The sequence below is a fragment of the Cetorhinus maximus genome, chromosome 27, assembly GCF_964194155.1.
Source record: "Cetorhinus maximus chromosome 27, sCetMax3.hap1.1, whole genome shotgun sequence".
Taxonomy (NCBI): Eukaryota; Metazoa; Chordata; class Chondrichthyes; order Lamniformes; family Cetorhinidae; genus Cetorhinus; species Cetorhinus maximus.
In genome coordinates this window covers 4,505,308-4,793,665 of record NC_135905.1, presented here as the reverse complement: position 1 = coordinate 4,793,665, position 288,358 = coordinate 4,505,308, and the positions used below count along the sequence as shown (strand labels likewise).

General features: G+C 46.2%; 1 protein-coding gene across 2 annotated transcripts; it reads right to left on the bottom strand.

The window, feature by feature from the left end:
- Nucleotides 1-129,768: 129,768 nt before the first annotated feature.
- Nucleotides 129,769-244,247, bottom strand: pdlim1 (PDZ and LIM domain 1 (elfin)). 2 transcript variants are annotated; one of them, XM_078530604.1, is made up of 8 exons: nt 243,951-244,243; nt 187,998-188,149; nt 156,351-156,435; nt 141,629-141,699; nt 138,803-139,108; nt 133,211-133,362; nt 132,101-132,218; nt 129,769-130,154 (listed from the first exon to the last, which is right to left on the bottom strand). In XM_078530604.1, the coding sequence occupies exons 1-8, from the start codon at nt 244,044-244,046 to the stop codon at nt 129,965-129,967; spliced, it is 1,170 nt and encodes a 389-aa protein (XP_078386730.1). In that variant the 5' UTR covers nt 244,047-244,243; the 3' UTR covers nt 129,769-129,964. The 2 variants fall into 2 exon arrangements, with proteins under 2 accessions (XP_078386730.1, XP_078386731.1); XM_078530605.1 differs by lacking the exons at nt 138,803-139,108; nt 141,629-141,699 and adding an exon at nt 142,334-142,524 and having other exon boundaries at nt 243,951-244,247.
- Nucleotides 244,248-288,358: the final 44,111 nt, after the last annotated feature.

Below are 288,358 nucleotides of genomic sequence, written 5' to 3'. Positions count from 1 at the left end.
AAGGATATCATGTGAACATTAAGCCTTCACCCACTGATATTGATTCATAGAATTTTATAGCACACCAGGAGGCCATTTGGTCCATCCTGCCTGTGTCGGCTCTCCAATCAGTCTCACTCCTCCACTCTTTCCCCATTGACTAGCAGTTTTTTGCCTTTATATCTCCAATTGCCTTTGGAAATTTGCTATCGAATCTGCTTCCACCACCCTTTCAGCCAGCGCACTCCAGATCCCTCATTCAGGCAAAGGGTTTCCCAGTGATCCCACTTTCTTTGAATCATCCGTTGGCTTAGAGCACCTCAGTAAGATTCTAGTTTCATTACAATGTTCCAAAATTGTACAATGCAACTAGTACATGAAAAAAAACTAAAGTTAAGAACATTGCCTCTACATAAAGGTAACTGATATTTTTACAAGCATGAATCAATTATTCCTATATATTATCAACAGCATAAGCTGATGTTATAAAATAAAGTTTTATTTTCCTTCAAGATCTTCAATACCCATTGCTATAAAGGCTAGGGCATAATGTGCATGACTATGACTCACTTGGCCAACCTTGGCAACAACAATAGTGGTCCTACTTTACCCACAGCCCCAGCATGCTACAGTGTTGCCATCAGAACTAGTGTGAAGCCATCCATCACTCCCCACACAATCGTCACTAAACTGTTCCTCAAAATGTTTGCTGGGCATGTCATCAGCATATGCGTCAAGCTCCCTCGCTGCATCGTTAATATTTGCCCAGTTCCCTTTTTAAAACATCTTTCATTGATCACAGAATCACAGAGTCTTAACAGTGCAGAAGGAGGCCATTCGGCCCATCAAACCTGGGAAATACCAATTATCAGAGGGACCTTGGTGTGCATGTCCGCCAGTCCCTTAAGCTAGCGGGTCAGGTAGATAAGGCGGTTAAGAAGGCATATGGGACACTTGTCTTTATTAGCTGAGGCATAGAATATAAGAGCAGGGAGGTTACGCTGGAACTTATAAAAGGCTGGTTAGGCAGCAGCTAGAGTATTGCGTGCAGTTCTGGAATCCACATTATAGGAAGGAAGTGATTGCACGAGAGAGAGTGCAGAGGAGATTTACCAAGATGTTGCCTGGGCTGGAGAGTTTTAGTTATGAGGAGAGATTGGATAGACTGGGGTTATTTTCCCTGGAGCAGAGGAGATTGAGGGGGGGGGCATGATAATTATAAAATTGAGGGGCATAGATCGGGTAGACAGGAAGGAACTTTTCCCCTTGGTGGAGGGATCAATAACCAGGGGGCATAGATTTAAGGTAAGGGGCAGGAGGTTTAGAGGGGATGTGAGGAAGAATTTTTTCACCCAGAGGGTGGTGGGAATCTGGAAGTCACTGCCTGAAAGGGTGATAGAGGCAGATACCCTCATAACTTTTAAGAAGTTTTTGGATGCGCACGTGCGAAGCCATGGCATACAAGGCTATGGGCCTAGTGCTGGAAAATGTGATTAGAATAGTTAGGTACTTGTTTGACCGACGCAGACTCAATGAGCCGAAGGGCCCTTTTTCTGTGCTGTAGACCTCCATGACTCTGTGATTTTATGACTCTAAATTGGCACTGGCTCTCTGAAAGAGCATTCTACCTATTCATTCCCCTGCCTTATCCCCTTAACCTTGCACGTTCTCTCTTTTCAGGTAGCAACCCAATTCCCTTTTGAATACCTCGATCGAACCTGCCTCCACCCTCTCAGGAATTTCGTTCCAGACTCTGGGTGAAAAAAAAATTCTTCACCTCACTTTTACTCCTTTTGTCAATTATTTTGAATCTGTGTCCTCTAGTTCTTGATGATCTCTTGAATGGGAACAGTTTCTCACTATTTACCCTGTCTATACCCCTCAGGATCTTGAATACCTCTATCAAGTCTCCACTCAGCTTTCTTTTTTCAAGGGAAACAGTCCCAACCTCTCCAATCTGTCCTTATAGCTACAGTTCTTTATCCCTGGAATCATTCTTGTGAATCTCCTCTGTACTTTCTCCAATGCCTTCACATCCTTCCTCAAGTATGACGTCCAGAACTGGACACAGTGCTCCAGATGAGGCCTAACTAGTGTCTTATGCAAGTTCAACATGACCTCCTTACCCTTGCAGTCAATGCCCCTATTAATAAAGACTAAGTACTATATGCTTTATTGACTGCTCTCTCTACATGCCCTGCCACCTTCAATGACCTATGTACGTATACACTGAGCTCCCTCTGTTCCTGCACCTCCTTTAGAGTTTATCCCTTTACTTTATACTGTCTCGCCATGTTCTCCCTGCCAAAATGAATACCTCACATTTCTTTGCATTGAACTTCACTTATCTGCCCAATCCACCAACATGTCTATGTCCATTTGAAGTTCAAGGACATCCTCATCGCAGTTGACAATGTTTCCAATCTTCGTATCATCTGCAAATTTTGAAATCCTGCCCTGAACACCACAGTCTAGGTCATTAATATATATCAGGAAGAGCAAGGGTCCCAACACTAACCCCTGGGGAACTCCACTACAAACCTTCCTCCAATCTGAAAAACAGCCATTTATCACTACTCTCTGTTTCCTGTCACTCAGCCAATTTCTTACCGAAGTGCCTACTTTCCCTTTTATTCCATGAGCTATCATTTTGCTCACAAGTCTGTTGTGTGGCACAGTATCAAATGCCTTTTGAAAATCCAGATACACCACATCAACAGCGTTTCTCTTACCAGCCTTCTCTATTACCTCCTCAAAAAACTCCAGCAAGTTAGTTAAACATGATTTTCCCTTAATGAATCCATGCTGGCTTCCCTTAATTATCCTGCACTTGTCTAAGTGACTGTTGATTTTGTTCCGTACTATAGTTTCCAGAAGTTTCCCCACCACTGAGGTCAAACTGACTGGTCTGTAGTTGCCGGCTTTATCCTTGCACCCCTTTTTGAACAAGGGTGTAACATTCACAATTCTCCAGTCCTCTGCCACCTCCCCTGTGTCTAAAGAAAACTGGAAGGTTATCACTAGTGCCTCTGCAATTTCCACTCTCACTTCTCTCAGTACCATTGGATGCATATATATATAAAGATACACTCAAGGTCGCCCTAAAGCGTGGAGGCATTAACCCACTGACTGGGAGGACAATGCAGCCGATCACTCGGCATGGCACCAACTGGTCCATCAAGGCGCAAGCCACTTCGAGGCTCAGCAAGTCGACAGCGAGGGGGAGGAGAAGGAAGCCAACCCGAGGCAGTGATTTCCACTCCCCTGCACAACAACATGCCCCCACTACAGAAGAACATGTGGATCCAGAATTGGGCTCCTCAGTCAACTGAAGTCTCACCAAGCCTGACGGACATGATCCTCGATTCTGAGGGACCTTTCTATGATGATTCCAGTCTATATTTGGATAACTGAAGTCCCCCATTGTAATTACTCTATAATTCTTGCACGTCTCTGTAATTTCTATGCAAATTTGTTTCTCTACATCCCTTCCACTAGTTGATGGACTATATACTACATCGATCAATGTTATTGCACCTTTTTCATTCCTTACCTCTAGCCAGAGAGATTCCGTCCTTGACACCTCTGGAACATCCTGTCTCTCCAGTACTGTAATGCTATCTTTAATCAACTCTCCACACTTCCCTTCCTTTCCTGTCTATCCTAAACACCTTGTACCCAGGAATATTTAACACCCAGTCCTGCCCCTCTTTGAGCCAGGTCTCTGTTATAGCAATAATATCATAATTCCACTTGTCAACCTGTGCCTGCGTTTCTCCAATCTTATTAACCAGACTCTGTGCATTCACATACATGCACATTAGCCTTAATTTAGGCTTTTTCACTTTCCCCCTCATTCTGACCCCATCTAATGACTTACTGTTGCCTACTCTAATTCTATAAATTCTCTCCAAGTATTTTATTTCCCTTGAATTGATGTAACTTCTCCGGTTACTAACCGTCATGTTATCCAATTCTGACCTCTTGCACGTCACTGATTTCCATTGCTCCACATTTGCTGATTGTGCCTTCAGCCTCCAAGACCACTAAGCTTTGGAATTCACATCCAAAACTTCTCCCTGTCTCTACATCTTTTTCAGCCTTTGATGGATTCTCCCATGGCTTTGACAGAAGAGTGCTCAGCAAGTAAGGAAAAAAGAAATGTAACAGCTTGCGGTCCAGTTTGATGTCTCATGTGTGACATTAGGCCATGTTTCTTTGCATAACTAATTGCAATGAATACATATAAAGTCAGTGTTGGGGGTTTGGATGGAGGCATTGGCTCTGTGCCACACTCAAGTGCCCTGAAGACACTCCACTTTGTTCTCCTCAAATGTAGAAATAATTCGATGACAGAGACTTCTCCATTTGGGTCTGTCCAAGGTTTTTTTCCCCGTGCATTGGGATCCAGCTCTGAGGCTGACTTTCAGATGGTCATTGTATCTAAGATTGGGATGTGCTGTGATGTGGGGTCCCCATGTTCAGCTGCCTGGAGAGTACTGGCTTTTAGTCTGTGGGAATCCTCCATGAGAGCCTCATGACCGACCCAGTGGAGAGAATTTTCTCCCTGTCGGAAGGGCCAGTTGGGAGTGGGCACGGGCGGGCAGGGAGCCAATCGCTGCCTGCGATTGGCTGCGCGCCGCCATTTTATGTGGGTTGGCCAATTAAGGCCCGCCCAGCATGACGCACGGCTGGTAGCACTCAGCGCTACCTGTGTGGGCGGGGGGAGAAGGGAGAGTCGGGGCCTGCCCACTTTCACGCATGGGCGCAAAAGAGCTCAGGAATCTCCTTGAGGCACAGAGCTGCCTCAGGGAGATTAAGTACATCATAAAAGTCTTTATATAATAAGGTTAAAAATTATTTAAACATGTCCCCTCATATGACAGTGACACATGGGCTGGGACATGTTTGCGAATTGTGCAAAAATTAATTAATAATTTTATAAAACCTTCAGGAAACCTCATCCCGCCCGTGGATGAGGTTTCCTGAAAAACGCGAAGGCCACTTGATCTCTTTGCCTGCCCGTCAACCGTAAGGTTGGACGGTCAGTGTTGATAACTACTTTAATTGTTTTTCAAATGGCCTTAATAGGCCGTTGACAGTTTGGTGGGCACACAGCCACCTCCGGCGCGCACCCGCCGAACGTAATATCTAAATGACGCTCGGTGATGTCGGGACGCACGCCCAATGTCACCGCATGTCATTTTATGCGTTGGCGTGTCAGGCCCGCCCCCTGCTCGCCAGGTCACCATTCTGGCCAGTGAAGCTGAGCTCTGATGTACACGCTCTCGATGCCGGTATGTGGCGCTTTACAGGAGCCTCGGTGTTGGGGGTTTTGTCCTTCCACCTGATGTGGCAAACTGATCTCAGACAACGAAAATGGAATGCTTCGAGCTGTTTCCTGCGATGCCGGTGGGTAGTCCAAATCTCACAGCCACAAGGAGGTGATAAAAGAACCACCGCCTGGTAGAATTTGACCTTTGTTCTGACATGACCTCCATGCTCTTTCGAAAGTCTGTGAGCGAGCCTGCCAAATGCTGAGCCTGCTTTTGCCAGGCGATGGTTGATTTTGTCATCCAGCGTAGGGTGGAATTTTACTGCCCGGTCACAGGGACAGGACTGTAAAATGTGGCAGGTCATTGACAACCCCATAGACTTTGGTGGGGATGGATGATCCCGCCTGCAGGAGGGACTGTAAAATTCCGCCCATTGTGTTACTGGAAAGGAGACTTCCAAGATGGCCTGTACTGAATGGAGGGGTGTGTAGTTGCTAGTGACTGTGGGGCCCTGGGGTAGGTGGCTGAGATGGGTTGATACAAGATCTCTGTCTTCTTCAGACCCATTGTCAGGCCAGAGTGTTCTGAGGTGAGGACAAAGTGACCAACAAACAGTTGAATGTCCTTCGGAGTATGTGCTATGAAAGTCACAGTCCCCCGTGAGCAAGAGTTCACACAGTAACTGTTCAGTAACCTTTGTACAAACCTTCAGCCTTTGCAAATTGAGAGGCTGCCGTCTGTCCTGAATTGAATGTGTACTCCTATGTCAGGAAATTTGCGTACGTACTGGAACATAGCTGAGGAGTATATGGTAAAGAGAGCTGGCTCCAATACACAGCCTTGCTTGGTAATGTTGGTGACAGGAAAGGCTTCTGATGACCTAACACTTTGCATTGATCATCTTTTCAGGGAAGCCATATTTGTACAGAACCTTTCACAGGCCTTCGTGATTTACTGTATCAAAAACCTTGGCCGGGTGAACACACACTGCAGAGAGGTCCTTATTCTGTTCGCGGGACTGTTCTTGAATTCGAATTTATTGCAAAGACCTTGTCTACTGTTCCCCATCCTGCACGGAAGCCACACTGTGATTCTGGGTACACAGAGTCAATGAGGTGAGTAACAATCCAATTAAGAATACCCCTTGCAAGAATATTTGCTGCTGTTGAAAGCCATTCAAAACCCCATTGAGTTCAGCAGCAATGGAAGAACCCGCCAACATTACCAATTGGCTCCAGTTCTGTTTGTCATATACTTCTCTGCTATGCTCCAGTACGTACCCCAAGACCCTGACACAGGGGTACATCAGACCCTGACACAGGGGTACATATTCAATTCAGGACAGACGGCAGCCTCTTCAACTTGCATGTTGATTGTCACAGGTGAACTTGCTCACTTTCCGTTTATAGAGATGAGTTATGGAGCTATCCGTGTAATCTTGAGGCACAGTGCCCTGGTTCAAGATTAGACAGAAGAGACTAGTGAGTTTCCTAAACATGTGAGTCCCTTTGTACTTGGATACCTCAGTTGGGATTCCATCAGCTCCTTGTGACTTGCCCATAGAAAGCTGCTTCATGGCCTTTGTGACTTCCACTCCTGAAGGATCGAGAGTAAGCTCTCTCAGAGTGCGGTGCTGGGGAAGTGACTCAGTGCTATCATTGCCCACATGGAGGTTACTGAAATGCTCTGCCCAACGAGAGAGAATCTCATGCCTGTTTGTTGAGAGCTGATTGCCATCTGCTGAGAGGATGGGAGTCACACGGTGGGTTTTGGGGCCACAGACTAATTGCAGACCTTCATGTAGAGCCTTCAGATTGTTTTTATCAGCAGCTGCTTGAAGCTCATCAGCCTTGTTTTCCCACCGTCAGTTCTTCATCTCTCTTATCCTGGGTTGCAGCATCTGTTTTGTGCGATGGTATTTGGCGTTCCTTGCTGGTGATTTCTTGTCAGATATGTAAGACCTGTGAGCATCGTACACTTTGTCTGAAAGCTTGCCTGTATCTTGTTCGTTATTGCCAAACCAGTCTTGGTGCTTCCGTTTAATGAACCCTAGGACCTAAGAAGTCATGCTGTAAGTAACTTTCTTTAACTTTTTCCAAGAATCTGCAATGACAATATTGTCCTCGGGGATACCAGCAATTCCTGTGACTAGCTTGTGTTCCAGTTCTTGTGTCTTGGCCATGACTTTAAGAACAGTTACATCAAGCTTTCTTTGAGACTTGATTCTGTGCTGAAATGCCTTAGATTTTATCTTCAAAGACCCAATGCTCTTGACAAGCTGATGGTCAGACCAGCATTCTGCACGTCTAAGGAAGCAGGTAAAGCACATGTCCTTCGTCATATAATATAGTCCAGCATGTGCCAGCATTCTGTGGTACATCCATGTCGTTTTCAGTTTGTCTGCTTGCTGGAAGACTGTGATGGTGAGGTCAAACTCATTACACTTAGAAAGAAGGAGCTGGCCATTGGAGTTTTCTGTGCAATACCATGGTGTCTGAGTACTCCTCTCCACGTATTACAGTCTGTGCTCACTTGAGCGTTGAAATCACCAAGAATAATGAGTTTGTCCTGATGGGACACTCCTCTAATTATCTTGCTGAGGTCAGCATAGACTCTTCTTTGACCTCCCCTGTCACTGATGGAGCGTGGGCGTTAATGAAGGTTACATGCTGGTTACTGGCAAGACTTAATTGAAGAACGATGAATCGATTGCTGATCCCCGTGGGAACTGAGTCAAGCTTGTGCGCCAGCTTAAATCAAATGGCAAAGCCCGCGCCAGACTTCCGAGGCTGACCCTTGGACTTGCCAATCCAGTAGAATGTATAGCCTGCACCAGTCTCAAGCTGAGACCCCTTATTGAGCCTTCTTTCACTTAGGGCGGCTATGGCAATATTGTACCTGCCCAGCATTCTGGCAACGAAGGCTGTTTTGCACTCTGGTCTTGTATTGTAGTCTAGAAGTGTTCTGACATTCCATGAACCGAGCTTCATATTGTAACTAGCAGTCTTGTTTTTTTCGACCGCTGTGAACCAGCCAGGAGTGGTAATCCAGCAGGCGCAGTGAGAGCAGGCTATGTTTAGGGTTCCAGTGCTATGCCTGAAGAGGTCTGCTTCTGGCCCGATCTGTGCAGAGTGACCATCACCCTGAGGCTGCCTGTGTGTAGGGCTGTGTCCGAAGACTGCCAGTAACATCCTCTACCTGTCCCTGTCATCACTTCCCCATCGCCACAGGGCTCGGTATGTCTGATATTTTGGTTGATGGTGACTTGCTGAACAACTTGCACACTGAGTATATTGAAGTGGTGGGTGGGGGGGTTGTTATGCAGAGCCTGTCCCACTCCCTCATCCAAGGCAGCTAACATTACGCTGGTACAATGTGTGCCACAAGCATAGCAGCTGAAAGGATGCAGGTTTGATTTTGGAGTTGTCCTTCTCCTAGATAAGCTGCTGAGCAGGCTGAAGAGCTTCATCTACCCATGACATCGCCACCCAGTCCATTGGCACTATTTGTGATCTCCGGCACTGTCAGTTGACATGTACCTTAATAGTTAACCGATAGCTGGGGGTTTTGAAATCCTAGTCACCTTCTCCTAGGTAGACTGCCAATTAAGGCTGGTGAGCCCTATCAACCCAGAGCTGCCTGAGTTAGAGTCACCAAACACCTGCCTTCACACCTCTGTCCACAGCTCTAAACAGGGATCGGCACATGAAGTTGGGCAGCAGGAGTTTGATCAGGAGAGGCTATTTGAGATGTTGACCATATGGGGCTTTTTGTGGATGAAGAGAATCTCAACTCTCCTCAGCAACCCAGTTCTTTTTTTTATTCATTAATGGGATGTGGGCGTCGCTGGCTGGGCCACCATTTATTGCTCATCCCTAATTGTCCTTGAGAAGGTGGTGGTGAGCTGCCTTCTTGAGCCGCTGCAGTCCATGTGGTGTCAGCAGGTCATACAGACTCGAAACGTTAACTCTGTTTCTTTCTCCACAGATGCTGCTAGACTTGTTGAGCTTTTCTAGAATTTTCTGTTTTTGAACCACAGGGCTGAATTTTCCGGCTGGCGGGGGGAGCGGAGTGGGAGTGGGTGTAGGCGGGCATGGACCTGATTGCTGCCCGTGATCGGGTCCGTGCCACCATTTCCCCAGAGCGCTGCTGGTGAGCAGGCCAGGCAGGAGGGTAGGGCAGGGGGGCACTGTGCCCCTCGTTTTTCCGACGATTGCCTTGCTCCCCTCCTCGAGGAGATGGCAGCACGGCGGGCGGTACTCCTACCCCAGGATGGGAGGAGGAGGCCCCCTCCACATGACGAAACGTGCCTGGGAGGAGGTGGCGGAGGTGGTGAGCTCCCGTGATGTGGTGCAGCGCACCTGGATCCAGTGTCACAAGCGCTTCAATAGCCTGTTGCGCTCAGGAAGGGTGAGTACCCTGTTGGCATTGGTCACTTAACCCAGCAGGTAGGCTTGCCCCCCTGGCATCACCCCTCTCCCCACATGTCTGAGTGTAGTGACTGCATCGAATCATTGACGGCCTGTGTCCTTCGCTGGGTGGGCCAGCAGATATTGCCCATGCCGATGTCACCCTGAGAGGGTGGTGATGAGATGGGTTCTGCACCCGCAGCATGTGGTACACTGAGACCCACATGACTGTTTTGGGGGCAACCTGGAGGAGCTGCACCTGGGCGCAGGGCTGGAACTTCAGGACATGTCCAAGTCAGGGTGATGAGATGCTGGGAGGGGAGCTTCAAGGTGGCGTTGGCACCGATCGATCTGCTGCCCTCTGCGCTCCACTTGCTTGCACCTCCTGGCTATGGAAGGTTAGACTGTGTGGTGCCGAATGTGATATAGGCAGCATGTGGCCAAGGGGGTGGGGGGTGGGGACAGGCCTAGCATCTTTGTGTGAGTGTTCGGCAGCAGCGGGGTGAGGAGGCACTGGAGCCCTGACATGTCCCACTCTGGTTGGGGTGGGCCGTCCGTAAAGAGAGTCCAGGTACAAGTAGCACTGATCAATGCTCTTCTCTCCTTTTCAGGAGATGAATGTACATAATGCCGCCGAGCGGGTGAGGACTGGCGGCGGCCAGGCGCAGATCGTCATTCTTAGCCGGTTCGAGCAGGAGGCCCTGGACTTGGAGAGGCGCCATGAGCCCAGGTCCACCAGTGTCGGTAAGGCTGGGGTGCCACGGGCAGGTATGTTTGCCCAGCAGTGAGGTCACCATTGTTCTCCCAACAAATACGGCAGTGCTGAATGTTCAGTGATTAAAGTTTGCAACATGGCTTGACCATGGCTTAAGGAGGGACCAGCAAGCCCTCACATTGGCATTGACCTCAGCTGGTCAGTGCCAGTGTGGGAGATGGTCTGGGCACCAAGTTTCCCTGCTCGGTGCCCATCCATCCACGGTGAGCAGGGAGGTCCGGGGCGACCTCACATCGGTGCAGCAGCTGCCTGTCGTCTCTGCAGGCTCCTCTCAGGGCGCTCCGGATGAGGGCACCAGCTCCTCCGCCCCTCTCCCAGTGACCATTGCATCCGGTGAGGCTGCGGCGACTGGGGTGATGCCAGCTGTGGAACTGGCAACTCCCTCCCAGGCGGGGCCAGCACAGGCTCCACGGGCCAGAGGACGACCGCCAAGGTCATCGAGGTCAGCAGGACAGCAGAGTCAGCAGCTGTCTCAGATACCACACCCAGCGAGGGGGCAGCACCAAGATGTAGCACCCGGAAAACGTAAACATAGGGCACCTTAGGCACATCACGGGTTTCTCACTGCAGCTTTTGTGTTGGCCCAAGACGAGGTTTTTATGAGTTGATGTGATTTTTAACACCTTTTTCATTTTGTTTCATTAAGTTTCTTTGTTGCAATAATAAATTCAGACATGTCACCATGGCTGAGGGAGCCTCTTTTCTTCTGCAGGTCGATGGTTTCCAATAATTTAATGAGCGCTCTGTGAGACATTCAGCTTTATTAACAAAGACTTTAGTTAATGTTCCTAACCAGGCAGATTTTGCACTTAGGTCTTGAGTATGGAGCCTGCAGCCCAGGCTTGTCCTGGAGGTCCATGTGTGCTGTGCTAGCTGAAGGTTCATTGGATTAAAGCCTCCCAGGTGTCCCTGCCTCCCTGGAGCATGCCCGAGTCAGCGTCTACCCCCTCAGCAGTTCCCTGTGCGTGCTCATCCTCGGACTCACTGCTGCACTCATCGCTGGACTCATCGTGTGCAGCCACAGCCACTGCGTCTACGTCTTCATCGTCCCCCCTTTCCAGCGCAAGATTGTGGAGAGTGCAGCATGCAACCACTATCACCGACACACGATCTGAGGGGTACTGGAGTGTGCCCCCTGAACAGTCCAGGCATCAGATGCGCATTCTTGAGAAGACCCGATGATTCTCTCCACCACAGCCCTTGTGGTGCCCTGGCTCCTATTGTAACACTACTCAGCTTCTGTTCTTGGATGGTGGAGAGGTCTCATGAGCCACCTTCTGAGAGGATAGCCCTTGTCACCCAGCAGCCATCCATCCAGCCGGGCTGGAGCACTGAAGAGCCCCGGCACCTGGGAGTGTCTGAGGATGTAGGCGTCGTGGGAGCTGCCTGGGTACCTTACACAGACTTGTAGAATCAGCATCCTGTGGTCACACACTATCTGCACGTTCATGGAGTGGAAGCCCTTCCTGTTGACGAAGGCACCGGGCTCACCTGCTGGCGCCTTGATGGCCACATGAGTACAGTCTATAGCACCCTGGACACGGGGGAAGCCAGCAATGGCCGCAAAGCCTCTGGCTCACTGTGTCTGGCTGGTCTGGTCCCAACGGAAGGGGATGAAGTGTGGACAGCTGATTCGGAGACACCGCAAAGATCACCCACCAACCCCTTGAAGGAGCCAGAGGCATAGAAGTTGAGGGCAGCTGTGACCTTTAGAGCCACTGGCATGGGGTGTCCACCCACACAGTTCACGGAGATCTCAGGCCCTATCATCTAACAGATATAGTTGACTATCTCCCTTGAGAGACGGAGTGTCCTTTGGCACTGCACCTCAGACATATTGAGGTAGCTGCTTCACTGCCTGTAAACCCTGGCAGCAGGATAGTGGCGTCTTCTGTGGCCCCTTCCACCTTGGACTAACTCTGGGCCCTGCACCTCTTGTGCCTGCGCCTGTCCTCCCAAAGGTGGCTCCCCAGGAATGTACACTCCTGGCCTCCTCCCCCTTCTAGCCCTCCCTTCCTCCTCAGAGGAGGTGCCTCCAGTGGAGAGTTCAGCTCCCATTCCCAGGCGAAGGGAAGGCTTCCTGAAACATGCAGGCCCAGAAAAGATTCCTCACTGCAGAGTGCTGACCTGAAGGTTGTGAGTCCAGACCAAGCAGCTGGTATGTGTTTTGAAGTATTGCATATCACACAGCCAAGCATCAGTAACTTTGAAACATCAATATTTGACAAAGCACACTCGCGACCCCACTGAGCCCTCTTATCCTGCCCGTGGATAAGGTTTATGCAAATGTGTCCTACCCACCTGCCAGTTGTGCCCGTGCGCTGACCTGAAAATTGCACGGGCACCGAAAAATCGCGGTCGATTGGCACCTCAAGGGCCTTAAGTGGCCCGTTAATTAATAGCGGGCGTGCAGCGGAGATCATCGTGTGCCCACCCAACGAAATATCACGATGGAGTGCAGTAATGTCGGGACACTCGCCCGATGTTCACCATGTGTCATTTTACGCGTGTGCGTGCAGGGCCCATCCCCGCACGTCAACGGGAAAATTCTGCCCACAGTTTTAACCTGTGTCTATTTATAGAGGCTCAAGTGAATTCCCAGTGAATGTCCACCACCTGCATAAAATTATACACATCGGACAAACAATTAACAGATTCCCTTCTCTCTCTTCAAATAAAAATTAGTTATTATGCATCAAATTTTCAAAGTAAATAAAATAAAAAAACCTTCATATTCTGTGAAAAGCTTTGACACTGTGAGACACATCTCCTGTCGGACCATAACAATATTGTACAGGCGTTTCTTTTTGTAAAACAGTCAGTCGATAACTTGCATCCACCCATTTATTTTTGGGATTTCTTTACCGTCCAACATTTGTTTTAAGCTGGCAAGATCAACGAATTCCTTTCAGAGTTCATCGCTGAATTGACTTTCAGCTGTGGTATTCATGACTATGATGTTCATGTTTTCACACATGTCTCTGAATTCATCATTTGCAAATTTCCCTCCGTTGTCAGTAAGAAACTTTGCTGATTCCCATTTGTCTAATTTGTCTGGTTCCCATCTGTTTCTCCATTCTTTTGATTTTAATCACCCTTTTGCTTTTACTTTTGCTTCTGCATTATTGCAGAAAGACTAAATCTGGTCACCAGATTTGTAGAATGTAGAACGAAAATATTTCTGTCTTTGTCCCACATCTTCAGATCCATGGCAACTACCCTGTGAAAGTCACATGCCAATGGAAAGCCTACAATAGGGCATGATTGTATCTTCCAGTGCTTTTTACAGAGTTCACACTTCTCATTAATCTCTCCTATTAGCTTTGCATACACTTCATCAAACACACCTGCATTTTTAATAGGATTTTAAACCTTTGACAAGTCAGGCGAACAAATCATCTCATGGTTATGTTTGAAAATATTTCCTTTAAATTACAGAAAACAGAGCGACCTGAAGAGGGGGATGGTAAGCATCCTGAACTCTGCCCGGAGACAGGTCCGTGTGATTTGGTTGCCCTGGGGACAGAGACCCAGGTCGAAACCCATAGAAAGTCAAGTGCCAGTTTTCACACCTTGACACAATAGGGGGGCAGCTGGCCTTGTTGGACATAGACTCTTAGACTCAGACAGCCAGAGCGACCTGGAGAGAGAGTGTGATATGCTGCTGGGAGAAACAGAGGGAAAAAAAACCTATTGTTGTTTTAGCCCATGCTGAACGCTGGTGGGAAATAGTCCTCTGTTTACAAAGATGGAACTTGTGGAGATTTAGGAACTGAGGAGTGGCCAGATGATGCCTTGCTGCTAATAGTACTGGAAGACTGAGTAAAGTGACTTTCAAAAGGACACTAAGACTCACCCCATGTGACAGGGAGAAGGGAGCCTGTTGAAACACTGGGAGGGATTTGGACTTTATCTACAAGGCTATCTGCTGAGATTGTGAAGTATCATAGTGGCGAATAAAGTTTTCAGCTGTGCTAATCAGTTAATGGGAAAGATACTTTTTCTAAAGTTTAGTGTATTAGTTGCCTACAACAATATTGATTTTAGTTTGTCTGTTCCAGTAAAAGTCTTAAAACGTGAAGTCGCGCGATTCTTTCTGTCAACCGCTAGGAAACTCAGATCACTTTTTAAATGTTATTGGTCACTCCGGTGATCGTAATAGTGTCAGCTTCTTGAGAGTGTTGTTGGAGACTCATTCATCCAGGAAAGTGAGGAATATTCCATCGCCCTCCTGAAATAAAAATATAAAAGCAGTAGTGGTTTGTTGTAGAGTCGGTCTCAGCAATAGTAGGAATTGTAGCGTCAGTATAAGGTACCCAGGGTCCTGGGATGTGAGCATGAACATTGAATGGGATTTGGAAACCAGCTGGTTTCTATAATGAGTGACTGACTATAATATCAGCTTTTCTCAGTCCTAAATGATCAGCCTCTTGTCCTGAGACGATGCCCCCATGTTCTAGATTCCCCAGCCTGGGAACAACCTCCCAGCGTCTGCCCTGTAAAGCTCCTTAAGAATCCTGTATGTTTCAATAAGAACACATCTCTATCTTCTGAACTTCAGACACTATAGGTCCATTAGGTAGAATTGATGGGTGAGATGGAGCTGGAATTGGCCGTATCCACTGGGATTAGAAGGAGATCGTCAGTGCCAACTGAAGGGAAGTGGGGAAAGTGTGAGCATTAACTGAGAGGGAAGGAGAAGGAAAATGTCAGCGCACTTGTATGTGTGTGTACGTACATATGAGTGAGTGTGCTGTGTGTGTGAAGGAAAAGACCGCTCAAGTTTTTCAAATCCCAGGAAAATCCCAGCAATTCTGGCACCAGTAATACTGGAGTTCCATTTTAAGGTTTACAAGACCAGTTCAGACAGGTTTTACTGACACTCCTCATTTCCGAGTCTTACTCTTTTTTTAATGTAAATATATTTGTGAGCGTGGGTGTGTGCGTAGATGTTAGTGTGTGACACTTACTCCAGTTGTCCGCTTGATTTTGGAGTTTGTATGAAGGGACACAACAGCGAGGTCAGTTTTTATTTTCCCCTGCTGGGCAGGGAGTTCTCTAAGTGATGGACACTCATTACAGAATCTGCCTGAATTACATGACAATTACAATTGAGTTCACTGAGATGAAAATGGGGTGGATTCTGCAACAGACTGGTTCTGTACCAGACCTACTACACACAGGTTCTCCAGCAGGTGAGATCGACAAGGGACGAGAGATCTGCTCTGTGGGGTTACTTCCCAGGTGCTTCAGATGAAAATCAGTCCCAATGAGCCAGCAGCCATGGGCTGATTCAGGCAACTGCCCTGCAGTCACAATGCAAATAATTAAAGATAAGGGGTGTAATTAATCAGCTCTCACTATCAAAATTTTTAACCCGCCTAAAAAAAGCAAAAGAGAAAATAAAACCTTATGACCCAGAACTAGCATAATGTTTGTACAAGATTCCCAAGTTCCGATTGAGAATGAGGAAATGTTCATGTTGCCAATTCAGATACTTCAGTATTGGGTTTCACCAGACTTCTCTCAGAACCTCAGCCAATGCACTGACTGATGACTGCGGTGACAGGCAGTACAATGTAAGATGTGCCGTTAACAATCTCCCTGTAAAGACTACGACTTGAACTTCTGCTCCTGAACACTTGGAGGTCAGAGTTCAACAACCAGCATCAATCAAAGAGGCAGTGTTATTATGTACACAACAAGTCTTGGAACTCATAAACTCTGGAAGTTGTCAAGTGGGCATTTTCATGCAGCCTAACTCCCTCCAACCCATCACACTCTCACTGCAGCCCTTCACTATTTACCCATGTCTGCAATCACTTCGCTATTTGGCTTCAAAGTCAACTGGATTTCATCTACGTACATCCAGATTGAATCAGGCCAAAATGACCAAAGCATGTACACTCACACAAACTTAGACGCTCACTCACACGCACACTTACTCCCACGTACGCCCCACTCACACACACATTCACCCAGTGCCCCCTACAAACACACTCTCATCAGGGACCCATGTTTGGGAAATCTGCTCTAATGGTCGAATTGTGGAATGACATTTGGGAGATAGGATTAAGCTGTAACCTGCAGGGCTATGGGCTGGGTGCAGGAAGGTGGGATTAGAAAGGGCACCTGGGTGCCCTCGGGCTGGCATGGACAAGATGGGCCGAATGGCCTCCTTCTGTGCTGTAACTTTTCTATGATTCTAATAACAATTATGACTATTATCGTTTAGATGTCCAGTAAGTGATAGTCAATTTCTGTTGGTCCAGTATAGGATATATATCCTTGGCATGAATATCTCAGTAGTTTCGGTGCCTGGTGTGTTTTTTGACTACTTTCAGCTTGCCTAATGAGTTACATCTCATGGGGAATGTTTGAATGTTTATTCCATTGGTTTATATCATGAAGGCTGTTCATGAGATATGGCTGATATTCAGTTTGCTGTCTTGAGCAAACAACCATTTGGACCTTGGTATTTCATGGTGAATGGTCAGGCCCCCTGGTGTATTTGAGTTTGGTGTTCACCAGATCTCTGCCCATTGGCTTGTAATTCTGGCTCTATCCTGTCAGTCTGAGTGTGACATTATGTCATTTTTGGGAGATGTAGTCAGTTTTCCTGTGTCTGCTCTCGCTTGGAATGAAAACTATGCTTCCAATTGGCAAATGCTGTAAAAGGTGCAGTGCTGCTCCTCCTAAATCAAGAATAGTTCGTATACAGGCCCTGAGCTCTGATAAATTAGCCAAATTCAGCTGAGGGAATGCTATGGCAGTGGCTGGCCTCTCACTTCAACCCATCCAAAAACTTCAGTTCATCCAAAACTCTGCTGCCCATGTCCTAATGCTCACAAAGCCACATTCACCCATCATCCCTGTGCTTGCAGATCTAGGCTCTTGGCCGGGCATCTTAAAACTCTCATCCTTGTGTTCAAATCTCTCCATGGCCTCACATCTTTCCTCCACCCCCATTGCTATAATCTCCTCCAGCCCTATAACCCTTTGAGATATCTGTGTTTCTCCCCTTCTAAGCACCTTCACCCCTCTACCTCTATCACATCTTTTAAGACGCTCCTTAAAACTTAGCCCTTTGAATAAACCTTTGGTCATCTGTCCTAATATCACCTCATGTGACTTGATGTGTGATGCCTTGACAAGTTAACTACATTAAAGCTGTTGTATAAATGCAAGTTGTTGTTGTTGGCACATGATTATTACCTAAAATTCAAGACAAATACATTTGTTTAATTAGCAACCATTTGACTAAAAGGTAAACTTCAAAAGTAATTCATTGGCAGTGAAGCACTTTGGGTCAGGATGAGGTAATAGATAAATGTAGCCTCTTACCTCTTTCTCCCCTTTAACCTACCAACAAAGGACAGTCCAACATTCTTATTAAATTCATGAATCTTTAATGTGAATTGGCTTTCAATCGTTCTCGGAGAGAATTTAACTGGGACTTCCCAACCTCCCCTCCTGACCTCTGACCTCTATTTGCCCAACGCTGGGCCGTTCCGACCTGCAATTGCCCCATTGCCTCTCCTATGACCCCTGATTTCCCCAATCTCTTCTCCAACTCCTGATTACCCCCTCGCCTTACCTCCATGTTAGGGCGATGGTTTGGTCAAAGAGGTAAGTTTTAAGGGGCATCTTAAAAGAGGAGAAAGAGGTGGAGAGGCAAAGATACTTAGAAAGTGGGGTGGGGGGGAGATACTCAAAATGCTAGAGTTGGAGGCCAACTCGGCCTCCTCTCCCTACACCTGATTGGTGTGAACTACGCCCAAATTTTACGCAATCAACCTGAGTGAAGGCACTGGGAGTTAACATTGATCTGTGTGACTTTTTTTATTCATTCATGTGATATGGGCATTGTTGGCTAGGTCAGCATTTATTGCCCATCCCTAGTTGCCCTTGAGAAGGTGGTGGTGAGCTGCCTTCTTGAATCGCTGCAGTCCATGTGGTGTAGGTACACCCACAGTTGCTGTTAGGAAGGGAGTTCCAGGATTTTGACCCAGTGACAGTGAAGGAACAGCGATATATTCCCAAGTCAGGATGGTGAGTGGCTTGGAGGGCAACTTCCAGGCGGTGGTGTTCCCGTGTGTCTGCTGCCCTTGTCCTTCTTGACGGTAGTGGTCGTGGATTTGGAAAGTGTTGTCGAAGGAGCCTTGGTGAGTTGCTGCAGTGCATCTTGTAGATGGTACACACACTGCTGCTACTGTGTGTCGGTGGTGGAGGGAGTGAATGTTTGTGGATGGGGTGCCAATCAAGCGGGCTGCTTTATCCTGGGTAGTGTTGAGTTTCTTGAGTGTTGTGGGAGCTGCACTCTTCCAGGCAAGTGGGGAGTATTCCATCACACTCCTGACTTGTGCTTTGTAGATGGTGGACAGGCTTTGGGGAGTCAGGAGGTGAGTTACTTGCCACAGGAACTAAAATGTGAGACCAGAAAAGTCTATATCAGGAATGATAGAAAAGATCCAAAAACACATTATAATGATGCCAATGTCAGCACGTTGCTGTTGAAATAAACTGCTTAACAGCCTTTTCTCCAGCCTCCACCACAAGAACATAATTTTCATGGAGGTCCGGGCAGGCAGGGCTCAGTGGTAATGCTCTTGCCTTGGACCCAGACAGTTGTCGGCGGATGTACAAGATCCCGTGACACAGTCATGAAGATGGGAGCAGCTTCTGTGTTCATTAACACCTTACTTTTTGTGGGACCTTACTGTGTATAAATTGGCTGCTGCATTTCCTTCTTTACAACAGTGACCACATTTCAAAAATACTTCAGCGGTTGTAATGCACTTGGGACATGAAGACAGTGGAAGATCCTATTTAGTTCTTTCTCCATAATATTCGATTCCCTTCTATAAAGTGACAATGATTTGGCAACTTTTTCCAGGATCTTACAATCATGGATTACCTCACGTACCTAGACAACTCCATTTTTGATTAGCCCTGTGCTGTCATCTGGGTAGGATATAGGAAATGAGAAAAGGTTACACAAATCTTCCAGCTCTCCCCTTCAACTGCCCTCACGCCCTTAGCTGGGGCACATGCTCAGCTATAAAGAAGAAGACAAATCTGAAGCCAACAGAATGGTGGCAGAAACACAGAGCAGGCCAGAATTGAGCTAATGTTTCAGCCGTGGACCCTTTGTCAAAACTATTTCAATCTGGGCTATTTAATCATCTGAGGCAATGGTCTGAATAATTATTCTCTGATTTCTAGCAGAAATGAATAGAATCATCTCCATTTTTGCCTCCACTCTGTCACACTGTCCTGTTGTTCTGTGCAATACTAACTATTCCTGGGCACTTTAGCAGGAAACAGTGTATCAGACAGAAATAGGCCTTAAAGATATTGAGGGAGCATGGAGACCAGATAACTGTTGAGTTTGCTTTTGTAAGGTAATAAACTGGATCTTAAATAAAATCTCTACATCCAGAATGTGGCAGCAAATCAGCTGGATCCATTCAAAGAGACACTTGGTTGAAGAATGAAAGGCAAACAATCCTTTCCGTTAATCTAAAAAAAACCTCAACAAAATGACCTACAATACTTAGTGCAAACTGATCAGAAGGAAATGTGGAGAGATTCTCTTTGGATTGCTTTAATCCTCTCCATTTCCCTTACAGAACACAAACATCTTTCTATCAGCTCACACCCTTTCAGAATAGCATCATGTGCTAATACTGTTGTTACATAAACATGTGCTGCTGGGGAGAATGAGGAACAAGTGAAATAATTTCAACGTGTGTTTTAAGTTCAAACAATGTCGCGCAGACAGCTTGGAAAGTTAACGTTTCTCATGAAAGTTGGAGGAAGATCCCTGCCCAAACTGCTGCTTTGCAGCTGGGTACAACAAACACACTCTGACACTTCGAAATGCTTGGGAGCAGCTTGCATCCAACTAGAGCACTTTGGAAGTTGCTTAAATGAAATGCAAAGGAATGTAGTTGGTAATGGAAGGACCTTGTGGAGGTTTCTTCTCCATCCTTTCAGATTAAATAAATGTCCTTTAAAAAGTACCTGGATGAGCACTTGGCATGTCATAACATTCAAGGCTATGGGCCAAGTGCTGGTAAATGGGATTAGGTAGGTAGGTCAGGTGTTTCTCACGTGTTGGTGCAGACTCGATGGGCCGAAGGGCCTCTTCTGCACTGTGTGATTCTGTGAATTAAAAAACATTTACGGGGAGAAGGCGGGAGAATGGGGTTGAGAAACTTATCAGCCATGATTGAATGGCGGAGCAGACTCGATGGGCCGAATGACCTAATTTCTGCTCCTATGTCTTATGGTCTTATTGACCCTGGAAATATAAGCATGAAGGATTGCTGCTTGTTGACAAATCACACTCGCAATGTACAATCTGCCAGATGGCAAGATTCACTGAAAGCCTCCCAAGGGTATTTGATTATAATTTGGAACAAGTCACCTTAGCCTTTTAGACTCTGACCCTGCCACCCCACCCACCCCCCAACTCTGTCGGGAACAGTCACCCGGCAGTGATTTCCCCCCCCAACAATTAGCCAATTAGTTGGCAGAGGATGGGTTCACCATCCAATTAAGAATGGTAGGTGGGCTCTCATAGTTGGAGGGTCAGTGAGAAGCCCTCCAAAACAGAAGGAGCCTGCAGTTCAGGTAAAAGAGAGAGAGAGAGAGAGAGAGAGTACCTCAGGATGAAGGCACCCTCTCAGCAACTTTAAAAATTTGAAATAAAAAATGGCCACAGCTTCCAGGCCACCATTGTGGGGGGGGGCTGCTCTCCACAGAGTGCCCTGTGGTCACAGTTGAGGGCAGGCTGGGCCCACCTCAAAGCCTGCCCGGAGCACTGGCACCCTGGTCTGGGACTAGGAGACCACCTCCGGGCCTGTTTCCCACACTGTGAGAGATCCTAGCCGGCCTCAGGCAATTGGCCTTCATTGGCCATTTCACTCAATTGGCTACCTGCGGGTAGGTAGCCCTTTCTGCCTTCAATCCACCGCCAGGAGAATGGCCTGCGTTGGGCTGTGCCAGCAAATCAGTATGCCATCTGGTGGCACAACTTTACTCACGCGCATACTGACCACCACACAAATTCCACCCTAGGTGCAACTCATCGACAAAACCACATTTGAAATGCTGTGTGAAATGATGGGTGTTATTCCTGATAAAGGAGGAAGATGTATTGAAGAGAGTCACAATAGAACAGCGAGGAGGAATCTAAGAGTTACAGTACAAAGCTGAAAAAAACAAAGTCTAATGAAAAGGAGGCGACAGCAGAGATGACCCAGCTCTTTCAGATGAGTCCTAATTCACCAACTCATTCCTCTGTGCAAACAATTAGAGCTCTTGGGGCAATCATCATCCTAGTTATGAGAGATTTGGCCTCCTCGTGCGCCATATCATAAAATGCAGGGCTCAGCCGTAGCTCAGTGAGTAACACGGCTGCCTCTGTGACAGAAGATTGTGAGTTAAGCCCCACTCCAGGGATTTGAGCCCATAAACCTGGCTGATACTCGAGCGCTGCACTGCTGGAGATGCTGTCCCTCAGATAAGACATGCAGCTCCTGGAAGCCCGGGTCTTGGAGCTGGAGCGGTGGCTGGGTGGAGCATCCGCGAGGCAGAGAGTATCGTGGATAGCACGTATAGAGAGGTGGTCACACCGCAGGCTAAGAGTCCACAAGCAGGAAGGGAATGGGCGACCACTAGGCAGAGCAAGAGGACTAGGCAGGCAGTGCAGGAATCTCCTGTGGCTATTCCCCTGCAAAACAGATATACCGCTTTGGATACTGTTGGGGGGAATGGCCTCTCAGGGGAAAGCAGCAACAGCCAAATTCATTGCACCGCGGTTGGCTCTGCTGCACAGGGGAGGAGTAAAAAGTGTGGGAATGCAATAGTTATCGGGGATTCAATTATAAGGGGAATAGATAGGCATTTCTGTGGCCACTCCAGGATGGTATGTTGCCTCCCTGGTGCTAGGGTCAAGGATGTCTCAGAGCGGCTACAGGACATTCTGAAGGGGGAGGGGGAACAGCCAATGGTCGTGGTACTCATTGGTACAAACGACATAGGTAAAAAAAGGGATGAGGTCCTAAAAGCAGAATATAGGGAGTTAGGAAGTAAGTTGAAAAGTAGGACCTCAAAGGTAGTGATCTCAGGATTGCTACCAGTGCCATGTGCCAGTCAGGGTAAAAATAGCAGGATATGTCGGATGAATACGTGGCTGAAGAGATGGTGTGAAGGGGAGGGTTTCAGATTCCTGGGGCATTGGGACCAGTTCTGGGGGAGGTGGGACCAGTACAAACTGGACAGGTTACACCTGGGCAGGACCAGGACTGATGTTCTGGGGGGAATATTTGCTAGAGTGGTTGGGGAGGGTTTAAAGTAAAATGACAGGGGGATGGGAACCTATGCAAGGAGTCAGAGGAGGGGGAATCAAGGACAAGAACAAAAGATAGAAAACGGAATATGAAAAGTGATAGGCAGAGAGATTAAGGGCAAGAATCAAACAGGGCCTCAGTGACAAATAGTAGGAACGGGACAAGTAATGTTAAAAAGACAAGCCTTAAGGCTTTGTGCCTTAACGCGAGGAGCATTCGCAATAAAGTGGATGAATTAATCGTGCAAATAGGTGTAAACAGGTATGATATAGTTGGGATTACGGAGACATGGCTGCAGGGTGACCAGGGATGGGAACTGAACATCCAGGGGTATTCAGTATTTAGGAAGGACAGACAAAAACGAAAAGGTGGTGGAGTTGCATTGCTGGTTAAAGAGGAAATTAACGCAATAGTGAGGAAAGATATTAGCTCCGACGATGTGGAATCTGTATGGGTAGAGCTGAGAAACACTAAGAGGCAAAAAATGTTAGTGCGAGTTGTATATAGACCCCCAAACTGTAGTGATGGTGTTGGGAAGAGCATTAAACAGGAAATTAGAGACACGTGCAATAAAGGAACACCTGTAATTATGGGTGACTTTAATCTGCATATAGATTGGGCAAATCAAATTAGTAACAATACCGTAGAGGAGGAATTCCTGGAGTGTATATGGGATGGTTTTGTGGACCAATACGTTGAGGAACCAACTAAAGAATAGGCCATCCTAGACTGGGTAATGAGAAAGGAATAATTGGCAATCTAGTTGTGCAAGGCCCCTTGGGGATGAGCGACCATAATATGATAGAATTCTTCATCAAGATGAAGGGTGATGTAGTTGATTCTGAGACTAGGGTTCTGAATCTTAATAAAGGAAACTACGATGGCATGAGGCGTGAGTTGGCTATGATGGATTGGGAAACATTACTTAAAAGGGTTGACGGTGGATAGGCAATGGCAAACATTCAGAGAGCACGTGGGTGAATTGCAACAATTGTTTATTCCTGTCTCGCACAAAAGTAAAATAGGAAAGGTAGCCAAACCATGGCTTATAAGGGAAATTAGAGATAGTATTTGATCCAAGGACGAGGCATACAAATTGGCCAGAAGAAACAACAGACCTGAGGATTGGAAGCAGTTTAGAATTCAGCAAAGGAGGACCATAGGATTGATTAAGAAGGGGAAAATAGAGTACGAGGGTAAGCTTGCGGGGAACATAAAAACTGACTGTAAAAGCTTCTATAGGTATATGAAGAGAAAAAGATCAGTGAAGACAAATGTAGGTCCCTTACAGTCTGAAATAGGGGAATTTATAATGGGGAACAAAGAAATGGCTGACCAACTAAATACATACTTTGGTTCTGTCTTCACAAAGGAGGACACAGATAACATACCAGAAATGTTGAGGAACACAAGATGGATAAATGTGAGGTTATCCACTTTGGTAGCAAAAACAGGAAGGCAGATTATTATCTGAATGGCTATAAATTGAGAGAGGGGAATGTGCAACGAGACCTGGGTGTCCTCGTACACCAGTCGCTGAAGGTAAGCATGCAGGTGCAGCAGGCGGTAAAGAAGGCAAATGGTATGTTGGCTTTCATAGCGAGAGGATTCATGTACAGGAACAGGGATGTCTTGCTGCAATTATACAAGGCCTTGGTGAGACCACACCTGGAATCTTGTGTGCGGTTTTGGTCTCCTTATCTGAGAAAGGATGTTCTTGCTATAGAGGGAGTGCAGCGAAGGTTTACCAGACTGATTCCTGGGATGGCGGGACTGACATATGAGGAGAGATTGAGTCGATTAGGATTATATTCACTGGAGTTCAGAAGAATGAGGGGGATCTCATAGAAACCTATAAAATTCTAACAGGACTAGGCAGGGTAGTTGCAGGAAGGATGTTCCCGATGGTGGGGGAGTCCAGAACCAGGGGTCACAGTCTGAGGATATGGGGTAGACCATTTAGGACTGAGATGAGGAGAAATTTCTTCAGCCAGAGAGTGGTGAGCCTGTGGAGTTCGTTACCATAGAAAGTAGTTGAGGCCAAAACATTGTATGTTTTCAAGAAGGAGTTAGATATAGCTCTTGGGGCGAAAGGGATCAAAGGGTATGGGGAGAAAGAGGGAGCAGGCTATTGAGTTGGATGATCATCCATGATCATAATGAATGGTGGAGCAGGCTCAAAGGGCCGAATGGCCTACTCCTGCTCCTAGTTTGTATGTTTCGATGTTTCTAAACCAAAGACCTGTCTTCAGGTGGACACAAAAGATGACGAGCTAGAGATTTAACCCCAGTGCCCTGGCCAATATTTATCCCTCACCTATATTACCAGTAAAACAGATTATCCAGCCACTATCTCATGACTATTGCTGGGAGCAAATTGGTTTGCTGTGTTTCCTACATTACAGCAGTGACACTGCCGACTCTTTCCATATTCAATTCCGGCTGGAGGAACCACAAGAGATCCTCTCCAGCCCTCGAAAGGTATACTCGCTCCACAAACAAGCCCTCAGGAAACAGAAGATTCCAGGAGCCCAAAGGACCAAATGTTTGCAGAATTTTAACAGGAAAACAAAGGGAACAAAATGCCAATTTGATGGGGTTATATCCCTTGTATGCATAGCGCTAGGAGTACATCCAATGCTGTTTTTGTTTCAGGCAATATTTAAGCGTTCCTGGCAGCCACCTCAAACAGTCATCAAGCCACTAGTGCTATATGCTAGTGAGTGGCCTAATGGCTGCTTCAAATCCCTGCTCCAAATGTTGGCAGCATTGAGTGACACATATACCAAGCAGGATTTGCCCTTAAATGGGCTGCTGGGAGCCACCAACAAAACAGGGAGCACTTCTAGTTTCTAATTCACCTACGTGTCAACAACACTGTGTGTCACTGATGTCCTGTGCTTGCCCCATTCTCTTTAGCCCACATTCCCTTCCTCCCCACAAGGAACTACCTCAAGATGGAGTCGGAGTGGACTTAAATTAGTCCGGAGCATATTGGAATCTGATTGGTATCTGCAGTCCACTGGAATTATGGGTGATAAGGCCCGAAGCCAATTTGGAATGGCCGTCTGGGTCCTGGCATGTGCTAATCCCTTGACTCAAATCAGCTTTAATCCAGTTTCTCACCCATAATTCCCATTTAAAATTCCAGTGCATTATCTTTGCCGAACTTCACATGAAAGGATGTAGCTGGCAATCCGGTCAGGTGTAGCTGAGCAAAGTTTACCCAATTGAGGGAGTAATTGATACTTTATAAAAAGGGGGGCAGTATTGTGGATGTCATGGGGATGATTCTAACTTAGTAACCAGTCAGGTGGGCAGCTACAGTATCTTAGATGATAAAAACAGAAAATGCTGGAAAAACTCAGCAGGTCTGACAGCATCTGTGGAGAGAGAAACAGAGTCAACATTTTGAGTCCGTATGACTCTTCTTTGGAGATAAAGAGAAGTAAAAATGTGATGGATTTTATACTGAGTGGGAGCTAAGGAGAGATTGACAAAGATGTCATGGACACAAGACAAAGGGAGTGTTAATGGTCATGCTAAAGACTAAAGAAGGTGCTGATAGTGGCAGAATGTGTTAATAGCAGAACAGGGATGAGCGCTCTATGAAAGTACAACAAGTGACAGATGGCCCTGTGAGTAGGGTTGGGGTAAAAGGATTTCAAAAATGAATAAATAAATAAAAATAAATAAATAAATAAAAATGGAAATAAATAGGATAAAAATTTAAATAAAAAGCTAAAATGTTTTAAAAATGGATTAAAAAAGCAGAGATGGGGGAGAGAGTTCATGGTCTGAAGTTGTTGAACTCAATGTTAAGTCTGGAAGGCTGTAAAGTGCCTTAGGTACAGTATTTTAGGTACTTACCTGTACAGAAGTCACCCAAATCCAGCCAACCCAGGCTGTTAATGGATGTCTAGGCTGCCTGACCAAAAGCTTTGTGGCCTTTCTTTAAATATACAGATTGATGCCCAATAATATAGTTGGGACTCGACTATGGTCTTAATTCCACCCTGATGGGGGATCCACTGCAGCTTTCCAGACAGGAGGAAGACGGGACCCATGACTTAAGTTTTAAATGCCAGGAGTTGAGTTTAGGAAAGAAAATTTGGGCCTCCATGCTTCGCAGTTTAGGCCAATGAAATTCGGGCCATCTGATTTTATTCTTATTAGACATTTTCGTAGCAGTTTGATACAACTGAGAGCCTGGCTAGGCCATTTTAGCAGGCAGTTAGGAGTCAATCGCATTGCTTTGGGTCACAGTGAAGTCTCACTTTTCTTCTTCCTTTCAACCTGCCCAAAAAGGTCAGTCCATCATTGTTAGGAAATTCACTAATTCTCTATCTGAAGTGGTTTTTAGTCATTCTACACGAGATTTTAACTTTGTGCCCTGAACTACTTCTCCTGACCCCTGCCGCCTCTCAGACCTGTGTTAATCAGGCCCCTCCCCTCACCCTGATTGCCCCCATGCCCTGTATCCGAATCCCTGATTGCCCCCCGCCTTCTCTCCGAGTCCGGATTGTCCACTCCCGCCTCCTCGCCCAACACCCGATTGGCGCAAACTATGCCCACCTTCCAGACCATTCCACCAGTTGACGATATTCTCAAAGGCACTGAGAGCTGAGACTCACCTATGAAATTGATCCAAAAAACGAGAGCAGAAGACTTGAGTAAGAAGGGTGGATAAGACCCAAAAACGTACCACAGTGACATCAGTATGAGCCTCTTCCTCAGCCTCCATTACATAGGTACATAATCCAGATTCCAGTAGCCTTGGCTCAATGTTGGCACTGTTGCTTCTGAGCCACTAAGGTTGTGAGTGAATGTAAAGGATCTCACTGTTTTATGATAAGTGACAGGTTTGTTCTCCCCATTGTCCTGATCAATATTTGTCTCTCAGCCAACATTGTTAAAGAAAAACAGATTCTCTGCTCACTATACTTTGCTGTTTGTGGGAGCTTGCTGTGCACAAATTAGCTGCTGCATTTCCCATATTACAACAGTAATTACATTTCAAATGTGTTTTATAATGTACTTTGGAGAAAAAGAGCTACATAATTCTTTCTTTATCTCTGTAATATCAAATTCTGCTACATAAAACTCCAACGATTTGGCAACCTTTAGCAGGATCTTGCAAGAATGAATTGCTCCATGTTTCTCGACACCTCCATTGTTGATTAGCCCCTGTGCTGTCGACTGGATAGGATACAGGGAATGGGAAAAGGCCACACGAGTCTTTCAGCTCTCTCCTTCAACCGCCCTCGAGCCCTCCGCCCTAGCACAAACTCAACTGTAAAGAGAAAACACAGCACTGCAGAACTGAAACAAACACAAGGGGTCGCAGAAATACTCCGCAGGTCAGGCAGTAAGTGGGGAGGGAAGAGATGCGATTCCCCCCCTGGCCCACTATCCCCACCCCACCCCCCCCCCAACTCCACACACCCTTTTCTTCTGCAAGAACCCCCAGAATTGCATTTCCCACCCTAATGTAAGTGCTGGAAGGTAGCCAAGGGATGTGGCGTTTTCTGGAGTTTGATGCCTGATTCTAGGCCACTCCAGACAGAAAAGTAACTGGCAACATAAGGCCAGGGAACTGAAGCCAGCTGGGCCTGTTCTCTGTTAGATATTTTCATGAGTTTCTAACTCATCTGTAGGCCCACCTAGAGAACCATAAGCAATTCCCCCTTGACTAGGCCATTAAATGTGCATTGTTATTCATTAGCAAAATATTGGAAAAGAATTGTCCCTAAAATGCAAAAGATCTCCTTTTGTCCTGAGATGTCAGCAGCTCCATGAACCAGGTTTTTAAAATTCATTCTTTCAAGACCAGCATCCCTAATTGCCCCCAGGCTGAGGGTCTTGCTCGGCCATTTCAGAGGGGCAGTTAAGAGTCCCCCACATTGCTGTGCGTCTGGAGTTACATGTAGGCCAGACCAGATAAGGATGGTAGATTTCCTTCCCTAAAGGGCATTAGTGAACCAGATGGATTTTTACAGCACTCAATGATAGTTTCATAGTCACCACTACTGAGACTAGCTTTTAATTTCAGATTTTCAGCTGCCTTGATGAGATTTGAACCCATGTCCCCAGAGCAATAGCCTGGTCCTCTGGATTACCAGCTTAGCAGCATTACCAATATACAGCCATCTTCCCTTATGCATTTGCATACTTATATATTTAGATATATTTACAGCAGCCCTTCACTTTGCCATTAGTTCAATCAGTTCAGCTGCATTTTCATAATGAAACAAACTCTGTGGCAACAAAATCATACTCTATGTAGAACCAGCAAAAAACTCACTTTAAAGACTTTGTAATAGAGTCCAAGAATTTACTTCTGTTATTTTTATTTCAGAAAATTGCTTAAAAGAGAGTGAAATATTACAAAGGATTTTACATCTCAATTTATTCTGCTTCTGCATGAATTTACATTTTCCAATAAATATCAATTTGTAGGTTAGCCTGAAGCGTGTGGTCTGTCACCATGGTGTGTTTTCACTTATCAGAGAGACCAGCTGGGTGGCCTGATTCATACCCCAGTACTCACAGGGTATGGGAGATGAAATCACTGTTACATATAAAGTTATCTTCATGAGAGTGCAAGCCTGTTTACAGAAGATAACTTTTGTGATGAACGCTGAGAGAGCATCTCAATTTTAATAGTAATCTTTCTCACTGTGCAAAATCCCATTTCACTACCATCACTTAGCATTCCTAAACTAAACTTTTAAAGTCAGCCAGCTATGGTAACTTTTGGATCATAAATGATATCTAATGCTTATCTAACTTTTCAAGATTGGAGTTAAATAAGCTGGACCTCTCACAGTTCATGAACATAAAACAAAGCATGAGTTATACAATCCCTTTGGACATAGTTTAACTGATGGGGAGACAGAGGTGTCCAAGCAGAAAAGCAGTGAACTCCTCTGTGCACTATTTGAACTAGGTTTGCCAACCCTCCAGGAATTACAATATAACCTCTTGGGCAATACTGTGATCAACCCAAGAGAAAAATTACAGGGCAAATTAAAAATTGCTTGTTTTTTTTAAATCATTTTTTTAACACTTTGGTTTATTAGTTAGCAAAACACTGGAGCTGTGAAAAAGGCTGTTTGACCAACTGGGGCAGTGGAAGGAAGGCGATCAGGTGCTGGAACCCCCAGGAATTTATAACCATAGAGTCATAGAATGTCTACAGCACAGCAGGAGGCCATTTGGCCCATCCAATCCATGCCAGCCATCTGCAAAAGTTTAATTCAGTTAGGCTCACTCTTCCACCCTTTGCCCGTACTCCTGCAACTGTTTTCTCTCCAGGTGGTTATCCAATTCCCTATTGAAAACCACAATTAAATCTGCCTTCAACACCCTCTTAATCAGAGTCTGTATCTCAAATTCTAACCCATTAAAATACAGGCACTTGCACCGAGAGTAAATTAGCAGAGAGGAATCCAACATGAGCATTGCCTAAATGCTGTCACTGTCATCTTTCGGCTGCGATTTTAATGTTCATTAAATGTAATCAATTTATGGCCAGCGGATTAAACATCGAACCTTCATAAAGCGGGTAGCCCTTGATTTCACTGCATTTCTTCACCAACCACAGGTATGATTCATATGGCTGTGTTTGCTTGTCCTATTGATGCACGCCAAAGATAGCTTCTGCAGAACTAAGGGGTACATTCATCGCGACTGCGAAATCCTTTCAGGAATCAAGATCAGAGCCACTATAAAAGACCGTACAGGAAAAAGCGTGTACAACACCGCCTGTGTAATGTGGAACAGACTGAGGATAGAATGAGCCTGTAATCCAAAGAGTTGCTCGATAGAGGTAAAGGAAGTGGAAACATTTTCAACATTTCCTTAAGAAGAAGAGACCCAAAACAAATCCCTGATATTTTTTTCATGCCCTTAAGCAGGTTTGTTTATCTCACTGCCTGAGCCAGTAGATCAAGAGCATTAATGAAGATTCCATTTTCCAACTGATGGGGAGACAGAGGCGTTCGAGCAGAAAACCACATGACTACAATGCTGATAAGAGTAAATGAAACAGAGCAGCACATGCCCAAAGGGGACAGGAAATGCCACTACAAATTAGCTGCAGGCAGGGTTTGTTATGCCTTCATTAACAACGCTGCCCTGAGGAAGATGACAAGCAAAGGGTCGTGACCTCTTACTTTCAGCCCAGGATTTGGTAAAACATTCAACCTGCAAGTTTTCCTTTTCCCACTGTATCGACCGGTGATGTTAGAAAGATGATCTTTCTTCCAAAATGCACAATGCTAAGTCTTTGGGCAGAAGACTTCCAAATAACCAAGGTTAATGGAGGAGCCAGGTAAAGCCTGATCATAAAATCCAGCCGGAGCACTAAAGAGACAGTCTCACCATTAGCAACCCATGAAAGGAGGGAATTTAGCATCCAGCCTTTATAAAGAGGTAGATAATGATGTCACCAAATTTATTCATCAATATTTTAAGACAGCTTATCAGACTTATGTTGTACATTCAAATTTGTTTCTTTACTGATCTTGTGCCGGACGTCTAGGATTTTACAATATGTCTTAACATGGAAGGAATCTCAACCATCCTTTGCAAGGCATGCACCATTGGAAGTTTGGATCCAGGATACTCCCTATACTGGCTCAGTGTGGACTCAGCTCCTCTCTGGAAGCCCATACTCTGAACAAGATGAGGTTGTATCAGCCTCCTGAGGGACAGAAATTGGATCCCACCAGCACATACCTACAGGGAGATGGTGGCATAACGGTAATGTCACTGGACCAGTAATCCAGAGGCCCAAGGCTAATGCTCTGGGGGGGTGGATTCAAATCCCACCATGCCAGTTGGAGGAACTGAGAAAGAGTGTGGTAAGTGGCATGAATAGTACTTTGCACTTAGCATACTGTGGCTCAATTAGTAACCCTCTCACCTCTGAGTCTGAAGGTTTTTATTTCCTGTCCCCTTCCAGAGGCTTGAGCACAAAAAATCTAGGCTGACAGTTCAGTGCTGCACCATTGAGGGGTATGATCTTTCAAATGTGACAATAAACTGAGGCCCTGTCTGTCCTCTCAGCTGGATATAAAATATTCCATGTCACTATTCGCAGAACAACAGGAGAGTTGTCCTGACCAATTTTTATCCCTTAACCAACATCACCAAAACAAGTGGCCTGGGAGCTTGCTGTGTGTAAATTGGCTGCTGCTTTCCTTACAATACAAAAGTGATCACACTTCAAAAGTGCTCCATTTGGCTATAAATTGTGAAAGGCACAATATAGATCCAAGCTTTATCTTTCTTCTTAACTGAGCACTAGTTGCACACCTGATGTGAGTAAGCACATTGTGGAGATTACACTCAATGGCCTGTCTTGTGTTGCTTTTGTTATTCTATACAAATGGTATTTTATGTTTTTTTCTTCTTCTTCTTCAGGTACCGTGTCTTGAGAGGGTGTTGATGATCATGGACTTCTTGGTCATGGTTTTGCTTGGCAACATACTGCAGTGGTTTGCCATTGCCTTCTGTTGCCACATCAATATCTGCCCTTGTAGACAGTTGGCTTCCAAAGTATGGAAAGTGGTCCACGTTGTCCAAGGCCTCATCGTGAATTTTGATAACCAGGGGACAGTGCGGTGTGGAGGGGAAGGTTTTTAGAGGACCTTTGTCTTATGGGTGTTTAGTGTTAGGCCCAAGCTCACATAGGCTTCGGTGAAGGTGTTTGACGATGGTTTGGAGCTCGCCCTCTGAGTGTGCGCAGACGCAAACATCGTCTACATTCTCTAGTTCAATGACAGAGGATGGGGTGACCTTGGATCTGGCCTGCAGGCAGTGGAGGTTGAACGGTTTCCTGCTTGTTCTGTATTTTAGCTCCACTCCAGTGGGGAGCTTGCTGAGGGTGAGATGGAGCACCGCGGCAAGGAAGATTGAGAAGAGCGCTGGTGCGACAACACAACCTTGCTTGACCCCAGTCTGAATGTGGATTGGGTCTGTGGTGGATCCATTGGTCAGGATCACAGTTTGCATGTCATCGAGGTTCATACCGCCTTCAGTGTGCCAGTTCAGCCTTCAGCCGCCTGAGGAAGAGAGCGTTTAAAGACCAGGACCTCAAACCAAGCTCGTGGCCTAGAGAGCAGTAGTGATACCCGCCCTCCTATGTGGCTCAGAGACATGGACTATGTACAGCAGGCACCTCAAAACTCTGGAGAATTACCACCAGCGCTGCCTCTGCAAGATCCTGCTAATCTATCGGCAGGATAGACACACCAATGTCAGTGTTCTCACTCAGGCCAGCATCCCCAGCATTGAAGCATTGACCACACTCGATCAGCTCCGCTGGGCGGGTCACATCATCTACATGCCTGACACGAGACTCCTGAAACAAACACTCTACTCGGAGCTTCCGCACAGCAAGCGAGCCCCAGGAGGACAGAGGAAACACTTCAAGGACACCCTCAAAGTCTCCTTGAAAAAGAGGAGAACACAGGGATTTGAGAGAATTAAGTGAAACTTTAAAATAAATAGTAGAAAGCATCTGAAAGCTGAAAGAGATTTTTTGGCGGGGGAACAATGGAGTAATTTTATGACCCAAGTTGACTGGCAGAATATGAGCAATTGGGCAGCCCGGACAGTCCTGGTGGTTTTTAGCAGCTGATTTCCCAAAATAAAACACAAAAATGTTGGAAATACCCAGCAGGTCTGGTAATATCTGTGATGAGATAAACAGAGTTAACATTTCAGGTCCATAAGCCTTCATCGGAGTTAGGAAAAATTAGAGGTGGACCAGATTTTAAGCAAGTACAGAGGCAGCAAAGAGGGGAGGAAAGAGCACAAAGCAAGCTCTGTGATGGTGTCGAAGGCAGGAGAGGCTAAATGATAAAAGGGATAATGGTGCAAGGCAAAAGGGGATGGTAATGGGACAGGTAAAGAAAAAAAAAAGATGGGTCCAGAGGAGGTGGAAATGGAAAAAATACTGAATCATTGCCAACAGGTGTCATCCAAATAAACAATAGTAAGTTAATATGTGGGGTCAGAGTGAGAGAGAAAGCATTACAGCCTAAATCAGGGTTACAGTGCATGTATGTGAATGCATGGAGTGTGGTAAATGAGGTTGGGGAGTTACAGGTGCAGACTGCCACATGGAATTACAATGTTGTGGCTATAACAGAGACCTGGCTCAAAAAAGGGCAGGACTGGGTGTTAAATATTCCTGATACAAGGTGTTCAAGTGAGCTAGGAAAGGAAGAAAAGGAGTAGGCATTGTTGGTATTGATTAAGGAGGGCATCACAGTGCTGGAGAGAGAGGGTGTCCCAGAGGCATCAAGGACAGAATCTATTTGGCTAGAGCTAAGGAACAAAAAAGGTGCAATTACATTGCTCAGTGTAGTCTATAGATCACCAACTAGTGGGAAAAATCTAGAGGAACAAACTTGCAAAGAAATTACAGAGAGGTGCAAACATTATAGGGAAGTTATAACGGGGTCTTTAATTATCCAAATATAGACTGGGATAGTCATAGAGCAAAGGGCAAAGAGGGGCAAGAGTTCCTAGAGTGTGTTTTTTCTACAGAGGTATGTTTCCAATCCAATGAGAAAGGAGGCATTACAGGACCTGGTTTTTGGGAATTTTGCTGAGCCAAGTGGATCAAGAATCAGTAGGGGAACATTTAGGGAATAGTGATCATTGTATTATAAGGTTTAGGTTGACTATGGAAAAGAACAAAGAACAAGCCAGAGTAAGAATAATTAACTGGGGGAAAGCCAACTTCAATGGGGTAAGAGCGAATCCGGGCTGGATAAACTGGAGTCAAAGGTTGGCAGGAGGAATGCGAGCTGAACAATGGACTACCATCAAAGAAGCTGTATCTCTGGCACAGTCAAGGTATATTCCCTCGAAAGGGAAAGGTAAGGCAAACAAAGCCAGACCTCCCTGGATGACAACACAGACAGCAATTAAGATAAAAAAGAAAAAGTGTGCCTAAGACAAGTGCAGGTAGAACATCAATTGAGAACCAGGCTGAACATAGAAGGCTCAGGGGGGAGGTGAAAAAGCAAATAAAGCAAGCCGCGAGAGAGTATGGAAAGAGGCTGGCAGACAACATAAATGGGAATCCCAAATTCTTCTATAGGCATATACATAGTAAAAGGGTGGTAAAAGGAGGAGCAACAGACTTGTGAGCAAAGTTATAGCTCACGGAACAACATGGATATGGAATTAGCTGAGTGGCAGGACATGGACAGTAGCGGTTAATGGATTTTTTTGGACTGGAGGGAGGTTTGTAGTGGAGTTCCCCAGGGGTCAGCGTTGGGACCCTTGCCTTTCACAGGGACATTGGCAAGTTGGTGGAATGGGCAGAGAGGTGGCAGATGAAGTTCAATGCAGAGAAATGTGAAGTGATTCATTTTTATAGGAAGGACATGGAGAATCAATATAAAATAAAGGGCGCAATTCTAAAGGGGGTGCAAGAGCAGAGGGACCTGGGTGTATATGTGCATAAATGATTGAAGCTGGAAGGACAGATTGAGAGAACGATTAATAAAGCATACAGTATCCTGGGCTTTATTAATAGGGGTATAGAGTACAAGAACAAGGAGGTTATGTTGAACTTGCATAAGTCACTAGTTTGGACTCAGCTGCGTCCAGTTCTGGGTGCCTCACTTTATGAAGGGTGTGAAGGCATTGGAGAGAGTGCAGAAAAGATTCACAAGAATGGTTCCAGGGATGAGGATCTTCAGTTATAAAGATAGATTGAAGAAGTTGGGACTGCTTTCCTTGGAGAAAAGAAGGCTCAGAGGAGATTTAAAGAGGTGTTCAAGGCCATGAGGGGGATGGACCGACTAGATCGGGAGAAACTGTTCCCACTCATGAAAGGATCAAGAACGAGAGGGCACAGGTTTAAAGTAAGTGACAAAAGAAACAAGAGTGACAAGAGTTTTTCCACGCAGTGAGTGTTTAACGTCTGGAATGCACCACTTGAGAGTGTGGTGGAGGCAGGATCAATGGAGGCATTCAAAAGGGAATTAGTGATCTAAAAAGGAAGAATATGCAGGGTTACAGGGAGAAGGTGGGAGATGGCACTAGGTGCATTGCTCATTCAAAGAGCTGGTTCAGACATGACGGGCTGAATGGCCTTCTTCGGCACTGTAAAAATTCTGTGAAAAACAAAAACTAATGATTAAAAACTCTTGGACTCAATGTTGAGTCCGGAAAACTGCTTGATCGACAGATGAGGCACTGCTCCTCAAGGTGAAGTTGAGGATGAGGACAGAAGGTCAGAATGGAGATTTAAGATGCCAGGTGACCAGAAGCTCAGGGTCACCCTGGGCAGAGTGATTGTAAAATGATCATCCAATTTGTGTTTAGTCTTCCCACTGCAGAGATCATGTCATGAGCAGTGAATACTAAATTGAAAAAATACGAGTAAATTGCTAAAACAAGTTAAAAAAAAAAGAGTAAGTTGAATTCCCGCCTGCTTCCCACTAATCCTAAGTTTAACCTGCTCCTCTGAGTTAACTCTGGCTTGTGTGATGATTCATTGTCATACCCCTTCATGTGAAGACACCAGGAGAGGCTGTTTAATGTCAGCTTTCCTCCTCACCTTGTGGAGCAGGAGTTTCTCCTCCGCGTGCTGCAGGAGGCTTCTGGCTTTTCCCTCATGTGAGATGCACCCCCCAATTTCCTTCCCTCCGGCAGTCGACTACCACCGGAGCACCTGGTCACACCAGCTACATACGTCCCCGTGTTCTGGGTGAGTGGCTAACTGGGTGAGAACCTGAGAATTAAAATCACCTGGGAAGCAACCTGCCGATATGAGGTGCTCGTTTTCCCCTAACTGCCCAAATCCTGCTCCCAGTTAAAACTTCCCACTCATCCGGTCACCCAGACTGTGCTTGCACCTTGTTACAGGGCTAACCCTGCCACACTGCAATTTTGTCTCTAGTGGTTTCCGATGAACTTTATAACAGCCTTCTATCAAGCGACGGTATACAGGGGGACTCTGTGTAGGTTGACCCACATTTTAATAAACTGTGAAATACAGCCTGTGTAGTTCAATGAAAGAGACATTGTGCCTTTAATTAAGGCTTTGTACCTTGTAGTAAAACAAAGGACTTGGAGCACAGGTGTGTAGCCATCTGAGAGAGCCCTGAAACCTGATCAGGTAATCAGGGAAGTGGGAGTGGGATGGAGTGGAGATAAGGGATGCAAGCATGTAATCAGGGTCTCTATTAACTGTCAATCTAAAGGACCAATAACTCAAAGGAAATGTCTTGACAAGAAGTAAAGTTAGGGACACAGTCTCCGAACTGCAAACATCCTCCTTTTGCTTTCTTGAAACTCATGCTCGATAAGGTGCTCAACATTCATTCCCAAGCGCACACCCAGCCACTAAATAGCCTTAGTACGGTCTGCATAAAGGAAATCTAGCCAAACTGTGCATTTGGACAAAGGAATTCAACTCTGGCAACAATTTCCAGAGGAAGGAGATGGAATCTGATCAGCTGGTATACGTCAGTGGTAGATTTAATTTAAATTAAGTGAGAATCGAGGTAACCAGAGTAAAAATTAGCATGGCACCGTTTCAGGTGAGAGGTAAAGACTTCAGCAATTTGTCTGATTTACACAGTGAAGAATACCAACAGCTTTTGTACCAAGTTATTTACTGTTTTAGCTGAGATTGGGAACGGGCAATAATTATGTTTTTCCAAAGTTATCCTGAATTGAGAACAGAGTCACACTGCAAAGAATTATTTGAAGGGTCACTGACACACAGAGCTGGCAATTTTAATTGCCTTTGTCTGCCCTTAATAGGGAACTAAAATGGTCTAAAAGTGGAGTTGGTGTAGTTTCACCAGACCCGATAAGCGTGCTAGTTTGAGGTTGCTTTTAGTCTGTAGCTTGGGACCCCAATGTCCATTTTAGGGCTGAAAGTGGTCAGACTCTCTAGACACATTCCAACTGGGATCCATGAGTGATGGAGCCAAAGAAGCTGAGCCAGGGTAAGTTTGGGATTATTTTTGCGAGCCCAAGGCTCCACTGGGCCTCACGAAAATAATCTGAACCCCCTCAACCTCGCTCTACTCAGCAGCCCTCGCGTCTGCCAAAGCGCTGGAATATTGGTCAGCTTTAACCCAACAAGCTGCCTCTTGGCTTGGTGCCCTGATGTAAATGAGGCTGAAGCCTCAGAATTTCAGTCACCTTTTCACTGTGAAAGCAGGCAAGCAGCAGTCACCCAACGAGCCAAAATGGACCCAGTGACCATTATTCAGTACTGTTTGTCATGGGGATGAAGCCATTCCAACATGTTGGAATAGCTCCTGTCGGAACAAAGAGTACAGGGAAAGTTTTCATCAATAGAGCTGCCCTCCGCATTCGCCAGATGATGTTGGCAGGAGGCCCAATCCAATTTTGAGGTCAGGGTTCAATTTAATGTTCAGAACTATTGTTAAACGTGCCCTCAGATGGGCACCTCTTCAATCAGGGGGAACTGATGGTGTTGCCACTATTTAGAGGCAGCTTAACGGGGTGGTGCACATTATATGCTGGCCAGTCGAACTGTTTTGTGCCAATCAGCTGAGAAGATAACTGCAGCCTGGGCCCACAGCTTTGATGATGGTACCAGGGAGTTAGACATAGAGTAAATCAGGAGCAGGGAGGGATCCTCTCCCCTAGTGATGGATGCCAGTTGCCCAGGCATATTATGTAGCTGCACTAGCGAGCAGTATCTGGACATATAAATACCACAACAATCTAGGAGCAATGCCAGAAAAAAATTGATGACTTGCTCAGAGCTGCTAAGGTAAGATCCCCATTACAGCTTGTTTATTGCATAGGCCTGCACCATCCTGTTCACTTATCACCTCTGCACAAACAGACCAATAATGGCCCCTAGCTCACCAATGCCACAAATTTAAAATTCACCTCCACAATCCTGTTAGGTTTGGAGATTTTGCCTCCCAGCTGTCTGTCCCTTCCTCACAAACATTATAATAATTAAAAGATTTTTCTTTGGGAGGTGAAGCCATGATCTCAGAATTTTAGCCCCACCACTATCCCTCTCTCATTCCCTCCCCTACTTCCTATATATTCTTTTAAAATTATAACTGGACCCTCCACTGAACTTCCTTCCACTACTTGCACACTCAGGGTCTGGTCCTGCCATCATCCTGGTCTACTCGGTGACCTAGCCTCTTCCTCTAAGCACACACACACCATACCACATTGCTTCACAACCCTTCGACAGGCCACAGGCTAACCCATGGTCAACTCTTCAGGCTGCCATACAGCAGGAGGGAGATGGCAAGATCTGGAGGAAGTCCAACATTAGCAACAACAATGTAGTGCCTTTAATATATAAAATGTCTCAAGGGCCTACACAGGAGCATAATTAGACAGAATTGACAAAGAGCCATACAAGGAGACATCAGGTCACATGCCCAAAAGGCTTGGTCAAAGAGGGAGATATTAAGTAGTATTTTAAAGCAGGAGGGAGAAGTGAGATGGAACAATTTAGGGAGAGATTAGGGCCCATGCAGCTCTAAAGGCACGGCCTCCAATGGTAGGGCAACGGAAATCATGGGTGTCCCAAGAGGTCAGAATTGGAGGGACGCAGATATCTCAGAGGGTAGGAGGAGATTTCAACAATAAAGAGGAGTGAAGCCATGGAGGGATTTGAACCCAAGGATAAATGCTAAAACTTTTGAGATCGTAACTTGGACTGCCAAAGCAAAATATTTTAATTATTGTCAAGAGCTTAATTTTGTAAGGGGGGTACAATTGGGACATAAAACCAGCAAATTCAGCAGGATTGTGGAGTGGCAGTTGTTGCTCTGTTGGGGGTTGAATTTAAAATTGGAAAGAGTGTTGGGAGCCAGTGTAGGTCAGGTGTTGCAGAGGGGTGAAGTGTGAGCAGGACTGAGTTCAAGTTAAGATCAGGAGAAGCTTAGCTTCAGGTGAGCTCAAATTTAAGAGTTTGGGGGTTAGAATGTAAGCCAGGAGACTTCCGTAGGCATGATGGGCCAAGTGGCTTCTTTCTGTGCCACAAACCTTCTGGGAGAGTGTGGGAGATGTTGAGGCTAGAGGTAACAAAAGCAATATCTCTGTAGCTGATAGGTTGAGGCAGAGATGGCAATAGACAATGGAGGAGGACACTATTGACAGGGAGAGGCACATGGTATGGAAATGGAAAGGATGGAGGATATATGCAGTCAGATGTTTGGGCAACTTTCCTTCTTTCTTTCCTTATACAGAGCCCTTTCCCTTAAATATAATGCACAATAACCTGGCGGTGCACTGTGCAACCAGGTATCTGCTACCACTTGCACTTGCCACTACCTGCAAAACTTTATCTCTCCTTCCTTTTTCCAAGTCCATCAGAAGTCCTGAGCACAGCTGCAAACACTAGACAGGAGAAGTCTGCTGAAGAGAGCCCTGTGCACAGAACTGGAGGAATCCACTAGAATGGCAACAGGAATTTGGTGAGAGTGGGAGTTCGGTGCAGAGGGTGAAGGATCTAGGGGAGTGTTTTAACTACATTTAAACCTACAACTTCTTAATACTTTGTAAAATTACAATTTAAGCTGGATAAATTAATTAGTTTAAAAGAACTAAAGTAAACCAAGTGAATTAATTAATTTATCAATTAAATAATTAAAACTAGTTTCAATCGAGATGGCAGTGCAAGAGGTCTACTCTGGGACTTTGTGGAGAGCAGTGTGATTCCAGGCAGCCACATTGGCAGTGAATGGCTGCAACTCCAAAAAATATGGCCCAGGGTTGGCTAGTTGGAGTCTGAGGTGTAGGCGTAACAAAGCATCAGGAAAGGGAATAGTTATCTGTACATTTTGATGCAACTAACAGTCACGCTCTTTAGGTTAGCTTATGGTTTAGCTTTGGTCAGGGATAGGAGAATGTGACCTAGGGTCTAGCAGGTAAGGGGACCTTGGATACAATGCTGGAGGAACCCCAGTCTTTGCCTTTATCCAGTAGGTACTTGCTATCTGCCTGGATGAAAACAAAGACTGCAGGGAAGGTGGGCAAACTGACTTTGGCACAGTGGTACAGGAGGCCATTCAAGTGGGAGGGGGAGTGAAAAGGAATGTAGTAATAGGGGAGGATAGCATGGTTAGGAGGATAAATACTGTTCTCTGCAGCTACAGCTGACAGTTCTAAAGTCTGTGTTGCCTGCCCAGTGCCACGGTTAGCAGTACCTCCTTGTAGCTGGAGAAAAACATAGAGCGGGGGGTGGGGAGATCCAGTTGTTGTGGTTCATATAGGAAGAACATAGGTACAAAGGGAATACTGTTCTGCTGAATAAGAAGCTAGATCCCAAATTCAAAAGCAGAACCTGAGAGGTGCATGGAGGGTGTTCAGGGTTGAGAATTAATTATTCTAGGGTAATTGACTTTTAGAAATGATAGGTGGGGTAGCCTTGCTAATAAAGGCCATAAAGGGGAATGATCTTAGCCCTGGAGATCAGGGTGTGGTTTCAGGATGGGTGGGGTTAAGAAATAGGAAAGGACAGAGAACTCTGGTGGCAGTACTTTATCGACCCCTAACAGTTGTTGCAATGTTAGTGTATAAATCAACAAATTAGAGATGCATGAAACAATGGCAATGCAATAATCACGGAGAATTTTAATCTTCATATAGAATGTACAAACCAAATTGGCAAAAGTAGCTTGGAGGACGATTTCTGGAATGCATTTGAAACAGTTTCTATGACAATCTGTCACAGAAACAAGGGTTATTTTAAATCTATTGGGTAATGAAACAGAGATAATTACTAATCTTATAGTGAAGGATCTTCTGGGGAAGAGTGATCATAATATTCCACAATTTCATATTGCGTTTGAGAGTGATGTGGTTGAGTGATGTTGTTAAATTTAAACATAACCAATTATGGAGGTATAAATGGGGAGTTGATTAAGGTAGATTGGGAAGTTAGATTCAAAGATATAACAGCCAATAAGGAACATTTAAAGGGATAATTCATCATTCTCAAAATTCTTGGGGCAATGAAAACTCTACAGGAAAAATGGCCCATTGTTGCTAACTAGAGAAGTTAAGGATTGTAATTTTATAGATTTTGGTGAGACTACAGCTGGAGTGCGGTATTGTTTTGGTCTCCTTAACTAAGGAAGAATGTGGAGGTGCAACAAAGGTTCGATAGATTGATTCCTGATTAATGAGAGGGCTCTGCTATGAGGAGAGATTGAGTGGAATGGACTTATGTTCTGTGGGATTTAGGCGAATGAGAGGTGATCTTATTGAAATGTAGACGATTCTGAGAGGGCTTTGTGGGATATATGTTGAGAGGTTATTCTCCTGAATGGAGAGTCTAAAACTAAGGGTCATGGTTTCTGGGTAAGGGGCCAGCCATTTTGGACTGATATGAGAAAAATCGCTACACTCAAAGGATTGTGAATCGTTGGAATTCTCTACCCCAGAGGGCTGGGATGCCGAGGCATTGAATGAATTGAAGGCTGAAACTGATGGTTTTTAGACACCAAAGGAATCAAGGGATTTGGGGAGTTGAGGTAGAGGATAGTAGTGCATGTGCACAGCCATGCAGCAACTAGGCAGGTAGGCTGAGCAGAAGTTTTCCCATTTAAACACATACATTTAAAGGTACCAGGCACTGAAATGAACAACTGAAAGAACATTTTTTGACCATGCTCTTACTGAATAGCAGAAAAGGTTCAAGGAGCCATATGGCCTATTCTTTTCATTTAATCTTTCATGGGATGTGAGCATCGCTGGCAAGTCCAGCACTTGTTACTCATCCCTAATTGCCCCTTGAGAAGGTGGTGGTGAGCTGCCTTCTTGAACCGCTGTAGTCCATGTGGTGTAGGTACACCCTCAGTGCTGTTTGGAAGAGAGTTCCAGGATTTTGACCCAGTGACAGGGAACAAACGATTATATGTTTCCAAGTCAGGATGGTGTGTTACTTGAAAGGGAACTTGCAAGTGGTGGTGTTCCCATGCATCTGCTGCCCTTGTCCTTCCAGGTGCTAGAGGTCACAGGTTTGGAAGGTGTTGTCGAAGGAGGCTTGGTGAGTTTCTGCAATGCATCTTGTACACACTGCTGTCACTATGCGTCAAGTTTGGAGGGAGGGAATGTTTAAGGTAGTGAATGGGGTGCCAATCAAGTGCGTTGCTTTGCCCTGGATGATATGGAGTTTCTTGAGTGTTGTCGGAGCTGCACTCATCCAGGCAAGTGGAGAGTATTCCATCACTCTCCTGACTTGTGCCTTGTAAATGGTGGACAGGATGTGGGGACTCAGGAGATGAGTTTTTCAATAGAGAATTCCTAGCCTCAAAGCTACTCTTGTCGCCACAGTATTTATATGACTAGTCCACTTAAGTTTCTGGTCAATGGTGACCCCCAGGATGTTGATGTGGGGGAATTCAGTGATGGTAATGCTTTGAATGTTAAGGGAAGAAGGTTAGATTCTCTCTTGTTGAAGGTGGTCATTGCTTGGCACATGTGTGGCACAAATGTTATTTGCTATTTATCAGCGCAAGCCTGATGTCACCCAGGTCTTGCCATAAATGGACACGGTCTGCTTCAGCATCTGAGGAGTCACATATGGTAATGAGCACTGTGCAAACATCAGCGAACATCCCCACTTCTGCCCTTATGATGGAGGGAAGGCCATTGATGAAACCGCTGAAGATTGTTGGGTCTAGGACTATACCCTGAGGAACTTCTGTAATGATGTCCTGGGATTGAGATGATTGACCTCCAATAACCACAACCATCTTCCTTTGTGTTAGGTATGACTCCAACCAATGGAGAATTTCCCAGATTCCCATTGACTTCAATTGTGCTAGGACTCCTTGATGCCACACATGGTCAAATGTTGCCTTGATGCCAAGTGCAAACACTCTCATCTCCCCTCTGGAATTCAGCTCTTTTATCCATGTTTGGACCAAGGCTGAAATGAGGTCAGGAGCTGAGTTGCCCTGGCTAAACCCAAATTGAGCATCAGTGACCAGGTTATTGCTGAGTAAGTGCTGCTTGAGAGCACTGTTGATGAACCCTTCCATTACTTTACTGATAATCGAGAGTAGACTGATGAGGCGGTAATTAATCAGATTGGATTTGTCCTGCTTTTTGTGTACAGGACATATCTGGGTAATTTTCCACATTGCTGGGTAGATGTCAGTGTTGTAGCTGTGCTGGGACAGCTAGGGGCGTGGCTAGTTCTGTAGTTCCAAGTCTTCAGCACTCCCACTCCTCTTTCTTATGTTCTTATGTTCTAAGATTCACCCTCTCACTCCTGCAAACACCAGCTCAGAAATTGGCATCCGGCCTACTGAAGACTGAGTTAGATGTGCCTGCGCCGGGTATATCACTGACAACAGGTGAACAACATAAGGTGGGGAGGATGACCCAAGAAGCAGTTCACCAGAGGAACAAATTGGATCTGAACCCTGCTGTCGAGGATAGGGATGAAGAGTTTGTGGGACGAATTTCTAAAAGGAGAATTTTCACTCTCATCAACAACTGATCAATACAGCGGCCTGCCTTCTGAGGAGCCTCTGCAGCAGGACAAACAGTGTGAAGGAGTTCACGAACAAACTTCTGTTGGGTTCTTTCACACCACATTGACACTCAACCGTGGACAGTGTTGTGACTTCAATGGAAGCTACAGCTGGGCCCTTCTTCCTGAGATAATTAGACTCAAATTATAAAATCTCTCTGGGATCCTCATACTGAGGCCTTTGGATCAGTGGGAGTGGCAGAGGAGCAATGAGAGTCACTCATGTAGCCCTCTTTTCACAATGGCAGATTTGTCTGTTCCCCAGCTACCCTCTCAACCAATGCCCACTCTGGGACAAAGGTGTCAGTTGTGCCAATGTGCCCCGCCAACCGCAGGTATACTGCAGAATGCAGCTGTGCCCTCTCAAAGGGAGATGGTGGAGAGTGCTGGTGGGAGATGGTCATGGGGGGTGGAGGGTGAGTGGTCCCAGGACAGCAAAATCCCAGATTATTCCTGTGGGGCCCTGGAGATGCTCTCCTGCTCCTATATGGCCTCCAAAAGTAATCCAAGCTCACATTTTCCGGGCTCTTCTCTTCCACTGTCCATGGAGCAGTTCGGAGTACATACTCTTTGGGATGGATACATTCCCATAATGCAACATTGCAAGCAAAGCACTTTGGGATATCCTGAGGTCATAAAAGGTGCTAAGTAAATCCAAGTTCCTTATTTCATGCCTTGTTGGTGCTTGCAGGATCTAGAGTGCTTGATGAAACTGTTTCTTCCTGCTGACAGTGGTATCAACTTAGGAACAAACATCCCAAGATGTTTCACAGCACCATTATAAATTGATGTGTGACAGCGAGCCACATGTTGGACCAAAAGCTCGGTCAAAGAGGCAGGTTTTAAGGAGTACCTTAAAGGAGGTAGGCAAGGTAGTAAGACAGAGAGATGTAGGAAGGGAATTATAGAACTTGGGGTCTAGGCAACTGAAAGCATGGCCGCCAATGGTGAAGCAGTTAAAATTGAGGATACAGAGGTCAGAATTAGAGGAGTTCAGCTATCTCAGAGGGTCATAGGTTTGGAGAAGATTACGGAGGTAGGGAGGGACAAGCCATGGAGCGGTTTGAAAACAAGGATGAGAGTTTTAAAATCGAGAATTTGCTTGACTGGGAACTAACGTCGGTCAGCAAACACAGGAATGATAGGGGAACAGGACTTGCTGCGATTTAAGACATGGGCAGCAGAGCTTTGGGTTATTTCAAGTTTACACTGGGTAGAATATGGGCAACCAGCAAGGAGTGCATTGAAACAGTCAAGTCTAGAGGTACAGAAGGCATAGATGAGGGTTTCAGCAGCAGATGAGCTGAGACAGGGGTAAAGTTGAGTGATGTTACAGAGGTGGACATAGGTGGTCTTAGAGGTGGGACAAATATGAGGTCAAAAGCTCATCTCAGTATCAAAACAACAGCACAAGATTTTTGCATTATCTGGAGCATGTGATTATTTCAGTCCATACTGGATTTCCTCAACATTCATGTGGGGTCCTGGGCCTTCGACTTCTTGGATGTACCCACTAACCTCAAACTTGGCTGGATCAGGTGGCTACTAGAGCAGACCAGAGGCTGGGCATTCTGTGGTGAGTGGCTTAGCTCTGGACTGTCCAAAACGTTTTTGCTGAAGGCACAATTCAGGAAGGTGATGGAATGCTCTCCAGCTGTCTGGTTGAGAGCAGCTTCAACACCACTCAAGATCCCCAGTTCACTTGATTGGCAGCTCATCCACCTTCTTAAACATCCACTCGCTCCACCGTTGCTACACTGTGGCTCCAGTGTGGACTATTGCAGGATGTCCATAGGATGCGCAGCAGCAAATTGCCAAGCTATCTTCAGCAGTACCTCAAAAATAAGCAATCTCTACAACCTAGAAGGACAAGGAAACAGGCACTTGGGAACACCATCACCTCCATGTTCCCTCCCAAGTTGCGCACCATCCTGGCTTGGGGTGAATAATCATTCCTTCATTGTTGCTGGGCCAGATTCTTTGAACTCTCTATCTTTGTGGGAGTACCTTCACCATATAGAGCACCGTAGTTCAATAAGAAGGATTATCTCAATGGGACAAAAGCAAAATACTGTGGATGTTGGAAATCTGAAATAAAAGCAGAAAATTCTGGATAACCTCAGCAGACCTGGCAGCGTCTGCGGAGAGAGAAACAGAGTTAATGTTTCAAGTCCGAATGACTCTTCAGGAGAAGGAGAAGCCATCCACTCAAAGTCCAGTCAAAAAGCCTGCTTGCCGACATAATCTCATTCTTTTGACCCTTGAGAAAACTAAATGTACATCACCTTTAACCTTGAGGTACTGTCTTCTTGTTGTGAACGTGTCCACTTTAGCTGGAAGAATAAAACAGCAGCATATTATTTAAATGGGGAGAGATCATAGAACTCTGAGGTGCAGAGGGATCTGGGTGTCCTGGTACATGAATCACGAGAAGTTATTATGCAAGTGCAGCAAGTGATTAAGAAGGTAAATGGACTGTTATCATTTATTACAAGGGGAAATGAAATATAAAAGTAGGGATGCTCTGTTGTCGGGCGTTGGTGAGACTATATCTAGAGTACTATGTGCAGTTTCGGTCTCCTTATTTAAAAAAGGAGGTAATTGCATTAGAAGCAGTTCAGAGAAGGTTCACTTGACTGAACCGTGGGATGAGGGAGTTATCCCGTGACGACAGGTCATACAGGCTGGGCCTGTATCCATTGGAGTTTTGAAGATTGAAATATAAAAGATCCTGAGGGGACTTGACAGGGTGGATGCTGAAAGGATGTTTCCCCTTGTGGGAGAGGCTAGAACTGGAGGACATTGTTTAAAAATAAGAGGTGTCCTATTTAAAACGGAGATTGGGAGAATTTTTTTCCCTCAGGTCATGAGTCTCTGGAACTCTCTTCCCCAGAAAGCGGTAGAGGCAGGGTCATTAAATATTTTTAAGGCAAAGTGAGATAGATTCTTGACTAACAAGGGAGTTAAAGCGTATGGGGTATAGGGAAAGTGGAGTTGAGGCCACAATCAGATCAGCCATGATCCTATTGAATGGCGGAACAGGCTCAAGGGGCCGAATGGCCTACTCCTGCTCCTAATTCAGATGTTTGTATGTTCACTGGTCTTCACTGGGCAGGGAAGCTATCTGGGCTTCTGCTGCAGGGTTGCTACAGAAGGAGAGCTGCAGAAAGCTCACTTCCCACTGCTTGGCACTGCACCACCCACTTACAACAAAAGATAAAGGAAATGGAGACAGAGATGTGTTTTGCCTCTCTACAATCTTTTGTTCTTCGGGTGCACTTCCAGGGGTTTCCCAGAGAGGGACAGAGCACTTCCATATCCCACAGGCAGAGGTGTTAAATACTTCAGTAAATAGAATCTTTGAGGCTTAGATCCCAAAAGGAGACTATTCGGCCCATTGTGCTTGTGCTGGCCCTTTAGAAAAGCCATCATGCTTTATCCCACATCCATGGTATTTGTCAGTAAATTCTCCATCCTCAAGTACCTGACCCTCCCTTTTAAAATTATTTATGAAATCAACTTCAGTTCAAATGTTACTAATCGCGACAACTCTCTGACTGAAAGATTTCTCCTCATCTCCCTCTAGCTCTTCTGCCAATAATTTAAAATCTATGACCTCTGGTTACTGACCCACTCGCCAGAGGAAATAGTTTTCCCCTCTCTCTCTACTCTAACAAAACTTTGCATCACCTTGAAAATGTCTATTATGTCACCTCTTAACCTTCTCTGTTTCAAGGAGAACAGTTCTAACTCTTCCAAACCTCTCCTCATAACTGAAGTCCCTCATCCTTGGTTAGATTGAAGAGAAAGTAACAAAAGCGTGCCTGGTACCAGTGAAGTCTCAGCCATGGTTTTTAGCACTTCCAGGTAGCACCCAGCCTCCTCAGCTTGGAGCATCTACTACAGAGCAAACAACAATCTCTTCAACCCTCTAGAAAGCTGTCTTTTACTGATCAGGTACAGGCCCAAAGAGACCTATAGTGTAAGCCTTTCTTCCCCCCCTTTCTGGCTGCAGGCCTTGCCCCTTATGTTTCTGTCACACTGTATGTTCAGTTGCTGGACATAGCCGACCCAAGTCTAGCACAACGCTATTGCTTTAATCTTTGGTGATTGGGAATAGCTCCTGACATAGAATTACAAGGTATTTACAGCACAAAAACAGGACATTCAGCCCAACTGGTCTGTGCCAGTGTTTATGCTGCACAAGAATCTCCTTTTACCCCTTTGCATCTCACTCTCTCCTTCTATTCCTTTCTCCCTCATGTCTATTCCATTCCCCCTTAAATGTATCTATACCATTCGCCTCAGTGACTCCCTGCAGTAGCAAGTTCCACATTCTAACCACTTTCTGGGTATCTCCTGAATTCCTTACTGGGTTTATCGGTTACATCTGGTTAGTTTTGGTCTCACCCACAAATGCGAACATCTTCTCTATGTCAATCCTATCCAACCCCTTCCGAATTTTAAAGGCCTCTATTTAACCATCCTCGGCCTTCTCTTCTCTGAGGTAAAAGAGCCCCGGCCTGTTCAGTCTTTCCTGATGATTGTGCCCCCTGACTTCTGGCACCTAACAACTTTTAACAATTTGAACTATTTTTCACCATCGCAGTGAGCCCTTTTCCTGCTTATCCGCTGGTGCCATTGTTACTTTCTCCATCTATTTTCACATTCCGAAGTTCACAACATTAAACTAACTCTCTTACATTATTGCATGCCTTATTGGATTAGGTTTGAATATCATTTCTGCCTTACTGATGTCATGGCACCAAATTAGAAAATGTGATAAAAGTCATAACTGTTTTCTCACGTGTCGGTGCAGACTCGATGGGCCGAAGGGCCTCTTCTGCACGGTGTGATTCTGTGATTCAACGGAATAGGCAGCACTGCCTTTTCTAGGTCGATGCATTATCGCAAACCAGCCACACTGGCATTAAAAATACAAGGACTGAGATTCTTAGGATTCTGCCCTGCTGTATGGTAGGTGGACTGGGGCACATGTGCACCCAAGGCCGAAGACACTTGCCTCCTCCCAAATTGTGGGGATGGGTCATCCGTATATTTAAGCGACCTGCCAGAGTCTGCCAGGTAATAAATACCCCATTATAAGGCAAATCTGCCAAAAGCCACTCGACCTGAGGTACCCAAGGCCCGACCTGAGCCTGAAGAATAGTCTTTGGCTGCAAAGAGAGGCATTCCGTTACCTCAGAAAAGAACTCAATCCCCTCTGGGATCTACTCTGGGGTCAATTACCTCTCCCGTCTAAAGCTTCGGGGCTTTATGAAAGGCTTCAGCGTCACTCACGCCAGCTTTTATCTGCAATGGAAAACATGGGATGGAATCCTAGTGGAAGCAGGTTCCACTCCAAATTCCAAGTGTCGGCCACCTGCTTAATCCAGGCCAGAGCTTCTCCGCTACATTGTGCATGGCGCATGCAATAATGCAAACAAACATAACAAGACCCTATCCCATTGTTGAAAAAACAAATCGCCTTTTGTACCGACTTTTACTCATTTAGGCAGCAGCGTTGGAGCTTAAATAATTGTGGTTTCGAGGCCTAACTAGGGCTTAAATGGATGATGCAGGTTGACAGTCCTGCACAGTGCCGAGGGAGTGCTACATTATTGGAGGGCCTGTCCTTTGTGCGAGACTTTAAATGCGTTTTCTCTTCTCTTTGTTCAGACATTAGAGATGGCACTATGCTAGACCAAGTGTCCCAATCAGCATTCCCTCCTTCACTGGGATCACCTTAATTAATGTTGACTCTTGCGCCTGGATGACTGGGTCAATAACCGGGGAGCATAGATTTCAAATCATTAGCAAAACATCTAGGCAGGAGATAAGGAGGAATTTTGAATTATCGGGATTTGCAACACTGTGCCTGATGGAAGCTGATTACAGAAGTAATTTTAAAAGGGAGTTGGACAGGGATTTATGGAACTTAAAGGATTAGGGACAAAAAGTATGGATGTGAGTATAATCATAGCTGCTCTTACAAAGAGCCAGCACAGGCACAATGGCTGAATGGCCTCTTTCTGTGCTATAAGTTTGTAATATCCAATGTATCTGTGACTAGTTTTATGTTTGTAGGATTGTTTTGCATGCAAAATAGCAGCCTTATCTCCCTACATATAAACAGCAACTGTGCAAGAAAGGGTAATTCATTAAATAAAGCATTTTAAGATTTGCTGGGATCATTCTAGCCTAACTTTATCCACCAGAAACTGTTGTGATTGAATTGGTTGCCTGATTTTACCTTCAACTGACTTCAAATTACACCCTCACCCCACCTCACCCCACCCTCCTCCCCCGATGTGAAAGCTGCTCTATAAATATAAGAATTATCTTACCTATAAAAGCTGCCCTCATGTTTCTCAGTACAGAGACATAAACTGACCCTGTTTTGTTATTGAATTGGACACTGATCTGCTCCAATTGGAGAATGACCCAGGGGTTTTCTATCAGCTTCTGACACAAGACAAATAGCACCTGACCTACAGACCCTGAAAGGTGAGGAACCTCACAGGCAACACCAAAGATGACATTAGAAGCTCTTCCTGTCCATGAATCATCAAAGCAAGCTATCTGACTCCTGGGGCACACTACCCACCAGGGAAAAAAGCTGCAATCTTGATTTTGTGCAGTTTAAAGGATTAAGTGTCAACTTTACACCATAAACATGCCAGGAGCTATTGAACAAGACTTGGTGTCTCACTGCATCAGTTTTGCTGTCTGAAAAGCCCTGTGTTAAAAACAATGTATGAGGGCTCCTTTTTACAGCATTGTTACATTCTTGATATGCCAGGGGCTTTTAGCATACAGTACTCCTACCACAGGGAGTGCACTATTAAAGGAGATTAACTTTAAGCTACCAGAGCCTAATTGTGCATGTCCATCAGAGACAATGTAAAACATGGAGCTCCTTCCTATTCCATTATCCCATTATGGATGGGTCACACACTGCCAAAGGAAAATGGGAAAGGTGGCACCCAAAGAATTGGCTTTTAGATGTGTGGTCCTCTCCCACTGCCCATCATCAAGACAAGAGAGCATTAAGTCCAATGAGAGTGCTGTTCTTTCTCAGGTTGTTTTGTTATTCATTGTGGTTACTATCAAAAGTTAAGCTATATGACATGTCTATAAACTGAAGAAGTGTGGCAGAGACAGAGGGCTGGGGATTATTTCTCTGGTGAGTTCCTTATCTCAGACAGGCTGAGGAAGGGTAACAGAGGAGCACTGCAGATTTAAGGGAAATCAAAGGTGGTTATTTAATGGTTCTGATGAAGAGTCATTCGGACTCGAAGCGTTAACTGTCTTCCTCTCCACAGATGCTGTCAGAACTGCTGAGTTTTTCCAGCTATTTTTGTTTTTGTTTGTGGTATTTAATGGAGTCAACCGGGGTCTTGCCCACTGGCTGGAGAGCTAGTGAGAGCTCCCTGTTGCTCACCAAAGGCCCATTAAATTAAGTGCCCATTCAGGCACTTAACTGGACAGCAATGGGCCGTCCCTGGGATCAAGGACCTCAGGTGTGGAAGTCCAGACCAATCAGAGGCCAGCAGCTCTATTGAACGACAGTGCCACTGGGGAGGCAGTGGCTGCTGCCGGTATGACGCTCACCCAAGACCTTGTTTCATTGCTGGATCTTGGGCCACAGGTGAGTGTTGGCAGGAGGTGGGCGGGTCATGGCTTAGGTCACGGGGGCAGAGAGGGTCAGCAGCAATGACAGGGTGTGCCTCTTAGCAAGGCCCTGGTCCTTCCCAAAGCCAGATCCCCCGATCAGGCACTGAGTGCCCTTTAACAGTGGAAACCCCGGGAGGCCACTGTTTGGGTTTTGAAATGTAACCAGTCTGATTGACACCTCTGGGTTTCCACAGTCATGTGGCTGTGCCATAAGGCTGTCTCTGCGGGTTAGCTCAATAAAAGCTCTCACTGAGTACACACTCAAGAAGTACAGCTGTACTAGTACATGAAACACCCACAAGCAACCCTGCACAGGTTTGCTTGTTGTGACCCCCTCATGGTGAGCATCCCCCACCCCCACAACCCCCACTGGGTTAATGCCAGTGGTGATGGGATGAGACCTTGAAGTGGACAATTAATCATAGTTGGCGGCAAGGTGGAAAGGCCATCCACAGGCCTTCCCTCCATGGGAGCTAGGGTGGAGGCAGGGAGGCAGTGGGGTCCCCTTCCACCACTCTCCCACCCGATTAAACGTACCCCTGCCACCAAACCTGCCACAAGGGAGGGCATTAAATACCTCCCCAACTGTCACACCCAAGAGCAGGGCTGCATCTGATTACAATGCCTCGAGGGCTTAATAGTTGAGATATTCTGTGAGACCTCCCCCATAAAGAGGGCCAAGTTGGTCAAAGTACCAGAGAGGAAAGGGGGCAAAATTAGGGTGACAATTTCTGAAACTTCTTTTCTCAATAGAAGCAATCAAGCGTTTCAAAAGTACTTTTGTGCCTTTATTTTCCTTTAGTTTTAAGTTTTTCCTTAACTAAATCGACATCTTTGAAAATCCTACATGGAGTTAAAGCAACCCAACCTGATCTGCTCACTATTCCTGAGATACAGTTTGGAGGTAGGAGGAATTGCAAACATAGGTCCAGGTTCCTAGGACGGAGAGGCTCTCCGCTATGATAAAAGCAGCGCAAGTGCCTAAAGATCAGAAGTCCTGCCCCGAACACAGCTCTTCCCATTTTCAAGGCAGTGCGATTGGGGCCGGGTCACATTTAGTGCGTGCGTGCTTTACAGAGGCAGCTGGCCGTTTAAATCATCAGCTGCCTCCACTGAAGTGGGATTTTGGTAGGTCAGGAGTGTGAAACCTCAAGTGTGCAGGTTAGACCAGGTAAGAGTAGGTCTGAACTTGGTCGATTCATTTGGATACCCTTTGGAGCGGTAAGGCACCCCTTTGGATATGGTCCTGGGACACCTTTGGGAGAGGTAAGGTGCCCTTTGGTGGAGGTCAGTACCCATTTTGGGATCAGATGCCCTTTGCAAGTGTTAAAAGTCGGCATGAATGTTTGGAAAAGATACATAAACTCATTACTGTCAAGCTCAACAAACCTGTCAAAATCAACTGTCAAAACTGCCAGGAGAACCTGTCAAAGGGAGCTGTCAAAACTGTCAAGGCATTTGACAGTACTAACCTTTAAGTCTTTGAAAAAATTTCTGTAGTATTAAAGAAAATGATTGCTTGCTATTTCACTCTAGCTTCCAGAAGGCAGCCTTAGGACTTCCATTATTGGATTATTGCTGCATGACTGATTTCACAACCATCCATTATCACAGTAGGGTGCCTGCCATTTCAGTTTGATTGACAGCTACAAGTTGTTATAGACTCTTTGGTGTTGGACTATGGATTCCCTTGTTGTTATACAGGATTGTGCACTTGAATGAAACAATTGTTGATTGTTGTTATAAGGCTTTATGTAGTTGAAGGGATGTAAATGTAGTAAATGTTTTTTTATGAATGAGAGTGTTTTTTCAATATAGTGAAGTCTGTAATACACACATCGAACTTTAATTTATACAACTTTATTTTATCTCATCTCTGCATGGGTCCTGAGCCCTGCCCATGGTGGATAATAGGTGTGTTGTCATGATAGGTGTAAGGGCAAAGGGTGGTGGCCGGGGGGGCATGAGTTAGCAATAAGTTGGCAGAGGGGCTATAAAGTGCCATGGGGAGGCAGAGGGGCATATGTTGACATAGGAGCTAAAAAGTGCCCTGGGGGATGGGTAGGGTCAAACCTTGGCATGGGGGAAAGTGGGTGTGGGGGGTGGTGGGCAAGAGCTGGCATGGGTTGGCATGGATGCGGCATGAAGTGTGTGAGGCGGGTGAGGGCTGGAGGGATGTTTCATATTTTATTCTTTATTTTTTATTTTTGGACATAGTGCCAGATCCCTGAGGCAGGCCTTCCACCCAGCCCACCTCCACACCCGATTTCCTCCTCACTTCTTCCCTGGTTGCCCACCCCAACTCCTATTCTGGCCCGCATCCCCCATCCCAGACCCAAAATCAGATGAGCGGGAAAGCCACTTTTAAAGGTTGTGCTTGTGGTGCCTGAAATTCTCCCATCTCTGCACATGTGACCTTGGAGGGCTATTTAATAACCTTCCCATAAAGGAGCCATTAGGAAATAGTGACCATAATATGACTGAGTTTTACGTTAAGTTTGAAAGTGATATAGTTCATTCTCAAACTAGGGTCCTAAACCTGAGCAAAGGAAATTATGAAGATAGGAGAGGCAAGTTGGCTATGGTGGATTAGGAAAATACATTAAAAGATTTGATGTTAGACAGGTACTGGCTAGTATTTAAAGAAGTACTACATGGTCTACAACCAATATAGATGCATCTGAAACACAAAAAACCCAGAAGGAAGGGTGAATCAATGTGTGGCTAACAAAAGAAGTTAAAGATTGCACTAGACCAAAGAAAGTAGCTTATAAGGTTGCCAGAAAAAATGATAAACCTGAGGATTGGGAGCAATTTAGAATCCAGGAAAGGAGAACCAAAAAACTGATAAAGAAAGGAAAAAGAGAATATAAACGCAAACTAGTGAGGAACATAAAAGCTTCTTTAGGTCTGTGAAAAGGAAAAGATTGTCAAGGACAAATATAGGCCTGTTACAGGCAGAGACAGGAGAATTTCTAGTGGAGATAAGGAAATGGTGGAGAAGAACAATTACTTTGTGTCTGTCTTCATGGGAGAAGATGCAGAAGATGCAGATGCAAGGGAACCATGGGGCAATGTGAAAATGGGAAACCAAAAGAAATTAATGTTAATAAAGAGATAGTTCTCAAAAAATTAATTGGATTGAAGGTTAATAAATCTTGTAGACCAGACGAGCTACATCCCAGAGTGGATATAGAAATAGTGCATATATTGGCAGTTATCTTTCAAAATTCTATAGATTCTGGAAATATTCCTGCATAAAGTAGCAAATGTAACCCTACTATCTAAGAAGTGAGGGAGGGAGAACTACATACCTGTTAGTTTGATGCCATTAGTGGGGAAAATAATAGAACCTGTGGTAAATAGACGCTTGGAAAATAATTATATGATTGGGCAGAGTCAACATGGATTTATGAAAGGGAAATCATATTTGACAAACCTGTTGGAATTTTTTGAGGATGTTACTTGTAGCATAGATACAGGAGAATGAGTGGATGTGGTGCATTTGGATTTTCAGAAGGCTTTCGATAAGGTCCCAGACAGGAGGTTGGTAAACAAAATTAGACCACATGGGATTGGGGGTAATGTACTGGTATGGATTGAGAATTGGTTAACAGGCAGGAAACAGTAGGAATAAATGGATCATTCTCAGGATGGCAGGCTGTTAATAGTGGGGTACCGTAAGGATCAGTGCTTGGGGCCCAGTTATTCACAATCTATATCAATGATTTGGATGTGGGGACCAAATGTAATATTTCCAAATTTGCTGATGACACAAAACTAGGTGGGAACATGAGTTGTGAGGGGGATGCAAAGAGGCTTCAAGGTGATTTGGACAGGGCAAGTGAATGCACAAGAACATGACAGATGGAATATAATGTGAATAAGTGTGAAGTTATCTACTTTGGTAGAAAAAACAGAAAGCCAGAGTATTTCTTAAATGGTGAGAGGTTGGAAAGTGTTGATGTCCAAAGGGATCTGGGTGCCCTTGTTCATGAGTCACTAAAAGTTAGCATGCAGGTACAGCAAGCAATAAGGAAGGCAAATGGTATGTTGGCCTTCACCACCAGGGGATTTGAGTACAGGAGTAAAGCTGTCTTGCTGCAATTATATTGACCCTTGGTGAGACTATACTTGGAATATTTGGTACAGCTTTGTTCTCCTTATCTAAGGAAGGATGTACTTGCCATAGAGGCAGTGCAACAGAGGCTCACCAGACAATGGGATGGTGGGATTGCCTTATGAGGAGAGATTGAGGAGACAGGCTCTGTATTCTCTAGAGTTTTGAAGAATGAGAAGTAATCTCATTGAAACTTACAAAATTCTTACAGGACGTGACAAGGTAGATGTGGATAGGATGTTTTTCCTGGCTGGTGAGTCTAGAACCAGGGGACACAGCCTCAGGATAAGGGGCAGGCCATTTAAGAGTGAGATGTGGAGGAATTTCTTCACTCAGAGGGTGGTGAATCTTTGTAATTCTCTACCCAGAGGGCTGTGGAGGCTCAGCCATCGAGTATGTTCAAGACAAAAATCTATAGGTTTATGGATACTAATGACATCAAGGGATATGGGGATAGTGGGGTAAAATGGCGTAGAATAGATGATCAGGCATCATCTATTTGAATGACAGAACAGGCTTAATGGGCCGAATGGCCTACTCCCGCTCCTATTTACTATATTCCTATGGGAGTGAAAATCTGTGGCACGGTAATGCAAGAGTGTGAACATAGAACAAAGTCCCACATGATCATTTGAGCTTAAAATAATTTAGATCACATGTCTAATATCTCAATTTGTGAGGTCAAATCTTGTTTGATTATGCTTTTGTGAAGCAATTTAGGACATTAAAGGCTCTGATTTACAAGTTCTTGGTGTCAAAAGGCACAAGAAAGTAAGTATCCACTCTAGATAGAGTGCCATTCAGGTATTGAGAGGCTATGTATCTGTTCCACAGCTGAACCTGAGCAGCTTCAGAACAGGTTGCAGTTTAACAGTTGCTGTCCAACTCTGTTAAACCCTAGCCAGGAGCAAAATCACATCGCCAATAAGGGAGCTCAGTTCATTGCAGCTTAACATTAAAAAAATGATCAGCCACTATTGATCCATAGTTCAGACAAGTGCCACATTTATTTACAGGAAGACAGAGTATGGTTGACTAGCAATGCTTCCAAACCTCAATGTTCATCAGTCAGGAAACAGAAATTGTGTTGCAAGTATTAATATGCTGCGTTCTTATTACTCAGTGAACTCAATGGCTATGCAAAGTGACTGGAGAGGATCATTGGACAGTTAACTCAGCTGTGGTGTCCCTATAGAAATGAACCAAACCTACAGAAATCTGCTGGCTTTGGGATCTGTCTTCAGTCCAGGCAAAACGGATGAAAGTACCAGCTGTGTGAAAGGGCACAGGTCAGTTTTGGGCTTAGTTGTCAACGACCATGAATGGAGTTCAAACCTGGCACCAAACTGGCAATCTCTCTCAGCAAGGTTGGTTTTCAGAGGGAAATTTCACACTGGTGGGGGAAGGGCCTCTTCTGATCTTGTGCACGGAGGAGCAGATGCTTACCGCTCAAGCCGAAGAGGAATCAACATAAGATCCTTCCAACCGCTTGGTAATACAGAACTTGAGATTTGGCAAAAACTTTCTTTTCAGTAATATCCTCTCAATCCAACAGAATCCCCAAATAGCTCTCCAGTATTCCATATAACTCCTGATATTATCTCAAATCCCTTGACATTTGTTGATAGTACTTTAATAGTTGCTTCAAATCTCCTCCAATTTCCTTCAATATTCCAAATTTCTCTTTTAAACCTCTGGCATTCGTCTGCCAGTTATTCTCAGTATTAAGAACATTTGATGAGAATAGGGCTGCAAAATATGGCTTCATTGCGCTGGTGATTTGGGTACTATGGGAACCGATTGAGGTAAAAATAACAGGTTGGGTTGGGGCGTACTCCTGATACTTTTTGATGTGGCCCATGTTGATCGCCTTGCTGTGGAGGGCAAGAGCAGGGGGATCCTGAGCACGCACCAGGAGTATATAGGGTGGGCAGATCTAACGCTGATTCGATGCATGACTTGCCACTGTAGTCCTCATTGCTCCTGCTGACATCCTCTAGTAAGCACACACAGCTGAACATGGACTAAGCTGCTTGGGTAAACCAACACTAGTTGACCTGCTGGTGACATTGCTGTTGACCATCTACTTGCTGTTGCAGGCCTGGTGGAAGTATTGGGCTGTTCGAGGGGTTGTGAGGATTTGTTTTAGTCTGTGCTTCTCGTCTGGACAGATTTGCGTGCTTCTGAAAGGATTCGGAGGACATTCCTTACTCCCAGTCAGGGGCTGGCTGTAGTTGCAGTTTCCTTTGGGCTGCAGCATCAGACAGAGGTGGACCAGAGGCAACAGAGAAGACAAGCTGCTCACAGAGGTGCAAGGAGATGGGCTCTCAGCAGGAGACTTTACCCACATAGTCTTCAGGGGATTTCTCCTACCTGCATCTAAACTAGGAGCAGTGGTGCAGTTTGTAGGACTTGGCATGTAAGGATACATTCAGTGGCCTTGACCACTCCTGTGGGGTCATTAAGCTTCTTGTGGCACTGCATCCACATCCTCGGTGCCAGACTATTAACATTGACAGCAACAACCACCTGCTTCCACTGCCTTCTGAGCAATTGTTCAAATGGACTGCTGGTCTACCTCTTACTCCACAAAGCATCAGGAAACGCTCTCTTGTCTGCTTTCCCAATTTTGGAGTCCTTGCTTAAGCACTCCCAATGTTGTTCCATCTCTTCCAGCCCCTGCTGCAGCTAAAATGAAGTTCACCTTTAAGAGGTACAGTCTTGCTTTAAGTAACACAGGCTGCCTTTAAGTGATGCCAGCCTCGTTCAAACTTGGGCCCCCTGCTGAAGCCACTTGGCAATGCATTCGGCGCTGGGCAGCGTGCCACAATCATGGAAACCAACTGGCAAAGTTTGTGTGCCTCCTGTATCATTTTAATTGGGTCCAGGATAATCACGCAACATGATCCCCACACCTGAATTTGTGCCCTATCCAGGTTAGCCCCCCCAGCTGTATTGTAGATATGTTGCCCACAGTACTATGTTGTGTCTGTGTGTGGTTAGCTATGGGATATATAATGTGTTCTCTATGTAGACAGATTGTATATCAGTATTTCTCCACATTATAGATGATAACAACATCCCTTGGTTGATATAGCTGTAGGTAAGGCTGCATCAGAACTGTAATTAAATGACAGATGTTGGAAGTAGAAGTAATGAATGTGGGTGATTTACTCATTTACGGCCTCATGAATTCATCCTGCTGACTGGTTCAAGGTAGATATGATAAACAATACACACAGTCCTCATTTCTATATGATTCTCAAGCAACACAGACATAGGCATCTAACATGCCCCTTCATACAAGCCCTTGCTGCTGTGCAGAGTCCCAGTTTACTTTTTCCCAATTGCAGCCAGATTGAGAGAAGAGCGAGGCACAACATTTAAGAAAGAAAGAGCTTGTATTTACACTGAGCCTTTCATGTCCAGCCAGACGCAGTCACTATTTTCAATGCAGCAGCCAATTTGCACATTGCAAGGTCCCATAAACAGCCATGAGCAGTAATGACCATATAATCTGCTTTTAATGATATTGTTTGAGGGATAAATATGGGTCACGACACTCGGGAGAACACTCCTGATCTTCATCCACTTGCGCCATCGGATCTTTTACATCCACCTGAGAGGGCAGATAGGGCCTCAGTTTAACATCTCCACTAAAAGTTGGCACCACCAACAATGCAGCACCCCCTCAGCACTGCACTGGGAGCGTCAGCCTGGATTGTGTGCTGGAGTGAATTAAACACAGTTTTCTGACTCATAAGCAAGAGAATATAACCACTACTTTTTTTTATTCTTCCATGGGATACTGGTGTCGCTGGCAAGGCCAGCATTTGTTGCCCATTCCTAATTGCCCTTGAACTGAGCAGCTTGCTGGGCCATTTCAGAGGGGCAGTTAAGAGTCACCCACATTGCTGTGGGTCTGGAGTCACATGTAGGCCAGACCAGACCAGACAGATTTCCTTCCCTAAAGGACATTAGTGAACCAGATGAGTTTTTACAACAATTGATGATAGTTTCATGGTCACAATTACTGAGACTAGGTTTTCATTCTACATTATTAATTGAATTTAAATTCCACCAGTGCCCATGGTGGGATTTGAACCAATACCCTAGGGTATTAGCCTGGACTTCTGAATTACTTAATCCGGCAACATTACCACCCACTCCCCTCAATACCACTTCACAGACTGCGAGGATTCAACAACAGCATCGTCATTGTAGGACTTTAACATGGAGAGGTTACGTACATAGATTCACGAGGATGTTGCCAGGACTGGAGAATTGCAGCGATGAGGAAAGGTTGGATGGTTTGGGGTTGTTCTCAGTGGAACAGAGGAGGCTGAGGGGAGACTTGATTGAGATGCACAAAATTGTGAGGGGCCTGGATAGAGTGGGTAGGAAGGGCCTATTTACTATAGCAGAAAGGTCAGTGACTAGGGGGCATAGATTTAAAGTGATTGGTAGAAGGATTAGAGGGGAGATGAGGAAAAATCTTTGAGGGTCGTGGGGGTCTGGAACTCACTGCCTGAAAGGGCAGTAGAGGCAGAAACCCTCAACTCATTTAAAATGTGTCTGGATGTGCACCTCAAGTACCGTAACCTGCAGGGCTACGGACCAAATGCTGGAAAGCGGGGTTAGGCTGGGGGTGGCTCGTTTTTCAGCCGATGGGCCAAATGGCCTCTTTCTGTGTCGTAAACTTTCAATGATTCTAAAATAATGATCAGACTTGAAGCAAGAAAATGCCACCTCTGATCGTATCCTTGTGTCCCTCTCCTCACATTCCCCTCCCAATCTACTTCCTTCGATATCTGCAGCGGGGGAAAACTCTCCATCAATTCACTTACAAATACTCGCCAAAATTCCCAACTGTCCAGCCTATGGCCCCCCCCATTCATCATGAAATTTCTGCAGCTACTGATCTGCTCAATCACAACCGCACTTCCATATTTGATTCCCTTATACCCATTAAAACCATTACCCTCCCTTACCCTGGCCATTCCTCCTCATACTGATCAGCGTATCGGGGTGCAGCAGTCCATGGGGGTGCAGTGTATGGGGGTGCAGTGTATGGGGGTGCAGTGTATGGGGTTGCAGTGTATGGGGGTGCAGTGTATGAGGGTGCAGTGTATGAGGGTGCAGTGTATGGGGGTGCAGTGTATGAGGGTCCAGTGTACGAGGGTGCAGTGTATGGGGGTGCAGTGTATGGGGGTGCAGTGTATGGGGGTGCAGTGTATGGGGTTGCAGTGTATGGAGGGTGCAGTGTATGGGGGTGCAGTGTATGGGGGTGCAGTGTACGGGGGTGCAGTGTATGGGGGTGCAGTGTATGAGGGTGCAGTGTATGTGGTTGCAGTGTATGGAGGGTTCATTGTATGGGGGTGCATTGTATGGGGGTGCAGTGTATGGGGTGCAGTGTATGGGGGTGCAGTGTATGGGGGTGCAGTGTATGAGGGTGCAGTGTATGGGGGTGCAGTGTATGGGGGTGCAGTGTATGGGGTGCAGTGTATGGGGGTGCAGTGTATGGGGGTGCAGTGTATGAGGGTGCAGTGTATGGGGGTGCAGTGTATGGGGGTGCAGTGTATGGGGGTGCAGTGTATGAGGGTGCAGTGTATGGGGGTGCAGTGTATGAGGGTGCAGTGTATGGGGGTGCAGTGTATGAGGGTGCAGTGTATGGGGGTGCAGTGTATGTAGGTGCAGTGTATGTGGGTGCAGTGTATGTGGGTGCAGTGTATGAGGGTGCAGAGTATGGGGGTGCAGAGTATGGGGGTGCAGAGTATGGGGGTGCAGTATATGGGGGTGCAGTGTATGAGGGTGCAGTGTATGAGGGTGCAGAGTATGGGGGTGCAGTGTATGGGGTGCAGTGTATGGGGGTGCAGTGTATGAGGGTGCAGTGTATGGGGGTGCAGTGTATGAGGGTGCAGTGTATGGGGGTGCAGTGTATGAGGGTGCAGTGTATGGGGGTGCAGTGTATGTGGGTGCAGTGTATGTGGGTGCAGTGTATGAGGGTGCAGAGTATGGGGGTGCAGAGTATGGGGGTGCAGAGTATGGGGGTGCAGAGTATGGGGGTGCAGTATATGGGGGTGCAGTGTATGAGGGTGCAGTGTATGAGGGTGCAGAGTATGGGGGTGCAGTGTGTCGGGGTGCAGTGTGTCGGGGTGCAGGGTGTCGGGGTGCAGGGTGTCGGGGTGCAGGATGTCGGGGTGCAGGGTGTCGGGGTTCTGGGTGTCAGGGTGCAGGGTGTCGGGGTGCAGGGTGTCGGGGTGCAGGGTGTCGGGGTTCAGGGTGTCGGGGTTCAGGGTGTCGGGGTGCAGGGTGTCGGGGTTCAGGGTGTCGGGGTGCAGGATGTCGGGGTGCAGGGTGTCGGGGTGCAGGGTGTCGGGGTTCAGGGTGTCGGGGTTCAGGGTGTCGGGGTGCAGGGTGTCGGGGTTCAGGGTGTCAGGGTACAGGGTGTCGGGGTTCAGGGTGTCGGGGTTCAGGGTGTCGGGGTGCAGGGTGTCCGGGTGCAGGGTGTCGGGGTGTAGTGTGTCAGGGTGCAGTGTGTTGGGGTGCATGCAGTGTGTCGGGGTGCAGTGTGCCGGGGTGCAGGGTGCCGGGGTTCAGGGTGTCGGGGTTCAGGGTGTCGGGGTGCAGGGTGTCCGGGTGCAGGGTGTCGGGGTGTAGTGTGTCAGGGTGCAGTGTGTTGGGGTGCATGCAGTGTGTCGGGGTGCAGTGTGCCGGGGTGCAGGGTGCCGGGGTTCAGGGTGTCGGGGTGCAGTGTATCGGGGTTCAGGGTGTCGGGCTGCAATGTGCAGGGTGCAGGGTGTCGGGGTGCAATGCGTCTGGGTGCAGAGCGTCGGGGTGTAGTGTGTCGGGGTGCAGTGTGTTGGGGTGCATGCAGTGTGTCGGGGTGCAGTGTGCCGGGGTGCAGTGTGCCGGGGTGCAGGGTGCCGGGGTTCAGGGTGTCGGGGTGCAGTGTATCGGGGTTCAGGGTGTCGGGGTGCAATGTGCAGGGCGCAGGGTGTCGGGGTGCAATGCGTCTGGGTGCAGAGCGTCGGGTTGCAGTGCGTCGGGGTGCAGTGCGTCGGGGTGCAGTGTGTCGGGGTGCAGTGCGTCGGGGTGCAGTGTGTCGGGGTGCAATGTGTCGGGGTGCAGTGTGTCGGGGTGCATGCAGTGTGTCGGGGTGCAGTGTGCCGGGGTGCAGGGTGCCGGGGTTCAGGGTGTCGGGGTGCAGTGTATCGGGGTTCAGGGTGTCGGGGTGCAATGTGCAGGGCGCAGGGTGTCGGGGTGCAATGCGTCTGGGTGCAGAGCGTCGGGTTGCAGTGCGTCAGGGTGCAGTGCGTCGGGGTGCAGTGCGTCGGGGTGCAGTGCGTCGGGGTGCAGTGTGTCGGGGTGCATGGTGTCGGGGTGCAGTGTGTCGGGGTGCAGGGTGTCGGGGTGCAGGGTGTCGGGGTGCAGGATGTTGGGGTGCAGTGTGTCGGGGTTCAGTGTGTCGGGGTTCAATGTGTCGGGGTGCAGCGTGTCGGGGTTCAGCGTGTCGGGGTTCAGCGTGTCGGGGTGCAGGGTGTCGGGGTGCATGGTGCCGGGGTGCAGGGTGCCGGGGTTCAGGGTGTCGGGGTGCAGTGTATCGGGGTTCAGGGTGTCGGGGTGCAATGTGCAGGGCGCAGGGTGTCGGGGTTCAATGCGTCTGGGTGCAGAGCGTCGGGTTGCAGTGCGTCGGGGTGCACTGCGTCGGGGTGCAGTGCGTCGGGGTGCAGTGCGTCGGGGTGCATGGTGTCGGGGTGCAGTGTGTCCGGGTGCAGGGTGTTGGGGTGCAGGGTGTCGGGGTGCAGGATGTCGGGGTGCAGTGTGTCGGGGTTCAGTGTGTCGGGGTTCAGTGTGTCGGGGTTCAGTGTGTCGGGGTGCAGCGTGTCGGGGTTCAGCGTGTCGGGGTGCATGGTGTCGGGGTGCATGGTGTCGGGGTGCAGTGTGCCGGGGTGCAGTGTGTCGGGGTTCAGTGTGTCGGGGTGCAGTGTGTCGGGGTGCAGTGTGTCGGGGTGCAGTGTGTCGGGGTGCAGGGTGTCGGAGTGCAGGGTGTCGGGGTTCAGGGTGTCGGGGTGCAGTGTGTCGGGGTTCAGTGTGCCGGGGTGCATGGTGTCGGGGTGCAGTGTGCCGGGGTTCAGGGTGTCGGGGTGCAGGGTGTCGGGGTGCAGGGTGTCGGGGTGCAGGATGTCGCGGTGCAGTGTGTCGGGGTTCAGTGTGCCGGGGTGCATGGTGTCGGGGTGAAGTGTGCCGGGGTTCAGGGTGCCGGGGTGCAGGGTGTCGGGGTGCAGGGTGTCGGGGTGCAGTGTATGGGGGTGCAGTGTATGAGGGTGCAGTGTAAGGGGGTGCAGTTTATGAGGGTGCAGTGTAAGCGTTGCAGTATATGGGGGTGCAGTGTATGTGGGTGCAGGGTATGGGGGTGCAGTGTATGGGGTTGCAGTGTATGAGGGTGCAGTGTATGGGGGTGCAGTGTATGTGGGTGCAGTGTATGGGGGTGCAGTGTATGTGGGTGCAGTAATTGGGGGTGCAGTGTATGGGGGTGCAGTGTATGGGGGTGCAGTGTATGGTGTTGCAGTGTATGGAGAGTGCATTGTATGGGGGTGCAGTGTATGAGGGTGCCGCGTATGGGGGTGCAGTGTATGAGGGTGCGGTGTATGAGGGTGCAGTGTATGGGGGTGCAGTGTATGGAGGGTGCAGTGTATGGGGGTGCAGTGTATGGGGGTGCAGTGTATGAGGGTGCAGTGTATGGGGGTGCAGTGTATGGGGTTCAGTGTATGGGGGTGCAGTGTATGAGGGTGCAGTGTATGGGGGTGCAGTGTATGGGGGTGCAGTGTATGAGGGAGCAGTGTATGGGGGTGCAGTGTATGAGGGTGCAGTGTATGGGGGTGCAGTGTATGGGGATGCAGTGTATGGGGGTGCAGTGTATGAGGGTGCAGTCTTTGGGGGTACAGTGTATGGGGGTGCAGTTTATGGGGGTGCAGTGTAAGAGGGTGCAGTTTATGGGGGTGCATTGTATGGAGGGTGCAGTGTATGGGGTTGCAGTGTATGGGGGTGTAGTGTATGAGGGTGCAGTGTATGTGGGTGCAGTGTATGTGGGTGCAGTGTATGGGGGTGCAGTGTATGGGGGTGCAGTGTATGATGGTGCAGTGTATGGGGGTGCAGTGTATGGGGGTGCAGTGTATGGGGGTGCAGTGTATGGGGGTGCAGTTTATGAGGGTGCAGTGTAAGCGTTGCAGTATATGGGGGTGCAGTGTATGTGGGTGCAGTGTATGGGGGTGCAGTGTATGGGGTTGCAGTGTATGAGGGTGCAGTGTATGGGGGTGCAGTGTATGGCGTGCAGTGTATGAGGGTGCAGTGTATGAGGGTGCAGTGTATGAGGGTGCAGTGTATGAGGGTGCAGTGTATGGTGTTGCAGTGTATGGAGAGTGCAGTGCATGGGGGTGCAGTGTATGAGGGTGCAGTGTATGAGGGTGCAGTGTATGAGGGTGCAGTGTATGGTGTTGCAGTGTATGGAGAGTGCAGTGCATGGGGGTGCAGTGTATGAGGGTGCAGTGTATGAGGGTGTAGTGTATGAGGGTTCAGTGTATGAGGGTGCAGTGTATGGTGTTGCAGTGTATGGAGAGTGCAGTGCATGGGGGTGCAGTGTATGAGGGTGCAGTGTATGGGGGTGCAGTGCATGGGGGTGCAGTGTATGTGGGTGCAGTGTATGAAGGTGCAGTGTATGGAGTTGCAGTGTATGGGGGGTAAGTGTATGAAGGTGAAGTGTATGAGGGTGCAGTGCATGGGGGTGCAGTGTATAAGGGTGCAGTGTATGGGGGTGCAGTGCATGGGGGTGCAGTCTTTGGGGGTACAGTGTATGGGGGTGCAGTTTATGGGGGTGCATTGTATGGAGGGTGCAGTGTATGGGGTTGCAGTGTATGGGGGTGTAGTGTATGAGGGTGCAGTGTATGGGGGTGCAGTGTATGGGGGTGCAGTGTATGAGGGTGCAGTGTATGGGGGTGCAGTGTATGGGGGGGGTGAGTGTATGAAGGTGCATTGTATGAGGGTGCAGTGTATGAGGGTGCAGTGTATGAGGGTGCAGTCTATGGGGGTGCAGTGCATGGGGGTGCAGTCAATGGGGTTGCAGTGTATGAAGGTGCAGTGAATGGGGCTGCAGTGTATGGGGGTGCAGTGTATGGGGGTGCAGTGTATGGGGGTGCAGTGTATGGGGGTGCAGTGTAAGAGGTTGCAGTGTATGGGGTTGCAGTGAATGAAGGTGCAGTGTATGAGGGTGCAGTGTATGAGGGTGCAGTGTATGAGGGTGCAGTGTATGAGGGTGCAGTGTATGGGGGTGCAGTGTATGAGGGTGCAGTGTATGGGGGTGCAGTGTATGGGGGTGCAGTGTATGGAGGTGCAGTTTATGAGGGTGCAGTGTAAGCGTTGCAGTATATGGGGGTGCAGTGTATGTGGGTGCAGTGTATGGGGGTGCATTGTATGTGGGTGCAGTGTTTGGGGGTGCAGTGTATGGGGGTGCAGTGTATAAGGGTGCAATGTATGAAGGTGCAGTGTATGAGGGTGCGATGTATGAAGGTGCAGTGTATGAGGGTGCAGTGTATGAGGGTGCAGTGTATGAGGGTGCAGCGTATGCGGGTGCAGTGTATGGGGGTGCAGTGGATGGGGGTGCAGTGTATGAGGGTGCAGTGTATGGGGGTGCAGTGTATGGGGGTGCAGTGTATGGGGGTGCAGTGTATGGGGGTGCAGTGTATGAGGGTGCAATGTATGAAGGTGCAGTGTATGAGGGTGCAGTGTATGAGGGTGCAGTGTATGGGGCTGCAGTGTATGAGGGTGCAGTGTATGAGGGTGCAGTGTATGGTGTTGCAGTGTATGGAGGGTGCAGTGTATGGGGGTGCAGTGTATGGGGGTGCAGTGTATGGGGGTGCAGTGCATGGGGGTGCAGTGTATGTGGGTGCAGTGTATGAGGGTGCAGTGCATGGGGGTGCAGTGCATGAGGTTGCAGTGTATGAAGGTGCAGTGTATGGGGTTGCAGTGTATGGGGGGTAAGTGTATGAAGGTGCAGTGTATGAGGGTGCAGTGTATGAGGGTGCAGTGTATGAGGGTGCAGTGTATGGTGTTGCAGTGTATGGAGGGTGCAGTGTATGGGGGTGCAGTGTATGGGGGTGCAGTGTATGGGGGTGCAGTGCATGGGGGTGCAGTGTATGTGGGTGCAGTGTATGAGGGTGCAGTGCATGGGGGTGCAGTGTATGAGGTTGCAGTGTATGAAGGTGCAGTGTATGGGGTTGCAGTGTATGGGGGGTAAGTGTATGAAGGTGCAGTGTATGAGGGTGCAGTGCATGAGGGTGCAGTGTATGAGGGTGCAGTGTATGGTGTTGCAGTGTATGGAGAGTGCAGTGCATGGGGGTGCAGTGTATGAGGGTGCAGTGTATGGTGGTGCAGTGCATGGGGGTGCAGTGTATGTGGGTGCAGTGTATGAAGGTGCAGTGTATGGGGTTGCAGTGTATGGGGGGTAAGTGTATGAAGTTGCAGTGTATGAGGGTGCAGTGTATGAGGGTTCAGTGTATGAGGGTTCAGTGTATGAGGGTGCAGTGTATGAGGGTGCAGTGTATGGGGGTGCAGTGTATAAGGGTGCAATGTATGAAGGTGCAGTGTATGAGGCAGCAATGTATGAAGGTGCAGTGTATGAGGGTGCAGTGTATGAGGGTGCAGTGTATGAGGGTGCAGCGCATGCGGGTGCAGTGTATGGGGGTGCAGTGTATGGGGGTGCAGTGTATGGGGGTGCAGTGTATGAGGGTGCAGTGTATGGGGGTGCAGTGTATGGGGGTGCAGTGTATGAGGGTGCAATGTAGAAGGTGCAGTGTATGAGTGTGCAGTGTATGAGGATGCAGTGTATGGGGGTGCAGTGTATGGGGGTGCAGTGTATGAGGGTGCAGTGTATGAGGGTGCAGTGTATGGTGTTGCAGTGTATGGAGAGTGCAGTGCATGGGGGTGCAGTGTATGAGGGTGCAGTGTATGAGGGTGCAGTGTATGGGGGTGCAGTGCATGGGGGTGCAGTGTATGTGGGTGCAGTGTATGAGGGTGCAGTGCATGGGGGTGCAGTGCATGAGGTTGCAGTGTATGAAGGTGCAGTGAATGGGGCTGCAGTGTATGGGGGTGCAGTGTATGGGGGTGCAGTTTATGGGGGTGCAGTGTATGGGGGTGCAGTGTATGGAGGTGCAGTGTATGGGGTTGCAGTGTATGGGGGTGCAGTGTATGAGGGTGCAGTGTATGGGGGTGCAGTGTATGAGGGTGCAGTGTATGGAGGTGCAGTGTATGGGGGTGCAGTGTATGGGGGTGCAGTTTATGGGGGTGCAGTGTATGGGGGTGCAGTGTAAGCGTGTGCAGTGTATGGGGGTGCAGTGTATGGGGGTGCAGTGTATGAGGGTGCAGTGTATGGGGGTGCAGTGTATGAGGGTGCAGTGTATGGAGGTGCAGTGTATGGGGGTGCAGTGTATGGGGGTGCAGTGTATGGGGGTGCAGTGTATGAGGGTGCAGTGTAAGCGTGTGCAGTGTATGGGGGTGCAGTGTATGTGGGTGCAGTGTATGGGGGTGCAGTGTATGGAGTTGCAGTGTATGAGGGTGCAGTGTATGAGGGTGCAGTGTATGAGAGTGCAGTGTATGTGGGTGCAGTGTATGGGGGTGCAGCGTATGGGGGTGCAGTGTATGGGGTGCAGTGTATGGGGGTGCCGTGTATGAGGGTGCAGTGTATGGGGGTGCAGTGTATGGGGGTGCAGTGTATGGGGGTGCAGTGTATGAGGGTGCAGTGTATGAGGGTGCAGTGTATGAGGGTGCAGTGTATGAGGGTGCAGTGTATGAGGGTGCAGTGTATGGTGTTGCAGTGTATGGAGAGTGCAGTGAATGGGGGTGCAGTGTATGAGGGTGCAGTGTATGTGGGTGCAGTGTATGGGGGTGCGGTGTATGTGGGTGCAGTGTATGAGGGTGCAGTGTATGGGGGTGCAGTGTATGGGGGGGTGAGTGTATGAAGGTGCATTGTATGAGGGTGCAGTGTATGAGGGTGCAGTGTATGGGGGTGCAGTGTATGGGGGTGCAGTGCATGGGGGTACAGTCAATGGGATTGCAGTGTATGAAGGTGCAGTGAATGGGGCTGCAGTTTATGGGGGTGCAGTTTATGGGGGTGCAGTGTATGGGGGTGCAGTGTATGGGGGTGCAGTGTATGGGGGTGCAGTGTAAGGGGTTGCAGTGTATGGGGTTGCAGTGTATGAAGGTGCAGTGTATGGGGCTGCAGTGTATGGGGGGTGAGTGTATGAAGGTGCAGTGTATGAGGGTGCAGTGTATGAGGGTGCAGTGTATGAGGGTGCAGTGTATGGGGGTGCAGTGTATGATGGTGCAGTGTATGGGGGTGCAGTGTATGAGGGTGCAGTGTATGGGGGTACAGTGTATGGGGGTGCAGTGTATGGGGGTGCAGTGTATGAGGGTGCAGTGTATGGGGGTACAGTGTATGTGGGTGCAGTGTATGGGGGTGCAGTGTATGGGGTTGCAGTGTATGAGGGTGCAGTGTATGGGGGTGCAGTGTATGGGGGTGCAGCGTATGTGGGTGCAGTGTTTGGGGGTGCAGTGTATGGGTGTGCAGTGTATGAGGGTGCAGTTTATGGGGGTGTAGTGTATGGGGCTGCAGTGTATGAGAGTGCAGTGTATGGGGGTGCAGTGTATGAGGGTGCAGTGTATGGGGGTGCAGTGTATGGGGGTGCAGTGTATGGGGGTGCAGTGTATGGGGGTGCAGTGTAGGAGGGTGCAGTTTATGGGGGTGCAGTGTATGGAGGGTGCAGTGTATGGGGTTGCAGTGTATGGGGGTGTAGTGTATGAGGGTGCAGTGTATGTGGGTGCAGTGTATGGGGGTGCAGTGTATGGGGGTGCAGTGTATGGGGGTGCACTGTATGAGGGTGCAGTGTATGGGGGGGTGAGTGTATGAAGGTGCATTGTATGAGGATGCAGTGTATGAGGGTGCAGTGCATGGGGGTGCTGTGCATGGGGTTGCAGTGTATGAGGGTGCAGTGTATGAGGGTGCAGTGTAAGCGTGTGCAGTGTATGGGGGTGCAGTGTATAAGGGTGCAATGTATGAAGGTGCAGTGTATGAGGGTGCGATGTATGAAGGTGCAGTGTATGAGGGTGCAGTGTATGAGGGTGCAGTGTATGAGGGTGCAGCGTATGCGGGTGCAGTGTATGGGGGTGCAGTGGATGGGGGTGCAGTGTATGAGGGTGCAGTGTATGGGGGTGCAGTGTATGGGGGTGCAGTGTATGGGGGTGCAGTGTATGGGGGTGCAGTGTATGAGGGTGCAATGTATGAAGGTGCAGTGTATGAGGGTGCAGTGTATGAGGGTGCAGTGTATGGGGCTGCAGTGTATGAGGGTGCAGTGTATGAGGGTGCAGTGTATGGTGTTGCAGTGTATGGAGGGTGCAGTGTATGGGGGTGCAGTGTATGGGGGTGCAGTGTATGGGGGTGCAGTGCATGGGGGTGCAGTGTATGTGGGTGCAGTGTATGAGGGTGCAGTGCATGGGGGTGCAGTGCATGAGGTTGCAGTGTATGAAGGTGCAGTGTATGGGGTTGCAGTGTATGGGGGGTAAGTGTATGAAGGTGCAGTGTATGAGGGTGCAGTGTATGAGGGTGCAGTGTATGAGGGTGCAGTGTATGGTGTTGCAGTGTATGGAGGGTGCAGTGTATGGGGGTGCAGTGTATGGGGGTGCAGTGTATGGGGGTGCAGTGCATGGGGGTGCAGTGTATGTGGGTGCAGTGTATGAGGGTGCAGTGCATGGGGGTGCAGTGTATGAGGTTGCAGTGTATGAAGGTGCAGTGTATGGGGTTGCAGTGTATGGGGGGTAAGTGTATGAAGGTGCAGTGTATGAGGGTGCAGTGTATGAGGGTGCAGTGTATGAGGGTGCAGTGTATGGTGTTGCAGTGTATGGAGAGTGCAGTGCATGGGGGTGCAGTGTATGAGGGTGCAGTGTATGGTGGTGCAGTGCATGGGGGTGCAGTGTATGTGGGTGCAGTGTATGAAGGTGCAGTGTATGGGGTTGCAGTGTATGGGGGGTAAGTGTATGAAGTTGCAGTGTATGAGGGTGCAGTGTATGAGGGTTCAGTGTATGAGGGTTCAGTGTATGAGGGTGCAGTGTATGAGGGTGCAGTGTATGGGGGTGCAGTGTATAAGGGTGCAATGTATGAAGGTGCAGTGTATGAGGCAGCAATGTATGAAGGTGCAGTGTATGAGGGTGCAGTGTATGAGGGTGCAGTGTATGAGGGTGCAGCGCATGCGGGTGCAGTGTATGGGGGTGCAGTGTATGGGGGTGCAGTGTATGGGGGTGCAGTGTATGAGGGTGCAGTGTATGGGGGTGCAGTGTATGGGGGTGCAGTGTATGAGGGTGCAATGTAGAAGGTGCAGTGTATGAGTGTGCAGTGTATGAGGATGCAGTGTATGGGGGTGCAGTGTATGGGGGTGCAGTGTATGAGGGTGCAGTGTATGAGGGTGCAGTGTATGGTGTTGCAGTGTATGGAGAGTGCAGTGCATGGGGGTGCAGTGTATGAGGGTGCAGTGTATGAGGGTGCAGTGTATGGGGGTGCAGTGCATGGGGGTGCAGTGTATGTGGGTGCAGTGTATGAGGGTGCAGTGCATGGGGGTGCAGTGCATGAGGTTGCAGTGTATGAAGGTGCAGTGAATGGGGCTGCAGTGTATGGGGGTGCAGTGTATGGGGGTGCAGTTTATGGGGGTGCAGTGTATGGGGGTGCAGTGTATGGAGGTGCAGTGTATGGGGTTGCAGTGTATGGGGGTGCAGTGTATGAGGGTGCAGTGTATGGGGGTGCAGTGTATGAGGGTGCAGTGTATGGAGGTGCAGTGTATGGGGGTGCAGTGTATGGGGGTGCAGTTTATGGGGGTGCAGTGTATGGGGGTGCAGTGTAAGCGTGTGCAGTGTATGGGGGTGCAGTGTATGGGGGTGCAGTGTATGAGGGTGCAGTGTATGGGGGTGCAGTGTATGAGGGTGCAGTGTATGGAGGTGCAGTGTATGGGGGTGCAGTGTATGGGGGTGCAGTGTATGGGGGTGCAGTGTATGAGGGTGCAGTGTAAGCGTGTGCAGTGTATGGGGGTGCAGTGTATGTGGGTGCAGTGTATGGGGGTGCAGTGTATGGAGTTGCAGTGTATGAGGGTGCAGTGTATGAGGGTGCAGTGTATGAGAGTGCAGTGTATGTGGGTGCAGTGTATGGGGGTGCAGCGTATGGGGGTGCAGTGTATGGGGTGCAGTGTATGGGGGTGCCGTGTATGAGGGTGCAGTGTATGGGGGTGCAGTGTATGGGGGTGCAGTGTATGGGGGTGCAGTGTATGAGGGTGCAGTGTATGAGGGTGCAGTGTATGAGGGTGCAGTGTATGAGGGTGCAGTGTATGAGGGTGCAGTGTATGGTGTTGCAGTGTATGGAGAGTGCAGTGAATGGGGGTGCAGTGTATGAGGGTGCAGTGTATGTGGGTGCAGTGTATGGGGGTGCGGTGTATGTGGGTGCAGTGTATGAGGGTGCAGTGTATGGGGGTGCAGTGTATGGGGGGGTGAGTGTATGAAGGTGCATTGTATGAGGGTGCAGTGTATGAGGGTGCAGTGTATGGGGGTGCAGTGTATGGGGGTGCAGTGCATGGGGGTACAGTCAATGGGATTGCAGTGTATGAAGGTGCAGTGAATGGGGCTGCAGTTTATGGGGGTGCAGTTTATGGGGGTGCAGTGTATGGGGGTGCAGTGTATGGGGGTGCAGTGTATGGGGGTGCAGTGTAAGGGGTTGCAGTGTATGGGGTTGCAGTGTATGAAGGTGCAGTGTATGGGGCTGCAGTGTATGGGGGGTGAGTGTATGAAGGTGCAGTGTATGAGGGTGCAGTGTATGAGGGTGCAGTGTATGAGGGTGCAGTGTATGGGGGTGCAGTGTATGATGGTGCAGTGTATGGGGGTGCAGTGTATGAGGGTGCAGTGTATGGGGGTACAGTGTATGGGGGTGCAGTGTATGGGGGTGCAGTGTATGAGGGTGCAGTGTATGGGGGTACAGTGTATGTGGGTGCAGTGTATGGGGGTGCAGTGTATGGGGTTGCAGTGTATGAGGGTGCAGTGTATGGGGGTGCAGTGTATGGGGGTGCAGCGTATGTGGGTGCAGTGTTTGGGGGTGCAGTGTATGGGTGTGCAGTGTATGAGGGTGCAGTTTATGGGGGTGTAGTGTATGGGGCTGCAGTGTATGAGAGTGCAGTGTATGGGGGTGCAGTGTATGAGGGTGCAGTGTATGGGGGTGCAGTGTATGGGGGTGCAGTGTATGGGGGTGCAGTGTATGGGGGTGCAGTGTAGGAGGGTGCAGTTTATGGGGGTGCAGTGTATGGAGGGTGCAGTGTATGGGGTTGCAGTGTATGGGGGTGTAGTGTATGAGGGTGCAGTGTATGTGGGTGCAGTGTATGGGGGTGCAGTGTATGGGGGTGCAGTGTATGGGGGTGCACTGTATGAGGGTGCAGTGTATGGGGGGGTGAGTGTATGAAGGTGCATTGTATGAGGATGCAGTGTATGAGGGTGCAGTGCATGGGGGTGCTGTGCATGGGGTTGCAGTGTATGAGGGTGCAGTGTATGAGGGTGCAGTGTAAGCGTGTGCAGTGTATGGGGGTGCAGTGTATGTGGGTGCAGTGTATGGGGGTGCAGTGTATGGAGTTGCAGTGTATGAGGGTGCAGTGTATGAGGGTGCAGTATATGAGGGTGCAGTGTATGAGGGTGCAGTGTATGAGGGTGCATTGTATGGGGGTGCAGTGTATGGGGGTGCAGTGTATGGGGGTGCAGTGTATGAGGGTGCAGTGTATGGGGGTGCAGTGTATGAGGGTGCAGTGTATGGGGGTGCAGTGTATGCGGGTGCAGTGTATGGGTGTGCAGTGTATGTGGGTGCAGTGTATGAGGGTGCAGAGTATGGGGATACAGTGTATGTGGGTGCACTGTATGGGGGTGCAGTGTATGGGGGTGCAGTGTATGGGGTTGCAGTGTATGAAAGTGCAGTGTATGGGGGTGCAGTGTATGAGGGTGCAGTGTATGGGGGTGCAGTGTATGGGGGTGCAGTGTATGGGGTTGCAGTGTATGAAGGTGCAGGGTGTAGGGGTGCAGTGTGTTGGGGTTTGGGGTGCAGTGCATCGGAGTGCAGTGTGTCGGGGTGCAGGGTATTGGGGTTCAGGGTGTCGGGGTGCAGGGTGTCGGGGTGCAGGGTGTCGGGGTGTAGGGTGTCGGGGTGCAGTGTGCCTGGGTGCAGGGTGTCGGGGTGCAGTGTGTCGGGGTGTAGGTTGTAGGGGTGCAGTGTGTTGGGGAGCAGTGTGTTGGGGTTTGGGGTGCAGGGTGTCAGAGTGCAGTGTGTTGGGGTGCAGTGTGTTGGGGTTTGGGGTGCAGGGTGCCGGGGTGCAGGGTGACGGGGTTCAGGGTGTCGGGGTTCAGGGTGTCGGGGTGCAGGGTGTCGGGGTGCAGTGTGCCGGGGTGCAGGGTGTCGGGGTGCAGTGTGCCGGGGTGCAGGGTGTCGGGGTGCAATGTGCCTGGGTGCAGGGTGTTGGGGTGCAGTGTGTTGGGGTGCAGGATGTTGGGGTTCAGTGTGCCGGGGTGCAGGGTGTCGGGGTGCAGTGTGTCGGGGTGCAGTGTGTTGGGGTGCAGTGTGTTGGGGTGCAGTGTGTTGGGGTGCAGGATGTTGGGGTTCAGGGTGTCGGGGTTCAGGGTGTCGGGGTGCAGGGTGTCGGGGTGCAGTGTGTCGGGGTGCAGGATGTTGGGGTTCAGGGTGTCGGGGTGCAGGGTGTCAGGGTGCAGGGTGTCGGGGTGCACGGTGTCGGGGTTCAGTGTGTCGGGGTGCAGTGTGTCAGGGTGCAGGGTGTCAGGGTGCAGGGTGTCGGGGTTCAGTGTGTTGGGGTGCAGTGTGTTGGGGTGCAGTGTGTCGGGGTTCAGGGTGTCGGGGTTCAGGGTGTCGGGGTGCAGGGTGTCGGGGTGCAGTGTGTCGGGGTGCAGGATGTTGGGGTTCAGGGTGTCGGGGTGCAGGGTGTCAGGGTGCAGGGTGTCGGGGTGCACGGTGTCGGGGTTCAGTGTGTCGGGGTGCAGTGTGTCAGGGTGCAGGGTGTCAGGGTGCAGGGTGTCGGGGTTCAGTGTGTTGGGGTGCAGTGTGTCGGGGTTCAGGGTGTTGGGGTTCAGGGTGTCGCGGTGCAGGGTGTCGGGGTGCAGGGTGTCGGGGTGCAGGGTGTTGGGGTTCAGTGTGTCGGGGTGCAGGGTGTTGGGGTGCAGGGTGTTGGGGTTCAGTGTGTCGGGGTGCAGGGTGTTGGGGTTCAGGGTGTCGCGGTGCACGGTGTCGGGGTGCAGGGTGTCAGGGTTCAGGGTGTCGGGGTGCAAGGTGTCGGGGTGCAGGGTGTCGGGTTGCAGGGTGTCGGGTTGCAGGGTGTCGGGGTGCAGGGTGTTGGGGTTCAGGGTGTTGGGGTTCAGGGTGTTGGGGTTCATGGTGTTGGGCTTCAGGGTGTCGGGGTGCAGGGTGCAGGGTGTCGGGGTGCAGGGTATGGGTGAAGCATATGGGGGTACGGCCTATGAGGATGCAGCTTACTGGGGTGAAGAGCACCATGGTGTAGTGTATCAGAGTGCAGGATATTGGGGTGCAGAATATTGGGGTACAGTATAACAGGGTGCATTGTCTGGAGGTGCAATGTATGGGGTTGCACCATATGGGAATGCAGCGTCTCAGGGTGTAGCGTATCAGGGTGCAGCGTATCGGGGTGCAGCATATCGGGGTGCAACGTTTCGGGGTGCAGCGTATCAGGGTGCAGCGTATCGGGGTGCAGCGTATCGGGGTGCAGCGTATCGGGGTGCAGTGTATCAGGGTGCAGTGTATGGGGGTGCAGTGTATGGGGATGCAGTGTATGGGGGTGCAGTGTATGAGGGTGCAGTGTATGGGGGTGCAGCGTATGAGGGTGCAGTGTATGGGGGTGCAGTGTATGGGGGTGCAGTGTATGGAGTTGCACCATATTGGGGTACAGCACATGAGAGTACAGAATATGTGGGTGCAGCATATGTTGGTGTAGCATATGGGGTTGCAGCATTTTGGGGTGCTGCATTTGGGGGTTAGCGTATGGTGGTTCAGTGTATGGTGGTGCTGCATGTAGTGGTATAGCATGTCAGGTGCAGTATTTGGGGCTGCAGTGAATGGGGTTGCAGTATATGGGGTTGCGCTGTATCGGGATGCAGTCTTTGGGGGTGCAGCATTTTGGGGTGCAGCATATTTGGGTGCATAGTGTGGGGTTACATCATATCAGGATGTAGTACATGGGGGTGCAGTGTATTGGGATGCAGAATATGAGGGTGAACTGTTCGGGGATGGAGAGTACTGGGATGCTGAGCATCGGGGTGCATGATATCAGGCGCAGTGTATCATGGTGCACCATATGGGGCTGCAGCACATGGGGCTGCAATGTATTGGGGTGTAACATTTTGGGGGGAAGGCTATCACATTGCACTGTTGCGGGGTGCAGCATATCGAGGTGCAGCATATGGGGGTGCAGTATATGGGGTCACAGTGTATGTGGTCGCAGTGTATGTGGTCGCAGTGTATGTGGTCGCAGTGTATGGGGATGCAATGTATGGGGGCATAGTGTATCTCAGTAGTCTAAATAAGAGAGGTTAAGTGCACTGGCATTGAGTACAACTGGTGCAAATTGGAATTACAGCGAGTTTGGTAAGTAAGAGAGTTCGGTGCGGAGGGAGGGAGGTGCTCTTTTCTTTTTTCCTCTATTTTTCTCAGCCTCCGGAAGACCAGTAGCTGAAAAGCTGCATAAGAGGGCTAAGTTTCAAAACACCCAAGAGTGACATCACAGGAGAATCGCAAGTTCATTAGTTGGCGAGAAACTGCTGTTAGGGAGTGTTTTCGAGTAACTGAAATAAAAAAAAACGCATTCATTTTAAAGTAGCTGCTTAGATTTAAGTTAGAGGTAACGTTAAGTAGTAACGTTAAGCCAAGGCCAGGTAAAATAAACCAGTATAAGTAAACCAACATAAAATAAAGTTAACATAAGGGAAATAAATTGAAGCATGGAGGGACAACTCGGTCGTGTGGAATGCGTGTGCTGTAATATGTTGGAAGTCGTGAAAATTAGGAAAGCAAAGAGAGGATACGAAAGAAATATTGGGAGATAAAATCTAAGAAAACCCAAAGATATTTTACCAGTACATAAAGAGCAAGAGATTAACTTGTGCATTAATGCTGAAGATGTGGGCTGGGTTCTCAATGAGCACTTTGTCTCCGTCTTCACTAAGGAGAGGGATGATGCAGACATTCTAGTTAAAGAGGAGGATTATGAAATATTAGATACAATAAGCATAATGAAAGAGGAAGTACTGGAGGCACTGACATCATTGAAGGTGGATGAGTCACCAGGGCTGGATGGATTGTATCCCAGGCTGTTAAAGGAAGCCAGGGAGGAAATAATGAATCCTCTGATGATCATTTTCCAATCCTCACTAGATACAGGTAGGGTACCAGAGGATTAGAGGTCTGCAAACATTGTACCATTATTTTAAAAAGGTGTGAGGGACAGGCCAGGAAATTATAGGCTGGTCAGTCTGACTTTGGTGGTGGGCAAATTATCGGAATCAATTCTGAGAGACCAGGATAAACTGTCTTAAACTTAGAAAGGCACAGATTAATCAGGGGTAGTCAGCATGGTTTTGTTAGGGGGAGATCGTGTCTTACTAAATTAATCTAAGTTTTTGAGGAAGTAACAAGGAGGATTGATGAGGGTAGTGCACTGGATGTTGTCTACATGGATTTCAGGAAGGCATTTGACAAGGTCCCAAATGTCAGACCAGTCAGAAAAGTGAGATCCCATATGGGATCCAAAATTGGCTCAGCGACAGGAAACAAAGGGTAATGGTTGATGGATGATTTGTGAATGGAAAGCAGTTTCCAGTGGTGTTCCACAGTGTTAGGGCCCTCGCTGTTTGTTGTATGTATTAATGATTTGGATTTAAATGTGGGTGGCATGATTAGGAAACTTGCAGGTGACACAAAAATTGGCTCTGTAGTTGAGAGTGAAGAGGATAGTTGTTTTCTCCAGAATGATATCAGTGGTTTGGTTAAGTGGGTGGAAAAGTGGCAAATGGAATTCAATCCAGAAAAATGTGAGGTAATGCATTTGGGGAGGGCAAACAAAGCAAGGGAACACTCATTAAACAGGAGGATATTGAGAGGGGTTGAGGAATTGAGAGAGTGCATGTCCACAGGTGACAGGACAGGTGGATAAGGTGGTAAAGAAAGCATATGGAATGTTTTCCTTTAACGGACAAGGTATTGATACAAAAACAGGGATATAATGATGGAACTGTATAAAACACCGACTAGGCCACAGCCAGAATTTTATGCCCAGTCCTGGTCACCACATTACAGGAAGCACATAATTGCTATGGAGAGAGTACAGAGGAGATTTATAAGAATGTTGCCTGGGCCTAAAAATTGCAACGATGAAGAAAGATTGGATAGGCTAGGGTTGTTTTCTTTAGAACAGAGGAGGCTGAGGGGTGACCTAACTGAGGCATATAAGATTATGAGGGGCCTAGATAGGGTAGACAGGAAAAACCCGTTTCCCCTAGCTGAGGGGTGAAGTACAAGGGGCCATAGGTTTATGTGTTATGGCACAGCAGATGGCAAATGCTGAGTTGTTCAAATCCCAAAGGGAAACTTGAAACAACTGCCAAAACTTGTTTTGCAATTTGTATAAATTTCAAGATGCCTGCCTTGAATTCAGTAGCAATAAGCCCACCAAGTCTTATAGGTTTTTACAAAACTAGATTAAACATTTATTAATAAGAGAAATAACTTTAAAGCACATACATAGATCTACAAATTACTGCTATGATAACTTCTAAATCCCCTAATTAATCTGACTCCCAGTTACAATTTTCGTTAAGGCAATAGTAAGACACACAGATTTTAAAAGACCAGGGCAAAGTGAGACACAATACCCTGAGCCAGCCGAATTCAAAGAGAGTTTTCTTAACTTCAGCTTTTTGAAAACAGCAGCTTGAGGCATAGGTGCTGAAGGTTTTTCACACTTGTTAGATCTTAAAGATGCCTACCCTTACACACAGCCTTTGCTCCTTTATACATATTTTCCCCTTTGAATGCATGTGCCCGTTTTTTCACTATGTCTTTGGACTTTACCTCCCTGATCATAAAAATTTATCAGAGTACTAATTTTACCAGTATTCTTTGGGAAAAATAAACATACTATTTCTAAACTTCGCCTGGCCAGATGACACATTTCACCCCTCCTTTGAAAACAATCTGGTCGGGCTTATTTAAAAATGCAAATGTCCTTTTACACCTTATATTCTAAACTTCCCCCGTGTTTAGTATGTTTACATCAAAGCCTTCAGACCGACTGCCTTTAATCCATTAAGCCTCACACACAGACACATACTTATACCACTATTTTACAATAAATTCCAATAACATTATGAGAATTATTATATCTTCCTGACATTAAGGTGACTGGTAGAAGGATTAGAGGGGACATGAGGAAAAATTTTTTCACCCAGAGGGTGGTGGGCATCTGGAACTTACTGCCTAAACCACTGAGGCTGAAACGCTCAACTCATTTAAAAGGTTCCTGGATCTACACCTGAAGTGCTGTAACCTGCAAGGCTATGGGCCAGGGGCTGGAAAGTGGATTAAACATTCTCTTTTTTGGCCAGCGCAAACATGAAGGGCTGAATGGCCTTTTTCTGAGCCATAACTTTTCTATGGTTCAATGGGGTGCAGTATATCAGGGTGCGACGTAACTTTTTAAAAATTCATTCATCTGATCTGCTGCAGTCCATGTGTTGTAGGTACCACCTGCAGTGCTGATGGGGAGGGAGTGCCAGGATTTTGACCCAGCTACAGTGAGGGATGGGGATGCAGTGTATCAGGGTCAAGTGTTTTGGGGTGTAGTGTATTGGAATGTGTTGAGGTGTATCAGGTTGCATTGTTTCAGGGTGTATCGGATCAGTCTATCAGGTTCATTGTATTAGTGAACAGTGTATCAAACTCTTTCGAGTTATCAACAGTCACAGATTGCAACTCTTTCGAGTACAATCACAGTTCTTGGTTTTCCGGGAGTGGGACATGAACCCACAACCCTCTGATTCAAAGGCGAGGGTGCTATGAACTGAGCCACAGCTGTATCAATGTGCAATACATTCATGCTATTGATAATCAGTCTATCAGGGATCAGGGTTTTCGAGCTTGTTACCTGAGATCAGATGTTGCTGTTCACTCTCTGATGATCAGGTATATGAGACTGTGCAAAACTATCTTACCCTGATGATTGATTCACAAATGCTAACACATGTCCAGAAAAGCTCCCTGATTATGTGCCTCGCAACATGTGAAGATAAGGAATCACACTGTAAGTGCAGTGGGACACAAGTAGGTGATAACAGATGTCGCAGATATCTGCAACCTTCAATCACTTCAATTAGATATAGAAAAAGCATTAAATTCAGTTTAGCGATAATGAATTGGGAACTGGTATGCAAGGGTTGAGATTTATTTTTAAGTTGTCCTCAGCAGGCACATTTCCCCCAGAGTTTTGATACTTCCTTTGCTGCAGCTTATATTTTGAAGCTTTTTTGTAATGCATTTGTTTTCAAAATAATTTCTGCTATAAGGCTTACTGACATTGGACGAGGCTGTATGAATTTCAGTGACTCAAAATAGGACAGGAAGAAGGATGGCATATCAAGGTGTTAAGCCACCATCCTCTCATCATCAAGTACCATGTCTGTCTCACCTTGCTGTTTTGAATGGTTCTGTATGAAGTTCATTTTTGTTTCGAATTGGAATAAAAATCAGTGCACACTGCCATGGCTTAAAACATAGTGCAACGTGCAAAGATCTGGAGCAGTCATGGGAAGCTGAACTTTGTTCTTTCAGATTTACCTGACTGTTTGCATCGCATCTGGAGGGTTGTGGGGTGGGTGGGGGTGGGGGGGCGTGGCAGTGAGGGGTTGGGGTGGATGGAGTTGGCTGCTGTACACTTATTAATGTCACTCCTTTTCCCTGTGAGTGAATGTTATTCTGTAGTGATAAAGGGACATCAACCACGTGTGCAAGAATCAAAAATCTGATTGTATTTTATATATGTGTGTGTGTGTGTGTGTGATTCCAAGAATGAATCAAGGGCTTTTTTCACCAGCGCATTTAATTAGTAGGCTCTTTCACTCTGTGTGAGACAGCCAACTGCAAATCAACACTGACATCTAGTGATCATTGTGCGTAAAGATGTAGGAAAACAAAACTGAAGGATAGTTTCAGGCTTCAAGAAGATTTTGTTTCCTGCTGACTGTTCCTCCTGCCACCTGAATTCAATGGGAGGAGGTTGGTGGTAATCATCACCTGTAACACATTCACTAACCCAGCTCAAAATCCAGAGCCATGTTAAGGGCAACTCAAACTTAAACTACACAGATTTAAAATATAAACATGCACATTTGCTTTACTCTCCCCAGCTCCATTCACAAAGGGAGGGGAAAATGAGGTGAACAATTCTCATTAAGGTTCCTATTTTCTGGTTAGCCATATTCTGACTGGCATTTCATGATCTCCAGTTCCACATGTTGTGTTTGGCGCCCACATAAACTATGAGACATGAACTTGTATCCTGACCAAATTACAAAATCAACAAAGTCAGCAAACCTCTGCTGACCTTTCTGTGAGCAAATGGCATTAATTCCTATCAGGATTGTGATATTTCTGCTTGGGGAGAGTGATCGATGTGTGGAGCATCCAAGAATGGAAGTGAGGGACAGTACTTGTGTTTTATTTCCACGTGACTGAGGATGGGAGGTCTTGTGGTGCGGTGGGTAATGTCCCTACCTTGGAGCCAGAAGTCTCTGGGTTCAAGTCCCACACTGGCTGCTGATGCTGGGAAGATGCATTCAAAATGCAGCCAAGCAGGTTGATTATCAACTTGTAAATATGTGTATGGCAGGTGGTAAGGGTGTTTGGCCAATTCTGTTCAGCCAGAGCCTGTAGTACCCTTGTCAAGCCTAACTATGGACCAACACATGGAAGCCCATAGTCACTCATGCTCTCTTAGGGCATGGTACATAAAGAGAGAGGGGATGGTTTACAACCAAGGTGGGTACTTTAGTGTATTTAGAAAGATCATGTTTGAATGAGAGTTCTAATCCTACCATGGCAATTTGAAGATATGAATTCAGCTTTAAAATAAATGAGAAAATTAAAAGCTGGTGTCAATAAACATGCCCATAGTAGTCAGATTGTAGTAAAAACCCAACCAGTCAATTGATGCCCTTTGGGGAAGGGAACTTGCTTTCCCTACCTAGTCTGGCCTGTGTGTGACTCCAGTCCCACACCACACATTTGACTGCCCTCTGAAGTGGCACTGCAAGCTCCTCAGATGCATTAAGCCACTACATTGCTCCTAGTCAAGAAGGCTACTACTACTATCCACTCAGGGTAAGCAGGATGGGCAATAAATGCCAGCTTTTCCAGTGATGTTCACCTCATGAGAATGAACCATTTTAAAAAATCATTAGTATGAGCTACGATGAGCAAACCCTGCATTATTACCACTGACTTTATTTTTTAGCGGTTTCCACTTTGAAATGGTTGATCATACGAACATATGAAAGGAGCAGGAGTTGGCCATTCAGCCCTTTGAGCCTGCTCCACCATTCATTAAGATCATGGCTGATCTGATTGTGGCCTCAACTTCACATTCAGCCTTCCCCCAATAACCTTAGACTCCCTTGTTAGTCAAGAATCTATCTACCTCTATCTTAAAAATATTCATTGACCCTCCCTCCATCGCTCTCCAGGGAAGAGAGTTCCAAATGTTCACAACCCTCAGAGAAAATATTTCTTCCCATCATCCTTCTTAAATGGGAGAACACTTACTTTTGTCCCTTAGTTCTAGTCTCTTCCACAGGGGGAAACATCCTTTCAGCACCCACCCTGTCAAGTCCCCACAAAATCTTAAATGTTTCACTAAGATCACTTCGCAATCTTCTAACTTTAATGGATATGGGCCCAGCCTGTCCAACCTTTCCTCATAAGATAACCCCACACCCCATCGCAGGTACCCATTGAGTGAACCTTCTCTGAATTTATATCCTTACTTAAATAAGGAGACCAAAACAGTACACTGTACTCCAGACGTGGTCTCACCAATGCCCTGTACAACTGTAGTGAAACATCCCTACTTAGATATTCCATTCCCTTTGCAATAAATGACAACATTCCATTTGCCTTCCTAATCATTTATCTGCAGTTATTTATCTAATTGCTGGGCCTGCTTACTAACTTTTTGTGATTCATGTACCAGGACACCCAGGTCCCTCTGTACCTCAAAGTTCTGCAATCTCTCCCCATTTAAAAAATGTGCTGCTTTTCTATTCTTCCTTCCAAAGTAGACAAGCTCAAATTTTCCCACGTTATACTCCATCCATCAAATTTTTGACCACTCACTTAACCTGTCTATGTCCCTTTTCAGACTCCTTATGTCCTCTTCACAACTTACTTTCCTACCTAACTTTGTATCACCAGCAAACTTAGCAACTATACATCAGTCCCTTCATCCAAGTCATCGATATAAATTGTAAATAGTTGAGAATCCAGCACTGATCCCTGCGGTACTCCACTTGTCACATCCTGCCAACCTGAAAATGATACATTTATGCCTACTCCCTGCTTCCTGTTAGCTAACCTATCCTTTATCCATGCTAATATGTTACCCCCTCCACCGTGAACTCTTATTTTTCATAGTAGCCTTTGATGTGGCACCTTGTCAAATGCCTTCTGAAAATCTAAGCGTAGCACATCCACAGGTTCCCCTTTATCCTCATTGCTTGTCACCTCTTCAAAGAAATCCTATAAATTAGTCAAACATGATTTCCCTTTCACAAGGCCATGTTGATTCTGCCTGATTTCACTGAGATTTTCTAAGTGTTCCACTATAACCTTAATAATAGATTCCAGCAGTTTCCCTTTGACAGATGTTAAGCTCACTGGCCTGTAGTTTCCTGCTTTCTGACTTTCTGCCTTCTTGAATAGAGGAATCACATTCAATATATTCCAATCTGATGGGACCTTTCCAGAATCTACTGAATTTTGGAAAATTAAGACCAATGCATCTATTATCTTGGCAGCCACTTCTTTCAAGAGTCGAGGGGAAGTCCATCAGGACCTGTGAATTTGTCAGCTTTTATTTCTAATAATTTTCTCAGTACCCTTTCCCTGGTGATTGTAATTGTTTTAAGTTCCTCTCTCCCTTTCACTTCCTGATTCACAATTATTTCTGGGACTGTTATTTGCATCCCCTACAGTGAATACTGATGCAAAATTTCTGTTTAATTCATCTGCCATTTCCTTATTTTCCATTATTAACTCCCCAGACGCACTCTCTAGAGGACCAACGCTTACTTGTCATAGTAAAAGATCCCTTGGGAAATAGTGATCATAATACTGTTGAATTCCATGTTAAAATTGAAAGTGACAGACTTCAATCATAAACAATAATGTTAAACTTAAACAAAGCCAATTCACAGGTATGAGGGGAGAACTGGTTATGGTTCATTGGGTAAATAGACTAAAAGGTCTGGAGGTAAATGAACAGTGGGAAACATTTAAATAAGCAATTCAAAATCTTCAACAAAAATACATTCCATTGAAAAACAAAAACTCAGCGAGAAAGACCCATCCATGGCTCACTCAGGAAGTTAAGAATAGTATTAGATTAAAAGAAGATTCTTACAATGTTGCAAAAAACAGTAGCAAGTCTGAGGATTAGAAGTATTTTAGAAACCAGCCAAGGGCCACCAAAAAGTTGATAAAAAGGGGAAAAAATAGAATGAGCAAACTAGCCAGGAATATAAAAACAGATTATAGGAGCTTTTATAAGTGTATTAATAGGATGAGAGTAGATAAAGTCAACATTGGCTGTTATGTTTTGACTATGGGTCACTTTGCTCCCGAATCGGTTGCACACTTATTTGTTGGCAGGTGAGTCTATTACAATATACGGCAGACGCAGAGACCAATATGAAATGAAGAACATACTATTATTTACACAAGCAACAGAGCATTAACATGGTGTGTGCTTCTCCAACCAGAGCCTACTCTAGACTAACATTAACCTGGTAGCCCGCGCTACACAGCTATTGGGTCTTGCAGTCACGTGGTCAGTCTGCTCTCAGTCTCATAAAGGTGTCTTACACCTCAGATTACCACACTGGCCCCTTTGAATCAGGGACAGGAGAAATTATCATAGGGAATGAGGAAACAGCAAAGGCATTGAACAAATACTTTGTGTTCGTCTTCACAAGTTACATACCAGAAAGAGATGGTAGTCTAGGGGCTAAAAAGAGTGAGGCAATTCGGGGAATTAATATCAACAGAGAAAAAGTATTGGCGAAATTTGAGGGACTAAAATCTGACAAATCTCAGGGACCTGATGGCTTACACCCCAGGACTCTAAAAGAGATAGCTGCAGAGATAGTGGATCTGCTGGCTATGATTTGCCAAAACTCTTTAGATTCAGGAACAGTCCCATTAGACTGGCAGTTGACAAATGTTACACCGCTTTTCAAGAAAGGAGGGAGAGAGAAAACAGTGAACTACAGCCCAGTTAGCCTAACATCAGTTGTTGGGAAAATGCTGGAATCTATCATTAAGGAAGTTTTAACAAGGTACTTAGAAAAGCAAAGTATAATTAGAATAAGTCAACATGGTTTTATTAAGAGGAAAATACTGTTTGTCAAATTTATTTGAGTTTTTTGAGGATGTAACTAGTAGAGCAGATAAAGGGGAAAGCTAGATAGATAGGTTCTTGTTTGGTAAGGGGATCAAAGGTTACGGGGAGAAGGCGGGAGAATGGGGTTGAGAAACTTATCAGCCATGATTGAATGGCGGAGCAGACTCGATGGGCCGAATGGCCTAATTTCTGCTCCTATGTCTTATGGTCTATAGTCTAAGCGGAACCTAGGACTGCTGCATAGAAGACATGGCCCCAAAAGGCAAAAAGACTGCAGCCCTCCCCAGTTTAATGACACATCTGTTGAGCACCTTTTCGGTGCCATGAAGGCTTGCCATGATGTCCTCTACCCGCTCCTGCTCTGGCCACAGGAGGGGCAGCAACATTACCATTCTGGCTGGATAGACGATGGCAGTGGTGATCAGTGCCAATGCTGCACAGAAGAGGTTGGCCATCCAGTGCAAATAGAGGATGAATGATCTCATCTGTGCCACCAGGGTAAGGCAACCATCTCATCACTCCAAACTCACTCTCAAGCCCATCACATATTCACTGGCATCTCACTCACTGCCATTCATTCTCACACACACCCTCACATCTCCATTTGGCCTGATCTCCTCTGGAGACTGCCTCCTCACCATCTTGTGGCAAGATGCACAGATCAGCTTGTGCTCCACACACACCCTGGGATACCCCCCTTTCCCAGTACAGCCCTCGCCCCGCAGCCTCTTCCCTTACCTGAGGCCATTTCACCCCCTTCCCTAAGCAAGCCCTAGCCTTGCAGCCATTGAAAAGCCACCCCTGCCTCATGGCTGGTCTGGTAGGTAGAGACCTGCCCGTGAGCCTCCCTAAAAGTGATGTGATGCTGCCTGTGATGACCACGAGCGCTGCCCGAAGCAAGGTAAACAAACAAGCCCCAAAGTCCCGAGCGAATTGCAGCTCACCAGGTGCATGTCACTTATGTACAGTTGTGATACATGTCGGTGTGTTTTCCTGCTGATGTGGGCGGATGATCCAGCAGTGGGGGAATGAGTCCGGCGGGCTGGCCTTATAATGATATGCAGATGTATTACAATGAGTTCCCCAACATATGACAGTGGGAAATGTGGCCCGCCATTGACGGGCAGAGCGGCCAATTGCAAACTGGCTTCATGACGTCGTGAAACCGGTTTGTGGCCTTCTCACCATGTTATCCACTCACACCGCCAAACACACCCGATGCCAGTGGGCATGGACAGTTCCGCCAATAAACAGGTTAACTGAGTGGGCAACAAGATGGCAGATGGAGTATAATGTGGGGAAGTGTGAAGTTATTCACTTTGGCCATAAGAATAGAAAAGCAGAATATTTTTTAAAGGTGTGAAACTTGACATTAGAAAGAGACTTGGGCGTCTCGTACAAGGAACAAGGAAGATCCTATACAAGTGCAGTAAGCAATTAGAAAGGCAAATGGCTTGTTGGCCGTTATTGCAAGGGGATTGGAGAACAAGGATAAAGAAGTCTTGCTGCACTTGTACAGGGTTTTGGTGAGACCACATCTGGAGTACAGTGTGCAGTTTTGGTCTCCACAAGAAAGGATATACTTGCATTGGGGGCGGTACAGCGAAGATTCACTAGACTGGTCCCTGGGATGACGGGGTTGTCCTATGATGAGCAGTTGAGCAACTTAGGCTCATATTCTCTATAGTTTAGAAAAATGAAAGGCAATCTCACTGAAACCTGCAAAATTCTGAGGGAACCTAAAACACAGTCTCAGGATAAGGGGCCGATCATCTAGGACTGAGATGAGGAGAAATTACTTCAATGAAAGAGTTGTGAACCTTTGGGATTCTCCACCCCAGAGGGTTGTGGATACTTCATCATTGAACACATTTAAGGCTGGAAGAGGCAGATTTTTAGCCTCTCAGGGAATTAAAGGATAAGGGGACTGGTGGGAAAATGGAGTTGAAGACCAAGATCAGCCATTTTCGTATTGAATAGCGGAGCAGGCTCAATAGGCCATATAGTATACTCCTGTCCCTATTTCTTGTGTTCCTTATTTACTCCTTTCCTTTTTAAATACCTGTAGAAACTCTATGGGCGGAATCGTCCCAGATTTGCACTAAGTGCGGTAGCGGGCGGGTAAAACGATGTTTTACCTGTTGGCCATGATGGCGAGTTTTCACACTGTATCATCCCAAACCCGCCACATTAATTATGCATTCCCGGGATACACGGCGTTTCCATGGCGCGTGGGCTCTGATTCGCCTGCCACGCCGTCACCTCGGCACTTCACCACGCCAGGCATCACATTTAAACAACAACCACACTCAGTGCTTCCAGCCCAGGGCTGCAGCAAAGGAGACATGGCCCCGAATGGCAAGAAGACTGCAGCCCCTGAGCACCCTTTGGATGCCGTGAAGGCTGCTGTGTTGTCCTCTACTCCCGCTCTGGCCACAGGAGGAGCAGCTACATTACCACTCCGGCTTGCTGGGCGATGGCAGTGGTGATCAGTGCCAATGCTGCACAGAAGAGGTTGGTCACCCAATGCAGATAGAGGATGAACGATCTCATCCATGCAGCCAGGGTAAGGCAACCACCTCATCGCTCTAAACTCACACACTCACAAACCCATCACACATTCACTGGCATCTCACTCACTGCCAGCTCAAGGGACATCACCACTCACTCTGTCTCACACACCCTCACATCTCCATCTCACCTCATCTCCTCTGGAGACTGCCTCCTCAGCCCTCACCATCTTGAGGCCACTTGCACAGGTCACCATGTGCCCCCACACAAACCCTGGGATACCCTCCTTCCCCAGTACAGCTCTCACCCTGCAGCCTCTTCCCTTCCCTGAGGCCACTTCTCCCCCTTCCCCAAGCAAGCCCTCGCCCTGCAGCTATTGAAAAGCCACCCACATACGGCTGACCTGGTAGGTAGGGACCTGCTGTGTGCCTCCCTAAAAGTGATGTGGTGCTGCCTGTGAAGCCTGGCGCTGATGACTGTGAGTGCTGACCAAAGAAAGGTAGGCAAACAAACCTTGAAGTCCCGAGTGAAGTGCAGCCCGCCAAGTGTGTACCATTTACGTGCTGTTTTGAAGCAGCGTGTTTTCCCGCTGATCTAGCGGAGAGGGGTGATCGATTCTGGCGGGCAGGCCTAATAATGATATGCTGATGTATTAGAATGAGGTTTCCATCGCCCGATGGCGGGGAACGCTGCCTGCCATCAGCGGGCTGAACAGGCAATCGTGAACTGGTATCACACCATTGTGAAACAGATCGTACCATATTATCCACCCACACCACCAAACACACCCAACAACAGCGGGCACAGAAAACTCCAGCCTATGTTTCTATATTTCTAGCAAGCTTTCTCTCATACTCTAATTTCTCCCTCTTATTAACCTTTTAGTCATTCTTTGCTGTTCTTTATATTTTGTCCAACCTTCTAACCTGCCACTCAACTTGGCAAAATTATATACTTTTTCTTTCAATCTGATACTATCTTTAACTTCCTTAGTTAGCCATGGATGTATCCTCCCCTTAGAGTCTTTCTTTCTTACCGGAATGTATCTTTCCTGAGTATTCTGAAATACCTCCTTAAATGGCTGCCATTGATCTTTACAGACCTATCCCTTGACATAATTTCTCAGTTCACTTTAGCCAGCTCCATCTTCATGCCCTCATAATTTCCCTTATTTAAGTTTAAAACACTAGTCTTAGATCCACTCCTCTATCCCTCAAACTGAATGTGAAATCTAATCATATTATGATCACTGCTACCAAGGGGCACCTTCACTATGAGGTCATTAATTCAATAATTACACATTATCAGATTTAGTATACCCTGCTCTCTGGTTGATGCTAAAATGTGCTACTTTAAGAAACTGTCCCGAAAATACTATATGAAGTCATCATCCAGGTTATCTCTGTCAGAGAATTCCTAAGCCTGCTTGTGAAGAAGATATTGAGTTTAGGATGCCTTGGTAGAGACTGTCTATTGCTCACCACAGAGCTTCCTTCTTCCTCTCTAACACCAGACACCCAGTGTTGGCTGACACTTCTTTATATACACATCTGAGTATAATTAACTAATCAATATCCAACACCCGAGCCTTCATGGCCCTTCGGCAGAACTGCAGCATAGTTTCAACAAGGGGGAAATATAAATTGGTTTAAGGTGGGTGGGGGGTGGGGGTGGGGGGGAAGAGACACATTGAGGGTGTGGTGTGAGCAGATAATAATCAAAAGATGTCACAGACAAAAGGGTCAAAGAGGTGTTGAAGGTGGTGGTCTTTGTCTGAGAAAAGTGCTAATTAAGAATGGAAAACAGGATATTCAAAGTACAGCTCTAGTGGGGGTGGGGTGGAAAGACTAAAGGTTTTAGTTTTAGATTTAAAAATAATGGAAATAGGTGGGGAAAGAAGAATCTATATAAATTATTGAGAAAAAAAAAGCAGGTGGGGGGGGAAAAGAAACGGGGTGGGGATGGGGGGAGGGGGAGTTTAAGATCTAAAGTTGTTGAATTCAATATTCAGCCCAGAGGGCTGTAAAGTGCCTAGTCGGAAGATGAGGTGCTGTTCCTCCAGTTTGCGTTGGGCTTCACTGGAACAATGCAGCAAGCCAAGGACAGACATGTTGGCAAGAGAACAGGGTGGAGTGTTAAAATGGCAAGCGACAAGGAGGTTTGGGTCTTTCTTGCGGACAGACCGCAGGTGTTCCGCAAAATGGTCGCCCAGTTTGCGTTTGGTCTCTCCAATGTAGAGGAGACCGCATTGGGAGCAACGAATGCAGTAGACTAAGTTAGGGGAAATGCAAGTGAAATGCTGCTTCACTTGAAAGGAGTGTTTGGGCCCTTGGACGGTGAGGAGAGAGGAAGTGAAGGGGCAGGTGTTGCATCTTCTGCGTGGGCATGGGGAGGTGCCATAAGTGGGGGTTGAGGAGTAGGGGGTGATGGAGGAGTGGACCAGGGTGTCCCGGAGGGAACGATCCCTACGGAATGCCGTCAGGGGGGGTGAAGGGAAGATGTGTTTGGTGGTGGCATCATGCTGGAGTTGGCGGAAATGGCGGAGGATGATCCTTTGAATGCGGAGGCTGGTGGGGTGATAAGTGAGGACAAGGGGGACCCTATCATGTTTCTGGGAAGGAGGAGAAGGCGTGAGGGAGGATGCGCGGGATATGGGCCGGACACGGTTGAGGGCCCTGTCAACGACCGTGGATGGAAAACCTCGATTAAGGAAGAAGGAGGACATGTCAGAGGAGCTGTTTTTGAAGGTAGCGTCATCAGAACAGATGCGATGGAGGCGACGGAACTGAGAGAATGGGATGGAGTCTTTACAGGAAGAGGGGTGTGAGGAGCTGTAGTCGAGGTAGCTGTGGGAGTCGGTAGGCTTGTAATGGATATTGGTGGACAGTCTATCATCAGAAATTGAGACAGAGAGGTCAAGGAAGGGAAGAGAAGTGTCAGAGATGGACCATGTGAAGATGATGGAGGGGTGGAGATTGGAAGCAAAATTAATAAATTTTTCCAGGTCCCGACGAGAGCATGAAGCAGCACCGAAGTAATCATCGATGTACCGGAGAAAGAGTTGTGGGAGGGGGCCGGAGTAGGACTGGAACAAGGAATGTTCCACATACCCCATAAAGAGACAGGCATAGCTGGGGCCCATGCGGGTACCCATAGCCACACCTTTTATTTGGAGGAAGTGAGAGGAGTTAAAGGAGAAATTGTTCAGTGTGAGAACAAGTTCAGCCAGACGGAGGAGAGTAGTGGTGGATGGGGATTGTTGGGGCCACTGTTCAAGGAAGAAGCTAAGGGCCCTCAGACCATCCTGGTGGGGGATGGAGGTGTAGAGGGATTGGACATCCATGGTGAAGAGGAAGCGGTTGGGGCCAGGGAACTGGAAATTGTTGATGTGACGTAAGGTGTCAGAGGAATCACGGATGTAGGTGGGAAGGGACTGGACAAGGGGAGAGAGAAGGGAGTCAAGATAACGAGAAATGAGTTCCGTGGGGCAGGAACAGGCTGACACGATCGGTCTGCCAGGACAGTTCTGTTTGTGGATTTTGGGTAGGAGGTAGAAGCGGGCCGTCCGAGGTTGGGCGACTATCAAGTTGGAAGCTGTGGGAGGAAGATCTCCAGAGGAGATGAGGTCAGTGACAGTCCTGGAAACAATGGCTTGATGTTCTGTGGCAGACCGATCGTGTCAGCCTGTTCCTGCCCCACGGAACTCATTTCTCGTTATCTTGACTCCCTTCTCTCTCCCCTTGTCCAGTCCCTTCCCACCTACATCCGTGATTCCTCTGATAGATCTTAAACTCCCCCTCCCCCCATCCCCACCCCGTTTCTTTTTCCCCCCCCACCTGCTTTTTTTTTCTCAATAATTTATATAGATTCTTCTTTCCCCACCTATTTCCATTATTTTTAAATCTAAAACTAAAACCTTTAGTCTTTCCACCCCACCCCCACTAGAGCTGTACTTTAAATATCCTGTTTTCCATTCTTAATTAGCACTTTTCTCAGACAAAGACCACCACCTTCAACACCTCTTTGACCCTTTTGTCTGTGACATCTTTTGATTATTATCTGCTCACACCACACCCTCAATGTGTCTCTTCCCCACCCCCCCACCCACCTTAAACCAATTTATATTTCTCCCTTGTTGAAACTATGCTGCAGTTCTGCCGAAGGGCCATGAAGGCTCGAAACGTTAACTGATTTCTTCTCCGCCGATGCTGCCAGACTTGCTGAGTTTTTCCAGGTAATTCTGTTTTTGTTTTGTTTTGGATTTCCAGCATCCGCAGTAGCTTTTAGCTTTTTGTTAATATCCAACACCCGTTCATCTTATTACCTTAAACTACTGGGTATTTAGTATCCATCAACAGAACCTATTGGATACTAATAACCCTTGCCAATCTGATGTGTCTAATTTATATATAGATTAAAATCACCCATGTTTATTGCCATACCTTTTTCAGGTTATTTTTTCCTGTATACGCATCCTGCAGTGTGGTTACTGTTAGGGGCCTGTAAACCATTCCCACAAGCGACTATTTCTCATCTCTACTCAAACTGATTCTACATCTTGATCTACAGAACTAAGGTTAACTCTTCATTGGATCAATGTCATCTTTAATTAACAGAGCCAACCCTCCATTTTTCCTAGTTTCCTGTCCTTCCTAAATGTCATGTATGCTGAATATTCTGAACATCATTTCCCTTATTCCGACCTTTCTCTTGCCTTGTATTCCCTTTTAAGTTTTCACATTTTTCCATCACCCCCAATATTTATTTTAAAGCCCTCTCTACTTCCCTAGTTATAAGGCTCATCAGAATGCTCATTCCAGCATGGTTCAGATAAAGATTGTCCCAATGGTACAGCTCCCACTTTCCCCAGTACAAGCGCCAGTGCCCCATGATTTGAAATCCTTTTCTCCCACACCAATTGTTAAACCACATATTTAACTCTCTAATCTGAATTATCCTGTGCCAATTTGCTTGTGGCTCAGATAGTAATCCAGGGATTATTACCTTTGAGGTTCTGCTTTTTAAGTTAAACCCTAGCTCCACATACTCTCTCAGCAGAACCTCTTTCCTAGTTCTACCTATGTCAATGGTACCTACATGGACCATAACCACTGGATCCTTCCCCTCCCACTGCAAGTTCTTCTCCAGCCCAGAGCAGATGTCCCGAACCCTGGCACTGGGCAGGCAACACAGTTGTCTGGACCCCCGCCCTCGGCTGCAGAGAACTGTGTCTATCCCCCTGACTATACCATCCCCAACTACCACTACGTTCCTATTAACTCACCCCACTTGAATTGCTTCCTGTACCGTGGTGCAATGGTCAGTTTATTCATCCACCCTGCAGCCACCACTTTCATTCATACAGACTGCAAGAACCTTGAGCCTGATGGACAATTGCAAAGGCTGAGGCTCATCCAATTCTACCTTCTGAGTCCCCATACCTGCCTCACTCACAGTCAAACCCTCCTGTCCATGACCAAGTCAGAAGACCCTATCCTAAGGAGTGTGACTGCCTCCTGGTACTATGTGTCAAGGTAACTTTCACCCTCCCTTATGCATTGCAGTTTCTGCAGCTCAGCCTCCAGCTCAAAGCTCCTCAAGCTGCAGACACTTTCCTTGTTTTGGAAAAATATACTTTATTCATAAGTCACCTGGAAGAACATTACAAAACATTTCTAAAGGGCCATCACAAAAAGTGCAACCAGATTCAACTTTTACACAGGGATCACAAGGTGCTTCAATACCATCAATGAATATTACAGGCATTTCAATATGGTCATTACAGACAGCCAGACTGTGCAATGGGATTTGAGTTGTCAACATACATCATGTTGCACTCTGAGGTGCTTCAATACAATGATGATACATTTAGTATTCACTACATACAATCTTTGTGAGTTCTAGAGCCCGAGGGCTCTACACAATTCCCAGTCCCTTGGTGCACATGGCAGAAAGGTCTTAGACAGCGACCTTCCCCCATTGCGCCTTTGCGGCGGCTGCCCCAAGCTTTAGTGCGTCCCTCAGCACGTAGTCCTGGACTTTGGAAAGTGCCAGTCTGCAACACTAGGTCGGGGACAACTCTTTGCACCGGAAGACCAACAAGTTTTGGGCAGACCAAAGAGCGTCTTTCATCGAGTTGATGAACCTCCAGCTGCAGTTGATGTTTGTCTCGGTGTGTGTCCCTGGGAACAGCCCGTAGAGCACAGAGTCCTGTGTCACAGAACTGCTCGGGATGAACCTCGACAGAAACCACTGCATCACTCTCCAGACCTTCTTTGCAAAGGCACAATCCACAAGGAGGTGAACAACGGTCTGGAGAACCGCAGCCACCTCGAGGGCAACGTGCAGAGGGGGTGAGACTCCTGGTGTGTAGGAAGTTTCTGACAGGGAGGGGGCCTTTCTCACCACCAGCCAAGCTACGTCTTGGTGCTTGTTGGAAAGTTCTGGCGATGAGACATTCTGCCAAATGACTTTGACAGTCTGCTCGGGGAACCAGCCGACAGGATCCACCATCTTCTTTTCCCTCAGAGCTTCAAGGATGTTACGTGCCGACCACTGCCTGATGGACCTGTGGTCAAAGGTGTTTCTCTGCATAAATCTTTCCACGAGGGACAAGTGGTACGACACAGTCCAACTACTTGGAGCTTTCCGCGGCAGCGTGGCCAGACCCATCCTTCTCAACACCGGGGACAGGTAGAACCTCAGCACGTAGTGATACTTGGTGTTTGCGTACTGAGGGTCTACGCACAGCTTGATGCAGCCACACACAAAGACGGCCATTAGGATGAGGGCGATGTTTTTCCCCCTCTATCTAGAGGCTTGTACATCACGTCCCTGCGGACATGATCCATTTTTGAACTCCAGATAAAGTGAAAGATGGCTCGGGCGATCACCATCGTGCAGGAGTGTGGAATGGGCCAGACCTGCGCCACGTACAGCAACAGCGAGAGTGCCTCACTCCTGATGACCAGGTTCTTACCCGCAATGGAGAGGGAGAGTCCCTCCCACATGCCCAGTTTTCTTTCCACCATAGCCACTCGCTCCTTCCAGTTTCTAACACATGCCCCGGTCCCTCCAAACCATAATCCCCAGCACCTTCAGGGCGTCTGACCTGACGGTGAAGGGGACAAAGGATCGGTCAGCCCAGTTCCCAAAGAACAGGGCCTCGCTCTTGCTACAATTTACCTTGGCTCCTGAGGCCAGTTCGAAATGGTCGCAGATGTTGATCAGTCTGCACACCAACAGTGAGTCCGAGCAGAAGATGGTGACATCAACCATGTACAGGGAAACTTCAAGCTGCAGACACTTACTGCACATGTGTTTGCCCTGGACCACAATGGTGTCCAGGAGTGCTCACATTCTGCAGTTGCAACATATCACCTGACCTACCATCTTTAACTTGCGTTAATTAATTTATTTTCTAAATTAATTTATAATTAATATCCACTTCTACTCCCAGTAATCTTCACTACTGCTAGTAAACCTTACAACAACTAATAAAACCTTACAATTACTGATAAGTTACATGCATTTTGAAGATAAATGAGTAAAATATTCACCAATCAGTCACTTATCTGTTTTCCTATAATGCCACACTTTGATATCTCTCATAACGCGGCCGCTCTGCTCTGAAGCCACAGACTGGACTGGATTGGACAGCTCGTCTAGGTGGTGGTGACTCCCTCTAGGTCCTCTTTTTGCCCACTCTAGGAGGCTAAAACTGTCCCACATGGATTCACAACAGTTAGAGAGCAGGCCATAGAACTGTAGATAAAATGGTTTCCATTTGTAATCCGTTAATGGGCTTTAACCATGCTTGAAACATTCCATCAATGACTTCTATGATTTCTCTGTCTTCCTATCTCTCCTTGTTCAGTTCTATTCTCTCCCAGTTCCCAGATCAAATGAAGAGCCCACACCTGAAATTGCCTACACCAATCTTGGCAGAATTTAATGTTTTTGTATTAGATTTTCGGCATTTTGGAGCACAGAGGATTTCATACCATCTATAGTGCATGAACTGGACTACGATGGTATCTATGTTCCACATGAGTCTCCTCTCACTCTAATTGCCCCTTCCTACCCTGCCTCATTATCTCTCAATTCTCTTCTCCTGAACAGATGCATCAAGCCTCCCTTAGTACTCCAATGCTCTCTGCTTCGGATATGGACATCTCTGGCAAAGTTATCATGTGTTGTCAATCCCTAACTTCCCTTGAGAAGGTGGTGGTGAGTTGCCTTCTTGAACTGCCACAGTCCTTGTAGAGGAGTTCCAGGTCTTGACCCAGCAACAGTGAAGGAACAGCAATATAGCTCCAAGTGCAGGTGTTGGTAGTGTTGTTCCTATGTGTCTGCTGCCCTTGTCCTTCACGGTTGTAACAGTCATGGGTTTGGAAGGTGCCATCGAAAGAGCCTTGGTAAGTTGCTGCAGTGCATCTTTTAGATGGTACACACCGCTGCCACTGTGCATTGGTGATGGAGGGAGTGAATATTTGAGGTGGTGGATGGGATGCCAATCAAGTGGGCTGCTTTGTCCTGGATAGTGTTGAGGTCTTGAGTGTTGTAGGAGCTGCACTCATCCAGGCAAGTGGAGAGTATTCCATCACTTTCCTGACTTGTGCCTTGTAGATGGTGGACAGGCTTTGGGGAGTCAAGAGCTGAGTTACTCATCTCAGAATTCCCAGCCTCTGACCTGCTCTTGTAGTCACAGTATTTATATGGCTAATCCAGTTCAGTTTCTGATCAATGGAATTCAAAAATGTCTTGGGACTGAGATGACTGGCCTCCAGCAACCTTAAGTTTTCCCCCATGATTCCCAGTGACTCCAGTTTTGTGAGGGGTCATTGATGCCACATATGCTGCCTTATGTCAAGGGCAGTCACTCTCACCTCACCTCTGGAATTCAACTCTTCTGACTATGTTTGAGCCAAGGCTGTAATGATGTCAGGAGCTGAATGGCCCTGGCAGAACCCAAACTGAACATCAGTGAGCAGGTTATTTTTGAGTAAGTGCCAGTTGATAGCAATGTCGATGACACCTTCTATCACTTTGCTGATGATCGAGAGTAGACTGATGAGGCGGTAATTGACTCGATTGGATTTGTCCTGCTTTTTGAGGATTGGACATGCCGGAGTAATTTTCCACATTGCCGGGTAGGTGCCAGTGTTTTAGGTGTACTGGTATAGCTTGGCTAATGGCACGTCTAGTCCTGGAGCACATGTCTTCAACACTACAGCTGGGATTTTATCGGGGTGCATCGACTTTGCTGTCTCCAGTGCCTTCAGCTGCTTTTTGATATCATGTGGAGCGAATGGAACTGGCTGGCCTGTAATGCTGGGAACCTCGGAAAGAGGCCAAGATGGATCATCCACTCAGCACTTCTGGTTGCAAATGCTTCAGTCTTGTCTTTGACACAGACGTGCTGGGCTATTCCATCATTCAGGATGTGTATGTTCATGGAGCCTCTTCTTCCTATTAGTCATTGTTTTGTCTTGTGTTCAGGGTCTAGATGGGGTTCTTTGGGGCTTGTTTATTCTCCTAAAGTAAGCTGCTTGAGACTGTTAATTTTTTACAGCTACTACATACATATTGGGAACTCTACATGAAGTTGGAACTTCTCCTCCCTCCAAATCTCAGTTACTCAGTCATGTGTTATTACATCATCATTACATTAGCATCAGGTGCTTCTGATGTTAACCCTTTATTCAACATTTCCCCCCAAATCTTTATCCCTATTATTTTTACATCCTCCTACATCTCCCCCTAAAGTCTCAGACTTCACATGGTTAGCCTCTGAGGTGCCTTGACCAATCTCCCTGACCTCATTTTGACCTTTTTCTGAGGTTAAGGACATCCCACACTCTCCCTCCTGTCAGTCTGAGTGATCTTCTCCTGGGCGGCTGTAGTGCCTGCGGTGAGTCTTTCTGCTTCTTCATCAGGATCTGGGTAGTAAGCCCATGTTTCTATTAGCTTTTCCTCCAATCTACTTCAATACACCTTGAGTAGTGATCAATGGCAATGAGGAATATCTTGCCCTAAAAATCAAATAAATCCATTCCCAGGCTCTCCCGTGGCATTGATGAAAAAGTAGAAGGCGATAGTAATTCTCTTTGCTATTGGCTGTTCACCGCACACGTAAGGCAATTAAAAATCAGTTCTCCTCTGTAACAAGTAATGCCTGGATGCCAGACTGATTTGCTCGGCTCTTGTATGACATTTTTCTATCCCTAAATAATGAATTTGGTGAATTCTTTGAAGAATATCGACCCGAAGTGTTCTTGGGATGACTATTCCCTCATTAAACACTAGGAAACCATCAATGATTGTGAGGTGTTTTCTCTGTTCAAAGTACTGCTGTGGCGCTAGATTGTTAGGAGTATAGACTGGCCATCCTTCCATATCCTCTTATTTGGATGCATTCATCATCTTGCCGCTGTGTTTGTTTTATTTCCTGCAACTTCTTTGCAGTAGTCAGTAGGTGTTGAGTAATTAGAGACATATATGTTTCCACCTCCTCGATGAAATGCAAATCCTCTAGATTGCTTCCTTCAATTGGTATCTTCGACGGTGTATCTGCTGTCAGCTGGTACTTCCCTGAACGTACTCTGTTATGGAGTCATATCTCATTAATCTTAGTCTGAGCTGTTGATTTCTAGGCGGCATCTTCGCAAGTTCTTTCATGCTCAGGAGCGTGACTAGTGGTTTACAGTCTGTTTCAATTTTAAGCCGCAATCCCATCACGTAGTGTGAGAATTTTTCACACACCCACATTGCCGCCCAACGTTTCCTTCTCAATTGTAGCATATCTTTTCTCTGAGTCTGTGAGTGAACTTGAGGAATAGTGAACTGGTCTACGTTTACCGTCTGTCTGCACTTGAAAAAATACTGTCCCCCGACCTGGAGACGACGTATCTGCTGCTACTATGGTTGGTAGTTCTGGGTCATAATGTGTCAAAATTTCAGGGGAAGTTAAAAGGTTTTTCATTTTCTTGAAAGCATTTTGCTGGCTCATGTTGGAGCATCACTGTCGACCCCGTCTCAACAGCTGTCACAAAGGCTCATTGATTTCTGTCAAATTTGGTAGGAATTTGCCTACCTGGTTGATCATCCTGAGGAATCTTTGCAGCTCTGTAATGCTCCTGGATTGTGGAAACTCTCTGATGACTTTTGCCTTTTTGTGGGTCAACTGTTATTCCAGAGGCTTGCACAATGTGCCCTAGAAATTTAATCATGGGTTTAGCAAACTTATTTTTTATTCAATGTTAGGCCTGCATCCTGTAAGACTTTCAAGACAGCTCAAACTCTATGGTCATGCTCTTGTCTCATGGAGCCACGGACAAGTATGTCTTCCACATGTCATATTACTCCATCCATGAAATCAAGGTTTGGAGACATTGTTATCTGGAAAATTTCTGGAATGGACACAATTCCAAATGGTAATCTATTAAAGCAATAACCGAATGGTGCTATAAAAGCAGTCAACAGTCTGGATATTTTTGTCCAGATGCAACTGTCAAAATCCATTGTTTGTATCTAATTTGATGAATAGGGTAATCTTAGCTAGTTTGTCAAGACTCTCATCCACGGATGTGATTGGGTGGATCTCACGTTCCACTGATTTGTTTAGTTGAGTTAAATCCATGCAGATTCGAATTGAACCATTTGGCTTTGGGACCATGACCATTGCTGTGCACCATTTTGTTAGTATGGTCACTGGAGAGATAACCCTTTGCTGGAGCATGCTCTCGATTTCACCCTTGACTTTGCCTAAGACCGGGTGAGGGGCTTTCTTCAGTGTGAAGAGACAAAGTGGTTTAGCGTCAGCCCTTAGGGTAACATGGTATTTGATCTTCAGTCTCCCCAAAAATGTAAATAATCTTGAAAATTAATTCCTGAATGAACTGCTGTAATGCACATCAGCAACTTCATCAACTTTATAGATTAGTTTCAATTTTAAGCATGCCTTCCTGTTTAGTCAAGAAGATTCTTGATCCTGGATGATATACAGCGGTTCAATGATTTCTCTATCTTTTGTACTTTAATTTTGCCATGTGTTGGCCTAAGGCTTTCACTGTAATCCCACCTGGACCCTGTAGCTTGATAGATGAAGGCTTAAGCCATTTCGCTTCATCAGATAAGAAAGAAATTCTTGCCCCCGTGCCTAAATTAAATTCTGGGTGGGGGGAGGTGGCCATCCACTTCAAGTTTAATTTATTTTTCGTTTCAGTGACTTCCCCTGGGAAAGTTATTTCCTTTCCCTGTGGCCCTTCCACTTCTTGTATGTCATTGGGCTTTAATATATCCTCCTTCTTTTTGCAGGCTGCCAGCATTTTAAATCAGCAGACGCTTTCAAAATGCCCAATTTTTCCACGGTTGTGGGACTTTGCTCATCTTGCTGGGCATTCTTCCCACTTGTACAGATTTTTCCCGCCATACCTAGAGCATTTCAAGATGGCGGTCGGCGCACCTTTCCCCATTTTCACGGCTTCGCCTTTGGAGCACTCTCCCTCTTATGGCCTATATACTGAGTGGCCTCACTCACTCTTTTCCATGGGATCTTGCCTTCATCGTGAACAAACCCCTGTTTTGTTTTCTGAGTTCCATTTGCCTCGTAATTTTAACTGCATTGACGAGAGTTAAATCCGCCCTTGTCTGCAAGAGATCTGAAAATGATTCATCGAAGACCCCAAATATCACTCAATCATGAATCAACTCATCCCTAAATACCCCATAATCACAATTTTTTGCCAGCCTATAAAGATTGTTGGTGAACTAATCTGTGCTCTCGTTTGGTCTTTGCTTTCACATGTTAAATGTTGCCCTTTCTATAACTAAGTTTTTGTGAACAGTGAAAATTGAATCAAATGCCAACAGGGCTTCTTCATAAGAAGTTGAAGCCTCATTGACTCCCTGCCTTTCTATTATGTCATTGGCAATTGTTCCCACTGTATAGAGTAATGTACTGACCAGATTGTTTTGTTCTATTTTTCTGAAAACCAGAAGTCTGGGGAACTTCTTTCTCCAGTTTCTCCAATGCTAGGTCACCAGAATGGCCCTGGGAGTGGCAGTGTGTTTGTACCAAATTGTACCATTTGTACCAAACCTTGGAATTATTGCTACTTCACTGGTGTTGTTTGTTGATTCTGGTTGTGTTCACTGCTGTCCAAACTTTGGAGTTCTGTTTCAGCGGCCACCTGCTGCTCCCACGATGCTCCAATTTTTTCATGAGTCTTCAATCCATTCCTTTTGTCCTCCTTTCAAGGATCTGTTGGCTTGTCGGGTCTGTAGCTGTTTCTTGGAGCTTTCTCTGGATTCTTTACTCATTGTCCACTGCCAACTGCCACCATGTTTTGTCTTGTGTTCAGAGTCTAGGCAGGGTTCTTTGGGGCTTATCTATTCTCCCAATGTAAGCTACTCGAAACTGTATTTAGTTAAAACCATTACTATTTGGTTCCCTGTTTTTGGACCCATTTGAGGGGCCCCCAATGCCAGCACAAAATTTAGCCCCTCATTTTTAGGTATGTCAGTGCTGCTCCTGGTGTACTCTCCTACGCTTCTCATTGAACCAGGGTTTGTCCACTGGCTTGATCGTAATGGTGGAGTGAGGGATATGCAAGACCATGAAGTTAAAGATTGTGGTGGAACACAATTCTGTTGCTGCTGATGGCCCATAGTTCCTCGTTAATACCTGGCTTTGAGCTGCTAGACCTATTCCAAATGTATCCCATTTAGCAGAGTGGTTGTCCACGTAATATGATGGATGGCATCCTCCGAGATATTCTATAAGTATATCAATGGGAAGAGGATAACCAGGGAAAGAGTAGGGCCCATAAGGGACCAAGGGGGCAATCTATGGGTGGAGCCAGAGGACATCGCTAGAGTGTTGAATGAATACTTCACGTCCATCTTCACCCAAGAGAATGTGGATGAAGGTATTGAACTCAGGGAGAGAGACTGCGAGGTTCTTAAGCAAATTGATTTAGGGAGTGACAAGGTATAGTAAGTTTTGGCAGGCTTAAAAGTGGACAAATCTCCAGGTCGGGATGATTTGTGTCCCAGACTGCTGAGGGAGGCAAGGGAGGAGATCGCAGGGGCTCTGACACAAATTTTTAATTCCTCTCTGGCCACGGGGAAGGTGCCAGAGGACTGGAGAACAGCTAATGTGGTTCTGCTATTTAAGAAGGGTTGTAGAGATAAGCCAGGGAACTACAGGCCAGTGAGTGTCACATCAGTGGTAGAGAAACTATTGGAGAAATTTCTGAAGGAGAGCATCTATCTCCACTTGGAGAGGCAAGGTTTGATCAGGGATAGTCAGCATGGCTTTGTCAGAGGGAGGTCAAGCCGAACAAATTTGATTGAATTTTTTGAGGAGGTGACCAGGTGTGTAGATTAGGGTAGTGCAGTTGATGTAGTTTATATGGATTTCAGCAAAGCCTTTGACAAGGTCCCACATGGGAGACTTATAAAGAAGGCAAAGGCACATGGGATACAGGGTAATTTGATAAGGTGAATTCAAAATTGGCTTAGTTGTAGGAGGCAGAGGGTGATGACAGAAGAATGCTTTAGTGACTGGGAGCCAGTGTCCAGTGGTGTACCAAAGGGATCTGTGCTCAGTCCCCTATTATTTGTCATTTATATAAACGACATAGATGAATATGTGGTGGGTAGGATTAGTGAGTTTGCGGATGACACAAAGATTGGCCGGTAGTTAACAGTGAGGTTTAGTGTCTTGGGCTACAGGAAGACACAGACAGGATGGTCAAATGAGCAGATAAGTGGCAGATGGAATTTAACCCTCAAAAGTGTGAGGTGATACACTTTGGAAGGAGTAATTTGACAGGGAAGTATTCAATGAACGGCATGGAACTAGGAAGTTCTGAGGAACAAAGGGATCTTGGCGTGTGTGTCCATAGATCTCTGAAGGCGGAGGGGCATTTTAGTGGGGTGGTGAAAAAGGCATATGGGACACTTGCCTTTATCAATCGAGGCATAGATTACAAAAGTAGGGAGGTCATGTTGGAGTTGTATAGAACCTTGATGAGGCCACAGCTGGAGTATTGTGTGTAGTTCTGGTCGCCACATTATAGGAAGGATGTGATTGCACTGGAGGGAGTGCAGAGGAGATTCACCAGGATGTTGCCTGGGATGAAACATTTAAGTTATGAAGAGAGGTTGGATAGACTTGGGTTGTTTTCGTTGGAGCAGAGAAGACTGAGGGGCGGCCTGATCGAGGTGTACAAAATTATGAGGGGCATGCACAGGGTGGATAGGGAGCAGCTGTTCCCCTTAGTTGAAGGGTCAGTCACAAGGGAGCATAAGTTCAAGGTGAGGGGCAGGAGGTTTAGGGAGGATGTGAGGAAAAACTTTTTTACCCAGAGGGTGGTGACGGTCTGGAATGCGCTGCCTGGGAGGATGGTGGAGGCAGGTTGCCTCACATCCTTTAAAAAGTACCTGGATAAGCACTTGGCTCGTCACAACATTCCAGGCTATGGGCCAAGTGCTGGTAAATGGGATTAGGTAGGTAGGTCAGGTGTTTCTCATGTGTCGGTGCAGACTCGATGGGCTGAAGGGCCTCTTCTGCACTGTGAGATTCTGTGTGTGAAGATAGGTCTTCGCCTGGTGTTCATTCCCACCAATACTGCGATGGACAGCTCCATAACAATTAGATTGGCAAGGACAAGTGTTACAGCCCGGAGAGATAGAGAAACTAAACTTCTTTATGATCTCCCTCTCTGTCCATAAGGTGTTTTTGAATTATTTTTAAAGTAGGCTATGGCGTGCTTCCCCAAACTCTTAGTTTGTGTGATCCAATTTCAAAATATGTCACAACACACTCACAATGTGATTAACTCAAAAAGTTAGTTCATTCACATTCAAACCCAGGCAGGGGCAGCATTCACAACCCATGGCCCCCCAACCACACACACACACACACTCACACACACACACACACACACTCACACACACACACACACTCACACACTCACACACACACACACACTCACACACACTCACTCACACACACACACACACACACACACACACTCACACACACACACACACACACTCACACACACACACACACATGGCGATAGAAAAGAGAAAGACTTACAACTATGGGCAACAACAGTAGAAGAACCAGAGAAATGAATGTTAGTTCATGTGATTTCCAAAGACTGAGAAGTCAAAATCCAGAGGATATTTCCTTCATGGCAAAATTCAGTCTAAATGAGTACCTGATTGAAGATAACAAAAAAACTCTTGAAACGAATGACGATGCAGCATTGTGGGGTTTCTGTGCTTAGACCACTTGGCAGGCGATGATCAGAGGCTTTTAAAATCAAACAGGCTTCAAGGAGTTGAGACTGTTTGGTCAGCTGTTCCCTCCAGTTGGTGTTAAAGCAGCAATCTGAGCTGTGAGGCTAGATATGTAATATTAAAATGATCCAAACGACTAGAAGCATGAGATCATGTAATGTGGCCCATTAATTGCAGCCTCACAAATAGTTTCTGTGCTTCTGGCCAGAGTCCATTGTTTCCCTTAGGAGTGAGTTGGTGGTTGTTAACACTTCTTCAGGTATAACAAGTTTTGATGTCTTTGTCTTTGTTATCATCCTGGCTGCAGGGAGTCAGTTGTCCTGTTAGTTATCTAGTTTCATGATTATAATGTGGCCTTACAATGGAGTACGAGATTCCACAATGTTGAAAGTGGAACTCTTTTGTTCTTGTAACTCTGTTGGAGCCTTCCAGAACAGATGGCCAGTCCTCTGCATCATGTGACCTGTAGCAGCCATTTTGTGGTTCAGCAGAAGTCCAATTTAAAATAGCAAAAAAAATAAAGTTTGAATAGACACAGTTTTGATTTCTTTTCATGTCTTATTGACATAACACAAGTAAAGTAGCATTTTGAGGTCATTTCTGAAGAAAGGCCCTTGACCTGAAACTTTAACTCTATTTCTCTGTCCATAGAGGCCGTCCATAGAGGTTGAGGACTCCCAGGGCAACTCCCTCCCGACTGTATACCACCATGCTGACACCTCTGGTAGGTCTGTCCCGCTGGCGGACAGGACAGACACAAATATGATACTGGAGGAGCCTGCGACATTTTCTGGAAGATATGAATCTGAGAGTCTGACTATTTCAGACTGTTACGTGACAAGTCTGTAGGACAGCTCTCCCAATGTTGGCACAAGTCCTCAGGTGTTAGTGAGGAGGGCTTTGCAGAGTGAACAGGGCATGCTGTGGACAGGTTGTGCCTGGTTCAATGCCAGGTGGTTCCAGTCCAGTTTTATTCTTGTTTGACTTTTCCTTCGTGGTTTGATACAACTGAGTGACTTGCTAAGCCATTTGAGAGGGCTGATAAAGTCAATCACGTTGCTAATATGTTAATGCCTAACTTATATTTACACCGCCTTGTTCTGGACTCACCCACAATTAGAAACAGTTTCTCCACATTCACCCCTTTGTCATTTGAAACATCTCTACCAGGCCTCCTCTTAGTCTCCTCTTTTCTTTTAGCCCCAACCTGCTCATTAGTATTCTGATAGTTGCCTCTTTTCAATCCTGGCAATATCCTTGTAAATCTTTTCTATATTTTCTCCTGTGTATCAATATCCTCTTGCAGTACATGAGATGCAACCTCACAAGTCAAATGAATTGGGCACAGACTCTCCACCATTTCACCAGCATGATGCCACCACCAAACATACCTTCCACTCCCTCCCCTTTCAGCATTCTGGAGGGACCATTTCTCCCCAACACCCTGGTCCATTCCTTAATCACCCCCAACACCCTCTCTCTTTCCAACAGCACCTTTCTGTCCAAGCGCAGGAGATGCAATGCTTCTTTTTTACCTCGTCTCTCTTCATCGTCTAAAGCCCTAAACACTTCTTCAGGTGAAGCAGTGATTTGCGTATACTTTGTTCAGTTCAGTGTACTGTATTCACAGCTCCACATTGGGGAAAACAAATGCAGATTTGGCATCCGCTTTGCGGAACACCTCCATTCAGTCCGCAAGCATGACCATGAGCTCCTGGTGTGCCCTGCCATTTTAATTCTTCAGCTTGCTTCCACTCTGACCTTTCTATCCTCCTGTCCCTGACCACGGTCCAAATTTGATGTAATTAATCTAAGGGGTGTGACTGTCTCCTGAAACACAGCGTCCAGGTAACTCTCCTCCTCCCTGATGTATCGCAGTGTCCACAGCTCAGACTCCAGCTCAGCAACTCTGAGCCAAGGTTCTGTGAGCAGCCAACACCTGCTGCAGATGTGGTCACCGTGGATCACACCGGTGTCCCCAAAGTAGAGCTGTGAATACAGTACACTAAACCGAACAATGTACACGCAAATCACTGTTTCACCTGAAGGAGTGTTTAGGGCTTTGAACGATGAGGAGAGAGGAGGTGATGTGGAATCAGTTTGGGTGGAAATAAGGAATAGCAAGGGGAAGAAGTCACGGGTGGGCGTTGTCTATAGGCCCCCGAAGAGTTGCCTTACTGTAGGACAAAGTATAAATCGGGAAATTATGGAAGTGTGTAAGAAGGGCGCTATAATTGTCATGGGTGATTTTAATCTGCATATTGACTGGACAAATCAGATTGGCAGGGGTGACATGGAAGGCGAATTTGTAGAATGCATCAGGGATTGTCTCTTGGAGCAATACATTGCAAACCTACCCGGGAACAGGTTATTTTAGGTTGAGTGATGTGTAATGAGGTGGGATTAATAAGAGATATCGTCGTTAAGGATCCTCTAGGGGGCAGCAATCACAACCTGGTAGAATTTCAAATTCAGTTTGAGGGTGAGCAACTCGGGCCTCAAACCAGTGTCCTTAACTTAAATAGGGGAATTATAGCATGAAGAAAGAGTTGTCTGAAGCGGGCTGGGAAAATAGACAAAGGGGAAGGTCAGTGGATGAGCAGTGACAGACATTTAAGCAGATATTTCATAAGATTTATCAAAAATTTATCCTGGTCAAAAGGAAGGACTCAATGAGAAGGATGAACCACCGGTGGTTAACAAAGGTGGTCAAGGAGAGTATCCAATCAAAAACTAAGACATATAAAGCGACGAAAACTAGTGGTAGGTCAGAGGATTGGGAATTCTTTTAGGAACCACCAGCGGCAGACTAAAAAACTAATAAAGAGAGAGAAAATTGGTTATGGTCACAGGTCAACCATGATCTCGTTGCCCATATCCCCATATCCCTAACACCACTCGCTTGCTTCATTCTAACAATCTCAGCTATAAAAGGAACAGCTGAGGGAGTTTCAAAATTCTATCACCCCTTGCATGTAGAAGTTTTGCTTAAGTTCACTCCCGAAAGGTCTGACTCTAATTTTAGACTGCCTGCTAGTTTTTGACTCGCCAACTAGCAAAAATACTTCCTCTCTATCTACCCTACCTGCTCCCCTTAATATCTTGAAAACTTCAGTCAAACTGCTTCTTAACCTTCTAAATTCAAGAGAGTATAACGCAGTTGTGTAATCTCTCCTCGAAGCTTTACACTTGGATTCCAGGTGTTCTGTTTTTCTTATAGAAACATACCAACCACATGAAGGATTAGGTGGGTTCTTCTATTTGAAGGGACAAAACTATATACAACAATTCCTGAGGGGGGCGGTTAGTTAGCACGTCTGGTCTCCTGGACTGCTCCTATCATCTGCCCATTTACATGAGTAAATACGTCACATCCTGTCTGGTGATGCACAGTAGTTTTAGATAAAGATAGTAAAGGTACACCACAACACCAAGTATCATTCTACTAAATCTACACTGCATACCCTCGAAGACCAATATATCCTTCCTAAGGATTCCAGAAATGCTCACAATATTCCAGGTGCGGTCTAACCAGCTCAAGTATGAATTGTATCCCCTTCTATCCTAGCCTATAGATATAAAGGTCAGCATTCCATTAGCTTTTATTATTATTTCATGGGCCTCTCTATGACATTTTAATGATCTATGTACATGGAGCCCCAAATCTCCTATTACCGCCAATGTTTCCAGCTTTTCATCTTCTAGAAAGACCTATTCTTTTTAGGTCCAAAGTGGATGATGTCACATTTGCCTACATCGAAATCCATTGAGTGGTCATCTTCATTCTTAGTTCCTACAAAACAATGCTTCCTATTCTGCTGTAGAGCTGTCACTACTATTTAGAAATGTTCCATCATCAAACTTTGCTCTTCCATATCATTAACTCATAGCTTACACACAGCAGTATAAACATTGATCCTCATCTCAGACTATAAATTGTCTCATTCTCACCTCCAAACAGGACATTACTGCTTTACTGGAGTTCCAATAATCATGTATGATGGAATGCATTAACTTGAGCTCCATCAACTATTCAGCTCCTATTTTATGCTCATTATCTTAGTAAAGGATAAATTGTATTAGCATTTATCACTTTTGCAGGTTCTGGGTTGTGAGTGGGGGAGGGGGGGAATATTTCTTAGAATGATAAATGATAGGAAAAAAAAATAATAATGATCTTCAATAAGTTGGATGTATTGACTTTATATTGTATTCAACTAACATTATCCAGAAGATCGATGTCCTTAATATTAAATATTTTAATGAACCTCAAGTTATTCTTTACAGACCTGACTACAGATCATAGGCTGGATCACTGTGGTTAACCATTGAGGCACCGATGAAAGGATAATGTTTCTCTGCTAATTATTGCCTTCTAGAAACATGCATACTGTGGTGCAGATCACAAATCTCCTGATTTATTGGAAGCTCAATGAAAAGGGGAATCAACCTGTTAGGGAATTTAATATTTTAAGTGGAGAGTAATTACTGTCCTTAATGTGTCTCTTTTACTATTTATGATAAAAAATGAATTTATCTTCAGGCTCCAGCTTGCAGGTAGACTCATCGAATCCATTGTCCAGAATCCTCAAATCGATTGCTTAGGCTCCTCGCACCCATTGCCCAAACGCCTCACACCCATTGGTCCAGATTCTTCACACCCATTGCCCAAATGCCTCACCTCCCATTGGTCCAAGTTCTTCACACCCATTGGTCCAGACTCTTCACACGCATTGCCCAGATGCCTCATACCCATTGGTCCAGATTCTTCACACCCTTTGCCCAGACTCCTCACACCCATTGGCCAATCAACGAAGAACAGTCATGGAGAAAAAAAAAGTACTTAGATTTGTATAGCACTTTTGTCATAGCAACACATGGCAAGGCAGTTACATTTCAATGCCGGAAGAGGAAGGAAATTTGGTAAGAGGAGGGAACGAGGAAAAGGAGGGAATCTTAGTAAAGCTGTCTAAGATGGAAAGTAAATCCTAGCCCTGGTCAAGCCATATAGAAAGAAGAGAAATGTCTGCATTCCTGTGATACCTTTTACAACCTCAGGATGCCCCAAAGTGCTTTAAAACTGCTGAAGTACTTTTGAAGTGTAGTCAATGTTGTAATGCAGGAAAAATAGCAGCCAATTTGTGCACAGCAAACTCACACAAGCAGCAATGTGTTAATGACCAGATAATTGTTTCGAAATGATGTTGGTTGAGGAATAAATATCAACCAGGAGGTCAGAAGAACTCCGCTACTCATACTACCCTACACGTTCATTTCTTCTTTACCTGTTTGTGCACAAAGTCAGCTTTACATGTTATCATAGGCCTGAAATTTCACCTCGTCGAGTGTGCATGACCGGTGGGCCTGGGAGTGGTCGAGAAACAGGCCCCCGACCACGATCGGCCTCCCTCTGCGATTTCACACATGCTGAAAAGCTCAGCGCTGCTGGGGTGGGGGCGGGAAGAGGGCGGGCGATGACATCACCGCGGGCGCGGCTGAGCGCTTCCACGGAACTCCCTGAAGGTAGACGGCGGCCTCAGGGAGCTGCAGACCTCCAAGTAATAAAATAAAGCACACAAAAGCTGAAAAAAATGTCCGTGGCAGCGCAATCAAGCCCCTGAAAGCACGCCTCATCCAAGTGCTGCCCCCAGAAATTTCTTAATATTTTGCCTGTTAACGGAGATTTCATCCCGCCCTTGGATGAGCTTTCATCCAAAACGTAAAGGCCGCCTGGCCGATTGGCCCGTCCGTCAACAGTGAGGTTGGACAGGCCACAAGAAATCGCTGACAATTGCACCGTTAATGGGCTTAATTGCCCGGTTAATTGTCGGTGGGCTCGCTTCCCACTGCCACACATGCCCGCCGAGTGAAATATCGTGCGAGTGCGCGATGACGGCGGGTCGCTCGCCTGACGTCATCTCGTGCGATTTTACGCCCCATCGGGTCGGGTGCCCGCCAGCTCACGGAATGTCAAAGTCTGCCCCGAATCACAGGAAGTTTACGGAACAGAGAGAGGCCACTTGGCCCATCGTGTCTGCACCTTAACTTTCCAAAGCACTTCACAAGATCCCTCATAGAAGTTTTATAGCTAAAGTAAATTATATGTTAAGTCTGAAACTGGATAATAGGAAACGGAGGATAATTCTCCATGTTTATAGTTCCGACTGGACTGCACCGATCAGTGGAGACCTTTAGGGAATATCCCTGAGATTCCCACTATCCTGAACATTCAGCAAGGATCCCAGCATTCTTGTAAGTAAATTGTCTAATTTTGCAGATGACATGAAATTGTTTGGAAAGGGGTAACGTAATGAATAAATGGATACCATTTAATGAGGCTGACAGCTACTTATTGGGTGGGCAAGCCAATGATAAGTGAAATGAAACAAATAAATGAATAAGCTAATTTATATAGATGCCAAAGTATCAAATACAATGCAAAATGAAGGGTATGTCATTAATTGGTGTGGCATTGATAAAAAATTTCAAATTTAGGAGCTGACCAACGATGACAATGTGTCGAACAGAAATTGCCAAAGCGACTAAAATATTAGACCATGGCCTGAAACAATGGATTCATAGGCATATTTTCAATCAATTTGCAAAAGTGCATTGGAAATGTTTGACAGGAAGGCCCTAAACCAATGAGGTATAAAGAACAGCTAATTGTATTGCGTTAAGACAGACGGAAGAAAAATGAGAGAGGATAGAAGCTTGAAAACCGTTCAGGCTTTTTGATGCAGATTCTCATGTCCTGAGCCAGATGGGGAGCTAAAGGGTTTGCATTCGATCGAGACCTTGAGCTAAACAGCTGAAGGTGCTAACAATTTCACTTAAATTTATTAATACTTTTCCATTTTTCCATTCGCGCTTTTTCCATTTTAAAGCTCCCAACGCCAGGCTTTCTGCATCAGAACCAAAAAACTTGTGTATTGCTGAAAAAAGAGACATGTCTCGTGCTTATCAGGCAACTACGCCAGATAAATCAACAGTAAAGGGAACAACAATTTATACTGCATGAGAAGAGAGTACTGATTGGTTGGCAAGTGGACACTGATTGGTTGGGGCATTGCAATGGAGAATGCAGCAGAGAAGAGTTAACTGTTAACTTGCTTTTGTTTCAAATTCAAACCAGGCAGGTTAACTCTGATTGGTCAAGGTATTGTCATGGGGAATGAACCAGGGAATGGCTGTCCCCCAAGCTTTTTTTTAGTTGGAAAAGGCGTAATGCATGGACCGTGCTCCCTCGGTCTGCAAAGGACAGGATTCTGTGTGTGAATATATGTGACTTCTGGCATGCATACAAGAGCCACACTACACGCCCGACTGATAATCTTAAATTGGTTTTCAGTGTAATTCTTAGCACAATCAGGATTGTTTAGCAAGTTTTGTCAGTTGTGGAATTACATCTATTGTTGCCTTATATAATCACGGTTGCAATGTAGAAAACACAGCAGCTAATTAGCACACAGAAAGTTCCTATAAGCAGCAACATGATAATGGTCAGATAATCTGGTTTAATGATATTGATTAAGGGATTAAATATTGGTCAGGACACAGGAAAGAACTCACCTGCTCGTCTTCAAAATAACGCCACACAATCTCTTACGTTCACCTGAGTGGGCACATCTTTGACATCATACCCAAAACATGGCACCGCCAAAAGTACAGCATCCCTTCATTACTGCACCGGTGTGTGCCAAACTAGATTTGGTGCTCAACTCTCGGAATATGGATTGAACCCATGACCGTCTGTCACAGAGGTGAGAGGCCTTCCTGCTCAGTTACAGCTGGCACAGGGCAGGAGCCCACAACAGGACATGAGGATGCACCAAATTCATGGCTGTGCTCTTCTGTCACACAGAGACCTGCAGCAGAAGTGCAAAGGCAGCCTGCTAACGTTTCCTATAGATTCCAACTGAGTGTGTTGAGTGTGGGCTTGTTTGGATTTGACCGTGAGCCGAGTACATAAGTGGGGCCAAGGACTGAATATAAAATTCCTTCCCCCCACCCCACCCCAGCCCCCATCCACTCCTCCGATAGCTGCTCAAATACACATTCCCAACTGATCCCGACCATGCCCCTGAAAATTGTGAATTTCATGTTAAAAATGTTACTTTCTGATTAATTTCCAAAACAAGTTCCTGCTACACAGTTGACAGATTTTAATCTATAAATGAAATTTCGGTGAATTCATGTCAGGTCTATCGGTGCGCTTAAGGGACCATAACTTCCTCGGAGTGTCAGTCAGAGTTGGATTGCCACTCATTGCCCAATTGCTTACATCAACCCTTTTCCAATGCTATCTCGCTGGGCCTTCTGACTGAAGCCAGGTGAGATCCAGGCAGTGGAGCGTGTCCCAGGGGCCCAGCTTCCAAGGGCGGGAGTGGGGGTCGAGCCTCGGACCTCGAGGGGTTTTGGGATCGGGTCTTGGGTTGGGCCTTGGGGTGGGGAGGAAGAGTCACTGGTGGGGGTAACCCCATGGGGGATGGGTGGGTGGGGGTTGTAGTTAGTCCCCTGGTGGATTGGTGGATGGGGGTTCCCATGGAGGGGGTTAGTTGGGGGGATGGGGGGAATCCACTGCGGAGGTCGGGGGTGTGAAGGGAGTCCTTTGTGGAGGCTCGGTCTGGGTCTGTACAATAGTCACTCAGGAGTTGGAAGTGGTTTTGATCCTTCTAACTTTTTCTGGGTAACTGTTGGTGTAACCCAATGGGAACCATGCGATGTTTGCAATTTAAATCACATTTTCAGATGTTTCCCAGTGCAGGGCAATTGGCCAGGGGAAGTTTGCACTTCTGGGCAATTGCCATGCAAACCCTCACCTGGGAACTTCCGATGGGAATCCCCAAGTGCATCTTTGTGGTACCCCAAAATACGCCACTGTGGAGCTCGGAAGTTACAGCCCAAGGATTTTAAAGACAGAGTGTGACCTTACACACTACAGATTATAATTAATATCAAACCAGAAGCCCGAATATATTTCAAGCTCCCCTGAATGATAAAATACTCTGGAATTGGTTAAGAGTGAATTCTAGGGAGTAGAACTACTTTCCTCAGCTGAACTGCAACAGTCACCTCACTCATTAGCAAAAGGGTAGAACCCAGGGAACTGTAGGTGTTTGGCAATGAAAGAGAAGCAGCAAAAGGTTGGTTTATCCATTCTCTCTTCTGTTACTATAGATTACCCTCCTGGGGACACACTAAAGCTTGGGGCAGCTGCCGTAAAGGTGCGATGGGGAAGGGCCACTGTCTAAGGCCTGTCGGCCGTCGCACACCGAGGGGCTGGAAACTGTGTAGAACCCCTCGGGCCAAATGTCGGACACTGAATGTAGATAATAAATATCACGTGTATCACAATTGTGGCACCTCAAAGTGCGACGTGGGGCAAACCTTTTAGCTCAGCAGGCGCGTGCCCGACCCGACCGAGCGTAAAATGATGCGCAATGATGCTGGGCAATCATCCCAAGCTATCCCTCAAGCTCTTTGTTAGTTGGATACTTCGATTTTTCAGTCGGCAAGTGCACACCAGAGTCGGCAGTGCACCTACCAGCAATTTAAAGGCCTTTTAAGGCCATTAAATTATCAATTAAGGTGAATTTTATGCTGCCCGGGTCAGCAAGCAGGTGAAAAGGCCAAGCGGCCTTTGCATCTTTTAGGAAACCTCAACCATGGGCGGGATGAAGTTTCTTAAAGCAAATACCGGAGGACTGGAGAAATGCAATGGTAGTTCCATTGTTTAAAAAGGGATCAAAGGAAGTGCCAAACAATTATAGGCCAGTTAGTCTTACATCAGTGGTGAGCAAATTAGTAGAATCAATCCTGAGAGATAGGATTAATTGTCATGTGGAAAGGCATGGACTAGTCAGGGATGGTCAGCGTGGATTTGTTAAAGGAAGGTTTTGCCTCACAAATCTGATTGAATTCTTTGAGGAAGTGACAAGAAGGGTTGATGAAGGTAGTGCAGTGGATGTTGTGTACATGGATTTTAGCAAGGCATTTGACAAGGTCCCACATGGCAGATTGGTCAGGAAAGTAAAGCCCATGGGATTCAGGGTAATGTGGCAAACTGGATAAAAGGTTGGCTTTGTAACAGGAAACAAAGGGTAATGGTCGATGGATGCCCTTGTGAATAGAAAGTTGTCTCAAGTGGTGTTCCACAGGGCTCGGTGTTGGGACCCTTGCTGTTTGTGTTATATATTAACGATTTGGACGTGAACGTGGGGGGCACGATTGGGAAATTTGCAGATGACACAAAGATTGGCCGAGTAGTGGATAGTGTAGAGGATAGTCATAATCTCCAAAACGATATAGATGGGTTGGTGGAGTGGGCAGTAAAGTGGCAGATGGATTTTAACATAGAGAAGTGTGAGGACATACATTTAGGGGGTCAAACAGTTACAGGGACTACACAATAAATGGGAATATACTAAGAGGGGTAGATGAAGTGAGAGATCTTGGCGTACAAGTGCACAAGTCCCTGAAGGCAGCAGTTCAAGTAGACTAGGTTGTAAAGAAGGCAAATGGAATGCTCTCCTTCATTAGTAGAGGTATAGAATATAAAAGTAAGGATATATTGTTGGAATTGTATAAAACACTGGTGAGGCCACAACTGGAGTATTGTGTGCAGTTCTGGTCACCACATTACAGGAAGGACGTAATAGCTCTGGAGAGAGTGCAGAGGAGGTTTACAAGAATGTTGCCAGGGTTAGAAAAGTGTAGCTACGAGGAGAGATTGGATAGGTTGGGGTTATTTTCCTTAGAACAAAGAGGGCTGGGAGGTGACTTGATTGAGGTGTACAAAATTATGAGGGGAATAGATAGAGTGGACAGGATAAATTGTTTCCCTTGGTGGAGAATTCTAGAACCAGGGGACATAGATTCAAGATAAGTGGCAGAAGATGTAGGAGGAAGAACTTTTTTATGCAGAGGGTAGTGGGTGTCTGGAATTCGCTGCCCAAGTTGGTGGTAGAGGCAGAAACTCTAAACTCTTTTAAAAAGTACCTGGATCTGCACCTAAAGTGCTGTAAGCTGCGGGGATATGGGAAGATGGGATTAGAAAGGGCACCTGGGTGTCCTCGGGCTGGCATGGACAAGATGGGCCGAATGGCCTCCTTCTGTGCTGTAACTTTTCTATGGCTCTATGGTTCTAATAAAAATAAAATAAAAATTTTAACACTTAATTAATAACATGTCCCTGCTCATGTGACTCATTACATTTTTATTTTCTTTATTTTTTTATATAACTCTTCATCTCCCTGAGGTCTCTTTGCCTCAGGGAGATTATGCAGCACGCACTTGCGTGCATGTGTGAAGTTCGCGCTCGCCCTGCTAGCCCTCCTCCCCCCGCCCGCACAGGCAGCGCTGAGCAGGCCTTAATTGGCCCACCAGCGTGAAATCGCCCTCTGGTCCCAATCGCGGGAGGCAGTTGGCTACCCAACCACCACCATCCGCTACTACCCACCCCCGCCAAGCCCACCCGACATGGGTGAAATCCTGCCCATGATCTCTGGAGAAAAGTTGAACATTATTGCACTTTCTGTAATGACCATTTTGAAATGTTTTGCAATGCTCTTTTAGATATTTTATGAATAAAGTATATTTATTGGAAAAAAAATGAGCTCTTCCTAAACCTCTCCATCTGTTGACTCCTCCCACCTCTTTAGGATGCTCCTTAAAACCTACCCCTTTCATCACGTTTTTGGTCACCTGCCTGTCCCAATATCTCTTTATGTGACTCAGTGTCAATTCTTGCCTGGTTACACTACTGTGAAGCGCCTTGAGATATTTTATTATACTAATGGTGCTTTATAAAGGCAAGTTAATGCTGTTTTTTTCAAAATAGAAGTTTCAAACCATAGAAATAAAGAAACACAGAAAATAAGGGCAGGAGCAGCTCATTTGGCCCTTCTAGCCATTCAATAGGATCATGGCTGATTCTCTGTCTCAATGTCTTACTCCCGCTCTCTCCCCATAACCTTTGACACCTTTAGAGTCTAGAAATCTATCTATTTCCTTCTTAAATATATTCAGTGACTTGCTGCCATCCCAGGAATCAGTCTGGTGAACATTTGCTGCACCCCCTATATGGCAAGTGTTTCATTTCTTAGGTAAGGAGACCAAAACTGCACACAATACTCCAGGTGCAGTCTCACCAAGGCCCTGTACAGCTGCAGTAAGACATCCTTGCTGCTGTGTTCAAGTCCTCTCGCAATGAAGGCCAACATACCATTTGCCTTCTTAACCGCTTGCTGCACCTGCATGCTTGCTTTCAGTGATTGGTGGACAAGGACATCCAGGCCGCTCTGTACATCAACATTTCCCAATCTATCACCATTTAAATAATACTCTGCCATTCTGTTTTTCCTACCAAAGTGGATAACTTCACACTTATCCACATTACACTGCATCTGCCATATATTTGCCCATTCACTCAACTTGTCTAAATTGCCTTTACATCTTTTAACATCCTCCTCAACACTCACATTTCCACCAAGTTTCATGTCATTAGCAAACTTGAAAATATTACATTTGGTTCCCTCATCTAAATTATTGATATATATTGTGAGCAGCTGGGACCCAAGCATTGATCCCTGTGGTACCCCATTAGTCACCACCTGCCACTCTGAAAAAGACCCATTTATTCCTACTCTCTGTTTCCTGTCTGCTAACCAATTTTCAATCCATGCCAATATATTACCCCCAATTCTATGTACTTTAATTTTGTACACTAACTTCTTATGTGGGACTTTATCAAAAGCTTTCTGAAAGTACAAATACCCCACATCCACTGGTTCTCCCTTATCTATTCTGATAGTTATGTCCTCAAGAAACTCCAATAGGTTTGTCAAACACCATTTCCCTTTCATAAATCCATGTTGACTTTGTCTAATCCCACTGATATTTTCTAAGTGTCCTGTTATCACATCCTTTATAATCAACTTTAGTATTTTCCCTATTACTCATGTTAGGCTAACCAGTCTGTAAATCCCTGTTTTCTCCCTCCCTCCTTTTTTAAATTGTGGGGTTACATTTACCATCATCTGCAGAATTTTGGAAGATGACAACCAATGCATCCACTATTTCCATCGCCTCCTACTTTATTACTCTGGGACGTAGGTTATCAGGCCCCGGGGATTTATCACCTTTCAGTCACTTTAGCACTATTTTTGGCCATTCTAATTTCCTTCAATTCCTCTTCCTCCCTTGGTTCCCTAGCATTTTTGGGAAGTTATTTGTATCTTCCTCTATGAAGACAGAACTAAAGCAGCTGTTTCATTGCTCTGCTATTTCTCCTATTTTGGATTGTAAGGGACCTACATTTGTCTTCACTAATCATTTTCTTTTTACATACTTATAGAAGCTTTTACAGTCCACTTTTATGTTCCTTAAACGTTTACTCTTGTACATTATTTTTCCCTCTTAATCAGTCTCACCTACCTCATTGTGAATGCTACGTGCATTCAGATACAGTGCCTTTAGACTTGTCTTTTTAACATTCTCACACATCGTTTTTTGTACTATGGCCCTATTTTTTGTTAGTCCATGTTTTCCCTGCCTTCCACTTTTGCTTTTTACTTTTCCGTCTTTCATTCCTACCTTTGTTTCCCTCTCTTGTGTCTCACTGCTCAGGTTCCCATCCCCCTGCCACTCTAGTTTAAACCCTCCCCCACAATATGAGCAAATACCCCTGCGAGGATATTGGTCCCGGTCCTGCTGGGATAAAGGCCTCATCTTCCCCAGAATCGGTCCCAATGCCTCAGGAATCTAAATCGCTCCCTCCTACACCATCTCTTCAGCCACGCATTCACCTGATCTATTCTCCTATTCCTGATCTCACTAGCACGTGGCACTTGGAGTAATCCTGAGATTACTACCTTTGAGGTCCTGCTTTTTAATTTATTTCCTAGCTCCCTACATTCTGCTTCCAGGACCTCATCCCTCTTTTTAACTATGTCATTGGTACCGATATGAATCGCACCCCTGGCTCTTCACCCTCCCCTTTCAGAATGTCCTGCAGCCACTCAGTGATGTCCTTGACCCTGGCACTAGGGAGGCCACATACCATCCTGGCGTCATGTCTGCGGCTTCAGAAACGCCTATCTGTTCCCCCTATGATAGAATCCCCTATCACTATTGCTCTCCCACTCCTTTTCTCCCCCTGTAACTGAGCCACTCGTGGTGCCATGGACTTGGCTCTTGCTGCATTCCCCTGAGAAACCATCTCTCCCAGCAGTATCCAAAACGGAAAATCTGTTAGAGAGGGAGATGGACCCAGGGGACTCCTGCACTACCCACCTAGTGCTTTTACTCTGGTGGACACCCATTCCCTTTCTGCCCGTACACTCTTTACCTGTGGGTAACCATTTCCTTTCAAATTTTCAGGAAAGCTCTTCTGAGCCGGATGATGATACCCAGTCCTCTGGAATCAACCTTTCACTTCAGATTTATGGTTGAGGTCTTATTCTCAATCTCTTCCTGACCTGAATGGCTGTGTGATTTTCTTTTCTCTGGGAGCTACTGCAATTATCTCGGCAGTACAAGTTCTGTTCATTGAGCAAGGGATTCCTGAAAGAATAATATGTGACAATGAAACATGATTCACCTCCTCAGAAGTTAAGGAATTCGCTGATCGGGAGGGGTTCAACATCATCATCTCATCGCCACATTTCCAAGGGTTACGGCTTTATAGAAAAACACATCTAGAGGCCAAGAGAACCCTCACGAAATGCCGAGAGATGAAGAAAGACCCAAAAAACTTTCCTTATTGTCACTCTGATCTACACCTCTCAAGGCTGACATGAAACTATTTGCAGAGATGTTGAATGGAAGGAAGTATAAGATCATTCTGCTGAGCAAGATATTCCATTCAAGGAGGAGATAGGATAACTCACTGATGCACAGGCAGAAGGAGGTCTACACTTCAATAAACATGATAAACCTCTGCCCGAGCTGTACATTTACAGGATCTAGTCATGAAACTCAGCAAAGGTTGCAGGTGAAACTGAGACTCCAAGGTCATGCATCATATAGACTGAAACTGGTAGGTAAATACATAAGGAACAGAGCCCATATTCAACCTGCACCTGAGCTGGAAAAGCAGGAAAAAATTCATCAACAACAGTAGCAACATCACTAACTAACAAGACAATATCACTAACTAGCAAGACAACATCAGTAACCAGCCCTAACCAGCGAGACAACATCACTAACCAGCAAGACAATATCACTAACCAGCAAGACAACATCAGTAACCATCCCTAACCAGTGAGACAACATCACTAATCAGCAAGACAACATCACTAACCAGCGAGACAACATCACTAACCAGCAAGACAATATCAGTAACCAACAAGACAACATCATTAACCAGCGAGACAACATCACTAACCAGCGAGACAACATCACTAACCAGTGAGACAATATCAGTAACCAACAAGACAACGTCACTAACCAGCAAGACAACATCACTAACCAGCAAGACAACATCACTAACCAGCGAGACAACATCACTAACCAGCGAGACAATATCAGTAACTAACAAGACAACGTCACTAACCAGCGAGACAACGTCACCAGCATCACCAACAAACGGTGCAACATCAACAACATCATCAGCAAATGACACAACATCAGCAAAATCAAGCACGACGCCTACAATGCCAGGAGCGACTGGCACAACATGGCCTGTGCAGCAGCGCCAACCCATCACTGGATGTGATGAATGTCAAATCTACAAGATGGAGGCAGAACCTCCGACCGGCGAAGCTAGACCATGAATAATATTTTGTGAAAAGGAAACAAGCTATAACAGGCTCTTAAGGTGTTTCTTTATTTATAAAAGTCGATTGTTAATTTTCTTTAGTTTGGAAAAAAAAGTTAATGATTGGAAAAGGTATATTGATATAGAGACATTACATTTTTTTTAAAAAGGAAGAGGCATGTTATATTGTTACATTCTCCATAAAGAGACAGAAACTAATTGTTATGTGATTATATACCTGGGGTGCCACATTTCATTGCTGCACTGCAGCCATTTGCCAGGTAACAAGGGATCAGACTGTCCCTCCACCAGCCACATGAAGAGCTGAAAGAAATACACTTGATGAAGTTGCAGTATTTTGAGCCTAAAGTGTGATTGGTCCAGATCGTCCAATCAGAATCAGAACCCCTATTTCCATCCTGACCAGGCAAAAAAAATGCGCACTTACCTTCCTCCGATTTTTCTGGCCAATCTTCCAAGGGAGGATCCTGCAGAACCAATTCGTTGCAGGAGAACTTGGCGGGAGCAGCGGGGAAAATCCGTGCAGAAGTCACGCCTCTGGTTTAAAGCACAAGTTGCCATATTCCGGTAAGAAAAGTCTAAATGTCCCAAACCATATTTAAAAACCTACAGAGCGAAGATAAGCGGGTAGGGTGGGGAGGGGGTAGAGTGGCTAAGGGGATAGGGTGGGTGAGGTAAGTGGTTAAGTGGGTGGGATGGCAGGTGGGTGAGTGGGTAGGTGGATTGGGGGTGGTCAGGTCAGGTCAAGGGGTAGTTGAGGAGGGGGGGTTCAGGTAGTCAGGGGGATCCAGGGTGGCTGGGGGGTAGTTGGTGTTTCGTGGGGGTAATCAATTGGTGAGGTCGGGTGAGGTCTGGTTGGGGGGGTAGTCGGAGGGTTGGGGAAGTTGGGGGTTGGAGGGAGTCTGATGTTGGTGTCGTGTCAGGTCAGGTCAGGGGGAGGGTTGGACAGTCAGGGGGTGAGTGAGAGTGTTAGGCGGGTGTCAGTTGGTCAGTGTGGTATAAAGAGTTAATAGCTATTATGCTAATAGCTAATATACATCATCAGTGGTGTCAAATCATGTGTCACTGAAACTTATAGAATGATGTTTCTGGAGGGAGCCTCATACTTATCTATCCCTGTACATAGTTATATATAGTTAATAAATATTTGCCAGTTCTTGAAGGCCTTGTTTCCAGTCTCTGTTAAACACACCCTGGGACTGTTTATAATGATACTTCATGGTGGCAGCAGTAAACCTACAAATAGCAAGGATCCCTAACGAAATCGAGGTTGGTGGGAAAGTGAAAGCTATCGAGTATAAGGCTGCGAGGAAATGACTGCAGACCTCCGAAGATGTCATAAGTTAAAAGCAAAATACTGCAGATGCTGGAAATCTGAAACAAAAACAAAAATAGCTGGAAAAACTCAGCAGGTCTGACAGCATCTGTGGAGAGAAACACAGTTAATGTTTCGAGTCCGTGTGACTCTTCATCAGATGACTTTTCATCGGATCTGATGAAGAGTCATACGGACTCGAAATGTTAACTGTGTTCCTCTCCGTAGATGCTGTCAGACCTGTTGAGTTTTTCCAGCTATTTTTGCTTTGGTTCCGAAGAAGTCATATTGGACTCGAAACGTTAACCCTATTTCTCTCTCCGCACATGCTGCCAGACCTGCTCAGGTTTTCCAGGAATTTCTGCTTTTATTTTATAAGGTTTATTGTCTGTTGAGTAGAATGTAGTTATCTACTGGCTACCCATTACCTTAAGGGGCCCGCTGTTCCTGAATCCCAGGCCTCAAAAGGAATAGGAAGTTGTTGAGCTTGTGGCTTCACTTTTTAGTTTCTAAACTAGTGGCTGAGTTCCTTTCAGCATCGTGTGGCAGAGGCTGATTCCCCTCCTCACAGCATGAAGACAGGGCTTTTATTTCTACCCGACTGGCCTAGGCCACAGGCTCCAAACCTGGCGCAGAACCCAGCCTGAATGAATATGATTTCTCTGTCTCTCTCTCTCTCTCTCTCTTTCCCTGTAACCACTCAGCACGTTGAACTTGTTTGTCCCTGCTCGCTGAGAGCATTTAAAAAGAGGGTGTCAGTTCATTAGAGTTTAATGCTAGACTGCTCACAAATGCATGGTACAATGAAACTCAACCAACAAATACAGTGCCAACAGGAGAGGCCCTCAGTGGCTTTGTATATAATGGCAAAAGACGACAAACAAAATGTCCCACTTAATAGGTTGTTGTCATGACTCAATGCTTACAACCAAAGGGGTTCAGACATTCATTGGGATGCTTTTTCCTGCCTCTGCAATTCTGGAAACAGATTTATTTCTACATTCAAGCCAACGCAAGGAACCAGGCCCTTGTAAAGAAAGCATGGACAGGATTTTCGGGTCGTGGTTGGGGAACAGACGCCACCAGCGATCAGCACCCCCCCCCCTCCCCCCCCGGACCACAATTTCCCGTTAATTTGGCCAGCCACCATGAAAGTCGCACTGAAAGGCTCGGCGTTGCCGGGGTGAGGGCAGGAGGAGGGCAAGCGCTGAAGTCAGCCCGGGCGTGGGGTGGAACGCGGAATGAAAGCTCCCCGAAGGCAGAGAGCTGCCTCGGGGAGCCGAAGGATTTAAATTTAATAAGAACAGATCTTAAAAGCCGGGAAAAAAAATGCCCATGCATCGGGATGAGTCACCTAAACATGTGGATGCTGAAATTTGTGTCCAAAAGTTTTTATTTTTCTTTCGATTAATCTCGGAAGCCTCATCCCGCCCTTGGATGAGTTTTCTTGAAAAATGCAAAGGCCACCTGGACGATTTGCCCACCCACCGACTGTAAGAATTGAAAAGAGGAGGCGTCAATTTAAAGACTATTGCGCCGTTAAAGGGTTTAATAGCCCTCTTAATTGTCGGCGGCCCGCTGACCGAAATATCGCGCAAGTGCGCAGTGACGTTGGGACTGCCACCCAACATCACCGCGTGCTAATGTACGCTCGAGCACACCAGGCGCACGCCCGCACGCCCAGCGAAAGATTCCGGTCCATGGTTCACATGCTGCTTCTTCACACAAAGGGTGGTGGAAAATTGCAACCCTTCCCCTCAAAGATTGTTCCGGCTGAAGTCAATTGAAAATTTCATAACTGAGATAAGTAGTCTTCAGATCCTTATTTTCATATCCTTCACCCGCCCCACAACCCTCCGAGATATCTGTGCCCCTCTAATTCTGGCCACTCTTGAATCCCCAATTTTAGTTGCTCCACCTTTGGTGGCTGCACCTTCAATTGCCTCGGCCCCAAGCTCTGGAATTCCCTCCCTACACCCCCTCACCTCTTTCATTTACCTTCTTCCTTTAAAACACTGTTCATTGACCAATCTTTTGATCACCTGACCTAATATCTCCTTAGGTGGCTTGTGTCACATACTTTTTTTTGATATAATGCTTCCGTGAAGCACCTTGGATTGTTTCATTACATTAAAGGCACTATATAAATACAAGCTATCATTGTTAAGTGAAGGTTATGGAACCAAGACGTGTAAATGGAGCTAAGGTGCAAATCAATCATAATCTAATTGAATGGTGCAACAGGTTTGATAGGCTGAACTACTCCCCCCTGGACCTACATTTCACTGCTAGGAATGTTAATTGAGTTTGCATTTTGTATCTTTGTATTTGTCAAATTGAGGATAGCTGTGCTGAGGAATCAAACACTTGTCAAACTTTTTGCAACTGTAGTATATGGATCTGGTATACACAGGGTTAATGTGGGACTAAGTATAGTGCTGCCCACACAGTGATACAAGAAGGCACATGACCCAGACCGAGGGTCAGTGTGCAGCTGGCCAGAGACGTGTTAAGACCTAGGATGGAGGTAGCTCATGTTGATACCCTTTACTGTACATTTGTACATAGTTACACGTAGTTAATAAAGACTTGGGGCAGAATTTTATGGCCCCATCGGGTGGGGGTGGGGCTGAAATATGCAACGAGCCGTTCAAAAGTCCATTGACTTCAGTGGGGCTGGAAAATCCAGCCGACATAAAATTACACCCATGCTGTTAACGTACAGGAAACTGCAAAGACTTCTTTAATAGACACTTTATGTAACCAACACCATTACGACAACCACTGTCAGATTCAAGCACTGTCAGATTTAAACACAAGGTGAAGCGCCTTCTACTTCGCACCATCAGTGAAACTTAACCTTCCCCTGTACCAGCATGAATGTTGCTATTTCCCATCCCTCCAGGGCACACTGTGAAAGTTAGGACAAACTTGTAGCAAGTTTGTTTTTTTTTAACGGAGAAAGTAGACAGGGGTAATGTAGTAGATTGAATTTATTTAGGTTTTCTAAAGCCGTTGAAAAAGCATCAGATAACTGACTAATGAACAAGGTCAGAGAATGTGGAGTCATACAACAATTAGCAGAATGGCTCGCTCGCTGGCTACAAGGCAAAAAGTAGAGTAGGGCTAAAGGGTAGTTGCAGAGGGGTCAAAGACGTAATGCCTCTGGCTAGAGGTAAGGAATGAAATAGGTGCAAAAACATTGATCGGTGTAGTATATAGACCACCAATTAGTGGAAGGGATGTAGAGAAACAAAATCTATGTAGAAATGACAGAGATGAGCCAGAATTATAGAGTAACTATTATAAAGGGGGACTTCAATTATCCAAATATAGCGGGGCAAGAGTTCAGTGAAATGTGTTCAAGGTAATTTTCTGCAGCAGCATGTTTCTGGCCCAATGAGAGGGAAGGCAATGCTGGACCTGGTTCTGGGGAATAAGTTGGCCCAAGTGGATCAAATATCAATGGGAGTGTATTTAGGGGATAGTGACCATTGTATCATAGAGTTTACATTGGTCATGGAAAGGGACAAGGACCAGTCCAAAACAGGGATAACTAATTGAGCAAAAGCCAACTTTGATGGGATGAGAATGTATCTGAATCATGTGAGCTGGAGCCAAACCTTGGCAGAAAAGATGGTGGGTGAACAATGGGCCACCTTCAAAGAAAAAGTATTACAGGAAAGGTCAAGGTATATTCCCTTGAAGGGGAAAGGTCGGACAAACAAATCCAGAGCACCCTGGATGACGAGAGAGATAGAGGTAAAGATGAAAAGGAATAGGTGGGTGTACAACTGATGTCAGGTAGAAAATACAATGGAGAATCAGGCTGAATGTAGGAGGACCGGGGGGAAGTGAAAAAAAAACTAATAAGAAAAGCAAGGAGAGAGCATGAAAAGAGGCTGGCAGCGGACATAAAAGGGAATTCCAAGGTTTTATATAAGCATATAATTAATAAAAGGGTGGTTTAAAAAAAGAGTAGGGCTAATGAGGGATAAAAAAGGGAACTTGCACATGGAGACAGGAGAAATAGCGGAGGTATTAAATTAGTACTTTGCATCTGCCTTTACAAAGGAAGAAGGTGCTATTCAGGCTGGGTGAGAGAGGAGGTAACTGGTCCACTAGAAGAATTTACACTGAGAAGGGTGTTGGAAAGGCTAACTTTACTTAAAATTGACAAGTACCAGGACCAGATGAGATGCATCCAAGGGTACTGAGGGAAGTGAGAGTGGAAATTGCAGGGGCACTAGTGATAATCTTCCAGTCTCCCTTAGACACAGGGGTGATGCCAGAGGACTGGAGAATTGTGAATGTTACACCCTGCTTCAAAAAGAGGTGCAAGGATAAATCTGGCTACTACAGACCAATCAGTTTGACTTTAGTGGTAGGGAAAATTTTGAAACTATAGTTCGGGACAAAATCAATAATCACTTAGACAAGTGCAGGATAATTAAGGAAAACTAGCATGGATTCATTAAGGGGAAATTATGTTTAACTAAGAAGGTTGATAAGGGCAACATTGTTGTTGTGGTGTATCTGGATTTTCAAAAGGTATTTGATACAGCTCCACACAACAGACTTGTGAGCAAAATTCTAGCTCATGGAATAAAAGGGAGGGCAGGCACTTGGATAAGAAATTGACTGAGTGACATGAAACAAAGAGTTAATGGTTGTTTTTCAGACTGGGGGAAGGTTTGTATTGGAGTTCCCCAGGGGTCAGTGTTATGACTCTTGCTCTTCCAATTATAATGACCTAGACTATAGTGTTCAGGACATTATTTCAAAATTTGCAGATCATACGAAGGTTGGAAACGTTGTCAACTGTGATGAGGATAGTTTTGAACTTCAAAAGGGCATGGACATGTTGGTGGATTGGGTAAAGTGGCAGATGAAGTTCAATGCAGAGAAGTGTGAGATGATTCATTTTGGCAAAAAGAAGCTAGAGAGACAGTATAAAATAAAGGGGCAGCCTCTAAAGGAAGTGCAAGAACAGAGGGACCTCAGTGTATACATACATAGGTCATTGAAGATGGCAGGGCATGTAGAGGGAGCAGTTAATAAAGCACATAGTATCTTAAGCTTTATTAATAGGGGCATTGAGTACAAGGGTAAGGAGGTCATGTTGAACTTGTATAAGACACTAGTTAGGCCTCATCTGGAGTACTGCATCCAGTTCTGGGCACCATACTACAGAAAGGATGTGAAGGCAGTGGAGAGAGTACAGAGGAGATTCACAAGAATGGTTCCCAGGATGAAGCACCAAGAGGAAAGATTGGAGAGGTTGGGACTGTTTTCCTTGGAGAAAAGGCTGAGAGGAGACTTGATAGAAATATTCAAGATCCTGAGGGGTAGGGACAGGGTAAATAGTGAGAAACTGTTCCCAATCAAGAGAGCATCAAGAACTAGAGGGCAGGGATTTAAAACAATTGGCAAAAGGTGTAAAAGTGAGGTGAGGAAAAGTTTTTTCACCCAGAGGGTGATTGGACTCTGGAATGAAGTCCTGAGAGGGTAGTGGAGGCAGATTCAATCAAGGTATTCAAAAGGAATTGGATGGCTATATGAAAAGAAAAAAGGTTACGGGATAACTCAGGAGAGTGGGACTAGGTAGAATGCTCTTTCAGAGAACTGAATGGCCTCCTTCTACACTGTAAAGATTCTGAGATTCTGTAGTTATTCAGAGTAACAGATGGTGGGATGTAGTGTCCTACAAGGATCAGTGCTGGAATGTTCACAATCTATATTAAAAATTTAAACTTTGGAATCATGACACCAAGTTGTGTGGGGGCGGGGGGTTAGTTAATGCTGAGGAGGACTTCAACAAATTATGAAAAGATGTTATCAAACTTTGTTTAAGAGCATTGAACCTTCTGGTGTAGTTCTGTTAGGTAATTGCTGGGTGTTTGGATTTCTCCTTTAAATGCTAAAGGTCTCTAACAGGATCGTAAAAAGGCATCAAAGGAGGAGCTAAAGAGGGTCCAGAACAAATATGGTCCCACAAACAAAAAACCATAGGACTCGCAAATCAAGACCCCTCCTCCAGGTTTCCAGTCAGGTTCTGTAGGGCCCAGTACTGGATCCTTTGCTTTTCATGATATATATCAATAACTTAGACTCAAATGTAGGGGGTATTATTAATAAGTTTGCAGATGATACGGATATTGGTCATGTTGCTGATAGTGAGGATGAGTCCTGTAGGCTGCAGGAAGATATCAATCGACCGGTTGGGTGGCCAGAAAATTGGCTAATGGAACCCATGGAAGTGTGAGGAAATGCATTTGGGCAGGACAAACAAGGCAAGGGAATACACATTAAATGGTAGGAGAGGTGTAGAGGAAGTGAGGGATCTTGGAGTGCATGTCCACAGATCCCTAAAGGTAGCAAGACAGGTTGATAAGGAATACTTTTCTTGATTAGCCGAGGCATGGAATATAAGAGCAGGGAGGTTATACTAGAACTGTATAAAACACTATTTAAGCCACAGCTAAGTACTGCATATAATCCTGGTCACCACATTATGGGAAGGATGTGATTGCACAGAAGAGATTTACAAAGATCTTGCCTGGAATGGAGACTTTTAGCGATGAGGAAAGATTGGATAGATGGAGTTCTATTCTTTGGAACAGAGGAAGCTGAGGGGATATTTAATTGGGGTGTATAAAGTTATGAGAGGTCTGGATGGAGTGGATAGGAAGGCCTTATTTCCATTGTCAGAGAGGTCAATAATCAGGGTGCACAGATTTAAGTAATAGCTAGAAGGATTAGAGGACAGTTGAGGAGAAAGATTTTCACTCAGAAGATGATGGGGATCTGAAACTCAGTGTCTGAAAGGGTGATAAAGGCAGGAGCCATCATTGCATTTAAAAAGTACTTGGATAAATATTCATTTGAAGTGATGTAACCTACAGGGCCACGGACCAAGAGCTGGAAGGTGGGATTAGGCTGAATGGGTCTACTTTGAACCAGTACAGATAGGATGGGTTAAATGGTCTCCACCTGTGCTGTAAATTTTCTGTTTCTAATAACTTTCAAAAGGGATTTGGATATATACTTGACGAGGAAATGTTTGCAGGGCTATGGAGTAACAGTAGGGGGAGTGGGACTAATTGGATAGTTCTTTCAAAAAGCTGGCACAGGGACATTGATCCAAATGCCTCCCTTCTGAGCTGTGGCGTGGCCCTCAATTTAAATCACTCCATCATTGGCGGCCAAGGCTTCAACAGCCTAGGGCCTAAACTCTGGAATTTGCTCCTGAACCTCTTCACCTTTCTAAATTTCTCTTCTCATTTCAGACATATTTTAAAATCCACCTCTTTGACAAAGCTTTTGGTCATCTTTCCTACGATCTCTGTCGTTTGCTTGGCAAATTTTGTGTTTGATAATGGTCTGGTTAAAGATACTCCAAAACCCTCTATGTAAAAGCGTTGCATTTAAAGATGTGAGAATAAGTTGCTGATTAAATGACCAATCCCTGACCTGTGTGTCAAGTTAACTCATCTGAGCTAGGGCTATCCTACTGATGGCAAAAGTTGTGCGAGGACTGGAACTGACCCTGTAATGATGCCTCCTGCAGTTCAATAGCCTTTCAATACTCATTCACCAAGCTTGCACGTGAAGAATGAAGGCTTAGATGAAGCTGTGGACCTGTGTGCCAGCAGGGGGTGTCGGCGATGGGGTGGGGAGAGAAACGTCCCATGGAACTATACCCCAAGAGGTGTTAGCTAGAGGGTGAAGAGATCAGGGTCCCATGGAATTGTACCCCAGCTGCGGGGGATGTCAGTGATAGGGTGGGGAGAGCAGAGTCCCATGGAAACGTACCCCAAAGGTAGCCAATACCTTTCAAGGCAGATGGAGAGTAAGAGCTCGAAAGAAACCTAGAGGAGGACTTGGGTGAAATAAGAAACAAGAGGTAACCAATTGTAGTTTAATGGTGCCTCATTACATTCGAGAGGCATTTGTACTGAGTGATTACAGAAATTTGTTACTTTTTTCTTTAGAAAAATGGTGTGTCAAATGTAGTTAATGTTAACTCCTGTACACAGGTAAACATGCAAGCTCAATTGTTTATTTCACAGGGGTTTGGGAAGTGTTGCTTCAGGTAGTGGCTTATGACTTGGGGAAGACGGTGACAACGTCGTAGCCTTCAGGGGGTGTGCTCCTCTCCCTGGCGTGCTGTTCACAGTAGATCGCGTCCCCAACAAAGAAATGTCCTTTCTGCTTCAGGTTTGTCCCACAGTCGGTGCAGTTGTAGCATTCAGGGTGACGGAACTGGTCGCGCACTTTCACAATCATTCCCCTGCAATGTTTGAAAAAAAAATCTACAATAAGGCAGAATTTAAAAAAAAAAATTTATTTCAAAAAAACCCCGGAATTCGGCCCAGCCAGCAATACCTAGCTTCTAACCAAGTCGTTTGCATTTTGTCAAGCCTTTGTCCTGTGCTGAGGACAGTTGTACTGAGTCACGGTGCAGCAATTTGGAGCTGGATTGAGGCCTAAAGATGCTGAGGCCCATTGTAGCGTTCCTTGCTGTTGCAGGGTGGGGTCCACGGACCCAGGGCATCCCCCAGTGCTTCGCTGAAGCTTTTCTTTTTGTTCAGTCTAGAAAGTGAGTGAGGGTGGGATATTCAACTGCAATGGGCATCACATCAGGTCTCAAACCTGTTCACCCCTAATATCTGCACTGGTGCACCTCTCTGGCAATGAAGTCTGCGACCAGGAGGCAGGCGCCCAGAGAATTTTCCTTTCTCTTGCGCGGCTGGGTTAAGCACACTCTGGGAACGAGATCTTGGCACCTCCTCGTCTGTGGTTCGGGTACATGGTGCCATATAAAGTTGTGGGGGGGTGGCGGGTGGTGGGGGGAAGCTCTTGGTCTAAAGCTGAGCAGAGTCAGACATTAACACGTTTGTCTGAGCTCTGGACTGACCAAAGCCTGGCACTTTACACAAAGGGCCGACGACCATCAGTCCAGTGAACCAGCAAAACCCGGATCAAACCAAACAGCTGCCAAAGGTTGTGCAACTTAAATAGAAACAGGAAATGCTGGGAATGCTCGGTAGGGTTGGCAGCACCTGTGAAGGGAAAAGCTGACTTAGCGTTTCAGGTTCTGTGAACTTTCATCATCATTTGGTCGTGGCATTTCCTTTACTTTTGATGGGACTGGAGTAGCTACTGGGGGGTCTTGCTTGACATATTTTTCTCCCCTTTCCCTCTGCCCGCCACCCCCACCCCCTCCCCTCAATATAAGGCGTCACCATGGCCCAGGGGTAGCAATCTCATCCAATTCGGAAGGGCTGTGTGTGCAAATCCCAACTTGAGCTCAAAATCTAGGTGGACCCGTGCATTACAGTGCTGAGGGAGTGCTGCACTGTTGGAGGTGCCATCTTTCAGATGAGATATTAAACTAAGGGCTGGGTGTTATGGCTCCCCTCCCCCACCGGCATGTTCGAAGGCTGGTGGTTGGGGGAGGCGGGGGATGGTGCATGGGGGTTTTGTAAAATGCAGTATGTGGCTTGACAACTGCCTTCCCGCCCCCACCCACCCTGTCTCCCCCAGGGGCTGGTGGAGGCGTCCCATGGCCGCCCTAGGAGTGACTGGGGTCTTTAAGTGGCCAACTAATGGCGACTTCAGTGCCTCATCCCGCCCCTGCCAGCAGCTCTCTAAGACAGGACTTCCTCCCCAGATGAGGGAGCAGAAGTCTCACCCTTAGCCAATTAATGCCCCTCAATTAATTGTGCGGGACAGCCAGCCTTTTGGTGGGTGGGCACCTGAGCGACCTTTAGGTCGGGTGGGGGGCGGGGGTTGGGTGTGGTGAGGTTGGGCAACACAGCACCTCAAAAAATCCAGCCCTAAAACTCTGTCTGCTTTCTCTGGTGGCCATGAACGACCCAGTGGAACGATTGTGAAGATCAGCAGGGGGAGGCCTCGCTGATGTCCTAAGCAATATTTACTTTTGAACACTGGGAGGTTTAAATGCCTCCAAACATAGCTAAAAACAATTATTTATAAAAACAGATGTGGTTCCAACGTTTCCCTGTGTCTTTCTGTGAACCCTCCACCCCCCCCATCCTCAATGTTGCTACCCCCTCACTCTGCTCCTGGAGGTGACCCATGCCAGGGTTCAGCAGCAGTCACTGGGCAGTGATCAGGAGCAGGATGCCAGCCTGCAGGTGCCTATTGCAGTGACCCGTACCCACTGAGACGTCATCGTGCAGCACAATCGTACAAATGCTATTTCACACTTACACAATGCCGGAGCCGCACATTTCACACACGGGCAACTTCTGCACACTCCCGACCGAAGAGCCAACCCTGGTGGCTGGAGCTTTCACTTTCCGGAACCCGGACGGTTTATCTGGCTGCTCTGAAAAGATCAGGACAAAGACAGGGTCACAAACCCAGAGCGGCAGCTTTATTCCGTTCCATATTTTTAATGTTAACTTGGTGCAGAGTGGCTGCAATGTGTGCTACATATCGGATGCACAGCAGCAACTCACCAAGCGTTTTCCACAGCACCTCCCAACAGAGTGACCAACTGTCCCCTACTTTATATAGCGCTTCACTTGCACCTCCTTCAAGTGATCCAGAGGCCCAGGCGAATCCTTTGGGAGGAACGGGTTCAAATCCTGCTATGGCAGCTGGTGGAATTTAAATTCAATTAATAAAATCTGGAATTGAAAGCTCGTCTCAGTAATGGTGACTATGATCATCAATTGTTGTAAAAAACCCATCTGGTTCACTAATGCCCTTGAGGGAAGGAAATCTGCCATCCTTACCTGGTCTGGCCTACATATGACTCTAGCAACTGGGTGATTCTTAACTGCCAAAACAAAAACAGAATTACCTGGAAAAACTCAGCAGGTCTGGCAGCATCTGCCAGACCTGCTGAGTTTTTCCAGGTAATTCTGTTTTTGTTTTGGATTTCCAGCATCCGCAGTAGCTTTTAGCTTTTTGATTCTTAACTGCCCTCTGAAATGGCCTAGCAAGCCACCAGTTCAAGGGCAATTAGGGGTGGGCAACAAATACTGGTGATGCCCACATCCCATAAAGGAAAGGAAAATCCCTGGAATCTCCTGGCAGTTATTTTTGTGCTTCCTAATTACCCTGTTGAAGGGCCCAGCTTTCGTTTTAAGATCATCTCAGATTTTGACAGAACTCCTCATTTTTGACTTCCCCAACAACGGTAATAATAATTCCTTCGTATCTATCCTGGTGAATCCTTTTAACGTTTCAAGCAGCTCAAATCAGAATCCCCTCAATCTTGTACACCCCAAGGAATACAAGCCAAGTCAGTGCCACAAAAGGGCGTGTGTGGTCTGAGGGTATATAGCTCGTCTCACTGTGTCGTGATCCTACCATTGCCCTCACATTCCAGGATCTCCTGCAGTACCCGAAACGAGGCCGACTGTCTGGGTAGCTCCTCCGGCTCCTGGTTATCTTGCAACATTTTGTAAACCTCAGACTCCGTATCTACCACAGGTTTGCATGGCTGTTTCGCTGGTTCCAAACTGAATGTGGGATAGAAGCAAAAGACAATCCAGATGAACGAGACGTCAGATTAAATTTAATGATCGTCGGGGCTCTGAAAAAGTACAAATCTTTCCCCAGGCGCTCAGAACAAAATTACACAATGCGGAGCACAATAGTAAAGGGTGATTGCAAACCTGTGCTCAAGTTGGCTAATTTTTGTCGGCTGCATAGAGTGACACCAGAATTCCTGCCACAATGGAGCTGATTGGGTGAATCCTGTGCCTAGAGATCCACACTGCTATAAGTGAAAAGGATTGATTTTACACACAACATTTCTATTATTTAACTATCTTCCACTCACTGAATTTTGCTGGAGAAATCACTCTGCTTTTATCAGCAGAAGTTGCTATGGTTTCGGTCATGAGCTCTGTCTGCTGTTGTCCATAGAGACTCTTCTTAAGTAGACTCTGTGGACTGTTTGCTATAGTGTGCTGTTAAAATAGACACTATTTGCTGTAAAATAGATTGGCTGTAAGTCTTGCCGCATCTCCAACTCACTGGCCGACACAGTGATGTAATAAATTTGAGTTTTATTCGCTTGTTGACGGAACATGAGATATTTAATCATCTGGGATTTGTCTCTCTAGCTGAGATTTGTTACTCTTACAGCTGCTATATAACTCAATTCAGTTCTCTTCTTCTTTAAATTAGAAATGGATTATGTTTCCTTCACCATGTTGTGTTTTTTATAATGATATAAAGGCACCAATCACTCATAAGGGATTGGGTAAACAGGTTGTGGGTTCATTTATTTAGACAAATGAGAACATGAGAACAGATATACATGGATGGAAAGCTTGAAGCAGAGCTGTGTGCTTTACTCAAAAGCAAAAGTGAAACTAAGAGTGGATTGCATGACACACTTCCCTTCTAGTGATGTCATGCTGCTATACCTTAAAAGAATATTTCAACATGCTAAAGAAACATTTAAAACAGACTGGTAAAATTCTCTAACCAAATCATCTTGTTGTAGGGGAAATCATTACTGCAATGGTTCCCTCATCCAAACTGATTGAAGAGATTTTATTTTGAACAGGACAGATACAGAAGCTTACCACTTCGAGAATTGAGTTCAAATTCAGTCCAGAACGCGGGGATGATTTTTCAGTCATTACATCTGATGTGAAAGGAGTTACAATGATCTTAATCTACTCTCTTCAGTAGTTATGGATCTGACAGGAAGAGACTGCCTCTAATATACCTTATTTAGAAAGTGCTCTTATGCTCAGTGTCCTGAATCTCAGGAGTGTGATACTGACACAGGGACAAGCGGCTGAATTGTGCTATAAGAATCTGATGTAATTCAATTCAACAAAGGCAGGTGAACGAGTTGTTCATTTTTAAAAAATTTCTCTCTTCCCAGTTTTAACTCCCTTCCTCCTCTCTTTGTGCTTGCTGGGGTATGACATTATGGCTGATGACAATCTCCCAGTAGTGCACCCAAATGGCCTCTCTTCATGTGTGAGCATGGGGAGTGAGCTATTCGACTGTGTAGTGCACACATGAGGAATTCCCAGCTGGGGCAGTAATCGATAGTGGGAAACCCAGCTCATTTCTCTCTTCCTCCCCTCTGTAACCCAGGCCGTGCCTGGCTTGGTCCTGAAATCTCAAGCATTCCCAGAGCTTTGATCGGACCAGTGAACCTAGGAGGCTTTTCTTATTTTCAATCATTGCTAGTTTTCCAAATCCAATCTGGATCCAGTGGGAGCCTTGGGAACAGCTCAGGATTGAGGAATGAAGGAATCATTTAGTAATCACAGCTCCTCAACCCAACTTCTACACTTACAGCACCCAGGTTCTTTTTTTTCAATTGATTCCCGTTTCAGGCTCACCCAGGTAAGGGAAGCTCGTGCCGGAGAAAGGGGTAGGTTTTTTTTCGGACACCCAGGGTCGAAATTTGGATTCCTATCGGAGACAGGACTGTATGCGGACAGGACGCTGGACAATTGGCGTCGGTAGTGCCAGATCATTGGCATGTTCCCACTTCTGGACCATTTTCATTTTGGGCAGAGTGGGGCAGGGGGTGGGTTGTGTGGGGGGTGGTGGTTACCCACCCACAAGTGGTGAGTAACCTATTACGCTAATAATTTATTAAGGTCACTCAGCAGAGGCCAACTGGAATTTTCCAGTCAGCCTGAGGATCCCCTCCCGAGGCCCGAGACCCCCTCCAGGCGATGGATGCAGCCTCCTGGGGGAGGAATTGTGTGCGCGCAGTGCGGGGTGGGGGAAAGCCCCATTTCATCCCACTAGGGGCCTCCCCCCCCCCACCACTCCACGCCCGTTACAGCTGCTGTAGAGGGGTTGCCCCCCTCTCTATGATGATGGCTTGGCAGCTGTGGCCTTTTTAAATTGAAAATTTGACAGAGTCGTCACCGCTCCCAACCCCCCCACACCACCCTGCCTTGCTGCCCACCTCCCTTACCAGCACCGGCAGCTCCCACCTCGGTTGGTGGGGCTGTGACGTGTTCTTGCTGCAAGGCCTGACCCTCCGGCCTTGGGAGTCTCCCGGCCATCCTTAATCGGATGGTGAGCGTGCACCCTGGCCGCTAATTGCCGAACCCTGCAAAACCAGAATTTCACCTGAATCCTAACCAAAAATTCAGCCTCCAGAGTCAGCTTTGAGCTCTCCCACGTTAGGTATGCTGGAGTTTGGGGCAGAACGAAGCTCCCTCGATACTCCCCCGGCAATGTGCCTTAGGTGAGTTCCCTTTACTGCTTCGGTCCAGCATTTCTGTACTTCCTACCCCAGCTCGGCGGTGAAACCCCGACCACGACTCCTCCACTCTCACCACAGTGACATTGTGAAGTGAAGGGCAACTTTGCGCAGTGGTCAATGTGAAAGCTGAGCCGTGGTAACATGATTAATGGACTGTGCTGAGTGAGATCAGCCTGAACTGGGGATGGACATTACTACAAGGGGGCCTGGACTGGAGAGAAGGGAACAACATCCAGATTATCATTGCGAGATGTCCCAGGTTGAAACCAGTGCATTTCTAGAGCAGCTAGACTCTGTACTGAGCTAGATTTCTGGTGCTGATTGTAGTCCAGTGATACTGGCTGGAAAGTTCATGCAGGAGGACATCAGGTGAAGAAAGGATTGGGCTCTGTTATGATGCTACCATCCTCCAATGACCAAATAGCCAACGGCTTCACATAGACTCAACTCACGCACAATACAATGGTCACTGGGGCAAAGAACCCAGAGCCAATGGTGCTCATGCCATCATGAGCCAACGCAGGAGACTGGGGAAAATAAACGGGAAGTGGAAAATTTAATTAAAGGGAGGAGGTAAAGCAGCCAATCTCCACGCTTCACCTGTTATAAAGGAATAATGTATGAGGAGAGATCAAAACCCATCAGAGAGAGGGAATCAGAGAAGCAATTTCTCCCTTTCTACAGGAATCACTCCCATTTTCTGCATCAGAATTTTGACGTGCAGAAGAGAATGTCGTTGCATTTTCAGACTGGTTGGCAAATTTCCGACCAGTTGATCACACAGCTCTAAGCACGGGTTTCAAAACTCTCACTCTGTCTATCTCAGTTCTGAATGACAGAAGGTCAACAATAAAACCACAGGGAAAACAAAATCTAATAAATACTTAATAAAGCTCACGATGTATAAAGCTGTGAAGGAGTCTGCACATTGATATTGCTGATTTATATTCAATATGGATGTTAAGGAAACTCAGCAAACTTTCCCAGGGTGTGTTTCCTTGGGAGCCGGACACCCGCTCTCACATAACCTGCGTGACTTCATCTGTCATTCAGATGGTGAGTAGCATTGGCCATTCTACCATGCAGGATCTCACCAAGTCTCCTTAGCCAGCATCTTCCAACTCCCCTCCAAGCCACTCACCATCCTGACTTGGAGATATGTCATTGTTCCTTCACTGTCGCTGGGTCAAAATCTTGGAACTCCCTCCCTAACAGCACTGTGGGTGTACCTACACCACATGGACTGCAGCGGTTCAAGAAGGCAGCTCACCACCACCTTCTCAAGGGCAATTAGGGAGGGGCAATAAATGCTGGCCTAGCCAGCGACGCCCACGTCCTGTAGATGAATAAAAACAAAAAATGGGAGGCATCACAGCCCAGTCCAATCTTGTGCTCACCTGAGCCCTGGGCATCAATACTAGTAACCAATCATTGGCAGGTATCGCCAGGCAGCAATAAGTTTGTCCACTTCCTAGTCCAGCAGCACTGACATTGGTCATTGCTGAGGTCAAGCTAACTCAATGCAGAACAGAGAGCTATCTGAGGTTCTGCTGCTATGAGCGGCCAGTATTATAACAGATCCTGCAAATTCATCCATTCGTCAATAGCTGATTGTTTAATGGAAATCGTCAGCACATTTAAAAAATGAATAACAAAAGCAGTGGTACACAGATTATTCTATAATATGCTGACAAAATGAATAAACATCTGGAAAGTCAGACAGATAAAATGCAAAACCTCTTCATGAAGCAGCTCCTGGTGACTTGAAGGATGCACACTTTCATATCAGTACAGGCACCATCAGCAGAGTGTGAATGGGAAATTGTGACACTTGCAGAATGAGAGAGTTCTGGGCAAGACTTAACCTGGCATCTCCCTCATTGGCAATGCTCTGGGTGTCAGTTTGACTGTAGGCGATAATAGCATAAAGTGTGCAATATTGGTTCATGTATCTCTCCCCATTTTCCTTTCGGTATTTCAGTGGTGTTCAATATACAATCAAAATCACATCTCTTACACTATCATCTCAAGTCAGAATGACCCATGCTCAAACAGGGAAACTGGGTTAGGAATAACCGGCCTGCCAATCCTTCCACTCTCTCTCTCAGCCCTCAGGTCCTCCTAGGGCACTCTTACATCTATGTAGGAAAGTGTAGGATGAGCTGCAGGACTCGCAAATCCCAACGTCTCCACTTTCAACTTCTTATCACCCTCGCTGACCTTCAAAAGGAAGGTCAGTAATTTCTAGTCCTTCAATAATAATTGTAGTTGGGAGGCAGGAAGGTGATGACTCAGACACAGAGGGTGGTGCGAATGTGGAACTCACTCCGGTGAAGGGCGGTTGAGGCAAATAGCAGAGATGCTTTGAAGGGGAAGCGAGATAAAAACATGAGGGAGAGAGGATTGGATGGATATGTTGAAGCTTATGTGGAGCACGAATACCAGCAAAGGTAGCCTGTCTCTGCGCTGCACATACTATGTAAGGGACGGCTGGGGAGTTTGATCCCTTTACAATGGGGTATCCATGTAAAAGTGCCGTTCAATTCTTCCTCTCCGCCCGTGACATGCTGAGATTATCCTGGCCCAAATTAAATCAAAAGACAAAAAGCATGCAAGAGCTCAGGCTGGAGTGACGTGCAAGTGTGCAGCAAAGGACACACACACACACACACACACAGAACATGGAAAGGAGAGCTTGTTACCTGATAACAGAAGGGCTTACTGTTGAGATCTGTCCCTGCAAACTGTCCACAATGTTTTGCTGAGAATAAAGCCGCAGAGGAGAGTTAAACTGAGTGTGGAGCACTCGCAGCCCTGGCACATCCACCTCCATGTGACCTGCTGGGCAGTACTGGGCTGCTTGCTTCAACTCCTCGGGCCCGAACCTGAACCGACTGGGGATGGAGGAGGTGCTGTGCCTTCTGTATAAAGCTGATGGAGAGCAAGAGGGAGAAGGAGCATAGACTGTAGCAATGGGAGCTTTAAAGAGCCCAGTGGGAGACAGGGGACTAGAGCGTCAAATGTTTTTTTTTTTAATTTAAGAATTGATGGATTTTGAAGAAAACAGATGAATGATTTCATAAAGCATGATGATGAAAAAAGAGAGATTTCACCGTCAGGACTTTAGTAAGTATTAATTTGTCAGCACAACCTTTTTCACACATCTCAGGAAGCAACTTCAAAGCCAGTGTTGTCACCAGGATTATTATTTCATGGAGTGAGACCTCCCTCATTATTCATTGTGTTTTTGTGTAATGCACAACTTAGGGTTAATTCCCCAGTCTGACAGTTACACAGTCCAATGTACCCCAGGGCCAGTCGCTGATTGATCAATGGGTAGAGTGAGGACAGCGCACAAGGGGCCCTCTGAAGCAGGCACTCGGGGGAGAAATCCACTTACACTGTTCTTAAACCAAATCCTTAAATTGCTCCCATCAGTAAGACATGGGTCCCCACCAGTACTGTACCCCAGTGTTATACCAGGGACAGACCGATACTCACCAGTACTGTACCCCAGTGTTATACCAGGGACAGACCGATACCCACCAGTACTGTACCCCAGTGTTATACCAGGGACAGACCGATACCCACCAGTACTGTACCCCAGTGTTATACCAGGGAAAGACCTGTCCCCACCAGTACTGTACCCCAGTGTTATACCAGGGACAGACCGATACTCACCAGTACTGTACCCCAGTGTTATACCAGGGACAGACCGATACCCACCAGTACTGTACCCCAGTGTTATACCAGGAAAAGACCTGTCCCCACCAGTGCTGTACCCCAGTGTTATACCAGGGAAAGACCGATACCCACCAGTGCTGTACCCCAGTGTTATACCAGGGACAGACCGATACCCACCAGTACTGTACCCCAGTGTTATACCAGGGAAAGACCGATTCCCACCAGTACTGTACCCCAGTGTTATACCAGGGACAGACCGATACCCACCAGTACTGTAGCCCAGTGTTAAATAGTGATGGATCTATACCTACCAGTACTGTACCCCAGTGTTATACCAGGGACAGACCGATACCCACCAGTACTGTAGCCCAGTGTTATATAGTGATGGATCTATACCCACCAGTACTGTACCCCAGTGTTAGACAGGGACAGACCTATACTGACCAGTACTGTACTGCAGTGTTAGATAGTGACAGACCTGTCCCCAACAGTACTGTACCCCAGTGTTATATAGTGATGGACCTATACCCACCAGTTCTGTACCCCAGTGTTATACTGTGACAGACCTGTCCCCACCAGTACTGAACCCCAGTGTTATACAGTGACAGACCTGTCCCCACCAGTACTGTACCCCAGTGTTAAATAATGATGGATCTATACCCACCAGTACTGTACCCCAGTGTTATATAGTGATGGATCTATACCCACCAGTACTGTACCCCAGTGTTATACAGGGACAGACCTGTCCGCACCAGTACTGTACCCCAGTATTATACAGGGACAGACCTGTCCGCACCAGTACTGTATCCCAGTATTATACAGGGACAGACCTGTCCGCACCAGTACTGTACCCCAGTGTTATACAGGGACAGACCTGTCCCCACCAGTACTGTACCCCAGTGTTATACAGTGACAGACCTGTCCCCACCAGTACTGTACCCCAGTGTTATACAGGGACGGACCTGTCCCCACCAGTACTGTACCCCAGTGTTATACAGTGACAGAACTGTATTCCCTCACTACTGTACCTGTATTTGACAGTTCTGCACCCAGCAGTACCACACCCTATTATACAGTGACTGACGTACTCACCACTACTGTACCCAATTTATACAGTGACAGACCCATACCCATCGGTACTGTACCCCAGTATTATACAGTGACAAACCTGTACTCACTAGTACTGTACCCATATTATAACACGACTGACTTATACCCACTAATACTGTATGGGTTATACAGTGACCCTGATGTGACCCTAATGGGTTATACAGTGACGGATCTGTAATCGTCAGTGCTGTACCCCAGTATTAAAAAGTGACTGTAACTATCAGTGATTGTTGTTCAGAGTTCAAATGGACACAGTAACTCCAATGTTGCACTTCACTGAAATCTGAGTGACAACACTGCTTATTAAGGAGTTAACTAAGAGAGCTTAGCCTGAATCATGCAAAGATAGAAAAAAACTGTTAGCGAGTTGAATCATGATGTTATACAATAGTTTAACACGACTGGAATCTAATCATGCAGCGTTGTTTAACATTAAATTTACATTTAAAAAATGATACAATGAAGTGAGGTTGGTAAGATTTCTATAGACTATTTTAGACAAGATGGATAAGATTTGTGTGAGGAAACTGAAGCTCAATAGTCTGCACTGCCTGGTTGGAGTTGTCCATATCAGGAACTTGGACACGCCTGGATTCTGAGGCACTCCACGAGTGAGGGAGGCAGCATCCTGGCAGTGCAGACATTAAACTTGCCCCGAAAGTGAGATTCATCATCAGGGTGCAAGACTGTGACCGTCACATTGTATTTACTAAGCCGCGTTAAGTTTCAGGCACCTGCTTGCACTGGGCGATCGTTTAACGGGTGGATTTACTAGGCTGAATGTGCGATGCAAGTGAGCTGGTCTCTGAAAAAAGGAACAGCAAATACAGACATGGGAGTTACTGTTGTTCACCCTTCACGAAGGCAGTACACCAACTAAAGTCAAGCAAAATCCAACAGCGGCTACAAGTCGAGGCTCCGTAGACAACCCGTCTCCACAAGAACCTGTAAGGAGAATGCTGAAGAGATGAAGAAAAACACTTTTATCATAGTTGAGCAGTGAGTGGATCAGACAAAATCTGAGTTAGAGATACCACGATCAGAATAGACCACTAAACACCCAAGGTCTCCTCCATGAGCCATTCCGAAAGATAAATATGTGCAGCACCACGTGTTATGTCAAAATTAATTTCCAGGTCCTCTGGGAAAGGATAACTGATCACAATCCATCATTTACTCTCTCCCACCCCGTCTCCCTCATGTTTCTGATCAATCATGAGTTTGAGAGTCATGTTGTGCAGATCAGACAGGCTCTTGATTTTTTTTCCCCACATGAACCAGCAAAACAATTAAACCAATACACCTCTCTTAGTAACACTCAAACACATGGCCCAGAGAGAGCATGTAACCAAAGGGTGTTTAGTGTGAAGCTGTGCTCTGTATTTACTTCACATTCACGGAGACTCTAACCCAGAAACACCAGAGTACATGGTACTTACAGTTTGCTTGGCTCAGGGCTGCTGGAGGCTATTCTGGACTCGAGGGCACTGTTGACTTTCTCCACGTTGGCTGCAGAGTATAGACCACTCGGGCTGTTGTACTGTGAGGTTATGACTTTGGGAGATGAGCTGGAAGCGGCAGAGAATGGCTTAGCGCTCCGATTGTGAGCACTTCCTATGTGTTTAGCCTCCTGCGTGCAAGGACAAAGATACATGGCTACATGCATGCGTGGGGTGACAGCCAAGTAACATGCAACGCAACATCTACACCATTAGGGACGTGCAACCACTGCCTGCCAATCAACCAGGTTTTAATAGTTAACTTTTTCACAAGGATGAAGAATCATTTCTGCCTCTAAAGCAAAATAGAAGAGACCGCAATTTATTTGGAGAACATCGTCAGAGATGAACTGGAAAGGCGGTGGGGGGGAGGGGGGTGTGTGGGGTGGTTGGGGTGGGGGAGGTGTGTAGTTGAATAGCTCTTTCACAGAGCCGGCACTGGCACGATGGGCCAAATTGCCTCCTTCTGTACGGTAAGGGGGCAATTCTAAACCGTACCTAAACCATGATGTTGGCTGAAACATGGGTCTATCTCACTTCCCGCTGAGTAGACTGGTTAAAACCAGGCAGGGTGCGTCACACCTAATTTTGTTAGTTTCCAGACAGGCGGATTAGGTTAAAATTACCCCCCCCCTCCAAAGATCAACTAACCTCCTGTCCCCTAGGAATCCAAACCCATCCTTTCTCATCCACACCAGCCAGTGACTGAACCCACAAGGTTAATCGGGAAGGGGAGGGAGCAGAAACCTAATTATATATGTTGAAGTTGAATAGACACCAGCAGCGATGACACGTCCCTAATACGCTCGCTCGCTTACTCTCCTCTATCCCAGCTATGTGCAAAAGCAGATTGGTGCAATCAATGGAAACTACAGCTCACTGTACACTGCAGTGACAGCGAGGGTGAATCTACACACTGGATTACATAGTGCCTTTCACCTATAGTAAACATTAGCACAGAATAAACATCCTAAGGAACTCCACAAAGACACAAAGGAAAAAAAAGAAAGCTTAGACATAGAGATATTTAGAGGGATGACCATAAAGCTCAGCCAAAGACGTGGGTTTTAAGAGGAGTCTTCTTGTTTTGCACAGCTGGGTATAGGGCAACAGCTATAGTTTTACATCGATGTGGTCAGGCCAGGATACTGTGTCAGGAGTGTCTGTGTGCATCTCTGTATATCTCAGGAGTTCAAAAGAGGGCGAGATTTCAGGAACTTGGGCCTAGGTGCTGAAGGCTTAGCTCCTAATTGTGGGTGAAAACGCGGTGGGCTCAGGATCAGAGAGGAGAAAGGTCATGATGGAATTTAAATGTGAGGATGAGAATTATAAACATAAATGGTGGAGGACCAGGAGCTAATGTTGGTCAGCGAGAATAGGATTGATGGGTGAGCAGGACATAGCCAGCAGTGAATGCAATGAGCTAAAGTGTACAGAGAGTGGAGGATATGAGACAAGCCAGGAGAAGGAGTGAATATTCAAGTGTGGTACTAACAAAAGCCCTGGTGAGGACAACAGCATTACAGGGGCTAAGGCAGGGGCAAAACAGGCGATACTATATTGTTGGGAGTAAACAGCCTTTGTGCTGGAGTGGATTATGGGATTAGAAAGTCACCTCAGGTCACTTGGATACCAAGGTTGCAAACAGTCTGGTCAGCCTGAGATCATGGTGAGAGAGGGGAGCTGAATCAATAGCCAAAGGTTTATGTTGGGGCCAAAGACGATGGCCCTGGTCTAACCAATATTCAGCTGAAGTAAACACGGGGCTTATACCCAAGGCTGGGTAAGCGGACTGACAACAGCAAGTCAGCGGAGAGGTTGGGAGAAGTGGTGTATAGAAAGAGTTGGAAGTGGAAGCTGACATGTCTACAAATTGTGTCTCCAATGGGACAGAACATGGATCAGGAAGACAAGAAGGGTCAAGGGTCTGGAGGCAACAGTGCAGGAGGAGGGGTAGCAAACCCATTGCTGGAGATACTTTGGATTCAATCAGGCGGCTAGGTGTTGAATCAGCAAGAGGCACTCAGTGAGACAATGGAAGAAGGACATTGACCCTGTCAAAGGTCACAGAAAGAACAAGTCATTTGTAAGTTTGGCTAGTGCTGTTTCAGTGGCAGAGGCAGTAATGTGACAGGGGGTATTCGCTCAGAGAGTTGAGGGAAGGACGGGTACAGGTGTGGGAGGTAACAAACGTTCAAAGAATTTAAAGAGGAAAAGGAGATCAGCAAGGACAGAGGGGTCAGTGTTAGTTTTTCTGAGGATTGGGGATAGTTACAGTGGTTTTGAAAGGGAGGGAAACAGTAACCATGGAGACAGAGCCTTTTAAAATGTCAACTAGTAGTAAGGCCTGAGAGGGAAACTGGGTGGCCATCAGTTTAGTGAGCTGGGGCTGCGAGTGCAAAAGATAAATCACATGGACACCATGAACTCAGTGAGGGCAGAGGGTGAGATTTAGAGAGAAACTAAAGGAAGATGTGGGGTTCAGGGCTAAGAAAAGGGAGATTTGGTTTGGTGTGAAAGGGGCAGAGGGTTTGAAACAGACGCTGCTAAATGAAAGGCCTGAACTTCAGTGACAAAGAAGGCCATAAGCTCCATGCAAAACCTTGTTGTGATGAGGATAGAGCGGGCATGGGGGATGGGCTTAAGGAGACTTTTGGCTGAGGAGAAAAGTAGGTGTTGTGGCGGGGTGACCCTTATCTTTGCTCTCCAGGACAGTCCTGCATTGATGAGCAGTTTTGGCAGAAGGGAGTGAGGTCCAATAGGGCCTGATGAGTTCAAGCCAGATCTGCTGACAGATCGCTGTACCAATTTTGTGCTAGATATGTCCACATTATTACCTTTTGGATTGAGGGTGTGAAGACAGGGGCTAATATTGGGAGACAACCAGGAAGGGGAGAGATTTTGCTCGGTTTTAGAGTGGAGGTAAGGGAGTCATTCAGCAGATGAACAGCTGTAGGACTATTGTGGGTGCAAGGTCAAACACCTTAGGAGTCTGAAAGGGAAATACAAAGTGAGTTGGGGAAGAGTATTGTTCACGGGTAGGCAAAGTGGCTGGGAGAGAGTGGGAAGATGTAGGTGGGTGAAGATGGCACTTGCCAGCAATGAAGACCATGGAACTAGAGAGGCCACGGCATCTGACGAGCTCTGTCAGGTGACCATGGCTATTGACAGGAGAGTATATATGGAGGGAGACATTCAGGAGGGCAGTGACATTAGAGTACAGAGGATAAAGGGAGCCAAGATGGAGATCAAGTCACTGAGTATAGGAAGTAGCTCAGGACAGAGGCTGAAGGAAGATGCTTAAAGGTTACTCAGGGTGGGGTTTTGGGAGACCAGGAGAGAATGAGGATTGTAAAATGAGAGGGTTGGGGGGGGGGGGGGGGGTGGGGGGGGGGGTGGAACAAGTTGCTCAAAAAGGGAATGTGCCAGAGGGAAAGTGGGCAATATAGTCACATACCTGTGACTGGGTCAACTACCTACAATTAATCACTGTCGAAAACATCTCCACAAATGTCCTCGAACAGAGAGAGAAAGGAAGAAAGAGGGAAAATGGGCGTGGTGTACACTAGCTAAATTAGTTAGGTCACCAGATCATGTGCACTTGCATCAAAGCTAGAATATAGCAAAAATTCTCACTGGAACAGAATTACTACTCTTGAATTTAAAATAGCCCAGAAGCAATTTGTATCACTGTTCGGGGGTTTTTGAGTTTTTCTGATGAACATTTAAGACTCAAAGTGGTGTGGCTGGGGGACAGGCAGCGACCAGCGGTGCAGCATGATGCCAATAATAATCCTATGATTTCCCTCCTGTCTCCACTATTAAAGCTGCCAACTAGTCTGTCAGTGGCACCAGCTGCCCTCCACATCCCTACCCAGGTGAGAATTTGCCTCGACAATGAGTGTCGCCCGTGAACGGAGTGGGAGTGTTGGGGAGCCTTTCAGCCCTTCCTCTCCCTGACCCCAGCTTCATGCATTCGCTTAGCAGCAAGTCACTGAGCAGCAGAGGAGTGGACACATTTTTATCCCAAACTCGCCCCCACCTCCCCTTAGTCCTCAACGCCAACAACCCCCCCCCACCCCAATCCCATACAACCCAGAAACACCGAAATAAACTGAAACTGGAATTGCATTGAAAAAAAATCTTGGGGTGCGAACATCAGTGGTAAGGCCAGCATTTACCCAGGTTTGGAAGCTGGGGAGGAACTGTCTTCGTGAAGCACTGGTAGCTGCTTGATTCAACTGAGTGGGTTGTCACATCACGTGACAGGGCAGATAAATGTGTCAACATCCTGGTATAGGGCTGGAGTCACATATAGGCAAGGACTTCAGAGTTCCTTCCATAAAGGGAATTATTGAATACCTCGGCTTCATTGTCACTCCCACTGACAGCAGATGCTTATTTCCAGTCTTCTTTTAAACTCGAATTGAAATTCTCAGATTTCTACGATGGGATTTGGATGTGCATTTCCTATGGTTATTATCCCAGGTCTCTGGGTTACAAGTCCAGGAACACAATCCCTACACTACTGCATCTCGGACAATACTGCATGTCTGAACTATTATAGAAACCAATAACACACCATTGTTTTTCAGTCTTTATAACAATGCCAAACAACTCAAGTGGGTGCGATTTCTGCACAAGCAGCTGCTGTGAATTAACTAACAGTCAAGCACAATATGTCCGTGTCTAGACTCATGAACCAGCAGGCAGGCAGTGGTAGGGTTTTTACCAGCATGTGTTCCGGTGCAGCCCAGCACCATCATTCCCAGGCCAAAGCACAGCGACAGGGAGACCTTTATCTCACCAGCAGGAAGAGTGTCACACAACAGGAACGGAGTGGGGCTGTTGTGACTGTTAGTGGACGACCTTTCTGATAGCTGGTATCCGATGGACAAGGCCACAGGCCCCTTTTGGGTTTGTGATCCCGTGTGTGGGGTTTCTTACCTTCGTCCAGGACACTCCCATTTCGGCTAGCCTCAGGAGAAACATCCACTCGGCCAATTGTTGACTCTAAATTTGGTGGCAGTGGTTTGCTGACTGTTTCAAAGCCACTGGGCCTCAGGATCGGCCTATGTGACAGGACATTGTGAGGGTGCAAATCCAGAAATAGAAGAACTGGGAGCAGGAGGAAGGTGTGCGGCCTCTGTGATCGGTCACTCAACAAGATATTGGATGACATTCTAAACCAACTCCACTTTCCTGCCTTATCCCCAAATCCCTTGATTCCTTTAGTCCCAAAAATCTACTGATTTCAGTCTTCAATATATTCAACAATGGAGCATCAAGAACCACCTGGGTAGGGAGCTCTAAAGATCCACAGCTCTTGAGTGAAAAGGTTTCTGCCCCTCTCAATCTTTAACTGCTGACCCCCTATTCTGAGACCGTGAGTCCCAGTTCTAGACTCTCCATCCAGGGGAAACAGCCTCACAGCGTCTATTAAAAGAATCAATTTGTGAAGCAGTTAGTTATTTTAGTTGGTATATTTAGTCTCTCCCCTCTTCAAAACAAAATGCAGCCGATTTCTTCCAGGCAGGGCACGAAACAGCGGATTGAAATATTTAAAAGCATCGACTCTGACAAATGGTGGGCTGAGGTCTGTCTATTGGTGAAGCAGAAATGGACTCCTTGGCCAATTCTGAAAGTTGTAAAGACAAGCCATTACAAAATTAGGCTTCTCTTTCTTTAGAAAAAAGTAATGGTGGAAATTCGAAACAAAAATGGACCATTTCGCTGTGGGGGCCATCACTGGGAAGCCTAGTCCAGCTGCACTTCCCTACAGCAGTCACTAGGTGGGGCCCAGGGTCCCTATCGCCTTCCCTAACCAGGGAAAGCTGAGCAAACTCACTGTGATCAGCTATTGTTGCAGAGGTCAGGAATGGGATGCTCATGCCCAGTATTATACACATTTTAAAACTGAACCCATTACAAGGTTATTCTAATTACATAGAACTACACTGATATATGACTTAGATGGTAAACTGGGCATAATTTTGGTCAAAATCCTAGGATCCTATCTAATAAAAATTAAGTCTGATTTGTCGAGCTTCTGACTCCATCGCGGTGGGGAGATAGCCTGTCCACAGTCAATGGGGTTCTGAAAATCACTGGGGCACTGTCCACAGTTTTCCAAAGCTCACTTGTGGCAGTGGGGAAACATAGACCCAATTTACATGGACTATTCAAATCAACAGGTCAATGCCAGTGTTCATGGTTCAGAAAACCTCCTCCTACCCTCTTCATCTAACCCCATCTACACACCAATCTATTCCTTTCTCCCTCATGTGTTTATCTAGCTTTCTCATAAATGCATCTATTCTATTCACCTTAACTAATCCTTGTAGTAACGAGTTCCACATTCTAACCAGCCTCTGGGTGAGAAAGTTGCTCCTAAGTCCCCTGTTGGCTTTATTAATGATCATCTTATATTTATGGCTGATAGTTCCTTATCCCCCCCCCCACAAGTGCAAACATCCTCCCTACATCCATCCTATCAAACACTTCAGAGTCTTCAAGACCACTAATAGATAACCTCTCAACCTTCTCTTTTCTAGAGAAAAGACCCTCAGCCTGTTCAATCTTTCCTGGTAATTATAATCTCATAATGCGCAATATAAAATATTCTAATGATTAGCATTAATATCTATATTTTTTCAATGTGAGTAGACAGAGTCTGTAGCATCAAGGGTTAACAGATGGGACATGCTAATACATGACATAGATGATGATGTATCACTGACACTAGTCAGTCATGTGTTAGTCTCTCAAGAGAGAAGTTGGAACCATGCCTAAGAGCTACGTGCCTACTCTGTAACCTCTTTAGAAGTAGTACTAATTGTCACAACTCACTGGGGAGAGTGCGCTGTAATATCAGCCCCACTGCTCCCCAAGCCATGACAAAGGTGAACAGTTTGACCAAACCATCAGATTTCCCCTATTCTACCTAACGGTTTCATTTAGGTTAACAGAATACGAGCACCAGGTTTGTAAACTTAATAGGTAAATAACTGTTTATGAAACAAATTGTCTTTAACTAGCGGGAAAAGAAATAAATATGAACTGCTAATTTCTAACTCTAAAACTTAAACTCTACCCCTTCTTAAGCCCCTATATACAAACACACACACACATAAGACACACAAAGCATGGATTTTAAGGGTGAGATAAAACAGTTCAATAGCGCCAATCTGGAGTACAGGATTAGATGGGTTGATTTTGATTGATGTCTTCCAAATTCCTTGTGGTTTGTTGTTGATGACACGGGGTGGTCTCTCAGCACTTTCAGTCTGTGATTCACTGGTTGAAAAACTTGCTTTTCAATGTCTCTACTGATGATTTTCCCCTTTTCCTCTTGACAGGGGTTTTCAGAGAAAGCAGGTTACAGAGATGTGAGGAATAGCCAGCTAGCTACTATGGCAGAATTACTGGAACCTCACAAACACAGGAGAAAGAGGTTTTAAGTCTTCCCTCATTGCAGGCTAGGAGCTGTACTGCCTGTACTGTTACCACACAAAACCCTGGTCACCAGGAAGCCAATTAAAATGCTGTCGCCAGGCAGTGCCCCATAGTCCAGGGCTCCTTTCTGCCACCATCCTGTTCTTTTATGGCACACTCTGTTCCAGGATAGCAACATTGTAGATATTCCTCATCCTATTCCAGTGAACATGTCTTTCAACTGCAGCCCTGGTAGTTTTTTTAAACCCACAGTCCAATTTTAAAGCCACAGTCGAAGAAAAATAAAAATAGTTCTTTACACTGATAAACAAATATTAAGCAGATACCAGTCTCTGTCTACAGTCTGTCTAAGAACCAGGTTCCATGCCTACAGTCCAAGATCGAAGGACCTATCTCAGAACAGCCTACCCATGACCTGGTTTGAAAGGTCATGAATTGGACTGTCAGTTTTGTCGCTGACAGCCCAGTTGTCGAGACAGCAAAGGTCTGGCATTTAAAAATAGCCCTCGATTTGTCCATGCACTGCTCAGGATGTATTAATTGGGGTTATTAAGGGTTATTTTGACAGAAAATCAAATTGCGCAAGTCAAGCCATGATCTCACCCCCAAGCCCATCATGGTAGAAATGGCGGTAATCTCAGTTGCCAGCCCATCAATGTGAGGGGTTTGAATTTAAGCACAGTGCTTGGGTAGGGTCGCCAGCTCTAGCTGGATACATTCCTAGGATTTTCATCAAACAGTCTCCTACCTTATCCAGTCAAACAGTCTTAAAAGTGTTCAAAGAAAGTGCAAAACAAAAACACACCTTTTTTTTAATGCAGTTTTTCTCCTTGGTAGCTAGCTACAGCACCCAGTAGAATAATCTTTAATTCCAGGGGTCTCAGGGACAATCCTGGGGTACTGGCAATGCTCTTAGAGGTGCATTAATATCTGTGCATTGTTCTGTTCCTTCACACTGTTGAGTTCCATCATCCCCTTTAACTTAGTTTTCCCCAATAATATTCACAGCTTGAACAATACTGGACAGGCATAGGAAGAAACAGAATGTCAAATCTGTCCCAAATTCTTTACAACTAAGGCATAACTTTGAATGCTTTTGTGACTGATCATCGAGGGCAGCACTGTCTACTTCTGATTATGCCCAGCTTTCAATGCAGTTTCCTGCTTAGCACCAACTAGAAGCCCTGGCACGCCCCTCCTCTCCTGCTTTCTGCCCAATGCACACTGGGGACATATCATGGCTCCAACATTCTTTTACCACCCCCCCACAAGGGGCAGAGATGGACACCTTTGGGAACAGTCAGCATTTACAGGGGGTGAGGCTGGGCCAATTCTCGAATCTCTGCCAACGCAATAGAAAGGTTGGTTTTAGAAGCATATAATCGGGGAGCACCGAGTGGGCCCTGGAAACAATGTGCTCATGGAGTTGGTGGGTCGCCTGCTGCAGCTCGACAGCCGTTAATATCAAGCCTGGTCTTAACTTCATTTTAAAACTGACAATCTCACAGTTGATGTGCCTCATGTGCCTGACAAACCCAGGGCACACCCTTTGACAATCCTATCACGTTGCTAAGGAAACAAATTTCCAAACACAGCCAAACATCCGACAGCATTGCGATGAAGTTGAGCAATGTTTCCATTTGGCTCTGACCCTTAGGCACCGGCATCCCAGACAAATCAGGATCGGAAACATTTTCAAACAGTTAAACAGCCTCCATGGTGCTCCTCGTGGGCAAGGACTGGGGTGGGGGAGGAGGAGGAGGAGGAGGGGGATGGGGAGAGGACCAGGCCAATGCAACACTGAATGCAACATGGAGCCAGTTAGTGAGCTGGTTGGTGAGGTGAGGGATGAAACAGAGACCTGATCTATATGCAGGACTGGTAATAGGTAAATATAACATGGCACATGTTATGCCGTCACTCTCACCAACCACCAATCCCATCTTTATCCACAGGAGCAACCAAAATGCCTGAATTTCTCTGCTCTTGCCCTCAGTGCCAGAAGTATCTCAGCATGGATTCATCCACTTGCTTTCCGATATGCTGGTTCTTTAGAGACGCACATTCAAGTGCCCGAGGAGGGTGGAGACTTCAGGGCATTACTGATGGAGCGCTGCAGTGTCAGAAGTGCCATCCTAAAGATGGGGCTTTAAATCGAGGTCCCGTCTGCAGTTTCAGATGGACGTAGAAAACTACATGGCACTCTTTGAAGAAGAGCAGGGGAGATCTTATGGTGTCCTGGCCAATATTTATCCCGCAGCCAAACCATCAAAACAGATTATCTCCTAATTTATCTCAATGCTGTTTGTGGGAGCTTGCTGTGCACAAACTAGCTGCTGCATTTCCTACATTACAACAGTGACTACACTTTTAATCTCACATAAAAGGAGGTTTACCAGGATGCTGCCTGGTCTGGAGGTTATTAGCTATGAGGAGAGGTTGGAGAAACTCGGATTGTTCTCACTAGAGCGACGGAGATTGAGGGGCGACTTGATAGAAGTTTACAAAATTATGAGTGGCATGGACAGAGTAGATAGTCAGAAGCTTTTTCCCAGGGTGGAAGAGTCAATTACTAGGGGACATAGATTAAAGGTGAGAGGAGAAAACTATGGAGGAGATGTGCGGGGCAAGTTTTTTACGCAGAGGGTAGTGAGTGTCTGGAATTCGCTGCCAGAGGAGATGGTGGAAGCAGGTACGATAGTGGTGTTTAAGAGGCAGCTTGACAAATACATGAATAGGATGGGAATAGAGGGATACGGACCCCGGAAGTGCAAAACGTTTTAGTTTGACAGGCAATATGATCGGCACAGGCTTGGAGGGCCGAAGGGCCTGTTCCTGTGCTGTACTTTTCTTTGTTCTTTGTTCTTTGAGGTTATACAAAGAATGGGAGCTTCTAGACAGTATCTGATCTAAGAGTCAACTGGTCAACTGTTTAGAAAGTGCTTTGGTACTTCTTGAGGATGTGGTAAGGTGCTATATAAATGCAAGTTTTTCACTCTTTCCTTCTATTATTAGCTATCACAGTCTCTTGCCTATCATTCCATTGTCCAACCTGTCAGTCATCTCAGAGTTCAGAAGTCATTGCTTTCTTTAATAAATCATTGTTACTTTCCAAGGGCAATTATTAATGATGTGCCATTATCAAACAGCAACAAGCTGTGAATAACCGGGCTTGGACGAATCATGGAAAAATCAGGTGCGGGTCACCCCCCACTCCAAAATCTGGTGATGCTCTGTAGACTTGACCTCCACTGAGTATAATAGAGGAACACAGGAACAAGAGGAGGCCATTCAGCCCCTTGAGCTTGTTTTTCAAGTCAGTCAGATTGTGGCCAGTCAGACTGTGGCCAGAAGTATCTCAGCATGGATTTATCCACTTGCTTTCCGATATGCTGGTTATTTAGAGACGCACATTCAAGTGCCCGAGGAGGGTGGAGACTTCAGTGCACCTCAGTTCGATGAAAGGTCATGGACCTGAAACATGGACTCGGTTTCTCTCTTTACGTGGATGCTGCCTAACCCGCTGAGTTTTTTTTCCAGCATTTACTGTTTTTGTTTCATTTACTGTGATCGCTTACCTAATCAAAATCTATCATAGTTTAGTAAATTAAACCAACATTCACAACCAATGTTCTAGATTAGCACTGCCCTTTGTGTAAAATCATGCTTTCTGATTTAAGCCTTGCTCTAATTTTAAGACTGTGCTCCTCTTTCAAGAATCTCCTATCAATGTAAATAGTTTCTTCGTATGTATCCTGTCAAATCTATGGTGAATCTTGTTACAAATATGAAGTTTGTAAGTTATGCATTGAGACTGTGTGTTTAATTTACAGCAAATGGAGGAATGGAGGGGCTCAAGTGACCTGCTCTGAATTCTGCCTGACAACAAGCCTCGGAGGTTTGGCTGTTAATGGTTAAAGGATGGCCCAGGTTGTTTTACTGGGAAGAAGGTGCAAAATATTCACACCTGTAAACAATGACCAGAGCAGCTGTGCAGGCAGTGGTTAGACTCTTAGTCTCCAAGTCTCAGACAGGTGTTAGGGGTGTTAGGCTTTGTAAACGGTTATGCTTTAAACTGTCTATTTAATTCCATGATAGAATAAAGTTGGGGGTCTACAGGATAGCTAATTAGCATTTCTACCTAGATACAAGACCCATGTGATTCACATTGCCATGGAGATGTGATATGAAAGTGAAAGAGTCCATAGGAAGTCATTGTAACATCGGATTGCAGGTGTTCCTAAAATATCACTGAACCTCACAGGCAGGGTTATTTTGCAAGAATCCAAGAGAGAGAGGAGAGAGCAAGCAGAGAGATAGAGGCAGCGAATCTCTATTGTTCACCACACAGCATGTGGATGGGAGTTCACGCTCAAATTGGAAAGACCATGTTTGTGAGGGTTTAAACAAAGCCGGAAGATTTGCCTCACTTTGGTTAGCGAGGGATCCCCAATTTGTCCCTCACTATGGAAGTCAGTTCAGGAATTAGAAGTTATTTAGTTGGAAAAGGAAAAAAAGGAGCAGAGAATAATTTTAGACTCGGTCCTGAGAATGAAATGTCCACTTAAGGGGCAGAGTAAAGTATAACCATGGCAGGAGTATTTTCAGTCATGGTGAAAGTTAAATAGAGGATTTTTTTTCCTGCAGTTTGGACTATAGGTTGCCTACTGAAATAGTGTTTAGTCAATGTTGCTTTAAGTTTTTTTGTTACAGTAAAAATCTTAAAACTTAATCTTGTCATGTGATCCTTTCTGTCATTCACTGGAAGCTTGAATTTCGTCTCTATGGGGTCATAACATTCTGCACTGTGCCCCCTTCAAATCCAGAATATCCTTCCTGGGGTGTGATGCCCAAACTGAACACAGTTACTCCAGATGAGGTCTTACCCAAGGCTCTTTACAACTAAAGCATTATTTTCTCACCTGTGTTCCAACGCTCTTGATCCAACGTTCCATTATATTTTCTGATTACTTTTTGTTCCTGTGAAATTGTGTTTCAAGGCACCCAAATTCCTATATTCCTCAACAGTTCATAGTCTCCGACCATTGAGAAAATATTCTGATTTGTCTTTCTCAGGTCCAAAGTGGATGACCTCACATTTTCCCACAAAGAAAAATCCCACTGGAAATCCCACAAACAGCTCCATCTTCTATGGTTTTACCCACTTACTTGGTCTGACTACGACAATTTGGAACTTCCTCACCCATCTGCGTAACTCACTGTGCCTCCGAACTTAGTGTCATCTGCAAGGGTTGATATTCAACTCTTTATTCCTTCATCCAAGTTATTGATAAATATGCTGAAGATCTGACGCTCCAGTACAGATCCCTTGGGAACACCACTTGTCACATTCTATTAATCAGAAAGTATTCCCTTTATTCCTACTCTTTGCCTTCTCCCTCCTAACCAATAACCAGCCTGTATCATATGGTTCCTTCCAATTCTGTGCACACCTATTTTTATTAATAAACTGTTGTGCAGAGCCTTATCAAATGCCTTCCAGAAATCTATACAGATAACATCCATGGACAAACCCTCATCCAAGATAGTGGTGGATCACAAAATTCCAATCGGTTAATTGGGTATGGCCTACTCTTCAAAAACCCATGCCGACATTGATCAGTTCACAGTTGTCCAAGTGCTCTCTCCGCAGGGTAACATAGTCATCGTGTTTTCAAGGCAAAATGGTTTCAAGATAATTTAATCCCATTCAAACAACAAGGCATAAACCACTTACTGCAATAATCCTTCTATATTCAACACAACAGAAGAAAACTTATCCAGAGAGTAATTAGAAACTGGAACTTCCTACCACACGGTATAGTTGAGGTGAACAGGCTGAGCCTCTCTTCTCTTGAAAAAGGCTGAGGAGTGGCTTAATTAAGGTCTTAAAAATGGTGAAAGGTTTTGACGGAGCGGATACAGAGAGAGTGTTTCCTCCTGTGAGGAAGAGCAGAACCAGAAGCCATCAATATAAGATAGTCACCAAGAAATCCAATAAGGAATTCAGAAGGAACTTCTTTACCCAGTGTTGAGAATGTGGAACTCGCTACCACAGGGAGTGGTGGAAACGAATAGTGTAGATGCATTTAAGGGAAGGCTAGACAAGCATATGAGGGAGAATGGAATCGAGGGTCCAATGATAAATTTATTTGAGGAAAGAGTAGGATGGAGCTCAAGTGGAGTATGAACACTGGCATGGACTGGGTAGGCTGTATGGCCTGTTTCTGTGCTGTATATCCCACCTAATCCTGCATATGCAGTTAAGTAATTGAAACTTTTACAAGAAGTGGCTTCCTATACATACAAACTTAAGTTTCCTTTATGTAAAAAACAAATTGTGCCTTTTTTTTTAAGCCACGCTCAGTAATGGCTTGATGAGCTAGAAGAATATTTCACACAAATTAAGTATTTTTTCGTGAAACGTTAAGGATTAGACTGTAATTTGAGCAGAAAGAGCATTGTGCGGCTGGAGATTCACTGAAAGGTCACCAGCCTTTACCTGCTGATCAGATGCTAAGTTCATCTTATACGGATGTTGCTTTCCCTCCTCGTTAGACAGAGGTGTCCAAATTTTGGATTCGGACCTATCAAAAAAGAAGGAAGGGCACGTGAGCAAGACTTGTATTAATTATTCACTTTTACGAATCAATCAAATTCATACAGTCCTAAGCTCTGGGATTGCCTCCCGTAACCTCTTCATCTCTCCAATTCTCTTTCTTCCTTTAAGATGCTCCTTAAAGCCTGCTGCTTTGACTAGAATTTTTAGCTAGCTGCCCTGATATCACCCCATGTGGCTCAGTGGCAAGTTTGGTTTGATAATGCTGCTGTTCTGAAGCACCTTGGGATGTTTTCCTACATTTAAGACACTGTTGTTGATAAGAGCCAGCTTACTCAAATCGAGTGGATCCTGTGCTGAAAAAAAGGCTATCTGGACGAGTATAATAACCAGGGCTGGGTTTTCGTGGCCCGAATCAGGCTTCAACAGAGGCAGGCAGCCAGGAAAACTGCGGCAACATCGTGTTTGTCAAAGTCCTGCCTCCATCCTAGATGGCCAAAATTTTCGTGAGGGTGGGGAAAGCTCAGGCCTGCAAACTACTGGAACTCCTGTTCAGCCCAATTAAGCTGGTTAGGAGGCTTGTTAAAGGCTTCGCATCTCTGGCCACAATGGACAACTTCGTTGCAATGGCCATGAAAGTTCACACCCCTTCCTCACCCTGCACGTGCTCCTTCGCTCACAGCCCAACACACACGGGGCAGTGACAGATGCACATCTGCATTTGCACATCTGCACATCTTCTCAAAAGGAGACAAAATCACTCACCCATGGCCATTGGGCTTAAGACCCCAGCCTCTGGCCTCTCGCTCTATGAACAAAGAGCGATCTCTGCAACTGTTAGGCGTGCAGATCAAAGAAATAGTGGGAGGCTGGGAAGGTAGGCAGAGATCTGCCAGCTGCAGGTAGGTTAGGAACTTGCTGAATTTTTCTGAAAATGCTTTCTAAGGATATGGGCATTACTGACAAGATTGTCATTTATTGCCCATCCCTAGCTGTTGTCATGAAAGTGGTGGTGGACCTTCTTCTTGAACCTCTGTGGTCCGTGTTGTGCAGGTGTATTACAGATCTGTGCTCAGATCCCAAATCTAAAAACTCATTCCTATAATATGCACCAACCTCTCATCTCACAAACAGAAACTGGCTCATATCGTCACCACTGATCCCCTCTGAATACCTGTTTGAACCAAAAGGCCAGGGTTTCCTATTTGTTTTCCTGAAATTCCATTTTACCATTTCTGATATAGTCTCCTTGGTACCAACAACCACTGGGATAGAGAATACATTAGAATATTGGGCAATTAGAACATTGTAAACAGCAATCTCCTCAGCAGCAGCTGAACCCATTGACCTGTGAGTGCTTTGAAACACAGACAACCAATGTCATAGACCAATCTTTATAATTTTCTCATTTGTTTCTGTCAATAGGGTACCATGGTAACAGCTACCATGATTTAATCACATGATAAACATAACTTGCAGGTGAATATCACTCTTAAATATAGTACAAGAGAATAATGTTCCCTAATCACCTTCTTTAGCTTCTCCCATTTGACTTGGGGTCGTGACAATGCTGGTTGTTCACCCTTCTTCATCTCCTCCCTCTTCTTTCCATCTGCTCTTGGGCCTTCCTCTTCTCCTCCTCCCTGGCAGTCCCATCTCCATCACTCACCTCACCACATTTCCTCCCTCTCTCTCTCTCTCTCTCTGCAACAGTTGACCATACCATTTCAATCTCTTCTTGACTATTTTCTTTGATGCTCCCACAATCTTCACTGACCCCCTCCAGATGTGCTGGCTCCTGATTTTGTCCTTCCTTGTTACTCTGGACATCCATCGCAGCATCCACATCTCAATGTCCAATCGTTGTCCCTCTCTTCTTGATGTTGCCATTAATGTTCCTTATATCACAGGGAAATACCATTCCCTTCTATATCCCAAGGCAATATTATTCTAGACAATGGAACATAGAACATGAGGTGGACATATAAGAACATGGAGCAGAAAGGACCCTGCAATGTATTCTTATATACATATAGGGTTAGGAGTTGGTTTCATCTCATACAATTAGGGATTTTGTTTTCTTTACATGTATAGCTTGTACTGTGGCTATGAATAATAAAATGGCGCAGTTGCTCACTCCTAGTTTTTCATGGTGTAGCTGACATTTAGCAAGAAAAGGCTTTGTCAGCAATGGCCGGACATTTGTTAACAAGGAATGGTGAGTAAGGGTCAGTGGTTTGCCAGATAAGTGGATGGTCTATTTTGCAAACAAATTAGAGCAACAGATCATTTAGGAAACTGAAAAACCAGACATTTTAAGGGAGGTTGTGTATGACTAGAGTGCTATAAAGATCATAAGCTCGTCTTCACAACTTGTAAAGAGAGAGGGAGCTACAAGAACAAAAAGTCAATGAAGGCTGCATTCTCGATCCAGATATAAAACAGGCAAAGGTGTTTATTTCTCTGTATGACTGTTGTTATGACACTGAGTGTGTCGAGACTTGGTTCAACTCAGTGAAGATTGTTTGCAACCAAGTTAATGTCTAGTCCAAGAACTTTATGAATCTCTCTGATCTGTTTCTAATGAATCTCCTTCAGTCACCCATTTCCTCAAATATTTATGCAATTCTCCCTTAGGTGATCCCGACACTATCCACCACTCTGGGATGTCTATCCCAGACCCTTCTCTCATGCTGTGGAAATCAGTTAAACTTAAACTGCCATGCTAATCTCAGCAATCTGATTATACAGATGACACACTAAATGTACTGTTCGTATTTATCCTGAACAGAACCAACCATGAATGGATGCCTGAAATTATCCACTCATGAACCCTCATGTACAAAGGAGGAGCAAGTACAGAACATGCAGCAAAAACAGCATCAACAGATGGCACGTCCAAAGCATAAACTTCGCGTTATCCAGCTGAAAAGGAAAAAAAGAGCAGGGAGGGTAATTTTTCAATTGTTCTCTCCCAGTGCATGGCCTTGTCTAACAGGAGCAAGCCAATGATTTTCCATCTATGAAGCCCCTCAAAGCGCTCACTCAACATCCTATATCTAGGTCAGAGCTAATAGATCAGGATAAATTCCAGTATCTTTAAGAGTGAAATTTAGCTTGTAGTCATACCCTTTTGGGAATGACAACAGGAAGCTGTTCTGCAATTTGCTGACTTACATAGATGCAAAAAATATGAATGTCAAAATGGTTAAGTGAGTGTGATGCAGAATGATGCCAATGGCATGGGTTCAATCCTCATACTGGCTGTGGTAGTTCATGGAGGTCCTGTCTCCTTGCCTTGCCTCACGTTGCAGAGTGGTACCCCTCAAGCTGTATGTAACCAATTGTCTCTCCCCAACGGAGATACTTTGTGGACTATAGCTAATTGCCTAAGTGCTTTGAGTATAAAATGTAGGTTGACTCTCCAAGGCAATATGAAGGAGTACCACGCTGCCTTTGAGAAAGGCATTATACCGAGGTAATGTTTGCTTTCTCAGGTGGATGCAAAATATTCCATCGTACAATTCAAAGAAGAGTAAGGAAATATTTAGTCAATATTTATCCCTCAATATTTATCCCTCAAACAACATCACTAAAACAATAGCTGATCTGAACAGGAGTAGGCCATTCAGCCCTCAAGTCTGCTCCGCCATTCAGTAAGGTCATAGCTGGTCTGATTGTGGCCTCAACTCCATATTCCGCCTATCCCCCAATAACCTTTGACTCCCTCATGCATCTCATTACCGTTTGAGGGAGCTTTCTGTGCACTCATTATCCGACGCAATTCCCCCATTACAATAATGGGCGGGACTCTCCATACCCGCCTGCTGCCAGGATCTTCCCGTCCCATTGGACTTCTGGCTGGGGCTCCGCCTCAACCGCGGCGGGTCCCACCCATGGCGGGGCTGGAAAATCCCGGCCAATGACTGCACTTCAAAGTGGCTCATTGACTGAAAAGCACATTGAGGCCTCTTGGGACTGGAAAGCACGACATAAATGCAAATCTTTCTTAGTTCCTTTTCTGAATTTTCATCAGCCAGTACAAATCATGGAAAGAAGGAAGACAGTCCTTGGTGATGTTTATCCTTCAAACAACAGAGCCAAAACAGATTAGCTGGCTGTTTACCTCACTGGTTAATGAATTTGTCTACAAAATAGTGGCTACATTTCAAAAAAATAAATCATTGGCTGTGAGGCAGTTTGAAATGTCCTGAAAAGAATATGTTGACATTGGTCAAATTCATTTAATTTAAGACCCCTTGAGATCTTCCATTGAGGAGAATTTAAACTTTAAACCAATCAGGATCGATGAATTGGAGCTTGTGACTAAGAGGAGAAAGGGCTAGGATTACCAGGAATTAAAATATTAATATGCTGAGAATAACCTGGGAGAAAAATCGCTGGGGCATTAAAAAAAGTGGAGTGCATTTTTTTATTCATTAGTTATGAATATTTTGGGGATGGGAAATGAAGGCTGATTTGCCTGGGTAGAGCCGTGTGCGTTATAATGATATAAAGCACCAATCGCTCATAAGGGATTGCGCAAACACTTTGTGGGTTCATTTACTAATTCTAGACACATGTGAACATATATACAAGGGTAGAAATGTTGAGGACATCAGCGGCAGGGCTGTGCCTGCTGGGCTCTGCTCCAGGCCGAAGTGAAACTGAGGCTGGATCACATGACACACTTCCTTTAAAGTGATGGCATGCTGCCATCCCATAAAAGCATATTACAACATCCCCCTTTCTTCTTAAAGATACTTTTCCCCCTTTCAACAAAATATAATTATTTACAATGCGTGCTCACGTTTAGTTACCGTTATATAAGTGTATAGGGCTGGCGAATCTATGAGTCTCTAAAGTGTAATGGTAATCTGCCGGCACATCCAGATCTTGTAGTGTTAGCCTTGTCTGGAGGTTTCTTAAAATGGTTCATAGTGATCTGTGGGATTGTCATTTTTGGATGTTGTTCCTGGTTACATTTGGCACCTTGTCATAGATGAAATAGGACTGCACGGTGGTTGAGGAGCTGGAATGGATTTGATTTGTCCTCGGTTATGCCTCACCTATGCACCTTTGTGTGGAATGACTTCATAGGATCTTGGTTCTCAATGAGTCCTGGTCACCTCGGCTCGGTTGCCACGGACCTTCTATGGAATCCTGGGTGTGAACTTGTTGCCCCAACTGTAAACTTGGCAATATTCATGCACATTGGTCATCTTCTCTGGCAGTTTTAGAAGTTGCTTTCTACTTTTTGAGAGAGCAGGATGGGTAAGAGTGGATAAATTGGTACATATTGATCTGCCAAACATGAGCTCCACCAGTGATGGAAAAGTTGCACTTAAAGGTGTTGTTGTCAGGTATAGTATTGCAATGTGTAGATCTTGCTTGGACTGTCCACATTTGATAATCGGGAATTTTGCCGTGTGAATCATTCGTTCAACTAGACCGTTGGATCTAGGGTAATGAGGAGAAGAAGTAGTATGATCGATATTCTACTTCTCACACATATCATGAAATGGTTTACCAATAAATTATGGGCCATTATCCTTAATGATCTCTCTAGACACACCAAATAAACTGAAAATAGCATGACAGTTCTGCTTAATGCATTGTGTAACGGCTTGGTAAGGTACTTGGTAAAGTAGTTGACAATAACGATGAAGTCAGTGCCACGGACATGAAAGAGGTCAGATGTGATTTTGGACTGAGGATGGATAGGAACCTTATGCAGAATCAATGGTTCTTTGTGCTGACTTGGCATAATCTCTAGCCATGCCTCGGACTTCTTGATGATGACATCAATATTATTGTTCATACCCAGCCAATAGACTGTCTTTCTAGTGAGTTTTCTCGTCCGATCTATACCCACGTGTGAGCGATGGAGTTGTTGCAGAATATCATGTCACAAAGATTCCAGTATGATGACCTGCCTGCCTTTAAAAATGACTCTCCGGGAGATGCCTAGCTCATCCCAGTTAGGCCATAATGGTCTCATGCGGACATGCTGTATTGAATCAGGCCATCCTTTGCTGATGGTTTTCACAGTTTCTGTAGTGTGTAATCTTTCACTGTTTCTTCTTGTAATTGCTGGCATTTGCATTGTGCAAAATGTACCAGATCAATTGATGGACTTGCATTCTCCTGCAAGCGTAATGTTGCAACTCCCTTGATACTGCCAATTTTGTCAAAACATTCTGGATATTTTGGTGTTAGGTCATGAAATGAGATGATAGGAGTAGTTTCTGAGGTTGACCTGCCGTGTGAGGTCTGACTGATTCATGGATTGTCGCTCGTGCATGGTCACGGCATGCCCGTAGGCCTGCGATTGCTGGGCCTTTAATCTCCACGATGTAGAACATCTGTGACACCCAGGGGGATTGATTGTACTTGTACTCCAGGACTATGGATCCTGCGCATGGAATCAGTGAGCCGTTGTACTCTGAGAGTTTCACAGCAGTAGATTTTGCCATGGCCTTCCATGTCTGTGGACACATGTCTTTTAGAATTTAAAGGGTAATATGTTGGCACTTGCCCCTTTATCAATCTTAGCCCATAATGAGTAGTTACCAACTTCCTTAGGACAGATAATTTGAATCTTGGCAAACACTTCAGAAGGTGTGATAGTGTCTATGTTTTCCACGAGATTGCGTGTTCACCACTCTTCATCTCGTCGTGCACCTCATTGTCATTTTCCGGTTTGTCAGTCACCTCATGTATATGTTTCTGACAGGATACCGGATGATTGAAGGTACCTGTTGTGTATAGTTTGTTTGGATCAGTGCATGGATCTCCACCCATCATAATCGCAACCTTCTCTGTCCCGATTTTTTTTGTTGTTTTTTTTTGTTTAACTCTCCCTCAGTCGCTATCGATCCCGTCCACACCCTGGCCACTTGCCTTTCCCGACTAAGCTAACCTGGTGCTGGTCCTCTCAACGGCTGCGCTACTCACCGTGAGGGATCCGTCTGCTTACCAGCTTATTATTGGAGCATCATCTCAACATTGTCTCTTCAAAGCCTTTCTGTGCAGTCACCACGCAGCAGTTTCAACATTCTCAGACACTGCGACTCTGTTGCAGTCTGACCAAGACGATGAGGGTCATCTCATTGCATGTACCACGATCTAACACTGTTTACTATGTAGTACCCATACTTAACCTTGCTGCTACGCTGAGCACCATGTTGGTTACAATAATATAAAAGCACCAATCGCTCATGAGGGATTGTGCAAACACATTGTACAGGCACATGTGAATATATAGACAATGGTTAGAAAGCTTGAGGATATCAGCAGCAGGGCTGCATCTGCTGTGTTCTACTCCAGGCTGGATCACATGACACACTTCCCTTAAAATGATGGCATGTGGCTATCCCTTAAAGGCATAACACAACAGGCGGGGCAGTTGGAAGTAGGGAGCTCATGTGATGAAACCTCTCAGAAGACATCAGATATGGCAACCCGACAATGCTGGGTCGCAGTTTCCCTCCTCCCAGACCTTTAATTGACAACAATTTCTGGCATCGTCCAGTAGCTTTTCTAAGGAAAATATGAACGTCGCTTTCAATAAAGCAAGTTCACAAGCGATTTAACGCCCACATTACTGGGACTAAGACTGTTTTGGTGACTTATTTAATTTGGAGATTCAAGCCAACATTATGTCGGTCAGAACCCGTCAACTTTCAGGAGTTGAGCAATGGGGAATCTCCACAGGCATTGGAGGGTTTCAACTTTTACTTGTAATAATCACAGATAATCTAGGCTGAAATCCCTTCACTGTGCACGTAGCAGTTATATTTGTACAGTAAATAAACTCCTTACTCTTGAGAGTAAATGTCTATTTTTAAGACTGCAGATGCCAAGAAGTTCAGAAGAGCGAACTCCAGTCCCAGTTGTGCAAAACTGTTGCTTTTCTGCCAATCTGTCAGAGTCTGACAGCCACGAGATGGGCTTCATCGTAACATGTGATCATTTTGTTTCTCATGGAGCTGTAGTCAATCGTGACTCTGGCAGAACTTGCACAGTGTCCAAAAATATAGAGATTTAAGTTACTTCTAGAGCAGTTCCCTTTGCTGCCAAGCCTGAAGAATATGACAGGCTCAGGCGGTAGAGTCCAAAAACCCTTTACAGCTCGGGGGACCTGGGTTCGAATCCCGCCAGGGGAGATGGTGGAATTTGAATTCAACAAAAATCTGGAATTAAAAGTCTAATGGTGGCCTTGAAACTGTTGTCGATTGTTGTAAAAACCCATCTGGTTCACTGATGTCCCTTTAGGGAAGGAAATCTGTCGTCCTTACCTGGTCTGGCCTACATGTGACTCCAGACCCACAGCAACGTGGCTGAGTCTTAAACGGCCGAGCAAGCCACTTAGTTGTAACAAACCGCTACAAAGACACAAAAAAGGAATTAAACTGGATGGACCATCTGGCATCGACCTAGGCTCCAGAAACGACAATGGCAATCGACCCTGCAAAGCCCTCTTTACTAACATCAAGGGGCTTGTGCCAAAATTGGGAGAGCTGTCTCATAGGCTAGTCAAGCAACAGCCTGACATAGTCATCCTCACGGAATCTTACCTTACAGATAATGTCCCAGACTCCACCATCACCATCCCTGGGTATGTCCTGTCCCACCGGCAGGACAGGCCCAGCAGAGGTGGTGACACAGTGGTATACAGTCGGTAGGGAGTTGCCCTGGGAGTCCTCAACATCGACTCCAGGCCCCATGAAGTCTTATGGCATCAGGTCAAACATGGGCAAGGAAACCTCCTGCTGATTACCACATACCGCCCTCCCTCAGCTGATGAATCAGTGTTTCTCCATGTTGAACATCACTTGGAGGAAGCACTGAGGGTGGCAAGGGTGCAGAATGTACTCTGGGTGGGGGACTTCAATGCTCATCTCCAAGGGTGACTCGGTAGCACCACTACTGGCCGCGTTCTAAATGGCATAGCTGCTAGACTGGGTCTGGCAGGTGGTGAGGGAACCAACAAGAGGGAAAAACATACTTGGCCTCATCCTCACCAACCTGCCTGCCGCAGATGCATCTGTCCATGACAGCAGCGGTAGGAGTGACCACCGCACAATCGTTGTGGAGACGAAGTCCCACCTTCACTTTGAGGATATCCTCCATCGTGTTGTGTGGCACTACCACTGTGCTAAACGGGATAGATTTCAAACAGATCTAGCAACTCAAGACTGGGCATCCATGAGGTGCTGTGGGCCATCAGCAGCAGCAGAATTGTACTCGAACACAATCTGTAACCTCATGGCCCAGCATATCCCCCACTCTACCATTACCACCAAGCCAGGGGATCAACCTGCTTCAATGAAGAGTGCAGGAGTGCATGCCAGGAGCAGCACCAGGCATACCTAAAAATGAGGTGTCAACCTGGTGAAGCTACAACACAGGACTACTTGCATCCAAACAGCATAAGCAGCAAGGGATAGACAGAGCTAAGTGACCCCACAACCAATGGATCAGACCTAAGCTCTGCAGTCCTGCCACATCCAGTCGTGAATGGTGCTGGGCAATTAAACAACTCACTGGAGGAGGAGGCTCCACAAATATCCCCATCCTCAATGATGGAGGAGCCCATCACATCAGTGCAAAAGATAAGGCTGAAGCAGTCGCAACAACCTTCAGCCAGAAGTGCCGAGTGGATGATTCATTCCGGCCTTCTCCGGGGGTTCCCAGCATCACACAGCCAAATAGATTCACTCCACGTGATATCAAGAAACAGCTGAAGGCACTGGATGCTGCAAAGACTATGGGCCCTGACAATATTCCAGCAATAGTACTGAAGACTTGTGCTTCAGAACTTGCCGCACCCCCTAGCCAAGCTGTTCCAGTACAGCTACAGCACTGGCATCTACCCGGCTATGTGGAAAATTGCCCAGGTATGTCCTGTACACAAAAAGCAGGACAAACCCAACCCGGCCAATTACCATTCCATCAGTCTACTCTCGATCATCAGTAAACTAATGGAAGGGGTCATCAACAGTGCTGTCAAGCAACACTTGCTTAGCAATAACCTGCTCACTGATGCACAGTTTGGGTTCTGCCAGGGCCACTCAGCTCCTGGCCTCATTACAGCCTTGGTTCAAACATGGACAAAAGAGCTGAACTCCCGAGGTGAGGTGAGAGTGACTGCCCTTAACATCAATGCAGCATTTGACCGAGTGTGGCATCAAGGAGCCCTAGCAAAACTGTGCTCAATGGGAATCAGGGGGAAAACTCTCCGCTGGCTGGAGTCATATCTAGCACAAAGGAAGATGGTTGTGGTTGTTGGAGGTCAGTCATGTCAGCTCCAGGACATCGCTGCAGGAGTTCCTCAGGGTAGTGTCCTCGGCCCAACCATCTTCAGCTGCTTCATCAATGATCTTCCTTCCATCATAAGGTCAGAAGTGGGGATGTTCGTTGATGATAGCACAATGTTCAGCACCATTCGCAACTCCTCAGATACTGAAGCAGTCCATGTCCAAATGCAGCAAGACCTGGACAATATCCAGACTTGGGCTGACAAGTGGTAAGTAACATTCACACCACACAAGTGTCAGGCAATGACCATCTCCAACAAGAGAGAATCCAACCATCGACCCTTGACGTTCAATGGCATTACCATCACAGAATCCCCCACTATCAACATCCTGGGGTTACATTGACTAGAAACGGAACTGGACTAGCCATATAAATACTGTGGCTACAAGAGCAGGTCAGAGGTTAGGAATCCTGCGATGAGTAACTCACCTCCTGACTCCCCAAAGCCTGTCCATCATCTACAAGGCACAAGTCAGGAGTGTGATGGAATACTCCCCACTTGCCTGGATGAGTACAGCTCCCACAACACTCAAGAAGCTGGACACCATCCAGGACAAAACAGCCTGCTTGATTGGCACCACATCCACAAACATTCAGTCCCTCCACCACCGATACACAGTAGCAGCAGTGTGTACCATCTACAAGACGCACTGCAGGAATTCACCAAGGCTCCTTAGACAGCATCATCCAAACCCACGACCACTACCATCTAGAAGGTCAAGGGCAGCAGATAGATGGGAACACCACCTAAGTTCCCCTCCAAGTCATTCACCATCCTGACTTGGAAAGATATCGCTGTTCCTTCATTGTCGCTGGGTCAAAATCCTGGAACTCCCTTCGTAACAGCACTGTGGGTGTACCTACACCACATGGACAGCAGTGGTTCAAGAAGACAGCTCATCACCCCCTTCTCAAGGACAACCAGGGATGGGCAATAAATGCTGGCCCAGCCAGCAAAGCCCACATCCCATGAATGAATAAAAAAAAGCCAATGTCATGCTTTTGAAGTGTAGTCACTGTTGTAATACAGGAAATGCGACAGTTATTTTGTGCAGAACAAGGTGCCTGCCGCAAACAACGTGATAATTTTTTAAAATTCCTTTGATGAGATGTGGGTGTTGCTGGCAAGGCCAGCATTTGTTGCACATCCCTAATTGCCCTATCCCTAATTGAACTGAGTGGCTTGCTAGGACCATCTCAGAGGGCAGTTAGGAGTCAACTGCATTGCTGTGGACCTGGAGTCACATGTAGGCCAGACCAGGTAAGGACGGCAGATTTCCTTCCCTAAAGGGGCATTAATGAACCAGATGGATTTTTACAACAATCGACGATAGTTGCATGGCCACCATTACTGAGACTAGCTTTGTATTCCAGATTTATTAATTGAATTTAAATTCCACCAGTTGCCATGATGAAATTTGAACCCCCGTCCCCACAGCATTAGCCTGGGCCTCTGGATTACTAGCCCAGTGACACTGCCACTACATCGCCATCTTTCCCCTAAATAACATCCAGATAATCTGTTTTAGGTGTCGGGGAGAACTCTTCATAAAAGATACTACTTTTAAATTCATCTGAAAGAGCAGACAGGCCATTGTTTTAACATCTCCTCCAAAAGACAGTCCGTCCGATAGTGCAGCTCTCCCTCAGCGCCACACGGGAATGTCCGCCTGGGTTAGGTACTCAGGCTTCTGGCATGGAACCCAAAACTTTCCAACTTGAAGGCAGGAGTTCGACCACCCAGCCACAGAGACAGTTCCCTGCTTCTCTCCTCTATTGAAGGGAATGTTAGAGTCGAGTACCTCAGCCAAGTGACCATTCTTCAAGCACAGACTGGACAGTAACTATCGGGAGGCTATTTGACTGTGGTGAGCCATCACCACCAAGCTCGGTTTTTTCCCTCATGCCAACGCGCCCTACAACAGGCTTCACTAGACTGGAAAATCATGGCTCATTTTCGTTTTTTGCTCTTCTCATCCTAGAGCCAGGAACCCTACTGACCTAGGGTGGGTATTGAACCTGGGTCTAACCGGTCTCTAACGCAACAGGCGTTACCAAAAAAACAGCCAACAAGCAGAAGACCTTTGGGATTTCCACTGGCGGAACTCGAATGGCAGGACACTAGCGTTACCACATGGGTTTCCTGCTTTTACACTGCTCAGTATGGCTCTCTTGTCTGATGGCAGATTCTCAGACCCACATGGTAAGGGTTGTGTGATGGGGGAGGTTGGAGCTGCCTAGGAGTAGCCTTGCCTGCAATCTGAACAGAGTTTAGGTCCCAGGCAGCTGAAGGCATGGCTGCCAATGGTGGACCAAAGGGTACTGGGGATGAGCAAGAGGCCAGAATTGGAGCAGCGTAGAGATCTTGGAGGGTTGTAGGACTGGAAAGGGTGACAGAGATAAGGAAAAGTGAGGCCATAGAAAGATCTGGACAGAGGAATGAGTATTTTAAAATTGAGGGGCTGCCAGGAGCAAATGTTGGTCAATGAGCGCAGATCAATAGGAAATTCTAGGTCAGCCATCTAGACCAACTCTCCTGTTCAACCCATCTTAAACCAGAAACTAGCAGAGATAAAGTTTTAGATCTGTGAAGAGTAATATCCTGAGCTGATAAAGGATTTTGTTTCTGTTCAGTGCAAGATAAAGTTCACTTTAACAGCTAGAAACAGCAGCTCAGCTGATTCTATTTAAAACTACTTTATGCTGGCAAAATAAATTATACCAAAAACATCATATATCCAAGGCTTCTAAATGAGAAGCTAACATAAATTAGTAAGAGCTGAATTCTATCAGTGCAGATTAGCCTATCCCTTAAATGGGAACAAGCCAGTGAAATGGATCAATAACACGGCCTCAGGGCTTATAGGTCTCATGTCTGTATATGGGCACAGAAAGGGTCTGCTCTATTGTTAGACTTCTCCATTACGACAGCAATTTAATCACAGCACTGCTTTCCCCAGAATGGTCACCAACAATAGGAGACAGACCAGAATGCCTTCGGAAACACTGGGCATTGTTTGGCATCGAATTTTTCTCATGCCATTTAAATTACAGGCACACTTAAAACGAAAGGGCACAGAAACACCTCCCCCAGCCCTGTGGTTGGAACAACCTTGGCACAAGATGGTTTGGAGTGTGGAGAGGTTGTGTTTTTTTTTTGTTGGGTGAAGGAGGATGGGGTAAGCTGCTGAACAAACGCAAGTCTTTTCTTACGAATCAAAGCAAATTAACTGGGGTTAACGAAAGCTGGGTGACATTTATAACTCCGCAAAACAACATTACAGTCACAATAGGTCAGAAATTGCAGAAAGGTACAACTCGTGACAGATTTTTATCCTCAGCCTTCAGATCACAACATACTTGCACAAATCATATAAGGACATACAAAATAGGAGCAGGAGTAGGCCATTTGGCACCTCAAGCCTGCTCTGACATTCAATACGATCATGGCTGATCATCAATCTCAATCCACATTCCCGCACTATCCCCATATTCCCTGATTCCAAGTGCCCAAAAATGGCATTGATCTCTCTCTTGAATATACTGACCGAATGAATGGCATACTCAGCACAGTGGTAGCACCTCCGCAGCACAGGCTGTAGCAGCTGAAGTTGGCAGCCCATCGTATCGCCTCCTTCGGGTAACCAGGAATGGGCAATAAATGCTGGCCTGGCGAGTGATGCCCACATCCCAAGATAGTGTCCTTCTGACCAATGAGGGCCACGTTCTCCAGCCAGAATAAGATCCCAGTAGCTCTGAGCTAGGTACAGTGCCATGAGGCTCCCAGAGTAGTTTGGGGATGGCGGAGGGGAGGTAACAATAGCAGGGGAAAGGAGATACGGAGCAAAGCAAAGCGGCACTGCACCCACAGGAAGTATCGGCGACAACAGAACACTGGGAAGGAAACGAGTGCTCAGGCTGATAAAAAGATAAAATACAACAGCTGAAAAAAGGCTCAAGAGTTAACTAGTGGGAATTTCAACAAGCTTTAAAGACTAACAGCATTGTAAAAGCAATTTGTTAGAAATACGGAGCTTGGAAAGCCTTCCGGAATGCTCTTCCAACATGGCCACACTTCCGCTGCTTTTAAGCCACATGGGGTTAGGGTTGCCAACTCTGGTTGGGTGTTTTCTCGGAGGTTTCAACACTTGACCAGCCACCCAACTCCCACAACCCTGCCATTGGTCCATTCTCCAGGTACACTGCCATCCAATCGCCACCCTGGAGATTAATCTTCAATTACTGGGAACTCCAGGGTAATACTGGCGGCTTGGCAATCGCACTAAGCCAAGGTCTCAGGATCTCAGAGGCAGAAGTCTCACATAGTGGGCTCATTAGCCCATGGTAAAACCGGTAGGATTCATGAAAACCAGCCATCAAACTTCACTGAAGCCAGCTGCAAGCAGTCTGGAGAGGTTGGCGAGCTGAGCAGCTTAATCTTCATAATAAAAACAAAACAGGCGAATGAAGTGTCATCGATCTGAAACTCTGTTTCTTTCTCCACAGGTGCTGCGGAGTTTGCTGAATATTTCCAGCACTTTGTGATGCAACATCTCATGAACTTGCTGTCTCTTGCAGACCTCAAGGCAAGCTGAAGCTCCTGTAAGATAGTTCTCAAATCAAAAAGAATGTTTTCCTTTCCTCAGCAGGCTCCATCAATATTCTGTGTTAGCACAGCGAGACCAAGAATATTACATGGTGGCAAAAGGTGGAAGAATAAGGATGGAAAAGCCTTCAAAAGGTGGCAAGATCCACAAATTAGAAGATATCAATGGTATTGAGATGTTTTTCCTTGGGAAGATGCAAGAACCAAAGGGAAGCTACTGGAGTGCTGATGCCCTAGTAAAGGGAAACAAGACCCACTTTAACTTAGACGCAGGTGCAGCAGTTTCAGTTTTTTCTGATGCTGAACCACGGTTGTAGAAAAGGTCTCTTCAGCATCAAAAAACTGCACATGCCAGGAGGTATAGAACTCAAGGTCACAGGACAACTGAATGCAAGCCTTCAATATAGAGAGAGAGAAAAATCACTGAAACCTGAAATGTGATCCTGAGCTAGAGGTGTTCACTCTTAAGCAGGAAACCCTGCACTGACTTGCATCTGCTTTGCAGAGTAGAGGAACTGGAAAGCTGAGAGGATCAGCCTAAAGGCTTCAGAGCTGAATTTTCACAGGACTAGGAAAGCTGAAGACAGTGTACCACATCACTCTACATCCTGAAACGAAGCCAGTGTGTCTGTTTACACCCAGAAACGTTCCTCATCCACTCTTGTCCAAAGTAAAGAAGGAAATTGACTCGATGTCGAAGCAAAGGGTTATTTCACCTGTGGTGGAACCAACAAGCTGGTGCTCGGGGATGGTCCCAGTGCCCAAACCCAACGGATTGATGAAAATTTGCGTAGATCTTACACAGCTGAACAAAGCAGTTGAAAGTAAAGTTCATCACATGTCGTCTGTGGTCAAGAGCTTAGCTAAATTGGGAAAGAGTTCAATCTTCATGAAGCTAGATGCAAATAATGATTTTTGGCAACTACCCCTTGATGGAGTGTCTAAGTTGCTCACAACGTTCATTACACCATTTGGGAGGAATTATTTCAACGGATTACCCTTTGGTATCACATCAGTGGCAGAAATCTTCCAGAGGACAAGGTCAAGTATCCTAGAAGGGCTGGATGGAATCGTATGTCACATGGATTATATCCTGATCCGTGGGTACACTCAAATAGAAAATGACACTAGAGTGCGAGCTGTGCCACAGTGTCTACAGGAAGCAGGGCTGTCACTCAACAACAAATGTGAATTCTCGCAGCCAACTATCAAGTTGCTTGGGCATATTGTGGATGCATCTGCTGTCAGAGTTGATCTACAGGAGACAAGAGCAATCAAGCAGTTCCCAGCTCCTCAGAATGTGACTGAGCTCCAGAGATTCAAGTTGGAAAGATCCTGCCCAGCCTCGCTGTGGTCAACGAGCCACTACGTCAACTCCATGAAAATACCTGGTGCTTGGGAGGAAGCACAACAGAGGCCTTTTGGATCGAAAAGAGAAAGCAAGATCATGAGACATTCCAGCACTTCCTGTGATGAAATATACTGTCTCATTAGCATACCAGACTTAGCATTAACTCCTTATACTACAGTGATCTGGAATGCACTGCCTGAAAGGGTGAGGGTATTATAGTAAACTTCAAAACAGAATTGGGTAAATATGGGAAGGGAAAAAAAAGTATAGGGCTATAAACAAAGAGCGTGAAAATGGGATTCATTGGATAGTTTTACTGAAGAACCTGCCCAGGTATGATACACCCAAATGTCTCTTTCTCTGCTGTGTTATTCTATGGTTCTAGTCTATGGCTCTCATTTTCTTCAAGCACCATCATTTATTCATCGTGAAAATAGCGAAGACAAGAGAAACAAGAAATAAAGCCTCCAGGTATTCATCCAACTGGAGTTTGCAGCCTCAGTCACTGTTGATCATGGAATCTGCCCCTAGAAACATAAACATCCTGGATATCAGGGCTGGGCCACAAAACCCCCAAACTCAAAGTACCAGGGTGACACAACCTCCCGTCTCCAACATCAGCAATACCTTTAACATGGTTAACATCAAAAGCAATCCAGAGTGGGGGAAAACAGAGTTGGGGAGAAGCGAATGCACAATAATGGTAGGAGAAATAGGGGAAGAGAGATGAGGTTAAAGGGATGGGTTTTGAGGAAGGGAAAAGGGGTAGAAGAGGCAGACCAGCTCGAGAAAAGAATTTTACAGGATTCCCAATCGGGAAAAGGGGCTGGTTGATGATGCAGCACCATAAACCAGTCACAGGAAAATCTCTCAATTTCCCATCGAGCCAGTCAGCCTATCCTAGGTGGCAGGGCAGAGGGTTTTAGGACAAGAGCTTCAGATTAAGGGATATGAGAACTGAAGGGTTTTTCAGCAACTGGGGAGCAGTTGGAGTTGGTGGGTGGTATGAGGAAGGGAGAGTCAGACAGGGGTGTACAAGTTGGAAGAGTTTGGAAAGGTCGGGTGGGTTGAGTTCATGGATAGACAGTGAGTAATGACTGATATCAGTGCATTGGGAGAGGTGGGGTGAGTGGGTCACTGAATACAAGATGTGGGCAGCAGTGTTTTCAATGATGTGACCCCTTGAGGGTTGGTGGGGTGGGGGGATGGGTACATGGAGTTTGGAAAACCATTGAGGAGAGCCTGAAGTCGCTAAAGGCAATGGCCAATGGTTTTAGCAGTGTGGAAAGGAAGTGGAGATGTGGTGGTAATGTCACTGGGCTATTAATCCAGAGGCCCAAGCTAATGCCCCAGGGACATGGGTTCGAATTCCATCATGGCAGCTAGTGAAATTTAAATTCAATTAATAAATCTGGAACATAAAATCTATCATTATTTGTAAAAACCCATCTGATTCACTAATGTCCTTCGGGGAAGGGAAGGAAATCTGCCATTCTTGCCTGGTCTGACCTACATGTGACTCCAGACCCACAGCAATGTGGTTCACTATTAACTGCCCTCTGCAATGGCCTAGCAAACCACTCAGTTCAAGGGCAACCTGGGATGGACAATGAATGCTGACCTTGCCAGTGATGGCCACATCCCATGAAAGAATAAAGAAAAATACAGACACAAGGTATTGTGATGTGGAAATGGAGAGGATAGTGGGGCTGGACGGGATGTAGGGTTTGATAATAATCTACGGCACATGCAAAAACACAGGCATATCTTGACACAGGAAGAGAGAACAGCACAAATATAAAAGGAATGGTGACCACTGCTCCTCATGTTCATTAGGCACGGCAGCCTTAGAAACGATCTCCTCGTATCTCCACTGCCTCTCGTTTACCCTTGTGGGGGGATTGTTAATCGCTATCAGACTAACCTCTCCCTCCTCGCTGAGCCCCAACAACTTCAAATCATCGGACACCTCAGTTCTGCATAAACCTCGGCTTCCAGCTCAACCTCATGCTCTCATTGGCCTACACTCACTTACACGCCAGCATTTCAGACAATCCAGGAGAAAAATCATAAGGTCAAAAAAAAAAGTAAAGCCCTACTTCTATGAACACTTTCGTTCAATGGTTATATAACAATTAAAGTTGTGGAAAAGGCTGTTTGACTGGGTTCAACATTTGGAGGTAAGCAGTCGTGTGCTGAAACCTCCCACCATACCGATCAGAGTTGGAAACCCTCCGCAGGACATCAAATATAAATCCTTCCATAGCCTCAGCCCACACAATCATCTTCAGCTTTATTGCCCTCCTTATTTCTCCTCAGAAAAAACTACCCCCCTCCCCCCCTTCCCCCCCCACCTTAACTCCCCCACACCCCCAGCACTCTGGCTCTAACTTGAACTTTTAATGCACTCCCATCCCTCTGCTCCAGCATCTGTCAACGCCACAATAACACTCTGCAATTGGACTGCTCCACTCCCCTCCACCCTCTCAAACCACTCCAGCTTTCTGACACCTCTCCACATGGGTAGGACAATTGCTCCTTTCTTCGATCCTCTCTGCAATACCCTGGGAAGACTTTTCTCAGTTGAAGTTAGCAGTGATGACACTCTTGCCTCCTAGTCAGAAGGTCGTGGGTTCAAGTCCCACTGCAGAGACCTGAGTGTTTAAGCCAGGCTGATGCATCCCTGCAGTCCTGAGGGAGCCCTACACTGTCAGAGATGCTGTATTTTGAATGCGATGTAAAACTGAAATCCCACTTGCCCTCTCAGATGGATCTAAAAGATCCCATGGCATGATTCAAAGAAGATCAGAGACGTTCTCCCCACCTAATGGCCAATAGTTATCTGCAACCAACATCAGTAAAACAGATTATCTGATCACATTGCTCTTTATGGGACCTTGATGTCTACACATTGGCTGCATTATTCCCTACATTTCAACAGTGACAGCATTTCAAAAAGAATTTCATTGGCTGTAAACGCTTCGGGAAGCACTGAGGTTGTGATAGGTACTATATAAATGCAAGACTTTATTGTTTTTAATCAGTCTTTCTACTTGCCATTCCTTTTTCTAAAATTAATCTCACACTTTGTTTTAGACACACCCTCTGTACCTTTCTGAGCTTAGGTCCTGTCGCAAGCTGTGCAAATAGTCACAACCCGATCAGCCAAAACTAAACAAAGTTGGCAAAATTTAGTATAATTCATTACTTTCATTCCAGCCTCTTTAACTGAACTGTTTCTCTTCTGTCTAGTGATTCTGTTCCTTCTCTCTCTAGCAATGTGTCCACAGCAGCCCAGCTCACTGCGGCATCGGACAAGTGGCCAAAATAGGCTCATTTTAGCTGTGCCTAGACTGTGGATGCTTTTAGTTACAGGTCACCAACCTCATCTAACCTTGGTCTGTCCTCGACCAACGTAGAGGTCCCTGGGTAGTTGATAGATGTTTGGAATTGAATGCAGGGATTCAGGTCTCTTGCTCATCCCTGATTTTAATCGCTTCACTATTGACAGCCATACCTTCAGCTGCCAAGGCCCAAAGCTCAGGAATTCCCTCTCTATCACCCTCTTCCTCTGCACCTCTCTGCTTGTTTATGATACTTCTTAAAACCTACGACTTTGACCAAGCTTTTGGTCACCTGAACTAACATCTCCTTACGTGGCTCGTGTATCGTCTTCAGTTCGGGGGGTCTAGGAGGGGTTTCTTTAGGGTTTGCCTGTTACCCTAGAATACTACCCTGGACTGTCATCTGTAAAAACCATTCTTGCTTATTGACAGATCTATACACATCTGAGTGCGCGACATGAGGTTGAACTGCTGCTTCCCACCAGGCCTCAGTCTCTTAGTCATGTGACATTGCATCACAGTTACATCATTAGCTATATCAGTATCAGATGCTGCTGATGTTAACCCTTTGCTCTACATCTCTCCCCAAGTCATTATCCCAACTATATATATCCTCCTATCTCTCCCTCCCCAAAGTCTCAGACTTCACAGGGTTAGTCTCTGTGGTGCTTTCACCAATCCCCCTGATCTGGTCCTGATTTCATTTCGAGGTTGAGGACAAACTGCACTCTCTCGTCGTTCGACAGGAGTGTCTTCCACCTGGGCGGTTGTCGAGTTTCTACCTGTTTCTGGTTTCTTGTCCCCATCCGGATCTAAACTCACTGGGGAGAGTGCGCTGTAATATCAAAGCCCCGCTGCTCCCCGAGCCATGACAGAGGTGAACAGTTTGACCAAACCATCAGATTTCCCCAATTCTACCTAACGGTTTCATTTAGGTTAACAGAATACAAGCACTAGGTTTGTAAACTTAATAAGTAAATAACTGTTTATTGAACAAATTGTCTTTAACTAGTGGGAAAAGAAATAAATATGACCTGCTAACTTCTAACTCCATAACTTAAACTCTACCCCTACACACACACACACACACACACACACACACACACACAGACAGAAACACATACAGACGCACACACACGCCCACACACACACAAAACATGGATTTTTAAGGGCGAGATAAAACAGTTCAATAGCACCAATCTGGAATACAGGATTATATGGGTTGATTTTGATTGATGTCTTCCAAATTCCTTGTGGTTTGTTGTCGATATCACAAGGTGGTCTCCCAGCACTTTCAGTCTGAGGTTCACTGGTTGAAAAACTTGCTTTTCAATGTCTCTTCTGGTGATTTTCCTCTTTTCCTCTTGACAGGGTTTTTTTTTTCAGAGAAAGCAGGTTACGGAGGAATGAAGAAAAAGGCAGTTAGCTAGCTTTGTAGATTTACTGGAATCTTACACACGCACAGGAGAGAGAGGTTTTAGAGAAGTGTTCTCTTTGTAGGCTAGGATCTCTCTGCTCATTGCTATCACACAAAACCTTGGTCACTTGATCAGGAGCCAATTAAAATGTTGTTGCTAGGCAGTTCCCCTTAGTCCAGAACATCTTTCCGGCACCATCCTGTTCCCTTATGGCACCCTATGTTCCAGGATAGCAACATTGTAGATATTCCTCATCCTGTTCCAGCAACTATGTCTTTCAACTGCAGCCATGGTAGTTTTAAAGCCACAGTCCAATTTTAAAGCCAAAGCCCAAGAAAAATAGAAAAAAAGGTTATTTACGATAGCTTGACCAAGGCTCCATCGGTTTCCTTCCCAATGATATCAAGGCTCTTTGGTTTCTTCTGATATTTCCTCCCATCTCAGTTGTGGAGCTCCTTCTATTACAATGCCTCATTTCTGGTGATTTCACATCCACACCCTCTCCCCAGGCTGTGCACATACAGGTCTCGTGCTCTGTGCCTGAAGTTGAAATTCCGAGCTTGACTGTCTCTCTTGCTCCTGGTGCTTCTTAACTCTGAAGATCATCTGAGGTGATGTTAGGTTGTAGTGCTTGCTGCAGGGCTGGAAGTTGTGTTCACAGCCGTCTTCCCGTCAATAGTTCTAATGGTGCGAACCCGTTTTTGAGTGGTGAGGTTCTGTAGTTGAGGAGGGCTAAGTTAGTATCTTTGTTCTTTTTCATCAATTCCTTGATTGTTGAATTCCTTTTCCTGCTTCTCCATTCACTGGGGACATCCAGGTGAACTAGTCCCAGGCCTGGAACCACATCCCTGTGCAAAATTACAGAACAGTTCATTAGCAAACTGAGGATGATTCTCTGACACCACAATGCCCAGGATGCCATGTGTCACAAAGATTCTTATTAGTGATGTAATGACTGACTTCGCTGTGGTGCTGTGCAATCTGCTCACTTCAAACCATCAACGATGGCGATGAGAACTTTAAACTCCAATAAATCCATTTGCAGGTGCTGCCATGGCCTTAAAGGAAAAGTAGATGGTGCAAGTGCTTCGGTCTGCTGTTGGCTGTTCACTACTCAAGGCAATCCGCGATTCACTCTTCAGTGGAGTGACTGATGCCTGGCCACCAGATTAACCGCTGGATTCTTGTTCTGCATTTCACTATTCCCAAGTGACCTTGATGGATTTTCTGGACAATGTTGAGTCAAAATGTTTTAGGGATGACTAGTCTGGTCATTAAAAACTAAGAACTCATCTGTGATTGTGAGATGTTTTCTCTGTTTGAAGTCTTGGTGAAGTACTGGGTTGTTAGCAGTATAATGCGGCCATCCGTTCTGGCAATACTCTTGTATTTTGATGCACTCATCATCCTGCTGTTGTGTTTACTTAATTTCCTGTAATCTCTTCTCAGTGGCTGGTAAGTGTTTGGTAATGAGCAAAGTATGTACTTCCACTTTCTCAATAAAGTTTACATCTTCCAGTTTAACTCCTTCTACCGGTATTCTCGATAATGCATCCACTGTCATCTGATACTCCCCTTGATTGTACTCAGTAACTGAATCGTAACAAAAATGTCAAATTCCAGGCAGCATTTTTGCAAGGCTTCCTTCTTCCAAGTGTGTTCAACAGGTCGATGGCTTGCAGGCGAAAAGAGTTAGCATTGCTTTCTGCTTTTGTGTGGTAGTTTACTTCTCACTTTCAGCCTGCACCACAAAGCAGCAATGTGGAAAAAGAGAGGCAAAGGTGTAAGTCTCTCCCTGTCAGTACACAGCCTCTCCATCAACACGTCCTCAGCTGTGCCTCCTCCTGGTGACACATGGAAACTGGGTACGCCGTCACCCCAGACTAAAGCTTCAGAGGAAAACATCCTCTGCGTTCCTCTGGATTCATCACGCATAGGAAACCAGCACTCTTGCTGACTTCTCTGTTGGCGGTGCCCCAGTATATGCAGGATGCAAAGGTGATGACCCTGTACAAGAACGAGGGCGACCGCAGCAATTGTAACAGCCATTGAAGCATCTCCCTGCTGAGCATCATAGGAAAAGTATTTGCCTATGTTGCTCTTGTCAGGAGGCAGATCCTGGCTGAACACATTTACCCAGAATCCCAGTGTGGCTTCTGAAATGGAAGATCTACAATCGACATGATCGTCTCAGCCCGGCAGCTGCAGGAGAAATGCTGTGAACAAAGGGACTACTATATATCGCCTTCATCAATCTCACCAAGGCATTGACCATGTGAGCAGAAGCGGCCTATTTAAGCTGCTGGAGAAAACTGGCTGCCTGCTGAAGCTGTTCCATGTGATCTCCACTTTCCATGACAACATGATGGGTAAGGTCAGCTGTGATTGGGCAACATCGGAATCTTTTGAGATCCGCAGTGGGGTCAAATAAGGTTGTGTTCTGGCACCGACACACTTTGGCCTATTTTCTTTGCTGCAGAAGCTGTCTACTTTTTTCTTTTCTTTATTCTTTCATAAGATGCGGGTGTTACTGGCAAGGCCAGCATTTGTTGCCCGTCCCTAGTTGCCCTTGAACCGAGTGGCTTACTGGGCCATTTCAGAGGGCAGTTAAGAGTCAACTCATTCTGTGGGTCTGGAGTCACATGTAGGCCAGACTAGGTAAGGGTGGCAGATTTCCTTCCCTAAAGGACATTAGTCAACCAGATGGGTTTTTACAAGAATCAATGATAGTTTCATGGTCACCATTACTGAGACCAGTGCTTTTTTTCCATATTTATTAACTGAATTCAAATTCCACCAGCTGACGTGGTGGGCTACATGTCAGAATTGACAGGAAGCTGATCAGCTCACCCGAGATCCAAGACAAAGGTTCACCAAGTCCTCATCTGAGAGTTGCTCTCCTCTGATGATGCCACACTAGCATTCCATGCCGAGGAACTCCTTCAGTGGCAAATGGACAGGCTCTCACACCTGTAAAGAGTTTGGTTGGACCATCGGCATCAGGAAGATAAATGTCATGGTCCAGGACGTTGCCATACCTCCATCTATCAGCACTAACAATGTGACGCTGGAGGTTGCTGATAACTTCACATATCTGGGCTCCACAATCACCAGCAATCTGTCACTTGATGCTGAAATCAACACACGCATCACAAAAGCTACAGCTATTATGTCCAAGCTGAGTAAGAGAGGGTGGAACAACAGCCTGACTGGGAACACTAAACTGTGAGTCTAGCAAGCCTGCATCCTCAGTGCTACTGTGGTGAGACCTGGACAACGTATGTGAGGCAGGAGAAAAGGCTGAACAGTTTCCATCTTTGATGTCTCAGGCATATTCTTAGCATCATCTGGCAGGACAAGGTCACCAACTCAGAGGTCCTGGGGTGTGCTAATTCCCTCAACATACACTCATTGCTAAGCCAACCACGTCAGCGCTGGCTCGGGCCACATTCCTCAGTTGGATGACGATTACTGGGTCGCAGCCTCCTGGGCATCCAAACCTCTTCTCGAATATCACCTGCAAGCAAGATATAAAGACGGCCGACACTGACACTGACAACGGGGAGACAGACGCTGACAGCTGAGGCCTCTGGAGGCTGATTGTTTCGAAGGGTATTGGAAGAGGCGAGTAGAAATGAAAAACTCAGCTGGCTGAGAAGGGGCCTGAGAGGAAACAGAGGCCCAGCTAATCGTCCACCTTCTTAGCCTTCCTCTGCCGCAAAGGCGGCAGGGACTGCCATGCCAGAGTGGGGTTTCTGAGCCACACCGGGTGATGTTTAACACTGAGTTGACCACCATGGCACAAACCAGAGTCTTACAAGATGGAAGGCTGCCACAGTGAACTTACAGCCATGAGCAAAACTAGTGTTCGAAGCAGAGCCAAGCACTTGAACGCACGGCTCCGGGTTCTAAAAGCTACTGTTTAAGCGGATAAATTGGCAATGAGAGCCTGAAGGATGGAGTCTAGAAGGAATCTAGACAAGCAGTTCTACGATAAATGCGCTCCCAGAACAGTTAACTGGATTGGGGTAGAGTGAGCTTCAACACCAGGGTATCAATTGCCCAGCCAGCTAGTGAGATGGCTGCTCTCATACCCATGTCTCCCCCACATCTGCAACACTGAACATATTTAAGTGGATGGAACAACACAGCCGTATGTTTCCTGCATTCTTAAAGCAAGTGCCAAGTCATTTGTGAATCATGTTGCCTTCTTCCCAAAGGAGAAGTGTGTCAGCATTTTACCCAGAACCCTAAATGTTAATGTAATCTTCAGCTCCCCTTGTTAGTGTTTAACACTCATACAATCTAGAAGCAACCCTTGTTGCTGCCTGTCACTTTGGCTCAGTGCCAACTCTCATCACAGAGTCAGGAGGTTATGGGTTCACAACCCACTTCAAACCTTAAGCATCTATGTCTAGGCCAATGCCTCAAGGGGTACTGCCTTGGTAAGCACGTTCAGGCATTTGATGATGTTAATAGTGCTATGCAAATATAAGTTGTTGTTGTACCATGTTTGTTGAAAGAGACTTTAAGCAGAGGGCTCTCTCAGGTGGATGTGAAATACCCCACCGCACTGTTCAAAGAGACTTCTCCCAGTGTCCTGACCAATATTCCTCTCTAATGCAACATCAGCAAAACAAATCAGCTGGTCCTCATCTCCTTTGCTATTTGTGGGAGCTTGCTGTGCACCCCTTGGCAGCCGTGTTTACTGCATAACAGCAGTGACTGCATTTCAGAAGCAAATAACCGGCTGGGAAGCCGTCTGGGACATCCTGAAGCTGAGAGAGGCTGCCCCACATGTAAGGAGAGTTTGGAGCCCCCGGCAGTGCTGTGGGAGGAGGTGAATCATCTCCTGCATTTGGACAGGAAGGTGTTTGGGGGAAGGGCAGTTTTAAGTAAGGTCAGCATAAGAGTGAAACATGGTGTCACGGAGGCAACAGGCCCCTCCAGGAAGCAGAGAAGGGAAGGAAGCAGCAGATAAGTGAGTGGGCGAAAATTTGGCCGACGGAATACAACATGGAGAAATGTGAGGTTATCCAATTTGGTAGGAAAAACAGAAATACAAAGTATTTCTGAATAGGTGAAAGGCTGGGAAGTGTTGAACTCCAAAGGGACTTGGGTGTCCTTGTTCATGAGTCACTGAAAGCCAACATGCAGGTAGAGAAAGCAATTAAGAAGGCAAATGATATGTTGGCCTTTAAGAGAATGAGAGGTGAACTCACACAAACATACAAAATTCTCACAGGGCCCGATGGGGTAGACGCAGGGAGGATGTTTACCCTGGCTGGAGGGCGGGGTCTAGAACCAGGGGACAAAGTCTAAAAATAAGGGGCAGGTCATTTAGGGCTGAGATGAGGAGGAATTTCTTCACTCAGAGGGTGGCAAATCTTTGGAATTCTCCGTCCCAGAGGACTGCGGAGGCTCAGTCGCTGAGTATGTTCAAGACTGAGATCGATAGACTTCCACATATTAGAAACATCCAGGGATACGGGGATAGTGCAGGAAAATGGGGGTGAAGTAGAAGATCAGCAATGATCTCATTGAATGGCAGAGCGGAGCGGGCTCGAAGGGCTGAATGGCCATTCCTGCTCCTATTTCTTATGTTCTTATATGTTTGATAGTGCAATCGATTTGGAGGTGCATGGGGAAATATAGAGGCAACTGCAGAGGCTTTGGGAAGAAAGCTGAATTCAAAGGGGTCCCTGTCAGAGGAACAGTGCAAGAGCATACCGGCGTTTAGAAAGTGCCTGTCACAATCTTTGGACATCCCCAAGCGTTTGACAGCCAATTAAGCACTTTGTAGTCATTCTCGCAATGTAGGCAAACACAGCAAGAGACTGCCAGTGAAGGAAGTGTCTGGACAACATTAAAGACCAGCTTAACCAGAACCAGCATCATCCACTGTTGCTACAGTCAGGTAGTTTGGAGGACCATGGTCATCTACACCACTTGGCATAGCACTGCAGGTAAATAACCGGATTTTTTTTAGCTAACATTCGTTCAGAGATAAAGGGGAGAGGAGGTGGTGGTATTATCACATAGTGGTATTATCACATAGTGGTATTATCACATAGTGGTATTATCACATAGTGGTATTACCACATAGTGGTATTATCACATAGTGGTATTATCACATAGTGGTATTACCACATAGTGGTATTATCACACAGTGGTATTATCACATAGTGGTATTACCACATAGTGGTATTATCACATAGTGGTATTACCACATAGTGGTATTATCACATAGTGGTATTATCACATAGTGGTATTATCACATAGCGGTATTATCACATAGTGGTATTATCACATAGCGGTATTATCACATAGCGGTATTACCACACAGTGGTATTTTCACTGGACTGGTAATCCAGAGGCCCAGGGACCTTGGTTTGAATCCCACCACGGCAGATTGTGGAATTTGAATTCAACAAAAAAAATCTGCAATTAATAAGTCTGATGATGGCCATGAAACCATTGCTAATTGTCCTAAAAACCCATCTGGTTCACTAATGCCCTTTAGGGAAGGAAATCTGCTTTCCTTACCTGGTCTGGCCTACATGTGAATCTAGACCCACAACAATGTGGTTGACTCTCAAGTGCCATCTGAACAAGGGCAATTAGGGATGGGCAATAAATGCTGGTCCAGCCAGTGCCATCCACACCCCATGAACAAATTTTTTAAAAATGTTGGGCAGGACACCCAGAGAGTCCCCTGTTCTTCAAATTAGTCTCATGAAATCTTTTACTTTCAAAAGGGAAGGTGGACTGTTGGTTTAATATCTCACCTGAAAGACAGCACTTCTGAGAGTGCAGCACTCCTTCTGTACTGCACCGGGATGCCAGCACAGATTATTTGGCATTTGAGCTGGAGTGCAACTTGAATCCATGAACTTCTGACTAAGAAGCAACAGGGAACCACAGTTGAGGAGAGGGAGGGAGTGAGTGAAAGTGCACAGGAAATGGGACACACCCAGTCACACCCTGTCACACCAAGGCAGGTGAATCACCTCAGCTGAGGAAGAAGGTGAGGCCACAGGAAAGTGGAGTATGAGCGGGTGAGAGCGAGGCTAAGGGCAGGAATTTTCCCACAAGCCTCCGGGCACTGCCATCAGGCTCAAACGTGGGTCAAGAGACCACACGGTGTGGGAAACAGTCACTCATCAGTGATTTTCTCCGAATTGGCCGATTAAATGGACAGAGGATGGGCCAATTAAGGATGTCAAGCGGGTACTCAAAGCTGGGGGGGGCGCAAACTTGAGGCGGCGGTGGGGTTATGGGTATGTGAGGGAGAGGGCGCCCAAACTGAAGCTGCCCTCTCTCCAACTTCCTTAAATTTAAAAATAAAACAATGGCCTCAGCAGCCTGGCAACCATAGTGGGCGGGGGTGGAGGGTACCCTTCCACAGGGCAGTCTATGGCTGCAGCTGAAGACCAGCAGCCGCAAGGGCATCCAAGCCTTCCTGGAGCACTATGGCCTCCCCAGTCTGCCGGCAGAGGCCACTTCAAGACAGCTGCCCTGTTCCCTGGCACCTCCAGGGACAATTCCCACCAGCCTCCAACAATAGGCCTTAGTAGGCCTTTAGTTGGGTGCACTGGCCACCCGCCACTCGCAGGCTAAGTAACCCTGCCACCCCCTACCCCTCATCCTGGGAAAATGGCTGAAGGGGAGGGTGGAGCCGGCATGAGAAATTCCCTATCCGTCCGTCTCCATTCGCACCCCCTGCCCAGTTCCCTAAAAGATCTGCCCAAAGAGACTGGGAGAGGGGCTGGGGTTCTTAAACAAAGCAGGATGGGTAGAAATGCACGTAGTTACGGAGTCGGTGGGCATGTAGCTGATCTCTGGAGAAAGCCCGCAGCTAGAGAGGGAAGTGTGGAAGGGACGAGACATTCCGATGAAGATCAGGGACACGTGGAAATTGGAAGCATAATGAGAAAGGAACCGATAAAAACTGAACAGGAGTACACTGTCCTGCTCGGGGCAAACCACACCCTGCCAGGAAAATAAAAGCAAACTCCAGTCTCTGGATTAACATCAGTAATGTGGGAGAAAATGTCTTCATGAATAAAGAGAATTTAGTTGTACTTAAAAAACAAACAGCTGCAGTCTGTTAACTTACTGACCAACTGCCTGCAGCACAACACAATGCAACTTCCTGCGGGCAAATCGTTCTCAGGCTTTGAGTTGTTTCTTATTGAAGATGCTCATGTCACTGGAGTTTAACAAGTTCTCTAAGACATAGTCCCCCACCACAGAAAGCATGGCAACATCAGATAGGACTCACCCCAACTCTGTTCAGCTGGCAGGCAGGTCCACTCAGTCCTGGGTTTCTGGCCTAGAAGCAGAGATCCAATCTCCCTCCTCCGCCCTATTACTGAGCCCATACAAAGTGCCTAGGTCGTGATGCAAGGTGGCACGAATCAGGCTGGTCAGTTTCGTGCTACCCAAATATTGAAGATTTTCTTTAACTGAAAGTTCTTCTCCACTACCCTGTCTCTGCACACACCAGTCGTTCCAGATCTTTTAGGAACACCCAGGTCTGGCTCCCATTGACTTACAGGAGGGCACAGTGCACGATGGTATTAACATGAGAGCTATTCAGAGCAGCCAGCTCAAGATCATTATCAAAACCGGGTTAGTTGCACTTGTATGCAAATCTGGGCATCTGTCCATCGCCACCTCTCTCTCTGCCCATCTCCACCTCTCTCTTTCTTTCTGTCAATCTCCGTCTCTCTCCCTTTCAGTCCATCTCAGTCTCTCTCTCTCTCTGTCCATTTTCGTATCTCTCTCTTTGTCCATCTCAGTCTCTCTCTCTCTCTATCTATCTCCACCTCTCTCTGTCCAACTCTGCCTCTCTCTCTCTCTGTCTTTCTCTATCTCTCTCTTTCTCCCTCTGTTCATCTCCGTCTCTCTCTCTCTGTCTGTCCATTTCCGTCTCTCTCTCTCTCTCTCTCTGTGTCCATCTCCACCTTTCTCTTTCTGTCTGTCCAGCTCCATCTCTCTCTCTGTCTGTCCATCTCCATCTCTCTCTCTCTCTGTCTGCCCATTTCCGTCTCTTTCTCTCTCTTTGTCACTTCCCAACTGACCATTTTCTCCTCTCATTGTTGCTCATTACAAGCTAAATTTACCCAATCACATCTTTAAATACTTTGCATTCTCCATACAACTTAGGGCGAATGCTGGCACTAGAGTGCTTTTTCTGATGGTATACTAATATCTAACTACCTGGATTCACAAGACAATGCCAAGTTTTGAACAAAAAATTGTGTTTGAGAAAATGCCGATTAAATATCATCATCTGTGATAAAAGCGATATCCAATAAAAACATATAGATGCACAGGCACACAGATAATATTCAGGGAGTACAGCGTGAAAACTAATGAAACTACAACATCAAAGAACTCCAAGTATTTAACAATACACAACAGTCCAACTACTCTAGTGCTGTGGTTCTTTGACTATATGGCTAGCTCGTGGATTGATAGAGGTATAGCCTTGCTTCTTTTGATGGGTTAATGGGCAAAATCACTGAACTGTGCAGGTTGGAAGGTCCCAGGTCCATGTTAAGTTATGGTCAGCATACTACAGTTTAATAGTGCCTCCAGATTAAGGAGAATTGTTCCCATGTTCCTGTAATCAAGGACTTTCTTGGGTCGGCGTCACATCAGTCAGTGTATTCACAAAAGGCCAAGTAAGACCTGCGTGACTGCGTGACTTAATTAAACTTCAAAAATAGAATTGAAACCCACCTCTGCACAATGTCTCATTTACAATCAATTAAGTACTTTCGCAATGTAAACACTGCTTTAATGTAGGAAGCGCTCACTGTCACAAATGAAGTAACCTAATAAGCTGTTTGTTTTTCAGTTTTGGTTGAAGGAGAAATGTTGGCCAGGACAACCTTCTCTTCCACTAGCATCATACGATCTTTAACCCACCTGAGGAGACAAACAAGGCCTAGGCTTGGCCTGGAGTCTCCAGCAAATGAAGATCAATCTCCAGGACACTGCTGTGTACAGTCCTGGAGAAAAATCATGAGGACATTAAAAAGTATTGTTTATTTTCTTTGAGCATTTTTCTTTGTAAAACCTGTCTGGCTGACAGCCAAACATTATCCAATTGGGTAATGAGTCTTCTTGCTTTCCAATTGGCGTAGGGAAGCAGTACATCAAAAGGATGGATGTGTTGGCCGACAAATGGCTGGAGCATGGGGGCAAGTCATTCGAGGAATACATTTAATCACAGTTGGCAACCCTAACAGGGCCTCAGTTTAACATCTCAGCCAGAAGGCAGCATCTCCAACAGCGCCGCATTCCCTCAGGACAGCACAGGGAATGCCAGTCTGGATTAGTACTCGAGTCTCATGGAGTGGGACTTGAACCAAACATCTTCTGACTCGGGCGAGCATACTGCCAGTGAGCCAAGCCTTGGGAGCCGCAGGGAGCAGCTTTACTCAATTTGTAAACCTGTCACGTGGTGGACTCTTTGGGACCAGTCAAGAGAAAAGGGAAATGTTTCCTTTTGAAATGTGAAAATATAAATTGTACCTGGCAATCAGGAAGTTCAGTTCATCTGCACATCCCTTGATCTTGCTCTGAGCATCCAAGTGAGTCAGTCCATCAGTAGCCTCCCCGTTAATGGACACGATCACATCCCCAACACAGAGTTTGGCAGCTTCAGCCTTGCTCCCTGGAGTTATCTGACAAAAGGAAGAGGATACTGTGACCACCAAACAATCAAAGGTTACATCGGCAACTTCTTTTTCTCCCACTTCCTAACTCTCCCCCTCACATCCCAACTGGTGGCTCAGTGGGTAGCAATCTCAGCTCGAATCAGACATCCATCCTCTCAGGTAGCTAGAGGAGACCTCAGGGCAATATTTTGAAGAGGAGGATGGAAGTTCTCCCCGGTGTCCTGGCCAATATTTATTCATCATCCAACATCATTGCGACAGGTCATTAACACATTGCTGTCTGTGGGATTTTGCTGTGCACACATTGGCTGCCGGGTTTCCTGCATCACCATGGTGACAAACTTCTTCTGCTTATGGAGCTCCAAAATTATTGACTTAACTGTAAAGCGTTCTGGTGCATTCTGAAGTCATGAATGGTGCTACAGGAATGCGAACCTTTCTGTCTAACCTCCTCCAATGTTCCTGACCATTCCATTGCTGGGATACAGTCCCACAGATAACAGGCACATTCTTGAATGTCACCCAAGAGGCCGTGCTTCCTGTGAGAGTCTCGAGAGTGAATGATAGCAGGCTATTCAATAGGGAGTCTCGAGTTGGAGGAATGTAGGGTTATTAGTATGTTTTAGGGCTGGAGGAAGTTACAGAGATAGGCATCATTCTTTAGTAAGTATAAAATTATTGTGTACTGAAGAGCTTGACAGGCACAACCCAAATTTGGAAGTATCTAACACAATTTTTTTCTCCCTCAAATACAGACACCAACCAGCTATCTTCCACAGTCTGAGCCGCCAAAGTACTGGGTATTTTCTGATCTTTTATTTCTGGTGGAGAGCCCCATCCATTCAAGAAAGAACTCACATATATGTAGCACTTTTTACAACCTCAGAATGTCCCAAAGCATTCCAAAGTCAATGAAGAATTTTTGAGTATAGTCACACACTGTTAAAGTAGAAAGAAAACGTGACAGACAACTTGTGCACAGCAAGGTCCCACAAACAGCAATGTGATAATGACCGGATAATCTGTGTTGAGGTGTAAACGTTTGGGCAGGACAAGAGTGAGAACTCTCCTGCTCCCCTTTGAAACAGTGACGTGGGACATTCTACATCCACCTGGGAGAGGGGACGGGGAGCTGGTGTTTGAAGATGGTATAACCAGGCACTGGATAACAGGACACACGAGCACAGCAGACAACATAGGTCATGAACAGTGAGGATGACCAGGCCATCCAAAGAAAGAAACTGAATAGAGCTTTTACTTCAAGATTTACAGAACTGGAATTCTGTGTCTCAGAAAACATATAGGTTGGGGGTGCTGGAATAAAGAGAGAAAGGAGTGTTGGGGAAAATGTGAATTATTTTTATTTATGGCTCTTCCAGTGTTGCTTGCACTCTGCTTTTGATTTTTCCCTGACTGTTTAATTTTTTTTTAAAAACCACTTCTGGTTTTTGTTCAAACAGCAATTCCTTGCTAAACATTATAGTTGCGTTCCTGAAAAGTGCAACTTTAAGTGAAACAACTTTAAGTGGATCAAAATTTCCCATTACAAACGATGTAAAAGCTGTAGTTAGGTATCTCATCAGAAAAGGCATTAAAACATCATACCCTGTAAGTTGAAATACTATACAGTCCTACAATTGTAAATGAAATAACTTTTAAGCTAAAATAAATTTTAAAAAATTATACTAACCCTTTCTACTTACCTCTCACTCAATACCTCTCCCACTCGCCGACTCTCTCCCACTAACCAAACCTCCCGCTCGCCATTTCCCTCTCTGGAACCTTTGCACTGGGTGAGAGGGAGGAAGCAAGCGAGGGATGTTGCGAAGGCGGAGGTGGGGGGTGTCGGCAGTGAGCTGGATGTTTGGGGAGGAAAGAGGTGAGCGGAAGGATCGGGGAGGGAATCAGGGAGCGAAAGGGACAGAGAGCAGGAGGGGCCAGCGAGAGGGAGAGAATTGGTGAGAGGAACAGAACCAGTAAGTGGGAGAGGCTGCACCAAATGGTGCCAAAGAAGCAACCTTACATCAGGCTCAATGCAAAACAACGCCAAAGCGGAAATCCGGATGCTAAATGTGCATACCGGCCTCATCATATCTGCAATGCTAATGCAGGATGCTGAGTGAGCCCACCTAAAAACCAGGGACTTACTGACATCCTAGTGGTGGAAGGATGCAATTACAGCATGACAAATTTATAGACAGTTTCCATTATAAACATGGGCTTAGATATTTATAATTCATTTGTAAAACTCCAGCCTTTTCCTTTTAGTCACACTTCACCTATAAGTATATCAATGGGAAGGGATAACCAGGGAAAGAGTATAGGGCCCATTAGGGACCAAGGGGGCAATCTATGGGTGAAGCCAGAGGACATCAGTAGAGTGTTGAACGAATACTTCACATCAGTCTTTACCCAAGAGAATGAAGATGAAGGTATGGAACTCGGGGAGAGAGACTGTGAGGTTCTTGAGCAAATTGATATAGGGAGTGACAAGGTATTGGAGGTGTTGGCAGGCTTAAAAGTGGACAAATCTCCAGGTCGGGATGATTTCTGTCCCAGATGCCGAGGGAGACAAGGGAGGAGATCGCAGGGGCTCTGATCCAAATTTTTAATTCCTCTCTGGCCACGGGGGAGGTGCCAGAGGACTAGAGAACAGCTAATATGGTTCCGCTATTTAAGAAGGGTTGTAGAGATAAACCAGGGAACTAAGGCCAGTGAGTCTCATGTCAGTTGTAGGGAAACTATTGGAGAAAATTCTGAAGGAGAGAATCTACCTCCACTTGGAGAGGCAAGGTTTGATCAGGATAGTCAGCATGGCTTTGTCAGAGGGAGGTCATGCCTAACAAATCTGATTGAATTTTTTGAGGAGGTGACCAGGTGTGTAGATGAGGGTAGTGCAGTTGATATAGCTTATATGGATTTCAGCAAAGCCTTTGACAAGGTCCCACATGGGAGACTTATAAAGAAGGCAAATGCACATGCGATACAGGATAATTTGATAAGGTGGATTCAAAATTGGCTTAGTTGTAGGAGACAGAGGGTGATGACAGGAGGCTGCTTTAGTGACTAGAAGCCAGTGTCCAGTGGCGTACCACAGGGATCTGTGCTGGGTCCCCTATTATTTGTCATTTATATAAACGACATAGATGACTATGTGGGGGTTAGGATTAGTAAGTTTGCAGATGACACAAAGATTGGCCGGGTGGTTAACAATGAGGTTGAATGTCTTGGGCTACAGGAAGATATAGACGGGATGGTCAAATAGGCAGATAAATGACAGATGGAATCTAACCCTGAAAAGTGTGAGGTGATACATTTTGGTAGGAATAATTTGACAAGGAAGTATTCAATGAATGGCCTGACACTAGGAAGTTCTGAGGAACACGTGTATGTCCATAGATCTCTGAAGGCGGAGGGGCATGTTAGTGGGGTGGTGAAAAAGGCATACGGGACACTTGCCTTTATCAATCGAGCCATAGAATACAGAAGTGGGGAGGTCATGTTGGAGTTGTATAGAACCTTGGTGAGGCCACATCTGGAGTACTGTGTGCAGTCCTGGTCACCACATTATAGGAAGGATGTGATTACACTGGAGGGAGTGCAGAGGAGATTCACCTGGGATGAAACATTTAAGTTATGAAGAGAGGTTGGAGAGACTTGGGTTGTTTTTGTTGGAGCAGAGAAGACTGAGAGGCGACCTGATCGAGGTGTACAAGATTGTGAGGGGCATGGACAGGGTGGATAGGGAGCAGCTGTTCCCCTTAGTTAAGGGTCAGTCACAAGGGGGCATAAGTTCAAGGTGAGGGGCAGGAAGTTTAGGGGGGATGTGAGGAAAAACTTTTTTACCCAGAGGGTGGTGACGGTCTGGAATGCGCTGCCTGGGAGGGTGGTGGAGGCGGGTTACCTCACATCCTTTAAAAAGTACCTGGATGAGCACTTGGCACATCATAACATTCAAGGCTATGGGCCAAGTGCTGGTAAATGGGATTAGGTAGGTAGGTCAGGTGTTTCTCACGTGTAGGTACAGACTCGATGGGCTGAAGGGCCTCTTCTGCACTGTGTGATTCTGTGATTCTGTTACATGTGGTTTGAATTCAGTGTGAAAACTGACTGGAGACTAACATCTAATTAAATATTTACACTCTATCACAGTACACATACATCCAGTTTACACCAATATTTTACATTACATATCAAGTGTAAAAAACTTTCTGCACTTCAGATAGAAACAAACTTCAAAAAAGGTCAAACACTTAACGCTTACGCATTCTCTCTCATACACACACTCTCCCAACTATGGAGCCTCTGTGAAAAATGGATTTGTTCATTTCAGTGTCCAATTTTTACCAAATATGTTTGAATAAATAGCATGAGTTCCTTCTCTAGTTAAATTAGCAGGTCTAGGGAGGGAAGAGTGAACTCCCTAAATGGCTCCATTTGTTAATGCACTTTACTTCTTGTCATGATACTGGGCCTCACAAAGCCAGGCACAAAATCACCAGTGAGGAGCACCATTGTGGTTCCAGCTGCTGACTACAATCCACTGACTTCGACTGCTAAGCGGTTAACAACATTTGTGGAAACAGCAACAGTTTGAAAACAAAGTCACTGATTCAATCTTCAGTTTGCATTAATTGGTTGATTTCAGTGAAGACATCAGTCAGAGCGCCTGAAAAGGAGAGATTTAGGCAGCATCAACATTGCCTTGTCAGTGTCCCTTTTCCAAAGGAGAGGGGGAAATACTCAGCCGGGTTCACACCCTTGATGTTCACTTTGCAATCCCGATTGGGAAGTCTGAACATTGGGTGACAACAGGATCAGGCTTGGCTGTGCCCCTTGCCACGTCTGAACAGTCATTTACACTCACTTGCCAGGTTTGTCCATGAACTATGTTGAATTGGAGAAGGTGCTGTGAGCTCCAAGGAACCATATACACCAAAAGGGTGAAAAATTTGGGGGAACTCAGGGAGAGGGGAAGAAGAATGACCCTGCCCACAGCTTTTGAGGCAGCTGAGCACGCCACCCTCCTCCAACATCTCTCCACTGCTGTCCAACTGGGTGAGTCTGCTCTCACATGCTGATCTATCCAGTGACAGCCAGAGACTCACCTGCAATAGTTTCTCTTCCTGTTCCTGCATCATTTCCTCTACAGTCCCCCGAGGATCTATCCTTGAACCCCTCTTGTTTCTCATCTATATGCTGCCCCTCAGCAACATCATCCACATGTACCCCAATGACCCTCAGCTCCACCACACTGCCATCTCTCTCAACCTCCCACTATCTCTGATTTGTCACACAGCTTGTCTGGCATCCAGTCCTGAGTGGGCAGAGATTTCCTCCACACACTCTCTTTGATCTCCCTCCACCACAGACTGTTCCCTAGACAGCAACTCCATCCCTCTTTCTGCTAACTGTTTGAGGCTGAACTAGACCATTTGCAACCTTGGTATCATGTTTGACCCCAATATGCACTTCTGATCACGTATCCGCTACATCACCAAGACCACAGGCTTTCATCTCTACAGCATTTCCCAACACCACCCCTGCTTCTGAAACCCTCATCCATGCGTTCATTAATTCTAGATTTGACTATTCTAATGCTCATCTGGCCAGTCTCCCATTTTCCACCCACCAGAACTTGAGCTTATCTAAAACCCTACTGGCTCAAACCCTACCTCACACCAAGTCCCATTCACTCATCAAGCATTTACATGTGGACCTATATTAGCTCTCCATCCAGCAACACCTCGATTTCAAAATTCTCATTCTGACTTTTAAATCCCTCCACGGCATCGCCCTTCCCTATCTCTGTGACGTCCTCCAGCCTATAAGTCTCCAAGATATCTGCGCTCCTCTAATTCCGGCCTGTTAAGCATTTCCAATTTTAATTACTCCACCATTGGTGGCCATACTGTCAGCTGCCTAGACCCTAAACTCTATTTCCTCCATAAACTTTGCTGCCTCTCTATCTCTCTTTCTTCCTTTAAGTCGCTCCTTAACATTTACCCCTTTGATCAATCTTTTAGTTGCATTCACCATGGCAACGCCTTTACCAATCAAGGGTCCACTTGCCAACCAATCAACAGTGTCTTCTCCTGCAGTATAAATTGTTGTTCCCTTTACAATTTGGTATTCTTGCAAATTGTCCTGATGAGTGAAAGATGAAAAGCTTCCAAAGCGTGTCTCTTATTTCAGCAATACTCAAACCTTTAAGTTATCTATCCCAACATCTCTTTATTAGGCTCAGTGGCAAATTTTGCTTGTTAATGCTCCTATTAAGTGCCTCGGGACATTTTACAACATTAGAGGTGCTATTTACACACAAGCCATTGTTGCTGAGACAGAAAATTTCTTAAAATGGTGAAATAGGCCAACGAAAGTGTTAATTCCACCATGTAAGATACATCCATAGCAAAATTCCAAATAAAGTCTGAATTAAAATCAAAATAGTTTACCGACGTCAAGATATTAAATGGCATTGATGTTTCAACAGGATATCCGATACGTCCATAAGGAAGAAAATGGATTAGGAGGATATGTTGATACTGAGAGACGGAGTAAATAGAACAGCAGGAAGCTCATAAGAAGCATAAACACTGACATAAACACTGACATAAACTGGTTTAATCAAACAGCTTGTTTCTGTGCTGTGAATCCTATGCAAAAGACAGATACCACTAACAAAACTTGCAAAGATAAATAAAATCCAGGGTCCAAGTCAAATTCTTTTGCCAAATACATGATTTTGAAATCTTGGCCAACTTGTGGACTTTGGGTTTATATCAAACTGGCAGTTAAGAAGAAATATTGCAGCTTCTAAGAATAATTATATATCTGTCCGACATAAAATTGGGCTAATTACTGACGCAAATACCACTGAAGGAAGTCAGGGTTTAGAAGAGAGCAGCAATGGTTCATGCAGCTTTAAGGCACTTATGCTAAAAGACCAGGAAGCAAGTCAGGCTTGAAACTCAATCCTGAGCAATGCTCTCTAATCGATGCATGCCTCAGATATGTTCAGTGTGTGTGTTTATCAGGTGCGAGCAGGATCAGACCCTGGATTATAGCAGGGTAAGAGGCAAAAACTGAATAAATGAGGAAGGGTTGAGGTCTGTAGCACATTTCACCGAGGATAAAGTAGAAGAGGGAAATGATGCATTGGTAAGTAGTGAAGGGACAATGCAAAGTTTGCATTTTGAAGGCCTGAAGATTGGAGAGAGCGGGAAGGGCTAAAGGGGGTGAAGTATTATAAGTTTTTGAAGTCTTGGTTAAGAAGTCAATGAGACAGCAAACTACTGGATGGGGTTCCGAGCAGGTGAAGAAAGGAAGAAGAGTGTGGATGATTACAGCTTAGCAGACTGAGAAATCATCACTGGAGAATGGTTCTGCTTGTATTAATAAATAAAAACACACACAAGGTTCTTCGGGGTGGGTAGCAGGAGTCGGGAAAATTCCCGGCTTTGCGTGCCCGCCTTGGGAGAAAGTGCCCGCAAAGACAGGATCTTCATTGCTGGGGGGGAAGCCTGCAGTCGGGCCAGCTGACCTGAGCGAGAGTTCGGAGGCAGCCACAGGGGCTGATAGGTGCTGAGGTGGCCTGCTTTAAAAAGGCCTGTCTCAGTGCCGTCCCAGTTATAAAGAAAAAGTAAGGCTCTCTAGTCCTCACCCCTCACACCCCCAACACACTCCCCATGTCTCATCCATGCCACCTTAAGCCGCCCCCACCCCCCCCCCACCCACCAACCCAGCCAAGGCCTCTCATGCTCCATGCTTTGTTATGCCCTTTTACCCAACCCCATGGCCCCTCAAGCCCTCATGCCAAGTTATGCCTCTCCACCCACCCTCCATGTTCCCTCATACCCCCATGCCGACCTATGCCCCTCCACCCACTCACCCCTATTGCTCCTCATGCCAAGGTGTGGCATTTTCATGCCTGTTCACTCACTATACAGTGTATGGAACCAATGAACCCTATAGTGACAAGTAAAAGCTTTAAAACAAAGTCATTCATTCATGCCTTACCAATACACTTTAAAAAAAAATATCATTTTACTACAGGGCAGTAAAAGTGTCAACCATCCAGACCCTTTAAAGTATCAAGAGCAGAAACTGCAAGCACTTCAAACCTCTTAACCTTGTGTAAATAAGCATTGGGCAATTGGCCAAGAGATAAGAGAGCCAACGTTGTCAGTAAGCACGTTTTCCCTGGGGCTCCGGTGTTTCAAAGCCTGATGGAAGTTTGTGCACTCAGCTATGAATACATAATGAGGCTTGGCTGAGAGCTCAGAAATATATTAGCCTATTGAAAAAAGCTTTTCTTTTGACACATCCTATTGTCACTATAGGGTTCATTGGTTCTGAACAGTGTATAGTGGGTCAACGGGCATGGAGGTGCAACAGCTTGGCATAAGGGGTCATGAGGGGTGTGTGAAGGGGCATAGGGGACATTAAGAGGATCTTTTGAGCTTACCTTTCAAAAGTTTCAATCATGCAGATTATTATATTAAAAAACTGGCCTGACTCCTTGAAAATTGGGCAGGAGAAAGACGTGCCCATCCCCAGCACAGAGTCAGCCAGGTCAGGAGTGCCTGCTTTTGATCCAAACAAGCACCCTTAAAAAGCCCTGGCAAAAATGGCAAAGTCCAAAAATGGGGTAGGGAAATCCAGAATTGGGACTCGCCCATTTTTAAAGGGCCCCGAGCCATCCCGACTCACTAAAAATCCAGCCCAAGGAATCAGGGGCTGAAGAGAAAACCAGAGGCACAAGATTCTAGGGGTAAATAAAGAATTGCCCATCAGACAATAAGGCTGCAAGAATTGATCCATGAGCCTGCACCCGAATGCAGTGTCCACGGCTTCGATTGTATGACCAATAAGAATGATAGAGGCCTAAAGCACAGAAGGAAGCCATTCAGCCCCTTGTTCCTGGTTGTGCTGGTTCTTTGAAAGTTGCGTACCGTCTCCAATTTCTTTACATCTTCCCTGAAGTGTGGTGCCCAGAATTGTCCACAATTCTCCAGCTGAGGCCACAAAATTCCAGCATGATCTCTCTGCTTTGATATTCTATTCTTCTATTTATAAACCCAAGTGAGCCATGTGCATTTTAACTATCTTATCAGCTAATCGTGGCACCTTTAAGAATTTGTGTATATGAACACCAAGGCCTCTCTGCCTGTTCGCACTTTTCAAAATTGCTCCATTTATTGTATACTCTACTGCCTTTCCATATTAATCCTCCCAAAGCACATCACTTCACACTTCTCCGCACTGAACTCCATCTGCCATAGTCCTGCCGATTTCACCATCTCGTTTATATCATCCTGAAGTCTACAACTAATCACTATTTACTAAGATGCCCATTTTCATACCAACTGCAACCTCTATAATGTTGCTACCCACCCCTGAGGCCAGATTGATCATAAAAATTGGGCAGAATCTTCGGCTCGGTGAGCGGGGGTGGGGCCCTCTCGCCGAGGTATAAAATGATGCAGGGTGGTGTTGGGTATGCATCCCAATGTCACCGCGCGTCATTTAGATTTTCAGTTCGGCGGGCACACAGCCAAGTCGGCTGCACACCCGCCAAATGTCAAAGGCCTATTTAGGCCATTTAAAAAGCCACTTAAGCAATTACCTGAGCTGCCCATCCAACCTTCAGGTTGTGGGGCAAGCGAAGAGCCCAGGCGGCCTTTGCATTTTTCATGGAACCTCATCCACGGACGGGATGAGGTTTCATGAATGATTTTAAGTTTTCACAAAAATTATTAAAATTAATGCACGTGTCCCAGCTCATGTGACAGTTTCACATGAGGGGACATGTCATGAAAAATTTTTCACCACTTTATTAAACTGTTCAACCTTAAAACTTATCTCCTTGAGGTACCTCGGTGCCTCAGGGAGATTTCTGTGTTCTTTTGCGCGCATGCGTGTAAGAGCACACTCCCAACTCAGGCAACCCCCCCTAACCCGCACAGGGAGCGCCACAGTGCTTCCGGACACGCGTCACGCTGGGCGGGTCTTAGTTGGCCCGCCCGAGTAAAATGGCGGCGCGGACCTGATCTGGGGCATTGATCAGGCCCACCCACGCCCACTCTCACACCGCCCGCCCAACAGGCAGAAAATTCTGGCCATTGAAGAGTATGGAGTCAAAATTGACCCTGGAAACACCACTGCAAACCATCCCCTCTTCCCCCGTCTGAAAAACATCCATCCACCAACAGCCTTTGCGCTTCCTGTTACTGAGCTAACTCCGCATCCGTGACATCCACTTTCCCTTTAATTCCATGTGTTCCCATTTTCTTAATAAGCTTCCTGTGCAGCATTTTGTCAAATGCCTTCTGCAGTCCATAGACACAACATCCACTGCACCACCTTGTTCAAGCTTCTCTGTACCTAAAAGAATTCAATCAAGTTAGTCAAACACAACAGCTCCCTGCTATTCTCCACTGTTTCCCTACCACCATGCCCCCACCTCACCCCCTCAAACCCACCTCCCAGCCTGACACCACAGAACCAGGAAAGTCCTGTTTTATTTAATGCTGCCTTTTAATCCTCTCTTGTAATCTTTGTTGGGTTCCAATGACTTGAGAATAACTCCAACACCATACATTCAAAACTTAATCCTTATTTCTATTTTTAAAGATGAACTTTTTTGCTGAACTAAAAAGATAGCTGCTACAAGTCACCTGATCACAGGTTCTGCCCTTTGTCTGGGATCTATCCCCAGAAGTTACAAGGACAAATGAAGTCTTTGCTCAGCTTCTAGAATCTCACACCTCATTGTACAGACCCCTTGTAATCACAAAAGGCCAGGAGTCAGGCACATTGATATGGCTACTGAGCTGCTAATAGACTCACCTGGACTCTCCAGACCCACTTCAAAGGGAATGACAGGGATGTCATTTGCATTCGATAAGCTCACCCTGCTAGTGGACTCAGTGGGTCTGCTTAGACAATGACTTCCCAACATCAGACCCTCAGCATAGATGGTATCTCTTTCAACAGTTAATGACAGGGATATTATCAGCCCTGAAATCAAAGCCAATTCGAGACACTGGATAAACACCCCTTTTTGGAGTCACTATGGAGAAGGAAGGTCACTTGATGCAAGTGAAATCCCTATATGCCTTTGAGAACTGAAAAATAGTCAGTTTGCTGTTTTAACATCCATCTGGTGGGCCACCAAGTAGCAGGCCCCTCCAGGCAGAACAACAGCCTGTACCTCGAAACCTGTCTCTGCTGGAAGATTTCAAAACAGAACTGACCCAAGCTCTGCATATCCACTTCATCTGGTGGTCAGCACCAACTGACAAGCGAATACCACAACCCTGGTCTTCGGCCAGCCGGACTCGAACATCTACGTGAAAGAATTCCTCATTGGACTCTGGCTTTGGACTCTGGAAATCACGTGAACTAATATTCGTTTCAGTGGTTCTTGCACAGTGAAATTTGTTTTCTCTATTCCCACCCCCCCCACCACCAATAACTCTGTGTGTGTGCATGCGTGCGCCTGTATGCGTGTGTGTGTGTGGGGTGGGACGTTGTCAACACTCCCTGACTGGGTTTTTGAACGTGAAACAAGCTTAACCTTCTGAGTTAATGCTAACTCAAGTTAGCCGTAGATTATTAATAAATTGGGTCACAGCACCGCATGTTTTCAAAAACAAATAAAATTCAAAACGCCTTCTGCTTAGAGACAGGTTGTGGGAGGAATTAGGTACAGTTTGCCTGTCTCTCTCCTGTTGTAACATTTTTCTTTGCCTCTGCACTAACCTTTTTTTTCCAATTCTCTCCTATACTTTCCATACTCTTCCAGATAATTAACTGAATCTGCTTCTGATAGTTGTCATAAGCCTCCTTTTCCTATTTTAACTTTTTATTTCCTTTGTTACTCAGAGTGCATTTGGTTGCTCCAGGTCCATTTCCGTGCAAGGAGATATAACCAGGTTGTATCTGAACTCTCTCTTCCCCGAATGTCCTTTCACCACTTTACCCTCTAATTACCTTTTCTAACCTACCTGTTGCTGTATCCCTTCCCGAATCACTGAAATTAGCCTCTCCCCAGTTGGGAGCATTTTTCCTTTTGATATTTTCTGGTCTCTTTCCATAATTATTCTACGCCAAAGCACATGGTGGGCGCCGTTACCAAGATGATCTCACACCCTCCACTTGCCCTACTTCAAGAGTTGTCGAGGATAAAGCATTCTTGCCTGTTGGAGCTCTTAAAGGGCAGGTTTAAACAGAAGAAGGCGCGGCAATGCTTGCTTCAGATCAGAGAATGTTCAAAGGTGCCTTGGGGTGCTTGTTTTGAGCAAAGGAAAACTGACAAAAACTGTTTGGTGATACCAGCAGATGTGCCATGGCTTAAAGAACATCACAAGCCCAACACGACCTGTGAAACAAGCGTGTGGCTCCAATGGGACAAAGTTAACGAGGCAGCATAAAATAGTACGTGTGACTTTTCCCCAGCCTTGTGTGTGGCCTATTTTGGACTTCTTAAAACGAATGTTGAAATGCATTCATGGCACGAATAATAACCATCAATTGCTCGTGAGAATTATGAAGCCTGCATAACTTGGCCAACAGTCTCTCTGCTGTGGTATATGAAGCAGCCTTATCCAGTTCTCTGAAGTGCATGTCTTTTTATAATGCGCCAAGACAAGGGGAGGTCAGAACTGAGTTTTCTTGTCAAACAAAGCTGTCACATTCCATCGCGGAGTGGCTACGAGCTTTGCAAAACATAAAAGCTCATGAGGGCAGCGCGAATAGGACCTAGTTTACTCAAGGGTTGGCATTCCTCTGCTGAGTTTTGTTTGCCAGGCTACGGTTGGAGGTTTGTGTGGGGAGAGGGGAGGGGGGGTTTGGGGGGATGGGGGAGAGGGGAGGGGGGAGGGGGGAAGGGGGTATGGGGGGGGGGGTTTGGAGGATGGGGGAGGGGGGGGAGGGGGGATGGGGGGGGGGTGGTGCAGGGGGCGGCAGGGGTGAGGGAAGAGGAAGCATCAAAGGTACTGGCCGAGGCCGGTTAGGTCATGCCTTGTTCCCTCCCGCGTTATAAGGTGATAGATATAGACCGTGATTTACCAGCTGTCTGGAGACAGGCTGAGATGCTGGTAAAACAGTGCCAGAGGGCAAGGAGAGGGAGGCCCTGTGCCCTCCCGCCAACAGGGGGTATTTCGTAAGGTGGGAATGGCAACGTTTCAGCCTCACACCGACCAGTGGCAGGCAACCAATTAGTCCAATTAACTGGCCTATCAACGGACATTTCATGCCCCCTCAGGCGCTTTACCAGCATCAGCATGTCCCCCTACACCCCCACCCCGACACATGGAAAGGCCACCAGTTACATTAAGGTGGCCTCACAGTGGCTTCCTGGTGGGGGGGGGCCTTCAATCCTGGGGGCTCTAAGTCCCAGGGAACGCACCCCCCCACCCCAAGTAGCAACAGCCATCCCTCCGGCTCTGGTGGCGCCACTGGGGGGCTTCACCTTTGACCCTGGAACATTAATAAAAATTCTTACCCACCTCCTGCTTCTCCCTGCAGCCCCAACCCCTATTGTTGGCGTTGGCGAGGCTGTTGAACTGCCAGCGCGCCACCATCCTCAACTGGACAGCAGTCCAAACAGCTGCTTCTTAATTGGCTGCTTCCGATAAAATTACCCTCCACAGTCCAGCGACTCACCTACACAAGCTTGGGAGCTGCGCCTGGTCCTGGCAGCGAGACACAGGGCGTGCTGGTCAAATTCTGGTCACGGAGTGGGTGAAATTAGAAAACGGGGCTTCCCCAAGTCCGGCGCTCACTGGTCAAGAAGTTCAATACAGCCAACTCCAACTCTGCCCTCACCCAAACATGCGCCTGTCCCAGCAGGAGTCACTGGTGAAGCAGGAAAGGGCAACATCTCGCGATAACCTGGAAACGTTGAGCATAATGGTACCTCTCACTGCTTACTCTAACCCAGTTAACTCACCGGGGACAAAGGACTGAATCTGAAATTATCATCCAATTACCAGACCGACTGATTCATTTACCACAGTGACATTGAGGAGCTGTATTTTAATCCTAACAGGAAGTATCAACAGAAGTAAAAAATTGGGTGAAACAATCCAGCAACAGATTCTTTTAAGTTCAGAAAGATTTCAGTCACAAATATTCTGGGAAAATTGGAATTGCCTGTGCTGATTGTATATTAATTGTGCTTCATTATATGCAGGTGATAGGCATTAGCTGGGGATTCACTAGAACCCCTTTAAGGAAACGCAGACTGAAACTGTGGTTGCTGGGTTAGGAAATGTGTGCTTTTAATGCATGACTCTGTAAATAAATAAAGGAGCGCATAAAGATTGGCTCCAGTTCTATCCTTCACCAATTGGCTGTCTGGAATAAAACAGACTGGAGATACAATCATTCAGTAACTCAGCCAAATCCCACTGCTCATTTACTTATAGTGTATACTGACTCTAGGTTGAGGGGGAAAAAACAATATTAATGTCATTTCAAAATACTGGAACTCCTTCCCTAACAGCACTGTGGGAGTGCTTTCACCACACAGGCTGCAGTTGCAAACGTGTGCAACATCTGTAAGATGCACTGCAGGAAGCTACGACCTCTACCATCTAGAAGGACAAGGGCAGCAGATGCATGGGAACACCACCGCCTGGAAGTTCCCCTCCAAGCCACACACCATCCTGACTTGGAAATATATCGGCCGTTCATTCACTATCGCTGGGTCAAAATCCTTGGAACTCCCTCCCTAACAGCACTGTGGCTGTACCTACACCACATGGGCTGCAGCGGCTCAAGAAGGCAGCTCACCACCACCTTCTCAAGGGTAATTGGGAATGGGCAATAAATGCTGGCCAACCAGGGGTGTGCACATCCCATGAATGAATAAAGAAAGGAGGCTCATGACCATCTAGGGATGGGCAATAAATGCCAGCAATGCTGATGATTCCGACATTAAGAGAATGAAATTTTAGAAAGCAATCAATTTGAAGATTAAACTCTATAATTTGGAGCTCACTCCATAAGGCTATTTAATAAGACATCATGTGGAGAAGCACTGAGTCACACAGAGAACAAGGCCCCAGGGTTTATCTGATCTCAGTCCTAACAGTAGGTTGAATAACATGCCACGTTCACATGTGAACATTGGGTCTCTCGCCCAGGTTCCAGAGAGCTAGCAGTGCCTTGTATGGGCTGTATCACAAGGGACAATACTTTGAGGATAGGTCATGAACTGTACAAGTTACGCATTGAATAAAACAAGGTGAAGAGAAGACATCAAAATCTGATTCAATATGTCACACACAGCACAATTTGCAAACCCAAAACCAACAGCAATATTGGCAATGCTTGGGTATTCTTTAAAACAATAATAGAATCGGAGATATTTACAGTACAGGAGGCAATTCGGCTCATCATGCTCTTTAAAAGAACTTTCTACTTAGTATCTTTCCCCTGTCCTCTCCCCATACTCTTTTAAACTTTACTTTACCAAATACTTATTAACTTCCCTTCTGAAAGCCCTCATGGATTTAGCTTCCATCACTGCTTCTGGGCAGATATTCCACGTCTAAACAAGTCTGTGGAGGAAATAAATTCTGTTACACGCTACCTTTGTCCTTCTGATCATAATCTTCTATTGACGCTGCCTAGTTATTGACTCATCCAACACAGAATCACAGAATCACACAGTGTAGAAGAGGCCCTTCGGCCCATCGAGTCTGCACCGACACGTGAGAAACACCTGACCTACCTACCTAATCCCATTGACCAGCACTTGGCCCATAGCCTTGAATGTTATGACGTGCCAAGTGCTCATCCAGGTACTTTTTAAAGGATGTGAGGCAACCCGCCTCCACCATCCTTCCAGGCAGCACATTTCAGACCGTCACCACCCTCTGGGTAAAAAAGTTTTTCCTCACATCCCCCCTAAATCTCCTGCCCCTCACCTTGAACTTGTGTCCCCTTGTGACTGATCCTTCAACTAAGGGGAACAGCTGCTCCCTATCCACCCTGTCCATGCCCCTCATAATCTTGTACACCTCGATCAGGTCGCCTCTCAGTCTTCTATGCTCCAACAAAAACAACCTAAGTCCATCCAACCTCTCTTCATAACTTAAATGTTTCATCCCAGGCAACATCCGGGTGAATCTCCTCTGCACCCCCTCCAGTGCAATCACATCCTTCCTATAATGTGGCGACCAGAACTGCACACAGTACTCCAGCTGTGGCCTCACCAAGGTTCTATACAACTCCAACATGACCTCCCTACTTTTGTAATTTATGCCTCGATTGATAAAGGCAAGTGTCCCATATGCCTTTTTCACCATCCCGCTAACATGCCCCTCCGCCTTCAGAGATCTATGGACACACACGCCAAGGTCCCTTTGTTCCTCAGAACTTCCTAGTGTCATGCCGTTCATTGAATACTTACTTGTCAAATTATTGCTACCAAAATGTATCACCTCACACTTTTCAGGGTTAGATTCCATCTGCCCATTTGACCATCTCGTCTATATCTTCCTGTAGCCCAAGACATTCAACCTCACTGTTAACCACCCGGCCAATCTTTGTGTCGTCTGCAAACTTACTAATCCTACCCCCCTCATAGTCATCTATGTCGTTTATATAAATGACGAATAATAGGGGGCCCAGCACAGATCCCTGTGGTACGCCACTGAACACTTTGGAAACAGTTTCTCCCATATCCATACCCCTCCTAAATTGGCATGCATATATAGCTGGGTCAAAGAAATAGGTTTTAAGGAGGTTCTTAAAAGGAGCAAGAGGTCGTGGCCTGGTTTAGGGGGGGAAGTCGGGAACTGGTGATCAATGGTGGGGTGAGGAGAGATGCACATGGAGTCCAAAGTCAGAGGTAGGATTGTAAGCGTGGAAGGCGTGTTGATTAATGAGGGGGCCAAGCCCATGGAGAAATTGATACACAAGGATAGGAGTTTTCATTTCGAGCTTCTGGAGAACCGGGGATCAACATAAGTCACCAAGGACAAGGGGTGTTGGGTGAGCTGAACAGGATACGGGCGGCCGAGTTTTGGCCGAACTGAAGCTTACTGAGAGTATGGCATTGGAACAGGTCAGGAGAGCTTCAGTGTGAAGGTGGGGGGGTGAGGGTGTGGGGGGTTGGTGGGGGGGGGGGGGGCATGGTGGGGGCGTGGTTGCAGGGTGGAGAACAGTATGGCAGAGGTAAGAGTTAGGTGTTGTTTGCCCTAGTATGATGCGGAATTTAATGCCCTCGACATTTGTTGGCAGGGGGGTTATTTAATTGGACAGGAAGGCGGTGGGTGAGAGCCGCGTCTCTTCCCTGATTAAGTCTGGGGCAGGAAGGGTTGGCCAATTGAGGCCCTAAATTGAGCAATTAATGCCCACTTAAGGGCCTCATCCCACTGTTGCTGGTATGAAGCCGACAGCAGGCAGGGGGCTCACCATGCAGGAAGCCTGCCAAACAAACCCGGTCAGGATTGCTTACAGACTTCCAGGGAGGGGAGGGAGGGGGTGTGGAGAGGGTGCCCCTTGTTGTCAGGCACTCAGGGACCTGGCATCGGGAAGGGGCTGGACCACTGAAAGCCAACTCCCTGCCTTTGCTCCCAACCCTGCCTTCCCCACCCGCAACCCTCATCATGCCATCAACTCACCCGTGGCCTGGATCCCTCAGTGATCCTGGTGCTCGGGTGGATTCATTGCCCTCGGCCGCCACTCCAACCCAGTGGCACTGCCTGCAATGATAGCTGCCGGCCTCTGATTGGTTGGCAGCTCTCGTTGGGGCAGGATTTCCACTCCTGAGCTCTTTGATCCCGGGGAAGCCCCGCTGCTGGCCAGTTACATGCCTGATTGGCAATTAATTCATTGGGTCTTCCCCATAAGGGGCGACACAGGGCCCTTGCCAGCTCTCCGGGCAGTGGGTGAGACCCCCATGGCCTCCATTAAATAGAAAATGACCCCAGAGAAGCTTACACATCAACAATCTTAGGCAGGCTGGTCTATAATTACTCAGTTTATCTTTCAGTGAGCAGATTTACATTGACACCACATCTTTCTGGCACGTGTTCTGTATCTAAGGATGTTCGAAAGATTGCGGTCAGAACCTCCATTATTTCCTCTCCAACTTTGTGCAACATTCCAGAGCCTTTTTCAGTATTAATTCTTTTCCAATACTTATCCTATTTAAATGTTCCACCTCCTTTGCTGACACACCATAGCCTGCATTACCCTTGAAAACATTGGCAAAGTGCCCATTTAGTATCACATTTCACCACAATATTTTCAACAATAATTAATGGTTAAAAACAGTTTCACCCCTTATAGGAACCCCCTACTGTCAAATATCACTAACAAGGAGAAACGTGCAAGGTGAGAAGGAGCAAGCAGGGGAGTGGGACTAATTGGATAGATCTTCAAACAGACTTGATGAGCCAAAGAGACCCCTTCTGTGTTGTACAATTCCTAGGGTTTTATATTGGTTCGATGAAATATAATCTCCACTTCCTTCTTAACGTACAACGTTAAATCCAATATCATGGCTTAGATTGTTCCCTCATTTTATGAGCTTAAATGCAGTCAGGCAGCAAGGGCAGAGAAATGCTGACGCATTTGGTTTGAAGAATGTTTTTAAACATCTGGGAGAGATTTTCTTTACGCACAAAACCTTCGACATTTATTCCAGTTTCCAAAACTGCTTTATATCTTCCAATTTGCAAAATGCATTGCCAGAAACGGTGAGGGTCTGTAACAGTGACAGAACACAGACTCACAGAGTAGAATTACATTCCTAGCCATGCGCAGTTCAATTTAATGAGTAGGAACCACTGTACCAACCCATTTCTTCTGAGATGGGTGTCACACAAACACTACTTCTGGATTTACCTCAGTCATTTTTAATCAAGACACTTGCTAGCGCGCTGCACTATGGGCGTTGATTAGTCACACTTAAAAACACATCGAAACCCAACCTAATATCTTCTTTAAGGGCAGAAAATGCTGGAAACACTCAGCAGGTCTGGCAGCGTCTTTGGAGACAGGAACAGAGTTAACAGCCGGGATTTTCCCGTGCCTGGCTAGTGTCGGGCTTGTTGGATGGTGTGAGCGGACAATATGGCGCGATTGGTTTCACGACAGGGTGAAACCAGTCTCGCGATCACCCGCTCTGCCCGCTGATGGCAGGCCGCGTTCCCCGGCATCGGTCATCGGTAACCTCATTGTAATACATCAGCACGTTCTTATCAGGGCTACCCGCTGGAGTCATCCCCTCACACTGGATCGTCTGTCCGCGTCAGCGGGAAAACACGCTGACGCGTTTCACAACAGCACACGAGCGCCGTGCCCCTGGCGGGCTGCACTTCACTTGGGACTTCGAGGTTTGTTTGCCTACCTTGCTTTGGGCAGCACTCGTGGTCATCAGCGCCAGGCTTCACAGGCAGCACCACATCACTTTTAGGGGGTCTCACGGGCAGGTCTCTACTGCCAGATCAGCAATATGTGGGTGGCTTTACAATCAGTACAGGGTTAGGGCTTGCTTGGCGAAGGGGGAGAAGTGGCCTCAGTCAAGGGAAGAGGCTGCAGGGTGAGGGCTGTACTGGGGAAGGGGGGTATCCCAGTGTGTGTGTGGGGGGCACATGTTGATCTGTGCAAGTGGCCTCAAGATGGTGAGGGCTGAGGAGGCAGCCTCCAGAGGAGATGGGGCCAGATGGAGATGTGAGGGTGTGTGTGTGAGAGAGTGAGTGGTGATGTCCCTTGAGCTGGCAGTGAGTGAGATGCCAGTGAATGTGTGATGGGTTTGTGAGTGTGTGAGTTTAGAGTGATGGGATGGTTGCCTTACCCTGGCTGCACAGATGAGATCATTCGTCCTCTTTCTGCACTGGATGGCCAACCTCTTCTGTGCAGCATTGGCACTGACCACCACTGCCACCGCCTGCCAAGCCTGGTTGATCACGCTGCTGCCCATCCTGTGGCCACAGCAGGGGTAGAGGACATCACGGTGGGCCTCCACTGTATCCAAAAGGCGCTCCAGTGATGCTTCACTAAACCTGGGGGGACTGCAGTCTTTTTGCCTTTTGTGGACATCTTCCCTGCAGCAGTGGTGGGCTGGAAGCGCTGAGACGTGTGCATGCGGCAGGATTTTAAATATGGTGCCCGGTGTGATGAAGCAACGAGGTGATGGCGAACAAGTTCCTGCCCGCCATGGAAAGGGCGTGTTTCCCAGGAAAGTATAGCTAATGTGGCAGATTTGGGACAATATGGCGTGAAAACCTGGCGTTGCGGCCGGCGGGAAAAACGTCATTTTACCCGCTCGCTAGCACACAGTGCAAATCTGGGGCGATTCTACCCAAAGTTTCAACTCCATATGACTCTTCAAAGCTAAAGAGAAGTAGAAATCTGATGGAATTTGTACTGATTTTGGCGGGGGGTGGGGTGCGGTGGCGACGGTGGAGCAGGTGAAGCTGGATAGAAGGTCAGCGATAGGTGGGAGCTGAGGAGAGATTGACAAAGATGTCATGGACACAAGGCAAAGGGAGTGTTAATGGTCATGCTAAAGACTAAAGAAGGTGCTGATAGTGGCAGAAAGGTAAGATAGCAGAATGTGTGGATAGCAGAAGAAATGTTAGCACCCTGTGAAAGAACAACATAGAACAAGTAACAGAGGGCCCTGAGGGTGGGGTGGGGGGGAGATGGTTGGGGATTAAAAAAAACATGAATAAAAATAAATAAATTAAAAATAAAAATATATTTGTAAAAAGGATTAAAAAGGGTATGAAGATAGAGGAGGGAGTTTGAAATGCCTATACTCAGGACTTTATCATGAGATCTAACAAACAGACTGACCTCCCAGAAGGGCCCTGCAATTTTTCCCCCAAAAATTCAGGATCAGTCCCTGTGCACAGGGAGTGCAAGGGGAAAGTGGCCAGATTCAAAACATTAGGGAGAGGCTGGTCAAACCCCCACCCCACCAGCTCCCCAGCTCACCCCATCGCCCTGTTGGCCAGAGGTTAACGTTCCTGGCTGCATAGGGCAGGCCAGCGCCAGAGATATACCCATCTGCCCCATGCTAAGGAGAGGGGCACCAACCAACTCCGCAAGCTGGTCAGGTGAACATCTGGCACCAGTTGCCATAGAGATAATGTGGTCCCATGACCACATCCAAAGTTAATGCCGCAAGTTGCTTGAGTTTCTTTCATTGGCTCAAAGGCCACAGCTTCAAATTCCTGCCTACCACTCTCTCACTCTTGTTGGAAAGGCACCACAATGTCGATACACTGTGCAGGACTGTTCCCAAGGGGAATATGAGGGTAAGCTCACTGACCCTCACACTAACAACAGAGAGCTAGGTTCCTCAGGAGCGCAAATTGGGAGATGGAATGAAAACAACATGGTCTCGATTGATCTTATTCACACTCCATTTGAATGTGGGTCCTTACTTCAAGAGTGGCTAGGATACAATTTCAAGAGATAAAAAATACAAGGTGATAAATTGGACAGTCTCTTGGAAATGGAGAAACTGCAGAATCTTTGCTTCAGGAGAGGAAATGGATCAGGGTACCATCCATGGTGCCATGGATCAGTGGAATGGACAAGACTGATGAATGGTCTTTCTCGTTCCGTGGGCAGGATTTTCGGGACATCGGCCTGGCGCGGTGGGCGGGCCCAGGAGTGGTCAGGAAGCGGGCTGCTGCCCACGATCGGTCCCCGACCGCGATTTCACGCTGGCTGGCCAATCGACAGCTAGCCAGCACGAAAGGTGCGCTGAAAGGCCCAGCGTTTCCGGGGTGGGGGCGGGAAGAGAGCGAGCGCTGAAGTCAGCGCGGGCGCGGGGGGAGCGGGCAATGGAAGCTCCCTGAAGCTGCCTCAGGGAGCTGAAGAATTTAAAAAGCCAAAAATAAACATTGTGAAATTCCAAATAAAATTTCCACCCATAACCATATTGATGATAAAAATTCTGGCCAAACATTTTTTTTAAAATTAATATCGGAATTCTCAACCCGCCCTCGGATGAGGTTTCCTCAGAAATCCAAAGGCCGCCTGACCCATTCGCCCACCCGCTGACCATGACGTTGGACGGGCAGTGAAAAATCCAGGCCAATTACTGCAATAATGGCCTTAATAGGCCTCTTAATTGTCGGCGGGCCCACTACCAACTCTCGCGTGTGCCCGCAGACCGAAATATCGCGCGAGTGCACAATAACATCAGGACGCTCACCTGATGCCATCGCGCACTATTTCACGCCTGGGCATGTCGGGCACGTGCTCACATGCCCAGTGAAAAATCCTGCCCCACGCTCCATTTATTATGGTGTTTCTCATGTTTGAGTTAACAGAGTTAACTTTACCGGGAAGGAAGAAAAGGGGGAACTGGAAGTTATCGAACACCTTTCACATGCTCAGGAAGTTTCAAAGTTTTTCACAGCAACGTGGTTGACTGTTAACTGCCCTCTGAAAGGACCTAGCGAACCACTCACTCGTATTCAAGGCCCTCATCCCACGAATGAAAAAAAAAATCGGACGGAATCGTCCCAGATTTGCGTTAAGTGCGGTAGCGGGCGGGTAAGATGTCGAGCACAATGGCGGCTTCTCACACCGTATCATCCCTAACCCACTGCATTAATTATGCATTCCCAGGAAACATGCCGTTTTCATGCCAGGCAGGCTCTCATTCGCCCGCCACGCAGTCATCAGCGACACTGGTTCTCGATCATCTGCAGGGATGAAAGGCGGTGTCTATAGACCCTGGGTCTAGCTCGGCGCTAACCAATGACGGCTCACTGTGGCTCTTCAACAGGTTGTGGGAGCCCCAGCTGCCCCTTCTTCCAGCGGGTGCTGCTCCTCCCTCTGCCCAGCCAGGCGCCTCCGTCACTCTCTTCTCCATTGTGCCCTCTCTCTGTACGCCACGAGGCATACAGCTAGGTCACCAGGCTCCATGATCCTGATGTACTCCTCTTGCAGGATGAAAGAGAGAAATGCGCAGGTTAGCAAGGGGTGTACTAGGAACCTCTTTTTGTTAAGTCTGAAGGCTCCTTAACACATCCCGGAGAGTGCTGGTCACCACTTGGATGGCCAGAGTTTAGTGCGCTGCATGGCTGCCCGAAACCCAACCCACCTCCACCCCTCTCCACCTGACCGATTGGCAGCAGCTTTGCCCATTGGACTGCAGGCTGTGCTCTCAGCTCAGGCACAGGCATTCTCCTAACCCGCACTGCAAGGCTGCCCTGTTAGCTTGAACCATGGGGGAGACTGGCCCAAAGCGGGATGATGACATTGCACAGGGGCTGTGAGTGTCTCCACCAGTCACTGCACCATGGCCAGTTTTAGCAAGGAGATTGTACAACGTACCCAGTCATCCAACTGTTCTGCAGTCCACTAAAAAGCTCATTAGTTTGCAGTCTGTGCCCGAGGGGTGAAAAGCTCTGGAGCACTTGATGGCACTTTGATGTCTCTGTGTTGCTTGACTGGGCAGATAATCTAGAGGCCCGACTCCAACCATATCAATGTGGCTGTGCCTGAACTGTCTCAGCTGCAGAGGAATGGTCACTTTATACAAGGATTCCTGAATGAGTGGCTGTTTCCCTCGCCCAGCACCCGCCCCCGAATCCCAGCACGTGCATGTGCATTACCTTCAACCGCAGGGCAGCCTTTGCCCCTCACCCTCCCCAGCCCCCAAAGTCACCTCAAATGTGGGGCAGCCTTTGCCCACCACCCCCACCACCCCCCACAACGCACCTCAACTTTGAAGTCCGATAGGGGACCCGGGTGAGCACACACTACTGTGCACTTACTTCCGACTTCCTCTCAAAGTGCAACCTGCCAAGCGCATGCCTTTTATATTTTATATGCTGTTGTGAAAGGCGTCAGTGTGTAATCACGCCAATGTGGGCGGATGATCCAGTGTGATGAGTCCAGCGGGCTGGCCTTATAATGATACGCAGATGTATTACAATGAGGTTCCCGATGTCTGATGGCGGAAAACCCGGCCCGCCATTGACAGCGTGAAACCAATTTTTGGCCTTCTCGGCATATTGTCCGCTCATGCCACCAAACACGCCGAATGTCAGTGGGCACAGACGATTCCGCTCATTACTTCTAAAGTGCAGTTACTGATGATTTTTATGTAAACATGAACAGATGTGTAGATTATTTCTTAAATGGTAAGAGATTAGAAAGTGCAGATGGGGACCTGGGTGCCCTTGTCAATAAGTCACTGAAAGCTAATATGCAGGTGCAGCAAGCAATTAGGAAGGCTAATTGTATGTTAGCCTTTAACGCAACAGGATTTGAGTACAAGAGTAGCAAAGTCTTGTTTCAATTGTATAGAACCTTGGTTAGACTGCACCTGGAGTACTGTGCACAGATTTGGTCCCCTTACCTTAGGAAGGATATTGTTGCCATAGAGGGAGCGCATCGAAGGTTCACCAGACTTGTTCCCGGGATGGTGGGACTGTCCTATGAAGAGAGATTGGGGGAAACTGGGCCTGTATTCTCTATTGTTTCAAAGAATGAGAGGTGATCTCATTGAAACCTACAAAATACTTAAAGGGATAAACAGGGTAGATGCAGATAAGATGTTTCCCCTGGTTGGGGAGTCTAGAACCAGGGACACAATTTCAAAAAAGGGGGAAGCTACTTCGGACCGAGATGAGGAGGAATCTTTTGCTCAGGGGGCAGTTTAGCAGAAAAGACAGTTGATGAACAGTGGCAGACATTTAAGAAAGTGACTCTCGACAAAGATATATCCCAGTGAGGAAGAAGGATTCAAGGAAGGGGATAAACCAACCTTGGTTAACTAAGGAAGTTAAGGACAGTATCAAATTGAACGAAAAAACATACAATGTGGCAAAGATCAATGGTAAGCCAGAGGATTGGGAAAGTTTTACAAACCAACAAAAGATGACCAAAAAAATAAGGAAGAGGAAGAAAATAAAGTTTGAGGGTAAACTAGCAAGTAAAGTAAAAATGGACAGTAAGAGCTTCTTTAAATATATAAAAAGGAAGAGAGGCCAAAGTGAACCTAGGTCCCTTAGCGAATGAAGTGGGGAAATAATAATGGGGAACCAAGAAATGGCAGAGGAGTTGAATAAATGCTTTGCTTCAGTCTTCACGGTAGACGATACTAATAGCATTCCAAAAATACTAAATAATCAAGGGGCAAAAGGGGGGGAGGAAATAAAGACAATAACTATCACTAGAGAAAAAGTACTAGGGAAACTAATGGGGCTAAAGGCCGATAAGTCCCCTGGACCTGATGGGTTGCATCATAGGATATTAAAGGAAGTAGCTACAGAGATATTGGATGCACTGGCAGTAATCTTCCAAGAATCCTTAGATTCTGGAAAAGTCCCAGGGGATTGGAAAACTGCCAATGTAACACCCTTATTCAAAAAGGGAGGGAGACAAAAAACAGGTAACTATAGGCCAGTTAGCTTAACATCTGTCATTGGGAAAATGTTAGAGTCTATTATAAAGAATGTAATAGCAGAGCATTTAGAAATACATAATCTAATCAAGCAGAGTCATTCATGAAGGGGAAATCATGCCTGAGAAATTTATTAGAATTCTTTAAGGAGGTAACAAGCAGGATAGATAAAGGGGAACCAGTAAATGTGATATATTTGGATTTCCAAAAGTCGTTCGATAAGGCACCGCACATAAGGCTACTTAATAAGACAAGAGCCCATGGCATTAGGGTAGTATATTAGCATGTATAGAGGATTAGCTAACTAATAGAAGACAGAGTTGGGATAAGGGGGGCATTTTTGGGATGGCAACCTGTAACTAGTGGAGTGCCACAGGGATCAGCGCTGGGGCCTCAATTATTTACAATATATATTAATGATTTGGATGAGGGAAGTGAAAGTACTATCACCAAGTTTGTGGATGGCACAAAAATAGGTGGGAAGGCAAGTGGTGAGGATGACACAAGGAGTCTACAGAGGGATATAGACAGGTTAAGTGAGTGGACAAAAACTCAGCAGATGGAACATAATGTTGAAAAATGTGAGGTTATGCGCTTTGGCAGGAAGGATAGAGGAGCTGAATATTATTTAAATGGAGAAAGACTGCAGAAAGCTGTAGCACAGAGGGATTTGGGAGTCCTTGTGCATGAATCCCAAAAAGCTAATGTACAAGTTCAACATGTAATAGGGAAGACAAATGGAATGTTGGCCTTTATTCCAAAGGGAATGGAGTACAAAAATAGGGAAGTCTTGCTAAAACTATACAAGGCACTAGTTAGACCACACCTAGAATACTGTGAACAATTTTGTTCCCCTTATCTGAGGAAAGATATACTGGCATTGAAGGCAGTCCAGAGAAGGTTCACTAGGTTGATCCCGGGTATGGAGGGGTTTTCTTATGAGGAGAGGTTGAGTAGGTTGGGCCTGTACTCATTGAAATTTAGAAGAATGAGAGGTGACCTTATTCAAACATATAGGATTCTTAGGGGGCTTGACAGGGTAGATGCTGAGAGGTTGTTTCCCCTTGTGGGAGAGTCTAAGACCAGAAGGCATAATCTCAGAGTAAGGAATTGCCCATTTAAAACAGAGATTAGGAGGAATTTCTTCTCTCAGAGGGCAGTCAATCTGTGGAATTCTTAACTGCAGAGGGCTGTAGAGGCTGGGTCGTTATGTATATTCAAGGCTGAGATAGACAGATTTTTAATCAGTAAAGGAATCAAGGGTTATGGGGAAAAGGCAGGAAAGTGGAATTGAGGATTATCAGATCAGCCATGATCTCATTGAATGGCAGAGCAGACTAGATGGGCTGAATGGCCTACTTCTGCTCCTACGTCTTATGGTCTTGTGAATCTCTGGAATTCTCTATAACAGAGGGCTGTGGAAGCTCAGTCATTGAGTATGTTTGAAGCAGAGATTGACAGATTTCTAAATACCAATGACACAAAGGGGTACGGGAATAGTGTGGAAAAAAGCCATTGAAGTGGTGATTAGCCATCATCGTATTGAATGGCGGGGCAGGCTCGATGGGCTGAATGGCCTTTTGCTGCTCCTCTGTTCCTATGGGGCAATTTACTTACAATCAGCTCCCACAATCAACAATGAGATTAATGGCCAGTTCATCTCTTTCTGTTGGTATTGGTTAAAGGAAGAACGTTGGCCAAGTCACCAGGAGGACTCCCTGGCTCTTCTTTTGAGCATAACCATGGGCTCTCTTGCACTCTGCCAAATAGTGAAACTATTCAGCTTAACATCTCAATCCAAAGACAGAATACTGGAACAACAGGAAATTACACATCAACAGAACCAATGACATTCACCAATGAACTGCTTCATCAATAACTTTATTTCCGTAAGTTCAGAAGCAGGACATGTTCGTTGACGATTACTGTGTTTAGTTGCATTCGCAACTCCTCAGATGCTGAAGCAGTCCGTGCCCACATGCAGCACGATCTGGACGATATTCAGTTTTGGACTGATAAGTGGAAGTAACATTTGTGCCACACAAGCGCCAGGCAATAATGATCTCCAACAAGAGGCGGCGTGTATGGGAATGCTTGTGCCTGATATAATCATCTCCCCTTGATATTCAATGGCATTACCATCGCTGAATCTTCCACCATCAACATCCTGTGGTGGGGTAGGGGGGTCACCATTGACCAGGAAGTTAACTAGACCAGCCAGATTAATACTCTGGCTACAAGAGCAGGTCAGAGGTTGGTAATTCTGCGGCAAGTCACTCAACACCTGACTCCCCAAAAGCCTGTCATTGTCTACAAGGCACAAGTCAGGAGTGTGACTTGCCTGGACGAGCGCAGCTCCAACAACACTGAAGAAGCTCGACACCATTGATTTCATCAAAGTTTTCAATGGTATTACAGGAAACAGATAGGGTAGATAGAAAGAAATTATTTCTGCCAGTTGGGGAGTTTAGGGTTAGGGGCATAGTCTAAAAATTAGTCTGACCTTTCAGGAATGAAGTTGGGAAACATTTCTATACACAAAGGGTGATAGAAGTTTGGAACTCTCTTCCACAAATGGCAATTGATGCTGGATCAATTGTAAATTTTAATTCTGAAATTGAGGAATATTTGTTAACCAATGGTGTTAAGAGATACGGAGCAAAGGCCTAATATGGAATTAGGTTGCAGATCAGTCATGATCTCATTGGATGGCGGGGGCAGCTCGAGGGGTTAAATGGGCTACTCATGTTCCTGTGTTTCTAGTTGCCCCTTCTTAAACCCGAAACCCCACATGACGCGGGCCTCCATTGTTGTTTGGCTGAGAGTTTGAGGATTTTGACCCGGCGGTGATAAAAGAACGAGAATATACATCAAAGTCAGACTAGTGTGTGACATGGAGATAATGGTGTTCTCATATGCTTGCTGCCCTTGTCCTTCTATGTGGTGGAGATCATGGGTTTGGAAGATGCTGCTCATTTCTCAAAGAAATGAGTAAATTGTCTGGGCAGAATCTTCCCCTTCTGAATCTGTGCTGACTGCTCTTTACTAGGTCATTATTGCATGGATAATCCTCAAGCTCACTCTTGATAATCAATTCCATTATGTTTTACATTAAGGATAACTTTGGGTTTGGTTTTCCACCTATTTAAACATGACACCACATTAGCCTGTTGTCATTTTACGAGTAGTTCCTCACCGTCCAATGACTCACTTATAATGATGGTCAAAGCCACATAAATCTTCAGTACTCAGGTAGTAAGTGTCTGATGGATTAGCACTCAGGCAATCCTTTTTATCTTTTGATTAGTGTGTTTGGTGTCCTTTTCGCCTGTCTAGGGCATCAACCTCCTTTACTTTGAATTCACTGCTTTTCCTTGCATATTCTCCATGCACATGTTACTTGTGAATAATTGTAAAGTTTTTACAGTTCAGAATATTTAGTTATTCACTGCCAGTTTCACACTCATTTACACCTTTCAGGCTTCCCCTTTTACAGTTATTGAACCAAAAATAGTTTTTGCTGCTGTGTTTCACCACAGTTTCTATGCTTTTCTAGTTCCCTCTTTTATAAAGGAATGAGTGATCAGAGTAGGAGTGGAATTCTGCTGCTGACATGAAGTGATTTAATATTGTAGATATGTTAAATTTAATCATTGTTTGTTATGAGGTTAGTATGATTCTAAAATTGTAATGTCTTAAAATAAGTAATTAATGCCACAACTGTACAACTACACAGCAGCGCTTAGCTGGTGTCCATCCTATTTTTGAACTAAAGCTGCACCATTTACAGGTGCCATTTTAGTGAAGGCAAAATAAAGAGATGTCCTGGGCCCATACTCAAAAAAGGTGCAAATGCAACAAAGGGGATAGAAACATAAGAAATAGGAGTGGACCTTACAGACCATCGAGACAATTGCACCATTCAATATGATCATGGCTGATCTTGGGCTTCAACTCCATCTTCCTGCCCACTCCCCATATTCCTTTATTCCAAAGATCTGTCTATCCCAGCCTTAAATATATTCAACAATGGAACATCCACAACCCTCTGGGGGTGGAGAATTCCAAAGATTCACAAACCCTTGAGTGAAGAAATTTCTCATCTCAGTCCTAAATGATCGGCCCCTTATCCTGAAACTTTGTCCCCTTGTGCTACATTCTCCAGCCAGGGGAAACAACCAGGGGAAGAATATTTTAACCTGTCATGCCCCTTCATAATCTGGAATTTTTCAATGTGATCACGTCTCTTTCTTCTAAACTAAGACCCAATTTATTCAGCCTCTCTTTGTAGGACAACCTCCTCATCCCAAGGGCCAGTCTAATGAACAATTTGCTGTACTGCCTCCAATCCAAATATGGAGACCAAACACACAGTACTGCAGGTGTGAACTCACCAAAGCCCCTTACAATTGTAGCAAGGCTTTTTTCTTTTTGTATGTTTGCAATACAGGCCAACATGCCATTTACTTTCCTAATTGCTTGTTGTACCTCTCTCTCTTGTACAGACTATTCTATCTTCTCTTCTCAGTCTCCTGCACATGACTGTTCACGTCACTGTTACATCAAATACTATCTCATTACCCATTATTCTAAATTTAGGGGCAGATTTGTTTAGTCTAGGTTTATTGCTTTCAGGAATGTATTCATCCTGCGTGCTTAGCATTACACATTTAAATATCTTCCATTTGTGTTCCAATGACGTTTGCTTGACCAACATAATCCGTTTCCTTTAGGTCTTCTCCCCTTGCTTTGATCTTCTAAGGCTACTTATCTGCCTACTAGTTGTATTATGCAACCCACAGCTCATTATGTAGTCGCTTCCCAGGGAGGACCAAGACTTTGATTGCCTGTACACTTTATGGGTCCTTACCAAGTAATCAGTTAAGGTGAGCACTGCACTTCGTGGCTTCCTTGACACATCAAATCCTGGATTGAAGTATATATTTGGTGACACATCCAGAAACTCAGAAGCAGGAAGTCTAGACACCACAAATTTAATCCACGTTGGGACTTCCCCATCATCAACATAAATTCAGAAAGACCAGAGTGTTTTGGTTCCTTCTCAGCACTGTCAGAAAGAACTGTGTCCAAGCTAAGCTTATTGTCGAGATTTCCCGTCTCGCTTTAAGTCAGGTTACAAAAGCAAGAAACTGTTGTTACTTTCTCTAACATTTAAGAATTCTATTTGACATTCACTGAAGCAAAATCCTGGAACTCCCTCCCTAACAGCACTGTGGGTGTATCTACACCACATGGACTGTAGCGGTTGAAGAAGGCAGCTCACCACCACCTTCTCAAGGGAAATTAGGGGTGGGCAATAAATGCTGGCCTAGCCAGCGACACCCACATCTGATAACACACCCTGGCTGAAACCTGGGTTCCTTTAGGCATCCACCATCTGACTCCATAACTCAGGGGGCCACTCCATTGAAGGTCCAAGGCCAGATGACAGCCACTTTTCATCATAACGGAAGAGAAATTACTGTAGTCTTTTATGTCATCAACAATCAGGAGTCCTCCCTACTGAGCCACAGGTATTGCACTGACCTACACCTTACTTGCAGGATTGATTTTGTTTTTTTCTTTATTCTTTCATGGGATGCGGGCATCACTGGCAAGGCCAGCATTTATTGCCCATTCCTAATTGCCCTTGAACTGAGTGGCTTGCTAGGCCCATTTCAGAGGGTAGTTAAGAATCAACTCATTCTGTGGGTCTGGAGTCACGTGTAGGCCAGACCGGGTAAGGATGGCAGATTTCCTTCCCTAAAGGACATGAGTGAGCCAGATGGATTTTTACAACAATCAATGATAGTTGGCATAGGTTAGCTGGTCAATCAAGATAGACAGGACAAGTTCAAGAAAAAATTCTGGGGAAGCTACAATTAACATACCACATCACCTGAAACTGTAATGTAAGGGCCTGGTGCATATAGGGTTAACATGCGATGGTATGCGGGTACAGTACCGCCCACACAGTGATGTTAGAGAACACATGACCCGCACCTAGGGGTCAGTCTAGTGTGGACAAAGCAAGTGTGTAGAAGCAAGTATGGAGACAGCTCCTAGCTGGAACCCTTTCCTGTATATATGTACATAGTTCTTGTAGTTAATAAATACATTCTGTTAACCTACTTAAGACTACAAAGACTTCATTAACACCTACCGAACAGTCACTAGCGCCCTTACAACAGGAACCAACTGCTAAGCAGGTGCGCTTATTTACCCCAATCCAGGTTCCACACTCTCTCTTACACAAGGTCAGGAGAGAGATGGATGCCACGCTACACCAGGGGATTATAAAACCTGCCACCCAGCCCACTTCTTGGTGCTCTGGTATGGCACCCGTATCTAAGCCTAACGGTGCTTTTCTTATTTGTGTTGACCTTACACAACTGAATAAGGCAGTAGGAAGAAAAGTTCATCCCATGGCATTCATTGATGAGAGCTTACCAAAGCTCACGGGGAGCTCAGTCTCCACAAAATGAAATGTGACCAGCAGCTTTCACCGGATGAAGAGTCCAAACTCTCAATTATTTTTATCAATCCCTTTGGAAGATATTGTTTGGAATTGTTTCAGCATCTGAAATTTTCCAATGCACTATGGCATCTTAGAGGTGTCACCTCTCATATGGATGACATTCTCAGGCTTGGTTCCACCATGACAGGCCTTGATACCAGAGTATGGGCAGTACTGCGACAGGCTGTGGGTCTCACACTAAAGTTCAAGTGTGAGTTTTCCAAACTCGCCATCAACTTCCTGGGACATATTATCGATGCCTCAGGAATCAAGGCAGATCCCCAAAGGACAGGGACCATCAAGAACTTTTTGCCACCCCTTGATGTGAACAAACTCCAATGCTTTAGGGGAATGCGTAACCATTTATGCAAGTTTCTGCCCAACCTGGTGCACATCAATGAACCCCTGAGACAGCTTTTAAAATGGGACCAGGCTTGGTATCGGGACACACATCAACATCAATCCTTTGATACAATCAAGCATATGCTCATGTCTACCCAAGCCCTGGCCCACTATGGCCTGGAACTCTCCACTACTGTTGCAGCTGATGCCTCCTCCAATGGCCTAGGAGCAGTTTTATTTCAAATCTAGCGCGATGGCTCCCAACAGCCAGTCTACTATGCCTCCAGAGCGCTAACGGATACTGAACAGCAGCACACTGTCAACGAGAAAGAGCCCCTGGAAGCCACGTGGGTGTGTGAAAAGTTCTCTGATTATGTCCTCAGACTCAAATTCACCATACAGATGGATTGTAAGCCATTAGTAACCCTCCTCAGTACCAAGGAGCTGGCAAAGATGCCACCCCGAATCCAGAGGTTCCGATTGTGCCTTAAGCACATTGGTACTACCACAGAATACGTTCAGGAGAAACTCCAGGCTATAGCAGACACTTTATCCTGCATCCGTCTGGGAAGCCTGAACAGAATGATGTCTCCTTTGTTGCAGATGTAGAGTCCAATGCCTCTTTGTCAAACAAGTTTTTCCCAGCAATCGCTCAAAAATCGGAAGAAATTCGTACAGCTTAAAGCTGGGGGTAATATATTGGCACGGATTGAGAACTGGTTAACAGACAAAAAACAGAGAGTAGGAATAAATGGGTCATTCTCAGGTTGGCAGGCGGTGACTAATGGGGTACCACGAGGATCAGTGTTTATGGCCCCAGCTATTCACAATCTATATCAATGATTTGAATGTGGGGATTAAGTGTAATATTTCCAAGTTTGCAGATGACACACAACTAGGTGGAAGTGTGAGTACTGAGGGGGATGCAAAGATACTTCAAGAGGATTTGGAGAGGATAAACAAGTGGGCAAAAATTTGGCCGATGGAATACAATGTGGAGAAACATGAGGTTATCCACTTTGGTAGGAAAAACAGAAATACAAAGTATTTCTTAAATGGTGAGAGGCTGGGAAGTGTTGAAGTTCAAAGGGATTTGGGTGTCCTTGTTCATGAGTCACTGAAAGTTAACATGCAGGTACAACAAGCAATTAAGAAGGCAAATTATATGTTGGCCTTAATTACAAGAGGATTTGAGTGTAGGAGTAAAGATGTCTTGCTGCAATTATATAGACCCTTGGTGAGACCGCACCTGGAGTATTGTGGGCAGTTTTGGTCTCCTTACCTAAGGAAAGATATACTTGCCATAGAGGGAGTGAAATGAAGGTTCACTAAATTAATTCCTGGGATGGAGGGATTGTCCTATGAGGAAAGGTTAAACAGACTGGGCCTTTATTCTCTGGAGTTTAGAAGAATGAGAGGTGATCTCATTCAAACATACAAAATTCTTACAGGGTTCGATGGGGTAGATGCAGGAAGGATGTTTTTCCTTGGCTGGGGGAGGTGTCTGGAGGCAGGGACACAATCTCAGAATAAGGGGCAGGTCATTTAGGACTGAGATGAGGAGGAATTTCTTCACTCAGAGGGTGGTGAATCTTTGGAATTCTCTGCCCCAGAGGGCTGTGGAGGCTCGGTCGCTGAGTATGTTCAAGACTGAGATCGATAGATTTCTACATATTAAAAATGTCAAGAGATGCGGGGATAGGGCAGGAAAATGGGGTTGAAGCAGAAGATCAATCATAATCTCATTGAATGGCGGAGCGGAGCGGAGCGGGCTCGAAGGGCTGAATGGCCATTCCTGCTCCTATTTCTGATGTTCTTATGTAATGCTAATGCTGAATGCACACAAATTTGGGAGTATTGTGTCTCTGGCTGGTCTGCATATGTTCCCACTAATTGTATTTTAAAACAATACTTTAAATAACGTCGTCCTCTTGGCTTTGTGGATGAGCCGCTAGTCTATAAATACTGCACTATTATTCCCAGGGTCCCTCAGGCTGGGCATTCTCCAACACGTACACCAGGTACACCTGGGCATCGCCAAGAGCCGGACATGAGCCCACAACTCCATCTGGTGGTCTGGATTATCGAAGGCCATCGAAGGCATGGTCTCTAATTGTCCAATGTGTACTATCCATAGGCAAGACCACAAGGACCCCTTGATGGTCTCATCACTCCCATCTCACCCATGGAGGTGCCTCGGGATGGATCTGTTCATTTTCAGGGGTAAAATCTTTCTTATTGTTGTCGACTACTATTCCCAATGGATTGAGGTCAAGCGACTACACGGCCCCACCTCAACAGCGGCTATCGCTACACTTAAAAGAGATTTTTGCCACACTTAGCATCCTGGATATGGTCATTTTGGATAACGGGCCACAGTTTGCTTATGACTGCTTCAAACACTGAACTGAGTCATACAAGTTTGTACACGTCACCAGTTCACCTAGATACCACAGGCCAATGACAAGGACGAACAAGGGGTCCAGATGGTCAAGGCCCAGTGAAAGAAAAATGACAACATTGACCTGGCCTTGCTTATTTACTGGTCCACACCTTTACACAACAGTCTGATTCCTTCGGAGGTCCTCATAGGTAGGAGGTTACATACTCAGCTCTAGAGATTTCCGCACACTATTTGACCCGGTATCACAGAGGCCAACTTGGATAGGGTCCGGCAGGAGGAAGATCACTATCGCGTAAACCAGGCCGTCACCTTCAACAGGCGGCATGAAGGGCAGGAACTCCTTGGGAGTCTGTCTGAATCCAGGGCCAGAACCGACCTGGCCAAAGTTTCAGTTCCTCGTTCATCCTCATTCTTATATAGTGAATGCTGACCACAGTGTCCTCAGACGCAACAGATCAGTGTTGGTGTCTACCAGCAAGCGGCCTTTGCAGGCCTTGATTTTACTGCCCAGATGAAAAGGACGATGCCCCAATCACCTCATTGAATTGTTCACATCTTCCTCCACAGGATGCCTGTGTTCCTACCCGTCCTCCGAAAGAAATGAGGACGCAGTCAGTTAAGCCGCCTGAAGTCTTTCCTTCTGACTTGGAGGCCCCGACAATGACTTTGTAGCTGGATTGAGGTGGGTTGGGAGGGGGGGTGGAGAGGAGGGGGGTTGTGTGGTGGGTGGAGAGGGGGGTACGGCAGTAGGAGAAAGATGAAAATGTATCTAGTTTATGGCTAGAATGAAAGACTTGGGAGAAGGTGTGGTGTAAAGGGTTAATAGCTAGTATGCTAAATGTTAGAGTGCACCATGAGTGATGTCAGATCACTGTAACTGGAACCTGAGGGAAGAAGGTTCTAATGGCATCCTGCTGAAGTTTGTCTCTGTAAATAGTGTAAATAACCAATAAGCATTCACTGGTTTGCAACAGCATGGTCTTCAGCTCTCTCTTCTATCGAAGACACCCAGAACCCGGTTGTGATATTAATACACATCACAGTCCCCCAACTCATCTGATGCTTGGGCCTTGATGGTCCACAGAATGGTCTTAAGAGCCAATGATGATGGTGAAATTCCTCGGGAGCTTCAGCCTCAGTGGGATTTGCTCCTGCAGCACTGAGCAGAGCCGTGCCTCAACCATTCACAGGCCTCAGTAGGAGGAGCTCCAAGATGTATGGATAGTCCTTGATATTGATCGTAAAACTAATGCCATTCCTCCTTCTCCCTCATCCACAGCAGCAGTTTGATATTTAGTACTTTCCATATTGCCAGCCTAATAATAACTGTATGGCCAGTGGGGAGTCCTCTTCCTCCTTGTGAACTAGTTAGTTAAGTTCTCGTATCTGTGCAGCACATGCTGCTGGACTTTACAATCACCATGCAGATGGATCCTTGCTACCACCATGGGCTCAGATACCAACAGTATAACATCCCTCCTGAACTAGAGGACACCTGCAGAGTCTGGTGAAGAGCATTCGATTGATCAGCGTGTGACACTAACCCAGTGAAAACTTGTAGCCGTGACAATGGGATATAGCCAACAGAAAAATGGGCTAGGATTAGTTTGGTACAATGATAAGCCCTTGAAGATGAACACATCCCACCCCCCTCTTGTACCAAGGCTCTTAGCCTCAGAACATGTGACTTCACAATTTAACTTGAAAGCCACTGTCTATTATTCCAAAACAATCTTCAAGCATCACAGTAAAAGCTCTCTGCCTTCACCCACTACCTCTCCTTCTGTTTGCAGCTAGCTTGGTGTGACCCTGCTCAGTAAAATAGAAACTGGCAGGATCTGGCTTCGTTTTTTTTTTACAAGCTTGGCTGAAGAGACAACAGAATCGCTGAGTATATAATCATTTGCCATTTGGGTATCGCAGTCACACAAAGCCAGTCCCAGGCTTCACAGTCAGAAATATACATGGGAAAGTGCTTTGGCATGATATCAGCCAGTCCAACTTGGCAGTCTTCTGTTGTCACAATAAGGCCAAGATGTTTGCCAAAGACAGAAGGCATTTGATCAGCGGTCACTAGTTTCCCATATAGAATTCCCAATATAGAACAATGGGATCAGAAAGGAAAGGGTGAGTCCAGCTGTTCACAACTGGCTAATTGATTATCCTGTAAGCTGTGCCATACATCAGCCAGTCATGACACAGCAGGAACTATTTAAACTCATTCTACCTTTGCAATGAACACATTCACACGGAGGCTAGGATCTTGAACCTTCCCCCGTTGTGAGTTTGGTGGTAGGGTGGTGGAGTGGGGGGCATGTAATCAGGTGGGTGGGTGGGGCTGGGGACCTCACTGCCTTCCTGCCTCAACCCCAGTTAAGACCATTGCAGGAAGGACAGTGGACAGCCTTCCCACCCTGCTGCCAAGTGGGCAAATAATGACTATTTTAAGGGCCTCATCCCACCAACGCTGGCATTAACCCAGTGGTGGGCACGGGGACTCACCATGCGGCTTGCAAAAGGCAACAGTGCCAGATGGATGGACCCAGCCTCAGGAACAGTGGGGGGGACAGGGGTTGGTTCCTGCTCTTGCTGCCAACTCCACTACAGCCGCCTCCTGCCATCGCTCACCTCTGGCCTGGGTACAGGTGGTTGTCAGTCTGATGAATCTGAATCGATCTGAATCTGAATCTGAAACATTCTGAATGGGAAGCGGCATTAACCTGGTACCTTGGTGAAGTTTGTTAAAGTTAGCTAAAATTTGTTTATCACAAAAAATCATTTTGAATCATAATGCCAATTCAGCACCTGTGAATAATCGGATTTTTAAATTACTGAAAATGACTTTTAAGAGAGTTAGATTTAGGTACAGTACAGTAGTGACTTTGTGGGTTTTGTTTTGAACAATTCATTTAAAACCCTTCAGAATGTACCTATCGGTGCCGGTACCAATAGAAGCACCTGGAATTTGGGAGCCTTCCCAAAGGCCTGGAGCTGAGCACAATTGGCAGAAACTCTCAATGGTGATTCATTCATCCTGGAAGCATGGTCTTCGAACAGAATGGTTTTAAAATCAATTTTAAAAATAGTGCCGAAGAAACCAGCAGAATTAACAGAAGCTTCAAATCAGTATCTAACCCCATGCTGTACCTGTCCTGGGAGTGTTTGATAGGGACAGTGTAGAAGGAGTTTTACTCTGTGCCTAACCCTAGGAGTGTTTGATGGTTCCTCTCCCAGCACTAAGTCCCTTGCCAAAGTAAAACAAAACTCTTCTACCCATACCCTAACTTGCACCATCGTCACTAATGGATATACCTACACTGGTAAGCAGTCTGACAACACCTTTTTAAAATTCTCATCCTCATCTTCAAATCTTTCCATAGTCCTTCCCTATGTCTGTTTCCTTCACTAGCCCTACAACCCTCTGAGATCTCCGTCCTCCTCCAATACTGGCCTCTTGCTTATCCTATATTTTAATCTTTCCATCATTGGTTAAGGTTGTCCACAGCGATTACATATATTCCTGGAGGTTTCATCACACGACTTGCCCCCACACTCCAGCCATTAATTGGCCAATGAATCCATCCTTGTGACGTACGGCCTTCCTACGCTAATTGGAAGGCAAAAAGACTCATTACCCAATTGGGTGATACTTGACTGTCAGCCAAACAGCTTTTTTCCCCCCCCACTTTCAATATTTTTATATCTGGTAGAGAGAAATGTTCAAAGAAATTACAAAAAAAATATTTTTTAATGTTCTGCTGATTGTTCTCCAGGATTGCATGCAGTTCCAGGAGACTCTGGGTCAATCCTGGAGGATTGGCAACCCTACCATTGGCAGCCATGCCTTCAAGGTCCTAAACTCTGGAATTTTCTCCCCACACTTCTCCACCTCTCTCGCTCTCTCTCCTCTTAGGCACTTGTTACAACCTACCTTTGGCCAAGGTTTGGCTTGGTGTCAATGTTTTTCTCTGGTTACTTTCTTGTGAAGTGTATTGGCACATATTATTACATTAAAAGGAACAATAAAAAGATAAACCTTCAACAAATCTACATATTACGTAATGTTCTTGTCTGAGAGTGTTAATTTTCAACTGGGCCTTTCTCATTGTGCCAGATAGAAGTAAACACAGTGTCTAGTCACAAGGTCAAGGTTTGTTACGTCAGCTTTGGATTCTGAAGCAATGGGATAGATGTGATAAAGTTTGGACACAAGTACAACACAGTAGTTAACAATTCACAGTATGAAGCCAAGACTATATCAACGTTCCAAATCCATTTGTGGACTGAACTTCCCATGCATTCAACTTTCAACTCTACCCAGGTACCTGCTCTCTCAGAAGTCGGATGTGAATTGCAACCCCCTGCCATCCTCCACCTGAAAAAGCTGAACTGTTTCAGAGGGAGGCTCAACAGCTCCCTCACTGCAGCTCCCGCTAGTGTTCCAACCTCCCTGGTGACAGGCAGCAGCAGCCGAATCGGGACGATCCGTAACTCACCCCTCTGTCCTTTCTACTTCTGGAATACTCACCTCTAATTGTGACTGCAGTGTGGGATAAGGTAGGAAGAGACAGTGATGTGGTGGTAATGTCACTGGACTAGTAATCCAGGGACGCAGGTAAATGCTCTGGGGTCGTGGGTTCAAATCCCACCATGGCAGCTGGTGGAATTTAAATTCAGTCAATAAAGTCTGGAATATAAAACTTGCCTCAGTGATGGTGACCATGAACCATTGTAAAGACCCATCTGGTTTGCCAATGTCCTTTAGGAAAGTGAATCTGACATCCTTACCTGGTCTGTCCTACATGTGACTCCAGACTCAAAGCGACCTGATTGACTCTCAACTGCCCTCTGAAAAGGCTGAGCAAACTTCTCAGTTCAAGGGCAATAATTAGGGATGGGCAATATTTGCCCACATCTCATGAAAGAATAAAAAAGACAGGCACAGTGCATCCCTACCCTCAACAAAATTTTAGGCATCGAGGACATTGCCAAGCATGGCAACTGTGCCACTTTCTGGTCACCCGCCTCCATTTTGACCCAATTCAGCCCACAAGAATCAGGCCCTTAAACTCTGTTTTTCCCTCCACCAATGTTGTCTGACCTGCTGGGTTGTTCTAGCATTTTCTTATTGTACCTTAACCAACAGCTCGTCTAGCTTTAACATGGTCTCCTTGCTTGTTGTTTGATGCCTCCATTTGTAAACCGCACAATCTTAACAATCTTATCGGAGTGCCTTTATCTGACCCCCTTAGTCTCTCTGTTCTAACACTCACTCAGTGTCTCTCTCTCCTCAAAATGCATCACGTTACCTTTTCTCCAATTGAAATTTCATCTGATTCAATTAACCAACCTACAGTACTGGTATTTTATCAAATTCACTTATAATCCTCTTCATAATCCAAATTTATACATAGCAAGATCCCACAAATGCCATTGTGATAACAACCAGATAATCTGTTTTTAGGACTGAAGAAGAGTCATATTGGACTGGAAACGTTAACTCTGTTCCTCTCTCCACAGATGCTGCCAGACCTGCTGAGTTTTTTTCCAGCATTTTCTGTTTTTATATTAACCTGTTTTTAGGAAGAAATGTCATGCCGGACACCAAGGAAAACTCCACAATTTTTCTTTGAATGATGCCTTAGGATCTTTTATACCAGAGATGGGGAACCTACATTGGACCATTGCTCAATTTCATTGGGCCTACAGCAAGATTTCTAAAAATATAGACCTATGACAGCAGTGCCTTCAAAATAGCATTGATCATCATTGTTACAAATTTGGATAAAAGCGTCAGCTAAATTACTATAATAATATTTAACAATATAATATTCAAATTCAGCCATCGTATTCAAACAGCGGGTGAGTTGAACTCTGTATTCTGTCTAAAAAATTAAATTAAGTTGATTTTGTCCATGTGTGGATGGCCCGTGATAAGTTTTATACCCACCTGCAAGGGCAGACAGAGTCTCAGTGTCATGTCTCATCTCTCTTCTGGGAGTGTCGCATTCTCTCAGTAGTGTACTGGGAGAGTCACTCTAGGTTTTGTACTTAAGTCAATGGAGCAAGGCTCAAACCTGGAACCTTCTAAATCAGAGACAAGAGCTCTACCCACTGATCGGCAGCTGACACCAGCATTACCCCCTAACCCAACCCCATCAAAACCAAAAGCACAGATGAACTACTGTAATCATCGATGCCTTTTCCTGTTTCTGGGATACTGTTGTGCATCAATTTAGGCATGTATCCACTGGGGTTTAGAAGAGTAAGAGGCAACTTGTTTGAAACATATAGGGCAGAATTTCCTGCCTGTCAGGCGGGCGGGCCCGACCCAATCCCTGGCGGGCGGGGAGCAGATTCCCGCTGGAGAAGCGGGTCCCGCCGCCATTTTACATGGGCGGGCCAATTAAGGCCCGCCCAGCGTGACGTCCAGTGGGAAGCGCTATGCACTCCCTGTGCGGGCGGGGGGGGGATTCCCCAAAAGCGAGAGTGAGCTCCTTTGCACATGCGCATGATAAAGCGCACATCTCCCTGAGGCTAAGTGCAGCCTCAGGGAGATCACTTACACTTTTAAAAAGATTAAAAATAGAAAAAAAAAATTCCCTAACATGTCCCCCTCATGTGACAATGTCACATGAGATGGGACATGTTCATAATTTACATAATAACTTTATTGAAATTTTTAAAACCCTGCTTGGAACCTCATCCCGCCGCTGGATGAGGTTTCATGTTTTCTCTATTTGCCGCCAGGGCTCCTGGCCAACCCGCCAACCTTAAGGTTGGACGGGCAGGTCCTTTAGTTGTTTTAATGACTCTGTCAATGGCCTCAATTGCCCATTGACAGGTCGGCGGGCCCACAGCTGATTTTGCTGCGCTCCCGCCTGCCTGAAAATTTAAATGGGGCGGGATGACATCGGGGGTTCCGCCCGGCATCATCCTGCGTCATTTTATGCATCGGCGAGCGGGCCCCACCCCCTGCTCGCCAACGGCAAAATTCTGCCCATAAGATCCTGAGGGGCCTAGACAGGGTGGGTGTGAGAGGATGTTTCCTCTTGTGGAAGAATCTAGATCAAGGGGGTCACTGTTTAAAAATAAGGGGTTGCCCATTTAAAACAGAGATGAGGGAAACTTTTTTTCACTCAGAGGGTCGTGAGTCTTTGGAACTCGCTTCCTGAAAAGGTGTTGGCAGCAGAGCCTTTGAATATTTTTAAGGCAGAGGTGGATAGATTCTCGGTAAGCAAGGGGGTGATAGGTTATCGGGGGTAGGTGGGATGCAGATTTGAGGTTACTATCAGGTCAGCCATGATCTTATTAAATGGCGAAGCAGGCTCGAGGTGCTGAATGGGCCACTCCTAATCCTTGTTTGTATGTCCTTATGTAATTGGCTGTCAGGTTTGACAACACACCCTTCTGAAGCAACTCACTGTGAAGCACAATGGAACACACAGGAAGCAGAGGGGGGGAAAAGGGCACAAATAAAAGCCTGAGAGATTATCTCAGCCTATGATTTCACCTCACTCCAGAAAAAGGCTGGCCCACATTGTGTACCTTGCTTGTATAAACATTCATAGACTTTTCTGTACTTTGACCTTTTAACCTGCAGTTAAACAGTTTGGCTCTTTCAATTAATAGGAAATCTACAATTGCCAGTTATAAACAGACAGCTAATGAGCTTGGAGGGGACTGTAGCCTCCTAATTAACCACTTGCAAGTTGCAAACCCTGCCCGGGAGGGAACTGGCAAAAAAAAATGTATATCTTCCCAGATTCCGGCAAGATAATTTACTGTAGGCACAATAGGTCTAGGGGAATGTTTAACTGTTCAAACATGACTGGAATTGACTGCAATCTGTCAGCACTTGAAGTTTTGCTGCATCGTCACTGATTTTTATGACCCACCTTCTGACCAAAAGTGAATAATTCTAACATCACTACCCTCCAACACCTCAAAGCAGCTGTGGCTCAGTGGGTAGCACTCCTTCCTTCCTCTGAGTCGGTAAATTATGAGTTCACCCTCGGCGCACAGGTTTGAGCATGTCCTCTAGGCTGACATACCAGTGCAGTCCTGAGGGAGGACCACATTGTCAGAGGTGTTGCTTTCTTTGGATGAGACATCTGCCCTCTCAGGTGGATGTTAAAAATCCCAAGGGCCCTAGTCAAAGAAGCGCGGGGGAGTTCTCTCTAGTGCCCAGGCCAGTATCTATCTTGCAATCAACTCCTGATGGTGATGCAGTCATTTATTTCGTTGCTGTTTGAGACCAGCAATGAGGGATGACAATTATGAAGGGAGACTAGAGAATTTAAGGCTTTTTCACAAAAGAAGGTTAAAGGGTGATCTGATAGAGGTCTTGAAGATTATAAGAGGGCCTCTACATGGTAAACAACAAGATATTGTTTCCACTGGTTGGTGAGATGGTTACAAATTTAATTGTAAATAGAGTTAAGGAAGGGGGGGGCGTTAAAAAGGTTACTTTAATGCAGAGTAGGTTAACATGTGGAATTCTATGCCACGTACAAACTGTTGTCGAAGCAGAATCCATAAATCCTTTCAGAATTTGATAGTTGCTTGATAAAAAGGAATATGGGGAGTGAACAGGAGAGTGAGATTACATTAGGCAACTAAATTCTAGGAGGCAGCTCACCAGCACCTTCTCAAGGGCAATTAGGGAGGAGCTTTGCCAGCGACACTCGCATCCCATGAAAGAATAAAAACAAACTCAAGAAAAATAAGAGCATAGATTCAATGGACAAATGGCCTGGTTCGGAGATGGAACATTCTACAGTGCACCTAGTATACCTACCATATCCACTTTCAACCAGTATCCACCCACTGAGAAGTGTGTGTCTCTGGAAGTCAAGAAAGGGTTAAACTCAGCTGAGCTGCTACAGTCAGAAAACGTGCCACCCATCCTGTGAACAGCAGCCACAGAGGTATCTCTGTCCATAGCACTGCACCTTTACATTAATCAGTGCCTTCAGGACACATGACAAACATTACATGTGCTTCAAAAGTTCAACATTCCAGCCCTAAACCACACCCTGTATTATATCTGCCCTAAGTATCTCTCTTGCTGGAGGTCATTACAAAACCCTAATGCAACTCCCCAGGTAGTGACAAATAGATTAAACCAGTAACTTCAGGTTTATTTTCAAGAACTGTGTACAAGACTCCTTTTTGATCCAACATATAAGAAGCACAGCAATAGAGGAAGTACAGCTAGACCATCCAGGGAGCAGCAACCATAAGGTTTAAGATAATGATAGCACAACGATCAAAGTAATAGATTGGGGAAAAGCTAACTATGAACGAATGAGGAAGGGAGGAAAGGTGATAAGCTACAGACAAAGAACGAGAACAAGAGATCAATAGTGTTCAGGAGAATAATATTCCACTAATATTAAGTACAAATTAGCATGTATAGAATGCTGTGGTTAAGTAAAGAGCTGCAGATGAAATTCAGTCAAAAAAAATCTATATGCGAGATACATAAGCAGCACCTCCCAAAAGAGCAGCCTCTACCACCTAGAAGGTCAAGGGCAGCAGACACACGGAAACACCACCACTTGCAAGTTCCCTCCAAGCCACTCACCGTCCTGACTTGGAAATATGTCGCCGTTCCTTCACAGTCACTGGGTAAAGATCATAGAACTCCCTCCCTAACAGCACTGTGGGTGTGCCTATACCAAAGGGACTGCAGCGGTTCAAGAAGGCGGCTCACCACCACCTTCTCAGTCAGTGATGGGCAATGAATGCTGGCCCAGCCAGCGATGGTCACATCCCATGAAAGAATAATTTTTTTTAAAAAAATGAATGGAGAAGACGGCAAAAGCGAATATACTGCCTTTCGGGGAGAGGTTTAAAAAGACATTTAGGAAGGCAAAGAGGAGATATAACATGAAAATATCAAATAATATAAAAATAGTAAAATATTCGACCAGCACATAAATGATGCATGAAGAACTAAAAAAGGAACTAGACCAGCACAGGAAGCACAAGGTAAACTCTCAAACAGTGTTGACATGGCAATATACAGACAGGTATGTTGTCTCAGTTATCACTAAAGAAGTTAAAACAGAGGAACTAGCAGCGGTAAAGCATAAAAGGAAGATTTGTGTTAATGTAGCACTTTTCACAACCACCAGACATCCCTTTTTGAAGTAAAAACAGAAAATGCTGGAAAAACTCAACAGCCCTGGCAGCATCTGCGGAGCGAGAAACAGAGTTAACGTTTCGAGTCCGTACGACTCTTCTTCAGAGCTAAAGGGAAGTAGAAATGTGCTGGAATTTATACTGTTTAAGAGGGGTGGAGCAGGTGAAGCTGGATAGAAGGTCAGCGATAGGTGGGGTCAAAGGAGAGATTGACAAAGATGTCACAGACACAAGACAAGGGGCGTGTTAATGGTTGTGGTAAGGGCTAAAGAAGGTGCTGATAGTGGCATCAAGGTAAGAAAGCAGAATGTGTGAATAGGAGAACAAGGGTGAGCACTCTGTGAGAGGACAACATAGAACAAGTAACAGATGTCCCTTTTGGTGGTTGGGGAAAAGGGATAGAAAAAGGGATTTAAAAAAGAGGATAAAAGTACTTTTGAAGTGTGGTCACTATTGCAATGTAGGAAACACAGCAGCCAATTTGTGCACAGTAAGCTCCCACAAACAGCAATGTGATAAAGACCAGATAATTTCTTTTTGCGATGTTGATTGAGGGATAAATATTGGCCAGGACACCAGGGGGAATTCTGTTCTTCCTCAAAATAGTGACATAGGTTTTTTATGGCCGCCTGAGAGAGAGCAGACAGGGTCTCGGTTTAATGTCTTCCAAAAGACTGCACCTTCAACAGTACAGCACTCCCTCAGTGTTATGATCTTCAAAGAGACCAATAACTTTTAAAAAGAAATTCAAACTTCCAGTTCCTAGCTGAAAAAATGATGTCAAGATTTCACATTTTAAAACTTTTATGGCAACAAATGACTAAAAACACTATTGACCAAACATTATTTTCTTTTTGTAGGCAACCTATACTTAAAATTACAAAGAGGAACAGTCCCCTTTCATACTGATCGCACATCAGTATCAGATCGCACTGTCTACAGAATTACAGTCATCATAGCAAACAGTCCACCATTGCTCCCAGCTTCCAATGGGCTCCTGTTTCACTGAGTAGTACTTTTGAGTGGCCAGCTCCAGATATTTTCCTCAGCATTCAGAGAGGTTCTTAAATCCACCACAAGCAGTAAAACCTGTTACAATGATGCTTCTTCCCCTGGCCATACCAGGAAAAATCTCCCAGAATCTGTAGAAGGCTGCAGGATGCACATCTTTGACAAGGGACTGTCCCCCTCCCGCATTCGGCTATGGTAACTCCCAAAGTCCAGCAGCCTTTTCTCCTTGTCGATCACACAGAACTGCTGTCTGTTAGTGACATTCATTGATTTTAGGGAAGCCTGTAACCTGATCTCAAAAATGGCTTCCCCTACCCTCTTCCCCATGGCAACATGAAACACATTAATCTTGTATCCAGACAGAATTGCCAATTAGCTATTATTGACCCTGACTCCCTTTCATCTTAGAAGTAAATGGGCAGTTGACAGTAAAACTGTTGTAACTTGATACCTACAACACCTTTCTGGGACTTTGGGAGGCTCAGAGTCTACTGATTGTAAACTCAGAGACTGAGGCCATTGTCTCCTAGCATAAATACCTTGCACCTCCTTTTCAGTAAAACAATCTAAGCCTTTCTTTGATCTCTAACAATCAAAGCACCCCAGGCTTACTATCAGGGAGACTGCAGAACAGGTCACGTGACCTACTTCATTTACCATAAATTTAAAGTTTAAAATATAACAATTTTATAAACCTTTAATATTAACACTCAGTACTGCACTGGATGTATCAGCATTGACTTTGCAACCAATAATGGAACGGGACTTGAACCCATGACCTTCTGGCTTAGACATGAGTGTGCTACCAACTGAGCCATGACTGACGAAGATTGATGTTACAATAGTTAATGAAAAAAGGAAAGGGGACACTAAACAAACTAGCCAAACTTGAGAACTCCAAGTCCAGGTAGATTATGCCTGGAGATACTCAACGGAACTAGAGAGGAAATAGAGGAAGTAAGCATGTATAAAAAAATCAGTAGTGAAAAGAATGGTGCCAGAGAAGTGGCAAACAACAAAAATCATTCCTATCTTCAAAAACAAAAACAAAATATAAAGCAGTGAACTGTTGACCAACTAGCTTAATATCTGTAGTAGTAAAGATATTGGAATCTTTGCTAAGGGATGGGATGACAAAACACCCAGTCCAAGTGGCAGCATTGGCCACTGACCTTGAAGAAAAATGTCCACAGAAATCTAGTGGTGGCATGAATTTCCAAAGTTAATTTGAATCTGCTGCCAAGCCAAGGGATTTCTAGGTGTCCAGCACTACTGATATTATCAAGCAGAGTAAGCAGCCAATCACATTGAAATATTTCCAGAGACAGGAAACCAGAAGTAAAATGCATCAATTATCCTTCAGTTTTTTCTAAATTTTACACAGCTAAATAAAGATTGAGACAGAGACATGAAAATCAAGCTGAAATATCATAAACAAACTTCAAAAAAAATATATTAGAAAAACAATGGAAATTTGATCATAATGGAAAGATTTAGCATGACATAAAAATGAAATTAATTTTCCAGGCCAAAGAGGTTCTTCATCAATAATTATGATATAGCATGCAATTATAAACCCATTTACACTTTATTAACAAGGTGAGACTTTTTGACAGCAGTGTTGTGGCAATACAGGTGAAGTTCTCATAAGCTCAGTAATTTCAAATTGATTTTCATCTACTTAGACAGCGATGGTGTATGCAGAACTGAGGGAATACTGCACTGTCAGAGCTGCCATTTTTTAAGCTGAGATACTAAACCAAGGTGGACCTCTCAGGTGGACAGAGAAGATCCCACGGCCCTATTTCGAAGAAGAGCAGCGTAGTTCTCCCCAACGTCCTGGCCAATCTTTATCCTTCAATCAACGTCCCAAACAAAGATTACCTTGTCATTATCTCATTGCTATTTGTGGGACCCTGTTGTACAAAATTGGTTGCCATGTTACCTGTATTACATGACTGGCTACACTGCAAAAATATTTCATGAACCTAAACATTTCGATATGTCCCAATATTGTGGAAGATGCCCTATAAATGCCAGTTAGTTCTTTATTTCTCTCCCATTCCCCACACCAGTTATCTTGTGGTCTCTGAATGTGATGACAAATTAGTACAAACTAAGGTGAAGACAGAGCCAGACACAGCTCAAAACCAAATAACAAACTGGCACCCTCTTTCTTCAAAGAAAAATGAGATGAGGGCATCACTGGCAAGGCCGGGATTTATTGTCTTTTCCCTGAGAAGATGGTGGTGGGGGGGATCAGTTTTGACCTAACTAAGTGGCTTGCAAAGCCATTTCAGAGGGAAGTTAAAGTTGGCCTGGGGCTGGAGTCACATATAGGCCAAGAGACAGAGGCTTATATTCACCGAAGGACATTAGTGAACTGGATGGGTTCTTGACAGCGATTCGATAGGTTCATGGTTACTTTTACTGATATCACCTGAGGATGTTTAGGAAGGGAATTCCAGCGCTTAAGACACAGGCAGCTAAAGGCATGGCCACCAACGGTGCAGCGGTGAAGAGAGGAGATGTGAAAGAGGCCAGAATTAGCGAAGCTCAGAAATTTCGGAGGGTTCAGGCAATGAAGGAGGTTATGAAGTTAGGGAACGGTGAGGCCATGGAGGGAATAAAACGCAAAGAAGGGAGTTTTAAATTTGAGCCTTATCCAGACCAGGAGCCAATGCAAATCAGCAAACACATGGGTTCTCACTGAATGGAACTTGGTGCAATAAAAACAGAAAATGCTGGAAAAACTCAGCCTGTCTGACAGCATCCGTGGAGAGAGAAACAGAGCTAATGTTTCGAGTCCGTATGACTCTTCTTCAGAGCTCTGAAGCTCTCCACTGGTTGGAGTCATACCTAGCACAAAGGGAGATGGTTGTGGTTATTGCAGGTTAATCTTCTCAGCTCCAGGGCATCACTGCAGGAGTTCCTCAGGGTAGTGTCCTCGGCCCAACCATCTTCAGCTGCTTCATCAATGACCTTCCTTCCATCATAAGGTCAGAAGTGAGGATGTTAGCTGATGATTGCACAATGTTCAGCACCATTCACGACTCCTCAGATACTGAAGCAGTCCATGTCCAAATGGAGCAAGGCCTGGACAATATCCAGCCTTGGGCTGACAAGTGGCAAGTAACATTCACGCCACACAAGTGCCAGGCAATGACCATCTCCAACAAGACAGAATCTAACCATCGCCTCCTGACTTTCAACGGCATTACCATCACTGAATCCCCCACTATTAACATCCTGGGGGATGTTGACCAGAAACTGAACTGGACTAGCCATATAAATACTGTGGCTACAAGAGCAGGTCAGAGGCTAGGAATCCTGTGGTGAGTAACTCACCTCCTGACACCCCAAAGCCTATCCACCATCTACATGACACAAGTCAGGAGTGGGATGGAATACTCCCCACTTGCCTGGATGAGTGCAGCTCCAACAACACTCAAGAAGCTCGACACCACCCAGGACAAGGTAGCCCACTTGATTGGCACCACATCAACAAACATTCACTCCCTCCACCACTGATGGACAGTAGCAGCAGTGTGTACCATCTACAAGGTTCACTGCAGAAACTCACCAAGATTCGTCAGACAGCACCTTCCAAACCCACAACCGCTATCATCTAGAAGGATAAGGGCAGCAGATAGATGGGAACACCGCCACCTGGAAGTTCCCCTCCAAGCCACTAACAATTCTGACTTGGAAAAATATCGCCATTCCTTCCCTGTCACTGGGTCAAAATCCTGGAACTCCCTCCCTAACAGCACTGTGGATGTGCCTACACCACATGGACTGCAGCGGTTCAAGAAGGCAGCTCACCACCACCTTCTCAAGGGTAACTAGGGATGGGCAATAAATGCTGGCCCAGCCAGCGACGCCCACATCCCGTAAATGAATAAAACAAAGTGCTCTCAAAGGAGTATTGCATTTAGTTGCAGCTGAAGCCGCTTTTAAGCTGCGACCCCATGAGAACACCAGTGTGACATTTCCCTCAACACGAAAGCAAAATACCACAGATGCTGGAAATCTGAAAGAAAAACAGAAAATGGTGGAAATACTGAGTTCTGATGAAAGGTCACATGAACTGAAACGTTAAGTTTGCAGTGGATTTTACAGGGGGACGGAATACCCAGGCCCCAGCCGAAATGTCAGTGGGTACCTTGCCGACCAGAAAAGCACCGACCACAAGAGTGGCCGATATTTTGTTGGGGGAACATCTAATCGGGTCAGAGTGGGGCTTCCACCCCCATCAGCAAGTCCTGCCCGAGAGATCTACCAGCCAACCCGATTGGCCAGCAGCTCCGTGGTCCTGGCTGTGCCAGAAAGAGAGTGGTGGCCGCTGCTGGAACTATAGCTCGTCCCCACGAAGAAGCGAAGATACGAAGATGTCTCTTGAATTTGCGGTAAATGCGGGGATTTTGGGCGGGTGTAGCTGGGAAGCCCCAGCGAGGGGGGGGAGGCGGGTGGGAGTTCAGCTTAGAGAGGCAGGACGAGGAGGGGTAGAGGAAGGGTTAAAGTGTGGGGGGGGGGTGTGCTGATGGGCACACGGAACACCCTCCCTCCCACCATCGTCCAGAGGAGGAACCTTACTGGCCAAAGCAGCCGGCGCAGCCAAAACTGCCGGGCTGCTCAGCTTGCCCCCCCCTTCCCTGAAGGATTACGGCGGGGGTGGATTCAGGCCATTCAGTGTCAGTTAATTGGACACTTAAGGGCCTCAATAGGCCTAGATTTGGGGTGAGATGCCTGACGCCTCAGCGCCCACTGTCATATGGGGTCAGGTTGGGGGGGAACGGTGAGCAGGGAGACGCAGGCTGGAAATCCTTTTTCATTCTAAGAGCCTCCCTCCGCCTTCAAATACGCTGTAAAATTCAGCCATTTGTCTTACTCTTCACTGCCTGCCCTGCTCAGCGTTTCCAGCCTTTTCTGTTTTATATTTGACATTTTCCTGATTGACAGTCGCAGGTTTGCACCTTCTGAATAAGGCTGTCAGTTTTAGGACCGGTTTTGGGTGGTGGGTTCAAATGCAGCAAGAATCGGGCTCAAGCGTGGAGGGTAAACCAGAACAGGAGACTCTGTGTCCTCTCAGATGGAGCTGAATCTAACTCCAAGTCCCACACTGGAGTGGAAAGCAAACCAGCACCTGGACACTGAATTCTCCAAACCCATAGAGTCTTCATGATGCAATTCCTCACCCAGTCTTAAAACATGCCAAATATTGTCCAGAATATTGCATAATCCATCATAATTACAACAAGTGCGACAAAAACTTGTATTTATATAGCACCTTTCACGTAATAAAACATCCCCAGGGTATCTCACAGAGGCATTAGAAACAAAATACGACACCCAGCCACAAAAACCCAGGTTAGGAAAGATGACCAAATGCTTGGTCAAAGAGATGGGGCTTAAGGAGCAGCTTAAAGGGGGGAAAGCGAGGTGGACAATCTTAGAAAGTAAATTCTATGGCTTAGGGTCCAGGTGATTAAAGGCACAGCCACCAATGGCGGAGCAATGCCCAAGCAGCTGAAATTAGAGGAGTGCAGATGTCTTGGAGGCTTATGGGATTGGAGGAGGTCACATAGATGGAGAGGAACGAGACCATGGAGGGATTTGAAAACAAGCATGAGAATTTTAACATCGAGGCATTCCTTAACCAGGAGCCAGTCAGCGAGCACAGCGGTGAGGAGGGGATGGCATTTGGTGCAAGTTAGGACAAAAGGACTGCAAAGTTTTGGATGCCCTCAAGCTTACAGAGGGTGAAATGTGGGAGACTGGCCAGAGGTGCAATAGAACAGTTAAGTCTGGATGTAACAAAAGCATGGACAGGGTTTCAGCGGCAGAAGAGCTGAGGAAGGTGCAGGGAATGGGCAATGTCATGGAGCTGGAAATAGGCGGTCTTAGAGACACAACAGATATATAGCTGAAAGCTCATCTCGAGCTCAAATATCACACCAAGGTTGCGAACAGTCTCAGACAGTTGCCAAGGAGATAGACGGAATCAGTGATCAGGGAGTGGAGTTTGCGGTAGAGATCAAAGACTATGGCTTCAGTCTTCCCAATATTTAATTGAAGAAAATGTATCTGCACTGGCTGTTGGACATGCAGTGTGACAATTTAAAGATAGTGGAGGGGCTCGAGTTAAGCCAGTGTCATGGGAACAGAACCTGGAGCATGGACTGGGCCACCATTTCTACCATCAGCCTTGTATCTCTCCAGGGCACACTCCTCACCATCTTCACACAGCAAATACAGTCCCAAATATAGAAACCATTGACTCTCACTGAGTCAGAAAAGTGTTGGTTGAAAGTCCCACTCCATAAACTTGGACAATAATCCAGGCCAGCAGTCCAGTGCAGTGCCGAGGGAGTGCTGCACCTCAGCTTTCAGATGAGGTAGTTAGAAAAATGAAAGGGCATTGATCTGAAACATTAGCCCTGTTTCTCTCTCCGCAAAGGTTGCCAAGCTTGCTAAATATTTCCAGCATTTTCTGTTTTCATTTATGTTAAACCGGTGAGCCTTATGTCAGTGGTAGGGAAATTACTGGAGAAGATTCTTCGTGACAGGATTTACTACCATTTGGAAGCAAATGGGCGTATTAGTGAGAGGCAGCATGGTTTTGTGAAGGAGAGGTCGTGACTCACCAACTGGATCGAGTTTTTCGAGGAAGTGACAAAGATGATCGACGATGGAAGGGCAGTGGATGTTATATACATGGATTTCAGTAAGGCCTTTGACAAGGTCCCTCATGGCAGACTGGTACAGAAGATAAAGTTGCACGGGATCAGAGGTGAGCTGGCAAGATGGATACAGAATTGACTTGGTCATAGAAGACAGAGGGTAGCAGTGGAAGGGTGCTTTTCTGAATGGAGAGCTGTGACTAGTGGTGTTCCGCAGGGATCAGAGCTGGGACCTTTGCTGTTTTTAGTATACGTAAATGATTTGGAGGAAAATGTAACTGGGCTAATTAGTAAGTTTGCAGACGACACTAAGGTTGGAGGAGTTGCAGATAGTGAAGAGGATTGTCAAAGGATACAATGGGATATAGATCGGTTGGAGACTTGGGCAGAGAAATGGCAGATGGAGTTTAATCCGGACAAATGCGAGGTAATGCATTTTGGAAGGTCTAATACAGGTAGGAATTATACAATAAATGGCAGAACCCTTAAGTGCATCGACGGGCAGAGGGATCTGGGTGTACAGGTCCATAGGTCACTGAAAGTGGCAACGCAGGTGGATAAGGTAGTCAGGAAGGCATATGGCATGCTTGCCTTCATCAGCAGGGGTATTGAGTATAAAAGCTGGGAAGTCATGCTGCAGCTGTATAGAACCTTGGTGAGGCCACACTTGGAATATTGCGTGCAATTCTGGTCGCCACATTACCAGAAGGATTTGGAGGCATTGGAGAGGGTGCAGAGGAGGTTTACCAGGATGCTGCCTGGTCTGGAGGTTATTAGCTATGAGGAGAGGTTGGAGAAACTCGGATTGTTTTCACTAGAGCGACGGAGATTGAGGGGTGACTCGATAGAAGTTTACAAAATTATGAGTGGCATGGACAGAGTAGATAGTCAGAAGCTTTTTCCCAGGGTGGAAGAGTCAATTATTAGGGGACATAGATTTAAGGTGAGAGGAGAAAACTATAGAGGAGATGTGCGGGGCAAGTTTTTTACGCAGAGGGTAGTGAGTGTCTGGAATTCGCTGCCAGAGGAGGTGGTGGAAGCAGGTACGATAGTGGTGTTTAAGAGGCAGCTTGACAAATACATGAATAGGATGGGAATAGAGGGATACAGACCCCGGAAGTGCAAAATGTTTTAGTTGTCGGGCAATATGATCGGCTCAGGCTTGGAGGGCCGAAGGGCCTGTTCCTGTGCTGTACTTTTCTTTGTTCTTTGTTCTATCCTTCCTATAAGATGTTTCCCCTGTTTAGGGAGTCTAGAACCAGGGGACACAGTCTCAGAATGAGGGGAAGGCCATTTAGGGCTGAGATGAGGAGAAATTTCTTCACTCAGAGGATAGTGGATCTTTGGAATTATCTACCCCACAAGGCTATGGACTGAGTCATTGGGTGTGTTCAAAGCCGAGGTCGATAGATTTCTAGATACCAATGACTAATATGGGATACGGGGAGAGTGTGGGTATTGAGGTCGAAGATCAGCCATGATCAAGTTAAATTGCGCAGCAGGCTCGAGAGGCCGAATGGCCTACTCCTGCTCCTATTCTCTATCTGAACAAAGAACAAAGAAAAGTACAGCACAGGAACAGGCCCTTTGGCCCTCCAAGCCTGCACCGATCATATTGCCCATCAACTAAGACATTTTGCACTTCCGGAGTCCGTAAGTCCGTATGTGCCCTCGCACATGGATATAAAAGCTCCCACAGCACACGTTAAAGAAAGGCGACATCCTAGCCAATATTTACCCACCGAGTAATGTCACTGAAACAATGTGTTGGTCGTTATTACATTGCCGTTCGTGGGACCTTGCTGTGCACAAATCCTACATTACAACAACAACTACACTTCAAAAATAGTTCATAGCCTGTTCAGCACCTGAGGATGTCACAGGGGGGTGGGGGTTTGGTTGGTGGTGGAGGTTGCAATGCAAACCTTTCTTTCTAAGTGCTCTACATTTCACAGGATCTCCTATTCTCAGTACATATCTACATGCCTTCCCTTTGTCTGTGCATGTCAGACAGCAGCTGTGGTCAGGGATAGGCAAGCAAATTTAAACCCAGACCTCAGTAATGCAGTGAGCTAAATACTAAGCACTGAGCAGGACATCGAGGACTCCTTGTTTGATTTTCCTTCCTTCCTTTTATCGGGAAGCACCTGGTCTCTTACTCAGTCTCCTCTCTGGAAGATCAGATCAGCAGTAGCACAGATCAACCTGCCTGCACAAGTAGAACGCCATTTGGCCCATCATATCTATGCTATCGAATTAGTTCAAATCCCCAGCGCTTTCCCCATAACCTGCAATTTTATTCCCATTCGAGTAATTATCCTATTCCTTTTTGAAAGTGTCCTTGCACTGCTTCTCATATCGTCCTCAGGAGTCACTTGGTTCACTGGGAATTACGTGTAAACCTACTCATGTCTTGGGTAATCGTGTTTTACTGGGAGGAATAAACATTTCGAGTTTTCCCGTCCAGAAGGTCAGCCTGCAATCCATGAGAAATCCTAATGATGCACAACGTTCCCAGTCTGTGGCGGTAAGTAATCATGCTATTTGATCTGGACTTCAACTTTCACCAATATCGAAAAAAAAAAACCACAGTTATGTCAAAGCAACAACTCCAGTGGAATGTCTGCTCCTGCTCCAACCCCCACTCTCGCTGTGTAAATGATCCCCTATCAGCGATGAGTCAGAATCCTGGATCAACACACTGAACTTCACCCACCCCAAACACTGCCGCGTCTCAAGAAAGCTGCTCCTCAGAGGAGATGGGCCGACAAATGCCAACCTTCCTGAGAACGAATAAAAAGCCTTCAGTCCATTCCCTGTTCATCTGACCTTTGGAATGACCTGATGCCCCCTCTCCTTGCAAAGACTAACACCCCACCCACCAACCCAAAACACACACCCCTACCCCACCCTGTATTTGATTTGATGGGACAGAGATGGAGGCGCGTCCTATAAAATCAGTGACCCTCCATCATTATCACCAGTGCCAACCTCACAGTCACATCCAAGATCGGGACAACCTGTATGGGGCTTGGCAGTGCCCAGGCCAGGTGCATTCGGCCAGGGGGGCAGTCTGCTAAACTCTAGCCTAAAAGGTTGCTCAGAAAGGCTGAAGTTTCCATTCCCATATGGAAAGTCCCAGGGCAGCCAAGCCTATTGCACCCACCCCCATCCACTGGGGGGGATCAGTTTCTCTTTGGGGGAGGGAGGGAAATCCCAATCGAGTCACTTTCTGAAATGGACAAGCATTGAACGGTGGGGGGTGAATAAAATTCGTATTGTGGTCCGTTCCTTACCCGGGAGATGGTCAGCGGCTGCTCGAAGTCCTTCCCTCCGACCAGCCTGAATCCCCAGGGCGCTGGTCCAAGCAGATTGATCCTTAACTGGGACATGGTGCCTGGGGGGGGTAAGGGTGTGGGTGTGGGTGGGGAGAGAGCCGGAATTTGGGAGCCCGGGACTGGAACTCAGCTGCTTGATCCCAGGAGCGTAGCTTCCTCCTCCTGCTGCTGCTGCTGAGGATTTTGCTTCAACTTCACAGGGAGTGGAGTCATTTCCGAGGTCTGTGTGAGTTTTATTGTGTGACCCAACAACAGACGTCAGCCAGTCCCTCGCCCTGTTGCCTTGTATGGTGCTGAGTGCCTGGATCCGCCTTTTTCTCTCAATGCAGCGGGCTCTACCCCACCCCACACCCTTTGATTGATTTATCGGTGTTTGCTTTTTTTCACACGAAGTTTCCATTCTGCTTCCAAAACCACTGGGGAGAGAGACAAGAGGACAGATCTCCCTCAGTCACATGAACACAGCTCTGGACATTTGCACTCAAGTGTTTGGAGGTTTTAGCAGGGGGCAGTCGATGTGGCAAACCATCAGACAGAGAATTAAATAAAATTACTGCACTGACACCGTCAGTAAACATTGTGTCATGCAGATATAATTGCTTTAAAAACCTTCTGGGAAAACCGGTTCAATGGAACACAGTGGGAACACTCCCAGCTCAGGCCCTGTATGTGTACAGACTATTCCTACATTCTTTGTTGTCAATCATGCTGGATTACAGTTAAAACCTTTACCCATTATGTGCTGTTCAAGATATATATAGATATATATATCTATATATACACTAAACCATTTTTTCCCTAAGCCCACTTTTTTCCCCAAAACTCACCAAATCCCACAGGCTTTCCAGTTATTTTCCTTCCATTAAATCTTCCATTCGTACGCCACCAAAACTAGTCCGGAGACTGGGCTATATTTAGGTTTTAGGTTGAAATTCCTGCAAGCAAATATAGGAACATTGGGTTTGAGTTTATCTCTGTTCCATGAACTTCCTCTGACTTCGGTTGCAAGATAGTGATGAGTTCTCATGTTCTTGGAGAGGTTTATCTTGCTGAAGAATTGCATAATAATGCTATTCTATTTGGGGAGGAGGGGCATTTGTAAATGTGTGACATTTTCATTGGGCTGGGATGTACCACGTAACATTTGTGCCACTCAAGTGCCAGGCAATGACCATCTCCAACAAGAGAGAATCTAGTAATATCTCCTTGACATTCAGCTGCATTACCAGCAATAAATCTGCCACTATCAACATCCTGGGGGTTACCATTGACCAGAAACTGAACTGGACTAGCCACATAAATAACGTGACTACAAGTATAAGTCAATGCTGGGTATGCTGAACTGAGTATCTCTCGACTCCCAAAAGCACCATTCCCAAAGCACAAGTCAGAAGTGTGATGGAATACTCTCCACTTGCCTGGATGAGTGCAGCTCCCACAACACTCAAGAAGCTCGACACCGTCCAGGACAAAGCTGCCTGCTAGATCAGCACCCCATCCACCACTTTAAACATTCACCCCCTCCACCACCGACACACAGTGGCAGCAGTGTGTACCATCTACAAGATGCACTGCAGCAACTCACCAAGGCTCTTTTAACAGCACCTTCCAAACCCATGACCTCTACCACCTAGAAGGACAAGGGGAGCAGATGCTTGGGAACACCACCACCTGCAACTTCCCCTCCAACTCACCATCCTGCCTTGGAACTATATCGCCGTTCCTTTGCTGTCGCTTGGCAAAATCCTGAAATCCCTTCTTAACAGCACTGTGGGCGTACCTACACCACAGGGACTGCAGCGGTTCAAGAAGGTGGTGGTAAAGGCAATAATTGCTGGCCTTGCCAGTGACACCCACACTCTACAAATGAATGGGAAAAAAAGCACATTTGAATGCCATGTCCATAAAGTTATGAAGTCAATTCACTCAAGTGCGACTGTTTGTTTTTCAGTTTTCCCTTCCCCCCTGGAATCACTAACCCGGTCTCTGTCGCTTCTGGCTGGCTGTGGACATGGAACAAAAGCTAGAATTTTACATTCAGGTTGTTAAACCAAATAATTGCATTCAGAGTGGTGGAGTGCGTTGCTGCGATGGCCCCTATGTATTTGTAAATCAGGCATGGGCTCCAGGTGACCACAGTCACACGGTGAAGAGTTTTCAATTTTCTATTTGTGCAGCTGCCATGGTTTGTGTGGATGCAGTTTTGTGTTGTCGATCAGCTTCACTGAAGGTTGAAGGTGGAGATCCTCTGCACTGGGCCTTTTATGAACTGTTAGCGATTCCCTGTGAACGCCATCCGATTTTTCTCACAAACTCGTGGCACTAAGTCGTGCGGAGTATTTGTTCCATGGGTGTCAGCAGGTGCACCACTCTTCACAAGTGAACAAAGATTGCATTGGTGTGCTATTTGACTGTGGGAGCTTCGCACTCAGCCCTCACCTAATGTCCACACACCTGCAACTTCCAGCAGGGGTCACAGGACAACTGAAGCAGGTGATAATCCCCAAACGGTTGACCTGGCTGAGCTCAGCACACTCAGGGAGGACAAGTCAGCAAACAGCTTGAAATGATTGCAGTATTGTGCCCTTGGAGTGGCAACTGGAGATCTGAGTGTGACGTGGAGTCTTGGTTTTCCATCACATTTGTGTAATGCCCTGTGAGCAAAAATGAGGCAATTTTGTCTATTTTGTGGCTGTGCCTTTAAATCCAGTCAGAGTCTGATTAATTTAGTAAACCCAAGCCCTAGGATCAGACTTCTGCACCAGACTCGCTTTGCAAATTCTAAACTGCAGCCAGGCGTTTAAAGCTCAGTTTGTATAAGGTGGACAGGCCCTTTTTAAAGTTGGATGGTCAGGTATTGAACATCCAGGTCCATTGAAGAGACAGTAAGAAAAGGAAGACTCAGAGCGGAATGGTCCCAGATTTGCACTCAGTGTGGTGACGAGCACCAGCTGCAGTGGTGGCTTTTCATACCGTATCATCCCAAACCTGCTGCTTTAATTATACATTCCCAGGAATCACACCGTCTCCATGGTGGGTGGCCTCTCATTCACCCGCCACACCATCACCTCGCCGTCTCAGCACGCCGGACGCCATGTTTAAAGTGCAGCCGCGTGCACCTCTCAGCGCTACCAGCCCAGGGCTGCTGCAAAGAAGGAATGGCCCTGAAAGGCAAAAAGACCACAGCCCCCAGGCTCAATGATGTGTCCCTCGAGCACCTTTTGGACACAGTGGAGGCTCGCCGTGATGTCCTCATCCCCTGCTCTGGTTGCAGGATGGGCAGTAACCTCACTAATTCGGCTTAGGAGCCAGTGGCCAGTGCCAACGCCATGTGAAAGAGGACAGCCACCCAGTGCCAGTGCAGGATGAACGATCTCCTCCATTCTGCCAGGGTAACTCACTCTTCTCATCACTCTCAACTCACACACTCACAAACCCATCACACACCCACAGGGATCTCACACCTCAAGGGGCAACAGCACTAACTCTCACCCACTCCCTCACATCTCCATCAGGCTCATACCCTCTGGAGCTCACATCCTCATTCCATCCATGGCTCCACTCACCACACAAACATTCCACTCAGTGCCATGTGTCCTGCTCACACTCTCTCCATCTGTTTCCATACAGGAGAAGCTGGCTCACAACAGCAGCGAGAGGTCCCAGACCCTGGAGGGGAGGGGGATGGGGTAGTGACCCACATTAGGCCCCTCACTCACTTTGAGGAGTGGCCCTCGCACTGACTGGTGAGGATATGGACCATGCCTGCGGTGACGGTGAGGTCAGCGGTGAACACCCTCATGAGGATCCTGTACCACATCATCCCTCTCTCAATGTAACTGTGAGTGCTCTCTCTCTCTCTCCTGCTTTTGACTCTGCTGCCATGCACTAATTATCTCTACTTTGGTTCACAGGGAGCTCTGCCAAGTGACCGACACCCTCAGCCAGCCAGTCCCTCAGCTCCATCCAGGTCCTCACCTCCAGCCAAGAGGACTCCTCCTCCATTGAAGAGCTGGAAATAAGCAGCCTGGAAGACCCGTCACAGCGCTTACCCACACCCTGCACCAGCGCAGAGACACACACCTCAGTGGGACCTAGATCTAGAGCAGGCTCGGGTTCACAATCTGGTGGTCACTGCACGGACACGTGTCCACAGCAGGAGGAGGCAGGTTCAGCCCAGCTCCCCGGCACTCGGAGGGCTGCTGGGGAAGAGGCATCTGTGAGGCCCAAGTCAGATGATGAGCCTCTGGATTCGGCCTTCCAACTCATCCTGGAGAGTCAGCAGAAGGCCGGGGAACATCACACAGAGCTGTTGGAAGCCCTCAGAGTGGTATGTGAGTCAGAGGAGTGCATCTGCCTGCTCTCTGATGAAGTGGTGCCCACATGTGTGTGTACTGAGGTCTCCATGGGGAGGATGGTGGACGCCATGGAGACCCTGGTCCGGCAGAACGTGGAGATATGCGCAGACCTGCACTCCATCGCGGGAGCCGTGGGTGAGTTCCTGCAGTGGGAACATGAGAGGGAAGCGGGTCACCTCAACTTCCGTCCAGTTGCTCCTTCCCCTCAAGGAGTCAGGCCGGGGTCCCCAGTTACCTGGAGGGAGGAGGAGCAGCAGCTGGACACCCCTGGGTCACCCACTGAGGAATCTCAGAGGCTTCCTCTCCCTCCGAGTCCCCTTTACCTGTGACCCCCTCAACCTCATCCTCTGTCACTGCAGAGGGAGCAGTTGGCCGACGAGTGATTCTGGAGGGGAAGTGTGTGTGTGTTAGGGCCTTTCAGAGCCTCATGCAAGCCTCTCCCACACACGGAGATCCTTCCCATATCACACTCACCTCACTGTCCCGAGCATTTTGAATGCTGCCTGCTCTGGTTCACTTTCAGTTGTCCATCTGAGCCTGACCTGTATCTCCGCCCACCCACTGACCTCACTCCCATGAGGCACCTGATCTCACCCTCAATGACCGTTATTTCACTTTTGATTTAGACAGCATGGCCTGGGTTCCCTTTATCATCAGCTCCCCTGTCTTTTCCCCTCCCCTGTCAACCATTCCCTTTCCCCCATCACAGATGACCCCCTGGTATCACCTTCCACCTCCCCTCTGTGACCCACCAGCCACAACCCTTTCCCTTCGGGGATGTCCAGGTGAATGTGCACATTCCCTTCCTTCCCAAAAATCCCACCTACTCCACATTTACCTCCACAACCTCCTTCCTCCCACCCCTGGGGTCTGTGTCTGCCTCCGAGCCCCCACCAACCACCCTCCTCATCCTTTTTACCACTACTGGTGAATCCTCACCCTCCCACCCTACCGCCTCACTCTGCCCTCGGTCATTCTCACCATTCCCTCCTAACACGCCCACCCTCAGTTCGCACCCCAGGAGGTGGTCATGGACCCATCATACACCCCTCCCTTGCACATTCACCTGGACATCCCCACCTCCGAACATCGCCCCACTCCGGACATCACCCCCTCCAGACCCCTTCCCCCCCAGAACCTCTTCCCCCCCGGAACTCCTTTCTACCCTGGAAGCCCTTTCCCCCCACCCTGCCTGCTTAGTTCCACCTTCCTGACTCCCTCAGGCACCCTCACTCCTTCCTCCAGCTTCATTCCTTCCACCTTCCCAACTCCTTCCGCCACCCTTACTTCTTCCTCCAACCTTGCTCCCTCCCCCCTCCACACTCCGTCTTCCCTCCCCCCTGCGCACTCCTTCCTCCCCCTGGACTCCCTCCCCGCTCCACATTCCTTCCTCCCCTGTACTCCTTCCCCTCTCCACACTCCTTCCTCCTTGGACTCCCTCCCCTCTCCGCACTCCTTCCTCCCCCCTGGACTCCCTCCCCTCTCTGCACCCCTTTCCTCCTCCAAACCCCTGCCTTTACACCTTCCACCCACCGTACACATATCTCCCCAGTTACCCCCTCCACCCCGCTACCCCCTGCACCCCCCGTAATTCCTGCCCCTAGCCTCACCACCCCCAACACCTTCATTCTCCCCCTCCAAACCTCACCCTTCCCTGACACCTCTTGCTCTCCCAGTCGATCCTAGACCTTCCTCTCCCACCCCCTTGACCATCACCCAATGTGACCATCAGCGGTGACTTTCCACCTTCCCAGTGAAGTCATGAGAATCCACCCAGCATGTAATGGACGTTCCTCCAGGATCCCGTTGCTGTTGGGCTCCAGCATCTTCTGCTCCTCGGAGTCCGCGATGTAAGCAAGGCCCTGGCGGTACGTCCCGACCTTTGCATGCCACACTTGTCAAGACATGTTCTGCACTGGCGCATTTTCCCACCAACATGGACGGGCGATCCAACGGGGTGCAGAGTGCGGGATGGGGGGGCGGGGTGCAGGGGGCAGGGTGCGGGGTGGGGTGGGGTGGGGGCGAGTTGTGGGGGGATGAGTCCAACGGGCTGGCGCTATAATGTTATGCTGATGTATTACAATGAGGTCCCCGACGTCTGATGGTGAGGAACACAGCCCGCCATCGGTGGACGGAGCGGACGAACGCAAACTGCTTTCACGACATCGCGAAACCGATTTTTGGGCTTCTCGCCATATTGTCCACTCCCGCCATCGAACATGCCCAACGCCAGTGGGCACAGAAAATCCCAGCCTTGGACCTAACAGGCACCTTTCACACTATCGGGCATCCCAAAGTCCTTTACAGCTGGGAAAGTACTATTGAAGCGAACGGCCCAGCCACTATGTGCACAGCAGGATCCCACAAACAGCAGTATGAAAATGACCAGATAATCTGATTTAGTGATGTTGGTCGATAGATAGGGGGGGGGAAATGACCAGGAGAGTGAGGGGAAAGTCCCTGCTTTTCTTTAAAATAGTCTCGTGGTATCTTTTATATCCACCTGCTGGTTTAAAGTCTCTTTCGAAAAACAGTGGGTGGAATTTTCTGTGCCCACTGGCATCGGGAGTCATGGCGAGTGTGTGTGGACGATATGTCAGGAAGGCCAAAAATCGGTTTCACGCCGTCATGAAACTAGTTTGCAATTGTCCGCTCCGCTAATCAATGGCGGGACCCGCTTGCTGTGGCCAGACATCGGGAACTTCATTGTAATTCATCTACACATCATTACAAGCCCAGCTCACCACAATCATCCCCCCACGCTGGATTATCAGGGACATCGGCGCGATTGCATGCCAATGCATTTCACAGCAGCATTTATAAGGCCTGCACCTGGCGAGCTGCACCCTCGAGGGGAACTCGGAGGTGAGTGCACAGTAAATGTCGCACAGCACTCATGAGGGTCACCTGTTGGACCTCAAGGTTGAGGGGCAGCGAGGTCAGGCGAGGGCACAGGCGAGTCACTTTCTCCCAGCTGGCTGGCAGTGCCAAGCCGGGGCAAGGGCTGCCCTGTGGTTGAGGTGAGTTGGGGTGATGAGGGCTGCCCTGTGGTTGAGGTGAGTCGGGGTGACGAGGGCTGCCCTGTGGTTGAGGTGAGTCGGGGTGACGAGGGCTGCCCTGTGGTTGAGGTGAGTCGGGGTGACGAGGGCTGCTCTGTGGTTGAGGTGAGTCGGGGTGATGAGGGCTGCCCTGTGGTTGAGGTGAGTCGGGGTGATGAGGGCTGTCCTGTGGTTGAGGTGAGTCGGGGTGACGAGGGCTGCCCTGTGGTTGAGGTGAGTTGGGGTGACGAGGGCTGCCCTGTGGTTGAGGTGAGTTGGGGTGACGAGGGCTGCCCTGTGGTTGAGGTGAGTTGGGGTGACGAGGGCTGCCCTATGGTTGAGGTGAGTCGGGGTGACGAGGGCTGCCCTGTGGTTGAGGTGAGTTGGGGTGACGAGGGCTGCTCTGTGGTTGAGGTGAGTTGGGGTGACGAGGGCTGCCCTGTGGTTGAGGTGAGTTGGGGTGACGAGGGCTGCCCTGTGGTTGAGGTGAGTTGGGGTGATGAGGGCTGCCCTATGGTTGAGGTGAGTCGGGGTGACGAGGGCTGCCCTGTGGTTGAGGTGAGTTGGGGTGACGAGGGCTGCCCTGTGGTTGAGGTGAGTTGGGGTGACGAGGGCTGCCCTGTGGTTGAGGTGAGTTGGGGTGACGAGGGCTGCTCTGTGGTTGATGGTAATGCACAAGCACGTGGTGGGTGTGGGGGAGGGAAGCGACCACATATTAGGGACACCTTGTATAAAGTGACCATTCATCCGGAGCTGAGACAGTTCAGACGCAGCCACATTGACATGACTGGAGTCGGGCCTCTAGCTTATCTGCCCAGTCAAGCAACACAGAGGCATCAAAGTGCCATCAAGTGCTCCAGAGCTTTTCACCCCTCGGGCACAGACTGAAAACTAATGAGTGTTTTAGTGGACTGCAGAACAGTTGGACGACTGGGTACGTTGTACAATCTCCTCGCTAAAACTGGCCATGGAGCAGTCACTGGTGGAGACACTCACAGCCCCTGTGCAATGTCATCATCCCGGTTTGGACCAGTCTCCCCCATGGTTCAAGTTAACAGGGCAGCCTTGCAGTGCGGGTTAGGAGAATGCCTGTGCTTGAGCTGAGAGCACAGCCTGCAGTCCAATGGGCAAAGCTGCTGCCAATCGGTCAGGTGGAGAGGGGCAGAGGTGGGTGGGGTTTCGGGCAGCCATGCAGCGCACTAAACTCTGGCCATCCAAGTGATTGCCAGCACTCTCCGGGATGTGTTACAGGGTCTTCAGACTTAACCAAGAGAAGTTCTTAATGTACCCAAGCTAACCCACGCGTCTCTCTCTTTCATCCTGCAGTACGAGAATATCAGGATCATGGAGCCTGGTGAACTAGCTATGTGCCTCATGGCTTACAGAGAGAGGAGACGAAGGACACCTTGGCATCCCTGCAGATGACCAAGAACCAGTGTCGCTGAAGACTGCGCATGTCCAGGGAACTGGTCAGTCACATCCACCACCTGCTGCAGGATTTGGTGCCACAGGGACATGGAGGGCATCCACTGCCAGTGGCCGTGAAAGTGACCGCGGTGCTCAATTGTTACACCAGTCGCTCCTTTCAGGGCTCCACAGGTGACCTCTGTGGGGTATCACAAGCCTCCACCCACAAATGTATCCAGGAGGTTATGGATGCCATCTTCACGAAGGCCACACAACTTTGTGCATTTCGCCCAGGATCAGGACAGGCAGGAAGCAGGAGTGCTGGGATTTGCCCAGATCTCAGGTTTTCCACAGGTGTAGGGTGCCATCGACTGCACTCATATGGCGCTCAGATCCCTGTCACAACTACATCAGCCGCAAGGGCTTCCACACTCTGAGTGTGCAGCTGGTGTGCGACCACCACAAACGCATCCTGCAGCTCTACACATGGTTCCCATGGAGAGTCCACGACTCCTAGATTCTCAGTAGTTTTCAGATCCCTGACGTCTTCCAGGGTCCACAGAGGCTGCAGGGTTGGCTCCTCGGGGACAAGGGCTACCCACCGGAGGATGTGGCTGATGACACCCGTGCGGCAGCAGAGAGAAGGTACAATGAGACTGAAGCTGCAACTCGCAATTTGGTGGAGCAGACCATCGGGATGCTGAAGGTGAGGTTCCGGTGCCTGGACCGGTCTGGTGGAGCCCTGCAATACAGTCAACAGAGGGTGTCACACATCATCGTCGCCTGCTGCACCCTCCACAACCTGGCGCTGCAACAGGGAGAGGACCTGGCTGAGGAGAAGATGGACGAGCTGCACGTCTCCTCCAATGAGGATGAGATGGGGATGAAGGTGAGGAGGTCCTCGAAGGAGAGGATGATGGCGATTAAGACATTGCACTGGCCAGACGAGGCAGGCGCGCTCATAGCTGCTATATTCATGGAGGATGATGACGACATGCAGTGAGGAGACACCATAGATCTTCACATTGCATCTGTGAACGTTTGACCCCTGTCTGGCTGACAGTAGTGCATTTACCCCCTGTGATAATGCTACTGTCATGGAGGTGCAGCAGAGGCACATAGTCCCTACATTCAGGAGGATGATGATGACATGAAATGGAAAGACTCCATAGATCCTCACATAGTTTATGTGAATATCTGTCTCCTGTCTGGCTGAGGGTACCTCGCTTGCGCTCTGTGAACAGGGTCATAACATGGAGATACTGCGGGGTAACTTTAACTTCTCCTGATCCTCTGGCATCCTTTGAGAGCTGAACCCTTCAGGACCACACTGTCACCAGACAGAGATGCTGATGAGATGGGAAACCAGCCTCACATTAAAGATGCTGGGAGAACACAGAGAGAATGACGGAACTCTGTGCTGACATTCTGGCAGCAATGATAAGCCCCATCGTGGAGCAGGTATGACTGATGTCAGTGACTGTGAAGGCGCACCATCAGTGTGCTGGCACCATGATGCTGGCAATCTCAGGAGGCTGTGGTGGGACACTTCATGACAGCACAGTTGGACACCTTGATCTCCATCGTTGTTGTAAAGGGAGCGGACGTGTGCCATGTGATGCAGTCTCGTTCTCTGCATTTAGATCTTTAACCTCTGCCCTGACACTCTCCTGTTCATCATTTTTTTTAATTAGTTCACGAGTTGTGGGCTTCACTGGCTGGACCAGCATTTATTGCCCATCCCTAATTGCCCTTGAGAAGGTGGTGGTGAGCTGCCTTCTTGAACCGCTGCAGTCCATGTAGTGTAGGTACACCCACAGTGCTGTTAGGGAGGGAGTTCCAGGGTTTTGACCCAGGGACAGTGAAGGAACGGCGATATATTTCCAAGTCAGGATGGGTGGGAGAGTTAATATCGAGGCTGATCAGTGCCCGCTGATTACTAAGTAGCTCTGACTGAGCTGACTTCTGAAGTCTCGTGTTTTCTCGATCTGTGTCCAGCTGGTAGGCGATGATAATTTTGATAATTTCGCAGCCTCTCAATATCACCACCAAAGAATAAAGAACAAAGAAAAGTACAGCACAGGAACAGGCCCTTCGGCCCTCCAAGCCTGCACCGTTCTGCTAAATCCTATCCCGATCAAGGCTGTGCAGCAGGACTCTACTTCCGATCTGCTCATTAGGAACAGCAATATATTCTATTCTGTGCTGGGATCAACTCCTCTCCATCATCAGATCCTGGGTTCAGATAACAGCAGAACAGTCAAAACAATGGATGGACACCAATCGGTGGTGGTTAGATTCCAGGGGGACCTGTCATTCATCATTCAAACAGCCCCAGTGCTAACCCGTGAGTCATCGCGGGTTCAATGGGAACGCGCTGCTGCATGTTTGCTGCAGTCAGAGGAGCATTGGAGATGGGCAGGAACTGGCAGGCTGCAAAGCTGATCTTGCAGTCTGCAGGAACCCCTGCGGATTTCTTGCATTTCAGAATGCGTGCCGATGTGTAGAGACCAAACGCTAAAAGCATGTGGGGGATCGTTCAGGATAATATTACCATTGAGTCTGTCAGGATCCCACACATACTGTGTAAATCCTACATATTACGTATTTAGTACCCTGATTGGAATGAACAGCTCTTGCAGATAACATCATTCTATCAGCGATGCAGGAATGTGTATGATAACATCAAAAATTCCCACATGACATGTTGGTTCTCACACCCTTCAATCACTTCTTTCCATTAAATCAGACAATCTCCTGTTAAAAACAAAAAGCTAAAACCTTCTTCTTCTAACTATGCTTCAGTTCTGCCGAAGGGCCATGAAGGCTCGAAACGTTAACTGATTTCTTCTCCGCCGATGCTGCCAGACCTGCTGAGTTTTTCCAGGTAATTCTGTTTTTGTTTTGAATCTCCTGTTAAGTTTGCCAGCACCATCTCCTTTCACTGCATTTCCCTTCCACACGTTTGTCACCCTATTGTTTTATTCATTCATGGAATGTGGCCTTCACCGGCTGGTCCAGCATTTATTGCCCATTCCTAATTGCCCCTGCGAAGGCGGGGGTGAGCTGCCTTCTCGAACCGCTGCAGTCCATGTGGTGTAGGTGCACCCACAGTGCTGTTAGGGAGGGAATTCCAGGATTTTGACCCAGCGACAGTGAAGGAACGGTGATATATTTCCAAGTCAGGATGGTGAGTGACTTGGAGGGGAACTTCCAGGTGGTGGTGTTCCCATCTATCTGCTGCCCTCGTACTACTAGATGGTAGTGGTCATGGGTTTGGAAGGTGCTGTCGAAGGAGCCTTGGTGAATTCCTGCAGTGCATCTTGTAGATGGTACACACTGCTGCTACTGTGCATCGGTGGTGGAGGGAGTGAATGTTTGTGGATGTGGTGCCAATCAAACAGGCTGCTTTGTCCTGGATGGTGTCAAGCTTCTTGAGTGTTGTGGGAGCTGCACTCATCCAGGCAAGTGGAGAGTATTCCATCACCCTCCTGACTTGTGCCTTGTAGATGGTGGACAGGCTTTGGAGAGTCAGGAGGTGGGTTACTCACCGCACTATTCCTGGCCTCTGACCTGCTCTTGTAGCCACAGTATTTATAAGGCTAGTCCAGTTCAGTCTCTGGTCAATGGTAACCCCCAGGATGTTGATAGTGGGGGATTCAGTGATGGTAATGCCATTGAACATCAAGAGGCGATGGTTGGATTCTCTCTTTTTGAACATGGTCATTGCCTGGCATTTGTGTGGTGCGAATGTTACATGTGTTCGCAGGTGCATATCTTCGCTCAGCATCTTCCAGTTTGTGTAGATAGATGGTGATTGCTCTATCTCAGGACAACTTGTATTATACTTACCCTCCCTCTAGCTGCAATCAACTCACCCAGAATTGTGCAAGCAAATTACTGCAGATGCTGGAAGCCTGAAAAAAAAACATAGAAATGCTGGAAATGCTCAGCAGGTCTAGCAGCATCTGAAAGGTCATTGGACCTGAAACATCAACTGTGCTTCTCTCTCCACAGATGTTGCCAGACATGCTGAGTATTTCCAGCATTTTCTAACTTTAATCCAGAAATGGAAACTGACACAGGGGTGTGTCTTAGTTGCCAGCCTTGGCTCAGTGAAGAACTCTCGCCCCTGAGTTATGTGTCCAAGATTCACTACAAAGCCTTGATCACAGAATTGCATGAAATGTAGGAGGTTTTGTTCAATTTATTCATGGGAAGTGGGCATCACTGGCTAGGCCGGCATTTGTTGCCCATCCCTAATTGCCCTTGAGAAGGTGGTGGTGAGCTGCCTTCTTGAACTGCTGCAGTCAATGTGGTGTAGGTACACCCACAGTGCTGTTAGGGAAGGAAGTTCTAGAATTTGATCTGGTGACATTGAAAGAATGACAATATATGTCCAAGTCAGGATAGTATATGAGTTAGAGGGGAACTTGCAGGTGGTGGTATTCCATTGTGTCTGCCTCCCTTGTCCTTTTAGGTGATAGACCTCTCAGGTTTGGAAGTTGCTGTTGAAGGAGCAGTGCATCTTTTAGATGGTACATACTGCTGCCACTGAGCACATAGAGGTGGAGAGAGTGAATGCTGAAGGCAGTGGAAGGGGTGCCGATCAAGGGGACTACTTTGTCCTAGATGGTGTTGAGCTTCTTGAGTGTTGTTGGAGCTGCACTCGTCCAGGCAAGTGGGGAGCATTCCATCACACTCCTGACTTGTGCCTTGTAGATGGTGGACAGGCTTTGGGGAGTCAGGAGGTGAGTTACTCACCACAGGATGCGTAGCCTCTGACCCGCTCTTGTAGCCCACAGTATTTATGTGGCTAGTCCAGTTCAGTTTCTGGTCAATGGTAACCCCCAGAATGTTGACAGTGTGAGATTCAACAATGATACTGCCATTGAAGATCAAGGGGAAGTGGTTAGATTCTGTCTTGTGGTTAAAGCCTGACATGAATGTTACTTGCCACTTATCAGCCCAAGCCTAAAGGTTGTTCATACACAGTCTGCTTCATTATCTGAGTAGTGGCAAAAAGAACTGAACACGATTCACATGCTACCTTGAAGTCAAGGGCAGTCACTCTCAACCCACCTCTGGAACCCACCGATTTTATCCATGTTTGGACCAAGGGTGCAATGAGATCTGGAGCCAGGTAATCAAAACTGTACATCAGAGAGCAGATTATGTATTGTTGAGTAAGTGCTGCTCGATAGCACTGTCAACGACACCTTCCATCACTTTGCTAATACAAATGCAGTATCTTAAAACTAGCAATCTCGGGACCGAGTCCATGCCCGATTTTGGATCTTGCCAGTTTTTGGGTCAGGTTGGGTCAGGCAGATCGGGCTGCGTCGGGTCGGGTGGAGTCAAGGTTCTCTCAGGCCTCTCGAAGCATGGGAAAAGACCAGCGTGCAGAGCCGATAACTAGTCTGGTGAAATAAAAACAGAGCTCTGAAGAAGAGCCACATGGACTCGAAACATCAACTCTGTTTCTCTCCCCACAGATGCTGCCAGACCTGCTGAGTTTTTCCAGCATTTTCTGTTTTTATCCCAGTTTTTGGATAGCAAGATTTCAGGCACTGTAGTTGGGCACAGACTTTTAGGGCAGTAATTAGCCAAATTGGATTTTCCCTGGTTTTTGTGGACAGGACATACCTGGGTAACTTTTCATGTTGGGTAAATGCCAGCGTTTTTGTTGTACTGGGACAGCAAGGCTAGGGGCATGGCTAGTCCTGGAACATAGGTCTACAGCTGGGATGTTGTCAGGCCCCATAGTCTTCACTGTATCCAGTGCGTTCAGCCATTTCTTGATATTATGTGAAGTAAATCAAATGGCTGAAGATTGACATCTATGAAGTGGGAGATTTCAGGTGACGGCCAAGATGAACCTCAGCATGTCTTGGTGAGGATGGTGGAAAATGCTTCAGCCTTGCCTTTTGCGCTCTTGTGCTGGACTCCACGAACATTGAGGATGAGGCTGTCCCTGGCACCTCCTCTTCCTGTTAGTTGTTTATTTTGCTACCGCTATTCCTGATTGGATGTGGCAGGACTGCAGAGCTTTGATCTGATCCTTTGATCGAGGCAGGTTTTGGCTGTCAGCTGCCATGGGGATGTTTGCTGACCCCATATATTGCAACACTGGAGAAGCATGTTTCATTGCTGACATCAGTGGAGTATATTGGTAGTTTCACTGCTGTCTGCAACAGTTCCCCCTCTCTCCAGTTGTTGTTGTGAAAGTACCTTTTCTTTAGCTTGATGTATCAGTTGCCTGTTACATAATGTTTGGCCTGAGTTGATTTTAGTTTGTTATACTAGAAATCTTAAAATGTGAAATCTTGTCCTTTGGTTCTGCCCATCAGATGCTGGGAAACGAATCACTTTTAAAAAGTGATCAGTCACTACGGGCATTGTAGGACAATGCTGATGTTTGATAGGTTCTCAGAAGTAGCCTGGAAGGAACGAATAACACAAAGGTGGGCATTTTGACAAGGCTTGGGCAGAGCTGTTGAGACACTATATCTGGGTCCAAGGTCTGAGTCCAGAAGTTGGCACATGACATTCAGAACTTTGGTGGTGGATCAAAGTATTTGGGGAAACTACCCCTCATTCATGCCCTCATACTGCAGGACCTAATGAAATGTACGAGTGAATATCGGCAGGTTGACATCAGCTTTCTTCTGTACTGAAACATCCATCTTTACTCTTTGTTTAGAACTCTTCACCCACTTCCATAAGTATGACATAAAGAGAGACCCACCGTAGAGAAACCCAAAACGCAAGGTGTGTTCTTTGAGCTCCGCAGTGGGTTCCATGATTTTCTTTGTTTGTCTATTGGCAGTTGTGCCTTCAGCTGTCCAGGCTGTAAGCTCTGAATTTCCCTTCCTAAATCTCTCTACCCCACGCTATTAATTTTAGAAGCTCCTTCAGACTTGTCTTTTAGGCCAAGCTTTTAGCCACTTGTCCTCATGTGGTTTGGTTCAAATTTTGTTTGACAAAGCTCCAATGGAGTTCAATGGGTCATTTCACTATGTTAAAGGCGTTATATCAATACATGTTGCTGTTGTTGGAGCAGATATTTCTACACATGCCTGCAAACCTCGTGGAGCATGAAAAATGCTGTTGACCTGCTTTGCCACCCACTTGCACACAACTTACTACCTCTGTAGGATATTCAACCCCTATCCTAGAAATGACCACCTTCCTCTGCTGCAGAAGGACCTCTAGGGCTTTGAATAAGGATGTATTGTCCATGTTGCTGCTTCCAGCCAGGATCCTGGAGTTCCAATGTAGCTTTTCACAGCTTACACTTTCAGAATGAGTACCGTCCCTTTAAATGCATTCACTTCACGCATTATGTGATCGACAGCTTGGCTTCTTGAACTACATTTACCAGGCATTGGGAGCTCAGCAAATTAGGAGGTGGGATGGGGAAAATTCAGTGCTGCAGTTCCCTTGCGCACCCCATACAGCGCAGGGTGTACCAGCAACTCAATCATGTCAAACCCCAGTTTTTAATTCGTTAACAAATGGATGCTTCTCTTGTAACTTACTTCTTTAGTTGTGTTAAGAAGCAGTGAGCTCTTACTTGTCCGAACTTGTTTGTACTTTCCTTCCCTTCTCCAGTCACTGAGCTGTCCACTTTGCTTCTGGAATGTTGGCAACCTCAATGGTTGTCAAATTACATTAACTGGAAGCTGCTTTTACTCGCCTGAGCAGCTCACCTTTTACTCAATTACCTTGAGCTCCCAGTCGGTGATGTTCAGCATTTACTATCCTGATACCAACAGTATTACTGTTCAATATTATGAGAGGTCTGATAGGATGAATAGGGAGTAGATATTTCTACTGGAGGAGGGTTGATAACCAGAGGACACAGACATAAGGTAATTAGCAAAAAAATTGGATGGGGAGATGAGGAAAATACTTTTTACACAGCGAGTTGTTGTGATCTGGAAGGCGCTGCCTGAAAGGGCAGTAGGAGCAGATTCAATAGGAAGTTTCAAAAAGGAATTGGATCAATACTTGAAGGGGAAAAATTTGCAGGGCTATGGGGAAGGAAGTGGACTAACATGTCACTCTGCTATTTAAGAAAAGTGAAAGCAGGAAAGAAGGGAATTGTAGATCAGTTCATCTAATATCTGTTGCCAGGAAATTACTAGAGCCTTTAATGAATAATAGTGTAACAGAACACCTTGAAACTTTTTAGCTGATCGGAGGGAGGCAGTATGGATTTATAAAGTGTGGGTCGTGCCTGACGGACTGACTGAATTTTCTGAAGAGGTGACTAAAGTAGCAGATAGGTGAATGTCTATGGATGTTACTAATATGGACCTCTAGAAGGCATTTGACAAAGTCCCTCATAAGGGACTGTTGAACTAAAGTTGAAGCTCGTGGAATTGAAGCAAATGATTGACCCTAATCAACATCAGAATCAGAAAAGATACAGTAGTGCATGAATGTCAGCTGTCCGACATTCCAATAGTTTCTCTTTACTCAACTAAAAGGTCATGACACCACTTTCTCCATGACCTAGACTCCTGGTCTCATATTAGGTATCTTTAGCTCAACAGATCAAAGGCTCCAAAAATGTTCTACAGTGTGAGTCTCAGACGTGCTTAGTTACGTTGACAGCGACGGCTGTCCCTCGATTCGAGGATGACATCTACTGAGGTTTGTGGGGTTCTGCCGTGCGTCTTCATGTGACTGAGCAGGTCGATTCTCAACCCGCAGATCTTTGGGCTCATGGGGCAGGATGTCCCACGAGGTAGTGGGACCCAGAAGGGGAAAAATTTGCAGGGCTATGGGGAAAGCAGGATTTGCCTCCTTTTCTTTCCTTCTCTGCAGCCGCTCTGTCTCAGCATCTCAGAGCATTATGCAACTTGATGGATAAGTAATCGCCATTTTGAATGATCAGTAGCAAACTCCTCCCAGTCATGAATGTCAATGCTGCCACGCTTCAAGGAGAGCTTCAGAGTGTCTTTGAAGCATTTTCTTTGCCCTCCTCTGGAATGCTGGCCATTTAAGTGTTGAAAATGTAGTATAAAGGGCTAACAGAATGGATATGCTAATCTATGGGGCACATGAAGATGTGGCACTGATGTCAGGCAGTTTTGTGTGAGGTACGATAGAGAGCAGACAGGTAACCCTAAGGGGAGATACACCTTCCCTGTATCTCACTATGTACATACTATAAATAGTGTAAATAAATTAGTTTTTAAGTAGATCCCCTGATACGCCTACAGCTCTTCCTTGCTAGGATCCTGGCCTAGCACATTCTACAACATGGTAGAAGCAGTGGCTGCACCAATTTAGTCCATTGCTGGGGCCATACAATGAACATCCACGGTCCATGACAATCACAATCCCGGTTTGGCAAGATGACTCATTGAGCTCACCGTAAACGTATATTGATGGTGACACTGCAGGAACATTCACTGCCCCTGTCCCACCTGTTTTCTAGCCTTGAAGATCTACACAGTGTTTGCTGCTGGAAGACACGCCACAAAATATTCTACCACCAACCCAGTTTGGTTCTTTCCATCCTTTTATGGGGCTTATGGGGCAAATCGGATCATTGATGCCCATGTCTCCCGGGCCTCTGAGGGGGTAGTTCATTTGCTCCCGACTACTCTGGACCCAAACTCGGTAAGTCGACCTGCACTGAAGCCTGCCAAAATGGTACAAAAGGCGGGAAATGGGTCCTCCAGCGATTTGAAATGTCTGTGCTGTTTAGCTAGGCAACAGTACCAGGAGCAAGGCTACCCAGCAGAGGGACACTGAGTGTTTCAGATGCAGCAGGATGGGACATTTCCAGCATTTCTGCTCAGAGTCTCCAACAAACGGGGCAAACGACGACACTATCAAAAATTAACGCCTGTCTCAAACTCCCTAGGCGGAGTTCGTCAACATTCCCAGGACTTCTGGTCACAGCAATTTAGAGGTCAGAGGGTTCCTGACGTGTGTGAAACTTGACAGCGGTGCAGGGGTATCTGTACCAGCTGATCACCTCACATAGCTCCGCACAATTCCTCTTCAGCTTTCCACTCTGAAACTCCAGGGGCCGGCTCAAACAAATTTACATGGTGAGGGTCAGTTTGCCGCCATACTGTGCCACATGGAGCGACAGGTCACACAAACCCTTTATGTCATCCGCGATCAAACCATTTCCCTACTTAGCAGGAGCGTGTGTGTGGAGCTAGGCATCATACAGAAAGTCGATGGGATTCTTCCATTCAACACCAGGGTCACATTCCGCCAGGAATTTCCACAACCTTTTCAAGGACTGGGGAAGCTGAAGAAGAAATATCGTATTTCTCTGCTCCCAGACGCCAGTGTGTCTGTTCATCCCCAGGAGGGTGTCACAACCTCTATTGCTGAAGGTTAGGGAGAAACTTGAGTGCATATTACACGGTTGAAACTTCCTCAGTCACATGACCGATCCCTCGTATCCCAGTCTGGTCACCATTCCCAAGCCTAATGGCCACCTCCAGCTTTGTGTGGATCTTATGCCACTTAATAAAGCTGTGCAGAGGGAGGTCCAACCAATGACATCAGTAACCAAGCTCATCGATAGCATCCTTTTTACCAAGCCTGATGTGAGGAGCAGCTTTTAGCGAATGTCCCTTGACAAAGAATCGAGGTTGCTGACGACCTTTATCATGCACTTTGTTCATTTTCGCTTTAATCACCTCAGTCTCGGAATATTGTCTGCCCCTCAGATATTCCAACGTCTCATATCAACAGTCCTCAAGGCCAAAAAGGTTTTATCTTCTATATGGACGACATCTTCATACATGGTTCTTGTCACGACAGTGGATTACAGCACCGAATTACTTATAAGCATATTGAACTTTTTACTTTTTAAGGAAGACACGCGCTTTTAAAAAAACATATAAGCAAAGACACTGAGCAAAAGGTGGCTAAGAATGTAAAGTAACCACTTTCTGGATTATACTTGACCTTTTAGTCCCAAGGGGAGATGGAATGTCACACCTAAAAAGTTGTCAAGGCCTACTTCAGACACAGACACTTGAAAGGATGAGGTGAAATGCGAAAGACTGAACTTTAACCTCCTGTGTTTACGGAGACAATGGAGACTGATTGCCACATCTCAGCAGACATCTGAAACCCATCTCCTGTTGCGTTATATCTCAGAATGTGGAAACGGCCTGGGCTGAAAGAACGGACTCTGGATGAAAGACATGTTTGTTTTTTTCCCTTCCAGGAATACACAAGGAAATGGGTTAAAAAGCTAGCTGCAGGCCTGATCTATGTGTGCTAGTGTGCTACGAGAGTGACAGCAGAATAAGTTCAGCTAGGCACCCCTGCGGCTTGCAGGCAAAGCCTCTGTCCCTCTCTCTGCTGCTAGAGACAAGTAAGCAAAGCCATAATCAAAAAGGAAACAAAGCTCCTCCAAAACAACTGCTAAACAGTCAAAGTCAGCTCTACCCGGAACCACCCAACTCAACGACCACAACGTATCACTAACTAGGCCTCACAGACAAGCCAAAGACTGATTTGTATATCTTTTTAAAACTTTTATTCGGACTCAACTTCTCATTTTTGATCTGTGTGTATGTGCATTGCATTTTTATTATTTTTCTTGAGTTTTTAGTTATTAATAAACTTCTACTTTCTTTGATTCAAGAAAGTCTGGTTAAATTGGCTCCTTCTAAAACATAAATACATTTGGGCTGGGAAAAGGTATCCACAGGGGAAGGGGTTGAGTAAAGAAGTGGGGGTCAGCTCATTCCTCATCACCCGGGAGCATAACAAAATTGGGGTCCCATTTGTAAAGTTGACAAATTGGTGGACCTCACCTGGGGACCGGTCATAACACAAATACAAGAGCTGAACATGACCACAGGGTAAGAGAGGTCCTCCACATGCTCCAGGAAGCAGGACTCACATTGAACAACAAGTGTGAGTTCACCAGGACCAACATAAAATTCCTATGACACACCATCCAACGGCAGGGTATTATGATCAATCTTCAGAAAACAAAAGGCATTACTGAGTTTCCATAACCAACGTGCATCACCGATGTTCAACATTTCCTGGAGATGGTAAATCAGGTGGGAAAGCTTATCTCTAACTTGGTTACACTCAAGGGACTCTTAAGAGACCTCCTGCGGTCAACAATGGTTCTGGGGCATGGAACAAATCAAGGTCTTTCAATCCATTAAAGTTCACCTAGTCTCCTCAGGTGTCCTGGCGCACTACGTCCATGGGTCTCAGCAGTGTTCTCACCTAACTGCAAAAGAGCGATGATAGAAAACCTGCCTATTTAGTTTTGAGAGCCATTATGGAAACTGAACAAAGGTATGCCACTAATGAGAAAGAGGCACTGGTGGTTACATGGGCTGTTGAACACTTTTCTGATGACCTGATGGGGCCGACCTTGCAAGTGGAAAGAGGCCACAAGCCCCTCATAACACTCCTGAATTCCACTGGGATTGTTAAGATGCCCATCCGCATTCAATTATTTTTGTAGTACCAATATACAGCCGACTATGTCCCAGGCAAGTCACAAACCATGGCTGATGCCCTCTCCAGGCACCCCCCTTCCGTTGGTCAATCACACTGTCGTCTTTGATTCTACATTGGTACCAGAAGTGGAAGCATTTTTCTCACCATCATGAGCTTCCTGCCCATATCTGCCACAAAGCTCCTGAGTGTTCGACGCGCCCAGAAAGAGGATGCCGACTGCATCCACATGCAGGAGTTCTACCTCCACGGGTGGCCCAAATGCAACTCTACTGATTGTTTTCTCTGCAAATGCTATGAGCAACCAGCCCATTTGGCCATTGTAAATGACCTCCTAGTTTATGACCAGAGAAACAGAGTTAACATTTTGAGTCCAATACGCTTCCTCTTCAGAACTTGAGTTCCATAAAAGAGTCATATTGGTCTCGAAACGTGAACTCTGTTTTTCTCTCTCCACAGATGATGCCAGACCTGCTGAGTTTTTCCAGCACTTTCTGCTTTTATGATTAAAGATATATTAGGACAAGTTGCCAAAATCTTGGTCAAAGAGTTATGATTTAAGGAGCAACCCAAAGGAGGAGACAGAGGCAGAGAGGTTCATGGAGCGAATTCCAGAGTTGAGGGCCTAGGCAGCTGAGTGGAGTGACTTAAATCAGGATGCTCAAGAGGTCCGACTTGGAGGAACCCAGTTACTATTTAGCAAAACCACAGCAGTGAGCTGCTGATGGTCTTTATTACACTGGGAGCTAGCCTATTGATTGCTTTAATTCTGATATATTCTACAGGATCTGATAGGTGCGCAACTATCGCTCCAAAGATCTGGCTTGCAGAGAATGATGTGGAATAGCCTGATCTGCATTGTTCATGAGAAGCTGTGTGATTGCATTTTTAAAAATTTTATTTCAGATTTTGCATTGCGAAGGAAGGCAAATCAACCTATTATGTAGACATGCCCCTGTGGGGTAAGTCTCTGTTGATGTGTTCGGAGATGTTGCTCAAATAATTCCCATAATCTAACATGCTGTTCTTTAATAAAAGATAGATCCTGCTTCTATTTGCTGGCACTGTTAGTAGATCAATCAATTACAGCACTGACTTATAGATCCTTTGAGATGCAACAGTAAGCTGATGTGCTCCATAAATACAAAGTTCTGTTGCATACTTTTGAATCTGATAAGTTTTTAAAGTGCCTAAAATGCCACAGCTCCCAATTTGTCATGTTCGTTTTCAAAGAAAGCCTCAATTTGCAAGGGCTGCATTGATAAGAGAAGAATTTGCATCATTTTCTTGCCATTGATCTGGTATCTTGGATATGGCTGACATGACCTTAACTGCGTTGAGATTATTGGGTTTAGACTCCTCCTCTATTGCAGTAGTTAGCAATTAACTAAGCGGAGAGTTTGTCCATATTCTGAGACTTCTGGTTTCAGCATTTCTCAAATGCTTCACAGTGAGCCACTGGACAATAGAAGTGCTGTTTAACCATTGAAGTAAGCTTCCCTCAAAACTATTTGTAACTATGCCGACACCACTAGGAGATTTTACAGCTCACCAGCTACAGCAATACCATGGTGTTAAATTTAACCTACCCTGTTCAGCGAGGTATTGACAGAATCGGGTTAAAAACTAGTCTTCCACCCCGCCCAATTTATTCCCCAATGACGTCAACAACAACAAAAACCTGCGCTTATATATATACCGCCTTTAACGTAGTAAAATGGCAAGTAAATTCAGGTGGAGCATAAGCCTGACATTCAGCCCAATCACGTCAGGTCATCAATCGCCACTCTTATACTCGTTTAGTAGTACAGAGCTTGAATATTACTGAAAAAAGACATTTGTGTTGAAGCTTTTCACCTTGCACTCATCAGGACAAATCACAAGAATATCAGATATAAAGAGAACAACAATTTATACTGTATGAGAAGAGAGTGCTGACTGGTTGGCAAGTGGACTCTGATTGGTAGAGGCGTTGCCATGGAGAATGCACCAGTTGATGGAAACTGACAGTTTTTTCAGCAAAACCCACTCTGTCTCTCACAGAGATGTTAACAAGGACAAGGATAAGCTGCTAACACTTTTTGGTTAGATGAGGGATAGCATGATCAATGTGCCCATCAGTAGCATTATCCTATCCTCAATTCTCAATCAGATCCCAGTCTCCCTTTTCATTTAGGTTTACATGGTCACCATTTTCCTTGTGTCAGGGTAGCTTGAAATATCTTAGTCAAGCGATTACAAGCATCAGTAATAAGGAGTTTGGGTTAAAGGTTTCCCAATCCTTCGGAATTCTGATCAAATTCCCACACAAACCTGGATTCAGACACTGGAACTGAGATGAAGGGTGCTGAATGTTATGGCACAGCCGATGGTAAATGCTGAGTTGTTCAAATCCCAGAGGGAAACTTGAAACAACTTGTTTCGCAATTGGTATAAATTTCGAGATGCGTGACTTGAATTCAGCTGTAATAAGATCACCAAGTCTTATAGGTTTCTTACAAAACTAAATTAAACCTTTATTAATAGAAGAAATGATTTTAAATACATACATCGATCTACAAATTACAACTATGATAACTTCTAAATCCCGTAATTAATCTAACTCCCAGTTACACTTTCGTTAAAGCAACAGTAAGACACGTAGATTTTTTAGAAGACTCAGGCAAGGAAACACGATACCCTGAACAATCCAATTCAAAGTTTACTTAACTTCAGTTATTTGTAGACAGCAGCTTGAGGTGTAGATGCTGAAGGCTTTTCACACTTGTTAAATCTTAAAATGCCTACCCTTACACACAGCTTTCATTCCTTTATATATATCTTCCCCTTTGAATGCAAATTCCCATTGTTTCACTATGTCTTTGGACTTTACTTCCAAGATCATAAGAATCTCTCATAGTCCTAATTTCACCAGTAATCTTTTGGGGGGAAAAAACACATTGTTTCTGAACTTCTCCTGGCTAAGTGACACATTTCACCCTCCTTTCAAAACAATCTAGTCTAGTTTATTTAAAAATGCAAATACGATTTTACACCTTACATTCTAAACTTCCCCATGTTTACCTACTCAACATTTCAAACATAGTTCGTCTTCAGACCAGCTGCCTTTAATCCAATTAAGTCACACACACACATACATAGATACACACGCACACCACTATTCTACAATAAATTCCAATAACATTACTATATCTTCCTGACACTGAATAACTGGGTGTCTAGAATGTTCTGCCTCAGGCTTACATACCATTGTACAATAAACATGAGTAACAGCTGAAAGCTATTAAGCTGTTGACTTTGTCACATCTTTGCTTTCACCATACAATAACTTTAAATTAAAGCATTTAATTGAGGTTGTGGCTAATGTTTTTACCTTTCACTTGTTATTTCTGTATGTTACAAATGCAGTGTCAGCCATGGTTCAGTGGGTAGCCCTGTCGCTTCCAAGTCACAATGTTGTGGATTCAAGTCCTGCTCCAGGGACTTGAGAACATAAACCAGGCTGACATCCCAGTGTGTCATGCTGAGGTAGTGCTGCAGTGTTGGTGGCACTGTGTTTCAGATAAGACATTAAATGAAAGCCCTGTGCCCTCTCAGGTGGATGTGAAAGATCCCATGGCACTATTTGAAGAGAAAACTCTTTCAAGTTACCAACAGTCACAGATTGCAACTTCTTTCGAGTACAATCACAGTTCTTGGTTTTCCGGGAGTGGGACATGAACCCACAACCCTCTGATTCAAAGGCGAGGGTGCTATGAACTGAGCCACAGCTGACACCTCCAGAAACAGAGGAACTCGCACTATCAATCTTTATCCCTTAACTGGCATTATTAAGAGAACAAATTAACTCGCAATTTTCATATTGCTGTTTGTGGGATCATACTGTGTGCAAATTGGCTGCCACGTTTCCTCCAACACAATAGTTTCTACACTTTATTGGCTGTAAAGTGCTATGTCATGTTCTGAGATTGTGAGAGTTGTGATATTTACACATGAACAGAGTTTTCCCCACGTTTAGCCTTGTGACATGGACTGGCGATTGATTGGATGATGAGAGAAAGAGAACAGAGATAAGGCTGTGTACTCTGGTTGCTGGAATATGACAAGTGGCTTTTCTCAGGGATGAGTAATGCAGACATGCCAACTCCCACAGATTTATGAAGGGGGAACACAACTTCTCAGTAAAATTGAGCCTCATTCACTAGAGGAACCTGAGATGTCAGGATTTTTGACAGGCATTGAAAAGCGCTCCATTCCTAGGCTATGGCATCCTGTTCGGTCTCCAATGGATCATGTGTCCACAATGGCTCCATTCCCCTTCAGCATGGAAGTGAAGAGTGTGGCAGACACTTGGGGAATGTGCAGCAGCCTTGCTAATCCAAAGCGGGGACAAAGATTGCACATGCATCTTGAAGCATGAGTACATGTATGTGTAATGTGCAAGATATGTACTGTAATGACAAAAGCAATTTTACTGGATTTTCCCAAAGCTTTACAATTCTCCTTAATTTCACAAAAAGCCTAAATATTCCTCACGAAAGCGGAATACAGTTGATGGGCTGAAGGCGGCCATGCAAGTGACAGAGTTGAGGCAAGTGGGCAGCCTGGTGTTCAGTTCTGTATGGACAGGAATCTATTGGATCCTTAGACCTAGGTTTTTGTGGAGTTGTGGAGACTCCACGGCTTATCCCAAGTGGCACTGTGAATGTGGATCCAGAATTCCCGCTTCCATTTCCAACAGATCCTATTTTTGCCAGTAGGGGGACGAGGGCGGGACACGACACACATGCATGAGGGAAACCCAAACTCAGCAGGGCCATTTGAACTCAGTGCTGAATTCAAACAAACCCCAATTTCAACTACCACCTTTAGACCTTTACTACCTCAAACTCTGTATTGACGGCACCTTACAAACCCACAAACTCTCCCACCCTGAAAGTTCAATGAAGAATGGAGGAGAGCATGCTAGGAGCAGTATCAGGCACACCTCAAAATGAGAGATCAACCTGGTGAAGCTACAACATGGAACTAATTGCGTGCCAAACCGCAAAAGCAGCATGCGATAGACAGAGGAAAGCGATCCCATGACCAACAGAGCAAAACTAAGCTCTGCAGTCCTGCCACATCCAATCGTGTATAGTGGTGGACAATTAAACAACTAACAGAAGGTGGCTCCACAAATAACGCCATCCCCTGCATTGGGTGAGCCCAGTACAAGAGTAGTTTGTGTCCTGGTCCGTAAGTCAGTGCCCGCCCCTCCCTACATCCCCACAGCTTCCGAGGGACACCCCAGTCTAGGTCTATATCCCCTGGAATCATACACATGCAGCAAGGCAAAGGTATTTGCAAGCATTCTTGTGAGCCATGTGCAAGATGTCTCCTGCGTACACTGAGCCTTTGCCCTTCACACGCTCATCTGTCCCACTGGCCTAGCATTGTAAGTGCTATATGCTAGGGTTGCCCTTCAATTGTCCAGTTGAGCTGGCCTGTATCTCCGCCCACCCTCAATGGCCCAACTCCCAGGCAGCAACTCGAGATCTCCACCATAAGGCTTTGCATGGTTTGGAGCAGCTGTGGTTGTCGTGACCTTCACCATCAAGTCCAACATTTTTACCCCTCCCCCCATCACCCAAATCGTCCCCCCCCCATAATCTTTGACCCCCCCCCACCAAGTGCAACATTTAACCTTCCCGCGGTTACCATTCAACCCTTCCCCATCACACCCTGTCCCGTGCAGGTGAATGTTAAAGTCACCTCCCTTCCTGAGGAGCCTACCCCATGACTGTAGATCTGCCCATTCTGCTGACCCCAGCGGCCCTTCACCTGTCATCGTGAACCCTCACCCTCCCACCCCACCTGCTTCCACTGTCCCCTTTAACACTCACCATCCTTTCCTATCAATGATTCCCTCAATATGCCCCCCAGGACTTCTCAATTGACACTACAGATGCCTCCCTCTGAACCCCTTTCCCCTCTTAACCCCCCCATGCATGTTCAAACCTGCACCTCACCGATTACAATTGTATTAAACAGTACTTGCAACTTGTTAAAAATAAGTTTTGTTTTAAAATAAATTAATCACTGAGTATTTGAAAGAAACCTGGTCCTTTCTTCTGGGAACCGAGGTATAGGTACACAATTGGCCATTTCGGTGAGAAAATTAAACATTTAAATTAATGGTATGGCCTGCAGAGTAGTGGGGCTTGATAATTGGCACACTCCTCCCTTCCTGGTCTTAATAATAAACTTATCAATGACTTGAATGAAGGAATAGAGAGTTGAATATCCAGGTTTGTAGATGATACTAAGTTAGCATGTACAGTAAGTTGTATAGATGGGAGCAGGAGGCTATGATGTGACTGACACACATTAAGGGAATGGGAAAAAAATAATTCAGATGGAGTTCAACATGGGGAAGGATGAGTTCATCCACTTTGGATCCAAGAAAGAGCGATTGGAATATTTTCCTAAAGGTGAGATATTAGAAATTGAACTTTGGTCAGAGCCTAAATATTGCATCTGGTTCTGGAGAGCACACCCCAGGGAGGAGGGGGTGCTGCACAGATTCATCAGAATCATACCAGGACTCAAATGGTTAAAATATGAATCCAGGTTGCATAAACCTGGTTTTTATTGCCATGAGTATAAGTGTGTAATCCAATCAAGGCGTTTAAAATGATAATATGGTAGATACGGAGAAACTGGCCTCGCTGTGGTGGTGGAGGGGGGGCGGGGGGGAGGGGGGGGAGGGGGTGGGGGAGTTGGGGGAATGGGCAGTAGGTGCTGTTGAATCCAGAGTTAGGGGACATAATTTAAAATCAGAGCTACGTCATTCAGGAGTGAAATCAGGAAACAATTTTTCACATAAAGGGGAAAATCTTGAACTCTCTCCCGCAAAAGGCTGTGACAGTGGATCAGTTGGTGTTTGCAGAACTAAAATTAGTGGGCTGTATTAAATAAGAGTGTGAGGGATATGGCAGGTAAAGGGAGTTAAGATACAGATCAGCCATGATATTACTAAACAGGCCCGAATGGCTAAATGGCCTACACCTGTTAGCGTGTTCCAGAGAAACTTAATGGCCAGTGAAATTCTCGGTGTATATTTTTATGATCCACAGGAAACCTGTCAAAGTGTACTGGATATAAAGCAAAGTGTGCAAACTTTCAGTGACAGTCTCCCTTACAAATGGTAGACCTGTGTATCCAAGCACCAGGCATCTCAGAACAGTCCTCAAATTATGGAATGGCGCATTGCTGTTAATGTCAGGCTTTTTCCCAGGTGAATCAGGAGTTTCAACGTACCCTGCATTGCTTTTCCTCACTCTTGTCTCTTTGAGGGTTCTATACAAACCTTCATGAGCTGAAATCGAGACTGCGGCCATTGAGTGGCAAGTCCAATGTAAGAATTGCTTCAGAAGGTCTGCACAGAAACCATCGTCTCAGTGGGGAAGTTCTCTCTCCCTCAGGTGCACATTTGGTCTTTGGTGCACTAAGTTGATATAATAAGTTGAAAACAATACTCTGGCATGTTTTGACGAATTCACCATCATCACAGAATAAAGGCTCCAGTTCTCCACAGAGAATAACAGTGAGTGTTGTCTCTGGTGACCCACCCTTAGTGAACTCCTTCGTGGAGGCCAGCAATTCAGCCTTTCTGGTGAACTTGTAGGTGGATGATTCTCCATTGGTGAATAGCTGTGCTTTATAAGGTTACATTCATTATCAAAGTTACCTCAGACAATCCCAAAATCTTCATATCGAACTGGATCAGCGTGTCCAGTAGAATGTTGGTCTCTATTCTGGACAGATCAGCTCCTTAGGCGAACGTTATGTAATGGGCTGGATGTCCAGCTGCTGTTGCAACTGGATTTTTTTTAAAAATTCTTTCACGGGGTTTGGGTGTCGGTTGGCAAAGCCAGAATTTATTTCGCTTGAACTGAGTGGCTGGCTACGCCACTTCAGAGGGCAGTCAAAAGTCAACCAGATTACTGTGGGTCTGGAGTTACGTGTAGGCCAGACCGGGTAAGGATGGCAGATTTCCTTCAGTAAAGGTCGTTAGTGAGCCAGATGACTTTTTATAGCAATTGACCACAGTTTCATGGTCACCGTTACTAAGGCTGACTTTTCAACTCCAGGTTGGTACTTAAATTTAACTACCACCAGCTGCTGTGGTGGGATTTGAACCCTTCTCCCAGAGGCTGGAACTCTGTATTACTAGTCCAGTGACATTACCACTCTGCCACCATCGCCCACATAACACTGGAAGAATGGGCAGGGAGGCATGCCTCTGTGTTCAAACCTATTTCTATTTCCCTTCCCCTGACCCCCCCTGAGACAGCTGCCGCATATAAATGAGAGAGAGAGGTAGGGGGATAAGGTGTCCGATTTCCCTGCTCCCCGCTGCTGATTCCATTAACCCCAATGCCCGGACACAGCTCCCGCTCCCTTCAAAATAGCCCCAGACACTAGTTTAAAAGCTTTGCAGTTGCCTGAAATAGAACTCCATTGATCCTCCTTTAGGCTTCTTTCTCCTTGTTAAATTCCCTCCGATATTGTCCCAGGCATGCAGGGGCAGGCTCCCTCTGGGTGTTGAGATTTGGTCAGGATGGTAGCCTCGTTGCTTGGCTCCCGGCAGATTCCAGATGTTCAGCAGTGATGTCCCTCAAATTGCTCCCGGCAGATTCCAGATGTTCAGCAGTGATGTCCCTCAAATTGCTCACACCCATCAAGGGCAATATGATGAGACTTTTCGCTTAAGGTTGGCCCACACACATTAAGGGAATGGGAAAAAAATAATTCAGATGGAGTTCAACATGGGGAAGGATGAGTTCATCCACTTTGGATCCAAGAAAGAGCGATTGGAATATTTTCCTAAAGGTGAGATATTAGAAAGTGAACTTTGGTCAGAGCCTAAATATTGCATCTGGTTCTGGAGAGCACACCCCAGGGAGGAAGGGGTGCTGCACAGATTCATCAGAATCATACCAGGACTCAAATGGCTAAAATATGAATCCAGGTTGCTTTTATTGCCATGAGTATAAACGTGTAATCCAATCAGGGTGTTTAAAATGATAAAGGGTTTCGATATGGTAGATACGGAGAAACTGGCCTCGCTGTGGTGGTGGGGGTGGGGCGGAGGGGGGGGAGGGGGGGTAGTTGTCCTTAACTATTAAAGTCGTGCTCGTTGAAAAAGGAGCCCATACACATTGTATCTCCTGCAAAGTCCCTGTTGGACAAGCTAACTGTGACAAACTTACTCTTCCTGGGTTTCTGTATCATGTAGGGTCTGAGACACCCTCAGGTTCAGCAATGCACAGCGCAGCATTACTCCAAATCGATATGTCCAAGCTGCTGGGCTCAGCACTGTATTACCTTACTCTTCATTACCTCCATTCAATGGGACAAAATTTTTGGCCCTCCTAACTGGACAGGTTTGGATCGAGCGGCTTGTAAAAATGTAAACAAAATCTGAAGCCCCACACCAAGCTACCTACTTTCAGTTTTAAGAAAAGTGGATAACCAATGTGCTCGCAGAAGGAAGGTGCTCACTGAAGTATTATATTCCTGGGTGCATCAGAATTAACCACCATTTTAACTTGAACTCTGACTGGCTGAGTTTTCCAGGCCTTATGATACCTGGCAGCTAAAGGGAAGCAACTAGTCCTGGATCCAGGAGGTAAGTGTCTTACCTGCTGGATCAAGTTTATCCGCCTCAGCCACCATCCACGATTGGGCACACCCCCTACCCTTCTGATCTCCCCCAGCCTTTTTGATGCTGCCCGCCCCACATTTCCATCCCCCAACACCCCCCCTCGCCCCTTTGAGGCCCCCAATCTCCCTCCCCACCCGAGGCCTCTGATCTCCCCCACTAATGAGCTTCCTCTCTCTTCCTCTGAAGGCCTTTTGACCCACCCCTTCCTCTTCCCCGCTCGCCAGCGCAGCCTAGTGGTGGAAGGACTACCTGACCAGCAACCTCTCAGAACCTGCAGCCAGGAAACGGAGTCAAAGTATGACAATGAGGTCCTGCCTTCGATTTTGGTCAAATTCCCTCCCTGCCTCCAAACTATAAATGGGTCCAAAATCCAGGAATAAGTGCTTCATTACCCTGTGCACCATTATTTCAATTTGTTTGCTTCGTTGCAATCCTGCAATTGTTTATTAATTCACCAAATGCACAATTATATTGCTTTTAAGGAAAGAAAAGAACAATTCTTCTGCTTGCAATTTAATACCTTTGATTCTCAGGAGTGTTTGCAATGTCCCCTAGACTCAGTCACATTTCATACGATAATCTTGAAAACCCATAGCTCTTGAAAATTAACAATTTCTTGCAGTAAGAGTTCTGACGTGAGTTAAATGGTGGGGCCGGTCATTCAGGGCTTTTTCATCTCCAATTTCCTATTCTTCAATTCTCAGTCACAGCAAAGTGCATAACAAAGCACAGAATTCAGTGAACGCTTGATAAACCGCTGTTGCTGAACTCCTCACTTGTTGAGTTTTTCCAGAGGATGTCTACTTTTAACAGACCGGTAGCAGGGTGTGGGATAAAACAGGGGGACACTTCAACCATGGGACTGGGGTTGGGGTGGGGTTTGTGGGGAGCGGAGTTGGCTTTTGCTGACTGTAACTCCCTCTGGTGGCCGACGTTGCATTCTCATGTTTATCATAAATGCATCGCTCGTTCAACAAGGATTGCTAAAATAATAATCTCGGTTCTTTATTTTGTTACGGCCAGGAAAGGAGGGGTCGAATGGCTCCCCTCTTTGCCCTCTCCTCTCCATTTGACCGCAACAGGTTTTTTTTTGTTTGAAAAAAGACATACTTGCCAATGCCCTGAGTACTTAATTATTTATGCACGGTGATCATAAAATAACCAATAGGACAGGTTTTCTTGAGTTTAACAAGGAAGGAGGTTAGCTTCATTATGCTTAAACCGATCTAAGTGAAATAATAAAATATGCATCAACTTTCTCACACGTGCACACGCACACACACAAACAAACAAATACAGATTACAGAGCGGGAAGGATATGTTGACCAAATTAAAGTCCATAAAAAAGGTATAAGAGTATACAGTCTGCAGCTTGATTCAGGCTAAATTTGATTTGTCCCAATGCTTCCGAGGCAGCTCAGGGGCAGCCAAGGAGGTGAGAGAGGTCCGGGGCTGGGTAGAGGACCCACCTCAGTTCTCTGAGACTTCAGCCCAGTCGTGTAAAAGGCTTATTTAGTCCTCTAGCCATCATCCCTCACCTCCCACCACATCCCATTCCCCCTCATACCCCCATGCTACCTCCATGCCTCTTCATATCCCCCTCCTTGCCCCCTCAAACCCGCCATGCCCTCTCAAACCTGCCATGCCCCCTCCATGCATCCTCTTACTTCCTGCCACCTCCATATCCCAAAAATCCACCCTTGCCCCCTCCAAGACCACTCACTCAGTATCCACTGCGGGCAGACATCAGAAGACATGTGGAGATGAAGAAAAATTGAACTTCTAACAATTTAAGAGAGCCCCCACTCATACACACTTGATATTGAAAGAAAAATCTTATTCACGAAACCCATTTAAAAATTTTAAATCCCCTCAAGTGGTCAACCTGTTGTAAAAACAAACTTCTATTCACTAACCATATCAAAGGCAGCTAATCCTTTAATAGCCTCTTAAAACTGTCAGTCAAAACTGTGGACTCAGACCCCTGCTGACATAAGTGATTCAGGAGCTTTTGAAATTCAGCCAAGCATTCACAAGTGTCTATGCTGTATTAACAGCCCTTCGAAAATGGAAACAGTTACGTCTATTAAAACTACAGAAACAGATGGCTAACGTTTTTTTCTAAGCTACACCAGATGGCCTGTCAATCAATGCACTCCAGCAGCTGGTGTCTTCATTTTTACTCCAACTGAAAGCTGCATCATTTTTTGGTCTTTTTTAAAGGGCTGGGATTTAAATAACTTTGGGCCATGACATTAGAACAAATCTTATCCACACTGTGGGTTAAGGCCCTTGGAACAGCGAGAATGGGGGTGCTCTTGAACTCAGCACTAATTTCAAATAGCCCTACTGAGTTTGGGTTCCCTGCCAGTGTGACTCATGTCCCGTCCCCTTCCACCTGCTACCAGAAATGGGGGCAGGAACCTCCGCATCTGGGACCCATCTGCTATTTTTAAAGGCCTCTGGAGCCAGCCCAACTCTGTGAAAATCTGACCCAAAGTTTCCAAATGACATGTGACCTCCTTATTTCTCTTAGCAAAAGGGGCTACCTCATATTTACCTGCACTGAAATTAATTTGTCAATTCTATACCCATTCCGAAAGTTTATTAATACATCGCCGTGCCTTCACTGTCGCTGGGTCAAAATCCTGGAACTCCCTCCCTAACAGCACTGCGGGTGTACCTACACCACATGGACTGCAGCGGTTCAAGAAGGCAGCTCACCACCACCTTCTCAAGGGCAATTAGGGATGGGCAATAAATGCTGGTCCAACCAGCGACATCCACACCCTGTGAATGAATAAGAAAATATATATCTTATTGTCATTTGATCCAGTCCTCCTCAGTCCTGCCCATCCCTCCCACTTTGATTATGTTTACAAATTTAGAAATTGTGTTTTTGAATCAAATGCCTAAACTGTTAATTTAAATAATGAACGACATTGGCCTCAGCACCTTCTGCCATTTTGAATAACTATCATTTATCCCTGCTTTCTGCTTTCTGTCTTGCAGCTAGCTATCCATTCTGCTACCTCTCCCCTGAGCCCACATGCACTGCGTCCATTCATTAGCCCATTGTTGAAGGCCTTTTGGAATTATAGATACATTGGCTCAGATTTTGCAGTTGAAATGATGGTAACACTGTCATCAGTCACCATCATTACAACTGTGACTCTGACACCAGCGTCTGGTGCCTGCTGTTTAACATAGAGATCCAGATGTTGTTGTCAGTGATCCCTTGCTCTTCCACAGGGTACATTGCTGAAGTGCCATAAATGGCAATCTTAGAAATCAGAATTACCTGGAAAAACTCAGCAGGTCTGGCAGCATCGGCGGAGAAGAAAAGAGTTGACGTTTCGAGTCTGGTCATGACCCTGGTCATGAGGACTCGAAACGTCAACTCTTTTCTTCTCCGCCGATGCTGCCAGACCTGCTGAGTTTTTCCGGGTAATTCTGTTTTTGTTTTGGATTTCCAGCATTCGCAGTAGTTTTTTGTTTTTAAATCTTAGAAATCACTTCTGCTGGCATAAACTTCCCCTTTTATGCTGTAATATCACCCCCCTCCCCACCAAATAAGTTACTCCTTGTTAAGTGAGATGTAACTGTGCTTTTAATGACATGCTAAATTTATAAACAAAAAGCTAAAAGCTACTGCGGATGCTGGAAATCCAAAACAAAAACAGAATTACCTGGAAAAACTCAGCAGGTCTGGCAGCATCGGCGGAGAAGAAATCAGTTAACGTTTCGAGCCTTCATGGCCCTTCGGCAGAACTGAAGCATAGTTAGAAGAAGGGAGAAATATAAATTGGTTTAAGGTGGGTGGGGGTGGGGTGGTGTGGTGGGGGGAGAGAGAGACATTGAGGGTGTGGTGATTGTGGAGATGAGCAGGTAATCAAAAGATGTCACAGACAAAAGGGTCAAAGAGGTGTTGAAGGTGGTGATATAGAGACATGCATAGCTGGGGCCCATGCGGGTACCCATAGCCACACCTTTTATTTGGAGGAAGTGAGAGGAGTTAAAGGAGAAATTGTTCAGTGTGAGAACAAGTTCAGCCAGACGGAGGAGAGTAGTGGTGGATGGGGATTGTTGGGGCCTCTGTTCAAGGAAGAAGCTAAGGGCCCTCAGACCATCCTGGTGGGGGATGGAGGTGTAGAGGGATTGGACATCCATAGTGAAGAGGAAGCGGTTGGGGCCAGTGAACTGGAAATTGTTGATGTGACGTAAGGTGTCAGAGGAATCACGGATGTAGGTGGGAAGGGACTGGACAAGGGGAGAGAGAAGGGAGTCAAGATAACGTAATATGCCTGTCTCTTTATGGGGTATGTGGAACATTCCTTGTTCCAGTCCTACTCCGGCCCCCTCCCACAACTCTTTCTCCGGTACATCGATGATTACTTCGGTGCTGCTTCATGCTCTCGTCGGGACCTGGAAAAATTTATTAATTTTGCTTCCAATCTCCACCCCTCCATCATCTTCACATGGTCCATCTCTGACACTTCTCTTCCCTTCCTTGACCTCTCTGTCTCAATTTCTGATGATAGACTGTCCACCAATATCCATTACAAGCCTACCGACTCCCACAGCTACCTCGACTACAGCTCCTCACACCCCGCTTCTTGTAAGGATTCCATCCCATTCTCTCAGTTCCTTCGCCTCCGTCGCATCTGTTCTGATGACGCTACCTTCAAAAACAGCTCCTCTGACATGTCCTCCTTCTTCCTTAACCGAGGTTTTCCATCCACGGTCTTTGACAGGGCCCTCAACCGTGTCCGGCCCATATCCCGCGCATCCTCCCTCACGCCTTCTCCTCCTTCCCAGAAACATGATAGGGTCCCCCTTGTCCTCACTTATCATCCCACCAGCCTCCGCATTCAAAGGATCATCCTCCGCCATTTCCGCCAACTCCAGCATGATGCCACCACCAAACACATCTTCCCTTCACCCCCCCTGACGGCATTCCGTAGGGATCGTTCCCTCCGGGACACCCTGGTCCACTCCTCCATCACCCCCTACTCCTCAACCCCCACTTATGGCACCTCCCCATGCCCACGCAGAAGATGCAACACCTGCCCCTTCACTTCCTCTCTCCTCACCGTCCAAGGGCCCAAACACTCCTTTCAAGTGAAGCAGCATTTCACTTGCATTTCCCCTAACTTAGTCTACTGCATTCGTTGCTCCCAATGCGGTCTCCTCTACATTGGAGAGACCAAACGCAAACTGGTCGACCGTTTTGCGGAACACCTGCGGTCTGTCCGCAAGAAAGACCCAAACCTCCCTGTCGCTTGCCATTTTAACACTCCACCCTGTTCTCTTGCCCACATGTCTATCCTTGGCTTGCTGCATTGTTCCAGTGAAGCCCAACGCAAACTGGAGGAACAGCACCTCATCTTCCGACTAGGCACTTTACAGCCTTCCGGGCTGAATATTGAATTCAACAGCTTTAGATCTTAAACTCCCCCTCCCCCCATCCCCACCCCGTTTCTTCCCCCCCACCCCCCCCGCTTTTTTTTCAATAATTTATATAGATTCTTCTTTCCCCACCTATTTCCATTATTTTTAAATCTAAAACTAAAACCTCGTTAGCCTTTCCACCCCACCCCCACTAGAGCTGTACTTTGAATATCCTGTCCTCCATTCTTAATTAGCACTTTACTCAGACAAAACACCTCTTTGACTCTTTTGTCTGTGACATCTTTTGATTATCTGCTCATCTCCACAATCACCACACCCTCAATGTCTCTCTCTCCCCCCACCACACCCCACCCCCCCCCACCCACCTTAAACCAATTTATATTTCTCCCTTCTTCTAACTATGCTTCAGTTCTGCCGAAGGGCCATGAAGGCTCGAAACGTTAACTGATTTCTTCTCCGCCGATGCTGCCAGACCTGCTGAGTTTTTCCAGGTAATTCTGTTTTTGTGCTAAATTTATAACTATGGCTAAACAACCTCTCTGGCCTTGAAAAACTGATCTTACATTTGTGGAAAGTCAAATTTCTACATTATGATAAAAAAAACTATACGTTTTGAATATATTAATTATTTTTTAATTGTTTATGATATTTCAGCTTCTACTTTATTGCCATGTATATGTCCAAATCTTTATTTCATTCCCTGTAAAATTTCGAAAAAGTGAATACTAATCAGTGCATTTTACTTCCTGGTTTGCTCACTGTGAGGATTCCTCAATGCAATTGGCTACTTAGCTCAATGACATCACTGTTGCTGGCTGCCTGGAGATCCCCGAGACCTGAGGCCAGAATCAAATTAATGTTAGAAAATGTAAAATTCACACCACAGAGTTCGATAAATCTTTTCGGGCAGCTTCTTCCGGGGTAAACTTCACCAGGAAAATCAGGCCATCACATTTCCTATATTGCCTACTCTCTCTGTTACCTCTTCAAAGAATTGAACAAAGTTAGTGAAGCAAATTGTTCCCTTTTGAAATCCATCTTGACTATTCATTATTATATTTTTTCTAGATATTCTCCTACTTCTCCTTTCATAAAGTTCCATTAATTTTCCTACTAGAGATTAAACTGACAGGTCTGTAGTTCCCTGAACATGTCCTGTGTCCCTTCTTAAGTTCAGGTATAACGTTAGCCATCTTCCAGACCTCTGGTACCACACCTTTATCGAATGAATTATTAAATGTTGGCTATCTAGTCTATCTTTTCCCTAGTTTCTGTTAAAACATACAAATATAATCTGTGCTGACCAAGGATTTGATCCTCTTTGAGTTTATTATTTTACTATTTCTCTTCTTTTTATTTTAAACATGGCTAGATCATTTCTAATCTCATCTTTCAGTACAACGTCCACCTAACCTCTCTCTGGTAAATGTTGAAACAAGTAATTAATTAACATCTCTGCCATCTCACTATCACTGCCTGCAAATTTTGACTTGTTCATCCTTTGTGGTCCTATTCACATCCTGACATTCCTGTTTTTCATTTATGTGCCTGCAGAATGTTTTACAGTTTTGTTTTATGTTTCTTGATCATTGGAAATCATTTCTCTTCTTTTGCTAGATATCCTCTTACTTTCACTTATCTTAACTACTGTTGTTCATTTCCCATTAACAGCTCCAGTAGTGAATCCTTCCTTACATGCTGGGTTACAAAGGAGGCCTGAAGATTGTAGCAAATGCATCAGCCTTGACTTTTGCACTAATCTGCTGGGCTCCCCCTTCATCGAGGATGGGGGTATTTGTGGAGCCTCCTCCTCCAGTGAGTTGTTGAATTGTCCACCAACATTCATGACTGGATGTGACAGGACTGATCTGATCCATTGTTTGTGGGACTGCTTCGCTCTGTCTATCACATGTTGCTTTCAGTGTTTAGAATGCATGTACTCCTGTGTTGGAGCTTTACCAAGTTGACACCTTCCTCCACCACTGATGCACAGTGGCAGCAGTGTGCACCATATAGAGCAGCATTTCCCAAATTATTTTCCAATATAGCCCATTTAGTGCTTTAAATTTACTGTGACCCCAGCTGGCAACAAAAACAAAACAAAAAAGCAGTACAGTAACGTTCAGTATATAATTATTAAAATTTGCGTACTGTAGATCAAAATATAATACGTCATATAAATACAAAAATCTGTTTTTTTAAAGTACTGTGTAAAGATGTTATCATTTTATGTACTCACCAGTCCATTATATTTCATCTAAACTGTTCCAACTCATGGGCCATGGCCTGGAAGCGAAGGAAACTCAGGTTGAGGATCTTAAGGTAGCTGATGTTGGAGCCCAGGTCAGTACTAGGGTGATGGAGTTGGGCTCAGACAGCTGAAGCTCGGTGGTGGAGGCGTTGTTGCCTGGTCCATGGTCGGGTCTGGGCTTTATGAGGAAAGTGGAAGGCTTCTGAACAAAAAATCGTGCAACAGTTACTGGCCACTGAAATTCCAGCCAAGCTTTCCATATTCTCCAGTAACAGAAGACTCAGTGAAGCAGCCACAGGCAGGAGCCCGTGGCCCAGAGAGAGAGAGAGAGAGAGCGAGAGATACTGACAGATGAGCAGGGCAGGGCTGCACACTGCTGGGGCCTCGTTGCCATTGCGGGGCTCAGCTTGAAGGAGGGGAAACTCGTGACCCCAAACAGAGCTTTGGTACGCCAAATGGGGTCACAACCCACAGTTTGGGAACCACTAATGTAGGAGATGCACTGTAGCAACTTGCCAAGCCTCCTGCCAAACCCGTGACCTCTACCATCTCGAAGGGCAAGGGCAGCAGATGCATTGGAACAACATAACCTGCAAGTTCCCCTTCAAGTCATGCAGCATCCTGACTTGAACTACAATACCGTTCCTTCACTGTCGCTGCGTCAAAATCCTGGAACTCCCTCCCTAACAGCACTGTGGGTGTAGCTGCACCACCACTTTCTCAAGGGCAATAAATGCTGGCATTGCCAGCGATGCACACATCCCATGAAAAAACTTTGAACTAACGTGGTTGATACTTTTTTATCCCGGGTTTCTAGGCGAATGGATTCTGTTCGTCTTACTGGTCGCTGCACCACTTTTCCACTGCCATTATATAACCTCGAATACCTAGCTTAAACTGTTTTGATGCTTCAATAAAACGTTGTTGATTGTTGAAAGATTTAGTTTTGAACTCAGTCTGCTCACAATCAAACACAGAGTTTAGTGGCGAGATATCCGAGCTACCTGACAAAGATAATGAGCTCGACTGGGTGGACAAGGGGCTATGCAATTGAAGGAAAGTGTGAACTGGCGTTTCTGTGCCCCCTTTCACGGCCTCTGAATAGCCCAGGATACATTGCAGCCAATTAAATACTTTATTGAAGTGTTGTGATGTAGGATAAAAGAGAGCCAATTTGTCCACTGCAAGGTCCAACAAACAGGAATAAAATAAATATCAGAAAATCCGTTTTAGTGATATCAGTTGAGGCATAAATATTAACCAGGAAGAATTGCCTGTCATTCTTTGAAATAGGGCCAAGGGATATTTTGCATTCATCCGGGAGGGCAGACGGGGCCTCGATTTAACATCTTATCTGAGAGACGGCGCCACCCACAGTGCAGCACTCCCTCGGTACTGCACTTAAAGTGTCAGCTGAGATTTTGCGCTCAAGTCTCTGGAGTGGGACTTGAACCTGTGACCTTCTAACTCAGAGGTGAGAGCGATACCCACTGAACCACAGCGAGATCGTTAAGGACTGTCGTGATCCTAAAAAAACGTTTGCTCCTGAAGTGGGACTTGAAGCAGGAACGGGGAGAAAAGGTAACAAAGCTAGGGAAAAGTACGGTGTCCGAAGAATCTATACAGTGCAGCCAGCACAACTGAGGAGCTGAATTTTCTCCCCCGGCCTGTTTGTCAAAGAACTAACAGTCTCTATGAAGCGTAGTCGCCTGCTTGCCCACCCTACTTCATGATGGATGTTGATACTTTAGATAAGGCTCAGGAAGAGATATCAGGATGTTTCTGGGCCTCATGGGGTTTAATTAGGAAGAAAGGCTTGATGACTTAATTTATTTTTGTTGGAGAAGACTGAGAGGAACATGATAAATGGCACTGATAAGGCTGAAGTAAACCAGTTACTCGAACTCCAGGAATGAGCAAGAGCAGGTCAACAGGAATGAAACATCCAAAAGTCTTGGCCAAGTTTGGAGTTTAGAAAAGTATTTTCCTATTCTGTAACGATGGCAATGTGGAACAAACTCCCAGGGAAGGGACTTGGTTTGGGCACAACCGAAAGCCTTTTAAAAAAAAAAAGAGCTATATCGATACTCCCTGAGGAGGTTAAAGCGACATTACCAGTGTCACTTAAAAAAAATCAGCTCAAGGAAAGAGAGAGGTCTCTGGGAAAGCAGCAGAAAGAATGTGTCAATCCTGATTGGCAGTCACCAAATCTAATTCACCATCAAACAGCTATCTCCCTCAAATATTTGCGCACTCTGCCTCCACTCCACCCCTGGACACACCATTCCACACAACCAGAAGTTAAGTCTAAAGTGCCTGTGCTCATTCCCGAATAAATTTGAGTCCATTTCCCCTGGTTCTGAAGTTTGCAGCAATGTCAAAGGTGTTCTCAGTGTTTACAATTTATCTATTCCTTTTACCCTTGAAAAATGCCTTGCCTGAGGCGTTAAAGGCTTTTTGACCACACCACATAGGTCACAGATAAGTCATAGAGTGACGATCACCATTCCGGAGAAACTCTTTCGAGTTATCAACAGTCACAGATTGCAACTCTTTCGAGTACAATCACAGTTCTTGGTTTCCGGGAGTGGGACATGAACCCACAACCCTTTGATTCAAAGGTGAGGGACCATTCCGGAGAAGAGTAACCATCAGCTTCCTTATCGATATTGGCTTCAGGTGATCAAAGCTGCACATTTGTAAAATCTTCACTTAATAACCTTTGAGCTTCTAAAGCACCATCCAAAACCAACTCATGAATGTTTTCCTCTTCAAATGTCACACAGACTCCTTATCTTATTCACTGGATTGTCAGCTCACCACTGCCTTCTCAAGGGGCAATTAGGGATGGGCAATAAATGCTGGCCCAGCCAGCGATGCCCACATCACTTGAATGAATAAAAAAAAACAAACCTTGTGCTGTTCTATCACAAGCCTCACTCCAAAGCACAGGTTGGAGATTTGGAGCCTCGCTCAAGGCCTTGGCACAGGCCTCATGATCCCCGGATGTCTGGCACCACACAGGGAAAATGTCCTTCCAGTGCATACTGCCACCTGCTGGTATGCCAGAATATTTATACATATCAAAAAAGTTTTTTAAAATTCATTCACGGGATGTGGGCGTCGCTGGCTAGGCCAGCATTTATTGCCCATCCCTAGTTGCCCTTGAGAAGGTGGTGGTGAGCTGCCTTCTTGAACCGCTGCAGTCCATGTGGTGTAGGTACACCCACAGTGCTGTTAGGGAGGGAGTTCCAGGGTTTTAACCCAGCGATAGTGAAGGAACGGCGATATATTTCCAAGTTAGGATGGTGAGTTACTTGGAGGGGTGGTGTTCCCATCTATCTGCTGCCCTTGTCCTCCTGGATGGTAGTGGTCGTGGGTTTGGAAGGTGCTGTCGAAGGAGCCTTGGTGAATTTTGCTCGAGAATGACCTGGATGTGGGTATAGAGGCACAATTTCAAAGATCAAGGATGGCAGAAAACTCAACTATAGTACACAGTGAGGTTAGCAACATACTTCAGACAGGCTGGGAAAATGGGCAGATACATGGCAGATGAAATATAATGCAGAAGTGTGAAGTGTTACATTTTGCAGGAAGAATGAGAAGAAATATCATCTAAATTGTACAATGTTAAAGGAGATGCAGGAACAGAGAGCCCTGGAGATAGCAGAACAAACTGAGAACATAAGAAATAGGAACAGGAGTAGACCATTCGGCCCCTCGAGCCTGCTCCGCCATTCAATAAGATCATGACCTTCTTGTGTCAATTTCCACATTCCTATCTAACCCTGATAACCTTAGATTCTTGTTAGGCAAGGGAATCAATCTATCTCCGCCTTAAAAATATTCAATGACCCCCCACCCCTCCACCGCCTTCTGAGGCAGAGAGTTCCAAAGTCGCACAACCCTCTGAGAGAAAAAAATTCTCCTCATCTCTGTCCTAAAACAGTGGCCCCTAGTTCTGGACTCACCCACAGGAGGAAACACCCTTTCGACATCCACCTTGTCAAGGCCGTTCAGGATCTTGTATACTTCAATCAAATCACCCCTCACTCTCCTAAACTCCAGTGGAAACAAGCCCAGTCTGTCCAACCTTTCCTCATAAGACAACCCACTCATTCCAGGCATGAATCTAGTAAACCTCCTCTGAACCTCCTCCAACACATTTACATCCTTCCTTAAATAAGGAGACCAAAACTGCACATAGTATTCGAGATGTGGTCTCACCAATGCTCTGTATAACTGAAGCATAACATCCTTACTTTTATGTTCAATCCCTCTCATAATAAAGGATAGCATTCCATTAGCTTTCTTAATTACTTGCTGTACCTGCATACTAACTTTTTACGACTCATGTACTAGAACACCTAGATCCCTCTGCATCTCAGAATTACGCAGCCATTCTCCATTTAATTTATACCCAGCTTTTTTGTTCTTCCTGCCAAAGTGAACAACTTCACATTTTCCTACATTAAACTCCATTTACCAGATCTTTGCCGACTCACTCAACCCTATATATATCCATCTACAACCTCATGTCCTCTTCACAATATACTTTCCTACCTGTCTTTGTGTCATCTGCAAATTTAGCTCCCATGTCTTCACTCCCCTCATCTAAGTCATTGGTGTAAGTTGTAAAAAGTTGAGGTCCCAGTACAGACCCCAGTGGGACCCCACCCGTCACATCCTGCCAATCAGAAAAAGATCTATTTATGCATACTCTCTGCTTTCTGCCAGGCAGCCAATCTTCTACCCATACTAATATGTTACCCCCTATACCATGTGCTTTTATTTTCTGTAATAATCTTTGATGTAACACCTTATCAAATACCTTCTAGAAATCCAAAGTACATTATGTCTACAGGTTCCCCTTTATCCTCAGCACATGTTACTCCTTCAAAAAAACTCCAATAAATTGGTTAAGCATGATTTTTCTTTCACAAAACCATGCTGACTCTTCCCGATTACCTTCAGCTCTAAGTGCCCAGCTATAACCTCCTTAATGGTTGATTCTAACAACTTCCCCATGACAAATGTCAAGCTAACTGACCTATAGTTTCCTGTTTCTGCCTCCCTCTCTCCTTGAATAGAGGGGTTATATTTGCTACTTTCCAATCCGTTGGAACCTTTCCAGATCTAGCAAATTTTGGAAAATTAATACCAGTGCATCAACTACCTCATTAGCCACCTCTTTTAAGACCCCAGGATGTAGTCCATCGGGACCCAGAGACTTGCCAGGCTGCAGCTCCATCAATTTGCTCAGTACCGTTTCCCTAGTGATTTCAATTTCACCAAGTTCCTTCTTCCCGTTCACCTCCTGATTTACAGCTATTACTGCAATGTTTTTTGTATTCTGTATAGTGAACACAGAAGCAAAATATTTGTTCATTTCTTCCTCCATTTCCTTATTTTCTATTAACTCTTCACTGTCACTCTCTAGAGGACCAACTCTCACTTTACTCTTTACCTTTTTAAATACCTGTAGGAAGTCTTGCTGTCTGTTTTTACATTTCTAGCTAGCTTCCTCTCATTCTCTAATTTCTTTCTCCTGATTAACCTTTTAGTTATTTTCTGCCATTCTATATATTCTGTCCAATCATCTGTCCTACTACTCATCTTTGAGTTATATGCTTTTTCCTTAAGTTTGATGCTTTCTTCAACTTCTTTAGTTAACCACGGATGTTGGATCCTCCCCTTAGAATTTTTCTTTA

What these genes read in the sequence shown, in the direction of transcription:
- pdlim1 (XM_078530604.1), bottom strand. Translation starts at nt 244,046, where the DNA reads ATGTCCCAGTTAAGGATCAATCTGCTTGGACCAGCGCCCTGGGGATTC. An exon ending in CTGAACTTCCTGATTGCCAG is followed by an intron (nt 156,436 to 187,997) that starts GTACAATTTATA and finishes CTTTTTTGATAG; the next exon opens with GTCCGAATCCAAAATTTGGA. An exon ending in CGATCGCCCAGTGCAAGCAG is followed by an intron (nt 139,109 to 141,628) that starts GTGCCTGAAACT and finishes TTGACGCTCTAG; the next exon opens with TCCCCTGTCTCCCACTGGGC.